Source organism: Cygnus olor, chromosome 2 (genome assembly GCF_009769625.2).
Source record: "Cygnus olor isolate bCygOlo1 chromosome 2, bCygOlo1.pri.v2, whole genome shotgun sequence".
NCBI classification, from domain to species: Eukaryota; Metazoa; Chordata; class Aves; order Anseriformes; family Anatidae; genus Cygnus; species Cygnus olor.
In genome coordinates, this window is record NC_049170.1 from 152282027 (window position 1) to 152489458 (window position 207432).

Consider the following 207432-nt stretch of genomic DNA (forward strand, 5'->3'; position numbering starts at 1 on the left):
AGAAGTGACTGACACCTTAACTCTGCGAGATCTCCTTTAGGGTAAGTCAAGCTTCACAAAGACAGTTCAGTGTTTATGGGCCATACACCTCCCCCTGAGCATGCTTCTAATGACCCATTCCCTGTACATGGGGTATGACCAGGCTGCATTGCATGTGCTGGCTCTGTGCATGGTGGCCCAAGGGACACGAAACACAACCAACAGCAGTACTGCCACTGTATAGCCCCTGTGACATAAGGCTGGTCTTGGCTGGAGGGTCTTTGTTGCTCGGACTGGGAGAAAAGCCCAAACTTCTGCCCTTCATGAGGATTTAGGCTGTGTGGCAAGAGAGAGACCCAAAGCTAGGAGGTGGGAGATAAGGACACCCAATGCTCCACTTCATCTTCCCTGGTAGTTACTGATCAATGTTTTCACTGAAGTGGGAAGACTTCATTTCTAGAACCTGCTTTGAGGAACGTGGGTTCTCCTGGGTCACCATGGAGCTAACCCCAAAGTCCTTGGTGTCCATAAGAGTATTTTGCAGAATGATGTGCAAGCACAGATGTTTTCTATGAAGATTCACAAGTAAAAGGGGTGATAAGCTATAGATAACTTCATATCAGGGATTTGCCTTCATTACTATTTTATTTAAGCTGTCCCAGAACTGTTCATGGTGGTAGGAGAGGGAAAATCATCCGACAGAGGACTCAGTGCAGCATGAGAGAGCAGGGGCTATATGAAGAACATGTTTCCAAGAGACAGGGCAGGGGCTAACAAACACATTGGAAGAGAGAGAAGGAAAAAAAAAAAGCTGTAAAAAAGAGAAACAAAATAGAGAATGAAGTACAAAGTTGTGCTTAGTATCTCGTGGACATCTCGTGGACATCGAGAGACAATTTCTTGCTCACCTGAATCTGCAGCTCGCTGTTGTCCTCCTGGCTGAGCTGCTCCTCAAGGCTCACCACCACAGCCGAGCTTCTCCACATACAACGCTGCTTTGCAGCAGGAATTCAGAGCAGGCATTAGTGTGACCATTGCACCCACACTTAGCTGAGATTACATTCTACAAGCTACAGACTCAATCAAGTAAAATATCTGATGATTGGGACAAAATGCAAACATAACGTTGAAGGACGGATCATAAACCAAATCCTGTCTACTTCTAACATGAAAATATTAAACAATATTGCTATGGAATTAGTGGAAATGTCTCCATTCATGTGAAGGCTTGTTTTGACTGGATGCCAGCTTTAGTGCTGTGGAATCTTCTGCCCATTACAAGCTTCTTAAAAAGAAATTGCAGAGAAACTTTAATACTAACAACAGTGTTTTGGAAAGACTGCCACTAGTGCTCAACAGTTAGGCAGTGGCTTAAATTTGAAGCATTAGGTTTTAGCTGCTTTCCCAGATCTTTTCCGAGCATTACCTCTTTGAACATTTGTGCTGTCCAATTAAATTTTAAAGCCATTTGTGACAAATATTCCTAGAATTTCTACCTGAAATATCTTATCTCTCAACAGCGTGCATATAAGTAATATTAACTCTTATGATACACGTCATGTTTGCGTTATTCTGGTTATCTGATTTCTAATTTTTAATCTACCAGGGACAAGTCTTTATTACTCTGTAACTGTATCTCTTTTGTTTGCCAACATAAGCGACTCCACTGTGATGACTAAAATACATGTCCAGATTGCAAATATGAAACCCTCCCTGGACTCCAACTCACAATCACTAACAATTTCTTTTGCAAAAGACAGCAAGATTTGCAGGCATTAAAGGAACAGGGGCCACACAACCATGAGCAGACAGATAAATTCCATAAACTGACTTTCAGTGAATATTTTTGTTCCAAACATTTATCTGATACAGGATGTAGGTCAGGCCTTTAGTTACAAATTCCCCTTTGCCACTACTGGATACATTAATACACCTTTTGTGTTGATTTTAAGCTGAATAATATTACTAGAATCCATTTTACTCAGAACCGTTGATCCAGAGTTCCCTGAACTGCTGAACTGGAGGGTTTAATCCAGTTCAGACTACCTTTATGCACTCATGAAGACCTCTTATTAAATGCCTCTGTGCTATTCTAGATTATGGGATTAATTAACATGGTTATTAGCTATGCTTCATTTGAAATCATTTTAATGCAGCAGATAACCATGAAGTTTGAATTGTTTTCCTTTTTTTTTTTTTTTTTTTCCCCAGTATAAACAGCTGTCAAGTAATTTTTCCATATCTTCACTCTAAACAGAGTGGGACAGAATTTAATAGACCAATAATAATAATAATAATAAAAGTCCTTGAGTATTAATTTCCTTACCTTTGTTCAGTCTCACCATCTAAAGGTCACCTCTCATTTTAAGCACACCATGATACACCCGGTCTAAAGAAATATTCCATGTTAATATGAAAATAAGTCTCTGTTACAATTACACACTTCATTAGATTGCTATAACCACTTTTTAAGTTCAGGTTTATTTGTACCAGGATTTAAGCAAACCTCTAATAAAATTACATTTTATTTTCTATATTCTCATTCAGCAATAATAACACAGACAATATGATTCCCTCCAAGTACATTTGAAATGACTGAGATCTGGAATAATTAATACCAACTTACCCAACTTCTCTTGACAAAGATGATTATCTTCAAAGCCTATATAAAACTGGAGGCTATCGCCAGGTCTTAATAACCACTTAGTGAAAGACTTTGAGTAGATAGGCTTGATAATCTTGCTTTAAAATCCTGTGAAAATTGTCATCCTAATCCCAGAAATACTAACTAAAGGTAACACAATCGTAAGCAAACAAAATACCCGCTGAATCCTTCATGGAATGACTCTGTGGCACAGCAGGTTAGGATTGGAAGCTCCTTTTGGCAGTAGTGACTTGCACTGCAAAGTAGAAAGGATGTTTTTTTTTTCCCCCTTTTAAAGGGACAGCTCATTTTACTGCAATTAGGCCTATGCCACCTTTGACAGGGAGAGGTAGGCCAGGCGAAACCCCTTTGATAAAGTTTTATCCATGCTTGGGGTAGCAGTTTAAACAAGGGGTGTTGAGAGACTATGGAAGAAACTGGTGTGTGTCTTAACTGTAGAAAATCAAAAGGAACAAAATGACAGATTAAATCAGAAAATTGTCTGGCATTGTGTTGAAGTGGCGGGGAAGGAAGAGCGAGCTGATCACAACAGTGATGTAGAGCAATTTTGGTGGTGTTGAGTGATATTTAGCATAAGCCAAGAGATGATCGTCATTGGAAGCTGTGAGTAAAATTCTGCTTCCATTTGCTCCAACGGAAAGTGATCCCTCTGAAATCAGTGGATTTAAGCACAGCTTGGTTAAAAGCAGATACTTTACCATAAGCCACTGCAACATGTGAGGAATGCTGTCATTCAAAATCTTATGATAGTTAAAGAGAGGAAATTAAAAGGAATTTGCGACCAGTCAGTCAATGGACTAAAAGGTGCTTTAAGAACCAGTTTAAAACCTCAGCTGAGGAGTATTCTGACCCCTGCTAGAGGACAAAGAAGACCTGGCAGATGTCATGTATACAAGCTGGCTGTAGGTAATGGTCCCCGGCCTCTCCTCACCTCCCAGATTCGTCCTGGGAAATGTTGAGGCTGCTGGCTGGCCTGGATCAGGAGTATTCCAAGACTTCCTATCAGTGTCATGGTCCTATTAATGACACAGGCATTTGGGTTGCAGGGCTGTTCCCCAGCACTACTTAATTTATTATTGCTGACATTGCCTGGTAACTGGTGTGTCATCAGACTTGTTTTGTTTGCACTTTATTTAACTCTCTTCCTTTAATTGCATTGTCTCACTTTTTTGCTTCCACTAGTTATATCAAAAAGAGCTGTGCTGTTACCCAAAGACACTTACTGCAATGGCTAAAACACTGCAGCCTGCCAGTGTGTCAGATAAGAGAAAGTGATTTTGCTGGTTTCAGATTTCAGTCATATCCTTTTGGGGTCTTTATTTATGGGTCATGCTATGTGTGTGTTAGGGTGGTGTCTCCTTCTGTACTGCAAGCCCACCTTCACCAAGAATTTCCAAAGCTGGAAGACAACGTATAACTGTTATAATTGGTAGACATGAACCTTACACATGCACACACACACACATGCACACTCTTACCTTTATCTTCTTTCACTTTGCCTTTCATGAAAAATGTATTCAGTGTGATGTTATTGCATCTAGACTTATCTAATTCTATCTGGAAGTTACTGATATGACAAAAGGCAAATTTTTGTGAATCGTGACTAAACGCTGCAGCTTGAGGAACTTGGAAACATCTTTTCTTTGACAAGACTTACTTTGCTTTTACTGACTTAATTACCAGTTGCTCAATATCTCATCAACAAGACTGGGATGAAAGTTCTCTCTGTAGCAGCTCACAAAACCAGGTATAGCCAAGAAAATGTGTGTGCTGGGATCTGTTCCAATTGTTTGATGTTTGGCTATGAGGATAATTTGACTTTCAGCAGGTTTTCCCTCATGCTGTATTTTGCCCTGGGACCCTGTAATTTTAACTTTGCTCAGCTGCAGAGCGATGCTCAGGTAACCGGGGAAGGGGCTATTGTTCAGCCCCAACTTTGACTCTTCAGGACAATGCGGCGTTCTCACTCAGAGCATCACTCTGAGCAAGCAGCTTTCTCAGGAGTATAGTCTTTACGTGTCTTCTTTTTCCAGCACCTCTTTGTGTGGCAGAGCTGTGACCATGACTGGCATCTCAAAATCCAGAACAAGTAAAGAAGTCATTTTTAGTGTGTTCTCAGCAACACGATATAGATGCATAATTCATATAAATTACCATGTAAAAGCATTCATTTGCTGAAAGCTACACAGGAGAAGTCCTCCACTAATACAAGTTAAATAAACATACTTTCAAGCCACAAGCCTCTGATTTACCTGTAAGAAAAAAGATTGGGAAGGAGGGAGAAAGCGAAGTCTTTGGTGCTTTATCTCTCTGGGCTGGGAACACAGTGTGGAGGTGATGCACTACTTTTTTCTTGTGACTTTTTGTTAAACGGTTTAAAAACACCGTGCTACGTAAGCAGTTACAATGTGTGTGAGTGATGGCAAGGGCTCCAGCAACATGTTCTTGTGACCTGAGCTGGAGTCAGCACCGAGCATCCCCTCCCATTCCTACTTTTCAGAAAATCTTAGCACTATTTTTCTAATTATATTTTATTTATTTTTGCACAAATTTCATTAAGTACAGTTCTCAAATGTAATCATGTTTCTTTGTTACTCTTCTTTTGGAAGAGTAAAATAAATTTAATCTCTTAAAAGTAAATTATGTATATATATTAACATCTATTTATTCTTGTCTTTAAAATGCGTTTCCCATTTGGGGAAATTTATTTAGAATTGCAAATGAATCCTATTCTTTATAATAGTATCTCTTTAATCTTTTTCATTAAGATTTTGCTAAGATTGGTACTAGCACCACAAAAGTCCCTGAAAAGAACAAGTACTAAAATCTACAGCCATTCAGTTTGAATGCTTCCAGTAAGAAAGTTTTATATATTTGTATGTCTCAAGTAGCTAATGCATTTCTTTAAAATGTTGGATATTGTAAAACTTTTGTGAATTTAAGCATATTCTTAAGGAAGAGAGGAAAGGGAGAGAAACAGGAAGAAAAAGAAGGTGTGGAAACTGTGAAAATATATAGTGACAATAGCAAGAAGTTATTACAACTAATATGGAAAAGGTATAGGAGTTGTTTTTGCCATATTACACGGCAGAAAAAAAAAAACCTCAGCTGGAAAATTAGAAAGGTGTTGTGTCTTGAATACATTTTTTTTTCCATCTGTACTCTGATTCACTTGGTTAAACAGGCCAAGATTTAGCCACCCAGTATTTTGTCAGCTGAAGACTGCTATTGGTTGTCCCACTGAAGAAGAATTAAATGCATAAGAACTGAGTAGCTGGCAGTATCTGAGTATCTGAGTAACTGAGTAGTAACTCCATTTCTCAATGAAGTTATTGGCATATTGTGACAAGAAAAAAATATAGCAGAGTCAGCTGCCTCAGTGGGTAGAGCAAAACATATTTACTGAGTTATACTCATTGGACACTCATTAAAAGAACAAAGCTATTGCAAGCATCTTTCTGCAGAGCTCTGCCACCAAATGTTCATTCATAGCGTAAATGTTTCTCCAGAAAAAGCAGAGAGCACAACGGCTGTTGCATTGACTGCATAGTTCTGTTTCCTAGTTTATAACGCAACATGGAAACTACAGGGAATGTACTGAATCTAAAAACAAAGTTCATCTCTGGTGGATTTCTGATGGTTTTGTTTTCGTCTCTGCATGGTATAGAGATTCCACGAGATTTTTACAGACCCATGCAATGTCTTGCATTGCTCCTTTGGGTCTTCTAAAAACAACATTCAGAGATCGAACACCACATTTGTAGATCTTGAAACTCATAGGGCTTTGATTATATAAATAGAAGTTTCAGCAGTTAAGAACTTAGAAAATATTTAATGATTTATCCAGTGTTGTTGTTTCTGATATATGTGTCAGACACACAGCTGTTCCCTGCAAACTTACCAAAACATTCACAGCATGTCTTACATCATATTCTCTTTTCATAAGCCCTGGTCTGTGTTTTGCTGACCATCTGTGTCTGACACAAAGAAGAGGACAGAAACTTCAGTGCCGTCCTGAGCCCACTGGGCTAACAGCCATCAGGGCCATATGCCTGAAAAACCTTCTTGGAGTACAACTTCTTTAATGGCAGTCTAGCTCTCCTGCTGGTCTGTGCCATGGGACTTGGCTGTCTTGACTCCTCCTCTTCTTTGTGGTCCAACAGGATGCTCAACGTTAAAGAGCCATTTTTTTTTTTTTTTTTTTTTTCTGAGCTAGTTTTCAAGACTGTGGAAAGAGTGCTGAAAAGTCCCTGATAAGTACCCTGAGAAGAAAGGGAAGGACGCACTTGGAGAAGACTGCACTTGGAGAAGTGAATAAGCCACCACTCCTGACAGCATTGCTTGGGCTATACTGAGGGCATCAATACTGACCCATTATAAAACATTCAGAAGTCTTGGCCTCACTCTGCTCAGGCAGAGGACAATTATATATGGTCTCAGCACTCCTATATAAACATAAGCAGAGTCTGAAGAGGTGGAAATCTCCCTGGCTACAACCTGGGCTCTTATCTGAATATAGTCATCATATTTCGTTCCCATTTTAGAATTCATTTCTTAGAAGATTTCTCTGAGCAACCTGGTCTAGTGGGAGGTGTCCCTTCCCATGGCAGAGGGTTGGAATTAGATCACTTTTAAGGTCCCTTCCAACCCAAACCACTCTATGACTATGATTGTTAGAGCAGAACCAGCGCCTTAGTGAAATCCAGTGATTTGGCGTGCTTGCATATTTGGGTGACTGCCAAAGGGAAAATTTAATGCAATATCTTTCAGTTCAGGTGAACAAAAGCTGAGTGGTTCACCTATTGTGTCTGTGAAGTACTCATTTAAATGTCATTGCTGCGGCTGTCTGTTTTGCTTTGCAAAAGAATTCTGCTGCATAGGTAGCTGTTCAGTTAGCTGTTCATTGCTAAGTAATGTTAATGCATGGTAATACTGCCTATAAAATGGTGTGAATACATTTGAAATAGCTTTGTATTTGCTTGGAGAGAAATGCAGAGAAAAAAGAAAATGCTTGTGTCATAGTTATTCTTTGAGGAAAACTGAAGCCAAGATATTCACAATTCCATGCTCTGGTTGATTATTATTTTTTTTTTTTAAATATTGTCAATCTTTGGAAAATTTGATAAAATTTGTCTGTAAGAGTCTGGCACTGATCCTATTTAAATTTAAGCCTTTTAAAGACAAAGAAGCAAAATAAAACATAAATCAGAAACAATTGGATGTTGTGTTACTTTAAGATTTTTTGAATTACTCCCAATTTACAGAGGTGTAGAACTTAGATCACAAACTGGACTAATTGCTGAATAGATTTTTGCCTACCACAAAAATTAAAGAAAAATTTTTAGTTAAATTTCAATTTTTAAGCAGAGGTTGGTGAAAATCATGGTGCTTATGACACAGGGAATGCCTTAAAATTATCCCATTGGGTTCAGCCATATTTTGGGAAAAAGTTTATGTGCCATGTGCTCTCCTTCTGTCTTGTTCAGGACAGTTACCTTTCAGCCTTCTCTCTGAACTGACTTTTTGCACATCTCAGTCTTTCCATTTTAGGTTGTACATTAGAAGAAATTTCTTTACTGAAAGGGTTGTGCAGCATTGGAACAGGCTGCCAAGGGAAGTGGTTGAGTCACCATCCCTGAAGGTCTTCAAGAAATGTGCAGATGTAGACCTAAGTAGCATGGTATGGTGGTGGACTTGTCAGTAGTAGGTTGAAGGTTGGATTAGATGATCTTAGAGGTCTTTTCCAACCTGAATGATTCTGTGATTCTATGATTCTATGAAAAGATATGATTCATCTCACCTAACGTAGCTATCTGAAATATATTTGTGTCTAAGTGGGTCATATTGAATTCTGTGGTTAAGAAAGATGCCGATTAAAGGCAGGCACTGCCTGAGAGAGGCACCACCTGAATCTGGTCCATTTGCAATACGACAGACTGAACCGTCCTCTGAAAAGCACTGTTTTCCATCCATTCATTGCAAAAGGGGTCTAACAAGAATAAAAACTTGTATCTTATTTGTGCATTGAACTGTTACATGACTGTTGTCACTGAGAAAAATCAGACCTGCTGCACCTGATATTTCTGATACTGATGTGTATGAGATTGCAGTTCCTTTTCCTTCCAATCATGGTGTTTTCAGGAAATATTTCCAGCTGAATGTATTTTCCACTAGTTTTCATTTTCCCACACATTTATGACCAAATACGTATATTTTGCATGGCTACTAAATGAAAGGAAGTCATAAATAATTCAATCTACTATGCATTGTATTATAATGGGACTAAGTATGGAAGAAGGATAAAGCTTACTCATAGTAAGATTTACTTATAGACTTTATATAAACTTTATAGAGACTTTATACTTTACTCATTGATAGCTTACTCAGTCCTGCATGGATGATCTTTGCCAGTGTCTGCTGGAAGGACATTTGACATCATGTTCCCTGAACGTGTGTGAATATATCATGCTTTAAATGAAAATAAATTCCTCCACATCATAATTGAAATTTCTATTTATTAATAAGTGGTGCAGTTTTTAAAGACAGAACATAAAAAATCAGTTAAGAAGTATTGTTTGCATAATATATTGAAATAAACATATTAAAGTTGTTCAAATATTGGACAGTGCCAGAATATAAATTACACATACAGTTTAAAAATTACAATAAATAATATTATAAAGAGCACTAAAGGCCACTTGTAAAAAAGTTGTGTTCCCTTGTCAGCCAGAATCTGAAAAGCATCTTTGTAGCATGGAGAAAATTTCAGTGAGCAAGGCACAAATACTAGTAATAATAAGATGCCATAACTAGAAAACAAAACGCAGTTGGCTATGTAACCTTCAGTCTCAGCATATTCTGGAGGATGGAGATAGGATCCTGCTTTTTGCTTCACTTTACTTCAGAGGGAAGCTGCCAAAAGCTGAACAGGGAAGGATCAAATCTTACAGCCTAAATAATCAGAAGTAATAGTGAGATCCAGTGTCTTCATTACCATGGTGCCCAGCTAAAGACACTTGAAAATGGCCCCTTCTTCCACTGCACTTCTGGAAATGGTCTTCGAAAGGCAACACCTGTGTTCAGTTGGCCTTCTGAAAAAGTGATACCACTTCAAATTCATGAGGTGCTGTAGAAAATTTTGGTTTGCTCTTGGCACCTAAAGCTTAGTGGAGGGGTGCAAGGATGTAAGATCTGTCTCTTTCTCACATGCTTTGCACTAAGTGGGACAAATCCAGTTCCTGCAAAAACTGGGCTCCCAGCAGGGATGAATTTGCTTCCTAATCTACATTTTCTGATTGCTTTAGGCTCTGATCCTGCAAACTGATCGGACCACGGTGCTCACCTGAAGGCCACGAGTCAGCCGTCCTGCTACACAAGGGTTCAGACAGGAATTAGTTTGCGGCATTTCTGAGCCACAATTTGAAACAGAAAAATATATAACTATTTCCACTCTGAACTGTAACAATGCAGCAAAGTTAGAGATAAGAATCAAATAAATATACTCAAAGTCAGCTCAGGGACAGATACTATCAAAGTCTCCATGTGCGTAGTTCCCATTTATTTTAACAGGAGCCAAACCAATTAATTTAGCACAGGGAAAAGCCAAGGTAAGGACAACAGCCATTACCTGACTAGATTTTTTCTTAAAGGAGCAATTTGCTAAATGGAGCATAAACCACATTTTCTACAACTGTGTACTTAGCCTAGACATTCACTTCTGCATTAATGAAATATTCTTGGTTTGATTTTAAATTGAGGAAGCCTGACTGATGATAATGTTGCAAAGAGAGGTACACAATGTAAACACATATTCACTTTTCCAAAAACTTACAGATAAGCTTCATTTATAGTGACAGAAAAATCAGTGTATAAATATCTGCAAATCATTGAAATTCATAAATAAAGGCAGATTAGGACCTAATTCTGACCTAGCGCATTTGTTTGAGGTTTCTTACTGACTTAAAGGAGAGCGGCGAAAACCCCACACTTGCTAATTATAAAAAACATTTCAAGGCCTGAAATGGATTCTTGGTCACTCATAGGAGTTAAGAGTCAGCAAAGAGCAGATTCCAACAATTAATTGTTTTCTTATGCTAACTATACATAAACAAAGATGCTGGAAAGATTTAACTCCAAGAAGACTAATAGCTGTTAAACTGAAATGCTACACACTGATAGAAGATGGGTATGAAGAGTAATAATGGACCTGGATGACTCTCCCACCTGAAATTGTTAATAATTTTTTCTTTATTTGTGGAAAACCTACTCTGAGAAACGGTCTTAACCTTTTAAATGTTTCCAGGGTTAACAGCCACAGATACTTTATTTTGTTTGTTTTGCCCAGTATCTCTGGTAGACACACAAACTGCAGCTCCTCGGTTGACGCACTTCTTGGACTCAACCTCAAGTGGAGTTTTATTAAGTTTTGGTGCACATCTCAGATCTGGGAAGATTTCCAGGTCTCACCTTACTGGTGATATCTAGACACATTTACATTGCCAACACAAAGAACAGAATGAATGCACTCTGTGTTTTTTTTTTTTTTTAATCCAGATGATCTAGGATGACAGTGCTGCTGAGCACATCGCCCTTCTGAAGTGACCAGTGACTGGTTTCAATGGAAATAAGTGTGTTGGGTAACATAAATAATAAAATAAGCTAGTAAGACCATACTTGACCCTCCCCTAGTGTATTTTCCAGAGGACCCAGAGATGCCCACTGTACACAGCCTTAGTGAACTTGCCACCAGCACATTTAGGATGAAGCAGGCCCTAACTGGTCACTTAGCATGTCATTAAATATTTCATGATGTAACTACAGACACCTGGCCCTGTGTTTTTAACCTACTTATGGTAAATTGGTGCGTACAGCCCATTGCAAATGCAAACTTGGAGGCAGTTCAGCTGCTACAGTGCACAGATTTTAGGGTAGCCCAAATCCTGATTTCCCTAGGGCTGCATTTTTGTGTGCAGATAAGACTGATCCAAATCCCTGCCTCTGCTTGGATTTTCTCTTAAAATGAACGTACCTTTATAATGAGTTGATTTACAGGTTTTCAGGCAGGTTTAATACTGAGAAAATATTCATTTTATATGACCTGGCATAGGAGAGATTAGAAACCTGAACTGAAGAATTGGAGGGGGAATTGAGCAGAGAACTGCATGGCATAGCCACTGTCAAAGGCCTTCACAAACAAATTTCTCAAATTGCACTTGGCTTTGGGCTGTTTTGATTTTTGAATTCTCATCTCTAGAAAGAATCTTAAGAAGGGCCAAACTCCACTGAAATCAGTAGGAATGTCAGGCACTTGGCATACTAGAAATATGAAACAAGCTTGTCTACCATATACTTACACACAACTTCAGAAGAAGTCTAGCAATGTTAATATAAGTTTTCATTATTTTTCATTCATCACATGAGGGTTAAGTCTTATGAGTCACCATTGATATATATAATTACATTAAAAAGATTACAGCAAGTAAAGTATAGGTATTTCCAAGAATCATTGGTGGCCAAAAGTTTTTTCTCAACATGTCAAATTACAGTGAATTACACTTTCATCAGCTAGTTTTATTCTCTTTGAGTTTAGCCATGAAACTGCAGCAAACACAGACTATTTGTCAATTAACTAATTACCAAAATTGTATCTTGTATTATCATAGTTACTGACCTCAGAATAGCCCCATGGACTCAGCTCAGTCTTCAAAGGCTGTAATTGGTGTGCTTTGTTTACTCAAGTAACTACAGCAATTTCTTCTCCCTAAAGATCTGGGCCACAAGGGTGTATCATGATTTTAGCTAAAAAGCAGATCCAGTCTTAAGAGTACAAAGATCCTAATCCTTTAGATGTCTCTTAAATAGAGAATAAATAATGAAGATGAAGGCAATGCCTACATCTGGAAAAGAATAGAAGATGCCTGGATGGAATACCTGTCATAAGATGTCAAAAGTATGAAAGAATCAACAAACACAAAGTTTACTATAGTGGGAAAAACCCAACAAGGTGTCTTTCACCGAAGCACACTCTATCCAGGCCTGTGCGTTACCCAGTTACAGATACACATGAGAATCCCAGTAGGGTGTATCTCTTTCTTGTGCTCTAACTGCATGTACCAATGGTGCTCAGTTGTATAGCTGCAGTATAACAAACAGTCACTACAGAAAAATCACTTTCTAATGTCTTTTTTGGTCAAATCCTTATGTCTTTGTTGATCGGTGCTCTAGCCATGGTAGTACTCATTAGACATTTGGAGTGGCAGGGATGATTCTTAACAGGAAGTGGACAGGAGCCATGGTAGAGAGGCTGCACCGTGGATAAAAGGGGTGGAGGTGAGAGCCTCATCCACTGACCGTGGGTGTCTGTGACATGCCTACTTCTAAGGAAATCACCCTCAGCTCCCTTTGAAGTCAGTTGGCAATTGTAGATAATGGAGTTAAAAGTCTGATTAATCCAATCCTAAAGATGATGTATGCTTTGGTTCTTGTACCCTGCGCTCACTGACTGTATTGATTATTTTTCCACGGCTGTAAAGTGCATAGAAATAAAATTTGACATCAGATGGACACTATTTCATGGACTCCTGAACTAAGATCAGATGAATCCTGCATAGGATATTCGGACAGATTGTTTACACTAGCTGTGCAGATACTACATTCCCATTGTGGTGGTGAGATCTCAGATTCATTTTTGCCCGGTGCCCAGTGGGCTGGATGGTTTCCTTGCTCTCCCTCAACACATTTTCCAGTTCTCATGCAAAACGTTTGGCTGAGGCCTAATGAGTATACTTATACCTCTGTTGCTCAGGGACAGGACACAAGAATGGTATTTATTTATTTGTACATTGATGTTAAATATGATACACATACATGGATTTGGAGCAGTCCATTTTGAAGAGAAACTGTAAGCCAAACCCTGGCATCTTCCTGCACTGTGGAACCCCCAGGTAACAAAACAGTGAGACTCTCCACATCTGAGGAGCTCGAAACACTTGACAAATATTAGTGAATTGAGTCTCACAACTTGTATATATGTAAGTATAACTCTGAATTAACAGATGGGAAACTGAAGCACACTTGCATTATGCAGCTTACTTAATATCATGTAAGTCAATAAAAGAGTGGAGAGTAGAAACCTGGAATTTGAAACCTACATTGAATACTATTTTTTTTTTTTTTGAACAGAAAGAAACCTTGTCCCCATAAGAAACCAATGGGCTTGGCAAAAGTTTTTTCTACAAAACAGTATTGTAGTCGCACTTCCAGCAATTTTATAACCACTAGTGGAGATTTTCAAAGTAGCTTGAGGAATTTATACAGTAAATAAATATCAATGACTAATCTACCCCTAGTTTCATTTGGCATTGTATTTCATGGGTAGTTGTATAACAGATCACGAGAAACATTTAGTTTACAAAACTGTTTCAGTAATGTTATTTACTTTGACTCAGCTTTTTCCCTTTGAAGGTTAGATCCTTTTGCCTAGGTTGGATAGAATTGATTTACTTATATTGGAAAATGGATTCAGACTTCTAATTTCCACAAAATGATATTGCTCCTGGAACTGTTTTGACTTTGCTGCTCAGTTTACAAAGCGTAGCAAGGACGTCATATCTTGGCTGTTATCAATCCACCTTGTATTGAAGAGTATCAAATAGATATGTATCATAGAAGAAATCAGCTGTACCATTTATATAGGGTAAAGTCATGCAAACCGTGCTCAAAACTAAGCTCCTTAGTTTTGGTAGCATGAAAAAAACTGCATTAGTAAATTGTATGAAATGGTGCAGAATGACTACCACTAATTACACATGCATCTTATGCAGCCATTGGTGTTTTGAACTAGTAAGCTTTGGGTGTAGAGTAAGTGAGATATACAAAGTATGCTTACATTACACGGAGAAGTCAACCAGTGACTAACCCCCCACACACTTTTAAACTGGCTTATTTGAAGGGGTCCATATTGAATCTGAAATCCCATCTCCTGTTGAAGACAAAGGCATGGAGCCACTTGGTGTAAAAGGATCGGTGTCTGTGTCTGTTTCTCCCTCTGCTAGGTAACGTTTCTCTCTCATCCATGCAGATCCCCCATTGGGGCCAAAAGGAAAGTCGTCTCTGTCTTGGGAGATACTGAAGCCACTTGGGGAGCGCTCAAGTTCCTCATGGTTGACAGAGAGAAGGGACAATGGCGTATCGCTGTCTCTTGTTAAGCTCCTTCTCTGCCTTGGAGACACTTTGTCTGAGTAAGGGCTTTGCAGGTCTCCTTGGGAGTGGTAGCTAACCTGTGAGTCCATCAACGTAAATATAGGCAAAACTGTTGGCCTTTCTGCATATGAAGTTGAGGAAGGTGTGGCTTGCAGTTTGCCAGAGTTTTGCCCACCCGTTGATAAAGGTTGTGAATGAGTCACATGACCATGTGCTGAGAAACCATAAGGACTGACTTTGTTGACTGGAACCTGCTGAAAGCTGTATGGAGTTTCATGAGCACACTGCTCAGTGTATTTGTATATTATTGTTTTTAATTCAGAATACTTGTTTTCTTCTCTCTTCTCCTTTGCAGGAGAAGCAGTTTCTTTCAATGGACTTATCTCAGCGACTTGTATTTGCAGCTGTTCCATATGATGCATATGCATATCGACAAGAAAATCCAGTTTCTTCCCCATGTCATTAACCTGAAAAATACCAATTTTATCATATTGTCTCAAGTTGGTTATTTAATAAAATAATCAATGCTTCCATAGGTGTACTGCCCCCACAATGATGTGTTGCCATCTTTATTGGTCATGGAGACAATTACAAGATAATCATGAGACAATTGCAAGATAATCATGAGACAATTGCAAGATAATCATGACTTTTTCTTGGAAGCTGGACTGCAGTGGATGACAGTTTATACGCTAATTGCCTCAGATTAATTGCCTATGAATAGTACCAGCATTTTTTCAGTGTTGCTGGATATTTGTCAATCCACTGTCCAATGGCAGTCTACAACATGATGATCAAAGTTGTGATAGCATACTGTAAATAGCTATTACCAAAATGCAACAGATGGAATTACCTTTGCACACAGACCTCCTCTCTAAATGTTAATAGTTCTACAACATAAGGGTTAAGTATCAGCACTATTTTTCCTTTCTCTTTTGATCGTATATTGCACCTGAACATTTACATTTCATTATAAGATCTGTTGTGAATTATTGCAACTTGCCTCCATCTTAGTTATGTATTTAAAAATGAGAGTGTCATGTTTTTCTAAGCATAGGGTTAAAATGCATAAAGAAGACACAAAATATCCTGTGGAGGCAATACTTTTGAGTGCCAGACCTTGCAAGAGAACATTGTACTCACAGCAAAACACCAGCCATGATAAGTATGGCATTTAAGCATGGAGTGAAAAAGTCCCACTTAAACATGCTGGTATGGGTCTTGCTGCCATACGTAATTATATCCATTCAACAGGTCTCAAAATTTACTCTTCCCAGGTAATTACATTATTTCATGGAAAAGTAATCAGATAGTTTTGTGATCATTAGTACAAGATCTGTGTGATGCTTGATCACCAGCAGTACAAATCTGCCGGGGTCAGACAAAGAATGACACATAATTGATATCAGTTTATTGTTTCTGTACAAGCACCTCAGTTTCCTTTGTTGTCATGAAATTACATACCTGTCGTTCAACTTTAACAAATTTGCCCATCATACTTTGGTCTTCAGTATCTGCTGTAGATGCTTTGGCTACATATGGATCATTTCTATAAAGAATTAATATATCTATTAGTGTTCCATTTTTTTTGCATCACAGTGAGTAGTTTATATCAGAAAACAGAAATGCCATCTTTGTGGTATATTAACATAGCTATTTGGAACCCCATTTAAGAAAGGATTGGATCTGGTTATTTACAATACAAATGGAATAAAAAGATTACTCTGTGCAATTTCAATGCATTTCTAAAGAATAGATTACTGATTTTGTGTTTAAAATTATTTTGTGTTCAAAATCAAGACTGAGATTAAGGCAAAATAAAAGCAAACAAAAAAGCTCAAAATGGCAGTTAGTGAAATTGATCCAGAGTTGGTGGAAAAATTGCAGATTTGTGAAAAATGTTGCAGTCTATTCTGATAGTAGGTCTACAGATGGACATATGTTTTGAAATCTAATTCTTTCTAATTAGTTTGTGTGAAGACTTTGAATATGAGTTTCATGGTCGAGTGTTTTTTTTCTCCATTTCATTAAACCAAATAGAAAGTGGCAGAGACTGGAAAAGCTGAAAAGAGAGTCTCGCCTGGATATTTAAAGTAGATTACTGAATACATTTTCTTCTACGTAATTTCCTACTGCTCATCTGTCAGATGGAGTAAGCTCAAGAGATAGGAAGATAATCTCTGCTTAACTAAAGAACCTTGATTTATAACATCATGGGATCTGAGATTGTCATTATCAAGCTAAATCTTTATCTAAACAGTTCCAAATCAACTTCAGAGGAATTTATGTCTTTCTACAAACTATGTCAACATCTAGAAAACTAATTTCTAGGCACCTGTTCTTAAGATGACTTAGAAAAAAATATGTCCTAAAACTTTTGTTTTAACAGGTCCATTTCTTGTCCTCTCTTTCTGGCAAAATTCAAAAATCACAGCTGTGGATATATCTTAAAGCAGAAATTATAACTAAAACATGTCAGATTTTGCAGGTTGGGTTATCACTGATATGGCTTATGCAAATTTTGCAATCTGCTTTGTTTCCAAAATCATCATTGCCTCTTTCCATATATGTAGGGCTCTGTCTTCATATTTTCATGTTTTCAGATTTTTCACTGGGTGGAATAAACCAGATAGAGCCAAGTTAATTTATTTCGTGTACGATTACTTTTGTCCTGAGAAACTGTAACAGCTTTGGGGACAGATTGTTGATGGCTTTGTGTGGTTCTTCATGGGTATTTATTGACAGATTGATAGTTGTAAATAACAGAAAAAAAAAAAGTCATTTATTATTGAATTTTTGCTACCAGGATTGCAACAATACAATAACATGCTGTAACATTCATACCCAGAAACCTGTTGTTGCAGTTTATTTTCATCAGTTCCCTATAATCATTGATTTTAAAGCTGCATCATTGAAACTCTGTGTTTGTTATTGGTGGGGGCTATAATGAAACTTTTTTCACTTCAGGAAAGTTTAAGTTTTAAGTTTACCTTAAAACTATTGGCAATTTTTATTGAGTTTTTAACTGTTTTCACTAGTTGAATGCTAGAAATTCAGCACTTCAGCAAGCATAAATACGTATTTCATATAAAATCACATCTGCAAACCACAGAGAAACTGAGGTAGACAATTAAGAAGCCATTAAGTTTAGATTTCCATTATACATCATTCTTAGGGAAGCTAGTCTCATTCTGATTCAACATTTACACATACGTATCTTATAGCATCATATCCGCTTAGTATTGTTACTATAACAGTGTTCTGTCTGGATGAATTAAGCGCATGCTTTTTGGTATGAGCAAACATTTTATTTCTGTTTTGGTCTGTGCAAAATACTAAGCAGAATAATTTCACCTGGGAGACTGTTGTGAAGGGTAAGAAAAAGCTCCTCCCTTTTGGGATTTCTTATGCTTGGGAGTAGATGGAGGTCCAGGTGTAAAAATCATATCTACTCTGAAAAAAAAGAAAAGTGCAACTGCATAAGTCCACCTCTAAATGCTAGCACATGATAGAAATGACTATGGATCTCTGCAGCAAACAGTAACAAAGACTCAAAAGGGAGTTTTGGAAATAGAGCTTAAAAAAGAATAAGGCAAAACTTGCAAAGCTAACTGGATATTTCCTAGGCACCCAAGCGTTGCTGGGACACATTGTAGACACAGATTTCTAACATCATGAGCTCTCTTCAAATTTCTGAGCTCAAAAAATATTTTTGTATATGTCAATTTACATCTGAGCAAAGGGGATGTGAAACCTTCCAGGCTAATTTGGTTTTTCACTCATACGAGATCTTTCACCAGGCACAGGTCAGCAGAGAATCTATCACAAAGGAAAGCTCTATGTAGTGTAATTACTGCTTTTATTGATTATCTGTGCAAAAGAGAAGGGGGAAAACTTCCCCATAATCAAATGAAGCAATGGTCAAGAAAATTCTCATGATTTTTCATTTCCTTGTTCTAACTATGAGCCAGTGCTCTCTTCTTCTGCAGCTATGCCAGCTAGCTGCTCACTCACCTTTACTCTTTGGGGAAGAGGCTTTCTTATGGAAAGTGCAAAGACGTAGCTTCTGGATGGCCTTGTACACAAATAGACCAACTATGCTTTTGCCAGCACTATACATTTTCCCCACATCCCAGAGGATTCTTACCTTGCCTGAAGATACTTTATTCTGGAAAGCATATCAAGATGCCCTGCTGAGTATTGCTCTATCACATCCTTTACATCATAAGGCCTCAATGTCTCCTTGAATTTTTTTTTATAGAGACGAAACTGTAGTATTCTGTGTAATAAACAGAAAAAAATTACTAAGTTCTTATATAAATTCCATAATGATCATTTGCAGCTTTATTGAATAATTGGTAAATACTCTGTATGTTTGAAAAGTGAACTTGTTCACTAGACAAATACTAGACAATAAAACATAAGCAGAGAATCTCCAATATCATACTATGTTTTTAAACATATAATAATTGGCTTTTCATAGCTAATAGGCTAGATTTTCCTAAAAATAATTATGTACACATGATGTATCTTTTTCAGTACTATCTTCATAACTAGAAATGGTTCAAAGCAACATATTCAGATATGGAACTTGATTTTGAATAGCACAGATCAGAGGAGATGTTGAAGCTGAAGGCATGGTTCAGCATATTATAAAGCTAATTTAGAGTGTATATGTAATGTTGAATCATTTTCAACTTGTTTTTCATTTAGCACCTAGGAAAGTTTTTGATGGGAAATGTTAATTTGTTAGAAATGTGGAAGTTAAGTAGTCAGCAGTTCAAGTTGTGAAGAAAAAGAAAAAAATGTTAGAACTACCTGAAGTGCCCTTGAAAAAGTAGCAGTATAACACTATTATAGTAGTAGTAGTGGTGGTGGTAGTAGTAGTAGTAACAGTGATGATGATATAAATTATTATTAAATGCCCTGGTAAGTAATAACAGAATCATAGATATAATAAGGAAGCATGCTGGCAAGATCACTTGAAAACTGTTTTGCAACCTTTTTTTTTTTTTTTTTTAATTTTAATTCGTTTCTGTTTATACATTTGTTCACGTGTATCTTGGAAAATTAAACAAATAGACAAAATACATATGTAAAGAAGGAAAGTATTTTATTTTTCGAATATGTCATTGACTTGGAATACACGGATTTGCTTCCTCAGTGTAATCTTCATGTTCTTCTTGGTCTAAATTGTGCAATTGCTTTCATCTGTTAAGGTTCTGACCTGTTTTTTATTCAAGTTATATTATAAAAATGTATATATGAACTTTCATTTAGCAAAGATAATTCTAGCATGACTTTTAAAAGCTTTTTTGACTATTTAACTCTACTGCTAATAAGTCTTTCAATGTTCAAGATTTCAAAATTTTACCTACGCCTATTCCAGCCAAAATATGTATGATTACACCAAAACTATACTTAAAATAGGAATCACACTCTTAGTGATTTAAATTTAAAATCTTCTTGATCATGACACTGGAAAGTCATTAAGAGGTTTTGTCTGAAATAATTACTTCCTATTAACATTCTGGGTCTGGATAAACCGTACAGGGAAAAAAGAAAAGAAGAAAGAAATGAAAAATAAAAAAAAGCTTGGCAGCTTGGATCATGATTGAGTTTAAGAGGAAATTACATGAATCAATTAGGTTTACACAGATTATGGGAGAGGAAGTTTTGCAAAAGTAATAACAGAGTCTTATGGAGTCTTAGTCTTATGGAGGAGGGGTCTGTAAATAAAAGGCAGCTGTGTATTCTGTGAAAACAAGCAGATATCAGGGAAGGAAAAAGGGCAAAATTGTGGAGGAATCAAGGATGAAGTAACTTTCAGCAGGAGGGAAGCAGTTGGGTAACATAAGCAAAGCCTGTGGGACGTGGCTTTTGGCATGCTTGAGAAAACTTGAAATTTTAATATCTAGTTTTTCTGCACTCAGCTGGAAAACAAGGAGAAAACAGTGCTAATTTTAATTTTATTTGTAAATAAAGCTCAGATAATGCAGTCTTGGATTATTGGTAAAAATAATAAAATGTAAACAAACAGACATCATACTTATACAGAATAAAATAAGTACTGGATTCAGACCACTCATCAGTTATGGAAGCTCAGATGAGGGCAAAATGGAGTTACAGATAATCACGTTGTGAAAGAAATACCATGTATACAGTGTTTTTCTTTCTCAGCCATTGCCCAGTTACTACAGAGGGAATATATACTGTGGAGGAGAAAAGGAAGAATCTGACATTGGTTTTCAGTTATAATCCAGTTATAATCCACTAACACAACTTGTTAGTATGATATAGCATCCATAAACGGGGAAAAAAATAAAGCTTTTCAGAAGCCATTAATTCAGCTCCTGCAAATGTATATTCTCTGGTAATACAGGACTTACTCTGTGTTACCATCAAATTAAAATATGAAATAAGACCTTTCATCACTTAGTAATTGATTGGAAGTTATTATAGACAGAAATAATCCACACTGAAATGGGGAAGAAGGCAGGTTGACCGAGAGCCCTTGCATGGATTGGGAAAACATACAGTCATAACCAGTGACAATGGGACATTCACCTCATACACCTGCAGCTGATTTATAAACATTTCTAAATGTAGAATACACAATCATGTTCCCTGAACCTTTTTGAAGAAGATAGAGTTTGGGACACTCTAGACTTGAAATTTTTCTACTGGAAGGTGGTAACTCACTGGTCTAAAACAACTGGCAGAATAAAAAAAAGTGACTGCAATGAAAACAGAGCATTTTTCCTCTGGGGGCTTTTTTTTATGTGGAGAGTGAAAAATTCTGAGTGGAGAAGTAACAGAGCATCAGTGAACAAATTTCATGTTTTTGATGTTCTAAGCACATTACCAAGCCTTACTAGGAGTTTTTTACCCCAGGGATTATATCTTGTGATGCAAAACTAGAGGTGATGTATGTGACAGGCTGAAGACTGATGAAATGGAGACTTCAGCATCTATTAAAGCATGACAGACAAAAAATATATTGCAGACTCATACAATTGTAACTAAAGAAGAATTGAGTCAGCTGAGGCTTTTCTGCTAAGCTAGAATTCCAGCTGTACATAAATGTTACAGTCAGTAACTTGGGCAAAATACTATATTTACAGCATGTTTTATAGATAAGCTGTATATTATATTGTTTTATGACAAATATGATCTTGCAAAAAATGGCATGATCAGTATTACTAAAAAATATTTTCCTTTCTGTATTTTTTGAAAGAGGACTTGTATAGGATTTGCCTGATGCTTTTCAATTATCTAGAATTATCCAGTCTATTGCATTTATAAAAGCAAGAATAATGACAATGAATCAACATGCAGCAACACAGTGGTGTGCTTTCCTGAAGCACAAACATTCGAAATCAAAGCCAAGCACCGAGAAGTCAAAGACATTTACCTGACAGCTCGGATGGCTGTCTTGAATGTGGGGATCATCTCTTCCATGAGGAAGTCACTACTGTCGCCTCTCTCTTCTCCCATGGGTTCCCCTGTACCTGCATCTGCAAGGCAGGTCAAAAAAAAAAGATGTGTGAACATCTGACTGCATGATATACAGAGGGATAAGTGTAATTCATTAAAGGAACATTTCTTGCAGGTTCCTCTTTCTCTAGTCAACTCTTGAAAGAATTTTCATAATTCTGCTGGAATTGCTGTAAGACATTATTTGAGGCATCTCGTCTCAGATTCCAGCATTTCGAAAACATTGAGAACTTTTCCTCCTTTCAAATGGATTTAGAAGTTCCCACTTTTATGAACTTATACGGTGAAAAGTCTTTACCAATCTTATTTTATATAAGGCTAGAACATCTGTAGAACTACAGGCCAAGTTCTCCCACTTGCACTGCTCTGAGCTCATGTAACTTCACGGAGGAGGATACTCAAGTCCCCAGCGTGGACACCCAAGCTACATCCATGGTAGTATGGATGGATGCACAGAAGCCAGCTGGCACAATAAAGGAGAAACTGTTATTTAGACACCATTTAGACACAACAGACAATAACAGAAAAATGTGTTGAGGGAGAATGAGAGGAAAAAATATCCTATCTTGTTGTATGGACACCAATAAAAGTAAATCTGCCGAGGGGCAGCAGACTTAAGGAAAGTGGGAAGGGAACAGCAGTTCACTCTATAAAACATGGTTTTAAGGGATTTCAGTGAGGAGATATTTGAGATGCCTGGACACAGGCTAATGCAGGCTTGGATACAGTCTAGCAGGGAGCTGCCTTAGCATAGCATCCCTGATAATAAACAGAGCCATGATGGCATGTGCTTTTGGGGGGATATCAGTTCACTGCCCAATGTGCCCTGGTGTTCAAGTTCAAATGGATTGATTCCATCTCTGGCCAAATCCAATACTGACTGCTGGTTTTCGGAGGGCCACTGCCTTATTTCAAGTACTGTGTTGTCTGTACACCAGCATTCATTTCCTGGAGCTTCCCCAAATGTGCCACGTGAAACCAGGAGATGGCAATGCTTGGCCCAGAAAGTCACAAACCTTCAACAGAAGATGCAGAGGAAGAAAGTAAAATGAAGAGAAAAGGGGAGGGATAGAAAGAAATCAACACAGATGGGCTACCTTCTGAGCTTTGCCAAAAAGCGTACGCTTTCATTCGGAATGCAGTGCGAAAACGCTCCTTATTATTCAAGACAACATTCTTAGGCTCTTTTGAAGGACTTTCTTCAATGGCATCTACATTCAGAGGGGTAAATAGCTTTCCTTTAGTATTGGTACCACGAACCCGATCCAAGAGACCCAGCTTTTGGCTACAAAATAAGCAAAAGTAATCATTTTCCTCCTTTGTACACTTTTAACTTGTTTTCACGATGCTTAAAATATATAAGAGGCTAAATAAATGTTTTGTACACAAGGACACTGCTGGGGCTACCGTAATACATCAATGTAAGCAACAGCTAAGCTCCGCATATAATTAACTGCTTTTTATGAGCATTTTTTTGTATCAATGTTGAAAATGTTACCAGAGGGTTTTGCTATCCTCTCTATGTAATGTATCACAGTGCTTCAGCTCCAGTACTATGTCTGAAGCATGAGATTTATTATTAAGAAGAGAAACACTACTACTTAGGCAGTTCTATTATCTAATGACAAGGATGCTTGGCCTTTCCATTTCCTACTGGGTCTGTGGCAGGCTATTAAATGTGCCTACCAGGAGCAGAAGAAAAGTCAGATATGCTGTGAACCAAATAAATTATCAGCAAAACACTGGAAAGGCATTGCCAAGCAATTACTAGGTACATGGTAGGGCAAGCCACACAGTTCTCTCCATTATTCAATTTCAGTCTATTCTGTTCTAGAAATTGAGGTGTTGTAGACAAATAGTGGTAAAGTGACATATTTTCTTCCTATGATGATTCCTTACACTGTCCTCTTATGGATTTATGGACGAAAGACCTTTGCCCTTCAGTGACAACTGCACTGAATTGCAATTGCATCCACCTGTCATTTTACCAGCATCATTAATCCTTCTCACAGCCCAATGACCGTAACAGTCTTAAAGGCAATTACTAATGCCACTGGAAACAGCAGCACAAAAGAATTTGCTAGTTAGTGCATCAGCTTAAATACACTCTGAAAATTTTTTAGGTGAGAGATGATATAAATGGTTTATTTGCTTGTTCATTTTACTACTAAAAATATCTGTTTATTGACCATTTGTTAAAAATATAAATGTGGGGCTAAGCTTTGGGAAGAAGGCCTACTTTTTAACCCAGTCCTGGGCACTGCAATGTGGGACAGCTCTGGGGAGAGATGACTTGTGCACACATGTTAAAGTGGCACTTCTGTGTGGGAGAGCAGGTCAGGAGGGTTGAGCAGGGGGGAGAGAAGAAGACACAGCACCTGGCAGGTTTCTGAGAGCCACTGCTGGGAGCGGAGTTGAAGGAAGAGTTGCAATGGTGGCCAGAAGAAAGAGATTTCATAGGTATGCAGAGAGGTTTTTGTGTGGTTTGTTCAGCTGAAGCCACTAAACTTGGCTGGCATGAAAGAACAAGGATGGGGAGGGCGCACCCTGCAAGGACACAGTGGTCAAAGACAGAGACTTGTGTGCAGACTGTGCAAGTGAAGGGTCTCACTTACAGAACTTCTTATTCTTTTTTAAGGAGTTACCTTGATCAGATGGCTGACTTTTGTGTTCTACTGATGTCTTTGGAATCTGGGGGTCTCTGGTGCTACTGGTGCACCTCTTTGCCAGAAGGAGTTGTTTCTACCTCAGAGAGGCAGCATCCTGAGGCGGTATCCCACCACACTGGAAGTTCTTGGAATATTCTTCTTAAAATGGCAAAGGTGGGATACATTTAAAGACATATGATGTCTTTGCAGCTTTCATAACAGTACTGACTCTAGTAGGAGTAGTGCAATTTACAGCATACAAAGTTCCTCCTTCATTTGAGCATTGCAGATCACAAATGTTGCAGGGTTTTGTTGTTGTTGTTGTTTCTTGTTTGTTTCTTTGTTTTATTATGAATTAGTGGTGCCATCATCTTTACTATCAGATTCCTATTAATAAATCTTTGACCTAGAAGGTAAGAAAATATGAGCATCTCTGCCTCAAAAGACTGAAGCACTAAACATTTGTGCAGAATGTTTTTTTGCGCTTTCCTAATCTTGTTGCTGACAACATCACAACAGTTGTGAATGCAATTTCTGCAGCCTAGTAAATTCAGATACTTGCACTGTCATTGTGTGTATGAAGTGTGCAGGGGTGTGCAAGTATGGAAGTGGCAGTTAAGAAGGACTTGTGTGAGTATGGAGACACACAGCTAGTCCTGATATATCAGCAGTGCCAGGACTGAAGTCAATGACGTGAGAAAAGAATGGATTTAAGTGAAGAAATAGAGCAGTCTAAGTGAATGGTATTAATATTACCAAGACTTTGTCATAGTGTAGTTTCCTGAGAAATTAATGGCTATGGGGAAGATGCACAAAGTGCAGACAAATGCACACAGCAACAATCAGGGATTGCTTCCTTCTTTGTACAAAAAAATTAAAGATGCTACTTCTTGATAACTGTGGCAAATTAGTCACCACAGAATATGTAGGGTAGTTTAATGTTAAGCCCTAAGCACTTATTTAAAAAGTAGTTTCCATAGTGTTTCCTTTTGGCGTGGACTTTTGATCTGTTTGATCTGCTACAGTGCTCTAAAAGGCTAAACTAATGGTGAGTGCAAGATCCCAACAAGTGATTTGCTTTCCATTCAGACAGAGAATCCTGTGATGTCTTTTCTGCATTACTGTCATTTATCTATTCTCTCAGAGGCAGTGTTTGAGAACAGTGCTGCTTTGCAAGACAGATGTCTTAACTCCATGGCACTGCTGTGAAATTTGGATTCTTCAAGCACTCATATATCATACTTAGGAAAAAATATGTACAGGAAAAGAATACAGCTAACTTGAGCAAGTTTTGAAATGGCATGACAAATAAAGTTGGGGACAATAAAAGCCAACTGAATGACTTAAGTGGATTTTGGAGGGTAAGGTAGGAAAAACACTAAAATAGATTTTACTGCAAAGGAAGGCACCAAAAATCTAGTTGAGTGATAACAAAGAGTCAGATGGGAAATATAAACTGATGGGCATGAGAATTACAAGGAGTGAGCTTGTGAGGTCATCAATGTGAAGAAAGATAGAGCTGTTAAGCATGCTTGGCAAGGCGGTGATCTTTGTAGGCTGAAGGAGACTGTAATGTACACTACAAAGAGGAAGAAACTCAAGAATTTTTAGGATGAGAAGGTCTATTCGGTGATAATAAAATGAAGAATTTTCCTCTAGGTAGGAAACAATTATATGTACAATAGGCTTGTTGTGGATATCAGCTTTTCCTGGTGGGAAGATTAACAGATTACCAATGAATGAACCTCAAATGAAGGTGGGGACTATATTCCACTTATACTTAGGATTTCAAGGTTGAGCATATTAGTTCAGGGGCTTCTGCAAAGACATTCAAGGATGTGAAGGAAGCTCCTAGAAGGATGAAAGCTAAGATTGAAACTCAGATGATTTCAGATTATGAGATAATTTTGTCAAAAGTAAAAGTGGCCACACACAACACATTGACTTGCAGCAACCTACCAAACTTCACAAGATTTGATTTAGTAACACTACAGAAAAGTTCCAAATGGAAGAATATGTTTACAGCAGAGAACTTCAAAGCCAAAGAAGCAGAAAAATAGGTGAGACAGAGGGTTTCTATTGTCTATAAAAAGCAGTTAAATGTTGTATGGAAAGAAAAAAATTTTCATTACATATGGTCTTTGATTCTCTCCCCAGAAACTTGCTCAGTCCTTCAAAATACATGTCCAGATCTCTCAAAGTTTCTCCCTTAAAATTCCTTTATCAACTGTCTTCTTTACCAAAAGACAAGGAGGCACATAATGTGTTACAAGGCTTCACACAGATCAGATCAGCAGGAAAAGGGTCAGTGGACAATGCAAAGAATCCAACAGATTCATCTTGTAATTTTTCTTTTTTTTTTTTTCCAATGTAGGGCTTAAAATCTCTGCCATGAACTGAGCTCAGAATAGGAGTGATTAAGATTTAATATCCTCCTCACAGATCAAAACAGATCAAAATATTCCATTGCATTCAGCACAAAAGGCTACTTATTTGCCTTGGTGTTCTCTATTGCATATCTACTAATCTAGTAACAATTTATTTATTTATTTATTTATTTATTTATTTATTTATTTATTCATTTATTCATTCATGGAGGTAGATAATTTGAACAGAAGGCATTCCTAAATTCTCTTTCTAAGGTAACTTTCCCCATTAACAAGTGTCAGTTCAAGAAGAAACCATTGTCCCAAGACTGTTTGTTGCTCAGGCATCTTAGGTTTAGGAGTTAGAACTCCTAAAGTTTAAAAAGTTAAATTTCTTATCTAAGATTGACCTTTAGACACCTTTTTATGCTCAGTGGGAAGTTATTAACCTACTGAGATCTGTTTCACTTTGGGGTGACTTTTCAACTGGGGGAACTTGTCTGTTAATACTCATTACAGATAGATCTAGAAGAGAATTCATTTTAAAATCAGATTTCTAGTCTCAGCTAAAGTTACATGAGCTGAAGCCTTTATCAATAATTTAATGCTGATAATTAACCCTTAAAGTAACATTCAGACAATATGTTTACACAATAATACAGACAATTTTGTTCATATCCAGGCAGCCAGAGCAGTAGAATACTCAGAAAATCATTAATCAGCTTCACATGAAAAAAATACAACAATATGTTGTATACAAAACAAAACCCAAGCTTCTTTCCAGATAAATGGATAGCTGTCATCAGGGAAACAATGGACTTTATTCTCATTTCCAGGGGACGAAATCTGGGTCTGCTGGGGTTTTTGTTTACATTGTGCTTTTTAAAAACACTTAAGAAACATTTGTTCTCATGACACAATCTCCTTCAATAAATCAGCATGCGCATGGCTCAGTCTCAGAGTATGAAGCATGCGCAGATCACATCATCCTTCAATGAGAGTGGCTAGGACAGTGGTTCCCACCTACAGGTTCACGTACTGCTGCTTATCTTTCAGACTCCTCCTACTGATATGAGCTGCTCTTCCTCTCCTTGGGACAGCGTTCTCACTTCATTTGGCTTCCTCACATTCAGGAAAATATGATTGTGACTTCCAGTGCAATTCCAGAATTTGTGGGGAATAACACATCCCAAAATATGCTGATATAACTGCAGAGTATTTTTTCTGACTAGCTTGCAATTGCTTGCCTTGCATGCCATTGCATCTGCTCTCTTGTGTTGGAATAAGTTTTCCCCAAAACTTTGCCTTTAAGGTAGAGTTCAAGGATGAGAACTCCATAACTACGGAAGATACAGACCATCATAAAGGGGGGAAGACAGATGCATTGCAGACAGTTTGGCTTGAAATCTTCACAGCTAAAGAACAATTCAGCTCTCAGATTCTTGCTCTTCAAGAGCAGTGGGAATTATTTTGGAACATCTGAGAGAAGAATTTGGTTGCTGAATATACAAGAGATGGACGGCTTCTGCAGAAGATGTTTTACCCCTGCTCAGAATAAAGAGTGGGAACCACTGAACTAGAAATACTGTTTCAGAAAAAGTCATGCAAGGAAATAATGCAGTTACATCCCATCATGCAAGCCAGATACTCTCCTCTCTGTTCTTTGCCTAGTATTGGAGTTTCACAAGCAAATGGTACATGTATGAGAAGAAAAATAATGAATTAATAACAAAAATGAATCAAACACAGCCCTCTTCCATGTATTAACCACTTTCACCTCACATGGAGTAATAATATTCTTTCCATATTTTTGCAGTTTAGCTAATCTGTAGGTTTATTTATTCCTGGTCTCAAGCAACTGGAAGGAAAAGAAAGTCATGTTTACTCCAATATTTTTCTACATTATCCGCTGTCCTTATTTGGGTGAACTTAGCTTTGGGAAATCAAATATTCTAAATGAGATTTTCAGAAATATTCTCCTTTGAACTTTTCCCAATGGAAAGTAGCACAAAACTAATATTATGAGGACAGCAATGAGTCCTGCTGAAAATCTAACCCTCAGTAAATACATTCAACTGATCTCTAAGAGTCCATGTGTTTTCCCAACAAAGAACATTTTGCACTTCCAAAGTACTTGAAAACTTTAGCCAATCAGTTTTCCCTTTTAAGGAAATCAAATAACATTAATTTCTATAGTGAAGAACTCACAAAAATGTTCAACCTTAAAATAGTTGACTCTAACTTCCTGAAAACTAATGCCTTCTTTGAAAAAGCCACTTTGCACCCTGAATCCCAAGGTCTAAATTTACAAGTGTCTGATTTGTAATAGGAAAACATCCAATTTTAGGCAAGGTTTCCTCACTCTCTTGTGTTTTATGTTCTTATTGGTATTTAAGTGTAGGCATAACTCTAAATCCAAACTCACCTACCATTCAAATTATTTGGTCAGAAACATAAGTCCTTACTTAGGCTCATCTTTGATGCCCTTCAGGAAGAGAAAGAGCTGTTGTCCATACTAGAGGCTTTTGCTGAGTCCTTTTTCTCATATGCATTCACTAAAGTGAATGGAAATGGGCAAAAATAAGCAGTATCATGCCAATCCATGGAGAAAATAATCCAAATTCAATTCTTTGTGAAAACAGGATGGATATTTTTCACCAAAGGATGCAGCCAGAAATGTAAATAGAAACCATGTGGATGCTGACTCACTCTTTACTTTGCAGTGAACATTTCTTCATGTATCAACCACTAGAAGCAAACCAAACTGAAAAAAATCAATGTCTCTCAAATGTTTTGCATGGGCCAATCATTCAATGAAAAATAGAGTGCTTCACTAGCAGCTCTCCAAAAGCTGAAGGGCTTAGGCTAGGAAAGCTGTGTTGTGTGCTGATGATTTCATGTTTGTGGAATGAAGCAGGAATGAGAAGAACAAGCTAAAGTTGAATGATAGGAAGATGTTTGTGCAGGATAAAATAGAATGTTTGACAATTTAGTCGAAATCTTAGTATTTCCAATGGTGTGTCCTTCAGATTTCTGAATTGCTACTAATTATTTCTATGTCCCATTGCAGGAAGATAAAGTTCTTGCCCCACATTTCAGGTCACGGTTCAGCAAGATGTTTAAGCATGTCATTAACTTTATTCAGATGATAAAAATCTTCCACTTGTTTTCCATTTGCTGAACCAGAACCTGTAAATACACATGCAGGGATGTTGATCACTTAAAGTCAAATGCAATGTTACTTCCATGTATTTGTATTGACAGGGTTGGGACTGCAAAAGTAATGGTTTTCATCTCTTACAGAATGTTTTTCAGCCATAGATTTCTGAATGCTTCGCAGAGTAGGTTAGTATCATTTCCATTCTATGAAACAGTGAAAAGCAGTTGTTTCTAAGCAGATCATTGGCAGAGCTAGGACTAGACCCAATGTTTGCTGAACATCAGAACAATGAACTACCTGCAAGGTCATGCAAGTTTCTTTTTATGTTTAAATAATGTTTCAGTCTTATCTCCCGTTACTTTTCATGGTAGTTAGATGAGCTACCGTAGTCAAAACAAAGTGCAGGCAGAGAATGGCATGCAAAAAATATGAAGAGTGAGGCTTGATTGTTACTTGAATGTATATACCTAAGTTTTCTTGTGAGGCTTGATCCAAAGAATGACTCCCTACTAAACATGACATTACTGTAAAGTGAAGAAAAGTTATTAAGATGAGACGTTAATGATTATCCATGAAAAGCTCTATGAAAAAGAATGGGAACATCCTTTTGTTTGTAGTTAGTGTAGTGTACAGATCAGAGTGGCTTTTTTCCCCTTTCTGTTTCGGGAAGTTGTGTTAAGAAGAAATGCTGACAGTGAAATTTTCCAGCCTTGAAAAGTATGATTTTATTTGCATTATGTTGTTACTCCTGGCAATATAAAAATGCACCACATTATATGCATTCTTTTATACTCACAGAGTATGTAGGACTAGTACAGGTTCTGCCACTTAAAGATCTCAAAACATCTTTCCAAAGACAGGGATATTATTTATCTTGTAGACATAAGGAAACAAGGATCAATGACTTTTCTGCAATCACGTAATAATGCATCTAGGAATGAACATGTTCTCCTGATGTCTAGTTCTACGGATGGGAAATGCTCTGTGCAGAAATTAAAAACCTGATTAGGAACAAGGCCCTAGGAGAAAGTTCAAAATCCTTCACTAAAGTGCCTGTATGTAAAAGCAATTCAAAATTCACACACTAGTCAAAATCATTGCTAACAGCTGCTAACAGTGCTGAAAAATTAAGGCCACAATTCCAAACAGACATAAAAAGTTGGTTCACTATTAACAATGTGTCCATCCTGTAAAGGCCTGTCCTAAATGTTGGGAAATATGGGTCAGGCACCCAAATATTTGCTGAATGAGAGCACTCAAGCAGATATGAACATTCATGTATCTTTTTATAAATCTTCCTTCTTGTGAGGTAAACAAATACATACAGAAGTGCAACAGCACAGGAGCCTTCAGATAAGTGAGAACAAGAGGTCCTCCTTTCTCTGCAGGTACAATTACTAACTGAGATTCCATGTGCTCGTAGTTTAAGACATTGATCAAGGAAGAAAAAGCTAGTGGCACCTGCAGCATGAAGTCAGCAGACTCCCCACTAGTAAGCAGTGAAGAGCACAGCCCCAGTTCCTCCTGGTTTGGGAGCCTGTATAGGGGCACCTAGTGAAAGCGCTGTTCTTAACAGAGCAGCGTGATATGTACCATGACGCTTCACTGCTTATGTGATCCAGCCTACTGTCTGGGTCAATGTGCTCTTCATCACGTCTCACTTCTTCACAGTTTTAGTTTAAAGTAAGCTTCAGTAAAGCCATGGGCTGTTGCCAAACTTTAATTGGCTTTCTGCTACCGCGAGTCCTTTCTTGAGGCCTTGCCTTGGGTTGCAACTTCTGAAATGGACTCTTCCACACTGTTGTCTCCCCTCTGTTTCTCCCACATGGCTTAAGAACATGGAGTTGTATCTCCATGACAGTTTGTCATCCCGCTTAGAGGAGAAGTCCTCAAAGGATCTGTCACAGAGTTTGGCTCTATTGAGTTCCTAAAGAGCTTTTGAACTGCAGAATAGAAAACCTGACACTCAAAGCATTATCCATCCTGAAATTTTCACACAGCCAGACCTCATTTTTATTAACTAGTTATGTTTTAACTCTTCTGGGAAAGATTTGGACCAATTCTTCTTTCTCCTTTATAAACCACTGTTCAGACAATGAACTTTATTACTACAGCTTGCCCATTGAGTACTCCACTGATGCAAGACCTTGGAGACAGAGTGCACTGATGGGCTGCTCTCTCCAGTAGGACTACATTTCCTTATTGACCTTTTATTTCAGTATAGCCTCCAACACAAACTGCAGCGGAATACAAGTAATACTTTTCACACTAAATCACTGTACGAAGAAGACTTTTATTTTATTTTTTATTTTTTGAATTACATGGTCTGTAAATAAGAAGTTTATGAGAGATGGGAGGTGGGACTGTCAAAATAACCAGATTTTAGGGCTCAGTCCTATGTCTACTGAAGTCAGTGGATGCTCCCACAAGCACCATCATTTCCCAGTTTACCTGGAGGGCTTTCAATCCCTTTTAGTGAATGCTTATTTCCATAAAAAAGTCTTGCTAAGGCTCCAGTGCAGGATTAATGATGATTTTGCTGAAGGTCATTACTTATATAACAACATAAAAGCAACGTATAAAGTGCTAGAATGAGGGGCCCTGGGATTACAGTTTTAAAGATTCTGTGTTGAGAGTCATAATTTTCATGTTTTAATCCACTGCATCAATGTTAAATGGCTTCCACTAACCTGAAAGTTAGAGCAACTCAGAGGCTACTTCATGAACTGTTCTGTCACTGCAGGTGCAGTAACTTCTCTAGGAGGGCTGTGATAGACGGCAAACTTCAATAATCATTTAGTTACACAATTTTAATCTGCTCTTGCATCTTAATCAGAACATGGGTTGGCTCAAAGTATGGAGTTACATACTTAAAAGGATTTCACCTCCTAAGACCTCTCCTAGATATTAAAGGCCAACACTGGATATGCCTAAAATCTCCAGATTTATACATTAATGAAGCTGAGTTTGCTCAAGTCTGCTTAGCCTGGGCTCTGTCGTGGATATGTAATACTTCAGATTCATGAGGATCCAGAAACTAAGCTCCATCCAGGTAGTCTTTGAAGAGGAGAAGGTTAGCCCATGATGATGGTGGCAGGATTATTGGGAAGCCACCCTTTTCCCAATAATTAATTACTACAGCACTTCTTGAATTGTAAGGAAACATGGGTTTCTCTGCTCTGTTAAAGGAGATTTGAACACCCATCATTCATAGGAGAACACCAAATGTGAATCTGTTATTTTCAGCTTCCTTTGTTGAAGCTATGCTGTGTTACATAAAATGTTTAAATAATTTTTTTTTAATATATATATATCAGTCCCAGACCTGATAAAAAGTTGTATATAAATATACATATACATATATATATATATAATATATATATATACAACTTTTTATCAGGTCTGGGACTGAAACCCAAGCCTCTTCTCTGGCAGTTTACAAATTCTACTACAATTCTTGTTGTTTTTCTCTGTGTTTTAAATGGGGATGGAAATGGAAATAGTGTCATCATGACACTTTGTGGAACTATATATCCCTTAATATCCATTGACTTTCATTGTGGGTGATCCATTGTTAGCAGTTTAGCATTTAAGTGCTTCAGGATCTCAGGATCTTGACCTAAAAGGTTAAAAATATTTTATGTGCTTTTGAATCTGTAACTTAGCTGGAGCATAACCATGAGCAAATCATCTCCAAATACGTTTGAGACCTTGCAGATTCACTGATGGTGACTGCTCTGTAGTAGTGTTCAGTGACCAACCAGTATTAGGACTGGTGATTCTTTCATTCTCTTTGCTCATAAATTCCCCAGAGTTACTGGGAACTTCCCCATCTATTTCAGCAGAGGTGGGACCAAGCCCTCAATCTCAATGTATCCTTTTTAGTACTGCCAGAGAGCTTGACTATCCTGCTGATCCATCTTAGCCTTCCATCGTACCATTTATCATCAAGAAATCTGTGAACGTGGAGAAACAACACAGAGCTGATCCCTTACACCACAACATTGCTTTGTACAGAAGCACACATGAAGCAGAACTTTAAATTCGCACCAGAACAACCTGGATGCTAAACCCTGGCTCTATAGCATGGACCAGGAGAAATCTATATAGACCATGATTAATCATAATGAACAATAAAGCTGTTTACAGACAATCAGCAAGCAACATTTTGCATTTGTACAATCAGCATTTTAGCTGTGCTGTTAAATTGGAAAAAAAAAAGCAAGCAATTAGGAAATGGATTGGTTAATCATTTTTAATGACTATCTGTGGTGTTAGTAGCATGTTTTGGTTAACAGCTCATAAATCCACGAAGAACCATTTAACATTCCCCAATAACTGTATTAAAACAAGGCTATAATAACGACAGCTACATACCTGGCAGTACCATCCAATTGCTCTTTCCTTTTATACAAGAGCGGAAGCATGATAAGAAAGCAAGGAGAGAAGTATTACATAATAAATTCAGCAGATATTTTTAATGGAAATTGTTAATATATTGCTAATTGTTTATACTTTTTCTGTTCTGTGACCACTACTGACAGCAGAAATAAAAGCCTTGACACTACATTTTCAACTACCCATAAAGCAAAGAAAGTGAAATAGCTTCTTGAAACTAATCTCTGTTCCTTAGAATGGCAATTCAGTCTTTCATGAGAAGTCAGCTCCCTTGCCCTCTCTCCCAGGACCTTATTTCCAAAACACCTATTAAATTTCAGGTTGCATTTGAATCACAGAAGAACCTACATACAATGAACAAGCCTGAAATCACAGTAATGAGTCTAGACTCCAGGTGAACCTGAAAATTACTCTCTGAGCAAAACCTGAGGTCAAGAAACCCTCTACAAATCAGTCTATAGTAGATAATGTGGGAATAGATACAGAGTGAGGAGGGATAACAAAAAGAAATGTACTGAGCCTTAATTAAACACTTGTTTTTTCTTAGAGATTTCCTTTTTGACCAATGTGAGATTAGTCCTAAAGAAACATGTTGTAGATAAAACAAAGACAGGGGTAATATTTGTGATTTTCCCTTTGTGAAGGCAGAAGCCTAAAAAGTTTCTTCAAGTCAGTTTTGAGCAACAGCTGGTGCTGCAGTATTAGCCTAGTGAGTACAGCTCACCTGTGCTCAGACCTCTCACCTGAGCCGTGGTTTAAGAGCACATTTTTTTTTAAGAATGAGGCATAACAGCAAGCCCAGAATGAAAGTTTAAAACATATCCTTAGTTAATTAATGCCCATCATTAGCAGCTGATAAGTCTATAGCTAAAAGTTTTGGCTTTCATAGGGCCATTTTTAACTGTTAATACATCAAAGTGAGGAAGGGGCCTGTCTGACTGACAAGAAAAGTGAGGATCAGACAGATCCATCCATTAATATATGAGCATAGATTAAGTATGAATGTTTTATGCATGCGATGCTTTCACTGAACTCTGGAGTGATGATTAAAATTAGGATTTAAAAACAAACAAACAAACAAAAAAAATACCTCTCAACTCTCCAGAAAAGTTTTCTTGTGTATTTTCAATGAACGGCTTCATTGGGAGACAGTTTTAGAAATTCTTTGGCTGTCCTTTACTGAACTATACCCATAAGTAATTGGTATTGCCAAAAGGCAAGGATTTAATAAGCATTGATTGTTTTCTTGTGCCATGGCCACCTCTGTGGCAACAAAATTCTCAGTCTGGTTGAATTGGAGAAGGGAAATAAAGAATTTTCACTATAGCCTATATCTTAAAATACAGAACTGCATCCTAGAGGGTGTGAGTACAGGTGCCTGTGAAACTCAGGAGTCAAACTTTCTCGGGATCAAAATTATGGAGGAAGAAATTGAGATTTCCAGGTCAATAAACTCCAATGTCTTTGAAAAGAAAGCTGACTGTGAGGCAAACATCTCCTTTGTTTAGCCTCAACATGAGAGACACCAAGGGAGATATCCATGTGCTCCTGCTACATCCCACTAAGGGAATGGAGAAGAAATGGATCCAGAAACCAAAAGCGTGTTTTTCGCTCTCAGACAGGAATACATTAACTGGCAACTCTCTGATAGGTACAAAAGCCTCATTATATACAAAAATTCCATGTTTTCTGTCCTGACTAATACTTCACAGAAAATGGTGATGGAGAGGTGGACAATGCACTTACCTAAAAAATGGAAATGATACAATTGATTCATAAAACCTCCAGGTAGCAACTAGATCAATCCTGTTGGGGTTAGTAGCATAGTATCTCCAGGCAGCCTGGAGACAGCAAGGGAGAGACAATAATTAGTATTAGGTAAAGCAATTCCTTAGACTGAAAACAGCCATATTGTTTCAAAGAATGTAATGATTCACCTGAGTTACTATCTGGAAATTAATTACTAATCAGCCATACCAAATGAGTGTCACTATATGGCAAAATTATTAACACTGGTTTATGATCTGGGAAGGCTACTAAAGGAGAAAGGACATGAGGGAGAACCACCAACACAAACAACACAGCATACCTGACTAAACTGACTTCTCTCTTCTCTCGTAACCCTAAGCACTGTTATATGTGTCCAGTACTTCCAGAAATGCTTAAGCTAATCTACTATCTAATGCACTATTAAAGGAAATTTTGTTGAGCAACTTTCTGTTTCAGCATTTAGCTTCATCCAAAATTCTCTAAGCACAAAACTACAAATAATGTGACTAAATTAGCTACCTGCTAAGTGGATATACTTTAATTTAAAAGGTGAATTCCATTCACTACTCATTTTTGCAGTCCCGTCTGTTTTCTAAGCAACATTTTTAATGAAAACTGTAATATGCCATTTGACCTTTTTCTCTTGAGGACTGGTTTGATCCTAAGCAGTCCTGAGCACCATCACTTTGCTCTGATATCACAAGAAGTTTCTCTGTCCTTCTATGAAAATGCTACCATTTGCTTCACTGCCCTCAGGGTGTGCTCCACACCTACACTGAGCAACTCTTGTCAAATTCATCAGCCCCCAGATGAATCATTTTATGCTTGAATTTCTGAACTCATAGCAAAGGCCAGAACAAAAGTCCGAGTGAGCTAAGAAGACTCTTCCCATTGATTCCTCTGTTCTTCCAATAATGTAATGGAAGATCCAACAGAATGTTTCAGCTTTTACAAATCACACATGCTATTTATGTAATTTGCCTTGATTGAACCAGTCACTGTCTATTGTGTTACTTCCATTGATGTTTTCACATCAATAACAGCATAACTTTGTTTGCACATAAAACACTCTCTCAAAGGAACTGGCAAAACCTGGATTTTGCAAAGAATTTGTTTTTAACATCTTGTTTTCTGTGATTTTGTGGCATTGACACAGAAGTTGGTTGGTTTCCAGAAGCTAGCTGATGAGTGCCTTTCTTCTAAAGACACCTTTCTTCTAAAAGATATTCTGGCAGCTGAAAGATTCCTCAAAAACTGCAAGGACCACTGGATTGTCTAACTCAATGCAAAAAAAAAAAAAAAAACAACTCCTTTACAAATACTTCTTGACTCCAGCAATGGGAAATGAGAATTTGGGTGGGGGGAAGGGGTAGTCCTTGTTACATGATGCAGCAGTCTTCACAAGCAACATCTTTTCAATGAGAGAAGTGGCTGCAAACCTGAATGAGTTCAGCTGCTGGCTTTCTTCTTTTCTCAAAATGTTTTTGACGATGTTGCTCCTGGACCTTCAGTGCCAGCCCTGATCCCAGAATGCCCTGAAAGCATAGAGTGATGCAAGATTTTAGGCATTTCTTACTCAGGAAAAGTGTAGGGAGGAAGGAAGGGGAACATGTGAGATGAATTGTTCTGCAGAGATGCATGGGTTAAAGGATGATCACTGCTCTGGAATCTAGAGATCTACTCAGATGTAGATCTGTAGCTTGTAAATATTTAGAGCTACGTAATATGGTCCCAACACTAATTATTAAATCAATGGGCCTCAAATCCTTTAAAAATTTGTCTTCTGTGGCTATGTCAATACCAGTAAACTAACCTGGGCCAGGATACAGGCTCATGAACTATCCTGTGATCGCCCGGACTGTTCACTTGCTGGATTAATTTTGTCCTGTGGCAGCTGGCGCTGTCTCAGAGAATGCCCACACATTCAGGGAGTATCAGGGTGACATATTATTCCCAATAGTCTGTATACAAAGCTGGGAAGAAGGTAGTTTGATAGCAGTGTGCTACTTGCCTCCAGGAAGCAAAGCATGAATCAAAGTTATTTACTAACATAGACCAGCTCAAGTGTCTGAATCCTCCTTTAAAAGGAATTTTTATTTCACTCGCAGTTTTGATCACTTCACCTTCTTTTTGCAAGCACACAGCTCTGGGCTGTGGCTAAGAGGGTAGGAGGAAGGTACTTACTGCAGGAAGAGCAAAGAAAGACACTCCAATGAGAGAGAACGTAGCTGCAATCAGCCGGCCCTCCCATGTCTTGGGGGTCTTGTCACCATACCCAATCGTAGCAAGGGTGATCTGTGGGCAAAATGACCAGGCCTTCCCATAAGAAAAACAAAGCCAACAACGTGTCTTTAAACATCACCATCAAACCTGTGTAACTCACTTAGCTCTATGGGTGCTCACACACAACTTCTTAAAACGGGATCTTTATGATGGACCAGCCAATTTTTTTCATGGTATCCTAGTCCAGAGGCACTGCACCTGGGAGAATGGATTTAGTTTTAAATCAGCTGCCTCTCTAGGATACATTTGCTGAAAGGGAATTGATGTGGCACAAAGAGTGAGCCCACTGTCAATGCACAGTTAGGAATAGGACTTTTCTATTAACGTTTTGCAGAGCTTTAACAACAAGTCAGAGCTACCTCTTCTTGAAGCCCCAGTCCCTACAAAGCAAAGATGATTTTGTGAGAACTTATTCCTTTCCTGCACATCAAATGAGCAGTGGTGCAAACCAGTACTCCACTCTTCATGAGAAGCAACAAGAACAGATGCATTAACGGTCCCTCTTGCTCAGTATCCTACCACCCATGGAAATCCCTGACATATTCTTGAGAAATGCATATAAGACATAAACAAAGTGTTGATTATCCTTTACAGAGACATCTTTCTACCTTTTCACACTTGAATCCAGAGAAACCCTCTGTGGAAGGGTCTTGCTGTCTCTTTATAGACCTAACTTTCACAAATATCTATCTACAGTGGCCAAACCTATGCCGTGGTTTGCTAGACCTACAAAACAATCCTTTGGCCAGCTCTGCTTTAGCCATTTGCTGAGGGATGTAGCTCTCACAAGCAGGATACAGCTGTTGTGAGAACTAGGTCTCCCATAGGGATAGGCTCCGCCTGTGCAGTTATAGAAACCCTCCTCCTCTGAGAGACTTCCCAGAAGCCAGGAACACAGGTTGATTTCTGAAGAGGCTTTAAGCACCTAAGAGCCTTTGTCTGACTGAATATCAACAGGGATATCAATTCTGACAATTGGCTTTAGGGGTATCCTTACTATTGGTAATGTTATACCAATAACATTCACCCAAATTCAGCAGCACTTATACTGTGGCCCCTAACATCATCTCTTATTATATACAAAGTTTTTAAGATCATAAGATATTTTTGGAGTCACTTACCAGCCCCCACCACAATGCATCTGCATAGGTTTCAAACTCTTCCTTCATCTCCACGCCATTAGCATCCTTTTCAGGCACATCTTTTTCAACCAGATAAACAAGAAACGAGGATAGGATGAGCGTCAGGAACCCGATGTACCAAGCAGTGATGAGTTCCTGCAAATGAAACAGATGGACAATGGAGGGGTTGAAAACAGACTCAGTACCCACACTGGCAGAGTAAACGTCAGAAGAGGAGAGAAGCACTGGAGATAGCAGCAGAGCTGTCACTGCTGGCTTGGTCACAGTCCATGATCATCCTGGCTCAGCACTTGCTGGCAAAGTTGCAGTTCAGTGTAAAGCTGGGTTAAAAGTTTAGCTGCACTATGGCACAGGGTTCCGCAGGGCTCTGTCCCTGACCTTGAGTCTTCTTTGCTTTTAACAGTCATCCCCATTCCTACTGCCCCCAGGCTGGATTTGTCTTGTCTGGCCAATCAACAGTTCTGCCCAATTTCCACCTCCAGAGTACCAAGGCTGCAGAATGCAGTTCCTTCTCTTTAGGCATATTAAAGCAGATTTCAAGGTATGTTTTCAGCCTGGAATGATGCAATAAGAACACACCTTTAAAAATGTTGGTGTTAAAACAAAACCTGACCTTGTTTTGGAGGAACTGACTACAGTGGAGTGTGTGGCTAATCTCATTGAGGTGGGAGACTCAGTGAACCAAGTTACAATCCCAGAAATGTCTGAAACAGAGCAGAAGGTGTTCACAAGCAGCTAAAAATCAATATTCCACTTTCTTTCATCTTCTGAGAATGGCTCTTACCAAAGAAACTGTTGTAGCTGAGAATTTCATAATTGAGTCTTGAGATAAGTCAACTTCTTTGCTGATTTCTGGTGTGCAACCACAGAATGTAATTTGTTGGCTATCCTTGTTATCAAAATTGTTTTACTGTCTTCCAGTGAAGCAAATTTCTCTCAACCTTTTCTTATCTCTCTTATTCACCTGAGGTCCAAAGGGTAGTGATGGGGAATAAATAAGGAACAATTGGAAAAAAATCCCACACTGTGAAGCCTTAAACATTTCTAGACAATGTCTTTGGCACATATATTTCTTCTATGATCTCAGTTTCCTGAGAAACATTTTTGACATAAGTGTTTATGTGCCACCTGCCTTGTAGCAAGTTTGTACAGGGAAGAAACAGAAGTTGGTTTGAAATGAAGCAGGGTATCCCTATCAGCCACTACAAAAATGCAAAGCCTAATTATGCTGTGCCAGCTGGCATTTTAATTAAAAAAAAAAAATGTCAGGAATGTCATTCATGGATAAGAAAAAACAGTATGTAGCACAGACTATATGCAGTTTTTCTACACCCAGTGCAGATGAGAAATCTCATCTACAGGTTTTTTATGCAGATAGTTTTTAACTTGCAATAGTGTTTGGTGAAAATGCAAGAGCACAATGTATCTGTCGGGTGTGAGACAGAATGTCTGACTATAGCATCAAGTTAGGCTGAGGAAAGATGATTTTAGAAATCCTGTCTGTCTGGATTCACACTGTGTGCATCTTTGTATTGTCTGACCCATGTTTCCACAGAGAAATTATACCAGTAGCTCCTTCTGAAACCACATTTCTGCTAGCCAGCCTCTTTCCAACCTTCTGGAGTCCTGCTCCATCTGTTGATCAGGCAAGCCTGTGAAGCCACTGAAAATACGTTGCAACTACAGAGGCGTTTCTGCCAAAGATTTCAACATACTTTGCCATTAAAAGGATGTCCATCCTCTTATTCTGTGTCATGACAAAATTCCTGTTGTAATGAGCATGGGAATGAACACTCAGTCTTGTCACTTCCCAATACCACTATTGAGTAGAGGAAGACAGAAATGGTTCATAGAATGGAAGAGGGAATAAAGCTGAAAAGGTGAAACAAAAGCTTGTGCTAGAAATAATCCTAAGGCATTGCTGCACCTGTGCTTCCCCTCTCTTCCACTTCAACATCTCTCTCCCAAGATGCAGGTGAGTCCTTCAAACTCCTCACTTACTTTGCTATGTGCACAAATGGCCGATCCCAAAAGCTTCCATGTGCCACCCCGCCTGTCCATTCGGAGCATCCTTAGGATCTGAAGGAAGCGGAGGCTTCTGAGAGATGTGGCCAGAACATTGCCCTGGTTCCCAACAGCAACCACTGGCACTGAAGCAATCAGCACAAAGATATCTGCAAGGTGAAAAGAACAACAAAGCCTGCCAATAAAAGTGGCCCCATCACCCACTTCTTAATCCCATCTGGTTGTGCTGCAAATTTCGCTAGGTGAATCTTAAAGCTGCCTCAAAATGCCTCCTCATGCCAATTAAACAGATATCGGCACCTGCAGCACAGTCAGAGTCATGAACAGAACCCACCAGAGAGCCTTGTAATCTATTTACAGATCAATGAACTGAACTTGAGACACTGGCTGAGCTAGCTTAGGGATGCACAAAAACCGTATTATAATGTTGGCCAAAAAAAAAAAAAATCTTATGTCCTCCCTGGAAGGCCATAGTGAACACAGACTTATAGGTCAGCAGATAAGAAATTCAGTTTTTGATGGTGCATCTAGTATTCTCTTGGCTGAGTTTTCCCATTAAAATCTTTGTAAGCACTCAGTGCCAATTCACTGATCAACTGAAGAGGTCTGAAATGCAAATCACGTTGTTTCTTTTTGGTGGTTGTTGTTGCTGTTTTTTTTTTTTTCCTCTTGTTTCCTCCCACTTTTTGATCTTATACATGTACAAGTAAAAAGTGGTATCAAAAGACTTCAAACGTTCTCTGGGCACTCGTTCTTTAAATTGTCTTCATATTTTATTTCCAGCCAAAAAAGTGGCACCAGATGGATTTCAGATTTATTCACTTTCAATTACTCTCAAAACAAACTTGTGCCAATAACAAATGAAGAGATGACATTAATAAATCCAGTGGGGTCTTTTCTGTTCTTTACTCAGATCTCAACGCAGATTCATTCTCAGAGTGAGATGGCACTTTTGTTGAGAAGGCACGAGGTAATGTCAATCCCACTTGCTCACACAAGCTCTACTGCTCTCACAATGCTCTTAGAAATACAAGTATTTATACAAAGGTGCCATTTTTATGCACCATCCATTTCAAGCTATCACAGATGCACGAAGAAAATTTGTTCCAATTTTCTCTAGCATCTAGACCTACAAGATGAACAAAAGGGAAAGGGTAAGAGGATGGTACATATTTGTATAACTGCAGCACCACAGGTCCTGAGAGTGCTATGTGATGCACAAATAACGACCAATAAGTTAGTTGGCCCGAATAGCATTAAAAAAAAGTAAAAATAAGGGAGTCCTGGAAAAAACGAATGAATGTGGGTGTGCATGACAGGTGCTCAGAGCAGGGTGAGATCCTGTATGTTGGCTAGTTGGTTTGTGGACACAATGGCGAGTTTTAGAAGATTAAAAGGTGAATAATGAGTAGTTTTATGGATAGCTGTATGTGATGCCTTCCAAGCTTGAAGGATAACATGGGAGAAATCACAAAGAAACCTTTTCGCAAATGTAGACCAATATTACGAAGGTAAAACACAAAAAGTGAGTATGAAAGGGGGCTGGGGAAGATGGCACAGGGTTGGGATCTGACGGGCTTTGAAACTGAAGGCAGATATTGTATATTTTGGAACTAAAGAAAAAAGTTGTTGGGCTCAGGACAAGGAACATAGAATCATAGAATCATAGAGTATCCCGAGTTGGAAGGGACCCATAAGGATCATCAAGTCCGACTCCTGGCACCACACAGGTCTACCCAAAAGTTTAGACCATGTGACTAAGTGCACAGTCCAATATACATTTGAAGGGTAGACGTATCCATTTGCTCACATTGGCCTGCCACCCAAGAGTCTCTTGAATGAATTGCTATTGCCAGGTACTTCAAACAAGCACTCCATGCCAGACACAGCTCCTAGCACAAAGGGCTGGGGTGATTTCAGTGCTTTTTTTTTAATTGCCATTCACCAGTTCTTGTACACCCTCCCAACCTGGCTCAGAAGTAAAAGGACATAATGAGGAAAACAGTAGTAGAGGGTGTATGCCTACCCAGCATGCACAGAGGCTTTCTGGCAAATTTGAGTCTCCCCCTCCATCCTTTGTAGCGACAGCAACACCCAGCAGCCCAGATTCTTAAGGCAAACTCTGCTCCAAAGATGAAAATGGCGAAAGTTTCCTGTATTAAAGATACAAATGAGATCGTTATACTCGCAACAACTTTGCAGTAACCCTGCACACATGGAGATAGCTGAAGCAAGAAGAGGAGGTGCAAGTGTTGAGAGAGAGAGAGAGGAAGGAAGGAAGTAGGAAAGAGAATGTAGATTGATGAGGGTCAAGCCAAAGTGGGACATAGCTTTACAACCTGATAAACGATCTGTGTAAAGGACGTGCCTCTGCGGTTGGGTAAATGTTGACGTGCATACCCCGCCCTGACAGAAGGGCCATTACTTCAAAACAAAAACCAACCAACCAACCAACCAACCAAACAAACAAACAAAAAACAAACAAACAAACAAAAAAACTTCCCATTCCGTATGAAATAAGAACACATGTGACTGAAAAGCTCCCTGTGCGCTGCACACCTATATCCAGTTACCCACCAGCATGCAGCTATGGGTAGAGAGATAGGGACAGGAGCAAGTATATTCACATGGTCATATTTGAGGCAATAATAAAGGTATATATAAGACAAATTTAAGGCATATATTACCCCCTTAAGTTTATCATGCACAGAAAAATAGGATTTTCTTATGGGATGCTTAAGGGATGGGGATATTTTCAACTCTTTTAAGTGTCAGGAGAAACTGGGAATGAGAGAACTTCTCTGAGGTGCTCAGTGGAGATGGCCCAAGGGCATTGTGGGGCCTCTGAATAGCTGACAAGGAAGAAAGGGGGATTTTCCCTAATACTTATACCCACAGTTGCTGGGTGCTTCGGAAAAATCACAGAAAGCCATGTGAAAGCAGGCAGAGGAGAAGAAAAATTGTTTCAGGCTTTCTCAAATGTGAATAGTTAGGTCAGAGCAGGGTAACAGGGACCAAGAGCGAGATTCACATACCCTAGGGGATGAAGGTGTTTTCATACGGGTACTTTTTGAGAAGAAACATGCAAGTGGAAATCACCTTTGAAGCCTCTTGGTGTTTAATTCTTATCCACACCTACATGTCTCTGGGGTACAAGGGGAAATGGAAACTGAGATCCCAGAACTACTGTTGCTGGGCAGTTCCCCTAGGGATGCTTTTCTACAAGACCAGACTAAGTGAGGCAGACTGCTCTCTATTTCATGATAGCCACAGGAGCAGAGGAAATTTGTTAGGGTAATTTTTATAAAATGATTAATATGTCATTTTTATACTTAGTGGGCTTTTCCTACTTTTTTTCTCCTTTTGCCAAGTGGGAGGAATATAAAAATGATGTTGACTGTGAATTCTAACATTTATAAAATAAGCACACTGGAAACTCAAGAGCAAGGAATAAATTTTCTTCAAATCCATTTTCTCTCTTTCATGGATACTAAACAGAGACACTGCTGGCAACAATTTCAGTTATGCTACTATCAGGCACGAGTTTAAGTCCAATTCTGACAAACTCCTCTGAAAGAGATGCTGTGATTTACAGAATATTATAGAATAAATCAAAATTATTGAGAGATCCCCAAAAAATGTTTTTTCAAAAATGCTCAGTTCTGGCCTGGTCAATGGGAAACTTATTGGTCCTTCAGTGAGAGAACTGTTGGGTACCTGCTGAAAATTCATTATTTAAAAGTTTCAGGCTTGTGTTTTTCCTCCTGCCTTTCTTCATTTTTACTCGTTCAGTGTAAACTGCACACTTACATATTCTCTGTACCCTTATATATTCTCCAGTATATAAGGGTACAGTCTCTGTGTCAGGACTGACAGAAGACATTTTACTGCATGCAGAGCAAATTTTCATCACTGCTGAAGGAACAGATTTGCACTGAAGGACATTAGCAGGGTGACGCACTGGCCACAGACTACTTACCAACAAGAGGAGCCAGTCTCCTGAAACAGTTTCATATTCCTTGAAAGTTGTCAGGACAGCTAAGATCAAACACCCCAAGACAATCAGAAACCTGGAGTGAAAAAAAAGAAGAAAATGGGACATTGCTATTGCTCTGTATTTGCATGGGAGATATTGCCTACAAAGTCCTAGATAAAGGCCTTCAGGAGGTATCTCCTTCACCTCGGGTGAGCAGTGGGGTGAGCTCTCATGAAGATCAAGGGGAACTTGGAAGTCCTGGCAAAATCATGAGAAGTTCCTAAATCAGAATAGCCCACCAAAACACACATTAATTAACTCTGTTGCATTCTTCACAAAGAAAATAGATATTGCATTTTAGGACAGGATTATATGATATGTAATACTCAGGAGGTCTATTCCAAGCTGATGTGCTGTGTGCTTCATAAAATGGCACTGCAGTTACAGAGAAATAAATCTACTTGGCACATGCTGAGACCTGAGAAACAGTAAATGCTTCAATAAAATGCAGCACTGGGACAAACCTTCCCTTGAAAATAACATTGCTTTTCTTTTTCCTTCTCTTTTTGCACTCATTTTTATGTAGATGAAAAGATGAAAAGGCTTGACAAAGAAAAAATAGAGAGGGCAAAGTTCTGCTCTCCAGTAAACCCAGTACGTGATAAATCACTGCCCCTGCACTATTGTCTGTGAGGCCCTAGAACACAGAGATCTGTCAGAAAATTTAACTCCCACAGCTGGTAAATCCAATCTAGTCCAATCTAAAGTCATGTTGATCTGCTTTATAAAACTATTCCCAGGTTCAAGCTATTCAAAATCTTTTATACATAAAGAAGTAAGAAAAATCAAGGGAGTCTTGTAAGTGGTTGCTGTGAAGCAGAGTGGGGGAAGCTCATATTCTAGTACTTTATGTACCCAGATCATGGGCATTTGAACATGTTCCAAAACCTGATCCACAGGAACAGAGGCGCAGGTGGCCATGGAAATATTTCAGAGCTTAGTGAATAAATTGGAAGGATGTCTCCGTAAAAGCTCTGGATCCTTGACTAGGAATCATCAAAGAAATGATAGACGTTAAGCATTGAAATCATCCAGGGGGTGGAAAAACAAAACCAAAACAACAACAACAACAACAACAAAACTTGTTAAGACTTGAACTAAATGTGTGTAATCCCTGTTCTGAATTTCAATCTGATACCTAAAGTGTTATTTCATTTCTTGCTGAATAAATCCCTGCTTTCTTTCACTGGGTGAAATGTCCAGAGTCCATAGTCTGGGGCTTGGAGGCAGGGGGAATGATGGCCATATGGAAAGGAGGCTCAGCTCAAAGATGTATGTCCTCTAAACTGTCTTGGGGATTTGTTTCCTTTGTGTATGGGGAAACCTAGGGCTAAAAGAGCATATTCTGACAATTTATAGAGTTTCTGCAGATGGAACAGATGGAGAGAGGCAAGCTCCAGGTATCTCTCCCTGCCTTTTGGGGAGGCATTTCCTCTAAACACCATTAATTAGTGCCTTCATGCAAGGAACGGGCAACAGTGAAACACCTCACAGCAAACCCTGAAAGATTACATTGCTGCTGCTTTCCTAGCCTTGAGCCTTGTTCAGACTGAAGTTTCCTATGCCAGGATAATCACCTGGAAAATTTCAGATCAGCCATTTTGAACAAGGTTAGAACCAACCTAAATGAATTTGCTCATGGTAACTGATTCTGGATTTCTTTGACAAGTTTTGCCTTCTCCCACTCATCAGCCATGCTCTAGAGCAAGGATTATGTTTTTGGTAGGAAACAGTCCAAAATGTGTATTTTGCCATTAACCTGCAGTGACACACATGCCATAATCAAGGCTTTAAGCAGTTAACTTAGGACCTCTGCGATGTTCCTGTCACACTTGCTTTGTCACACCATAACTTGCTGTCCTCATCTTGAAATTAATCAAGACCCACAAGCCAAATACCCTACACCTCCCTGAGCAAAATGGTGAGAACTCAACCTAGAAAATGTGATTCCTTCAATCAGCTATAAATCAGCTGTGATTTGCCAAATTACAGCGGCACCATCACTGATTCTCCATTTGAAAGCTTGAGCTTGAGCTTCATGATGCTTTCCATTACAGCCATTTCTTTACACCATGTGGAAATTCAGTCACCCATCAGCTCACAAGTATCACTTAAATGATTTAATGAAAGGCAAATAACACTGAAAACAGTCCAAGGAAATTACATCATCAGCTACTTAACACATGAATTTACGGTATCATGAAATAGAACAGTACCGTCACATAAAGATGATGTGCCGATTTTTGTCCAAAAGGAATACAGAAGATAATTCAGTAGAGAACCTGATCTAGTGGGTGGCATCCCTGCCCATGGCAGGGGGGTTGGAGCTAGATGATCTTTAAGGTCCCTTCCAACCCAAACCATTCTGTGATTCTATCATTCAATTAAATAATCTGCCTAAAAATGCCTGCGGTTTTACCACTAGAGGGTATCGGTGCTCCATAGACCAGACAGATCCTGCTCGTTCCTGTTTTACCTCCCCATGACACAAACACATTGCAGGTGGCGTTCAGGTGATTGTACCCCTGTATTTGATGTGCAAGAAAATGAATCTCGCAGTGGTGAAAAAGCTTGTTCTTGTTCACTAAAAAACAACAACAACAAACCACAAATATTGGCCTGAATGGGCCAGGGGCACTTCTTGCTTAATCATTCTGTGCAGCACAGCCCACGCTGCAGGTTCTGCTGCTCCAAGTGAGAGCCCACTTTCAAAAACAGATCGTGGAGGATAAAAAAGGAAAACGAGGGTGGGAGGGTGAGACTGGAGATCACAAGTCACCATGAGTGATTTCAAGGGTGAATCCCAGTAGGGACACGGTTTAACCCCCTGTCTGTAAAAATTTTCTGAATGCAGCCCAGCAGTGTGCCTGCTGAGATGCAACTTCTGGGCAGGAACCACAGTCTCCCCAAAACTCACAGCCCACAAAGCCAGGCTACTGCTCCTTCGTGCAGTAATCTGGGGTGCAGTGATGAAAAGGCTGTGCTGGGGCACGTAATTGTAATCCATCTTGGAAGCATCAGATATCCTCCTACCTCACTGCTTCTGAAGGATAAACACCCACTGCAAGTTAATCAAATCACATCTCAGCAGTCCTCATTTAGCATCTGAAATGATGACCATGTTCAGAGCACATTGTGAATTTTAATCTCCATTGATGCTATGCAACCCATCATTTCCCTGCAGCCTGTCCTGTTTCTTTCAGATCTTGGTGTTTACAAAGTCCAGAACTATTCTTAAGTCCTTTTTATAGAAGATGTTACATGTGTATTTATTTATTTATTTATTTTCCATTCTCTGTTGCTCAGCAAAAATGGCAACAAGGTTCACCTTCACCAACTGCCAACTATACCACTATACTTTTTTTTTTTTTTTTTTTTTTTTTTCTCATATGATGATGGCCTAGTGATCAGAAAAACTCAGACTTGCTTGACCATCACTGAGCCTATACAGTCCCATGGAAATAGGACAATAGCTGAGTCTGTACTGTCTAATCTCATAGTTTAGAGGCAACACCGTGAGTCTGACTGTAAAGTCATAAGGGGCAAATCACAGCAAAAGAAATAGTGCTGAAATCACAGGGGATGTGCAGAGAAGAGGCTAACAGTGACCTGGGAAATCAATGGGCAGAAAGGGAATCTGAATCTTACTCACAGTTATAATGACACCATCCAAGAGACATATAGCACTAAAGGTTAGAAGAAAGAAATGCAGTAAAAGTCAAGGTTTAGCAATGAAAATTGAGTCCTGTTAAGCCTAAACTTTCTAATAACAGCATTTCAACAGGTGGCAGTCTGTACCTCTAGATTGTAATTTAGATATGCTAAATGAGGGTCTTAATTCACTTCTTCAGTTTTCAAAATTAACCTTGCTATCATTTTACATATTTTTTCACAGACCATTAAATTATACCTATTTGCAGTATTATTCCTAAAATCTTGATTATTTTGTTGTATGTGTAAGTTATAGACCACCAAATGGTGGTGCTCTTTTGTCACTGTCACAACTAATATGCTATTCTTGGTAATAAATGTTCTTGCTATTGGGAATCACATTTAACACTCATATTTTCAAATCACACTATTTTGAGTTATTAAAGAGTATTCCAAAAACAATACATATTTCTTCCAGGAAAGAACAAGTAATTTTTGACCATGCTAGATCATTAAACTAATGCTTCTTGGATGAACATCACAGATTGTTTTGTTGATAAATTTTGATTTCTTTTAATGTTTCATATTCTTTGAATGTTTCTTCCATAACTGCTTTCATATGAAGTCAACATAATGCAGATCTAGCTGAGAACTTTTATATGTTCACCATGCATAGGTTCTTGTCATGTATCCTGTTCAGCATATCTTCCTTCAAATTTTAGGAGCAGATCACATAGTAATTTGCTTATAATTTATTCCAAAACTTAGCAGTTCTTTTGAAGCTGTCATGAGGACTAGATACATCATAGGCAGGTCAAACAGTATTTGCATCTGCCATCATTTTAGCAATTTTTGTCCTATGTGAAGACCCTTGCCATTACATCACAATCTGTCTGCAAGAATTTTCTGGAGTATATACTTACATGCAATATTAATTTGATTTTTTTATAGCTTTTTGTTATTATATATGTTCCTCAAGCTAACTGTTACATTGATGGAGTCTTGATCTTCGATAGTATCATCACCTATAGTGACATACATAACAGGACTCACTGTGGACATCAGCAATCAAATTCCTCAAGTAGACTTACAGTTAATAGAGAGAAACATATGCTTCTAATGTACAACTCATCTTGCTTTTAAGTAGACAGCTCAAGCTGGTCAGATGTACCTACAGAGACAATTTCTTCTCTAGATCTGTAAGGAAACCCTCTAGTGACTCATTCTGATGTGAGGTGGTCAAACACTGGAAGAGGTGTCCTAGAGAGGTGGTTGATGCCCCATGCCTGTCCTCACTAATGTGCTTTAACTTTTGGTTAGTCCTGAAGAGGTCAGGCAATTGGACTAGATGGTCTCTGAAGGTCCTCTCCAACTGAACTATTCTATTCTATTCTATTCTATTCTATTCTATTCTATTCTATTCTATTCTATTCTATTCTATTCTATTCTATGCTACGCTACGCTACTCTACTCTACGCTACTCTACGCTACTCTATTCTATTCTACTCTACTCTACTCCATTCTATTTTAATTCTTCCAGTACCTAATGGGGGCTTACAGAAAAGCTGGGGAGGGACTCTTTATCAGGGAGTGCAGTGATAGGACAAGGCGTAATGGCTTTAAACTAAAAGAGAGGAGATTTAGATTGATATAAAGAAGGAATTATTTACACTGAGGGTGGTGAGGCCCTGAAACACGTTGCCCAGAGAAGCTGTGGGTGCCCCATCCCTGGAGGTGTTCAAGGCCAGGTAGAACAGGATTCTGGGCAACCTGATCTAGTGGGTAGCAGCCCTGCCTATGGCAGGTGATCTTTAAGGTCCCTACCAACCCAAACTATTCTATGATTCTATTCTATGGAAATGTTTACTGTGTAAATTAGCTGAATGCTACCCTTGATGTTCAGCACTGTTTTGGATTTCATTACAAATCCTATATTTTAATAATGTTTATATGCTTTTAGTACTGAAGGAATTAGCCTACTAGCTTTACCAAAACACTTCTTACACGATCAGATATCTCTGAAGTCCCTTGCTGCAACTTTTGGTATTATATTTACATGTGGTCCAGAATCCCACTTGCAAGATTATAATCCAGGCTCTGGGCAGGACAGCTTCTTGAACAACTACTACTAAGATATCCCCTTCAGTGGAACAGTGCATAGACTTGTATTTGCTTTCTCATCTTCAGTACCATTTCTTGCAAAGCCATTGGAATTTCCTGTCTCCAGATGTTCATTTGAATCTGAGATGGTTCTGCTTTGCTACATTTGGTCCTTTCTTGTTTTCCCTTAAAACTTGTGAACTAGTTTCATTATGTTCTGCCACCTGGTAAATGCTAATGGATTGCTCTGAGATTACATCATGAAAATCCGGCAGAGTTTTGCATGATTTTTTGTTTTTTTTTTTTTGTTTGTTTATGGTTCCCAATACAATATGGTCCTAAAACCAGGGTTCCTACAAGCTTTCCTAAATTTCATATTGGAAGAATCTTTTTTACTTCAATTATTGGCTTTGGCCCATAAGGATTAAAATGGGATCTTTTCTCACACTTCTTTCAGTTTCTCCTTATTTCCACCCACCGTCCTTTTCTCTGCATCCAAATTTCAGCTTTCACAGAACATCTGCAGTATCCTACACTGATTGTTTTATGGTTGTTAATGAGAGGCATGAGTTGGGATGTTTAATGCTAAAGAAAAAAAAAAAGTAATCAAATATTTGAGAAAAATTCTTTAGAGAGAAGGGAATGCACATCAGACTTTCACAGAGGTGGGAAAACTCACTATTTAATTTTTCAGTTCTTGCATCTATTCCATTTCTCTTTCACTGCATCTATCAATTTTGCTGAATACACATGCATGTCCACAGCTCTGTGCAGGAACCCCTGGTCCAATGCCATCAGAGAGCAAGAACAGGGTAAAAATGCCACATTCAACAGGCTAAATTGCACTCTTGCTATACTGTGATGGCAGAGACAAGGGAAGATTCTCTACATATATCAGGAGGAAACCCTGGGAAGCAAGGAGAAATCCCCAAAGGGTTCCTAGTCTCAATGGCACACTAACAGATTCAGGAGGCAATAAGTAGTAGCCCAGAATGACATCAGTCTACTGGTAACAGAAGGGAAGACCATTATCAGTAGAAAACTGAGTCAGGAAACCTTTATTCACACCTAAGCAGCCTTTTGTGTCCTTGGGTTCTGCATTGGCAGGAATTCCTGCGAATGGGTTTCATTGCCGTTTTCCTAACTTTGGAAAGCTTTTAAAGAGCAAGATCTGGGAAAGGAAAGCTGTGCTTCACATAAACGCATTTAAGGTGCTAAAGAACAGCTTTTAAGTCAGATGGTTCCTTCTTTCCTCCAAGCCAAGAGCCTGGTTAAGGCCTCCTCTTTTTGTTGCCTTTTCTTCTTGTCCACTGCTAAAAAGACTTTTCTTTGATACCCTTTTAATTCACCATTGACAGTTTTCTTAAGGAGTCTGGCATGCTCATACAAAATATTTTGGGTCAGCAACATCAGATATCATGAACACCACCATCATGAATTTTCTGCTCTAGGAGATATTTCAGAACAATGGAGTGTCATATTTAGCATATAAAAGTACAAAATATAAAGCTGGAGAAACGTCTGCCTGATTGTTCTCAGCTTGGAAGACAAGTGTCATCCACCAAAACACCATTTCCATCTTGTCTTTGAGACAAGTCTTAAAGATTCTCTGAAGGTCCTAGCATACATAGGTTCCAAGAAGAGGCACAGATGTCTTATCACATGGGTGATTAGGGACAGATTTCAGGAGCAAAGGGTAGGCAATAGCAGTATTAGTTATCAAGGAGTTAGATGTGTTGTGTCCTCCTGTAGCTTGAATAAGGTTGGAAAAGACTGGTTGTTGCAACTAAATATTCTGAATTGCTCTGTTAGTGGCTTTAAATTCTATTTTTATATTAAGTGAATGACATTGGACTGAACTATTGTTTGTGGCTTTTATCTGCCATGACTAGTATGCCTGTCCATGGCCTTATCTCTCTCTAGCAGCATGCTGCTAATTGAGTTGAGACACACAGCCTACGAAACACGGTGGGCCACGCAACACGAAACAGCAGGAACAACATAGAGCCAAACTGCTTTACCCAGCAGCCCCAGATGCAGTAACTGCAAATCAAATGGGATTCAGAAATGGTTCTAACAGGACATTCTCCAAAGGTCTTTAGCAAATTTGTGTGAAACCACTTGAAGGTAAACTTTAAGATTCATACATTGATTTCAGCTAAATTTTGTGCAATAAGAGTGTAGGACATTTGAATGTCAGCCTATAATTCAGCAGTCAAATGCCTGCAAACCCTGTAAAGAAGTAAAGTGAATTTAGAGTATATAAAGAGTCTAGGGTAAGAGCATTAATCATCCATGTCTACAGTTCATCCATGTCTACATCCTGAGTAGGAATTTCCAGGAAGCTCTCTTTCTAAACATCACCAACACTGTTGTGTCCAGGTAGATGAAAAATCCAGAAGTCCACTTCCAAATGCATCAAAATCTACCCTTTCTTCCACCTGACCAAATTCCCTTTTTTGACAGGCATGCACATAAAATATATTATGTTCTCCACCAGCAATATTGCTGGGAGTGAACTTCTATCATCAGGAATACAGCTCCATCCTGAATAGCCTCTGTGGTCCCTAATATAAGGTTTCTAGATAGGGGACTGATAACGTTAATTTGGCAGCTGGCCAGATTCTTAGAGTGGGATGAAAAGAGAACCTTTACTATTTACCATTTATGTCAAACCATTTTGGAGCTCTGATGACATATCATTTTTTCTATTTTCGAAAATACATTGCAAAAGAACATGCTTTTTAAACGAAGCTAATACTTCAAACCTAATCTAACTCTTTCAGATAGGTGGGATCACCACGTGAAAAAGCAATTTCCAATTTGGACTGTGCCATCTCAACATCCACCACACACTCAGCTCTATGTGTACACACCAGTACTTAATGCAATGATCTCATTTTTTACATGGAGTAGAACATTCAGAAGAAATATTGCATGGTGGCATTCCCAATGGACTTTTTTGCATGGTCAAAGATCTGTAATTAGATATGAAAAAGGTGTATGGCCACATATGAACTGCATCCCATGAGAAATTTGTGAGTACACTCTAGGACCAGCTAACACTTCAGTAGGTTTTCCATTGTAAGCAATGCTGCTGTTGTATTGTGGGGTTTTGTTTGTTTGTTCTTTTTTGCTTGTGTGTTTTAATTGAAGAGGATTTTTTGAATTTTTTTTTTTTTTTTAATGTGAAGAATGCAGTCATTACCGCACCTTTCTCTGTGTGATAACACTGCTCATCAGTTCTCCTTGACAAGCTGGTCTCTAGCCTATGATCCATTCACAAATCAGTGGAACTGCAAAATAAGCCCATATCTACCAGTTGGGAAAACATTTATCAAAATACAAAGCAGATGAGCTATTCTTGTTTTAATCACAGGGAAGAAAAAAAAAAAATAGAGAGAGAGAAAGAGAAGAAAGAAGAAAGGATCTGTGCTAAAAGACACAAGGGCTAAACTCAAGTTACATCAGCTGCGGATCCAATTAACTGTGGTTTTGTGGAGGAATGTTTACTTGGGATGCACAAATTAACAAAAATAGGAATCACAAACAAACTTCACTACAAATCAAGACCAATTTTGATTCCAATTCAACTTGACACTGTTCATATATGCTTTTTCTTACATCAGACTCCTCATTATTCGTTCATGCTCTGTAGATAAGCAGGCTGTGCTTTGGCATTGATGATCAGTCCGGCTACAAGGCTTTACAGCTCTGGCCCATTGCCAGTACCCCATAAATGGCATTAGCTGGAGGCCACAGGAAGGCCACAGAGTACTGAAAGCAGAATATTCTTGAATATATTTTTCCTACGAAAGAATTGGAGATGTCTCAGAGGCTGTGTGTTTTTCAGAAACCACACAAAAATGGCCGTTTAAAAATATTTCTACGTCTTATTTCATTCAGAGTCCCACACAAGGGACATACTTTTATCAGCAAACTATGGGCATACCTATGCTGCTCCACAGGGTGTCCAATAGGTTCTGTTCCATATTTGCCAATCCTGTATGCAAACTGAAATCCTCTGAAATGTCTCATAGTTCACTAGGTACACATGATTCATAGAATGGCTTGGGTTGGAAGCGACCTTAAAGATCACCTAATTCCAAACCCCCTGACATAGGCAGGGATGCTACCCACTAGATCAGATTGCCCAGAGTCTCATCCAACCTGACCCTGAACACCTCCAGGGATGGGGTATCCACAGCTTCTCTGGGCAACATGATCAGACAATTGTCCTATCAGTATCTGCCCATGTAAGAAGTCATCCTCTGTCTTTTTTATATGCCCCCTTTAAGTAATGAAAGGTCCCTTCCAACCCAAACCATTTCATGATTTTATGACAACCACCTCCTTCCACCTGCTGGCCACCCCTCTGTTGATTCAGCCCAGGACGCAGTTGGCCTTCTGGGCTGGAAGAGCGCATGGCTGGCTCATGTCAAGCTCTTTGTCTACAAGAACCCCCAAGTCCTCTACACGACTGCTCTCTGCCAGTTCTTCTCCCAGTCTGTACTCATGTTTGAGTTTGCTCTGGCCCAGGAGACTGAAGCCCTAATGCTTTTCCTTTTTGGAGGAGCCATTACTCCACTGAGAGTATCAGGTCAGTACTGAAGAACAGTATCCTGGCACTGAAAAATGCTGTGTGGACGAAAAATGCATTTTGGATATCGACATGAGCAGTATGGACTCCTAATCACACCATCCCTGGCTGGCCGAATGCCCTCTGCCAAGCCCTTTCTCACAGTGCAGAAATGAAACCACTCCCTGTAACTCAGATGCACACCAGTCAAACTCTGCCACAGGTTGTATACCTTTTAATACCTACCTGCATCTCAGAATACATTCTCTCCTTATTCTACATAAACATTGCAAGGGTTTTTTTAACAGTTTATTTGGAGGACAGAAGAGGTACAGGAAGTGGATTTCAACCCTAAAGTGTCAGCTGCTGTTTTGATGGTTTAACACATGAGAAGATATGTGGTCTTGATAGAAACGTGAGGGAAAGGTTCAATTGCTTAGAGGCAGATCCCTTTATAATAGTGTTTTTTCAATGTTTCATCTTTAAACTAACAAAGGTATGTCAGTAAAGTATGTCAATAACTTTAAAGTGATTCAATAAAGGGATCCACAGAGGCCTTGTCATGGGGAATTTCTATAGGATCTGCACCTCCATGGGAAAGAGCAAGAGTGTCTGCGGCTCCCAGTGGGTTAAAAACCTATGGTGTTAACACAGCCACTGAGGTCAACAGAAGAACAGCTGAAGCATATAGAATTGATAAGTTGTATGTGCTCCACTTTCACCTCTAGTTCCTGTTCATTAGTGAATTATGAGTTGCGTTAGCATGGCAAATGAATCACATCCTCCCTGAAGGTGAACTGCAGATAAGCACTTTAGAAGTCATTGTGCCACCAGAACTCTGTTTGCACAACCAAACAATAGCGCATGGTATTTGTACCTATGTAAATTTGATGCTGTTTTAAAGTATTTCTGCTGCTTTGCATTACCATAAGCAATTAATCAGCATTCAAAATTCAGAACGATCATCTGTAAGCATGTGATATTTCATTTGAAGTCTGAAGTTAAAGTCTTTGGAGGAGGTTATCAGCCTTTTCCAGACCTGCCCAATTTTATTTCTGTAGTGTTTCACCAGCATCTTTAACAATGTTGTTAAATATAATGTATGATGGCCCTTTTGCTCAACTGACTTGTTAATATCTCAGATTATATTATCCCTGTTTAACCTGACAGTTTCAAATAAAGACAATCCTATCAAACCTTCAGAAAAAAAAACGTGGCAATATGGAAGGGAATATTTTTATTTGTTTTTCTTTGAAGAAAGAGCTCTGTCTAGTCAAGTCATTTGAAACAGAACAAAATTCAGCATACGTAAGTGTATTCAGAAAAATAAAACCCAATTTGCAGTAATGAGAAGTTCTGCATGCAGAATACAATCTAGCAAAGCAGTTAAGTCTGCACTAAGCAGCTCTATTGAGACTTGCATGTTTATATCCTCAAAGAAGATGAATCTTTAGTTCTCTCCTAAATGGAACAGCTAGGACAGTTCTCTATAACAAATAAGTAATGGGCACAGTGGGACATAGCCTTGACATGACTTGCCTGTTCTTAATCAACATCAACGGGAATAGGAATTCCTGTTCCTAATTTGAGCTTTTCCACCTCCTTCTGTTTTGGCATCAGCGCAGAGAGGGTTTGGAATCTCAATGTTATAATGAATGTGTAAGACTGGAGAGTTAAATCCATTTTCAGGTACAGCATAACAGATCTGACCACCAGCTAACCAATAAAGCTCATTCAGTGAGCTGAAGTGCCCTCTGAGCTTCATCGACTGTACCAACTATTTATCTTTACTGGGATTGTAGATACTTAACTCACAGACAGGCACACAAAAATATTTGGATGCATGAGTTTAACTTCTTAATCACAAGTTGAATCTCCTCGAATTTAGGTGAACAAAAGCAGAAAGCCTGAAGCAGAAAGCAACAACTCTGATTTTATGCTCACAGCTTACAATGCCTCTGCCAGTCCCAAATACCAGGATGACAGAGAGGGTTTAGATCAGATATACAGAGTGTTTCCCTTTTGCTAAGCCTGAACAAGTGTGGCAGGGGATGAATGTCAGGTTTGGACTTTTTTATTGGCATTCCAAATAACAGTGGTGGTTGACATAGACTTCTAAACGGTGTAGGAAGACAGATTTTTCTCCCTCCATATCCCACCAGGACATCTCCAGGGATGGGGCGGCACACTTGCTATGTGACTAGGTAAAATATTAGGCAGTAACTTTTCCTTGGGTGAATTGAACAAAACAGACAATATCTCCAGTATCTCAAAGCACTGATTATATATGGATATACTGCTTGCCAGCAGTAGTAGTCATACAAAGGCTCAGAAGTCTGGTCTATACTCCAAGCAGTCCATATTTTTTTTTTTTTTTAAAGCAGGAAATAAAGGTTTAGGGATATGATTTTTGTTTGTTTGTTTGTTTGTTTTAATTTATTTTTTCTTTTTTTCAGTGTTAATTATTTCCTAGGGACTAGTTCAAATTGCCTTTAAATCAATATGAGCATTTTCATCGGTTTTAATGAGTGCTGGAGTGCAGTTTTACCTGTTTGCCCTTTAAGATTTCTGCCTGCATTTTGATTCGATAAAAATTAGGCCAGATGCACATGAAGCACAGTCCAGGATTTACCTCAACTTATTGCAGACATTACCAGTGCAATCTCAGTGTGCTTGGCTCCCTTTAAAGTAGTAGGGAAAACTGGGGACCTTAAAAGCATGATTCACCTTCTCTATTTTAGGTATCTACTTTCAGATGAGATTAACTATGTATTAGATGTGTCTACCTGCCCATCTAGAAAAAGCCCCAGGTGACTAGGTCAGATGAATCTCACTCACAATGTCAGATAACTTGTCATGGATCAAACCCCACATTCTATCACATGTAGGGAATGATAAAAAAGAGGTAAAAGGGAAGAAATCTTTCCATTGGGTCTCAGGGCACAAACGTCTAAATACAACCTTTAACAGAAGGAAGAAAAAAGGGTTGTATTTTCTTACTCTATCTTCCCAGTGTAACCACATATAGCATGTTTGATACTTAAATATTTGTCAGACTGAAAACTGAAAACTCATGAGATGAAATCAAAATTAATTATGAGATATTCTTAAATATACTTTTCTCCCTCCCTTATTTTTGTCCCTTTGGGTGCATGCATTCTAGTGTTTTTCCATAGCTAAGACAACTATTAAAGCAATTCTTTCTAAAGAATACAAGTTTGTTTTCTCCTATGAAGGTAATGTTAGAGAAAAGTTGAAGAACCAGGTATTGCAATCCCCACCTCACCCAGTAAAATTATGAGACCTGGTAACAATTACTTTGCAAATTATTTGAATTCAGAGAGTGCTGTGGTAAGGCTGATGATAAAGTTAATTACTCAAAAGGACAACATTTGAAAGGCTTTGGTGGTGTATACTTCACATTAAATTCTCAGCATCATTTCAGCCATTGTGACATTTTAAAAATAAGCACAGTTACAGACAGCTTTCTTGTAAAGTTATTAGATGCATCTCAAGGTGCCCACTTTAAGTGTATTCTAAACAGATGTAATGTGGCTGTGGATATTGTTTATCTAACACAAATGATTCAACATGCCTGTAATAGAAAGCATATAAGTTCTGCATGCACCATTGTTGGAGTTATGGGGCAGCCTGAGAAATATTTCATGCTTTAGCCTCTTGAGGGAACTTGTGCTCCCTCCTTCCTCCTGCATGGATGTGTTCCTTCCTTCACAGAAGGTCAAAAGAATACAAAAGTATGTGAAATCTTTCAAACCTAAATATTTTTTGCCAGGAATTTCAAATCATTCTCCTTATACAAGGCACAGTTCCTGCTCTGTTTGTGCCACACTGTGCATGAACTGCCTTCCTCTAGGATCTGGACAACTAAAGTTAATAATGCAGCAATCACCTTGTACATTCAGGTACATCTTTCTACTTTGCTCCAGTGCTTAAATTCACAATATCAGCTTTATGTTTTCTGTCACTTTTTAGTATGTGGAAATTTTTATGCTGGAGGATACTGTCCCACACACATTTTTTCTCTGTTCCTGAAAGTATCTGTTTGGCATTCTGGCATGGCTTTTATTAATTCATTAGTTTACAAAGCACATGTATGTTCATTTGTTCTTTATTACTGCATTAACCTTTCCATTATCCAAAAACATACCTCAAAAGCAGGGTCTATACTACAGGCATAAGGTCCAGCAATGACTTCATAAGCTGATTTGGTAGCAATTTCTATCAATCAGTTATGTCTCATAGACCAAAACTTCTTGAGATAGATAAAAGAAGAAACAAGAAGCAACAGCTTAAAACAGATTGGATTCGGGGGTTATTGGCTGCTCTGCATTTGCTTTCACGGTACAGAAAGCTAAATAGATTGGGCTCACACAAACAATTGCTTCAGCTAATTTTCCTAATTGATATCAGTGCATTGTGTCAGACAATTCTTGCATATGTGAGTTTCCTTTATTTTCTGCTTCCAGCTAGGAACAAATTAAAGATAGATATATTTTCCGGGATTTGCCCATTTAAAATCCATACTACATTTTATTTCACAAGTATATAGCATAAGTATTTTTGGGAGTGACCAGTTCTTATATCTTAATGACCCTCTAGAGTCAGCATGCATCAATATGGTGTGTATGTTTTTGGTGTTTCTAATTTGCTTTTAGTTCTCACTGTTCTAGTCTATTACCAACAGACAATCTCCCTATGCTGAGTCTGTTTTGCCTGTGGAGGTAACGGGTGAGTGACCTCCCCTGTCCTTAGCTCAGCCTGTGAGTTTTTGTTTTCATTATATCTTCTCCCCCGTCCTTTTGAAGAGGTGGAGTGTGAGAGCTGTGTGGTTGTTCTGAGCTACCTACTGGTGTGAAATCACCACATCCAGCTACCAGCACTGAGGAGAACTAGCATTAAATGAAAGAGTATGACAAAGTTTTCCTGGGTTATCTGTCTGTCTACTGTTTCTCCAGGTTAACAGTGCTGCTCCCAAGGAAATTCCAGCTGGAGAACAGTCAGTGAAGCCTTTGGAAGAGTTTCTCCTTCCTTGGTGCCTAGTGGCGACTGAGAAAACTTGAAATATCATTCTGAACATCCAGGTTGGTGAATTAATCAGACAACAATCTGCTTCCAGTACCATCGTATCTTGGCTGAAGCTAGTTCAGATATTTCTACATCCCACTGAAACCTGTCCCATAGTCCCATTTTTTGTTTCTTAAATGCAGTACAAAGGCCACTAATTAAAGTAATGACAGCTTGAACAGAAGTGTCACAAAATCCAGAAAGTCTTTGATGTGCAGGATGACATACTTCAAGTATTTTATCTTCCTATTCTAAGTTAAGCCAAGCAACAGATTTGGCATCAGAAAGGATTATCTCTTTCACATCACACTGGCAGTGAGAGTTGGCTCAGGCCTGGATGTTTTCTTTTCTTTCCCCTGGAACACAAGGCACTGCCCATTTCTTAGGCTTATCTGAGAATTATTTTGTTATAGCAGAAAATGATAAAGGTCTCATCCTTCCTCATGTACATTATAGTTGAGAGTGCTGGTCTTTAATACAGACTGAAGAAAACAGCTTCAGGCTCATCACAGAGGTGCTGTTGTCATTGTGCAATGCATAAGTCGATAGTTTCAGATATCGCCTAGAGAAAACACCTAATTTTCTGTGATTGCTTGTGTCTGAAGTTGTTTGTCCTTGTAGCCTTTTCCAATGAAATGGAGGACCCCATCTTCACAGCCAGGAACCTGACCCCAGTGGTTTTAACTCCAGCATATGCAGTGGCCATGCCATTGAAATGAATACAGAAAGAAGAACATCTGTCTCCTTGCTCCATCTTCTTGCACTTCCTCCACTTTCGCTGCCCCAGCATCTTTCCTTGGTTCTCAGGACATTGGTAAGAAGCAGATGAGGGAGCACAAAGTGTCAAATGTAAAGTGCTAAATAAAGGAAGCAGACATTGGTAGCTTTATTCTCCTCTTCCTTCACCCCCTTCATAAGGATTAAAATATCTTTTGATGAATAGAGAGAGTATCTTTTTTACGAGAACTAAAAATATTACAGGAAATTAAATAGGGCTGTGAAGATGTTAAATCGAGAAAGTATATTCAATCATTGTAACATCTTTTATGTCAGATTTAGTTCTGATTTAAGCTCAAAACCTCACAGCAAATGTAACTTCGGAGCCAGAGTGTATGTCGGTTGCTATATTTATAGATGGTGTTACAGAAGTGTTCTTCCCTCTTTACATGCAACTAGTCAGTAGACAGTATGCCAGTGGGTAGTACTCCGGAATACATCTGCTTGGTATACCAGCTCTAAAGCATCAGGAAGGTTTAGTTTAGCAGCTTTAACTGCATGAGTTGTCGACATGGTTAGATGTGAGCAACCAGAAGTGATTTAATTATTTTTAATATGAATACCTAATTACTACAGGCAGATTTGTGCATATGTGTGCACATCTGAATTTATTTTGTGGTAACTAAACATCCTTTGGGAGAGCTGAAAAAATCTGAACTAACTTGATCATCACCTCTACCCTAAATAGGATTTCCCAAAATGCTTGAAGAAATCAGACAAATCAAATTATTCACTGCTTTTCTGAAGTCTTTCTACTCTTTAGCCAAAAAATAAAAATAAAAAGAGAGAAAGACAGAAGTGACATCTGTGCACTGGGGAATGAAGCCTAGACAGAAACATTTGGGAAACTTAAGAAAGAGCATGAAAAAAAGTAAGAGCTTGATTTTATGCTTATGGAAATTGCTGGCAAAGGTCTCAGTGCCTGTAACTGAAAGATCAGAACTCAAAGCATGAGCCCAAGAGAGGAAGAAAAGAAACAGGGTCTATGATGAAAAACAGCGGGCACAGAGAAATGGTGATAGTCACACAGAAAAGCCCGTAGCCACTTTCATGAAAAAAGCTTCATGCTTCAATGACCTACACACATCTGATGTCCAGTGCATTCCCTCTTTGGGGTAGATGGCCACAAATATACTGTTGCCGTGCATTGAACTCCAGGCATTCAAAGCTGCTCATCATTTTTCTTCGACATTTTTTTTTTCTCTCTCTCTTTTTTTTCCCCCCAGTCTATCTGGTGTCAGCTAAAGATTTTTTACCCTACCAATTCTGAATAGCCATTTCTCTGGTGAATGAGAGAAATCTTAAAGAGCAATTTAAAAACAGATCTTACGATTGTAAGAAAACCTTCATATCGTAGTAGCTTGGAATACAGATGGCAAATTGAGATGCCCTTTAGCTAACACTGTAGTTTCGTGTGCTTTCCAACAGGCAGATATGTACAGAATAGGAGAAACCTGCTGGAGCAATGAAAGGCTTGGAAGCAGACAGGATTTAGCTAAGGTTGTTTTAGGAAAAAGAATTAGTTTTGAATTTTACTGTAGCAGCTGTGAAGGCCTGGGGCTTTAATCCTACAAATACTTTAAGCATTCAATCTGTACTGGATATTGCAGCACTATACAATCATTCCCTGTTCACGAGAGAATTCTTTTCTGATTGAGATTTATGAAAAGAAAAAAAAAAGGCAAAAAAAAAAAAAGCACATGATTCACCTCTCATTGATCAGCTGAACTACACTACGCTGCAGAGCTTGTTAGGCTGTAATCCTTTTGGGGGAGTTAAATTTTAACAGGCTGCTGGGGTTATTTCTGGTTTGTCACGTGCAAACTGACTGTAATCTCGTTGGTACCCACTGAAAAGGCAGGAAGGATGATGGCTGTGCTACAGCTGGTGGTGAAAGGTTATTCTTAATTTTGACCTGGCAAATGAGTTATCAACCATCATGAATGACAAGATTCCTTCTCCCACTCAGCCAGTGATGAGCAGACTTTCAAACATACTGTCTTAAGAAGGGAAAAATACCACACCATTTCAAAGACCAGGTTAAAAATCTCAGGTATTCATTGCCACATAGTAGGACGAGACTAAATTGCATCCACCTCTTTCAGCTCTGCCATCATAAACTATTTCTTAAAAAACTAACAAATAAAACAAAGAACAACAAAATCAACAAAACAGCAAAACAGTGCAGTTGTTGTTTAGGAAGCAACTGACAGTTAAAGAATAGGGAGAATGTCTAACCTTAAACTGGAGGAAGAAAAGTGATAGAAAAATGGGGAGCTTGTGAGTGTTTTTGGCTAAATCAAACTCTGGATCAAATTAATTGACTATGGAATGGAGGTCTTTGCCAAGGTGCAAGAATAAATGAGGCCACTGGCCACTGGAAAAAGCTTCTTGGGACTGAAAAAGGGTTAATTTTCATTTAGAATGCAGTGATTCAATAAATAAGAAAAGTGGAGATCATCTCATGGGTTTGTGGAATGGCACACCAGAGCAAACTAATGGAGTAAAGTTTTCCATCAATATCAGCACTGACTTGAAACAGTGCTGTTTTAAAAGTCGAATCATTCTGAGGGAAAAATAAATAACAAATGATTTCTGCAGTAAATCCTTCCATTCACCCTCAAGGAAATGTCGAAGAGAAACATGTAAGAGGATTGCTTGATCTAATTATATAATGCGAACGAAACTCTGAATAACAGCTGCAGCATGAAGAGGGCATTAGTGTTAACTCTTCATGCCAGGCATCAATGCCTGATGATTATCACTCGCTAAAAACATTTTATTGCACATGCAAAACCCAGTTGCTAAGGGGACCTAAGAACTAGTTAGAGCTAGAACATGGCAGGCATTTGTGTTATGACGTCTCTCTGCAAACCTACTAAATTTAATGCAAACATTTGTGGTGAGATGTATAATCTAAGCCAGGTACGATTTCTACGGTCTTGCATGTAATGACAGAAGAAAGGAAGAACAATAAAAAAGAACAATATATGGTCATCAGACATGTCTACATTCAGAACAAGACACCGTTTTCTACATCATGGTGCCAAACTGAAACAATTGCATTTACTCTGCACATCCATGTTCAAAGCATTTTAAATCATACTGCTGATGAAGTCCTACAAAACCTCTCTATGGTGCATGTTCTTTTGCTTTCCACAGACTGACAAATGTGAGACAAAAGGTTAACTTGCCCACCACTAAAAAGTTTGACCACTGATGACAAGGGAAAAATCTAAAGGAGGAACTGAAATTGTGGGGAAGCGTCATTCCACACAAATACATGCTAAAAGCCTTCCAGTTACACTTTTCTGCCTTATAAGACCAGCCACACAATTCAAGGTACAATAATTCAAGTAATCTGCTTGACTCTAATCACATTGCTTAAAATGATGTTTTTATCTTTCTGGTATCAGTTTGATGTCTGTTAGTAAGTATTCTTAAAGCACTAGGTCTCAGTATAAATTTGCAGATGTAGAGCTGAGATATATCCACATGAACAGCTTCTCAATGGTCTCACAGTGTGCCTGTGATTCCCATAACTCTGAGATGCTCCACAGAGGCAGGACCCAAAACTGCAGAGGGGAGTAATGTTTGTGCTTCCCTTACAGTGAACATTTCTATCAGGAGGTTTCTATTGGAAATGGATTAATAATAACGGAAGAAATTCAATCTGATGTCTTCATAATTCTCCTAGGTGACGTCAGATGGTACCTAATGCTGCCTTCCCTGAGTTATACAAGTAACCCAGCATGCAGCACAAATCTGGAGTTCAGCTAAAAGAGACAGACTCCAGGAAGAGTATATTTACACAGGGCCAGTATCTCCTGTAAAATTCAAGGAATGGGTAGGCTAACAAAACTTTAATTAAAGGAGGTGTAATAGCTTGTCAAGACAGTCCTGAAGCATGAGACATGAGGCTGGTACACAAAACTAATACCAAAATAAATAAATAAATAGATAGATAAATACGTTTTCAGTGTTATTAACACACACTAGCTCAGTAATTTCCTTTGTATGACATTATTTAATCTGAAGCCAGGATGCAGTCTTGGAATATGAATTACCTTGTGGTAATCCTATCAATACCAAACACACACAAGTGCTTTTCAATAGCACCTGGTGTCTTTATACAGCCTAAACTGAAACCTTCCATTGCTTTTCAGTGCTTATCATCTTAATGTCTAATTTCAGGAAAAATCTCATAGCCAAGAGGAGGTATTGAGTAGGAGATGAAGGTTATCTGCCAATTAACAATTAGGCTGAATTTTCTAATGGTGCTGGTAATAAATCACTAATCACAAAGGAAACCTTGCAATAAAAGAGCCAGTGGAGCACAGTGTAAGGATGAGGTGCTCCGATGGTGAGAGCAATGCCTCCTGTCCCTGTTCCCTTCCCAAGCACCATGGGACCCAAGCAGTGTCTGCCAGCATAGACTATTTTGATGGCCAGAGCTGCTGGTGGCACACCCGTCCCATTTTGAGGAGTGGAATCTTCCAGTGGAATGGGGCAAAAACCATCTCTGGTATATGCAACATGGCACCTAAGACTACAACAACTCCATCTGGTGTACAGTGGCTGCTTTGACCTTGGTGAAGGAATATGAATACTTTCTATCTGCCTCAGAAGTGTCATTTGGTATCCCCCTTCTTCTCCCTGAGAGCCTAGCACCTGGTTGCTTTGGTCCCCAAGTCTTCACCAGTCTGTACTGATTTTGAAACAACAAGGCAGGATAGATTTTGCAAGGGGATCTTAACCCACAATTTTAACCTCGTCTCTCTGCACTGTTTCTCTCTTCCTTGGCAATTCCTCATTACTTGCTGTGTGTTTTCTCCAGCAGACTCCTAGCCTACATCTGTTGGTCAGTTCCTCTATATCCCTTTAGCCATGGCTTTGTCCAGAAGCTGCAAAGCATAAAACATTACATCCCATCACAACCACAACCCAGAACTGATGACAGCTCCAGAGAGCATCTCAGGCTGTAAACCTATATCTGGTATTTAGGATTCATTTTATGTTATCTTTACACTGCAGGCCCAGCAGTAATTTTAATACATGAGCAAACACAAAGATTCAACATACCAAAGGAGAAAACATTCTCCTGGGATATACACAAAAGGCAATTTAGTGTTTTTTGCCTCTAGGGCTTGCCAATGCCAAAAGATTTTGAAATTTATCCTGTAACTGCCCACTAGTTGGTTGTTTTGTTGATTTTTTTTTTTCCATCTTGCCGCTTCCTCCTTTCCAGCCTGAGGACACATGGTACTCTACACTACAAAGAGATACAAAGTTTGTCCCAGAAAAACAAACAAACAAAAAACAAACACATTTTTTACTGAATTAAAAAAAAAAAAAAAAGTTGTTTTGTCTCTCAAAGCAACTCTTTTCTCACCTTAACCAAACAATGCTACTATCTTCAAAGCACCAAAACGAATTCTTCCTGAAATAATTTAAATATTTAACTTTCATTTTAAAATACATCCTTCTGGCTCTTAGATATTAACACTTAAAGGGGTGAAGTCTGCCCTCACCTTCCAGCTCTCTTGGTTAATCCCTGCTCTGATGCTACTAGGAAAGATAGGCTATCTGCAGTCTGGGTGGACTAAAATTCAGACCCCATAAAGTGCACCTTCTTTCTGTCTTCAGGTTACAGAATTTTATCAACTTTCAGCTACTAGATGTACGAGCTGTATGTCTGTATATCTCATTTCAAGTTAAACCCAAGAATATATAGTCAGTGAAGGTCTAACTGATTAATAAATAATGGCTGTTCAGGGGAAGGTAGGAATTCAACACCTTTTGCAAGTGCTTCCAAGGTTATCAGAAGTGCAATCAGGCAGCCCATGATGAGCAGCTCAGTCTGTCAGACAGGAGGACCAAGGGCACAGTATAGGCTTGAAGAAATGAGTAGTGTTCCCTTATGACAAAAAGTCATTCTTTGTTAATGAAATTTTAGGACTCAGGTGATTTAAATGCATTTTCAATGCCCCGTGTTTCTCTCTGGGAGGCACCAGAAGTGTTTTAATGGCAAGACAGTAGGAGCCAAGTAAATGTCACAGTGAAATCCTCTGAAGTTGTCACTTGCCGTGATGGATAGGCTCCAAGAGGTGATACAGCTGAATCTGACTTGGCTCCTTCAGACAGAGCATGCTGATACATGATACTTGGCAAAGCCAGGAGTCCCCAAACCAGCCAACCCAAAATATATCTGTGAACGCGCCCAAAATCCGTTCCAAGCTATCCCCTAAAACTGCAGAGGCCAAGGGCTCTTAAATGCAGAAATGTGTTTCCCAGTCTCGCCTCTATTTTCTGTTTCAGCCATCTGTTGCTCTCCTGCTTTCACCAGGGAGAGTTCAGCTCTCCCAGACTGCAGCAGCACACTTCTGGCTCTTGTGTAACGTGGCATGACAGAGACAACATGCTGCATCTTTCTGAGGGCCCCAATAGACTTTCCTACAAGCTTGGCCCACTGCCATAATAATAAACAGACTTTCATAGTAGATGGTGGTCCCAGTCCTCAAGAGGAGCTATCTCTTATGGAAGCCAAACACAGATATTCAGATAGAGTAGGCTAGAAGAGAGGCTAGAAGTACTGCAGGTAATTTCTGGGGACTTTCAATGCAGAAGGTGCCTCAGGGAAAACAGATTTCGGAAAGGGCAGAGCAGGCACAGGCCGAGGAGGAGGCCCAGGGTGAGGGAGAAGCAGCAGAGGGCCCAGGCCCCAGGAGGAGGAGGGCAGGAGGGGCTCCAGGCCCACAGGCAGCAGGGATTCCCCCGGCAGCCCTGCAGAGCCCTGCTGGAGCAGATCTCCACCCTGCAGCCCGGGCAGGGCCCACGCCGCAGCAGGGGGACATTTCCTGAGGGAGCTGTGGCCGTGGGGAGCCCCCGTGGGAGCAGGGTGTTCCTGAAGGGCTGCAACCCGGGGCAGGGCCCCCGCTGGAGCGGGGCCACAGGTGAGGAGGAAGAGCGCAGCCCCTATCCCATCCCATCCCATCCCATCTCATCCCATCCCATCCCATCCCATCCCATGCCCTGCACCGCTGGGGGAAGAGGGGTCAGGATGAAGGGGGGACATTGAGCATGGGAAAGGGAGGGTGAAGGAAGGTGTTGTTTTAGTGTTTGTCTTTGTTTTTCACTATCTGAATGTATTTTAAGTGAAACTTAATTAAAATAACTTTCCCCAAGTAGACTCTGTTTTGTCCACAATGGTAACCAGTAAGTGATCTCTTCATCTCGACCCACAGTCTTGTCCACACTCTTTTCTTCCCCTGTCCTGTTGGGGGAGGGGAGTGAGAGAGCCAATGGGTGGGAGTTCAGCCCTTAATCAAGCTTATCCCACCCCACTATTCAGTATTTTTCTGTTCATTCTTGCCTGGATTGTACAATCTCATGAAGAGAGGGGAACATGCAAGGCCCAGGTGTGCATGGATGCTTGGAATTAATGCTTTCAGTCCACCCATTTGCCTCTCGAAACTTGAGGCAGCCATCACTGGTGAGTCCCATTACCCTGAGTGGGCCAAGTATAAGTTTATTTATTCTGAATATTTTAATGTTTTCATTATTACTTAATCCAAAGTAAAAAAGGAAAAAGATATTACTGGGACACTCATTCTAGTTGATCTTCACCTGTCTAAGTGTCCAGAAGCTACTTGATGAACAATTAGTGCTGTTCACGCTCTACTAGACATTGTTATAAAAGTCTATGTGTTCTTTGCCTTGAAAAAGGGAGGAAAAAAAAAAGATTATTTCAAAGTTGTAGCTGTAACCCAATTATACCCCATGTCAGAGCAGAACAAAAGCAAATGTGATTTTGGCTTCAAGCCTGCCAGCATCATTCAGTGCTTCAGTGATTTTATTTCCCCTATGTCAGCAATATTTAAATTTCTCTGTAAATTATTCCTGGTAGTTTATTCATATCTAAGCAGCTGGGTTGTGGCACTGTGCCCTATACTGTATCAATGTAGGGTGAACACCATGGAGCCACAGGGCCACAGAAATCATCTACCAATTTATGTCTGACTCGGGCAGAATTTATTTTGGGATGACACAGAAAGAGGAAGACCACATTTGGCAGCAGGAGGAGAGCTGCCGCTGCCTGGTGTATATATAGGGCACGCGCAAACTCCATGTATGACAAGAATAAAAGGGGTAGATGAAGGATATTTTACTATAGCCAAAATTTAGGCCAGAAGTCTGAATGAGTTCTTAAGCTAAAGTAATCAATGCATCATTATCTTAATAGGTTGCTATCATCTGGTTATGGTAACTGGCCATGCATACATCTGTAGCCCTCTACAGCTTGAAATAAAACATGATAGCTTAGAGCAGGAACTTCTGAATGATGGAGTCATCGATGATTTCAGCCATGTCTTCAGCTTTGGTAATAGCTTTGGCTAGGTTGGCAATTATGGTAATAATCTTTATTGTGCTGCTTTTTAGGCAATGATTTTAGTGTCAGTCTCCAGGGTAATGTCTGAGCAGATTAATTTATAATTGTTAGTAATGTAGCGAAGTGGCACAGTGACAACCTTCTTCTGGGTGGATGTGAAGAGTATTTCAATGTTTTATCAGATAAAACTTCCCTGTAGCTACCAAAGGAAGGCTTTGGTGTCCAGTGACAGTGAAGGATTTCATGTTCTTAGTTCTGCTACAAATGGACTTCCTTACCCTTAGTTTACTCATTTATGAAATGGAAACCCTATGATTTATTCACATTTCATACCAATGACATGTTTGCAATTTCAGCAACGTAAGATGAAATCAAGAAATGTTAGAATGTTATACTTCTTGTTACAGTTTTTTTTGTTTTGTTTTGTTTTGTTTTTTAACTCATGCAGGGTATCTTTGAATAAACACTATCACCGCATCCTATCTGGAAGGTCCATGGCAACAGAAAAACTCTCTGAAGAAGTTGCTGGAAATGCAGAAAAAGGAGGCCAACATTGCCCATCCTCCTTTCATATCGAACCTATACACTGTTTAAAATCATTCTGTGCATTCATCAGCCCAGAACAATGCTCTCAACAGCATCTGCAGAACTTCCCTCGGATGTGCCCCACACCTGAACATATGGGCTGTGAGTATGCTTGTGCTTCAGCTCTTGAGGGCACTGCACAGAGATAAGGGGCCGTGAGATTCAGCACCAGCTGTAGCAAACATTGTTCAGACAAATCTCTGGCTGACTCTTCTCGTGTATATTCAGCAGAACAAGAAGAATAACTTTCCAGCTTCCATTCTCATGCACTGCCTGACACTGGACCAGTCATTTAACCTCCTTTTGCCATTTTATGCTTGAGTTAAATGTATGAAGCATTTACCCTCCCTTTCTGTGTGTTGTAAAGTTTTGATAATTTATACGTGTTAAATGTTTTGGAATCCTTAGATGAAAGGTGTTAAAGGATCATTATTAATATCAGTATAAGAAAGCAAAACCTATAACATAACGCAAACAACTTGAAAGCAGCTGTGTGTCCTTTGTTAAGTACGGTTCTTAACAGCATTGGTTTAACAAGTTTATTTTTCTTCTGTTTTGAGACAAGCATGATCACAACTTCATCCTTTGCTCTCAGATCATTTAACAAGGACTATAGTTAGCACTAACTGCATATTTCACAAAATGAAATAATGATCTGATACACATGGTACCCCAGATTTTGCCCAAATTGATGCACGCAGCCTCTTGAGGCTCATGGAGGCCTTGAATTTCAAGCACTCCAATGTCAGATAATTTATATCCATACATATCAAAAGGGTGATATCTCCTGTCAAGTGATAACGTCCTGGTGAGGTACCCTCAGTTTGGTTACATAGGGGTATACATTCATTCATTTGATAGGGCTGATCTGGTCCATGACCCCAGTGTGAGCTTTCCCTGACATATGCTGAGCACTTGGTTCAGTTACAGAATATGACTTCCAAGCACCTACCATGTCTCACAGTACACAAAGGTGCTCCTATCACTTGACAACACACTTGATTGCACTTATGTGACAGAGGACATCGGACCTAAAGTTAGCTGATTTCTCAGCTACCAGTCATGTAGTCTACCTAGCTCTTGGGAATGACAACATCAGGGATTACATTGCTAGGACAATTTCTGTGGTCTGTAGTTCACTCCTAGGACACAGACCTTAAAAAACATGACAGCAGGTGATGGTAATATGGTCTGGATGTTTCACAGACATGCCTACACTATATAATTCCTCAGCTTCTCTCTCATCCTTCGCAGTCAGTCTTTTCTTCTTTGATCTGAAACACCATTAGTCTAATTTTTATAATACTAACCACATGCTCCGGTTCCATAAGACTTTGTGCAGAATTCAGTTCTGCCTAATGACTGACTGCATGGTCTGCAGCGAGTTACCTGGAGGGCTAATTGTTGTACATTATGATTCGAGCTTTATAGAGCAAATTTCTTTATTACTATAAGAAAACCACATCTCATTGAGAGCCTGATTTGGTAACTGAAGCCAGATGAAAGAACATAGGGATTTCTTTCAGTAAGTTAGCCAACAGAGATGTGTAAGTTAGAGCAGCTTGCCCAGATCAGGGCAGAGAGGATTTAGGATTGTCCTGTTGGATTTAGTGAGCACCAGATGCCTTGGAGAATTGTCTCTCAGCCCTCCAATATTGGGTTGCAGTGCTACAGCTGATAGGTACATGGCTTGTCTAACAAAGACCAGACTATTTGCTTCTGTAGCTCTTCTTTATGCCTCACCAACCTTCCTTAAATAGGGTAGGAGCAAAGAAGGCAGGAAAAAATCAAAAAACAGGCTTTCGCAACTAGGAAAAAAAAAAGCCTGTGCATCCATTGGGCTGAGAGATGACTCCCTGTGTTTTTCATAGTCTGGTCACGTTCTCTAATTTCTCTGGTGATTTGTACTTAATCAAGGCCATTCTCCTTTGCTGCCCATTTCCCTCCCCTGTCTGGCCCAGGGATGAAGTCACAGGCTAAATTTGTGATGATGACTGTCAATGACATAGTTATAGGCTGTGTTTTGGTGAGGAATAGATCTGTGTTTTTACTGCAGGGTCAAACAGGAGAAACTGAGTGGGTGAGGTTAAAACCTTTAATATTTTTACGGAAACTAGCTCCTTCTCATCATGCTAGATGATAAAGCATGTAGAAATTACCCCAGATTAGAGGGGATCATTGAGAAGAGACACATTTCTGAGTGTAGGGTGTAATGCACTTGAGGGATTTATAGGAAACTATTTTCCGTTCCCCCACTCCTCCTGGCACTCTACTTCAAGCTAATTAAGCGCAAAGAAAATTACATGCAACTTCAGGATGATGTAATGCATCTGCGTAATTGAGCAGTGCATTGTCAAAGAGCATTCAGTGTAATGTTATGTATATTTGATGGAACAATTTCTACTATTAATATTCACTGAGGATTCCTAAAATTAACTGTAATTATTGAGGGAGAGGGCCTAGATATGACTGAGCACAGCTCAAAGAAAACATCTGTTCAGTGCTCTGTGCTGGGCAAAACCACAAGGATAATGTTAGTCTGCATTAGGAAAGTGCAAGGTAACAAAATATAAAAAGGGGCAATTGAAAAAGAGAGATGAAATAATGAATGGCTTCCAATTAAAACCTAGTTATAAATTCTACTGCTGACCCTGAGAAATGAGAAAGCTGCAAGCTATTTACCCACAGTTACCTGCCTCTGTAAGTGTTGAAATAGCAAAGCACATCAATTTTTCTTTTTTTTCTTTTTTTTTCATTTTTTCTTTTTTTTTTTTTTTTTTTCTCCCCAGGAAAAATTCCTGTAACAGTATAATTTAGGGTAATAAGTAGGAAGTGCATCTTATGAACAAAGTGACATGTTACCATATGTCTGTACTGCAAATCAGTACCCTAAAAACAAACACCTCATGTGAAGGAAGGTTGTGAGGCACTGCAGTATGTTCTTTCATTTATTACACGTAGCCACACAGAAGTACTTTTTGATTCATTAACAGACCCGGTCAAAACCTGGCACAGAAAAGCTTGTCGTTTGTCTCCTGCTAGCTTGTAAAGTTCCTGCTGATTTTCACTAATGTTTCAAAATTTGACAGCTCTAATGAATTCATTTTTCAAGTGAATGGAAAAGGCTCCAAAAAGCATGTACTCAATGAAGTCGTATTTTCTGTTACTAATGCTGCTACCTTTCTAGCATTAAGTTGTTGCCCTATCTCAATAACAAAATCTAGGTCTGGAGATTAGTTTTCTATTACGATTGTGTCATATCCATGACAGTGGAGCCTTGATATTGTCATCAATACGAAGAAATGCAGTGAGGAAGGTTGAACTGGCCACCATCTACTCTGTTTTTTGTTCTCCTTACACCAAGCATATGTTCTTTTCTGGGTTAGGAGCCAGGTCTGGTGGATCTGGCTGAATAACTACATATTTTCAAGTTTCCTGGAGGTATGAATATACAACAGATCTAGTGGGCGTGGGAGTTGTCAGCATGTGACATCTGTGAATCTTCAAGGCATGGATTTGTTCTTTCTTGCTCTTTCTGACCTGGTCGTGAAACAACTCCCTGGGACAATTTTGGGTTGCACACGTTGCATTTTGCTAAGGATCACAAGTCCTCATCAGCTGTGGTCAGTCAGCAGCCAGGAAGAGCATGCTTTGCTCATTCTGCTGTCTTATCATGAACCTTATCATAGGTCACCCACTTTAAACTTCTCTCCTCCCAAACCATGGAGTAGTAATGGCACATTTCATTCCCCGTGTGCTTGTATTTTGATCGTGATAGGTTGGATTCACATCTACAGATGCTGCTCACACTCCCTTTTGTTCAGAACTGAATTCTGACACATCTATTTCACAGTTGATCTCATTTGGCTGAAGAACACCATGAAAGGCTACAGTCAGCCATTATTGTAACTATCAGCACCCGCCCAACTGCAATGGTTGGTCTTTACTCTCTCTTGGGCCCCATACAGATGCAATGATTTGTGGAGATGCAAAAGTAGCCTTTGAAGCTTTGAGGGAAACATAAAATCTACCACACAGGCAACATTTTTGTCCTGTAGTAGCAAAACATCTGCCTTAACATTGGTAGTGGGATTTTTAAACCTGACAGGCTATGGGATTAAAGGACCAGTGGGCAGCTAGGCAAATTACAGGAATATAAATCATCTGAGGGTAACTGACCTCTTGAGTCTTTACATCCCCGATGTCATAGCACACCACATAATCCTGGGCAAAAACAAGTCACACTATCTTGGTTGTTGTATTAGCTTCTCCTCAGGTACTTCTAATAGGAGAGTATCACAGAGTCTCACTCCTTAACTAGCTATAACCCTTCTTGTTATCATCCTAAAATATTTATGAGCAATATATTCACATTTGGTTCTGTCAGCATTGTCCTGTTAGCTTAATAATTGCTTTTGCCTCCCCAGTGATCACACATTGATGTACTGACAGACAGCATATATTTTTGCAGCCCCCACTTTGCTGCTGTTAAACAAGCTGATTCAGTTTCTCTCTCCTCATAATGAAATAATCTTTCTGTTTGCTTCTTTGTTGTATAGCCCACCTCTGTGGCTGACCTAGTTTGAACTTCTGCACTCTGAATAAGGACAGTCAGAATGGTATATAGGCATGGGTTGTGGCTTTCTTTGTGTTTGGACCTCTGGAAATTTTTGAATAGAGTTTGGGATCCTTTCTAAGTGACCGAAGGCCTATAGAAAACAAAGCTGATTTTCTGAGTTGGCTTTTTGTTCACTCCTTACAAGTCGTCCCTGGATCACAAATGAAAAAATACAGACCTGCAGTATTTTAGATGAGATATCAGCGATAGCTTGCTTCAATATTTCTCCCTTTCCACTGGCAAAATCATGTCTGATGCATCCTGTAAGTACATTTGGCCTTTCACAGTCACCTTACATTTTCTGCTTATCTCTTTCTTTTAGAAGAAAGAAACTCTTACACACCTGTATGCTGCTGAGGCCAGACTGCCAGGTGGTATCTCCACAGATCACCTTCTCAGCATTTGACTACAAGTAGCCTGCTGACTATTCCTCATGCATGTGCTGTCCCTCATTTTGACAGATCTACTAAAAACACTCTTATGACAATCAATATGCCAGTTTTTCAGGATTCTGGACAAAGAGCGTGATGTCCTCCTACTGTGAAAGCCTTATTTCCCTTGAGATTTGTTTCCATACTTTATGTGATAAGTTCCTTTCGTATATACTTACTTTGTATTTTTTGGCTTCTACCCAGATAAGCTTTACTCTTGGCCTCACTTTGCCTGCATTTCTGTTCTTACTCTCTTTATTTATATTGATAGAAAACCTTCTGTGATTACTTTCAATTTCTTTCACAAGGTTTAAGTCAGTTTGCTTTGCAATTGTCACATCATGTCTTCATTTCCTGTAAATACACTTCTTTTCATACTCAATTCCCTTTTTAACTCTTAATCTTAATACCCCTTGATTGAACTAACCCCATGCTTAGTTCAAATAATATTGTTTTTTTTTCTTATTCTGATTTTTTTTTCTTCCCTGTGGTTCTATATCTTGATAGTCATTTGTACCCTTGGCAAAAGAAATGTGGTTTACACCACTTTCAGTTTACTGAGGTTTCCAGTCCCAATGGCTTCTGAAACTACTCCCTCTCTTCTCAAGGAAAGATCTGTTGAAATCAGAGCTCTGTAGGTACAGGTCTATTTTCATTTATTCTAAATTTACTCATTGCCAGTCACTTGACTTGGTAGTGTTTGAAAAAGACAAAAAACAACTTTCAACAATGACCTCACTGTTTACAAAATAAAATCTAAAGTGGCATTTTCTTCTACTAGTTTAGTGACTATGTGATGAAAAAATGTCAACTACACAATCAAGAGTAGCCTGAACTTTCTGTTTTTAACTGCAGCTCTTCTCCAAACTGTACTGAAGATATTAAAATCTTCTTTACTGATTGTCCTTAGGAGCTTTTGCCCCTTTAATAACTTTACAGAGCTCTGTGTATATAATCAAGAAGGACCTACCCAAGGGAGGTTGTGACACATTCTCAGCACCACCATAGAGGAGTCATATAGAGTCATCTCCAACATGATGTTACACAAAGGTAATTTGGGCAATTACTTCTTTGCGTTCAAAACAGGAGGAGATACAAAAAGGAATACATGGAACAGAATAACTCTTTCAAGTGATTTTGTTGAAAAGATATATAGTGGCACTAGCTGAAGGATTACACTGAAGATCGTAGATACACCAGGAGTGGACGTGTAGCGAAATGGTATGCAAGGAACAGAGATGCAAGATATTAATCAGAAGCATGTCCTTGGTTTAATGAGTCATCATTTTATAGACATACTACCGTTATTTTTATGCCCGTCATCCTTGAACAGGTGATTGACTTCAATGCCTGTATGTCAGTCATTACAGCAACTCCAGTATATTTTTATTCCCATAATTGCTGATTTTCTGTTCCACATCAGTGGCTCTCATGCCTTCCTTCTACTGCCTGATTTAATGAACAAACATCTCAGCAGCTTCTCACCCTATTTGGATCAAGCTATCAATAACACTGTTTTGCCTAAAGCATTTATGACCAATTTGATATACCCATTTGTCTTCTGGTAAATAATCAAGACTAAGCTGTTGCACCTTTCTCAACAGGGCCCATATATGTGTGTGTGTGTGTGTTAATAGGATTAGCTTTGTCCTCTGTGCTGTTCATTGTGCTTCACCTCTGTTGATAATTCACTTCATGAGTAAGCACTTGATAAGTTACACCAATTTCTTTGTTCAAGTTTGGTTGATACAATCTATAGTTTCACGTGTTTCAAAAACTTCTGACTTAAAATTTCAAATGCCATTCTGCCTCAGGTCTCTTTCCTTACTTTGATATTATTATTATTATTGTTTTTTGTTGTTGTTTTGTTATTGTTTTATTATTATTATTATTATTATTATTTTCTGTAGCTATGTCTTTAGAGTTTTTTCTTCAGTAAACTGAAAGGACTAAAATATTTTCTTTGCTTGGCAAATTCTGCTTGCTTTTTCAAGGACTGACTTCAGTTCTGCTGACCATTATGCACTAGATCCTTGTATCAGTCCAATATGGTCTCTCTGAAAAGATTAGCATTGCCTACCCTTTTTTCCCCACCATGCAAACTTGGATCTTCAAGATTAGAGGAACTATACTCCTTTGTGGGTTCATCTTTTTGTGTGGTCTGTTTGGAATCTACTTGCTCATGTGTTTCATTTCAACTGAGAGTGTAGGTTTCTATGACAGCATTTCATATGCTGCTTATTCCAACAGAGCAATAAATAGAAACTGTTTAAGTACTGAGTTTCAGAACTACATTCAATTCCTATTTACTAGTTCCTATGCCTTTCAGAAGTTGCTGTTTAAAATCTTTCCATCTGTTAATCTGTATTTCCATGGAGTTTCAATTTGTTTTTTAACTTTTCCACTCTTTCTTCCATAGTGTTCTCTTATTTCATTGCACTACTAGTGCCACTTCTCGTTCAGGATTAACTCAGACCAAACAGGTTTGCAGAGCTCTGAGCTATTCATTGGTGACTTTTTAAAGGACCTGATGAATTTTCTTTAACTCTTCCAGATCTAAGTATGAACTTTAACCACGGGCTTCTGAGTGAAAGAAGCAGTGGCCATGGGAAGCCTCTTGTATTGTGGAAAAAGCAGGACTGATTTTATGTAACTCTCCCCAGCCCAGGCTTCATAGCCTAGTTGAAAAGAAAGGGAGTATCTCTAGCCCAGTATTAACACACAAACAAACAGACAAAAAAAACACACTCCCAAAGCAAATCAGAAGGTGGCCTCTTCTCATCTTCTCGTGACTTTTTCTTGACTAATTCACATGTTCATCTTCTTGTAATATCAGACTTTGCCTTTGGGCACCTAACTCTCTTCACGTATCAGACAGTGGCTATGGGGCATCACCTAAGCTGTGAATTCAGCTGGTTTGAAAGGTGTCAAAAAGTATATTCTAAAGCTATGCCTAACTTTCTGTGTTGGTCTCTCTGTACTCACAAATTAGTTAAAAATCACATTCACAGAGTCAAAGAATCACAGAATGGTTAAGGTTGGAAGGGATTTCTGGAGGTCATCTGGTCCACTCAGAATTTGGCCCAGAGGGATATCTGTAGAGAAATGATACCAGAACTTGGGGGTCCCAGCCAATAACAATATCTGGAAAGAGAATTTTGTTGTAGCACCTCAAAGCTGGCAGGTTGTTTCAGGACTTGTTAGGAAGCATAATTGTCATTTTGTCTCTGTTCCAAATTGGAACAGATCATCAGTAAGAACCCAGTAATGAAGAGAGCCACAGGACTGTGGCCTTCAGAGTGCATTAGAAATTAATCATAATTTAAGTCTTCCTTAGGGACAGTTCCGGTTCCCTTGGATTTAATATGGGGTTGAGAGTCAGGACTTGTGGATTTTGTTCCAATTTCTGACAGTGAATCAAACATTGTTCTCTGACAAGTTACTGAGGCCAAAGTATCAACGCAGAAGCAAAATAAATTATTTAAAGTTTTCAGATGATGAACTGCATTTGGGTTATAAAGGATAGACAGCATTATTTCCGACTTGCTTCTTTTTACACAGGGGGAACTGTGCTTAACTTTGTTTCCGAGGACTTTATAAAAAAATAAAATTGGATTCCTTAAAAATAAAAATAAAATAAAGGAAAAAAAAAAACACAAAAAAAAAACCACAAAAAAAACAAAACAACAACAACAACAACAAAAAAAAAAAAAAACAATCAAAGCAAATGCCAGAATTCATAGAGTTAGTTCATGGATATAGAATGACATTGTGAGCTTCCTTTGTCAGAAAGTTCCTTTCTTGACTTAAAAATGAAGGACTTAAATTATGAGAAAATGTGAGTTTCCATTTGGACGGTGAATAACAAAAGGAATATGCTACTCCATTTTGGCATCTTCTTTGAATCCTCCTTAATGTCCAAAAAGAGCAGAATATGCTAAATCTGAAAGCTGATTTTTATACATCTTCCCTAGTACATAAAGGACATCTGCTCTGTTTTACTTTAAGAATGAGATGGCTTTCTGCTTAACCTAAGTGCTTTATACTTGATCACTTTTCCTTGAAATGCAGTTGCAAACCTTCCACAGGTAGGATAATTTCATCAGGGTATTCTTGAGCTGTTTTGTGTCTGTCTTTTACATATCACAGTCATCTTCTCATCTCTTTCTTTAATGGCAACACATCTTTGTGTAGATCTGAGGCTCAAACCACAGCTCTGAACCTGCCCAGCGATCTTGATCCAATTGAGGGCACTTACCTCCCTTTTCGGAAGGAAAGCTGAAAGGTGATAGATTGCTCAGGAAGACCTAATTGTGTTTGTGGGTCATTTTGATAAAAAGCGGGATAGGGATGGTTCATACCACATCTTTTATAGCAGACCTGACAGGGTGGTGATTTCCAGGTCAAGGTGGGAGGTGAGAACTCAATTGAGGTGGGTGAAAAGGCAGTAACCTCCTTCTTCAATATATGTGCTTACAAGGCATGGTGTCTACAGTTTGAGAAGATAAAAAAAATCTCCCTTGCCATTTTTCAGGCTTACCTGAATACGCAATATCAGAGAAATGCCCTCTTAGCTCAGACCAGTGGTCCATCTAGGTGTTTTGTTTCCAGAAACAGCAGTACAAAATGCTATGTAGGAACAGTATTAAGGGTGGAAAATATTTTGCAGTCTACTCCCTGCACTCTTCCAACATACGCATCTGTTGTATTAGCAATGTTGCTAAAATCCAACGGTAGTAAGGAACTCTCCCTAAAAGTTTATCTTGCTTCTATCTGGCTCAGTCAAGATCATTTTATTATACATTTGTAAAATGCAATTTGGACGTGAAAACTTGAATGATGGTGACTGACCTACAGTAAAAGATGATGTTTTGGGCCATGTACCTGGTGAAGTCTGGTTGAAAAGGGGCGGGAATGTGGGATCCCAGTGGCTACAGGCACAGCAGAACTCATGAGTCTGGACTGAATAAGCTATAGCATAGTGTTTGTATGGCAGGCAGCATAAATTTGTGGCCTCCAAGTTTCTGCGGAAATAGGAAGAGGATGCAGTTGGGGTATGGTGATGGAGGTGGCTCTCTACTTTCTATCTAGAGACAGGGCAACCTGTCTCTCCAAGCATCGGGGCAGGGTTACTTCTAAGACTAAACACAGATGTCTACCCATGTGCTCAATCCACGGGTCTGGTAGATGTCTAAAGTTTCCATTTGCATTTGTGGAGTTCCAGGACTTTGTTTATTTTCACAGGTGTGGTTACCATTTGAGCTGCCATGGGGGATTTTCTTTGTATCCTGTCTACCATCCCAGACTGATACTTTCGGCCATCTTAAATGGCACTAGATGTCTGCATGTATACAACAGAGTCCAAAATGACAGCTCTTTTTTCTCCACCCCCCCCCCTCAAAAAAAAAAAAAAGGAAACAACAACAACAAAAACAAAACAAAACAACAACAACAAAAAAAACAGCAAACATACAAGCAAACAAACAAAAACAAACATAACTCCTCACTAACATGTTCCCTTATTCATAGTGTGAAGTTTGAGTTTAGTGGGTAGTATTGGTGGTTGGGGGACACTTGTATCAGATGATCTTGGAGATCTTTCCCAGTCTTAATGATTCTCTGATTCTGTGACTGCATCTTGACATCTTATACCTATTTTTAATGTCAAGTTCAGGTAAACTCAATCTTCTGAAAGTCCAGAAATGGTGAGTTTACCATTTTCTCACACAACCTTAAGTGAGGGATGCCTTGAATGTACTGATGCTTTCATCTTGCCTGAGATCTGCATGAACAGGAGGTGTTGTCATGTATGTGTATATGTGTGCATTTGTGTGCACGTGTGTGTGTTGTTAATGAAGTTCTGGAATTGAATATCCTCTATTCTTACTTTCTCATCCAGTGTTTGACCTCTAATTTCTGATTGTAAAGGATGTTCCATACACTAATTTATTCTCAAGAAAGCTTAAAAATACCATCTACCCAGAAGTGCCAGTCTTCTTTCAGTAAACAATAACTTAATTACATTATTTCTTGAGCTTGTCATAGCATGCCATTCCACAAACCCCCTCGTGTTATTGTCCTGATATAAATACATACTCAGCTCATTTGCTCAAATCTGACTGTTGGCAATCACAGCGGGAGCTGGGAAATAATGAATTTGATCACACGGTAAGGTAAGGAGGCTAGCCTAGCTTACAGAGAGGCTTTCTGAATACTGTGCTTCCATTAACCCCCTAATGACATCCTCAAGTGAAAATTTTTTAACCTAGAGCATAAATATAGGAGCAGCATGCCTGTGCTTGCTGGAAATTGGATATGTTCACAGTATTTAGTTCACTTCCCTTGTGACGTAAGTTAGGGTGCTGTTTTCTGCCCTTGGGCTTCCAAGACCTGTTAACAGAGGAGTTAACACTTGTATAGTGTTCATCAGAATTAGTGCCTAATTCAGTGAAATGTCTAAGCTAGTTAGCTGAGGTCCTCCTTGGAGAGAAACAGGTGCCTCTACAGGAAGAGCCAGCGGATCTTAGATATTCCTCACAGGGTGAAATGAATTGCTGTATTGCAGCAATTTTAATTTGGAAGTCTCAAATTAATTCAAACTCGCAACATCCCCCTGGTGTGCTGCAGAGTTGTGGTTTCTTTGAAAACAGAAACAGAGGAAAAAGAAAGTTAAGCTGCTTGTCTTGGGCATCTAGTGAATCATCAGCAGCTGGCAACTGAAGTGACAAGCCCTGGCTCCACACTGCAGTCTCTAATCAGCTGATATGAGATCTCTTTGGATCCTAAAGCCTGTCCCTTTGGAAACACAGAGGACTATGGCAGGGAATTAAATGAGTGTCTGCAGATTAATGAGGTCCCACTTTGGCAGGAGGGACCCACTGGTTCCTCCCTGGGTGGTCACTGGGGATCTGCGTGGGGAGGGTGGGCAGAGTCTGCAGCTGTGCACCTGGGAACAGTGCTGGAAGTGCATGACGAGAGGCTGATTCTCCATTTCATGAAGGGCTCTTATTCTGCTCTGGCAGAATAAAAGTTTGTCAACATGGTGTGGAAATGGTCCTGCATAATGTCCCCTGGCACAGGCTGCTGCAGTGTTGGAAGTGTGGCTGCAATACACCCCCCTGCAACTGCTCCCGGGTTCCAAATTTAGCCTCTGCCTAACACAGATATTGAGGGTATAGAAAACAGCCCAAGGTGTTGATCACTCTGCACACCTACTGAGAATCTGCTCCAGAATGTGCAATACTTATTTTATTGCTCACATTTCAATTGCTGCAGAAAGCTGAGCATATGCAGCCCATGGGAGCTGTGAAACTGAGTTCATGGTGGCTGGGGGGAATCCCTGTAAAGAAGTGAACTGAATGCCAGAGAGAGCTGAGTGCTTTTTGCATAGGGGAGCAAGGGTGAAGAAAGGAAATTCCTCCTTTAAGGTTGTCCCAAAATAATAATCATGAAGCTATTCTATTGTATTCCCAGCGTAAGGATGAGAATTTATTCTGAATAATCAAACCGGAACCCCCCGTAGACCTCAATTGCACAGAGAAGCAGTTCTTCTGACAAATTGTAACAATATAACATGGTTTTCAGCATTTTTCTTAAGCCCCAGCTCCTTGAGTTATATGGTTATAAAAGAATTTCTGTTTTTGCAAAATAAAGGGAAAAAAATCTGTTGATGTGACAGCTATACAGAAAACTGGGTATATCAGATGTGGAAGCTCCAAATTCAGAAATCTGGTAACATTCATTAGTTTAAAAGTTTATGACTTCTTAATTTTTAGTATTTGGGGTCCATACTCATCACCTCATTAACACCACTGGGGTAGTGGACAAATAATGGCAGGAAGCTAGCAGATAATTGTTCACATTGCAGCATCCGTGCTGAACCGTCTCCTCTTTATGTATCAGTATTGTTCAGGAGAAACCCAAAATATCAGGAGCAAAGCAGATCTCCATTCAATATCCCAGAAAATGAAGACCAGTCTCTAAGCCATAAAATATTCTTGCCTAAGCAAAAGAAAAAACTGAAAAACACATTAACCTCTGTGACAGAGAGCACTAAGGCATGCCTTCCAGACTGAAGCAGCTCTGTGTTTGGCATTCTGCTCACGAGAACAAAGAACTGCAAAAGCTGTGGCTCGTGCCATGGCTATGTAATTCACGACCACTGCACAAGGCCTAAAATTGGCCCTGGGAGCACCAAGAACTCTAACAGGCTTCAAGTTTGGAAGACATTGGAATAGCTCCCCGCCATACCCCAGTGAACAGAAGAATGTAATTGTGCGCCTTGTCTGCGCTATCACTGTTCCCGCATGCTCCCACCACCTCCTCCCTGGCAGATCAGCCCACTCCCGTGGCTCCCAGGCACCAGCAAAGCACTGCTCAGCTCCTCCTCATCTTCCCACCACCCCCTCCCAGTATTTAATTCCACTTGCTAAGATTCCAAGAGATATAAGCACGCTAAACTCATCCCTAAGACTAAAAACTTGTTGGAGACTTGTGGTTAAAATTGTTCATGAGTTTGGTCACTGTGCCCTTCATTTTAAGAACACGGGTTCAATCATAACCAGAAGTAGCAGCACTCTTCACTGGGGTGGGAACAAGGTTAATTGACATGCAGCGTGTGGTGGCTCTATACAAAAGTGACTCCATAAACAGGACTGTATCGATACAAACCGATTCAGTCAATGCAATGACACCAAACAGTTATGGCAGATAAAATTTCCTTCTTCAGTCCACAAAGAGTGCACTCTTGTTATGCTCAATTTGGAATCTGTATTCCTAAAGCCTATCCAGTACTTAACCCATTGCTAAGGGAAGGACCCAGAAGGCAGTAAACAATGATTTTGTCATCACTTGATTTAGCCAAAATATGCATTGAAACAATCTGTTTGGGTTTTGTTTCTTTGTTTTGTTTTTATGACTTGGAATAGAAAAGTGGTTCTTTCAACCAGTCTATGCAAAGAGCCTGAGACCTTTTCTCTAGAGCAGATGCTATTAAATACCAGTGCCTTGTACAAATAATTCACTCATTTATGGGCTGATCCAAGAAGTAACGGGCAGTTTTGTTAGCATAAACAGTTCCCCTGACTTAAACCTGTGTGTTTTAATTTTGAAACATGTATGTGTTTGAACTACAGATTTTAATCTAATTTTAATCTTTGTGCCTTTATCTGATGGAAAATTGTTCACTCCCAGACATGGCATAGTCACACAGTGTTGCTGTGTTTGTAAACAAATCTCTCAGTTGTTTGTAAAGCTCTTAAAAAATTCAACATAAATGTTTTTGCTAAGTTATTTATTGCTGTGCCAGATACAGCTGTATGAAATGCAGCTTCTGGTGTCACCAGTGCCCTATGAAATGAATGTCTATAAATCATTCTGAGACCATCTAGAATGAAAGATCCTATGTAAGCAAAGACATAGTGGTTCAGATTCTCAATGTTCAAGTTCAAGTTTATAAATGGACTTTGGTCAGCTTACTCCAGAGGGGAGTTTGGACTTTTTAAAATAGTTATAGAAAGTAAAAGAAAAATCTTAAAGGGGTTCAAAGTAACTGTCTACAGTTCAGATGCTACATTGTTCCTTTGATCTAAAGTCATATTAATGCTGAACAGCTTTCCTTAGAAGTTTGCCTCCCATATTTGCACATAATGACCTTAAAAATCTCCCGGTTTTGTTTTATTGCTATATTCCTTCTTTCTCAATAACTTCCAACCTTTTTGTTTTGTGAATAGCCATTTTTTTTTTTCAGAGGCGTAGATATCGTACAGGGATTTAGTACCTTGATTTGCTTTTCCTAGTTAATTTTAATGGACCATCCCCGAGGTCCTGCAGACCCCAAGTTGGAAACTACAGTTGTGTTCAAAATGAAGCAAATCTGTTTTGTGCCCAGGATGCTGAGAGAGAGCAAGAGGGGAGGGGAGAAAGGGAGGGAGAAATGGAAGGAGAAAAGGAGGGAAGGGAGGAAGGGAGACAGGAAGGCAGGCAGGCATTGAGGCTGAAGAAGTCCCAGCCTAATGTATTTTATAGGGTACTGGAAGAGTATCCTGCCAAATAATGTCATTTTAATTAGACCTTTAATGATTAAACCTGAAGGAATTTTATAATAATTTCATTTCACAGTATTTCTAAGGTCCCTTTACTTAATTTGATGTAGACACTGAAGTCTGCTGCTTTTCACTGTGGATAAACCCCTATGAGGTTGGTTCTGCTTTGAATCAATTATGCATTAACTTTACTCAAAAAAAAAAAAAAAGAAAAAAAAACAACAAAAAAAACTCACAACCAACACAAAACAAACAAAACAAGAAAAGAAAAAAAAGAAAAAAAAAAAAAGAAAGAAAAGGCAAACTAAAAGAGGAAAACTAAGAGGGGAGGAGAACAGGGCTGCAGCACAGGTTTCTGTGAGGTGGACATCTTTCATCTCAGAAAAATCACCTTCAGAATCAAGAGGAAGGGCAAGAAAAGAGGTGATGGAAGAATATTGAGAAGATAGCTGTGCTTATCTCAATATTTCAAAGCTCACTATAGTTCAAAGGAAAGAAACCCAACAGTTTATCACTGGTGTGTTACACTGCATTAGATGAGCACACAGGTGCAAACACTTGCAGCCCCACTGTGTCACCCATGAAAAGCCACATCCCAATGGACAGCTTCTGACCACAAGGACTGAACAACACGCAGATGAAAAGGAGTAACCCAAGAGAGAAATGCTGGTAGCATGACACCAAGCCCAAACTCTCGAGTCGACGCCTCCCAGGCAGGGAGCTACTGGCTTGAGCACCGGGGCTTGGACCAGTGCCTTTCACTTGTGCAACCACTGCCACGCTCTGGAAAATAGGGCTTTGCACATCTTGCACTTAGTCAGGAATGCTTCAAAGAAAAAGCCCACCCTGCCTGTGGCCCCTCCTCCCGCACAGCCCGCAAGACTCGGGAAGGATCTGTCTATACAGGGCAAGAAGAGGGAGCAGCCTGTGAAGTCACTAGGAAGGCTCTAGCATGCTTACTACCCCCCAGAAGCAGAAGGTTTATAACAGAAATGTTATAAACATTTTCCTGTCATGCCAGCTGATTAGGATCTATTTCAAATGCGAGCTCACTCATGCTACACAGATCTCCGGAGCAGTGGTGCAGGGCTGTTTGTTTTCCTAGCAGATTGTCTCATTTCATTAAACATTATAATAACATGATTTGGGAAACATCTCCGGCCTTAAAACCTTGTTATTAAAAGAACTTGTCTTGGATGGCTCGGCTGGGTAACTAATGCTTTCAGTGACAACGAGCACCATGCAGTGACTTAGTGCAAAGTACTTCAAGGGTTAGCCTGTACAGTGTTCAGATGAGAGCTGCTCAGTTTTCTGTCCATGTCAAAGGGCTTTACTGTTTGAAAATCTGTAAAGAATTCCCTTATACAACACAGAGGACAATGACAGCAATGCTACAGAGTTATATAAAACAGGACACGGGAATGATGTTTCCACTCAGAAACGCAGGTTGTGGCTAGATTGGCAGAGTCTAAGCATATATGTTCAGAGGAACTTCTGAAAATAACTATATGCTTGTTCACTCGTAGGGGTGTATATATAAGTATACCAGGAACACAGGACTGGGTGAGACCAGCTGGGCCTCTCCTCAGTCTTTGCAAATGCAGGTAACTATGGTGACATTTCATCTACAAGCACCCACAAAACCTCTGCTCCACAAGGCATCTTTGCACACTGTAACGATGTAGAAGTACAAAGGATCAAAAGTCACCAGGACTACAAAATACAGCATAAAAGGACAGGAGAGGTTGAGGACTTTGTTCCTTAATTGCAAAAGCTTTTAGGTGAACATGCCCTGTTCTTTGTGGGTAGTGGATTATATATAAAATGACAGAAGAAGAAAATAAATAAATAAATAGAATAAAACAAACAAACACCTTTTGATCATCCAAAATGGAGAGCATTTCCTCCAAACGATATATCTGATAGTCAGTTTAACCCAGGTTGTATAAATAAAACTCTGCAACAAGTCATCTACCACCTGTAGAAACACCGGCATGTTTTGGCCATCATCCAATCTTGTGCCATAGCCGATCCCTCCTGTTTCACTAAAAGCTTTCAATCACTGTTTTCTAGGCAAGTGATGTGCCAAGGGTGGAGAATATCCTCCCAAAATAAATGTTATAAATAAAATAAAATCTGATCAAGGCTCAGCCGAGGAGAATCACAGCACTGAGCTGGATCCAACTATGGTATTGTATCTGGGTAACTGTGATGGAAGGACTTTATTCATAACCAGATCCAGACTGTGGCCTCTATGCTGGGTAATGTGAATGGAAAAGGAAGGACAATCAGTAAATATCCCTTGGGAGTTTCATGCAAGATTCCTGCATGCTCTTCATAAAGAGCAAAACTAGCAATAGTGTAGGATGACCCTGAGTCTTATTCCATATATAAATAAATAAATAAATAAAGTCCTCTTTTCACTAACAAATCTGCTTAGTGACAATTATTCTCATATGACCTTGGTATGAAGGCTGTTCATTACCACAAAACTTGTGTATTCAAGTATACAAAATAGCTTTTTATAAACCTATTCAGCTGAAGTGTTTTGCTGTACTGAAAGACACAGAGCAAGGATACTGCCATCCATCAGAACACCAGAGGGTACTGAGCAATTTTCACTATTAACAATTTGTGTTCTGTCCTGCAGAAACTCAGGCACTCAGAGGTGGAAAAAAAGCCAATGACACTGAGTGCCTCACACTTGAAAAGTGAACTCCAAAAGCCTGGGAAAAAGAGAGTTAGCCATTCTCAGAGTGGAACACCAGGCAGGCAAGTTCAATAAAGTTCAGTGAAAAGAAACAGATTCCCAAAGATATTTCAAGCTTCTACATTTCAAAACATCCTTTACCACAAAACACCCATTAATAGGCAGAGAACAATGCTCCAGTATCAGGGAGATGGAGAAAAGTCACATCCATACAACAGAAGAGCAAAGGGGGTGAAGAATGTTTTGTCAGGAAAGGTTGTTTCGTGATTATTCCATAAAGAAGAAATTCTGCTGCTGTAGATTTTGCTGTTGGTTTTACCACACATATTGAGTGTGTCTTTTGGCAAGTCAGATGGCCTGCTATTGAAGCACTTGCTTAATTTATCTGCTTTCCACCATGCATACTCATTATTTTAAGTATGCACCTGAGTCAACTTCAAGGATTTGCTTAGTATTATACAAGAATTTAAGATCTCTGCTAATTAAGGATAGGCTGAGACACGTAATTAAGTGTTTTGCTGAATCATGCTTAACATGCACAAATCGCCTTGCTGGAAAAGAGCTTTAACAAAACTTTCCTCTCCCATGGGGAAAAGGTACATTTCATGTGTGAGGATTTGAGGTACAACAGCAGCAGGTCATACTAGTAAGCTGGCCCTATTATCTTAGGTTGCCTCCAAAATGGCTAGTTTGCCTAGGGTCTGCTAGCAGTAGATGAACAGAAAGACACTTCTTGTGGGGATAATTTTGCCCATTTCTAGAGAAACCTGACCACTTCCAGCCACTTCTCACAAGCAACTCTGGAGGTGCCTATATCTCTCCCAATGAACATAAGGATCCTAACACAAGAGACTTCTCACCACACTCACCTGGCATGCTGAAAACTAGACAGAATAAATTTTGGTTGAATTGGCAAGGAGAGGAACAATGTTATTTATTAGCTCACTTTTTGTTAGTCCTGATCTGCTTGTGATTAGCAGGCTTTGTCTTCCTCTATGGTTGAACTATTCTGGTGTAATCAATAGTCAGTTTAAATTCCTTATTTTTCAGTGGCACTTGATTACCCACTAATCTACATACATATGTATGTTTTTATAACTTTCTCTGTGTTTATACATAATTTCACAACTGAGTGAAACTAAGATAGGAACACTTTCTCAGAGCAATTTCTGTAATAAGCCTTTACTTTCCAAAGCAATCCCAATGCAACTAATTTACTCCAAAGACCCAGCCTCCACTGAATAACCATTAACAAAGAATACATCTGTAAGCCTGAACATGGAATCTGGTACAGACACACGTTGTATGCCTTCAATAAGAGATGTGACAGATGGGGAGACAAAACTGGGAAGAAAAAACTTCTATTTGAAAAAAAAATGCTTTGTAAGATCTATGTGGAATTTTTGAGAGGAAAGAGAGTTGGCAGATGGAACAAATCTAACTGTCAAAAGAACTTTTTCTTCTGTCACATCTGGTGATCCATGGTCCAACAGAAGCAACAGTTCTAGTTCTACCTTAGGTTTACGTGGTATGTTTCCAGCAATACAATACATCCCAAAAATATGGCTCCTAGAGATTTCCTTGTTGAGTACTTGATTATAACTTTATCCTACAAAGCAATTGCTAAAAAGCTGTTACTGCCTAATGGCCCTGTAAAAAAGGCTGGTGTCATCCTCCCTGGATCTAACCAATGTTTTTTCTAGTGGTCATGACACATAGGACACTAATCTAATACCCAAATCTTTCTCATTTATTGCCTGCATAACACTGAAGGAGTTATGGTGGAGGCCTGTGGGTGGTATTATGACAGAGAGAATGACAGCAAACAACACCTGCACATCAACAGGGATGTCCAATAACAGGGATATACTTGTAGTGCTCCGTTTCACAGGCAGTGACCATCTCCACCACTAGAAGACTGTAAGGACAGTGATCTTAATACTTTATGCTAAACTTTTCTTCAGGCAAAAGACTGCCAAGGAAACCTCTCCAGGTCCTTTCTATCCTACCATTATACCTGCTTTGGGGATAGGAAGCTGCAAACTGGAGGTCTGTCAGACTGTGCTTTTCAAAAGACTGAAGACGCTCAGCAAAGTAACTGAAATGAGTTCAGCAAAGGAAACACTTTGAAACTAAAATAGACAATGCCCAGATACAAAGAGCCTACATGAGTCTGCCAAAAGTCCCCATACTAATTTCGTAACACCTCATTTCACTTTCATTCACATAAGTACTTGATCTTACCCTCTATGCACTTTAAGTGAATCAACTTCTGTGGCAATCACAAAGAAAGGAAAAACTACAAATTTGCAGCTGGAGGTACAGAGGAAGCATCTCTGCTTTGTTGCATCTTCTCAGCTATTGCCAGAGATAAAGATAATTCACCAGGGAAATGAAAGCCATTCCGAGAACTTGGAGTGGGGAGAAGTGATGAAACACCCAGCAGGACATCAACCGCATTAGGAGATGGAACGGAGAAAACTATGTAAAATAAGATTTCCTAGAAAGGGGCTATAAAGAACTGATGTGATAAAGAATGATTTGGCTATGTGAAATATTTCTTCCAGAATAAAATTTGATAACTGAACACTCCCTTAGAAAATATCACTGCACTCGATAAGGAAAAAAAAAACAAAACTATGGTACAGTCCTCTGTGTACCACAGCTCGCCTAACATCTGAATAGTTCATATTCAGTAATCGTTTTGACTCCTTCGCTAAGGTAGGTAATAAGGTATTAGCCTTATTTTGCTGAGGAGGAACGAAACCATAAAGTGGATTAAGTGAGCTACCCGAGAGTTTGCAGAACTACTGGCTCACGATAGGCTCATTTGGGATGTATCCAGCAAAAGAACCGGCAACAGCTGAACTGAGAATTAATCCCAGATCTCTTGAATCCAATTTACCAGATTAAATTTTATCAAAACTGTTACTGGGACTTCAGGACTTAGAGATGTGTCTGCACATTTCATTTGTTTCCATATGAAGGTGGATGCAAGTTCAGGGTGATGGCTTGGCAATAGAAAAAGGGAGTACTGTCCTCAGTGGTTGAACACAGGAGATCTGTCCACCTCAGCTTTGCTTTAAATTCTGTGCAGAAAACACTGTTAATATCATAAAAATATTAGCTGCTATTTGTGACATTAAAAAAATTACCTCTGCTTAATGGAAAGCTTCTTTGGGTATGAGTAGGAAAAATAGATAAATCATAAGAGCAACAAAATCAGCCATAACCCCCAGGAAAACTCAGGCTGAGCATTCCTTCCTGCGTGCATGCTACCAGTGGACTGTTCCAGCTAATCTCCAATGAAAGCCCCAAAACTTCGTGCTGAAGAGTGAAAAGAAAACAGCTAGCTCATCTAGCATGGAGCAAAAGCAGCCTTAGCAACTGCCTAGCAACTCCAAGCGGAGGAAGGCTGGAGCTCCCGGTCAGCAGGATGCTTGCTCGCGGGGGTGAACCCGGAGCCCGCACCAGCCAGAGCCCAGCAGTCCCTGATGAATGAACCGAACCTCAGCCTTATCCCTCTCCCAGCCCTAGAAAGGCAGGGCATTTCTGTCAATACAACAATGAACGTTCATAATGTGTTACATTTTTCCCTAAAAATCTGTTTTTCTAAATCCTCTGCCCTGCCAGGTAAAAAGACTTTTAATTAGCAGTAATTCAGTGGTTAACAGCCACTTCCAAGACTGACTTTTTATTTTATCTTCAGTATATATCATCATGATTATTTTAATATTATTTTTACCTTTTATCCTGATTGTAGAAAGGACAGGTGGTTGTGGAACCCTAATGGTCATCTCAAATTCCTCCATGGAACATTGGGCGGGTGTAACTTCCACTTTTGCAGTTTATACCTTTCATAGTTCCTTTATTAACACTGTTACTGAACAGGAATATTACCTGGGCAATATATTGGTGCCCATTAGTATCACAGACTGAGCATTATACATCATATTGTAATGTCTCTGATATCACAGCCAAAATGGTTACAGGATGAATAAGGCTATTAACTCTAAGGACTGTGAGCAATTTGTATTCAAATGCTGCTCCACCTTGAAAAATATCCTTGCTGTGATCTTTGAGTTTGCAAACCAAATGTTAGCACTTTCCAGGTGGAAAGACGTTTCTATGAAAAATGCTGAAAGCAGAAGCAAACTGAGAAGTGTAAGAAAAGTGTTCATTTTGGATGTCCAGGTGGGAAGTCTTTTGGGGTAAGAGCAATTATTTGCAATGGTTTTCAAAACTGAACACAATTATAAATAAACCAGTGAGGCAATGACCAAGAATTCATCTTCTTTTACCCAATGACTGTTTTGATATTTTAGTTTCAGAACTAAACTGGCAGGTGTCATTTCTGACAGTGAGGTCATTTAAATTACAGACACAAGACTGTAAGATTTACCTCGAGTTTGCTACCTACTGCTATATGTTTATGCAATTACATGGGATTTCTACAATCCCTTCTTTCTATATATGTATATATATATTTTTTTTCCTTTTCATATTAAGTATGTTTTAAAACGAAATGCCTTTACTTTTTAGTTAGGTCAACCTAATAATGTTTTTTAAAGCTCAAATCAGTTGTCCTTCAACTGGTAAACTCCAGAAACACTTATTAAGAAACTAGAACTGTAACATGTGTCTTAGAAAGCTCTTCATGAGAGCAGCTGGGATTTCACATCATACCTCCATAAAAGACTCTAGTGCTCACTCTAAGTGCCTTGATTTCCATTGATGCAGAAGTCAATTTTTGCCACTATTGTTGTGTATTTTGTTTTTGTATTCATTTGCAGCCTAAATTTCCCAAAAAGCCCATAAAATGTCCTGTTTAAATTGGCACCTTGCTTTAATTGCTCAGTGCTCTATACTTAAGCAGTGAAAAATACTCAGATAGTCAGACCAGACCCTTCATCCCTGATGCAATCCACTGTAACACACTGGTATTTCAGTTTGCTAATTGGATTCTCAGCGGAGATGTAGGATTTGAATCTGGTTTGAATGTAAGGCATGAGATCAATCCAGGATATTCCTCCAGTTTCCACAGTGATATGTATCCATGTAACAGAAGTGAAGTCCAAGAAAGTTGCCCTCTCTGTTATTGGCTTTTGGATAAAAGTGTTCAAACCTTATTTCATTTACCGGTTTAATGCAGATATTTCTAGTTTCATTTGCTTCCTGTACATTTAGTATCTTCCAAACCCCACCACATGCTAAGAAATGAGTATGGCACAAGTGACCTTTCACTGTACAGCCAAATACTGGAATGAACCTATCAAATATTTTCTTTTAAATCTAAACTATATTACGTTTGAACTTAATCTGTCAAGAGCTGAAGGTGTTGCAGCTTATTTAATGCATCTGAATGCAAAACATTTCTAAATGTTTTCCCGTTTTACAGAAGACAAAGAATATAGCACTGACATTTACAATTTTAGATCAGCCCCCTCCACCCTCATCCCTCTCATGTTTGGACCTGAATTACTTTTCACCTCCCTAAAACTGCACAGGTGCTAATGCTCATCATTGCTGATCCCCAGCAGGAGCTCTGTTTATTTCTTTGTCTAGGTATCCCCACTCTGATAGAAAGGATGAGGCAGTATCCAGCTACTTAGTATAATTCCCTGACCAAGTGTACCTCAAATAGAGCAAAACAATGATTTAATGACTTCTGGGTATGGAATGGGATTTCTATGATCTCCAGGTTTGTCCCTACAAAATCCCTCATTTTAAATACCAAAAATACTGATTTTTGATATAGAATTAGTTCTTGGATTGATTTCCTAATGCTAAAATAGCACAAAGCTTCTAATGCAATCTTCTTTGGAGGCAATGATGAGGAATAATAAAGCTTACACAGTATTATGGGAGTGAAAAGGGCTGGAGATCAAGTGAGGAGGAAGATAGGGTGTTTATCTGAAAATCACAAGTGCAAATGCTGCAGTCTCAGTCTTCCTTTAACTGCTAAACCAAGTTGTTATTTCAAAATCACAGTTGGTTTCCCTATTTCCCTTTAACATCTAGATCAGAAATTATAATAATTCCTTGAGCTATTTAGGGACTTTGCTATCTGCACAGGCTGCCTGCTGTCTTTTTTCACCCCTTCTTAAGGAAAGAAGGAGGTAAGTTATAACAGAGCCTAAGACCCACAGATCTTCATGCTTCTTCAGCATGAAGTAGGTCTTAAGGAAGTAACTAAAATAGCTGCAAAAAAAGGAATTACTAACCCAGCCACCTGCAGAATTCATTGCAGAGAAGCAGGAAGAGGACTAGGGTAGACTCATGTGTCTGTGGGAACAAAGGGGGCTGTTCCCCATCATTTTACTCAGGAAATCAGAGACTGTGGTTGTTGGATAAGCACAAACTGAAAAGAGAGGAGGATGATCAGGGCTCACTGTTAAAGCACTTGTTGGCTGTCTTACTCCAGTGAGGCAGAGACTCAGTGGGACAAAGCATTAAATTTCTGTGTAGGTCAGGCTCCCAGTCCTGCTCTGTCTTGTTGTGGCAAAAAAAAAAAAAGTGGGTAAATCCAGACAGGATTTAAATATAAAGCTGCGTCTTACAAAAATGTATCTATCTTCTTGTTACCAGTGAAAACAAACAGCATGAGTGAAATGCCACAGGGGAAAAAGAAAAAAAAAAAAAAAAAAAAAGAGAGAGAGAAAAAATTCTGAATAAAAGTCAGGAAAACATCATGAAACAAGATCTGCTGGGTTGTGAAGTAGACTCACATTTAACCAGTGCATTCAGAACTGGTTGATTTAATCTAGGCCAGATAAAATATGGTAAGGAATAAATTTCCAAAGTGCTTAGAAAGGGCTAAATGATACACCATTTTGACTTCAGCATGCTTTTAATTTATGTCACTGTGAGCCAGCAAATCTACCAGACATACTGATTTCAGGTCTTTCTACTTCCAGGACTGCAGAAGCAATAAACATCATCAGAGGTTTCATTATGCATCATAGAAAGGAGGTGCATTAAAAAAAAAAAAATCTTTCTTTTTTTTTTTTTAAGCCATCTGAGATGATTGTTGTTACTTTTTTCCAAGAAACTTTCTATTTTGTTAAATTATTTTTGAATAGGTGATTTTTTTTTCGCAAGGCACTGTAATTTATATGCTGGCTTATGAGTTTTACAGGTGAAACCAGAATCTTTCTGTCTATTCTAACTCCAGAATATACAGCAATAAATGATATACAATTATCACATTAATGCTCCATTTGAAGACATCTGTATGTCTCTCAATACGATATTTAATTTTAATAAACACCAATCTTTTCAAACATCACCCTATTTAAAAATTTGTGTTGCAACTTGCATGGTTAGATTCATAATGACAACAACTACAGAAAAAGAATCCTTAATAGTAAGACCACCAGTTTCCCCAGTAAATAAATATCTGCATGTAGGCTCAAGAGATCTGTCTGGAAGCGCTGCCAGCTGCCATGTAGCAGCGTAAGCATGTACCAGCTGCCTCACAATCTATAAAGAACTATATTCAATCAGCAGACCAGACAAACCTTAGTAAATTACCACATCTTTGGATCTGTGGTGGTGAGACTACAACGATGGGAACCATTTCAATCCCACAGTTTTCATACTTATGTTTCCATGCACCTAGCTGACTTCTGCTAACTATAGATGTTTCCATAACTACCTAATTCCCATCTGCTTCACTTTGAAAGTAGAAGTACCATGGTTCCTTTCCCCCCTCCCCCCCCCGCAAACTGTTTATGTAGATCTCTCTGTTGGTAACAGTTTGAACAGTTATGGGCATTTGGAAAAGTGCGCAGTATTCATATTGGACATAAAAAGCTACTTTTAATAAATTCCGAAAATTCCAATGCCAGAATAACAACAAGGGTCAGCAACAGCTGAAGATTCAGCTCTTCTAGTCAGTGACAAAGAAGCATCACTTAAGCAGCGACGTTCCGGTTCTCCAGGTAGTTTTTATCAATGAATGTCCATAAACCTGTAAATGGAAATTTACAAAAGCACTGAGATAAGTTAGTTCCCAATGCCTTGATCCAAAACCCACTCAGATATATAAAAAGAGTCCCATTTGTTCCAGGCAGGTATGAATCTGACCCTATGTCCGTTTAAATATTGGCTTTTCTGCACAACATTTCCAACACGCTGACATTTTGAGCCAACCTCAGGCCTAGGTGGTAGCAACGAATGCTGCCAACAATGTGCTTGTCCTGATGTTCCGATAGGGGAGTGATAAAGTACAAGAAAATATTGTTCCTGCTGTGGATGCTAAAAAGGATTTCCCTGTGCTCTTCTTGTTGGGCTGTGAAGTAAAGGAGCTACAGTTTTTTTTCTTTTTCTTTTCTTTTTTTTTTTTCTCTTTTTCTCTTTCAGCTTCATTTGTGTCACTCTCTTATGGTTTGTCCCCCCCTGTGAGCCTGAGTCAGAAACGAAGCCATGTCATGCTTTCTTTCGGGTTCAGGCCATGTATTGTCATGGGTAATGGTCACCCGTTTGGAAATCTGAAGCTGTCCATAGAGATTGGCATTAAACCAAGGATTGTATTTTATTCCCAGACCCTTTGCACTTGGTAACTAATAGTCAGTCAAAACTAGGCATGTTAAAGCCATAAAACACATGCTGCTAAGGGAAATAACATCCTATCCAGCAGCACGAAACGGTAAGAAGTCTTTTAACTTCACCTATGCATGATTGTTACAACAATCTCACAAATCATTTGTCTGGCTCATGCTGTCACTTCTGCCTTGACTCTTCAGAACTAGACTTGCTCCTTTGTCAATGGCTAGCCTGCTGCTTGGCTCTGTCATTAGCAAATATAGCACATATTTGCTTCTGAAACCCAATCCATCTTCCAACCGCACTGGGCAATGTTCAGAACAGCCCAGCTCTGGCGTCAGCCTGTGCAGCACTGCGGCTTCTCAGCTACCTCCTCGGTAAAAGACCTCCATGCCTCTGCTAACCCCATGTCTCCACCTGCCAAGCAAGTCTTTCCCACAGCCACAGATTTCACCTGTGATGTTCTGACCTCACGCTGTTTTTCTCCTCCTGTGTATAGCATTCATTTTGATCAATACTCTCACTCTTCCCTGTCTGCTATGGAGATTCCCTAACAGAATCAAGTAAATTTGGCTTTTCTGCATGTTTGTTTTGCCTGGCCTCCTTTTGGTATTTTTACTGGCTGTCTTTAATCACTTCATCTTACTCAATTTAGCAACTACGTGAAAAGCCAATAGTAGTTACTATTTCTGGTGCTCCTGTTTCCTGGCATTTAAAGTAAAAACCTTAGCCTTTCTAGGTTGCAAAGGAATGCCTGCAGCAACAACTGAGCACAGACATGTCTACAAATAATGATGCCTAGGGAAACAAGACTCAAAGGCAAAGCTTACACAGCTTATGCCCAAGTGCTTCTGTTCCATGTGGGATAACTGACATTATTCTAAAGCAGAAAGGGTCAGAGTTTTGAGGAAGTCTCAAAAGGATGTTCTTTCCTACATGGGCTTGAAATCAGCAGGCAGAATGGGGCATGAATAGCTCAGGAGGGAAAGTCATACAGGGTAGGTATGTAATGTTCCCCAGCAGAGGAAAGAAAATAGAGAACAATAGTGATGCTGTAAAGATTATTTCAGCCATCAAAGTGAACAGCTTTTGTGGACCGCCTATGTAACACTGAAGATACAAAGGTTTCCTCTTCTGTTGCTTGCCTATCTGCCTGGCCTTGCAATAGCACTCCTTGTGCTACAGACATAAAGGATGGCATAGGCCTATTAAAGAAATAATGTTTAGTTCTGTGTAGAAGGATAATTCTGGCCATTTCAATGTCAAGATTTTTTTTTTTCCCTTCAGTGATTTAATCTGGAACATCCAGATAATGTTTATATACTGCAAATGGATTTCACCGAAAGAATATGAAAACTTTAAACAGGCATGTAAGTGAGAGGTCAGACAAATTAAGTAGGTATTTTGCTCTGTGTATATAAATATTCCCTGTCTTTTTCTTGTCTGATCTCTCTATCCAGTGTGGGTACAGAAAGCTTGCTGGCTGAAGGGGGAATATATTTGTGGAAAAAGAGATTGGTGGAGTTTGGAAAATCTTTTGGCAGTGAAAGTGAGGAGACCTCAAAGAGGTCAAGTTTGGATGTATTTATAAAGATGAAACTGGCTGAAATCAGCTCCATTGGCTCCACTTCAAGCTCTTCAGGCAAATTTCTCGTAGCATGGAGGCCCTTAGAGAGTCCTGGAATCTGGCTCAGTAGTTTTTGTGACATCTCTATTTTCAGAACCTACATGTTGGGCCTCATCTGCTTGGGTAGGGCTGGTCCATGTGGCAGTAACTGTAGTGCACTGTAGTGATTTCTTTTGTGTTTCAAAGTTGCTACTTCAGCTACCCGTACTTGTTGGAAATCAGCATGTCTTCCCTCAGCCTGCTAAGAAGTAAGGTGCTGATACCTCAGGTAGCTGACTTAAAGGCATCTTAGGTCCCCCCAGTGTGATGCTGTAGCCTTTTCTATCACTTAGTGTAGAATTTCTGTCAGTGTTCCTGTGTTTAATATAGCCCGCACTGGGGACCATAAAATAGTAAGCAACCTCATGTCTCTAGAGGTACTGGCACTATGAAAACTCATTTCTGATGCTAGAATTCCTAGAGAGCCTTCATAAGCTTGAAGAATGCTTCATTTTTAGGGACTCAGCTTCTAAATCATGTCTGTTGCTATAAAAGTGATACACATTTAAGCTCCATACTGTTCATGCATTTTTTAATATTTCTATTTAATTATTTGCTTGCTTGCCTGGGCCAATTTCTTTTCTCTTAATAGGAGCAAAATGAAGTTAAAGTGTATGCATTATTAAATTTAATACGAAATTACAATTGAATTACAAAGTAGCAGTCATTTCTCTCATTTATTATGATGTACTGGTCTCTCTCATTCACTCACAATGTCTCTCCTTTTCTGCTTGCAAGATACGGGAGAACTGGCGTAATAAGCTGTCTTTTACAGTTGAGATTTTCAGAGTAACTTCAGATGTCTGGATGTCCTCATCCCATTTAATTTAATGAGGACTGAGAATCAAATCCCTTAAGAAACTACAAAAACTTCAGAAGGGAGGGAGAGTCCAGCAGCCAGGGCATCTGTGTGCCGCAGCTGCCTGGTCCATCAGGGGCTCCCTCTACGATTTTATGGGTAACCTCAGTTTCCTATCTGCAGTGGGGACAACACATTTTGTCACCCAATATGGGGACCTGTGGGTTGCATGGGGAAGAAGACATTAAAGATGATGAATTTTTAGCCTGCACAGAGACAGGGGTGGGTATCTAATACAGAAGTCCATAGTATTTTATTTCCTTGCACTGACACTACAGTTCTGGCATTTTCTACATATTTGTCTTATTGCAGAAAGCTGTATAAATCAATATGACAGAACCTGCACTATTTAATAGAAGAAGGCATTAATCCCCTAAACGAGAGAGAGGAAAATAATGATTCTGGTAGAAACTCTGAGAAGAAAAAGAAGCTGTTTAGGTTAAGAAACCATCTTGTCCCAAGGACTTAAATAAAAAATAAAAATAATAATAAAAAAGTAAATATTGGCTAAGAAAATTTTAGACAACAAAATTGGTATTGTTTAAATTGCAGATGCTGTGAGAAGGAATTTCTGAAGGAGCAATGGAATCAAAAATACATAGCATGATTATGATGTGGAGTCTATAAGGTGCAGCAGCAAAGAGTTGGATATAAAAAGCAAGATCTCTTTCAATCCTATTGTACTGAAAACCATGTAAAATTCCTTTCAGAGTGAAAGACTCTTTATAACCACAGTTACTTCTCTTATGTAATTCCTACATAAATTTGACTGAGAAGTGGAAAGATGTGAAGGGGAGCAAACACACATTGGTTTCTGAGACATACTGGAAATAACTGAGGACCATAAGAAAGAAAAGAAAAAGAGGTAGGAAATGTTCATCTATTAGAAAAATGCAAAACGAAATCAAAGGCTGATCAAAAATATCTGACTGGAAATAACATTCAAGTGTCTTAAGATGAACGAGTAGGACAAATGTCTAAAATGGATGGACTGGATTTCCCACTGCAGAAAGATTTCATTCTGTCTCTTTCTCTCTCTGTAATAGCCTTTAGAAGATCCTTTCAGACCCTGAATTCCATGCCTATGAATATGAAGAAAAATATATTAATGATAGAATGACTTAAATCTTTTTCTTGTCTTGTCCAAGGAATACAGATAGTATGAGTGATACCAGATTAATGAAGGTAGCATTAATTTAATCTTGCCTCATAAATTAGGGGGGGGGGGGGGGAAGAGAGAGAGAGAGAGATTAGGAGCAAAACTGCTGTGAATCTGGAATGAAATTATTTTCCCACTGAACTTGAGAAAAAAGGAAGAGGAGAGGAGAGGAGAGGAGAGGAGAGGAGAGGAGAGGAGAGGAGAGGAGAGGAGAGGAGAGGAGAGGAGAGGAGAGGAGAGGAGAGGAGAGGAGAGGAGAGGAGAGGAGAGGAGGGGAGGGGAGGGGAGGGGAGGGGAGGGGAGGGGAGGGGAGGGGAGAGGAGGGGTTGTGGCTCAGTTACTTGATACATAGCAGCAAAAGGAGCAAGTAGAAGATGTGACTGGAGACCAAAATTAACTTGTGAACTAGGCCAGACAGGACAGATTTCAGTTTTTGCCAAGATAAAAACAGCAAAGATCAAACTTTGATACTGCAGTACACAGTCCTGAATTTTTGCCCCTGAAAACCCTGAGATCTGGATCATACAAAGTTCTGCAGTATTCTGAATTTACCTGACATGTATAAACTATTCTGCCTGAAAGTCCTGAGTGTGGTCTCAGCCCCTTATAGAAAACTCACAGACTTCAGTGAGTACCAGCCTAGTCATAAAACTCTGCTCCTCTGGATTTATTTGCAGGATTAAGGATTGTAAATCCATCTCACTGGGGAATGTCTGGCTCAGATGCTCAGCAACTGATATAGATGCTTTCCCATGTAGGTCATTGGACTGGATCTGCTCCAAGTCAGTAGCAGCCAAAGGTAAATGTTATCTCATTACAAAAGCCTACAGAAGATCCCATTAAAAACTTTAGATGGGTGATGGCTATTTTACCTGATTCCTTATGTTAGGTCTAAAAATGTCTTGCAAATGCCATGACACAGAGGTTATTAGTTTAAAGACCAATTCTCAGTTATCCAGGATAATGGTGGGTTCAAATAACTGGGTTAACAGAAAGAATTGGTGATACGCACACAAGTAGCAAAGCTCTGGCTCCTAAACGGAGTCAGCCTGAATCTGAATCTGGCTCTGAATGGAGTCAGCCTGGGTCCAGCAGTGCTCATTAGCTTCCAGCTCCAGTCCTCTAGGATTTGGATTAGCTCCTGTCGAGCCACTGCCCACTCCAGTGCCCTGCAGTCCCGAAGGTGAATGTGCACTCCGTGTGAATGCACAGAGCCTGCTCCTTTGCAGTGTCTGCTGCTAAGGAGAAACCACTTCCACCACAGTGCAGAGAGCTTACATTTAGGAGGACCACCGTTGCTCAGCAATTGCCAGGGTTTCCATCACAGCAGCTCCATGCAGAAACACTTGAGCTGGCTCTATACAGACCTAGCTCAGGTGATCACTTTGTGCTTCATTCCACACACATGTGCCTCCAGTAAACCCTGCGAGGAGCATAACTCCACTTGCGCAGGCTGGATAATAGACTTAGCAAGCAGGGTCTGGCACTGACAAAGTCCTTTAGTCAACAGCCCAGTGCTCAAAGGAAGGATGAGTTGCCTGTATTATGTTAGTGGAACGATTTAATGATCGTAGCCCAACACATTTGCAATGGAAAGCCACCACCATACTTTAGCAATAGTCTTCCACCTGGCTGGCCCACAGATGAAGCTTCTATGATGCTGAGACCTCCAAATTTTACCAACAGTTGCTGAACATCCTATTTCCAGAAGTTGACAACCCTTCCAGCTTGAAAAAGGAGACAGGCAGTGCATGTGGTTCAGCACTCTCCTATTTTAATCCACAGAGCCTGACTGCTGACAAGATAGACTGTTACAGCCCCTTTAGGGCTCTTCTGCGTGCTTGTGCCAGTTTTTAATCTACGGATCATTGACATGATGGAACATAACGGCAGCTTCAGAGCCCATTACATTTCCAGTTGTCAGACGGAACACGGGGAGACTTTCATCAGCAGACGCTTGGTATAACGCTACATATGGACATGTTCGTGAAGCCTTTAATCTTTCATACCACAAAGGTACAAAACATATCACTCCACTTTTTTATTATTATTACAAAGGCCAAATTACCAAGTATAATAGAACAAAATGATTTCATTAGAGTCAATTTTTTCTCTTTTCTAAGCTAAAACATTACAATTACGAGACCGCCATAGATTCTGACTGCTATTTTTGCTCCTTTGCCTTGTATCTGATTAGAAAATAGTTTTTTGAAGGCTGCTTAAAATCGCTGTGCACCATTACAACTTTACTGACAGATCTCCCTTCCAAGCACATTAGTGTTTACAGGTAAAGGGTTAAGAGCTGCAAAGCGGGATCCAGAAAGGTAACTCAATAGCATCCTGGTTAACATGCAGCTTAGAAGTGCAGTAGCCTATGCAATCCATGCCTACTTGTACCTTAAAGATTTCAGCAGTGAATTTCGGATCTTCTTTCCAGTGCCCTTCACATGAATTACAGTGGAATGGGTAAAAACTGGCAGCTCTCTGATTAAATGATTGACAAGAACAGAGGTGTTTCATGATCTAGCAGGTGACAGCAACAATGAATACTAAATGTGTTTTTATCATCAAAGCATTGATTGTCTTGGCTTTTTTCTGGCTAACAAACAAACAAACAAAAAACAGAACCTTTCCAACTTTCCATCCACTTAAACAAGTTCAAAAGGGGAAGGCTATAGCTTTTTCTTCATGAGACAGGAGTTGAAATGGAGAATTTGTATGGAGGTCAGGATGAGTATAAAGGCTCAGTAAAATAAACTTCCTCCGTAGCTTTATTCACTTCAGCTTCTTTCCCTTGTGTCTCAACTCATCCCTTAAGAAGACAACCTTGATGGCAATATCTTGAGAGCCACTCCAAAGTAATTTCAAGCAATCACCAGGAGGCTGAAAGCTCCCAGCTTACAAAGAAATAGCAGCTGTGTGAGATTTGGCCCATCTAGCAGGATGGTAGCCAGCTTCTCCAGCCTCCTTTGCAAGCAAATAGCTTACCCACTTGAAAACAATTCATTGAGGCTCCACAGGTTCTGAAGCCCAGCTGTGTCTCTGCCTTCTTTTCCCCTGAGGAATCAACATTTCTCCAAGGACAAGTAGGCAGCAGTTGATGCTACTGAGGCAAATGCCAGTGGAAGGTGCTGACTGAGAGCTAGCAGGTAAGGAGCAAGGGCACCCACAATAGAGCTTCCTCACACTCGGCATAATCATGGTAGAACAATACTAATGGATATCTTGCTAAGTTCGTTACTGAGGGGACTAAGTTGTGGACAACTTTCCTGGACATTTGCAATGATCCAAGCCAACATCCAGATCCAGACATTCCCCCCTACTTGTGCCTACAGTTAAGACTTGTCAACTGCTAGCTGTGCCATGTGCTTAACCTTAGCATTTTGGATCCAGCTCATCATGTTTCACATAGGCCATTAGAAAACAATAAACTTTAGCCATCACTGTCGTCAGCCAGGCTTCAGCTCCCAAAGTTGGGAATTCCTCTTTGGAATCTTACTTTTGTGTTAATGAGAGAGGCACCAGATAAATACTGGAGATGAGTCTTGAAATGATGCAATGACTCTTGTGGCACCCAGCAAATTCATCTTTAAAATACTTTTTTACTATTTGAATTTATTCTCTCCTTCCAAATCTCATCCAATATGCACTTGTCTACTTATAAACCTCCTCCCCCCATGCATGTACATTGCTCAGATAAGTGTTTTAACAAGTGTTCAGGATTGATAGGTTAAGGGGTGAATATATATATATTCATAAGTAAACAGATGGCTTTTCTCCAGAAGAAGTCACATCCAGAGTGCATAACTTAGGAAGAGAAGCAGCTTTAATGATCAAATAAAGTATTAGACCTGGAAAATAAATCACTGCAAAAGACCATTCATTTGTTTAACATTTCAGAAAGCTCACAACATAAACCCTTGTTCCCATATCCTATTTCTGCACTCCAATTAAGCTGATTTTCATTCTTTGTTAATGTTCATCTGTGATATCCTTGAGCTATGAAACCAAACACCTCCCTGCTCAGGAAGCCCTACACACTGCTCTTGCTGAACCTGATACCCTGCCCAGTCACTGATCCAAACAGTACCGGTCCAAATGCTGAGTTCAGCAGAAATGAAGCCATGCTGTCTGGATTTCTCTTCCATGAAAAGCAAACCCAAACCATGCAGTAAGCCTGAAAACATAGCTGGTCCCAGCCTGTAGGAAGAGTTACAAATCTCAGATCTTGAAAAGAACAAGATAATAAAAGTAAGAGGTATTTTTTACACCTATTTTACTATTTCGACACACTGTGATGCTGGCCAGGGCAGGAGTTCAGCCCCCATGTTACCACCCAACTCCTGACCATGCTTCCAGCGTGCCACTGCCATTACTCTGCATGCTTGGTCTGGGCTGTGCCTACATGGAGTGATGTGATCATGCAAAAAATGCTGATGCCCATGGCATGGATTCCCAATACTGACATGACAACCCAGTTCATCCTCATGCCTGTGGTTCAAGGATACCCCTCTATTACACTGGTGAGACTGCACACTGATTGACAAAACGTCCAGATGAAATAATGGCAAAGTTCCTCCGTTCTCTTGAATGAACTATAATTACTGTGCTGTCTAGAAAAGTAGCTCAATTAACAGAGATACATGCATGGGGGATTACTGTGGTAAAGAACACTCTCCTTCTAATGACTTTCTACAGGAATTTTTACGCAGAGGGGATTTTAAACATATTAAATGCTGGGCTATGGGAGCACTGCAGGTAAAGCTCAGCTGCGTTATTGAATTTTGAAAGAAAGAGCAATTTATATTACTGGAACATTTAGAAACAATTGAGGCAGAGATGATAAATGATTAATGACTATCAGTAAATGGTTGGTCAGTGGTTATGATAGTTATGAGTCTAAGAGGTCAACAAATTTGTTAAAGTGGTGGAATTGTACTGCATACAAAGTACATGCTATTCCTCTTTGCAGTACGCTTTTAAAACCTCTTTATTTTTAGTTAACATTTTTTTAACTATATATAAAAATGAACCAAATATTAATACAAAAAAAAAAAAAAAAGAAAGAATGAAAAAAAAAGGATTGAATTTTGTTGGATCTACTGTAAAGATACAAGGATTTTGAACTCTTGCCATTGATTTTAAGTCATAAAGTCAGGCCAGGATCCAGCCCAGCATCTGGTGTGTCAGTGAGAAGGGCAGCTGCAGAACACACATATTATTTATTTTCTGAGGACTTTTTCAGCTTGCCTCTCTATATTTACATTTGTTGTCCCTTCAATTTAGTCCAAGAGAGGTTTCTATCTGTCTCTGTGGCATCACAGACCCTTGTCTCATCTGCTTTCTCCCCCCTGCATATTCAAACTTTCTTGCTTGTAATGCAAAGTTGCAGCTACCCTCCACTATTGCAAAGATGGATTCAGAATCAATCCCTACCAAAGCAACACATCTAGGGCTACTACCCACCTTCACGGATGGGAAGCATCATTCCATGGACACTGTCAGTCTTTATTTGGCTATAAAAGTGATTCACTCTTCCTGTTACATTGCTGACCTTTTCAGAATTACACCCACAGCTCACCCTGAAGCCAATAAACTCTTAGAGTGAAGGGAAGTAAACCCGCCTAAGCCCATTTTAGGACTCTCTAATTATGTCTGAAATGCCTTTGCACTTCCAGCAGATCTTGGGAGGTCATGGTACAATGGAGATGACACATGCAAGAGCTCCTCCCCAAGCCCAGGAATGCTACAAACCATGCAAGAAGAGCAGGCTGACAATGCCAAGTTTATTTCTGAGGACAGGTAGATGCAAATGCCATCTCTCTACATAACATACACCAAGTACCTATTACCATGTGTGGGAAATAAATACACAGTTGACATAGCTAAGGTGTCCTGGCTTTGTTACACCTGAGCTATTGCCCAGACTTTCACTACTGAATCAAAAAGAAAGTCAAGGGGGACCAAATGTAGAAGGATTAGGATAAGGCAAATTGCATCCTAAACTCCAGTGATCTTACTGGCCAGCTCTTTCCTCAAATAGAACAGGAAGGCAGGGACATTTGCTCAGTTATGAGTGTTTATTTTGTAGATCACTGTGTTACTTAAGTGAATTTCACTCTGTTTAATAACAGTCAATGGAAGGGAAAAGATATTTCCCACTGCAGTTTCAGTCTGCGTATAAAGGCTGTGTCAAACTCTGGGGTTTCATCTCCCTTTACCATAAAAAATGCTGTCATTTTCTGAGCCCCACAGTGGGGAATGGGTTCATATGGAAAGGTGTCTTACATCTGCACAGTCCTGTATTAAATAGTGAAGCAAAAACTTCTCACAGTATTTCACAGTAGGCTTTGTTTGATTGATTGTTTTCTCTGCAACAGAGCTGCTTTTTATAAGAAAAAATGAGAAAAGCCAAGCTATTGTCAGTAAGATTCAATTTTTTGCACAGGAGGAAACAAGCGTATTGACAAAAGTCAATCACTAAATCATGAAGTTGCTAACCCTTTTACTTAGATGCCTAGAATGTAGGGTGTGCTGTTTGATAGACATTCAATGACTCCATCTCCTTGCTGTGGAGGAAAACTCTGTACCAGGGGGGTTATATGATGTTCTCGGTTCCCCCTCAAGGACTAGATTTCCCCAAGGACCCCACTTGGGATGACTTGGAATTCCACTTGGTCTGTCTTGAGAGGCACAAATCTTGAGTGGCATTCCCAACAGCGTTAGACATTCTAAACATAAGTGGCTGCTGCAGGACACACTCTAGAGAAAGAAAGTCTCATATGAATATATTGGAAAGCAAAAAGTGCTGGACCAAGATTCACCCCAAGTGGCCTAAAGTACTTATTTACAGAGCCTAAACTAAGCATAGTGTCACTGTAGGCTCTTTTATATGACAGTACCATCAATTTGGTTTGGTTTTAATACCAAGAGCATCCTTCATGCTCTGTTGAGGACTACAAAGATAACATAGATGGACTCATAGATACCTCCATGGTGCTTCAGTTGGTGTGGTTTATGCCCAGACACATTGGCAGAAGTTCAGAGAAACCCGTCCAAGTTCAGTTCCCAACCTGGGATTATCTTGGTCACCCGCTGCTTTTCAAACAAGGAGCACTGAATGTGGCAAGGACCACTGAAACCGAGGTAATGCAAACAGCTAGAACAAAATAAACAAAGCTTTATTATTAAAAAGCTCTATCTCTAGCCTGAGATCAAGATTAGATGCATATTATCCTCTCAGTCAGGTGCTGTCTGCCCAACACGGTTATAATTGAGGATAGAGGTGATCAAGGGAAATTATTCATATGTTATTTCAGACTCAGGTACAAATCAGGAACAAATTATTTGGTTTTGCAGCCTTTCTGTCTTATCTCATTAGAAAGTGAATCAAAGGCAGAACCACAGCTTCTTAGGAATCTACTGGAGCTACAAGAGATAGAAAATAATTAAATGACACCCCACACGAGCTAAAACAGAAACTTTTTATGCTTCTGAGCTTGTTAAACTGGCCAATACCTGAACATAGGAGCTTGTTAGTTTTAGGTAAATTATAAAGGCCTCTCAACAAAGGCACAAGGTATTTCTCAATGGTCCTTACCCTATCTTTAATTTCAAAGAGCATGTATTCTTTAAGGATTAGCTACACTGCATGCAGTCACTTTATAAAATCCTACTGATCTAGTGAGTTCTGTACACTGATTTGCTAGGTCTTGTTTTCTATTTAGTCTTTTGTTTTGTTCCTCCATCATGATGCTCTCTCTTATACTTCATCTGACAAATTATATTTATTTACACTAATTCTGTATTGAAAAATAACTACATCTCATAAAATTACACCATTAAGATGTGAAGACCGGAAAATGTCTACGAAAGAAGAGCTGTGGAGTTTGTTATAAAGCATAATCAATTTTTAGACGGAAGTGCTTTGCTGTCCATAGCATCCACTTCTCCATTTGTCGTTGTTGTTGTTGGTGGTGTTCTTTCCTGTAATTCAGCAATGTCCTTTTGTAGTTATTTAACCTTAAGTCTGTCTTTAAATGTTCGAGTCTACACTTAACTGTCCTGGAGTTACAATAGTTAAAAATATTTCTGAGTTAAAAATGGCATATATTGGGTAGAATGAGGTACAAAGTGACAGCTAGAGAAAGCCATTACCCTGTCATTGAAAAAAAAACAAGTACTTCTCAAAATGCGGACTTCTGTTTGTACTGGCTTTCTTTTCCTCATGTTTGGCATAACAGTAGCACTATCACTCATTGCCACATTGGAATGGCTAATATTGTTCCTTAGGAAAGCATACTTCCATCATTGTCATTCAAGTTCATACACACAGAGGCACAGAGATGTAAGCCAACCAAATAAAAAGACACAAAAGAACTTAAAACATGTTATTTTTAACATTTCAAGATTTTAAGCCAAGACACCTAAACCTGTGTATTTCAGGCTATCTTTAACACAAATAAAAGATATATATATTACGCTTTTACATGCTGAATGGTTATTAAAATGCCTTTGCAATTTACTGCCTAAAATAGCACAGCCATTATGAGATACATACATGCTTAGAACACCTATCAATTTGCTAAATACAGATGTAGATTCTGAATTTTAGGTAAGTGCCACTGCTATTTGGCTTTGTTTTATGCAGCATTGAACACTCACAGTTATTTTTGCTGAGACAGAGAAAATAGAGGATACAAAAGGTGCTGGAATGACATTTGGGAATGAAGCTGTGCCTATCCATAAAAGTGATACAGCTCAGGCACTGCCCTGTATTTATGTCCTGGCTGTACTCCTGCATGACCTTCAAGGGCAAACTTTCTGAACGAAAGAGAATGTCTTTAGCATGTCCAAGCCATCCTTGGTCTCTGTTGGGACTCGCTGTAAGGTTGCTAACTGGCATTAAACAAAGGCAAGTTTAACTTTGGATTTTAACTTAAGTTTGGAGTTTAACTTCAGAGAACTTTCTATTAGAAAGTGGTCCAAAGAAAGCAATCTTTGTTACTGTTTTCCGTTTTGAAGTAAAAGAGGCAAGCACATGTGAAAGATGGCACCCAGCAAATGAAGTACTAGACACACCTACTGACAGATGACAAGAGATAAAAGGTGGTAAGTGGACATGAGTTGAGTGCGGGTTCACCTGTTTCCTCTGGACATCACAGTGGTGGCAGGACAGAACAGCTATGGTCTTGCATGCCGTCAGGAAACAGACCTTCACTGCATGAAAGGGAGGAAAGCCAGCCCAGCCCAGAGCCAATTTGTTCATCAGCTCTAATTTTCCTCTCCAGAGGGCAAGCTGAGACCATCTAGCTTGTTAGAGTTATCAGCCTTGTGAGGGAAATAGGTAACAATCCTAACTCTCGCTGTCATTACACAGCCACAAACAAGGCTGTAATATCCTAAAGAGAAAATATGACACACACTCCTCTGTGCCCTGTCCTCATATGATGGGTCACCATATGGTGGAGGCCCTCAGAGAAACTCACTGCTCTCTCTTTTATGCAGACTGGCAAAACGTGGCTGGGGAGCGAGTGCCTGACTACCACTGTCTGCCATCTTACTACGATGGTCAGCAGAGCTAACCTTGTATGAGACAAAGAAAAGGCTAGTACAGATTGCTGCCCAATACACCCTCATTCAGCCCCTGTTTCCCTCCTGCAGATAACAAGATCCTCCTTAGTTGCAGCAAATTGCAAACAATGCTTGTAGTCATCTACCTTCAGCCCCCGTAGAAAGGATTGAAGTGAACATCTTAACCAATCAACAGGCAATTCACTGGTGGGATTGCAGCCTTTGGGCCACAACAGAATTGGTCCAAGTGGAGCATTGTGCTTACAAATATACCATCCAAAATAAAATAAAATAAAATAAAAATAATAATAAAAAAATAAAGGAAAACAAATACAAGTTTCTTAAAACTTCATGGACTGTGAGGAAAACTTCAAATTGGGGCCTTTCTAATACTGAAACACATGGGATGATTGCTGTCTTCCTGTGACTGCCTTTGCTGTAAGAGCATGAGTTTGTTTAATGTTGGTCAGCTTCTGTGGACTTTTAAAAAGTTCACAGGTAACTTCTTCTGAAAATGACTCCCATCCACCACTGTGTTTGGTCAGTTCCCACTTGGTGGCACCTGCCATTTTCCTAAGCTGTTTCTCTATTCCATCTTCAAGGTAATTAGTAAAAATGTCAATAACTAGGCATGGTCCCAGGCCAGATACCCATTTAATCTTATTTAGTACACACCATCATTCATAATAAAACTCTTTGAATGGTTTTCCAGCCTATTATGCAATCGTGTTCAAGAAGTTTTGCTCAAGCCCAGCATCTCTAGAGGGTTTATCATAATATTGCAACAGCAGTTTTAGTGGGGTGCCTTGTCTTATCTTGAAGACCAAAACTTTAACATTTTTTTCCATACAGGTTCATCTAAAGCTCTCTTCTTTCTTTCTTCATTGCCTAGATTCTTCTGTAATGATGCCTCTAGCTTTCTGTTTTGCCGTCCTCTCTTCCCAGCACCAACTTTCCATTCCTTCTGTCATTTGTCTGTGATGTGGTCTGTAAAGTCTTTTGAATGCTTATTTTTGTGTGTGTAACTGTCTGAGTCCACCAGAAAGTCCTTATTCCTTGAATTTCCACTGCCAAAAGAGAAACTGTGCACCCAAATAAACTGTTTGCATTAAAGTCAAATAAGTCAAATGAGAATCCAGCTAAAAATTGTTGATTGAGGGAGCTTTGTTCTTTATTATTATTATTATTATTATTATTATTATTTATATTACAGATAGAATACTACACTATAAACACTTGTTCTTCAGAAACAGGTTAAGTTCTTGGCATGGATATATTTTGACTTGGACCCATAGCTGAAAATCTGCCTGTGGTTTGAACCCAACCTGCTACCCCATGAAAAAGCCAATATTGCCTTGGGTGGAAATCAATTCAAGAATAAGACACATATATATCCACATAGGTGTATGCCTGCATGCCAGGTATTTTAAGCTCTTATTACAGCCAAGACGTTTAGTCAATATAACCAATGGGGCCTGAACAGTGGTTCAGTCAACCAAACACAAGCTAGAGTACACTGAATTACTCCCTAGGCTGCATCAACATTACTGACCACATATCCATGGAAAACAATGAGATGCTTAGACACAATGGGCTCATTTTAATTGTCCATTTGCACCTTTACCCAGTGCCATTTGGGATGATTCAGGATATCCTTCATTTACTTCTGCTTGGGGTGCCTCATACAGCACTAAATGACTGCATCACACCTCTGCATGAAGTCCTATAAAAATAAATGTTTTCTTCTCTTCCTTTGGACTAAAGGACCTAAGCTGGGCTAGCTGAACCAGGAAAATAAAATAGTGTTTTTTGTAGCCCTGCTCTAGGGTATATGTGACATTTCTGTATGTGACTCAGGGATACAAAGCCAGGAAGAGCTGACAGAGTCATGAATGTGGCAAACAGGGGTTTCACTTGTTTGTTCCTCTCCCTGTAAAGGTGGTTGTAACAAGTCTGGGATAATGCCTGGAGGTACTGAACTACTACACCAGCAGTTTACCTACAAGCCCACTCTTTTTCTTTTATGAATTCCTTTGGATATCACCCTGCTGTGCATTGGTCTTGCTTCACTACACTGTATAAAGAAACCTTCCATATATGTCATGAATCAGCAGAGATTATCGAATTCAATAGGAATGTGTGCCTGAGAAGCATATCTGACATACAGAATCTTGTCTCCCACTACGTGGCAAGCTGCCCTGTTTGAAAGCCATGGGTCTCATTAGCACAAGGGCAATTGACGACGTTGTGTAGGTATTACATTTGAAGAGCCCTGGATTTCAGCCTCACACTGTTGTTCAGTTCTTCTAAATGACTTACTGCAAGCATGGGGGGAGGCGGGAAGGGTAGATAATCTTTAAAAACCAGCTTCCAGAAGTGCATCTGTTGTTGGGGTTTCTGACTAGGTCTTTCCCAGGAATGGCTCTTCATTTGTTACCTGCCCTTTTTTCTCTGCCCTTCTGTTTCTGAGGTTTGAGCCATATTTTATGCCAAAAGCCAAGTTCTGTGCTCTTAATAGAACAGTCAGCAATGATAGCTATGAACCCTTTCCACTGACATCAGCAGGAAGTTATATGCCCATTAATGCTATTAATTTGTATATTACCAGTGTGAAAGAATGATTAGCTTTGACAAACAGATGAACCATAGTCTCCAAGGATTTCTTGTGCTAAATAAACTTCCTCAAATTTTCAAAATTTTTGGAAAGAACGCCCAGATCCATAAAGATATTTCCCTGCTTGGGTCACAGTGAAGTTAAAGGGAGCCCAAAGAAAGAGTGCTTTTGTGGATCTTGGCCAATGTGCCTGAACTCCAGCCCAGCTTTAAGGACTGTAGGCAATGGCAAACTTCCCATAAGGATCAGTGGAACAAGCTTCAAGAACTACTTTGTTGTTAAAACCTAATATTAAGGTGGATCCTCAGCTGAAGTAGAGTGTCCCAGTCTTGTAGAACACAGTGGTCCTTGAACAATCAATGTTCACCTGGAATTTTCCCACTTAGAATCATAGAATCATAATACGTCTTGGGTTGGAAGGGATTACTAAAGTTCATGTAGTTCTAACCCCCCTGCCACGGGCAGGGACACCTCCCACCAGACCAAGTTTCTCAAAGCCCCATCCAGCCTGGCCTTGAACACCTCCAGGGATGGGGCATCCACAGCTTCTCTGGGCAACCTGTGCCAGTGCTCAGATGTTGTCTAACAGGACCTGTTGGCAGAGGCTGCACTAGAGGCCTGCTAGACTATGGGAAGAGTGAGACAGGAAGAGCCTGATGGAGCAGACTTTGCACACCTTCTCCATCAGAGGACATTTCCATGGAAGAAGGAGGATGGAGAAACAGAGGGGTCTGGGATACACTCATGTTTGCTGAAGTCTACAAGGTATTATTGAAATATTCCCACAGACACTCTATATAAATGGATCAGTAAAAGAGAAGCTAAGAATCCAGCTAAAACACGGTGCTGGGTTATAGCATGCCTCCCCATCAGTTTCCCTGCAGAACATTAGGTAATCGGCTTTTAAATATTTTATTTGCTGTGAATTTCAAACATTTCCCCAGTGTGCTGAAATGTGCCAAGGATTGTGGCTTTTGATATTTAGGCCAAAACCCAATAATCTGTTGACCTGTCAAATAAGATATTCCCAGTGTTTAATAATAATTTTTAAAATCCTGTAAAAGTCAATTCAGAAATTATTCCTGCTAAACAGACACTAGTAGCTGCTTTAAATCCTTCACTTAAGGCCTGTGTGGAGGAGAGTAAGAGATAAGACCAAAGCCAACATATCCTTTGAGCACAGTGATCAAAGTGCATAAGAGACACTTCAACGGAATTGCTGTTGCTGTCAAAATTCTGATGCTACTCTAATGTATTCATAGTGCACCGCTGGAGAGACTACTGAAGCATTTTCTCTTTTTAAAACACCAACTTCTCATCATAAAACACACCAGTGAGACCCAAACCCCATAAATATCAGTGGATGTCTGACCAGCTGATTTTAAGAGGCTTTGGATCAGATTGCTAATGGCCTGACTGGACCATTAATGTTATGTTTTTAGTAGGACGGAATGTGTAACCAGTCCCATTGACAAGAACAGTTTAATCTTGGCTATTAAGTGTGGTGATGTGTTTACAGATGTAGTGATGTGTTTACTGCTGTGTTCCACAGCAGTCAGAACTTGTTGACAACAGTGACAAGCTGTAGCAGTACTCCCAGAGACTAATGGCATTTTTTCAGACATGAGTTGCAGGATAGATGAGCTGCAAAAGACTCTTAAACTGTTGATCCCATTACTGAGCATACGTATCAGTACATATATACACAATGTGATGGTGACAGTCCTCCTTGTCTCCCCAGGTAAACACTTTATATATTTTTTTTATAAGAGTTAAGCGCATTCGAGCTGAACTGGGAACTGAAGTCTTTTGAAAGCCAGCACTAATAGGTGGCAGAATAATAATTTGAGCTTTCTGAGTCCACTAGAAAAAAAAAGTATGGGCCTTAGACAACAGTCCCCATCATTACTGAAATCAGAAATAATCACACGATCATACTGAAAGGGTAATCAGGAAGGGAAACTGATAATACACAATGTGAGCTTGATTAATAGAAAGAGAATGACCATGTTTTACCTTTCAAACTCAGTTAGCAAACAAATTAAAATGACCTTCCTAGTCAGAAGCAAACAGCATCTTGAATTATTTCTGCTTTGGTGGTATTATTAGTAAAACCGGTTTGTGGGATTAGCAGAGATTTAGACTGAGTAACACTTGTACTGGGGAAGTGCTAGTGGTTTCTGTTTTCTGAATAAATAGGAAAAGAAGAGGTTCCCGAGGAATACAGTGGTGGCTAAGAATTAATGCCTGTGTACGAGAAATGCAAACCAAGTCCTAAGCCAAGAGTCTGGATAAGTGTGCTGTTGTCCACTGCCAATGCAACAAAGCCTGGACAGAAAAAAAATAAAAATAAAAATAAAAATAAAAATAAAAATAAATCCTGAAATTGCTCACATTTGAAATGGGGTTAATTCTGAGTTCTCTAGTGTGTACATGTGCCTGAAAATATCTTGGTTTGAGGAAGAAAGACAAGGTAAGCCAGAGGAAAGATATTTGAAGTTTGTTCTTTGCCTTATTTGATTTCCTTGTCTTTCTCGTGCACTATTCAATACTGTCTGGTTGTTGTTTCTCTCTAGGCTGATTCAGCATCTCTGCCCAGATGGTATGCCATCTCACCTCCACAGCAGTGGGGACACCAGAGCCTTGCCCTCAGCTCAGAAAGAGAGCCACACTGCCATCCACATCTCAACACAAAAACGGGGTTAAAGTACACAGATGACATGTGGATAACACCTTTCCCAAAAATAAGGTGCTGAAAGTCTATCCACTTGGTTTCTCTGAGCATATCAGAGCTGTTAACATCAAGATGGGTAAAAAAAAAAGACAACATATGGAAACAATATGGAGACTAATGCCACTATCCTCATTATCATTCTAGCTGAGGGAAAAATAAAGCTGGTTATCTTTGGAAAAAGCTTTTCAAAATCAGAAAATCACAGAATGGTTGAAGTTGGAATGATGTCATCTGGTCCACACCCCTGCTCAAGCAGGGCCACCTAAAGCCATCTGCCCAGGAGCAAAACAAAAAAACAACTCTGCTGGTAGCTGCAGAGCAGCGGTCTCCAAACAGCAACCCCAGCCAGCCTTCATGGAGGAACTTCATTATACTGCAAACTGGAACCCCCAAGGTTTTAAACTTCCTTAGCAATTGCCTTCCTTCATGCTGTTTCAGTTCCCTGAAAGGGAAGAACAGGGCACAGTGAATTAGGAAATTTTGAGCCCTGCTCTCATTGATTAGGGGTGTTTCTTCACACTTTGTCTTGTTTTCCTGGTGCTTCCCAGCCTCTCTTTGGGCACTGTCAGAGACGGAAGGACAGAGAGGGCAGGCTGACTAATTCCAGGGAATGCAGGACACGGGGAGGTGATAGGGAAGCAACACTGGTTTAGACATGATCAACGTGGTGAGGGGGAGGGTTTGGGTGTATATCTACATGCAGCCAGAAAAACTTGGACAGACTAGGAACAAGTGGATGGAACTGATGTATTTTATCTTCTTCTAACCAATTATCACTTAAATATATATATATATATATATATACTTTCTCTTACAACCGCAGATGTAGGCAAAAATAAACTGGAAAACTGGGAAATGCACCAGAGTAGTAACATAGGAAACAGGCATCTGACCCAGTTAAAGACATCTGACCTGGCTAAGTCACAGGCTAAAATGGTGACCTCAGCAGAACCATGGTGTTATGGAACTACTCCATCTGGAAGGGACATCAGGAGGTCTCTAAATCAAGTTCCTGCTCAAAGCACTGAAATCAGAGCAGGTACATTGTCTGGTTGAGTCTTGGAAACCTCCAAGCAAGCACCAGAGATCACACAAGCTCTCTGTACAACCTGTTCCAGTGTTTAATTATTTTCTTAGGGAAAAAAAAAAATGTCTGAACTTCAGTTGTTCCAGTTTATGACCACTGTCTCTCTCCCACTGGAACTCAGTAAAGAGCCTTTCTTCATTTACTTGCTAACCTTATATGCAGTGAAAGGCTGCCAATAGTTCTCCTCAAAGCCATCCCTTCTCCAGGCGGAACATGCCCTGTTCTCTCAGCCTCTCCTCACTGGGCAAGTGCTTGAAACCCCTGTCATTGTGGTGATTCTTCACAGGGCTTATTCCAGTGTCTTTCTTGTACTGGATCCCAAACTTGGACACTGGACACAGTACAATAGACAGTATCTAATGAGTGCAAAGTAAAAGGGAATAATCATTTACCTCAGTCTACCTGTTATGCTCATGTTAACACAGCCCTCCCTATATGCTGCAAACTTTCCTTCCCATCAGGGCACATCTCTGACTCTTGCTTGACTAGGACTTTCAGGTGCATATTTTTTTGTGTGAATTTATTTTTTATCTGTTGTATACATCCACTCTTACAGAAGCTATAAGCTATATTTGACCAGAAATATACCCAGCATCTGATTTCACCACTCCAGGGATCATGAGATTACCTCAACAATTGCAGCTGGAAACATAATCTGTACTTCTAAAAATTTGGCAAGTGAAGGACACCACAAGACAGACTACAAGATCCACACCACAAATATCTCCCGTCACAGCTACCTCTCTGGTCCAGCAGAAGTAATTTCATCTGCAGATATTGCCAGAAATCTGCTCACAGAGAAACCCTCCCTTGATTCTTGATACTTGATTCTTAATTCTTGATTCTTAGTTCTTGATTCTGAGCAATGGCAGCCTCAGTGCTCCCAGCTTTCCAGCACCTTAGACTTTTTTCTGCTACTCAACACCTTATAAGAGGTATCAGTCTAAGCATAGTCCAGCCTGCCAACCAGCAGTCACTGCAGTATTTCAAACCTCCCTCCACACTGCCCAGTGGTAGCAGCAAGACTTCTGATACCATCTGCCAAATTGCCAGCACAGGGTACCATGACTTCCAGTCCTCCCACCAGCCAGCCCCTGCTGTGGTGTTGGTGTAAGGCTGAGACACTTGGCTCCTGAGTCTGGGGAACTGAGCTCAAAGTCATATCACTGCCTCTTAACTCCAGCAGGGTGTTGCAAAACTGCTCTGAAACAAGACATGGCCTATATGATTACCTGACAAAACAAACATTCCTCACCGGTCAAGGGAATAAAGCAGCAAACTTTTGGGATTTCGAAGTCCTATTCTATCTGCCAGTCACAGAGATGAACCCCTTTAAGACCCAGGAGGCATTAATTAGCAACTCCGGCTCTGCAGGAGTTATTTATACAGGTCATCTCTGTGCTCTGTGTTTTGGCTGTCCTCTTCTGCTTTGTACTTTGGATGCTCTTTCAGGGTTTTCATTAGTAGAAGTTCAAAGATGCTGCAGAGAGGCCTCATGGTGGCCTACACGTGCGGAGAAATGTAGCAGGCGCTGACCTCCTCTCTGGTGACAGTGCCAGGACCAGAGGGAACGGCATGGAGCTGAGGGGAGGTTCAGGCTGGGTGTTATGGACTATCCACTATTAAACTATTAAAGCTAATAAAAGATCTTAATGTCCAGAATGTGGTTTAAACACATTCCTACTTAAAAAAAAAAAAAATGTTACTTAAAAAAAATAACCTTAAATATGTCTAGATATTCTTATATTTCACAGAATCACAGAATCACAGAATTGAAGGGGTTGGAAGGGACCTTGAAAGATCATCGGGTCCAACCCCCCTGCCAAAGCAGGTTCCTTAGAGCAGGCTGCCCAGGTAGGCGTCCAGACAGGCCTTGAATATCTCCAGAGAAGGAGACTCCACAACCTCCCTGGGCAGCCTGTTCCAGTGCTCCGTCACCCTCACCGTGAAGAAGTTCTTTCACATGTTGGTGCGGAACTTCCTGTGCTCTATCTTGTGGCCATTACCCCTTGTCCTATCCCCATAAACCACTGAAAAGAGGTTGGCCAAATCCCTCTGTCTCTCACACCTCAGGTATTTATACACATTGGTGAGATCCCCTCTCAGTCTTCTTTTCTCCAGGCTGAACAGACCCAGGTCTCTCAGCCTTTCCTCATAGGGAAGATGCTCCAGGCCCCATATCATCTTTGTGGCCCTCCACTGGACTCTTTCCAGGAGATTCCTGTCTTTTTTGTACCGGGGAGCCCAGAATTGGACACAGTAATCCAGGTGAGGCCTGACCAGGGCAGAGCAGAGCGGGGGGATCACCTCCCTTGACCTGCTGGCCACGCTCCTTTTAATGCACGCCAGGATCCCATTGGCCCTCTTGGCCACGAGGGCACACTGCTGGCTCATGGGCAACCTGTCGTCCACCAGGAACCCCAGGTCCTTCTCCTCAGAGCTCCTCTCCAGCAGGTCATCCCCCAGCCTGTACTGATACGTCTGGTTGTTCCTTCCCAGGTGCAGGACTCTACACTTGCTCTTATTAAACCTCATTTGGTTTCTTCCTGCCCATCTCTCCAGCCTGTCCAGGTCTCGCTGAATGGCAGCACAGCCTTCTGGTGTGTCAGCCACTCCTCCCAGCTTTGTGTCATTGGCGTACTTGCATAAGATTTCCTGCATAAGATATAATTCTGCATGTAGATTTGCAATTATGTTCAGAAAATATAACTTACATGACTTGCAAATGAATGCAGCAGATAAATGTGAAATGCACTCTTGCATTTCTGTTTTAAAAGAAATGTCTTGCAATGGATTTTTTAGGGGGCTAAACCGACACATCAGTATTTGAAAATTTCATCCTGTGTGTCAGTAACATCAATAAATTTATTTCTTCCTTGCTCCAGAATAAAATCCATGGGAAGCACACAGTACTTTCTGTATATTCCAGATCTACTGCCCTTTTCTGTTCTTTCCATACTGTTGGTAAAAATATGCATATTACTAATAAGTACTTCGTCAATAGAAGAAAATTTTGTGGAAGAGAAAGATTTCCCATCCCTGACGGAACATTTCTCAGATCTACAATGGTTTGTCCAGCCACAGCTTTTTCCTAAAAATTCCCCTTGCTGTAAATGCTGCTGATGCACTGAGTCCATCCAAAATAACAGCAATTTTCATGAGGGTTGACTGTCAAGCACACAAATGCAGACAGCTTCTGTCAGGCCAATATTGCCAAACAAGTTCTTCATTTAATATGTAATAAGAGACTATATGTGCTGGCTCAGAGCATGTGGGCAAATAGAAAAGAGTTTTATATTGTACTTGTATTTGGTAAGGGCAGAGGGAACATCATATGGCCATATGCAACTAATGAGATGAGGGACTACATTCACGACTTGAAAACAATAAAGAGTGAGAAGGACTGAGTCAATATGTTGGGCTAAAGTCAATTTACTAAGGGCTTATTCATGTCATAAGATAAGATTCCCAGCACGCAGTTCTGAAAAATGCTCAAGACAACCAAAATACACAACATCATAAAAAGATGAGTGATAGCAATAGAAAAAAGGTTCCTTCTAGCTCATCCAGGGAAAATGCTCCGGCCTCAGCTCCAGTGTCAGATCAGCTTTTTATTTCCACTTTGAGTCAGAAGAGAGCAAGAAGACAGGTGCATCTGGCCCACGCTGCTCCCAGAGAACCACTGTGATTCACCGCTTGGGAACAACCAGCACCTTGAGCCTCTCAGATTTATGCAATAGGTAAACCCAAGCGTTAAAAACAACCCTGTAAAAGGCTCTTATTTTTCAACATCTTTGTACCCCTTTCTGGGTTTGTGCTTTATGGCTATTCCTTCTGATCTTCCCCAGAAGATACCAGCCAGATGGAGACTGTGGATGTATGTAATGTCAGAAACTATTTACATCTGACCTACAGAAGCCCTGATGCACAGTGCAGTGAAGTCCATGACAGGCTTTTCTTTCTTTCCTGTAGTGTTGGATTAGTTTTGAGAAACTCAGACTTACAATGGGAAAGAACAAGCTGCATGAGTAACCTTGGGACAAAATACGTTTCTTTTACCTTTGTGTTTTTAGGGGTAGTTGAACCTATTCTTTCAATCTGAAATCATGTTTTCACCCCAGAAACTGGGAGACACAGTCACCCTGGTATACAGTCCAAGTAGGACATGAAAGCCTTGGGCAGTGACGCATAGTCACAAACATTACATTTCCATCAGAACAAAAAGTAGGGGATAGAACAGAAGCAACAGTAAATCTTGCTTCTAAGAAAGCAGCAGTCTTTCTCATTGTGAATCTTTCTTCTTAATGCATGTTTTAGCTTCTGTTTACATCTTGTTTTCTTGTGAAATATGATTCTATAATTCTATGGTTCTATGATTGAAGATGGAAAATCTCAAGTTTGGGAAGGTCTATGTTAATAGATCTGAGGGACAAGAGCATCAACACACAACACTGAAGAACTAAATAAGAGGTGAGGTGGTGGAAAGTCAACCCATTTAGTCCTAAAACTAAACTTTTTAGAGACATTCTTGACTCCTATGTCACCACTGTTCAAGCTGGAGAGAGCAGGAGAGAGGCAACAAGTAACCTTCCAGACTCCCAGAGTACCTGTGCCACATGCAGTTGGCAAGCCACAGCTGTGACCGAATGACTTCCTGATGCTGGCCTAGAGGGATGAAAATCAGAAGAAAAGTTTCATACTGACTAGAGCCATTGGTGCCTTGTGGGCTGCAATGAGGAAGGGAATTTGACAGAAATGTCCACTCCTCCCCACTGTCGCTGACTCAACCTCTCTCTTGTCACCAGAAAAGGTACGTGCCTACCACCTGACTTGATTTGCAGACATGCCCTGTCCTAGGACTGACAGTTTGGGTCAGAGATATGATGGTTTCCAGGAGAAAGAGGAAAAAACAGAGAAAACAAACAGAAAATCCATCAATGCAAACATTTGATAGTAAAATATTGCCATGTTTTGAAATTTCTTTTGTAAACAACATCTCTCATTTCTTTCTCCTGGAGATGATTCCTACACAGTCTTTTACACTGGATACAACTGCTTCTGGGGAAGAAGAAAGATAGGAATGAGCTCTGTTGCTCCTACTAGGATCCTAACCAGTTTCTGCGGACAGAGTAACAACAGAATACGCATAGGAGAGAGAAAAGAACAGTAAAGATAAAAACTGTAATTTCTGATTTTGGTGCTAACTCTTGTAAACATGCTCACTGTAGGAGACAGACAGACACAACATACTTTCAGGCCACCTGGAGACCTGGCAAACTTATGTCATTATGTTGCTCTTTAGAGCAATGCTATTCAGCTGCCTTTTCGGTGATGAGTTTACAGCCAAATGTTCACTGACAATGATCCGTTTATAAGCACATAGCAAGAAGAAATGGGGGAAGAGTAGAAAGGGAAAAGAAACGTAAGATAAAGAGAGAATGCCCCTATTCCTAGGTGTGTTCAAGTTTTAGCAGGAGCCAATACAAGACCAGTCTTGGATGACTCCCTTAGGTTCATCCAGTCCTGTATCCTTAAGCATGGTCCTTGTTCTGAGAATGTCTGAATGAGATGGACAAGAAGATGTATGAGAGAGGCAGACATAAGGAGACACGTCAATAAATACGTTCAATTTGCAAGTGAAATTATCCCCACATACCCGCACCAAGTGCCAGCCTTGCAGATGTAATTGGAGATCTGAAAGTCAAATTGTGACCTTTATGTCTTCTTCCCCTTCACCAGGAATAACGATATTTGTGATATTTGTGATCAGAATTTAGCTGATTTTTTTTTTGGTAGTAATACTTGAAGCAGAATATCATCACCTCCCTCACCTACAGATATGTTCACTCTATGAATCAGATTTTGTGTGTGGCAGACAAGAAACGTGCCTGAATCACACAGAAAAGTTAGATTTAATGACTCACTACATGCTATTTTTACACAGATCCATGGGTTCTTCTTTTATTTTTTACAGCCACGTTTTGTATGATTTGTGTTCAGCTCCATTACAAGATAGCTCAGAAAAGCAATACAGGTCAAATTAGAGACTCAGATGAATTTTCACCCTGTGACTGATTCAAATCACCTAGCAAAGTGCAGAAGATGGACAGATCTCTGATTAACCTTGCTCTGTTATATGAATTCACTGCTGAATGCACCGACTTATCTTTGCTATAGAAACACCTACGGTGATATCTATTACCTACACAGAAGCTTAAATAATGACAAAAACTGTCCTAGATGACCTAATGCATAGTTTTCAAATGCAGGCTCTATGAATCTAAGATGAAACTACTAGTCAGAGAGAAAGGAGGAAAAAAATGAAATAAAAGGAGGGCAAAATGGGCCAAAAGAAATATAAGAATGATCTCAGCACTGCCTATAATGTGTTCTAATAATAAATTAATCATCTGCATGATAAAAATCCATAGGGAAAGCTGTTAACATAAACGAGGCAAAATCTGACTTTGAACGTCTTTCATAGAGCAGTTTCCTAGGTTAGTATATAGGTCGACTGATACACTGAAGCTCAGCATTCAGAAGAAGAGCAAAATGAATCATATGGCAACTCTAGGCTCTTTAGTCAATAATCCATTAATGTAGATAAGCCATACTTGATTTATGGTTACAGACATTCAGGGACATTATTTTTCTGTCATTGGAAGCATGGCACATAACTCACAAGAAGTTAAAGGAAAATACAGTCATTGACCCCTCTGTGAGACAATGTCTGCAGTGAAGGTGGAAGGTTCTAGATCTTCCTGCAATGGTTAATTGCACCACCAAAAAAGATGTTTCTAGCACTTACTCATAGGCCATAGCATCCTAAAGACTGAATTCTGAGAGTCATCAAATGTCTGGCCTGTCAGTTTGGTTTGATGATAATGCAACTCCCAGGAAAATCCATGGAATATTTTTCAAAAGTAGTAAACCATAAGGTTTGGATGAAAAGTATGTAAGGATAAAAAGGTTGATTGTCATAGCTAGTAGGATAAAATAAAATGTGGAAAGTGATATTAAATAACTCATATATATATATATATATAAAATAAAAAAGAGAAAAACAAACGAACAAACAAAAAGAAAACTAAATAAAGAACCACAAGTTGAATATGAGTAAATAATGTTACCGATTACTGTTTTCCACTCAGCAGTCAACTGTAGGAAATTTGTTGTTCAAATTTGAGAGGGATAACATAGGACACACATTTGATGATTTTCTGAGTTGTTGAAAACAGACAATGGAATTTACACAGCTAAACTAGTGTATACCTGTTCCAGCTCATTGCCAACGTCAGGGGAAACTGATTCTAGACTCAATCCAAATTTATTTCTCTTTGGTATAGTTAGGAAAATGAACTTCAGAAAGCTGTTTTTTTTATAAGTCTTCAGTTAAAATGCTTACATACTTCCCAATTCATTCTACAGGGAGAAAGATATAAAAAAAAAAGAGGACGTGAAAAGTCTTTGAGAGGTCATCTAGTATACACCCATGCACCAAAATCTACTCTTATCTAAACTTCTTCCAATTACAGCATTCACCGCTGAAATATATTATTTGGATGTGTCAGCTTCTTGGCAAAATGTAAGCAAGTGAAAAAAAGAGTAATCTTTCCTCTGAGTTAGGGTTTGCAATTGAATCCTTTAACATTCTGCCCATGTTAGGCTATTTTATTTTTCTAATGTAATCTTCCTAGCGTCCTCATTTTCAGTTGAACTTTAAAATATGAAATCAACACTTTTACTGAATTTAAAACTTCTTACTGAAATGTCTTTCCATGTTCATTTCTCTTCATTTCAGAACAGAGGGCATTAACCTTATGCACTTCCAGACAGCCTGCAAAGTCTTTAAACAATAGCAAACTTGGTGAAGACCTAACACAATCTAAAGCATGCATCATTATAGGCACTACTGACCATGAGAGATGGGGCAGAATAGAAAACAGTGCACGAAGGCTTTGTACATTTACCCTTTCATTGCTATCTTCACTTTCCCACTGAAAGAAGAGACAGAGATTTCTAAAATAATTCTCAGTATGACCTTGCAGACAAAGCAAAAAAGTCTTCAAGCACCAAAGCAAGGAGTATTCACTCACTGGGTTTGCAACTAAACGGTATTTTTAATCTGAAACAGTTACCTCTGCGGACAACACAAAAAGCTTGAGGATATCTTCTTCAAAAACCAACTGAAGAAAAAATTAAAAAAAAAAAGAAAGAAAAAAAACTTTCTAAAGTAAATATCCTTATTTTCAGTCTAGATTATCATAGTCTAACTTTGTATTGCTGTTTGGATCGACATCAACGACCATGTTTACTTTCAAACAAAATGGCTGTTGGTAGGACATATGACTCCCTGCAGTATGAATGCCCTATTTTCCAACTAGAAAATCTGCTGCTTTCCACTTGTCCTAGAGCAGCCAAAAATCTACTTACTAAATAGTCTTAGCTCCTACCGTGTGTGCCCTACTTTGTGATACCAAGGTATGCTATTATCGGTCTAATCTACCATGATTTCAAAGGAACGATGTTATTAGCCATCCTGTATGTCTAAACACTATACCAGTATGCTCTCTCAAGGCTGACTGAGATTCCCTTAACGGTACTAAATTAATCTATAGATTATAGCCAATCCTTGGAACCATATTTTTAATTATTTTTGTATTGAAGGTCTTCCTTTTGACACATCTCCTTATCCTGTGTGTTTAAAAAGGATATATTTTTCTGAATTTCTAGACTCCTGACTGAAGTAAACTTCATAGGAAGATTTAGATAACCTGTAGCTTTAAAATCAAGAGGTAATAAATGTTAAATTCATGATCTAAAAGTGAAAAGGAATATTTTTTCATCCTCAAATCGTTTTTTTTTTACATGCACTCGGCCAAACATTCTTCCTGTCAATGGGAATATGGTAATACAACCTCTTTCTCTATGAGATGGTTGATCACTGGCTTGCTTGATAAGGAACTTCTCATTGATTGGTGACACAGGATTCATCTTATTTCATGGGCAGATCTATAACTGTAGATATCTATTTCTGCACAAATCACCAAAGGCTCCCATGTAGTCAACAGAGATCTAACTAGGGTGTTCAATGGAATTTGGGGTGAAATTCATCTTAAATGATTCTTACTATTAATATAATCTGCGATTTATATGAACACGCTTCATACATGGCAAGATGACCTCAAGAAGAGATAAAATGAATGGTACACCTTATCTACACTGACTACAATAACAGCCTTGATTAAATCTTAGCAGTAGATAACCCACTTCATAGATACCTAAAGATTTTATTAGGGGAATTTCACCCCAGGTGTTTAAAAATTTAAGGTATTCTCCCCATACACCAATAATTGCAGCTCATGGAGAGAGACACTTCCATAAGACAATATGTCCTGCTGTGTGAGATACTCTCCCTGAGATCACTGCCTTTCAGAAGTGCTTATCTCTCTGTACGGTTATAACCTGAGCCTGGATGACTAGTGCAGTTTGGGAACCTACCTATCAAAAAACTAGAGTCAGGTGAGGTGAGATCTGCACTTATGTTCTATGACCTTAATGGGCAGGGACATTAAATTGGATAAAAATAATGCTTTTAAGAATGATTGTGCACAGTGGATCAGCCACAGTTCTGCACCAGGAAGTGCTATGAGATGGTTCCTCAGTAAGCAAGCTGTGCCATGTTTTTCTTTCACAGAATTCCTCTTTCCTTCCTTGAAAGTTTGCTGGTCACCCTGTTTTTAAAAAATAATTGAACTGAACAGTTTCCAGTGTCAACACTGTGATATAATGTCTATCTGTTTAACAGAATGAGGGGGGCATGACCAGCTAGGAAATCTGCAAATAGACTCACTCATGTCATCTCTTTGCAGAAAAAAAGACCTCACACTCTTCTTGCCTTGCCCAGCATGTATGTAACTCTCTCTTCAGGCTTCCTAATATTGCTGCCTGCTCTGCAAATCTTGTCTGTCTGCCACTCTGCTCTGAATTTAAAACATGAGGTAACCATGACAAATCATAACAACCTTAATCCTACCAAAGGCAAGAGAAGAATTAGCACACACCTGAGACTGCATTTCTAAGAGATGTGGTTTCACAGGCTGAGCACTAAAAAGATCATACAATGGCATCCTGCTGTTTTATGCAAAGCAGTATGAGGCTTTGTTTCAGCCTTTCTGAGGTTTAGTTTTCAAATCCACACTCCAATATTCCTATTTTTCTTATTTGCATGATAATAAGTGCATGTATTTTCTCACCTGGTAGTGGTACATGGTACATGGCATTTTTATCTAATTATTCTTTAAAGTTTGCACAAGCAACTGCAGAGATTGTGTTTATGGTAACAACATGGATGAAATAAGCCCTGCTTAGCATGATGTTGAGAGGTACTGGATATGGTTCCTTGATTCTCTAGCCCGAGCTCCAATTAAAGCAGCCAACAGACTGCACACCTGCTGAGAACCATCAGAGAACACAACAGCGCACTGTGGCTCCTTCTCCCTACCATGGCCTGAAAACAGAGTGACAAGAGCTCTAGCTAGCCTGGCACAACAGCTATAGGGGAGTTTGGCATGCTACTCTGATGAGCAGACTGTGTGGGAGCATCTGCCCCTGGAAGCAAAAGAGAAGAAACAAGAGTGAGGATAATGCAGAAGCACTCTTGGACAGGCCAGGGAATCCTACGGATGCACAGGCATGAACAAACGGTCATTCTGCTCCATCCCCTGTAATCCAATCAGCTAATATCCCTTTTTAATTAGCTACAATCAAGTTAGCATAATAAGTGCCTTCTCTGTTTACCAGTTTCATCTGTCCTCTTCCATTCTTGCATTTAAATCCGCAGTGCAGCTATGGCTGTTTTTTAATGATACATGCTAAGTAGCTTGATTGAGGGTTGTCCCAACCTTCCCATTAACCTTAGGGGAAATGCACCCACATAGCAACTTAGAATCTGCAAGGGACTATCCCACTACTCTCACTCCTAGTTAATGCATTGCCCTCTAGATGACAATCCCTACCTCTCTGAATATTCACGTATTGTCATCTAACATGAGTCGTGCACAGACCTTGTACCTGTGCACAAATAGAAATATGGAGGACACTGAAGGAGAGTTTAGGCAAGAGTAGCTGTCCTTGAAATGTAATGTGTCACCTATGTTTATTTGTACAAGAAAGGCATTAAAATACACAAGATATTTCAAAGACTTAAAGGGCATTGTAGCAATAGTCAAAGACAAAGTCTGCTTTTTAAGAATTTGCTATGGATCTTCCCATTAATGCAACAAAATAATTCTTTCATTTCACAGCTCATGATTCTTTGTCAGATTATTGCACAGATTGCTTTTTTATTGTTCAGTGGTTTCTAATTGGTGTATATTGTGGGAAAGGAAATATCAATTCAAGAATGACTTAGAAATGCAAAATAACTAGGTTATTATCCTATTTTACAGTAAGACTTCTTTTAATAGCCAATCATTTCTGCTGTTCAAGCAGCCCCTCTGAAAAGGGATTTTGTCCTTCAGCCAGAATAAAAGACATCTTCATGCTAAAAATAAAAGAAATGGGAATCACTTGCCGGAGCTGGAATCCTCCCCTGAAAGAAGGCTGTGACAGCACTGAGGCTGTCAGAGGAGCGTTGTGATGGAACAAAGACAACAACAGTCCTGAGACAACTCCTCTGCACAGCAGGAGGAAAATATTCATAAGGGTCTCTATTTCTTAGAAACCACATAGTGATGCTATGTCTAATGTCAGGCTCACTTAAAATAAAACAAACCTTCTTATCAGCTTCACAAAGCTTAGCCAGATTTTCTAATAATTAATCCCCATAAACCAGCATAGTCCAGCTACGCCAGTGTAAACAGGGTCAAAATCAGGTTTTGCAGAGTAAAATAGAACTTAATTAAAGCAATAAACTGCCAGTCTTTTGCCTTTATTTTACACTTTCCTTGTTCTCCCTATTTTCTCTCTCTCTCTCTTTTTTTTTTTTTTTTCCTGAGCTAGTACCTATCTGCTGCGATCAATCAGAACAAATCATGGCTTCAGCTGAGCAGTATTAGTATGCCGTCTCTCAAGATCTGGCACATACAAAATTGAACATTCCCAGTGTAAGAAATGTTTACCTAAAGACAGTCTGCACCTGCACTCAGATAATGATGACGACTAAAATGGGAGATTCCCCTTTGTAATGTACCAGCTTTTCAAAATATAGCTAAGCAAGCTGCTTTGTGTCACATACCAGCTCAGCCACCAAGTGTGCAGCAGCTAATTAAAATGCACAGCTCCAGCTAGGAAGCTTGTTCTGACTTCTTGCTATAACTGGCAGGCTTCAGCCTGCTTAGATAAAGGATGATGGGGAAAATATAATGTAATGTCAGACAGTTCTCTCTCTTTGGCTTTGTTCCTTTGCTTGCACTCACCAGAAGCCAACCTGCAAAGGGACAGAAGTCTGTAGCTACCTAGTCTTTCTCTTCTCATCTTGCACACAGCCCTCCAGTTCCTCAGCTTTCATCCTAACAAGCAAGCCTAGTTCAGATAAGTGCAAATCAGTTTTTATTGTCATATTTGAGAGAGTCTATACACACAATGTAATGACACCAAATGCATTGGCATTCTCAGGGGACAGGTGGAAAGGCCACGGGTCACCTGCCTCAGGGGCAGGTTCTTTTATGTGTTGGCTGGCATTGCAGCATAAATTGCAGACATGTTCAGAAGACTGTCTAGGGTGTATTGATGACATGAGACTTTGAAAGACCGACACACCTCCAACCAGGCCTCTCCGAAAGCCAAAAGGACTGCACACGCAATGCACCCAGCTGCCAGGTCTAACTGCAGCAGCTGGAGCAAAGGCAGTGCCCAGCAAGCTCTTGCTCCCAGGATGAGATTGGAGGTGGGCAAGGAGCATCACCAGTCTCAGAGATATCTTGCTTAAAGACACATAGGATCATAGAATCATTACGGTTGAAAAAGACCTCTAAGATCATCTGGTCCAACCTTTAACCTAGCACTGCCAAGTCACTTCTTGTAATTCCTTTGGCCTTCTTTGCTTCCTCCATAACCTTCTTCTCTCGGGTAAAGCAGAAAATAATAGAGTGAGAAATGGTATGAGGCACAGAGGTGTCTCTGTAAGAGATGATCCTCTCTCTGAGAGGTTCTTCACTTCTCTTACTGTGTTGGACATGCAGGAAAGCATGTTAGTTCTGGTCCCCTCTCCTTTAGTTGAAAATCAGGTTCACATCTGTTTTTATATAGCATTTACTGAATGACAAAAAGAGGGCTCAGCTGCCATTGTACAGAGTACATGAAAGAACCTCGAAACCATAATTACACAGTAATGACAATACATCCCTTCCTGTCTTTCAGGATTAATTGTAAAATACAGGCAAGCTGTAACTCAACACTGTTCCAGTGATACCTACAAATATCTCAGTGTTAATCCTGAACTGTGCAATGCCATGATGTTCCTTAGTATGTCTAGAACATTTATTTCTTTTCTCACAGTAACAGCAGCATACAGACTTTGGGCCTGATTCTTGTCTGCTAACTCCGCTTGATTCTAAAATCTGGTTTGACATTACCACCACTTTCTCTTCATAGTGTTTTTTTCTCAGCTACTACAGAGACAGCAGCTCAGATAAAATGATGCCAAAGTAACTCTAAAAGCATGGAGAAGCCTGAATGGAAATACATTAGGACTGAGAAGAGTCATACTGAAGGTAGAAAGCTAGACATGATCTCAGAGAAAGGAACAATCTGGATCCACAAGGAAAAAGTCTCCATTTTAGTGAGGTCTGCCTTTCTGGGTTCTGCTGTAAAGAACTCTGAAGTTCCCTAATTCCTTTCTTGGCAATTCGTCCATACACTGGTATGCTGCTAGCACGCTGCAGGGACACAAATTTCCATGATGCAAGTCGCTTATTTTTCCTTAGTCCTTCTCTGTTTGTTTAACTTTGTCTATATGCTTCCCATGGCAATCTCCACTTTGATGACAGAATTATTAACAGTGGTGAGGGCTGATGGGGAATCTCAAGCAGAGTAAACACAAACACATAGTGTGTAGCACAGTGTTTGTTATTGCACGTGTCATGGTAAAGCTTTATGAAAAGAAAATGAAATGTTCCACTTCTTATAAAGCTGGTCTCATGGGAAGTAAGCCATTCCATCAAGAAGCTTTAAGAGAATACTGTAAATTAGTTTTCTAGCCCTAATGAATTAACTTTTATTACCACTCATATCCAGAAATGTATGTGACACAATAGCAAGTTTTAAGGTCAAAGCATTCAAAAGTCAAGAAATTACCAGAAATGGAATAGCCATTTTACCCTCTGTTCTTTTGTATTCTATACCCCTTCTTCATGGGTACTATGATAGTCTTTAACTACATAACCACACACTACTTTTCCCACTGGGCCCCAACCTCATTTGTTGCATATAAAACATGATGTGCACCGACCAGGTAGCTATTCAATACTCCAATTTATTGTCATTGTACAATTTTTGTCATGACTCATTCAATCTCTGCATAGTTTCAATTCATTATTAACTTTTTTTTCTGAGTGCATCATGATTGTCCTTATCTGCTTGAAGAGGAAATTATCTTCATAAGACTTCAAGAATATCATTATCCCTGTTTTAAATATGGCATGCTGGGTCTGAGAGAGATGCTGTTAGACACACTGTTAACTTTGAGAGCCCAGTTTGTTGTGCCTATGGCTTGATATTTCTGAATATCTGACATTTTTGTAGCACTTCTATCCACAATTTGTTTCACAGACACTTGTGGACAAAATATTTAGCAAAAAGAAAAACTAATTTACTGAGATCTTGGCACAGGAAGTGCTCATGTGAAGAATTAGATCTCCCAAACAAGGATAGTTACTTCTTGTTCACTGATGATGAGGGGGGAATCTCCTTTGCAAATAACCTTGCAGCAACATCTTTGTCTTGGATTGGTAAAGCTCTTCTGCTCAGTTCCTTCATTCCAGCTGACCTGTAGCCCTACATGACCACTCCAGCATGCACATAATTCACCGATATCATTATGTCATAACTGCATATAAAACATTTCTCATATATCATAACTACACTAAAAAGACTGCCCCATATAACCAAGTCTGCAGCTACAGGAATAATTTCTATTGACTGTTTACAAATGTCTTATCTAAGCACAATTTTATCACTGCAGGAATAATTATTTTTTTTTGATCTCCTGTCTGGTCATTCCACCCAGGATGTTAAACAACATATCTAAACATACAAACTGTGTCTAGTCAGAGCAGGAGTCACCAGGGGAGATCTATATAACTGTCTGAAATTTCCAGCTGGATGGCTCCTATAGCCCTCAGTCAGTACTTCATTCTGAAGGTTCAGTTAACACCTACTTTCAAGTCAGTCCACTGTCCAAAATTAGCTCCTAATCTCATCTTCACAGATGACTAGCCAAGTTCCTGGACTGCCCAGAAAACAAATGACTTATGTAAAGTGGGTGTGAACACACAGTCTACACCACAACTGCAGTTAAAGAACAACTTGATTTTCACACATTTAACTCACCAGTAACTTCAGCTCCATAAATCTTGCCACCAGTTCCCACTGACTTCATCTAAAGCTACCACTGCTTGACCTTTCTTCAGAGAAACACCAAGCCTCATATGTTGCACACCCCACGAAAAAAAAATCACTTTGGGCTAGGTATAATTTATCAGTCTTAAATCAAGGTATGTTTTAAGGCTGAATCAGAATCTGGTGTGTGCATGGGCAGTCGTCTGGTTAACGATGTCATCTTGTCCCCTGCCTTATTCATCGTACAACTAGAAACCTTCAGAAAATCTTCACTTTACAGTCTTAATATCCATCCCCTTCAAGAGTGAGACAGAGATCCTTTTCTCATCTTCCACACAACCTAAGTACCAAAATAAGAGGCTCTGAGAACATTACCCATTGTCTTTCTGTTCCTGAGTGCTTACAAACTAATCCTAGTGTCAAGGATCAGAAACCAAAGGGACAAATCTTTCCAGACCTCTGACTTGATGCTTGCCCAGTAGCATGGGGACAGGCTGAATGCAGAGCCTTACAACACAGTAGAAGAAGAGGATGGAGTAAGTCTAGCATAGTCAGAAATATAGGAGAATTCATGCCCACAGTCTCCAGGAAGACCACAGAAAATATGATAATCTTTGACAGATTCAGGCAAATTTTCACAATGCTGAAACACCCAAACAAGAGGTTAAAGCCACAGCTGTATTTCAAGGTAGGCTGGGGAAATTTAAACCTAAACAAAGCAAATGCAACATGTCAAACGTAAAGAAACAACAATGAATTTTCTGGGAAATAAATGGCTGGTATGGTTTATGGAAAGCTACTTGCTGCTGTCTACACAGTCTGCTTTTCCCACACTTACGGCAAGGGTGGTAGGGACCGCTTCACCACACCTGCCCTGTGGTTAAAAGGCTTTAGTGTTGGTGGATGCTGTGCAGGCAGATGGAGCCCAGCGCACATGCAGAAGGAGATGTGAGAATGTTTCGTGATGTACTGTCTCCTCAATAGGGACAAGGGTTACTTTGCTGACTGGGATTTATGAGAATACAGTAGGACTTTTATGGTTTGCATTAGCCAAATATGCACACAGGCCTGTGCTCCTTTCCCCAATATTCAGTTCGCCATGCACCTTTGGGTGAAAAGATAATGTTTTGCTTTGAAGAAACTGTCAAAGGAAGAAAAGGACATTTAGACACCAAGTAACAATAGACTATGGCTGAGAAATGCACCCCTACAGAGACTTAGTCTCTGAGAGAAAGGGACACTGTGATGGAGAGGAAACCTCATGAACTCAAACCTGATGTTTGCAGACTGCATGAGCAGGAATGAAAGGTAAGCTGCTGTTAGCCCTCTTAGCTAAAAGCAACATCCACGCACCATGTAAAATTAAATTTAAAATGGACTAATGTGGCATTTGCTACTTGACCTCTTCTTTTTCCATGTTAAATTCTTTCTCCTACAGGTCTGGGTTTTCCTGTTTTTATGATAGGGACTATTTTGAATTGTGGGAATGTACCAATCCTAAGCATGTGGTCCTGGTGTCTAGCATGGATTTGGGTATTATTTTAATTAACAGCAATGGCAGTTGCGACTACCAAGAGGACTGAAGGCCAGCTTAAAGCACCATTTAACATTAAAATAAATTAGATCTCAGGAAATGGGACCACAAGTACATAATACTTTACGGACAGACACTGCTAAGCAGACAGCTCCACTGACCTGAAGAGATTAATTTAATGTATGCATGGCACTCCCCTTTTAAAGCATCACTCATACTAGAAGAGTGTTTTTCTCTATTCTTTTGACTTTGCGCCAGAGTGAGAGAGGAAATAGCCAGCCAAGTTGTCTAGCTTTAAGAAAACTAGACCTTCAAACATACTATCACCAGATTTGTGCAGTAACATATTTTGTAGCAAGACTGGTGAACCCAAAAGCCATAGGACAATTTGTGTTTTAATTCATGCAGCAAATGGCCTTGTGAGAAACTCAGTATTAACTCATTTATCATCTTCTCTCTCTTTCTTTTTTTTTTTTTTTCTGTTCAGCTCACAAGCTACAGCTTTATTTGCCACCTAAAAGCTGCACTATAGATAGCTTGAGAGGCAGAATTTGAAATGAAAAATGAATACACCTTAGAAACTTAGCACCTTGTGCGGTGATCTTGTCAAGCTTTACAAACTAAGCAGAATTGAGTTAGGTCTGCTGTGAAAAGAGAGCTATCAGGAAGGTGAGGCAAGAGCAATCTTGGGGATTCAGAAGGTGACATTCAGCTTTACTTTCACCAGTGCAGCAGAGAAACATCTCCCTGGTGTGGCACTGGGCAGATTATGAAGACAAACCATAGGATGGAGAATGTTAATGCTGTTAACTTTGGTTCTCAAGGCATTAAAGGGAATTTTTGCATTGAAAAGTGTTATGAATGCAGTATTTTCATCACTCCATTCACACTGCATCCTCGTTTTGCAGTATGTGCAAGTCTTACTTGCAGTTTCCGACCACTGAAGCAACAGTACTCATGTCTACAGCAAAGTCCAGTGCTCTCCATCTGAGGCATCTTGTGCATTTGTGTGTCTGTTTTCTGCTAAAATAAATGAGCAATGCAACTGTTACAAAGCTTGGCCTGCTTAAAAACAAAATGATATACTTGCAAGGAACAATATAATATATATATATATATATATATAAGATATATGTCAATTGCAAGCATACAAGACTGAAAAGAAAGAATACATATATTTATATATATATATTTGACATCCCTACTGGTACTAAGATTTTTATTTTTTTAATTATATTTAAATTTTATGCAAATATAATACCCCTTTTGAGATCATTAGCACATTCCCACTTAGCTTGGTTTCATTTGAAACCAAAGATTACATGACCTGTCTTCCAGACAGATCCACCCTTTTCTCCCAGTGCATTTCTACCCTCTTCCAATTTGTGATGGATTTAAAGACGAAAGAGATAAACTTGAAGACAGAAATTCCCACAATCTTCCTCGGAGTCAGTATCCATAAAGAGGGAGGGGACCTGAATGAGTGCTTGTAGTGAAAGAAAAGCTGCTCTGGAAATTCACTTACCAAAGTCATGTTACACAATCACGTACCCACGAGCTGGCCATGCAGAATGAACACAAGCCAACCAGCCAGCAAATGCTGTGTCCCTGTCTAAGGCATGCCTGCCACATTAGCTGCCACGCGCCCAGTCAGCAATGAGGAAACATAAGAGATGGGTTGAAATATTCTGTGTCTAGAATGGAAATCTTGGTATTTGCAAGCACTGCTGGGTTCAGAGAGAGAGGGCTCCTGTGGGGAAAAAAAAATAAAAAAATCCATGTTCTCAAAATTTAGGTTTTTAGTTACACTGGAATGATTTTGTTAGAAATTTGTTCAATATTTGCCACCAGCACAAAATCCCCATGACAGTTTTAAGATCAAAGTGCCAAAAAGCTCAAGTCCGATGGTTCCCAGCTGTCAGACTTACTGCAGGTGCCAAATACTATAGATGAAAGCTAGGATCAGTAAATCCAAAAATGAAGCTCCTTACAGACAGGGGTGGAACAAGCTGCAGCCCTTGAAAACATTTTATCTGGTAGGCACTTTGTTATGACTGCTTGGGTCTGCTCCACTGTTCAATTCAGTTTCAGGTGGTACCTTTAATTTTCTGTTTAACTTTTTTTACTTTAGGAGTAAAATTTCACCCTGGAGGGGTTTCTACCTCATTTGTGGGATGGACCTTCATGCCTATTAGTGTTATGGCATGAAAGTGGGCTTTCCAATCATTTCCTGGTATTCTTTATGCTTAAATGCCTTTGTTACTTAGCAGGAGAATAACAAAATCTTCCTTCAAGTAGAAGAGGGTCCTGAAAAGCTAAAACCTCTGAAATTCCTAGTTGAAGTTATATACCTTCCCAGAAGTCTGTTTTCTATTTCAGTAAAAGTCAAGAGGCATTTAAATCAGCTAGTGCACCCTCTACCAAGCCAGTGTCTTTGGCATGTACACTTCCATAAAACAGGCTAATAACAAAAAAAAAAAAAAGCTACTGTTTCGTAAAATTAAAGAGGATGGATGGTCTTGGTAATAGACATGAATCCGATTCTTACCAGCTTCCTCAGCAAATCAAGTTATGTCACTGAGGCAACTTTTCAACAATTGCCACTAATAGGAACAGCAAAGTCCTCAGAGAGTTGATCTAGCATAACAGATGACAAGAAACACATGGGGCAGTTGGTTATGATAAAAGCTGCACATCTGTAAACACTGAGTGATCTGCACAAGAAATGAACACAAATGGAAAAAAAATATATATATATATATACTTTCTCGTGGATGCAGTAGGTTAAGTAGGTCAGATAGAGGTCTGAGGGGTGCTCCAGGAAGCAGCAAGAGCAGGTGTCTGGGTGCAAAAGGCAGGCAGGAGGCTGAGGTTGGGGAACCTGACCTCCCTCTTTCATCAGCAATGACCCAAGCCCAGCTGTGTGCTTGAGCTGTTTCCCTTACACCAGCAAATTCATCCTTTGTACTTCACAGCTGCTGCTGAAGCAGTGTGTGATGAGGAGAATCCGAGACAGTGCTGTAAACTTATTTAGACCACCGAGTTGCTGCCAAAGTATCATATATTTCATCTAGACAGAGAAAACACTATACAAGGGATGCTGACAACATCATAGGTGATATTAAATGGTATCGGATGGCATAGCAAGCCCAGAAAAAGAGAGACAGAAAAGAGTTGTTACTTTGCAAGCTGTTAAAAAACAGCTTTTGCAGAGTCTAAGGATGAGTACATGACATTTTTCGGTCTTTACCTTCCATACCTTGTGGGGAAGAAAGTTTGATCATTTTCACTTGACAAAACATGGCTTGCAACTAATGTAAATTCTCATGTGTTGTGTCCAAATTTTTTACCTAAGAGATAACTAACATTTTAAAGACTTGACAAAGGCCTCTTGCCTATGGATTTATATCTTTATAATGAACTTCCAGAACTCTTTACTGTATAGTAATTTGTGCTTACAGAGTCCTTCTTGGTCCTCACCTTAGACCCAAAGTACAAAGACAGTTGCCAAAGGGTAAAGGTTATAGTTGGAGGCAAAGAAGGTCACAAAGTGGGTGACTGTCCCCACTGTCATACTGGCTACAAAAGCATCATACTTCCGCTCTGGTCCCTTCTTTTATAATGATTTATATCTATTTTCTCCTATCCATTCATACTCATTAAATACTTCAACAGTATGCTGTACCTGAGACATGGTTCTCCCTGACTGAGCCTACTGCATAAAAAGGTAAGAGGTATAGCAAGCATTTTGAGGATGAAATTTCCAAAGCCATCTCAAAGATTCAGATACATACCCACTGAATATCTGACTTTGGTTTTCGTCAGGAATGTGACACTTCACTATTACATGTCTGCAGTTTTGTTTCTGTGTCTTTTCTGGACAAAAATCAGATTTTCTTATAACTGTGATTACTTGCGTAGTACACAAAATATACGGAGATATTTATCTTTTCAAAAAGAACAACAGTTAGTTTTGGATGGGGAACAATTGATTTTGGCTTTACCTATGAAAATTTATTCAAAAGAACTATACAAGGTGGTAAACTTGGCTAGTGAGATATGGTTTGAAGTACAGACAAAAGAGGGGAAATCTGAGAAATGTTCAGTCCAGGTAATATCCCAATTCACAAGCATTCAAATAAGTTTCTTGAAAGCTACACTGAAAGCCTCTATCTAGGGATATCCCTTTAGTTGGCTATTATTTGCATGTACTGGTTCGTCTTTGCACAGATACCTTCCCAATGACTCCTGGCTGTACGTTGAGATGCAGCAGCAAGCAAAGGAAAAGTTGAGATGTTTCCTGTGAACACCTTCATTCAAAACCCCTGTCAGTCGCTGATAATGAAACGAAGCAGAACAAAACAAAAAGCCCAGAAGGTTAAGAAGGGCATGGGGAGTACCGTTCAAAACAATTGCTGGACCTGGACAGAAAAAAAAAATCACTGTGAAAGTATGATCTGAGACACACGTGCATTTGAATCAGACCATTTCTGATGTTGGTGAATAGAGGCCATGATTGAAAGCAGTTGCTAGAAAAAGGACAAGTCTTTCCTAAGCAACAGTTTGTTCTGCAAACACCAGGCATTTTATACATCTCGGTGAAGTATTGCAAAACATTTTGCAAAACATGGACAAAGCCTCATCATGCTTAGAAAGGCAATCAGTGTAATTCAGAGAGGAAAAAGCTGTTGAGAGATGAAGTTTCTTGACAGTACTCATACATTGCTATCTCCTCTAACTCCTCAGTTAGTAGTTTTCTACTGTGTAGCAACTAATTTCCTGAACCCTCTGACAGCAGAAATTGTGTGCAGATTCATGCTCTTTCCCTATTACACTTTCCCTCTTATGAAGCTTCTCAGTACACACTGCCTTTCAGGAATACATGGTGGTCTCTTTTATTCCCTGCATAATCCATCACAGGCCTGAGTCTGGTTGTGTGGACCAATGGAGTGCCCCCAGCATCTCCAAAAGAGGTCATGCAGCCTACACTGCTCGACTGGTCCCAGAAGAAAATGTTAATCTAACAGAAGCTATTTAATTTAGTCTCTTAATCAATATATCAGGAACATAAAATACCATTTAACTAACCGACATAAGAAGGATTTATAGCAGCCCTAGGTACTAAAGAGGAATATTAAATAACTATGCCCTTCCTTGATTTAGAATTTAGACCCCAGTCCCTCAAAGGATGAAATAGTTGGTTGTCTGCCTCCTCACCTACTGGAACTGAAGTATGTTATGAAGTAACTAATGAATCAAGATAAATTTAAATATAATTCTGACAGTTTCACTTTAAAAGCAATGGATAACAATTTTGACAATATATTATAATCTGTGCTGTCATATTACTCACAGCCATAGTTTACCACAGCATCATAAGTGGTGCTCGTGCACAAAATGTGCTCCTTGGTTCTACCAACCACTTCCCGAGGGCTGAAGCTGACAGTTTATGCTTCATATAAAGGGCGGACAGCAAGAAGTGCAAACATGACCAGCCACCACCAGGCAATTGCAGCACTCATTAAGCTGCACTAATTCACTCCCCGGCTCTCCTGTGACCATGGCCCAAGCCACGCTGTGTGAGTAGCCCAAGGTCACGTAGAAATATTGTGGCAGAAAAATGAATGGGCTGCAGGAGTTCCCTGGCTAGTGAAAGCGCTCTTGTTGCTGGATCGTCCTTCATCTGTAATCGCTTCCAAGGAAACCTGGACAAATGCAACACTGAGAATGCCAGTGAGCATAAAACATTACAGAGAGGTCAACAAGAGCTCAGTTTTTCACACCTGTCCCCTAGTGCTGCTATCTCTTCCCAGTAAATCTTCGGTTCAGTACCCAAATGCTGAATTGCAACTGGGAGCAATGCAGGTAAGCTGGAATATAAGTCTCTAAGTATATTTGTCCAAACTAATTCAACCCCTTTCTTTTGTGTCCTTGACACTGAGACAGGATGGAAGAAAATGTGTCATTTGATGACACATTACTTTTCTCCATCTTAATCCATCTTCCCCAATGCTTATTCAATAGTTACATGACTTGAATTCATCACGTCAAGTGTACACTAAAATTGAATTAAAACAATCTGAGTCAGAAAGCATACAGATGCTCATATGTTTCCTATAGCTAAGAACATCCTGTTACAGTAGCACAGCTGCAAATTTTGAAACATTTAAAAAGAAAATTACTTTGCATGGGGGAAGGGAAGGAACAAAAAGATGCCTGAATTTAAGCAATTCATGCTCTGCATTATGCTGGCTGGTATATTTCTGAAGTTTTAGAAATGGGAATGCTGGGTAGAAAGGAGGAAAATTCCATTAGTGCCTCCGTAAAGTGTTTTAAAGATGTTCTGTAAAGTGTTTCAGCACTGAAGAGCATTTTCTAGCCATGTTCTGCATGCGTAAATTAGACACATTCTTCTTCCACTGAGAATTTAAAATATAATTGAAGAATGCGTGTTCAGAGTGGCTTTAAGAAAGGGATTTCTAATCAAATCTAGGTGACAAAACAATGCTGGGGACAGATTCTCAGCTGGTGCAAAGGACAGTGTGATGTTGCTGAGAATCTGACCAAGAGTACCTGAATTTTTTATAAATATCATTTGTCATTTTTACATATATTTGCATGACAGCAGGGGGGAGGTTCCTTGCATTTACTGTTTATTTAATAGCATTAAGAACTGACCCAAGGCAGAACACAAAAGAATGTGCTGAACAGAATTTTATCAGGGAAAAGGATTAGACAAGAAACAGTATTTGCAATCAAGACCTCCTCCACATAGCTACACTGCTGTACAACAGAGACAGCAGTCACAATCATAATTCAAGATTTGCCTCCATGAATTTTGCCCTGAACCTAAAATACTTATGAGAGAATGAGGACCCCACCTTTTGCATGTTCAAGCTCTTGCCTGTGCATTTTGTAAGGGTATCATTTACCTCTATCAGTTCTTAAGAGCTGACATGTTATAATCATCCAGATATAGCTTCTTATTCATTTGGTCTTACATATATATATATATATATATATATATATATATATATAGCATAGCATCAGGGTTTTGTTCCTGCAGAATTTCTTGTTTGTCTGCATCTTGTTTGACACAGAATTTCTGTCAGAATAATACAGGTGAAAATCTTGGCTTCACCAAAAACAATAGGTCTTTTTTATTTGTTTTCAGATGTAGCATAAGAGAAAAGGGTAAATTTTTCATTTCAGCTCTTTGGAGGAAAACTACTGTGAAGTTAGTCTGTCTTTTGTCCTATTTAATAGTGTGTTTTCTTGTGTTTCCTTTTCATAGGCTGCAAATAAAGGATAAGATTGAGAAACACAAATTTCTGGGAACCTGTGGGAGTCCCCGTCCCTTTGCCCCTCTTTACTCTTGCAGAAATTAATAGATATTCAATCAGCCAAGTCTTTTGTCCACACTTTTTTCTTTCTGAGTAAATAGTAGCAGCTTCATAAGGTTCAATCCTCTATGGCAATGGAAAAATAAAAGTCTCCAAATCACTGCTGTGAGCATCTTATGATACCTACAGTCACAAAGATGGGGAACAGCACCTTCTGTAAGAGAAAATCGTTACATGTTTGCTTTTTAAAAGCATAATTCTTAAAGAATAAAATTCGTTTGTGGTAGGGTGTTGAATAGGATCCCCATGAAGCTACCTGTAGCACCCAACTAGACTGAACGGTTCTGTGGCCACTTTGGCTGCAAAAGTTCCCTTTTAGCCCAGGGGATTTGGACTTTTAAGTGAAGAATGTGAGCATGCCCCATGGATGCAGGTATGATTTTAACTCTGTAGGTTACAAGGCCTTTGGAAATGGACTGGTCCATTTGGATTGAAACCTCCTCTTTTGGAAAATGCATCACAGGCTGTTTAGTGATTGTATATTTCCAGGACAACAATGTCCTGCATTGCCTGAGAAGAACAAATGCAACACTCAGCTGTCTTGTACAGCTGATACATATTAAATCATCAACCTGATCTGCCAATACTCCCAGGATTAATTTCTAAAGGCATTTTATCCAAGTTCTAACTTGGCTTTATATCAATTAACTTGGGAGATATAACAAGATCACAACAGGAGATGAAATGGCTGTGTCTTCACATGCCCCAGTTCTTAACCATTGAATTTTCTAATTAAAAATGCATAAATAAAGAAGACATCCAAGAGCTTGTAGGTTCTTTTAATGAAAACATACAAATAAACTCACATAAGAATATCCAGAGAAATAACAGTAATGCTAACCAAATGTGGATTCATTAAACAGTTGCTTACAGCACAGCTGGAGCTCCCTTTTATTCATATAGATTAGGATTAAAAGGTCATTGTGTGTAAGTGAAAAACATGGTTACAACTTTCTTAGAACCATAGAATCATAGAATCATAGAATCATAGAATCATAGAATCATAGAATAGGTTGGGTTTGAAGGAACCTTAAAGATCATCTAGTTCCACCCTCCCTGCCATGGGCAGGGACACCTTTCACTAGACATGGTTGCTCAAATTCAGACCAGGTTGCTCAAAGTGCTTCAGTTCTTAAACTGAAATACCTGAAAGCCAGAACCTAATTCCTTATTTGGGTACCTTCACAAAAAAAATGCTAACTTCCAGTGCTGTAGGGTGTTTGGGGTATCAATGACTTCAAAAGATTTGGAACAAGTTCTAGAGAGTCATAAATATTAAGGTTTTTATATTATATTTAGGTTTTTACATCATAGGTTTTGACCTTTAGGTTATATACAAATATGAAACCCTAGTAATGATAGTTTCATTATTACTTTAAAACATGATGTCTCTCGGACAGAATTGAAGAAAAATATTATATCACTGCCTTCACTGATTTGGTGAGCAAGGCTTCTTTAATGTTTCAAGATAATGATTTGCAAGCGGGACAAGGTTGTTTTTTATTATATCATGGTACTGCTCTGGCCATTGTTGGCTTCCCAGTAGCTTTCTGGAAATCAGTCTATACTCCTAATTTTGAAGTGGGTAATACTGGTAAGATTGGACGAACGTGATGTTAAATTCAGTTTCATGTTCCTTAAGAAGCATAAAGAGGTGAAGTCTACCTCAAAGTTAATCCATGTCATTCCCTGGAAGTGCTGGGCTCTGTATGTCAGTAGCTAGTTGCTTGCTTTCACTTTACTTTGTAAGTTACAAGAGAAGAATCTCTTTTCTAAAATAAGGCAGTAAATATCACGTGGCATGTCCTCTAGTGTCCTATCTGTCCTTGAGGAACTGTTGAAGAAGGCCTTGGTCCCCTTCATATCTCATCTCTTTCTACTACCCTACGTAGTTATTTCAGATAACCTAGGACTTCTCATTGTAGACTTATGTTTAGGCAACTGACTCATTTCATCAAACATTTCCATCAGGCAGTGCTGGTAATTCAAGACTTTTGGAAAGCCAATATTGGTTTCTGACTGAAGAAACTGATTACTTCAGACAAACTTTACAAAGCAAATTAAAATGTTTATATACTCCAACTACTCCCAGGAGAAAGCTGTAACATCACCAACGTGGTCCATTCCACCATAGGGCTATATCTCTCAAAGTACAGTTATAGCCTGAGAAGCAGCTTCTATTTGAGGAATTATTTCATTTTTCTGCCTGGAGATGAAACAATTTATACGAAAAAGGTTTCTGATTTCATAAGTAGCACAGAGACAGTGAAAAGCCAGAGAACTGCAACCTGTCTTTTCCAACAAAATACAAGGAATAGCATTAAACCATCACCTGCCAGTTGAAAAACAAAGAAAAAAATAGTTTTTTTACATACAATCTTTACAAGAGACTGCAATACTAAAAAACATTTAATTTCAAAACTCATCTAGACATTAAGGAAGTGAAACCAGATAGGCACTGCAAAAACAAGAACCCAGAAGTATCCTTTGCCTCCAGAAATTTCTGATCCAGAAGCCTCAGGAAACCGGGAAAGTATCCTCGGAAAACATCAGGATATTGTTGCTATATCTCTTTCCCTGCATCCAGTTCAGGTGAGTATTGGGAAGATGAGCTGGTCAATTTTCCTGATAATGAACACTCTTAAATTAGCAAAGTGCATGTGTAATAAATGCTGCAAGTGTACACTGGGAAGAAAGAAACAATATTGACAAAAATAACTGAAATGAGTCTTGATTTCCCTTCATCTTTATTGCTGTAGTTTATCCACATCACAGGGTGGTAATCAGTAGGTGCTAATAGGTGCTAATCCCAGGCAGTAGACAGAGGTACGGTGCCAGAAGCTGGGGAAAGAGATTTTGGAACTGGTTAGACCATGCAGACATTTTGATAGGTCATGGACTCTGGGATGCATAAGAAGGTTTATGAAATTTGAACTTATCATTTTTCCCTTTTTCTTCTGAAATAAGTGGTTCTTGCAATAATTTTACCTTTTCATCCAGTGATTCTGAAAAGTTCTATTTATATGCCTGTGCTATTATCTTATTTACCCAAAGCAACTTCCAATTCTGCTCTTTCATGTACTCCACAGCTGTGCATGGTCCCACTGCTAGTGCTCAGCCCTGCAAGGCTTTGGCATTCTTAACAGAAGATTAATTCCCACAAACTCAAGTGGGAAAAAAAAAAAAAAAAAAACTGCTTCAGCACCATCAGAACTGGACTTTAATCCTTACAGGAAATGGCTACAAGAGAGTGGTGTTTAAACTGTGGAAGTCAATCACCTAATTTGTGCTTATGCAGCACCTAGCACAATAGGGGTTCCCATTTCACTTGATTCGTACATGCAACACTGTAATAGAAATAAGTAATAATAAGATTGCAGTACTGATCTTGCTGTTCCCTGCCACTGGTTAATGAACTCTCATTATTGTATTATGGAAATCCAAGTGTGTGTTCTGTAATTAGTCTTCTATCTGCCGCATACCATAACTAGTCCTTTCATTCTCCCTAATGACACGCATCCTAGCATGGGGGCTTACAAATGCATTATTCTTTAAAGACAGACTCTATATGTTTCACTTCTTTTAATTATCCTCATTTTTAAATATGTGAAACAACAGTACTTTCACATCTGGTCCTCCTATAATTTTATCTAACAGCTCCCCACACCCTCAGAAGGAAAATCTTTCAATTGCAAATTAGACTTTATTTTTGTAGGGGCAGACAGCTATTTATTCATTCAGCTATTTCCTCTAAGAAACAAAGCAGTCCAGCATTCACTGAGTTAAGTGTAGGGTAGCTGCTGCCACTGCCAGTGACATCTTTCAGACCCCTGGGAATATGAATTCTTCAAATTCCCGTAAGTCTAGAGCCTCTCTACCAGCTTCAGTGGGAAAATGGAGAATGGGATTGCTGGTACCATTTGGTCTCATATTTCCACTCTTCTAGCTCCTGCAGCTAAGCTTATCATTGCTGAGGATGCAATATGTGCCTATTTGTCAGGAAAGAAACAAGAAGAGTCTGACAAAGTTGGAAGATCTGGTGTACTATAAAATACCTGGCAATGCAAAGCACAATTATATACACAAGTGACTCCTGAAAACCATAGATCTTAACTGAGGGTTCATTACCTAGAATAAAAAGGGTTTTCGCAAGACAAGCAATATCTGCATTAAAGCAAAGAAACCAGTTCTGGTTAGTTTTGACTAAAGAGAGGGGAGGGAAGAGGAAAGTGAAGAGCAGGCAGGAACAGAATTGCAGACACTAGATGAAAGGAATAAAGAAGCTCGTGGTGAGAAAATCTCTTCATTAGGTGTCTTAGGTTTATTGGTGACCATATGATGCCTGCATTCAAAACTTCTGCTGATAAGCTTACAGCACTCACAATTTTGTATATTACTGACTGATTTCCTATACAGATGGCATCAATCAAGTCTGTCTCTCCCCACGAGGCGAGTCTGTCCAGGTGTGCTTCTCACAGCCCCTTCCAAGAAATGGGTGCTTTGGGTGTCAGTCAGAAGCTCCTGAACTTAAAGAAGAAATACCAAAAGTCAAAAGAATCACACAGTTAATGTGATGGGACCCAGAAGGGTCATAAATGCTCATAACAGAAGGAAAAGGCATTGTTGTGCACACTGTCACGAGGCTGTGAATCATTGCCCAGGCAAAGTCAGACATTCTTGCAGCCAACACGCATCTTCAACTTTGAATCTTCATCTTCCTCCCTAGTGTCTTTCCTAATGGTTTTGTTCTTGCATTCTGCAGGCTTTGCCCATACAGTGTATTTCCCTTGAGGAATCAAGACCTGCTCTGTTAACAGAAATGAGCAGCTGGTCTTCCACTAGCAGGGATTGCCAGGAAAAAAAAAAAAAAAAAAAAAAGGATTTTCTAGCATTTCCCACTAATATGACTTTTGGCAGGAAAATGAGATTCACCATTCACAATAAAGCCATTTTTTTTAGGGATGTCTGTACCAATTTAAACAGAAACAAAACATTTGATTATAATGAAAAAGGAAAAGAGAGAGAAATGGCACAAAGAAATTGGTTGATAAGCCCCTCCATCAGCCAGGCTCTCCCTGGTGTCTCCAGTTTCCTGTGGGAGTTGCTCCACTTTACATATATAAGAGATGTTGTGCAGTTACTACCATGGCCTCTTTTGTTCCTCATCAACATCTCAGGCACTGTTACATACACCTGCCATGCATGACGTGGTTCCCATGTTTAATGTAGGGTTATTTTCACCCTGCTTATGTGGTTCTTCAGCTTTAGCCAAGAAATCATAGCTCAGAGATGAGGTACATATTGTACATACGGTCCAGAGGGTCCATGATTTGAATCCTACAGGTCAGGAAGCAGAATCTCAGATCCCATCTCCTATCATTACACCATCATCTGAGAAGAATCCCTCTTTGAAAGATTTGTGCTTGGTCTGATGGCAAACAGGGAAGTCTTGCTTCCCACAGACTTTACCAAGCAGGAAATCACTTCTGTAACAGCTTTAGTTTCTTCTAGAGATGTATTAATGACTAGATTTCAGTCTAGTCTGATTTCAGATTCAGGATGTCCTTTCCAATATTTATAACTACATACAAACAAAAGAATTTGTTTTACTCTAATAATACTCATTTTGATTTCTCTCTATTTAACTAATTTACATGAAATTCATGTTTTTTTGATTTGTTTTCACCTTGTGAGAGAAAAATATCCAAGGGAATAAGGGCTGTCTTTAAAAAAAAATAATAATAATAAAAAATAAAATAAAATGTTAGCATTGACCAAAGATGCTTCACTTTTTTGTCTGGGTTGCTCATAAAGTTGCCTTGGCATGAAAGGACTCTAAGCTATAGCTTCTGCTCTAACAGGTTATTTACATCTATGGTGTACAGACAGCACAGAAAATCAGTTAAGTAAATCCAAGTTTCCCTAGAGGAGCTGAATTTACTGGACATTCAATGGTCACCATATGCATTGGACATGAAAACAGTAGCTCTGTATTGACCTCAACAGCAACAGCCAACAGTCAGCCTTAGTCAGCCTCCTTTAGAGCATTTGGAATGAGGCAGAGAACAGTGGGTGAAATGATCACTGCTCCAATGGTGGTAACTAACTCCTAACTCCCTATTTGCTGGCTACCAGACACAAACCTATCACATGACAGGAAAGGGACCAAACAGAGAAGGCTAGAGGTATAGACCCACTCTGTAAACATAATACCCTACCTTGTGGCTGCACAACTTTTTCTTAAAGGACAATTTCTACCATTGCAACAGCACTAGTCCAAGCAATCTAGGGGACTCTTCCACAGCTGCACCATGTCAGTGCTCCCAATCATTCCCCTACCTCTTCATTTCAGTAATTCCAGCCCGTTATATACAATTATACCACCTTGTACCATCCTCTGTAATTCCCCTTCCTCCTTGCTGTTTACACTTTTCAGAGATGCGTGGGTTGCCCACAGCAATAACTTCACTCTGGCTCATTAACATTTAAAACCTCCAGCTAAATGTCTACAAGGTTACTTTTCTTCTAAGCTCACCTAATGTATGAGTTTTTCTATGCAGTTACACGTTAAGGGAATTCAAAAATACAGGAATTGACAAGAAAATGGAAGACATAAAAGGAACAGAAAGAGTTTCCAACATTGCTAAAATGTAGCCTAGGTTTTCTCTATTTTATCTCTCAATTAGCTCATTTCATTGCTATCTCTAAACTCTTGTTTAGGGCATTGGAGAACATTAGGACAAATAAGAAGACATGCATGTGCTATTTTCTGTTACAGATTTTCTGTGGTCAAGTTACCCCCAATACAGAGAATCAAGTCTAAATCGTGATATATACTGAACATTTTACAAAATGAAATAAGAAATTCCATCAGCTCTGATTATCCTGCTGGTCTGTATGTTTCCTGATCTAGTGCAGTCACAAACTCCTGTTGTTTTAGATATGCAAATAGTTCATTAGTAAGGGCTTTATGGAACCAAAGAAAAGCCCCTCTGAGAAATGAAGAACTCTACATGTGACACCCAAATTCTCTCTTTCTCCTTTTTCCATCAAAAATTAAACTATCTTTAGGGAAGAAAGAGCCTGAAACCAGAGGCATTTTTCTATATAAAAATAGTCCTGCTTTCTATTCATCCTTGAATGACTTATGCCACACAGGTGTTCAGCTGTTACATGGAACTGTAATGAAGACACCTGCTCAGTGTGAGATCTGTGCCAGCAGCTCTGGCTGGCAGATGCGTGCAGCTCATCGGATGTTGCTTGCTGGGGCAGTAGTAAAAGGAAGGAGAAAGTTCCTGCAATTCCCAAGGAAATCAAACTGTGGGAGGCAAGTAAGCAGAATCAGCCAATGAATGAAACAATCATGTGAAGGTCAGCCATGGTCCACAGGATGCTGAAAATGTGATTCTGCGCAATCAGAATGCCAGAAAACCAAAAACAGCCGAAGTTCTTATTGCTTTAATGACACTGGTTGTTTGGGTTTTGTTTGTTTGGTTTTGTTCATTTGTTTTTTGATTGTTTGTTTTGTTTGTTTATTTATGTTGTTGTTGGTTTTTTGTTTGTTTTTGTTGTTGTTGTTGTTGGAGACCACAGTTCAGAAGATCAGCTTAGACTCTAATTTCCTGTATTTGCAATAGACTTTTGTAAAAGTAGGCTCCTTTCTCTCTTAAAATGTCAAGAAGAGGAAATATTTTCCTATTTTTCATAGAAACCCTGCAAGGTGTGCAGAGCAGTACAAATGAATGGCACCAAGGACTCAATTAATTTACCCATACGTACATATGGGTGCCATTGGTGCCACTGGAGCTGGCCAGGGCCCCTGACGCATCTGCAGGGCTGGCTTATTTGACACAGGATCAGAGCCTTCTAGGTGGGGAAACTGGGGGCAGCTAAGATGCCCTAGGGCATCTCGCATGGTCCATGTGGCTGAACCTGATGCTAAAGGAAGAGATCACTTCTTCTATCGGTAGATTGCTGTATCTGAGTAATTGGCCTTGGCTTGTTTTTATATTCAATGAAGAGAAGGAGGTGCAGTTAGATCAGAGTTTTCACAGCTTCTCTGCCCTGTTTTAGGGTAAGAGAAACCTTTCCCCAAAGACCTGTCTCTCCTCACTGATTAGACTGGGAGCTCAGATGTGGGGTGGTCTAACTGAAAGTGGGATATCTAACCTGCAGGCATGTAACATCTGAGCATCATTTGCTACTGATGGCTACAAAAGCTGAAAGCTCATGCCTACATCCCCCTACTTGTTGAAGAAAGGCTTGTGTATAGGCAGCAAGTTTACAACCATTCATCCCAAAGTAGATGCTTGCCTTTGCTGAGATGATTTACGCATTCACCCAGATGAACATCACCTGAGGGTTGGTCTAAGCTGGAAAAGAGTGCTGAGAAGAGTAAAGATACACAACTAAGGGAAAATAAGATGTGCTACCACCGTCTGAGGTCCAATGTTATAAATTAAAGGGGTAAACATTCACCCCCTGTAGCTCTAAGTGTTCCATAAGCCGTTATTTAGGTTAGGAACTCCAGAGAAGGATTATGTAAAAGAAAAAGGGACAGAACAAAAGACAGGGACCTAATCTGTGCCCACTGCCTCTTAGAAAACTCATGCTCTAAGTGAAGTTCTGCTGCTCTTGCATCTCTGTATTCTCACCCTACCAAGTTTAGTTTGAAGTTCAGAGTAAATCAGCTTTTTTAATGAATCATTTAGTACCTACAAAATAGTAAAATATCCCACATCATTAAGTTAGCTCTGATTAATGTTCCATAAAATATTTCTGCATGTATGGATATCTCCTGCAATATTTATCACAACCCCACAAGTGGCTGGGTCAGCACTTTTATGGTGAACCTCTAAAGCTTCCAGTCTCACACTGGTATAAATCAGGAATAGCGTGGAAGGCTCAGAATATCTTTCTCCCCTGCGTGGGAGAGTTACAATGTTATAAAAATATTAATTGTGCAATATTTAATGGTTTCAAATTTAGAAAATTAGTCTTGAGGTTGCATGTTATTATTCCTCATCATTATTTTTGTGGAGAACAAGAACTGATTTCCACCCTATTTCATTCACTGAGTAAAGGAAATATATGCATTTTCATTAGGGTTCCTAATCTGGAGTGTTCCTGCATTCTTACTAAAGAGGGTTACTTGGATAAGGGTTGGATTCCACAAATTCTCAAGGTTTTTCAGCCCTGGATGTCCACATGATCACCTCTTCTCCTGGCAAATCAAGGAATAATTTTTCTTTCTAGGACAAATTCTTCTGAGATACTTAAAGATCAACTTTTATCCACTCTTCGCCTACAGGGTGTTTTACATCTCTGAAACTACTAGCCTTGATGCAGCTCAGGGAGTCAAGCAAGTATCTCTACAAGTAGACGATTGCTCAGTATAATCTTCCTTCAATGCAATTCAGAGAATGATGCACATTTACAGACTCACCATTCCAAAAAGCAGGCTGTGAACGGGTGCCAAAAAGTTGCCCTGGCCTCCCGGTTAGATGCAAGGTGAAGTGTTTTGTATAAGATAGATTTCTTGTGACTTCTTCCCTTATAGATCGATTTTATGAACTATTGCCTGCCAAACTCAGAGCAGCAGCGGGGCTAAAAAGCAGAGCTAGTGGGAGTCACCTAGCCACAATTATCAACAGCCTTCAGGTTCAAGGGAATAGTGATATCCCTTTCTTCCTACACAGTGAGACCATCATTGTGCTGCCCTGGCTCTCATCCTTCATCATGTATCAAGAACGGTTGTTGAATGAGAGGACAAGACTGACAACGGTCAGGGTCTGGTTTGCTGTAAGTGCACTGTGAGTGTTTTCCCCACCTGGCCCTGGCTGAGCATGCGGGGAATGAGAGCCATTTAAATGCCTTCAGTGGAGGTGTCCATCTGGGAGCAGCCTGTGGAAACCCAACACAGCCAAGGGAGTTCACAGAGCAATCCTGCAACACCATGCTGGTATCTGCCAGCCCCACAGAGATGCCTCAAATATCCCTGGGCATTTCAGTTAACATTAGATAACATTAATTACGTGTGTAGATAAATTCAGATCTAGACCTCCGTTCGCTATGAGAGTGTAAACACCTAGAGCACGTTGTGGACATTCAAATGTCTGAATCTGAAGGTGAATCAAACCCCTGGGGCTCAGCTCGGGAGCATCTGAGGAACTTTGAGAGAGCTAAATCCTTCTGGACAGGCTGCTGGAGGCTGGTCTGGATACTCCAGGATAGCTCAGATGTTTCAGAGGGCCGAATAGTGAGTGTCTTTAGCATCTTTGGTCAGTGAGTCAGCACTGAGGCCAGTTGCAGAACAATCCCTAAGTTTTTTGTTTGGCAGACTTGTGTCCTTTCATCTTTTAATCTTAAGCACTATTAGTTTAGTTATGCATATTTGCATATTAAGGAAGGACTTTAGCCTCACTTCATTTATTTTCCATAGGAAAAGTTGAAAGCAGCAGTCTGTGCAGTACAGATTGTTAAAAATGAAATATTTCCTTTGGTTGTCAAAAAAAAAAAAAAATCCCTGCATTAAAAATGAAAAGGTTTCCAACAAAATGTTAAATTAATGACATCTCTTTTCCCTATTCATATCTTTTCTCTTTGTCTCACACTTTCTTTTTCAGTGATGAAATAGAACCAAAAAGAAGAGAAAACAGAAGCTGGGATCACAGGAGAAAACATAGAGCCCCCAACAAAATGAGGGAGAAAACAGCGGAAAGCAAATGCTTTTCTGAGCTCTTCAGATCAATCACAACAACAAAAGTTTCTTTCTGGAGCCCACTGAACAGCAGTGATTTCAGCTGTCTGCTTGTTTTCTGAAAAGAACTTTTAAATGAATTTTCAGCTACTTTCAGACTGAACTAAAACAGCAAATGGCCACCCAAATGTGATTTCCCATGTGAAAGGCAATTCCTTCGTTTGCTTTAGAAGCCCTTCATGTTACTGCAAATATTTATGGACATTATGACAAACCAGACAGAGACTGGCCACTACACAGGTAGTTCCCAAACAAGAAGCTTCATATTCATGCAGCTCAGATGCCATTTGCCAGTGCTCTGCTGCTTGTCCACAAAGCACACCTGACTTTGCAGTCCACTGAGCTGTTTCAGGTTGCCCTGTCCATCCTAGTATCATGATTTTTCTCCTTCCTTTTGGTATATGGAGGGCAAAACATGTCCTTGGATACACCACATATCTAGCAGTAAGCTGCACTGTTGTCTAAAATACATACTAGTGACTGAAAAAATATACTTTCAAACCATTGTTCAAGCTTTCTACAAAGTATGAAGTCCCAAAATAGCGACAAGTCTACTGTGCAGATAACCAAAGACAGTATATTCCCGTCTTTGTTACAAACTCTGTTTTCTTCTAGTCTAGTTCATGTAAACTTCCACATTCCGATGTCTTGATATTGCACATGCATATTGCATGGCATATTGCAAACTGCTCCATGACCTGAATGAACATGGGTGTGACAGAGGTTACGGACCCCAGTGACATGTCCTGCGGTTTCTCAGTGACCTCTGATAACAGAACCTGGAGTCTTGAGCTTTGATCTCTGCTTCAGCCCCTCTATAAATGCAGGAGTTCAGAGGCCATTATGCTCTCCATTATTCACTTAAATGGGAAGAATATCTGAACATATACTGAAAAAAAAAGGTCCAATATGCACAAGGGCCCTAATACAAAATGAATGTGGGAGGCTATCTACTAGAAAACTGCAAAACAAACGCTGGGGCTATGTCCACGTTAAGAGGTAGAGCAAGCCCAGGAAGATCAGATTTGCAGGCTGGTGCCACGAACCTGATGTTGCTGCATTGTGCATCAAGAGGTTTTACATTAGATTGTCTCCAGTCTAATCCATGGGACTAAATGCTGGTTAGTGTGTGGAGTGCGTTACGTTTGCTTAGGGGATGCATTTTTTTAAAGAAATCCAGTTTATGCATGACTGCTCCCCTATGCAAACAGAAAACAGTAAATGGAGGTGATTGGGATATTTGCCCTAGTAGGGCACTCTTGTTCCAAACTGGAAGGGTAATGTAAAAGTGTCCTGGTAAAACAAAAAGGAAGTTGATGGCCATTTGTTAGTTAAAACAACCAACCAAAACAAACAAACAAACAAAAACAGTAACAACAACAAAAACCTTGACATGTACCATTCTTTTGCAGAGATTTTGCCTCAGAAAACTTCTTTCTCCCTTCGTAACACAAGGGGTGATGAGGCAGACTGAAAACCATTGTGTTCAATTAAAAGGCAAGCAGTTGGGATTTCAGTTTAGGTTAGGTGAAATGGAGGAGAAATCAACTTCTTTAGACTGATAGGGCTATCACTAATCTAAGGGGTGGGAAACAAGGCCTGTGGCTTCTCCATGGGGTCTGGCACAGTCTTGGTCCAGAGAGGAAACCAAAACTGGGGCCACATTTACTAGAACTGTTCATTCACATTCACAGAAAACCACACACTTGATTTGCAGAAGCAATTTTTACTGAATATATGCTGAAGTTTCCAGAAGCTGAAGCTCACTTCTGACAGTGAGCCCTATAGCCTTGTTCTCACAGATAATGAGTGTTGTTGCAAGTTTCAATGCATTTTGGAGTGACTCCTGAATCCTTAGTTCTTCTGATATGTTTTTAAAAATCGTTCTTTAACCAGGCCTAAAATGTGTTTGACATTCAGTTCTTTTGGGAATGGGTTAATTAACAGGTTTTTCATATTTACTGTGTAGGTTACAGTGCCACCCATAACTTGTCATTTGTCTCAAATATACAAAGATTTTGTGACTCAGATCTGTTGTTCCTCCTTTGGACTTCTCACTATCACATTACATAGACATTAAATGCCTTTAAAACATTTAGATGGTCCTGAAGTTAAAAAAAACAGGATGAAGAACACCGTTGCAGAGAAGTTATTTGCATATTATTGGGAAAAAAAATGGAAGAAAAAAAAAGAAAAAGAAAAAAAGTCTTTCTCAAACAAAGGCAACATCATGAAAAGGCAACGAATCTGAGAAAAAAAACTGTGACTGGAGCTCTGCATTTTGAATAATGGATTTGTTCTTTGTTCAAAAATTTTCTGTCCTGCAATGACTTTAATTCTCAGTGAGAGAGCTAAGTTTATATTACACTAAATTTAAAAGCTATAAACCCAGATGTTCCCTGATGTACTTCTATATTTTATCCCGAATCAGATTATAGTGGCATTGAATATAGTTATGTGACAAAACCTGTACTATATTATGCCATATTAATCCCTCTGTGAGAAAATAAATATTCTGCTCCCATTAAAATGGATCTTATTCATAGAAATAACCAATAAAACATTCTCAGCCATGAACACAACCTGAGAAGTCTGTGAATGTATTAACGAAATACATTAAGGAAGTATAATATCATCATAATACAAATCATGCTTCACTTTCATCAGATTTATTTTATTTTATTTTTTCAAAACCAAAGAGAGAGAGAGCTCGAAGGAATTTGCCAAAGTTTGATACCTCAGAAGTCATTCATCTTTCCAGTCTTGGCATGCATACACATGCCGCAGGATACTCCAGGAGAAGGAGGGGAACACACAGCTAGCTGGAATTCCTGAAGGCAGCACAGCCCACGAAGTCCACAGATGATTACCTCCTAGCTGCTGTCTTCTGCCTCTACATCTGTTCACAGGAACTACCTGTCCTTTCCAATAAGGCTGAGGTACAGATGGTAAAAAGTTCTCTCTCAACAACTCCTTTTGATGTCACTCTGAGTTTTCTACCAAGCAAAAGAGATTAAGAAAAATCTGATTTTTCATCTGTAAACTCACACTTTCCAAAGAGCTCTGACCCATAAAATTCCAGCACTTTGGAGCTGAATAATTTTCAGGTTTGGAGGAAAATGTTCCTTTTGGTTGGTAGAAGACAGCATCCTACCTGTGGCCACACAATGCAGGGTGCTCTGCGCCACTCCACTCAGGAGCTTTTGGGGACAGTGTCATCTTGTCTGGACCACACTTCAGCCATGAGTCCCTATACGCTGACTGGGGCCCAGAGAGATAATGAGTAAGTTCTAATAATAAATCAATGAAAGACTCAACGACAGAAACCAGACTTCTGATTCCAGTTCAGTGAATTCTTTATTAGAGTGAGAATACGCAGTTACTTAAATCCTAATAACCTGCTGGACAATCCCCTAATACACACAGCAGTGCTGTGAATCTGTGGACAGCTGAAGCTCCTGCTGTCTAAATTGTCATTCACAGTTGGAACATGAATACTTTTAACCAGCTTTTAAAAAATTAGTCTTATCAGTAGCAAGCCCATTTGCACAATTTAAGAGCAGATTCTCTCTAATTAGTCCACCATCCACAGTTGTACAGACTGAAAGCTTGCTTTTGATACTGTATTTCCTCAAAGTCCACAACCCTAATAATTCTAATAAATACAATTTGCGCCCAGATCAGGAAATTGTTTTCCTGTGAAGTGTTTCTTCTTCTTTTACGCTGTTCTGTTTATTTTATTATGAATTGGTCTTATTTGTTGGAGCTACTTGGGATTAAACACCCAACATAGATAAATAATATGCAATGCAGTATTCCTCCCTTATTAGATTTTGGACCCCTGGAACTCAAAAAATAGAATTATGCCACTATTACATTTCATATCTTTCTAATGGTTTATTAAGACAAGCGAAGCAATACTTCGGAACAAACTTAAGTCAATGTTTTGACATGCACTGCACCTAAGAGAAGACTCAGCATCCAACAATATAATATAAAGACTCTTAAAATTACTGCCTGCCTCCTTAGGCTAGGATGGCAGTCAAAAAGCTCTGCTGAACTTAACTTCTCACATCCTCTTCACCTTCCAGGCACCCGCTTTGCTTATTAGTTGTGTTTAACTGTTAAGATCCCTGGGGAAGGGACTGTGTTGTATATTTTGCATTGCTTGCAGAGTACCCATTAGATAAGGTCTTTATACTTGAGAGATGTTATTAGGCACTATGACAATGAATCTAAGCAGCCTTGCCAGGCATATAAATCTTATTTTCCTCTTCACCATATGCTGCTCCTTCTTCCTCTCATTTTACAATAGGAACAGAGGGTAATGTAATACAGTTTTGTGTATGAAGGATCTTACGTGTTCAACAAGGACTGAGGAAAGATGATCCCAAATGCCCATATTCTTGCGCAGAGAACACATGGACCTGGTGGCCATACTGGGCATTGCTAACTATCTGCATGGTGCACCAGAACTTGTCCATATGCCTATCCTTTCCTAGTAGGGTTTTCTCAGGTTTCTTTCTAAATGTTTTGGAAAAGAACTTGACAGGTAGATGCCACTGTAGCACGTTTGTCCATGTTGGACTTGGGTTGCTACAGCAGAGAAGAGAAACTTTATGTGGCTAGGGCACTCAGACCAAATTCACCTGAACCAGAGACTTCAGCACAGTGATCTCGTCTCCGAGCCCAGCAAAGGTCACTGCAGACGAGCACACAAGGATTATCCATGCTGACATAACCCTGCCTAGGGCTCTTAAATGGGTCAGAATAAATGTAGTTTCATGCTGATATTCAGGGTAAAGACTGTCTGAGAGAAGGGGAATGCAGTAACAGAATCACAGAATCACAGAATTTTAGGGGTTGGAAGGGACCTCAAGAGATCATCAGCTCCAACCCCCTGCCAAAGCAGGTTCCCTAGAGCAGGTTGCCCAGGTAGGCGTAACCCATTTTATGGTGTGCTCTGTATGGATGGGGTTTATACAGAGTCAGAGGGAATTAAGTGACCAGATCCATCCACTGCATTTAGACAAACTTTCTAACTTATGCTTTCTGGCATATTCCCTATAGAAATGGAAGCCAGGTACTACTTTTGCATAACAGCACCAGTTTCAGAAACCAAAGATAAGAATATACAGGTGAGGCTAAAAATATCTGTATGAACCTCCACAAGAGAATGAAATGTAGCAGACAAAGGTATCATGTTTACAGCTAAATGCTCTTTCCCACACTTAAGGCAAAATTCCAGTTTCGTTTAAAGCTATGAAGAACTTAAATTCATATGGAGCCAAGATTTCACCCCAGTTTCCTTTCTCCCATACTATGTCTTCATGGAGAAGTAGAAATTAAATCCAAATGGTCCATATTTGATGTATAGACATATTTTCGTCTTCTGAGACTTGCAAAAGAACTCAGTGTTAAATTGTGTACACACATCCTGAGAAAAGAGATGTTGAAAATTTCCAAAGAAAAAAAATAAGGATATTTTTCCTTTAACTATGACCAAGCCTAACATAATAAACTGTAATACAGGCCTCTTTAAAACAGAGATGTTCGTACATATGTATAAACATACAATTACATTGCAATTTGAAGCTCAGAATATTACCTATTATATTTGATAGGGTAAGGCCAAAAGGCCACCAATAACAGTGCCCTGGTGTCCAGTAATATAAAAATGCAAAGCAGCAACTGGTATCTACCCTGCAGAAAGGACTAAGGATTATTTTCACATTTATTTTCTTGAATCCAGAGCAGATAAAATGAAGTAAATATCCTGAGATTTGGTAAACAAAATAAAATCATGTTGCAGGGAGGAAGAATACCTATGCACAGAACGGTATTATAGACCTTTTCCATCACTCACTAAATTAGCCTGATCCTCTAGCTGCGTTAGCAACATGCTATAATTTAGAAAGTTATTCAATAATTGCACACACACAAACCTTCATTTGACTCCCCTGTGCTCATGCATTGCAATGAAGCCCTTAATTACAAATGAACATATATTATTATTTTCACAGTGTTCACAACTCAATGCACAGAGAGAATGGGGCACGGTAGACAAAACTCTATATAACATTTCCTTACATCTGCACCACGTATAACCTTGCTGCACACTTCAAAACCCTGCTAGGAAAGCAAGATTATTAGTTTCCTCACATCCAGTGCTACATACCTCTGCAAGCTTCAGATACACACAAAAATGTCTCTTCATAACTCTGCTGCCACATGAGTGGTCCTGGATTTATTTTATTGAGGTGGGAGCTGAGACCCAGAGGACTGGATCAAAAGAACAATTTCATTTTTGACGTCTCAGAATAAGGACATGGAAATTTCATTTTTCTCAGACTTTTCATCAATCCACAGCACAGCTCTCATTGACTTTGGCTGCAGATAGAAGTGATGAGCACTTCTGCAAGTTAGATGTGCTGTCCCGCTTCCTCCCACGCGCACGCCCAGCCCTCCTCCTCTCCAGGGCATCAAGGAGGAAAATCATCCTGCGCTCCTCTTCAAGCCTCCTGCCACTCTCTGGAAGAAATTGTTTCCCAGGGAGTCCAGCTGAGACCCTGCAGCTCCAGAAAAAAACAGAGCTGTCAGAATCTGGGAACAAGTTAGCTGCCCAATTTCAATGAGTTTTTTTCTGAGACCGGGATTTCCAAAACTCACAATTTCTCCATTTATGGACTCTCCTCCAGGGGCAGCAAACAGAACATACCAGATAAAGGCAATGTTTCTTACCAATACTGAACACACATTAATAAAGATGCTATAAATTCCCATGTAGCATCCTCCTTTAACAGCGGGGGGATCAGGGGAAGAAGAGGGGAGGACTCTAACTGAATTTCCTGAAATAGTTTTTGTTGTTGTTGTTGTTTTTTGTTTGTTTGTTTGTTTGTTTTCTGAAAATGTAAGAAGTTCTGGTAGCAGACTTCCACCTGGGGAAATATGACCCAATTATCAACATTTTGGCAAAGCTGTCTAACTAGCACTAGTGACAGACATCAGTAGCAGCCCTGCCTATATTTGACACAAAATGAGCTCAAAACACCTGGACCTGTCTACTTAATGCCAATAGAGGATACAGAAATGCAGCAGTTTTGGGGACAACAAATAAATAAATAAATCAGATTTCTGCTCTAGCCATTAAGTCTCTTGTTTTAGCTTGTACCTAAATTTTAAAAGGCAGGAGAAAGATGGGACTAAGGGGGATTTTGCAACCTGACTGGAACAGCTGGGTGAGCTCCACGCTCCCATTGCCCGCTCCTGCCTCTGCCAGCTCCTACTGCTCGTGCTGATGCAATCGCCCCAAAATATAACGTGTGACTTTTTCTTCAGGCAGTCAAGAATCACCTCATTAATTAACAGTTAAGGCACCGCTTCCAGCTGCCACTTCAGTCAAAGGCAATTCTCTCCTCACTTTTGCAAGAAATCAGGGCCGGGGTCAGGAAGGGCATGCCCAGAACCACATTAAAAACAGCAGGAAAGGGAACTGCAAAGTGCTGACAGTAACAGACATGAAAAATATTATCACGCCAATATATCTGGTTATGGGTTTGAGTTTCTCTGCATGGAAGTTGTCTGTTCTGAGCATGCATTTGGTGTTTTGCGGGATGCTGTGTATTCATAATATGCTATCCAGACATACCATGGTGAGGTCTGCAAACCAAAGCAGGTATGGGATGGTTAATAGTATTCTCCAGACAGGTATAATAATGTTTTGCTCACCCTGAGGCAAGCAGAAGCCAGCTAGGATGGCACCAAGCCTAAGCTAAGGAGCCTGCTGAGATGGGTGCATCAGCAGAGGCTGAGCAAACAACTCCCATCTTCCTGCAGCAGGCCCAGCCTTCCTAAATGGGCTCTCGCACTGCACTTTTCATCAGCACATCTGAAGCATTCAGGAAAGGAAGGCTCAATATCCCACCTACGCTGGGGACATCATGCCATGCTCTGGGCTAGCCAGCAGGGCACTGTCAAAGCTGAGCATCGAAAGCTGCTCGTCGAGGCTGAAATCAAGAGTACTGAAGTGTGCTGTAAAGCCACAGTGCTCGGCTGGCAATGCTTTTAACTGTGGCTTTGTTGAGTTTTGTTTTGTTTTGTTTACGTGCCCAAAGACCAGCTCTTGGGAAGGATGGGATAAATATTCAGAGAAATGTCACTACCTAGATTAAATATACAATAAACAATATGATGGAAAGAGGCTCATTTAAAAGGGAATGGTTTGTTTTTCTGATTACGCTGTGCTTCCAATATACTCTGGCTGATAACAAGAAGCTTCTGTTTACTTTTCTCATCCCTATTTGTATTGAGTTGGGCTTTTTCACAGGCAGTGAAGGGCGTATGATACCCACACGGAAAGGGAAATGAGGTGCCTGTGTAACATCCCAAACTTCATCCTCCATCTTATAAACTCCATCACCTTTGAGCTGTTAGATTTAAGAATCAGTCATTTTGAAGAGGTGGGAAGGGAAGTCTAATCTGTTGATCTGTTAAAATATGTTATCACTTTATACTGTGAACCTTGAACAGGATGTGTGTAGGCAGTTGTTTGCATCTGCACAATGTCCTATTCATGGCTGGAAGGAGAGGGAAGTTCAGCACTGGCAGGGGGAAGTGGGGATTGTTTTTACCCAACTGATGTGCAAAAAAACATCTTTTACTTGCAGAAAAATTCTGTGTTCTTGTACATCTGGCCCATTTTGGCACATTTACACTGTCAGACAGCTTAGAATCACAGCTCATGCCCAGGTGACCACTGCCTGGAACAGCAGTGTAGATGTAGCCCTAAAGGTTGGCTCAGTTGTGGTCTCTGATGAGCTCTTTGGGCACTGCTTCTCCAGAGCAGGACTTAACATCCTGTCTGTGGGCTCCTTCAGCACTCAGAAAAAAAAAAAAAAAAAAAAAAAAAAAAAAAAAAAATCAGTACTGCTTTCTCAGCTGCAGTCAGTTGAGGATGCCAAAAGGAGGTATTAACTGCTGTATATTATGTTTGTTGACATCAGCAGTTGATATGAGTGTATGTGAGTAAAAACCCACAAACACAAGCACAGTGATTCCACCTTACACATTTCCATCAGTCTCTCTTAAGCCACGTGGAAATAGTACATCAGGCTACTGGTTCACATTGGGAAGGTTTCCCTCCTGTCAGCAAATCACAGAAAATAGCTGAAATGCTGATGTGTTTCAGCTATTTTCTGTGATTTGCTTTTTCAGCCCAAGATCAGATTTTACAGCTCTTGACTGTAGCTTGAAATCCAATAACCTTGGTGATGTATCAGATGGCATCTTCAGCTTCAGCTGTGGTTTGGTTAACTTTGGAACATCTCAGCTGGGTACTGTGAATGACCTGTTTTGAACATCTTAAGTGGAAATTTAAGACACAGCCTTTGGTAACACTGACACAAGTGAAATAAGATTGATATGGCAGCAGTTTTTTCTTCCCTCAAATGTTCCTTCCCTCAAGTTATCCAAAGAAATTTTAATTCATTTTAATTCAATGACAGTTTCGATTAAAAATCATTTTCAAAGCAGTATCTGAAATTCTCAATGATGAGTCAACAATCTCTTTCAGTTTGGTCATAGAACTTGATACTTCTTGTTTTGCTGTTTCCAATAGAAAATGTTCCTGAACACTTTCTAAAATGAAAAAAAATGTAATTTTAACTTTAACTTCCAGTTACAGACAAGTACATGAAAACATTGAAATTTGTCATAGTGAAGAAGCTTCGTTTTTCTTTCAGCTCTGCTGCTGGTGTAAGACCAGCGAGGACTATGCAGTTTTCTTGCTCAGGTAAATGAGCTTTATTTATTGATTGAGGAACACTCAACAAGCCTAGGAAAAAAATAGCAATTAACAAAGAAAAGGATGATGGAAAACCTCAGAACATACAAAACCACTTGTACTTTCATTTTTTTTTCCTCTTAACATTACTACTGACACTCATTTGTGATTAAGGATAAATTTACCCCCTTTCCCAGCAAGTGTCAGCAAGAAAAGTTTCATCTCCCAGTCTCTGATGAGAAGCAATGAAAATGGAAATGGAAATGGGACAGATAATACAGTAAGTCTGTTTTATTCCTACATGGAACACTTTTGTGCAACCAACTGCAGAAGCTGCTGTTTTCACCTACAGCTGAGAAAGGTTCAAAATAGATTTGATTCCTAGAATGATGTCAGGCTTGAATATTGAGTTCTGGCCTCTCTGAGATGAAACGCTCTGTGAAACATTCCTTCTGCTGCATGAAATTGCCCATTTCAGAAATATCCCCACTAGGTCTATCAGTGTCAGAAAACTTCAACAGAGAATAGTCGGGGTCAACCTACAAATGCAATACACATCCAAAATGGAAAAACATCTCTGTGACTTAGAATTGTAACTGAAGTGCCTGATCCTGCAGCACAGGCATTTTCTTACTTGTGCCAAAGAGATGACATTGGGACCTTTCATTACATTTCTGACTGCAAGGAAAACGTGGGGATAAACTTTGTCCTCAGATTTGCACTGTGCTGCTTATGTCACAGCTTCTGGAAAACACAAAGCCAATGCAGCCTAACGGCTCAAAGACTGGTGGGTTCCTGACTTTTAGAAGAAGTCTTGTGATGTTTGCTCATTTGAGTCTTGACTTTTCAAAGCCTGAGAGTTTCCTTCTGAGGCCTTACGATGGCCCTGACACATCTCACTGTGCTGGGACTTTGTTTTGAGTGGCAGAAACCTACGTGAAGCCCTTTTTGTTGAAAACAAAATACAGTAATCAAATGTAATCAATGTCTTTTCCAACTACAGGCTTTTATCTTGATGACCCCTAGCTGAAAGGGATCCCACAAGCTTCCTGGCTCCACCACCCCCTCCTCACTGGACCCATCAACCCCATATGCTCGTCCACCTACATCAATATGAATGATGCAGATCCATGAATCATATAGCATATAGTCACATCCAGAAGCACAGCCTCAGGCTGAGCAAACCCACCCTCTGAACTTTTTCAAGGTCAGTAGGTTTCTGCTGTGGGGTCAGCTGAGTCACTCTCTGGAATTCATTGATTATGCTGTGTTCACACCTAAATTGTTCAGTGCCCTTTGAGCTGTCCCCCTGGCATCCCACCTGGCCTCCAGCTGACCAGTTCAGAAGGCTCTGAGTTTTCTGAAGGTCCCATATCAGTCTCAAAGCCTGCATCTGCCCACTCCATGGTGATGTCTCATATGCTCAGATGCCTACATACAGGCATCTGAACCAGGTCAACACTGACTAAAACGCAAGCTGAGACTACAAAGCATCTCCCTGTAGGTGTTTTAAATTCAAACTGAATGCCTTCGTAATTTTGACTCTTAATATTTGTCCATCTGTCTTGAAAATGGGAGAAAAAGCAACTTAAATAGTCAAAAACAAGTGTACCATGCAGGTTGTTCTTTTTCTCCTATAGCGTTGTTTTTTAAGTGGTTGAAGTAGATATACTGTAGTCAAAAATGTGTTATTCATTCATAAAAACAGAAAGGGGAAAAGAGGGAAGTTTCTGTTTCCACAGATGTTCTCCTGAGGGCATAAATGAAAAGTCCTGGTAGCCTTCCTTAGTCTGTTATACCATATGTTTTGGCAGAAACAATATCTTATTTTAGATATGTGGAACTTTTAAGCTTTGAGTTCATGTAGGGAATTCTTGACTTCCTCCATCACACAGGCCGCAGTTCCTCTCCACAGACCTTCCCTCAAGCACACAATTCTATTTGATAACTCTTGCTACATTTCTTGGAAACCTTTTGACTTTTTTTTTTCAACAACCTCTATTAAGCTTGGACTGCTTAATGACAGTTAACTCTATATACCAAATTAATCAGCTTCCTTGATATTCTTCTACTCCCACAGTCAGGGTCCCATTCCCCATGTTACCCACTGACTGACTAAGGTTCCCCAGCAGATTATTTTGAAAATAATTCACTAGAGGACATTCTATAAGTATTTTACCACGTTCTTTATATGTAACTACCATCTTCATATTACCAAGAAGGGAAAGAGTTGCTTCATGACTTCAGCAGCATTTATCATCCATATTTACCAAATTAAAAGTAAATGAGACAATACTACAGCTAAAACTTTCTTTGCTCCTCTTTTTTTTTTCTTTCTTTCTTTTTTTTTTTTTTCTCTATGCGTTAAGCCTTTTGCCACAAAACAGAAATGGGTCTGAAAGCAAACCAGCAGACATTCAGGGCTGCATTAATTGGGCTCCCTGTCTCTTTGCCACAGCAAAACATAGCTCTGTTTACAGCCAGATGCTAAGAATTAATTGCATCCGTGGCTGAATGGAAACCTGCAAGCAGCTTCTAGTGCAAACAGAAAAACAGAGATACAGAGGTTATTCTTTTCATACGTCAAGTGACAACAGACTGGGAAGCCTTCTGCAGTACCCACCAACAAACCAACAAACTAATTAGAATAGAGGACATTTCTCAGAATAAGGTGGTGGAGTTTGTGGTGGTTTTACCCAGCTGGGCAGCTGAACTCCACCACACACACTTGCTCACTCCCCCTGCTCAAAGGGAAAGGGGGAGAAAATACAATGGAAAGGGCTCAAGGGTTGAGATAAGAACAAGGAGTTCACCCTACAATTATCATCATAGGCAAAACAGACTCAGCATAGGGAGATTAATGTAATTTATTACCTATCACTAACAAGCTAGAGTAGTGACGTACTTAAAAAACAAACTAAAAACACCTCCACAGGCTGCAGCTCCGGCCCAGGGCCTGCTCCTGTGGGGGCTCTCCATGGGCCGCAGCCTCCTCCAGGCCACATCCACCTGCTCCACCGGGGGCTCCTCCACAGGCTGCAGCGTGGAGATCTGCCCCATGTGGGACCCATGGGCTGCAGGGGGACAGCCTGCTCCACCAGGGGCCTCTCCACAGGCTGCAGGGGAACTGCTGCTGTGTGCCTGGAGCACCTCCTGCCCTCCTGCTGCACTGGCCTCGGGAGCTGCAGGGATGGTTCTCACTCCTTTCTCTCCCAGCTACTGTTGCACAGCAGTTTTTATCTTCCCTCTTTCTTAAATCTTCCCTCACAGAAGCACAAACAACATCACTTATTGTCTTGGCTCTGGCCAGCAGTGAGTCCTTTTGGAGCCAGCTGAAACTGGCCCTTAGCTAACATGAGGCAGTTCCTGGACTGTTCTCACAGAGGCCATCCCTGCAGCCACCCACTACAAATACTTTGCCACATAAGCCCAATACTGAGTTATATAAATAATTAGGGGGCAAAAAGAAAAAAAAAAATAAAAGAAAAAAGAAAAAAAAATGCATATTCATTGTCAGCTCCCCTGGCCCTAGATGCTCCATGCAAATATTGCTGCAGGCCCAGACCACTTCAAACTTTACACCCAGTTTAACCAAGCTTAATATCATTGATAGTAATGGTGTCACTCCAAGTGGAGAGGCAAATTCTCCATTCCTGATTACCACATATTTCCTCAGGTCCCTGATCCACACATAGGAAATGCTCATTACTAAGTGAGCAGTGTTCCCTGGGGTATTACAGGATGGAGTTGCCCTCTGGTCCTTTACCGTCCCCTCCACAATCCTCTGATTTGGTCATCAGGACTTTTTATTCCTGCTTGTGATACAATGACAAGACAACTCTCACCATCCGGACTGCAGTCTGCAGTAAAACAGCTCTTTCGGTGAACTGTTATAGAATTATTGACCAGGAAAATAGAAAAAAGTCAGCTGGCTAACTGATTGCATAAAAGAATGATTAATGACAATATTTGAGCTATTTTCTTGCAGATGAGGTTATTGTGAAGGACACACTGAAATCAACTTTTTTCATTTACTTACTCCATTTTTAGGAATTAATTACGGGTCTAGAAAGCAAGACATAAAAGCCTGTTAAAACTACAGAAGATATTAACAAAGTGGCCACAAGCTGAAGCCATGTACTCTGATAGAAACTGTCAAGTTGCACGATAGGGTGAAAAAACAAGGTGAAAGATTAGCTATAGAAATGGCAAAGCTAGAAAGATTGCTGTACCATTGCTCCTGAGCCAATGTCGTGGTGGATATGCTGAGGAGTAGAATCGTCCGGGCTAACAAGGGTATTTGGGAACCGTCACTGGCAGTGGGAGCTTAACCCAGAGCAGCAGATCTAGCAGCAGCAATGGGACTCCAGTAGAAATCTCATCTAAGATTTGCATTTATAAGGCCCAGGTGCTCAAACTGATCTGGAAATTCTGGTATGTGCACCAGCAGGTCATTGCCACGCTGCAGCACGTCTCATTGCATCATTTGTTTTATGCCTCTGGGACCAAGGAGAAAAAGAAAATGCTGGTGACCCACAGCATCTACACTAGGCTACTTTCCAGCCAATGCCTGTGTCTTACACACATGGAAGTGCAGTTATGACCAGTCTTTTGTCCCCAGATACCACAGAATAAACCAAACTGCTTTGCCAATTCGCATGACATCTGTCCCCAACATGTAAGGGAAAAGACCTCAAGACAAGTGGTGCTTGTGGCAGGAGAGGAGCATGGCATGCTCAGAAGATCCCTCATAGGTGGATCATTTCCCCCACTTCAACCTCACCTCCCAGTGACAGCTTAGCGCTGCGGCCACTCTCCCATCATCTGGCTAGACATGGGTCCCACACATGGACCACTGCAGTCCCATCCCCTGAAGAAGAAAATCCTTCAGAGGTCAGACCCCTAAATCCAGAGGGAGAGGAAAATTTGGACATACTGTGCATCATCTGAAAAGGAAGAGTTAGAACCAGAAGGAGTGAGATAAAGGGGCTCCAGCTACGATCATCAATGAGCACAGATATTATCAATGCACAGCAGGTCTGAGACTATTCGTGAATGCAGGAATGACTCAGCCAGTCCTGCTGCAGAGACCATGCAGCTGATATATTCTTTACATAGAAGATAAAAGTTTAACGAAAAAGCCTACAGACCCAATAAAAAAGGCAAAATCTGATGTAGGCACTGACTGCAAGAGCAGAAAACATCCAGATAAAATTTTGTAGCTTGATGGAAGGGGGGAAAAAGAAAATAAAAATAAAAATAAAGATTCACCCATTTTAGTGTCATTTCCAGAGAGATTTAAAGGCTTTGGAAAAGGAGAGTAGCCAAAATGCATATCCAGGACTGACAAACTGAAAAGATGAGTAAGCTGGACCTACAGTTTTGAAAAGAGACTGACACTGATTACTTTGTTCTGAGAAGGGGACTTTCTGATGCGGACAGTCATGCTTCTTGCACGCCTGAGACAGGCAGCTCAGACCATCTGCATTATAAAGTCGATGGAAATCTCAGAATTATGAAACTATGTCCTTCCATGGACAAAGGACTATCAGGAAATGTTAGGACAGGATAAAACATTAATGAGATGGACACTTCTTAGTTTTATTGGCAAATGAGACTGGAAAATAAGAGGTACCAACAGAAGCACTAATAAGAGCTGTACCATACAAAAGGTCACAATTTGAAACAACATCAGAACTTGAAAACTCCCACGGACCTCCTTCTGATGCCTGTCCAAATGTGTTTGACCCAATCCCAGCTCAAGCAGGTGTTTAAATACAGGCTTAAAATTAGAGCATTAAATATCAGATGTCTAAAATCATCTCTAACTAATAAGAGTCTGACTGTTTGTGCTATTTGGGTATCATGTCCCTTTTAGGCAATTTTAGGGAAGCCACCCAAGGTCAGCACGACTTAAAGATATCCTCATTTTCTTTGTGTGATGGATCTATGCACATGTTGTAAGCATTTAAGAGTTTTGTTAATATAAAGCTTTAATCTCCTTGTAAATCACACCCCATCTCAAGACTGGAGATAATAATGTTTTCCTTCCTTCCATCATTTGTCTATCTTTTTAATCGCAGTTTCTTTGGCTGTAAAGGCTTTGGTTGCAAGGGTTGAAAATTCCCTAGAGCAAGAATTGTATCTCATTATCTATTTTAATAATGCATAACAAGGGATTGGCAATATCCTAAGACAAAAAGCAAGACCAAACAAACAAAAATATTCTTTAACAAAATTAAAACCTTCTCAGATATACATTCCCTGTTCCTCAAAAGATCAAAACCAGATGTTTTTTAAAATAATACGTAAAATCTTTCCAGAAAGTATTTCATCTTTTGTTCTAAACGGCAAGAGCTGGCATATGTGTTTTGCTATTGAACGGGGACAGAAATTCTAAGATACTAGCCATAAATGGTTTATCTTCCCAATAAATTAAAATTCTCAAATTTATTCCTCTTCCCTTCCTCTATGAACAGTCAGGAAATGCATTTCACCACAATGTGCTTCTTGAGGAAGAAGTAACAGCTCTTACAAAACCAGAGACTCACGCCATATGAATTCTGCAACATATATCTGCTGGTAATGCTGACTCATGATGTATTTACAAGCCACATTCACAGCATTTAATATGCAACATTTAAAGTACCAATATGTGGATTGAATAAAAGGGAAAAATAGAAGGTCTGAGAGAGAGCTGAATTCAGATGTTCTTTTCAAAATGTACCCAACTCAAAATTCCCTGAGAAGAAAAATAAATAAATAAATCTGTACCTCAGCTCAAGCATGCGGAATTCAGTCTTGTTTCTTTTCAGCAATACATTTCTCCAACAGACTAAACTGCTTTATTTCTACTCATGCCCAGAAGTTCCTGATTGCTCTCCAGAGAGCCATCAGCTCAGGTATCCCTCCTTTGGGACAAACACCAGGGCATCCTAACAGTTCATGTCAGGCGTGGGTCCAAGTCTTGGGCTTGCCCTTATGTCCCACCTCTTCCCATGCCTGCTGCCACTCTTCTCACCCACAAGGATCCTTCTTTTCCTGTAACCCACACCTATCCCTGTTGGCCAATAATGAATGAAAAGACATCGTCTCCTCCTTATTGGTGACAATTTCTCACTTTTTAAAATTTAAGGAAGGGGGAATTTTGGCAGCTCACAGCTGAGCATCCAAGCCCTTGAGAGGGGGCCTGGTGCAGAGAACTTTGCCACCTCACTTCAAGGCTCCCAGTGGTTTTTTGCGAAGTCCCTTTTTGGACCTCCAGGAATGGAGTCCTTCCACTGATGGTCTCTGCTTTGATGGTACATTGCTTCTGGGATAATCCTTGTATCCCTTTGATGAGGATTAGGTCTGATCCTGTCTCTGATATTCATTTATTCTGTGACTATTTCTGAAACATGATGGCCTGTTCAGTCCTGGAATACTGGCAGGATGAGCCCTCTTCCTGTTTTTCACTGTTGTTGTACTGGTGGGGCATGGTCTCATGCTTAATCCTACTGAAGACTAACTTTGCCTGAGAATATATCATTTCCTAGTCTCAATTTCTGCAGCTGACCTGCATTAGCTGTTGTCCTGAGAGCTGCTGCCTGCCAGGATTAAAAATAAATAAATAAATTTAATTAAAAAAAAAAAATTGCTTCTACCTGCATCGCATGAGTTTAGAGGGAGACAGGGAAAATCATTTTCTCTTTCTCTTACACATCAACCTCCTTTGGAAAGCACTTTGGGAAGCCTTGCAAAGAAGGGTTATATAACAGCTATAAATTATTATTATTACTGTTACTATTATTGTTGTTGTTATTATTATTGTTGTTATTGGTTTTGCTGTTGCTAGAAATTCTCCAGACAGGCTTGATAGCACAGCACAATGCAACACTGAGCAGTCAAAAAAGAGGTTTTACCCCAAGAAATATCTTTTAGACAAGCTTAGTGATGAAACACCTAAGTGTCACGTTTTGCTATACCATTCTATGCAGCACAAAAAAAAAATATGAATTAATCCTCACACCAGCAGGAAGGGAAGAAATGTCAGTTCAGATCAGCCTTTAGGTCTCCCCAGTTACAACACCTCACCTTCCTCAATAAAGATGTTGAGAGGACAGCGTAAGAAGCCACACAGCCACCCAGAACAGAGGAATCTAACCCCAAGGCAATTCTCTTTGTAACTTCGTGTTATTTGGAAGCTACAGCTGAAGGGATGAGGCATTGTTCCTCGTGCAAGGCAGGCAGGTAGCACCTTGTCAGTCTGACAGCTAAAGGAGACAGGGATGCTGAATGATTTGCTGAAGGCATTTGGGCCATGCTTTTATTGAGGAAGCTCCCTACAATGTGACCACATCAGTGGAAATTCTGTAATGCAGTCGTCTGCACTGGCTCAGGGCTTAGAGTGCTGCAAGCCCCACCAAACTCTGTTTTCAGATTAAAATATGCCACCTGCATGTACAAACTGCCCTTAATGACATCTCCTAGCACCAGCCCCTCTAGCTCAGACCCACACTAAACCTCAGTCTTGCACTCGATCAGCAGAACTTGAGCAAAATCCTGGTCCAATGGCGTGAGATTCTGATCCAGCTGAAGCTTGTGGTGTGATATATTCTACCTGCAGCAGAGTGATCAAAAGCAAATCACTTGGGTGGGGAGAGGCTTCCCTTTCTCACGGCTCCCCTAACTCACGCTGTGCAGCACTGCAGCAGTCAGCAACAGGCTGGGCTGTGTCACAGGGAAACCCCTCTGCTCTCGTCACAGATTTATGGCTGCCCATGACAAGCAGATGTATCTTTAGCTCTGGCTAGAATACGCTTGTGAGGTTGTCTAAATAATTCATCTTTAAGAGCTGATGTCAGCCTTTCCAAAGCCACGCTCCACCGGGAGCTGCTTCCTGCATCTAACAGCCCCAAGTCCCCACCGTGCATAAAGCAGCCTCCAGCTCATATGGAAAACATGCAATGAGACAAAGGCAGCTCATCGTACTGCATTGCAAAAGCCAGGCATAATGAATACATTCACATGCTTGAGACCGACCGCTGCCTTATTTTGCTCCTACTGTCTGCAGTACTGCTGCTGTTTTGCTATTTGCACAACAAACACGGCCCTGATCTGCTCGATACGCTGGAATCAATATAGCTGTTTGGCAGGCTACGCAATTATGTGCGGCAATGAAAGCTAAAAGAAGATAATTGGGGCTTCCCAGGTAAACAGAAAGCTATTTTATCACCACTAGGACCCCACTGGTAAAGGATTGTTAACAATATTCTAATAATTTCTTCATCCAGTCCATAAATGGAGATACAGCACATCTTTCAAGAAGAAGCTAGGCTGGATGTAAAGGTTTCAAATGACTGAAAATCTGTGCTCTTACAAAGCCGTGACACTTCCAGCCAGACCAGCTGCGTTGCACCCATTTCACAAAGGACTAAGTTCAGAGCCAATGCTGAAGTGACTTCTGAAGGTCACACAGAGCACACAGTGGAAGAAGGAAGATGCCCTCCACCTCAATCCTGTTTCTAACCAAGACCCAAGATTGAGTCAAATGTGTCCCACGATTCTGCCTGTGACACTCCAGCCTCAACCCTCTTAAAAACCATCCAGACCTCTTCAGTGTTTTAGTGATGCAGATGAGGGAATGGTAAGTACCAGCTGGTTAATAAAATCCTGGGCAGTGTCCTCGGCTCAGATGGTGTGTCCCAAACCCATTAACAGCATATCCCAGAAGGAAATACAGTTTATTGAATGGAGATAAACATTCAAAGTGAATGAAATAAACAAGCAAGTTGAATAAAGCAAGGAAGACACTGCCTCCTGGCTAATTGAGATAGAGACTAGACTCTGAACAAGTCCCCACCAGTAAAATCAGGGGGTTGATTTTGAAAAAAACCTAGCTTCATGTCCTTTTTCCTTTGTGAAGGCTTTGCCTGCCTCATCCCAGACAGTCCATTTTCAGGCACACAGCGCCTGCACAGCTATGAGGCAGGGAAACCCCCATCTGCTCCCCTTGGATTTACACTCAGCCATGACAAATGACTCCGGCTTCAACTTTCTGCGAGGAGACGCATATAGAAAATGAGGTCAAAAAAGGCTCACTTTAAATTATTCATCGTGAAAAATGTGCCCTGGCTTTTTCGAAGACTGCGCAGCCAGAGAGGAACCACCAGCTCCCTGGAGCCAGAAGAGCTGAGCTGTGCATCTGCTCTGCCGCCTCTCGCTCGGCTCTGTGGGAGGGACAGCGAGCGCAGCACCACAGCAGGGCTGTGGGAGTGGGGGATCTGGATGACTCTGTTCCAAGCGCTGCCAACTGTCTCCGTGTGTCAGCCCAGGAGAGTCGGAGGCATCGATTCGGAGAGCAGAAGGGACTGGGTTGATGCTAGAAAAATCTCTCCGCAGTGAAATCTCCCTGATCTGCGCTAGGCGAGAGGTCAGGCTGATTGATCGGGGTGGGGGGAATGCAGGAAAAGCTCTGGGGGCCTACTAGGATCATCTGGTTTTGTAGCGTAATACAGTCCAGGAATTAACACACAATTTTTCTGGAATTCAATTCTGTTATTTTTGGTTAGACAAAATAGAAAGAGAGCTATCCTCAGTGAAAAAACTGCTGGCAGACAGTGTTTGCAGTGAATCACTCACACTTTCAACACATAGACCTTTCTTTCTTCGTACACAGACCTTAATTCTTCACCATTCAAATGTCATTGACTTGACTTTGCCCGTCCTTGTGTACAGGGGCCTCACTCCTCCCAGTTATTTGAGTTTGACTGAAGCACAGTATTCATTGGTGGAGATGGCGTGCCAGGTGTTGAAAGGCAGAGAGAAAAAAAAATAAAGCAAATAAAACAGGAAAACAAGACTTGAGCACTGATGGAAGCCAAAAAGTTTGAAGTCAGTACCAGTGCAACATGGCAAAAGGCAGAGAGAATCCTCATCACAGGATGTGCTAGGCTGGGAAACTCTGGGGCCATAAAATCAATTGTATGTAATCTGCAGCAGAGATGCTGTTCATGCTGTAATGTATTTGCGTGGTTTGTTGGCTGTTTGTGTAGGCTCGTTCTCCTTCCAGCTGACTTCCTCTTTCCAGAGGGATTAATAGATTCTCTCATTTTCCTCAGGCTTCACTTACTCTTTCACAAGCACCTTATGTGACACAACATCCTAATTTCAGTTTATTTTTCTGAGCAAAACGTGGCATGTCTGCAGTCTGGTGCTCGGCGACTCTAAACCACGCAACTGCTTTGGTATAAGCCAGTGCGTTATTGATCCCCACTGGGAAATTGCAAAGGGTTATTCCAAAGTGTAAGCAACTGCCAGGGTCCCATCAGCTCCGCAAACCCCCACATCTTAGGGTCTGGCTCTTATAATTACTTTATTGTGTGTCGTTACTAATCTTATTTTAATTAATTTTAGTACATCCATATACTTTCATCTCTGCCTATATCATTTTATTTTGAGCATCAAGACAAACAAAATTCTAAATAATAAAAGCTTTCTTTCTAAACTGATACAAGGACAGTGTTTTCTCAGGAACTACCACTTGCACACTTTTTGCCTGGGACCACTTTTCAGAGACCAAAACCTAGAAGACACTGATTGCAGGGATGTGCAAACACTACTATCAGCAAACATGTAGTCTTGTTCTATGGGTTACAGCTGTGTGTAGCTACCTTTTTTAATGACTTCCAAATAAGCGTTCCTTGCAGAGGGCTATTTTGTAAACGAAGTACAAGGAAAAAAAAATCAGAAAATTTATTCCAAGCATAAAGGTTAGAAGAAAAAAATGTGAAATCTTGACTTTGCCCAGCATACCAAAATGCTCCCCTACGTGGTGTGTACATTAATTTGTTAATCAGATAATGAGTCTCATCAATGCAGGCCACAAAAGAGGCTGGAAAGACAAAGGCAATTTCAGTTCTGCACTGAACACCATCACCTGCAATGGGAATGAATATTAGAAACAGCCTCACAACCTCTCAGTCCTATACTCTGGGAACTGGAGCCCAGTCTTGGAGGGCAGAAAAAGTCCCCAGTGCCATTCATTTCAGTAGTAGCTGAAGAAATTTAATACCCTCTGGGAGGCACGACTCTGTGCATGAGGTTGGGTCTTTGTATCAAATTGAGAGCAAAGGAAGGAGGGAGAGAAAATAATGCTATAATGACAAACACCGAACAGGCTTTATTTACTCTCCTGGAACTACATAAATACCAGTCTGCAGCCAGCTAAATGCATTGCCTGCTCAAACGTTTTTATAAGCATGAAATTTACTCAGCTGTACCCATAACTTAATAGGCCAATTATTGATAAGAACACACCGTCTACACCAGGATTAAGAGCTAAACACAGGATTTCTTAAAAATGTATTGAGAAATAAAAAAGCTATGTGGTTGTTACAGTTAATAATACCAGCACGAAGGCAATGCCTGGAGACATCAGCTGGGATCAGAAACAAGTGCACCTGGAACTGTATAAGAAAAGGGCAGGACAACGTACACCCAGATGGGCTGAGAAGATCAGAAGAGGCAGAAAAATGCCAGAGAGGGACAGCATGCAGACAGCAGGAGTACTGAAAGTGTAATGCAAGTGCCACGAGTTGCCTAACCCCAGCTTTCTCTATGGGAAGGTAAAATGCAGAGATCAGGAGAGCAGCGTGGACATTACTGGGAAGGTGAAGGGGAGACCAAAGGGTAGAGGGGCAATGCTGGAAAGGCCATGATGAAGGAAGTGGGATTTCTGGTGAAGTGGTAAATTAATGGTCAGTCGAACAGTCAGCAGCCAAGATAAGGATGGCCCACCTCACAGGAGCACACAGAAAGCAGAAGAACATGTTGGCACCTTCTCACCAGCCCACAGACTGGGTGTCCTGGGAGCCTGCGGGGGGTCCAGCATGGATTCACTTCTGTTAGGATCCCACAGGCTCTCACAGGCTCCCAGCTGCTTTGTTCCCATTGCCTTTTTTAAGATCTGCAAGTCTCTGAGCCTGGTAACACTTCTGCTTACTTAGCAGTCGCTTTTCCTCCCTCAGCTGTGGCATTCCGTTCATGCCCTCTCAAGGGTGCTTTCCTCAGCTTTCCTTATGTCCTTGCTGATCTGTTCAGCAAGTCCTAAATCTCACAGCGCAGCTTCTCTTTTCATCACTGAGAGGTGGGAAGTGCACCACAAGTCACACACGTTGCCTTCTACTCCCAGCAGCAGAATGATGCTTGAACTACACAAGTAGAGCCGTGTATCTGCTTGTGTCTGTGATGCAAATCCCAACCCATCGTCAGCATCTGAAGCCCCAAATGGACAACAGTTCAGAGTGAAAATTAGGAACCCACCTGAACGAGCATGTGTGTGTAGGTGCCAGCCCCTGAGCAGGCCACCTAATTTTTCCTGCTTGCAAACACCTCTCTGCAGGAGCAACCTGACTCTGGATTTGCTGCCAGTCCACACATTGCACGTGCTCCAGGGTGATCACCTGGTGTTCTTGGGGGATGAAATAGAAGTGCACCCTCTTCAAACAATCCATGGGAGCAGAATTCCCTAGTGGGGGCACAAGACCAGTGCTCACCTCTTGCTCCAGCAGAACCATCTGTCCCAGATGTCTTCATTGTAATATCCCCAACTGATGTTTGGCAGAGACAAGGGCTCCCTAAAATTACTCTGAGATTTTCTGCCACAAGATTGCTAGGATTTGGCCACAAACTCATATAAGGGCTAGTTCAGACTGCCTATAGAAATAAGAGCACAAGGCGTGGGTGGTAGGATCTCAGGTACAGCACATCGACTGACCTACTGCATCTCTGGTCTGCCACCACTAAAAGAAGGCTGGTTTTTTTACCGATCTTCTCCATTTGTGTTAGTTGGGACTGTTGTTTTGTTGTTGTTGTTATTGTTTTTTTTTTTTATTTTATTTTTGTTATTTTGTTATTTTCAGCATAAGAGTGTATATAACTATTTGCACCGCTAGATTCAGACAGTCCAAGCTTGTTCCTCCACAGAGTTAGGATTCATCTCAGAACCTACTGCATCAGGGACCAGCTCTCCGGAGGCTCATGGCTTCATTCCTCATCTCCCATTTGGGGACAAATAATCTCGAAAGACTTTCAGGGAGCACAGGGAAAGACAATAGACTGTCATTTTAAGGAGTCCTAAGGTATAAGGCACTGGGCACATAATTATGCATGCTGTTCACTATGCATTGTATGATTGCAGCTATTTTAATTATTCATTTGCATATGTATTAATCCACATTATGTATGAACAAGTGGTACTCGCAGAGACAAATTAGGCATGCAATACAATGGCTAAATTGTTTAAATAACATGAATGTTTATCATTCAGTTCCCTGTGTGCAAGACAGGGCTGTTAATAATTAGTTTCCTACCTCCAAAAGAGCACACATGTTAATTAATTAATAGTTGCAAAGCACTTTGAAGTTGCAAAGCACCATAAGAAAGCTATCCATTATTATGTACAGTAAATGTACTTCTAAATGAAATAATTTGGCTATTTAAAATAATTTCCCTTCCCAAAATCCCCTAGAATCTCTTATCCGTAATATTAATTAGCATCTAATAAAACGATATGTGTTTAAATATTCATTTGGAGTTTCAGGAGCAGAACTAGTTTTCCATCCCCAAAGTGTACCAAGGATAAGACAGAGTAGCATATTCAAGTACATGTAGAAACACAGTTGTATGAGCCAGGTACCACAGACAGGGTGAAGAAAAAGATCCAGGAGAGAAGAGGGACTCCAGACTTACGCTAGTCTGGACCAAGAGACTAGGGTTTAAATAGCAGCTCCAAGGTGACTTGCTATAGCACCTTCAAATTGTCTCATGACCTTCATGTTGGGATGCATCAGTCATCTCACCAAATTGCAGCCCCCTTCTGAGACACAGTCTCAGGATGTATCAGAAAACAGTTCTGGAGCTTTTTCACAAGTCATGTACCAGCTTTTATCATGGCTATACTGTCCCTTGTCTCTGGACTTCAAGCCTCAGAAGCTCATGGTGTACAGTACTTTGGTGGTTTCCTGTTACCTCACAAGGATGAGGGTGTTCTCCTAACTCATATCCTAGGTGAATATTTATCGAACACCTGAAAAATTGCATAAAATGTGAAGAGGAAACCAGGCTAACAAGAATGAAATATCGCAGCAGGCCCTCAAGAGCTTGCAGGTGGCTCTAATTTGCTGCTGCAGGAGCACTCTGAAAGGAAAACAATCACCACCACAATGTCTCTGTGCTCTCTGAAAGAGGTGTTTGATATTCAGAAGGCTGAAAAGAGGACTTCCAGCATGGAAACTTATGGGGTTCACCTTCTTAGGATTTTCCATGCCTTCCAGGTGCCAAGAAAGTTCTAAAGGGCTTTGTGCTGCAATGAGGAATGGGCCCTTAAAATCTTACGAAATCTGTCAGCCTGGTAAGCCCTCCTCAGGGACACGGATGAAGGTTACCTCTCTGAAAAAAAAGAAATCTTGCAATTTCCACATCCTCAGGCTTCAGCGTTTTGGTATTTCTTAGCTGTAGCATGGTTAAAGGGTAGGAATAAGCTCTCCTCCTGCACCTGCTATCAACTGACTGAATGTCAGCAAACAAGACACTTCATTTCTTTGGTTCACACTTCCACATGAAGAAGGAAGACTGGATATCTGTTATCAATTCTTAAATCTCACTGGAGAAGTTAGTGACTTTATCCATAGGCATTAGCCTGTAAAGTACAGAAAAACTCATTATAGGTACCTCACTTGAGAGCGCACTTTGATGACTGCAATCAGTAATAAAACTTCCCCAGATATTCTAAAAATAATAGTTAATTTATTGCAAAATGAAATCTTCCACCCAGCACAGTGTAACTTAATAGTGGACCTCACTTTGTTGGCAAAGAAAAGTCAACTGATAACCTAAAAATGAGTGGTTGCTTAGATACTGATGGTTATTAGAATGACCTGATTACTTTTGTTGTGTGCAAGTAGAACATGTCAGTGACCAGCCATATAAGAATTTCCAAAAGGGCTAATTTTTGCCAATCTACTGAGATTGTCAACATGACTGGCAGGAACTGAAATTTAAAGTGAGAAATTCTAATAGAAGACTGTAGCGGAATTTGTCCTCAAATTTCCTGCTTAAGGCTCCAAAAGCCAGAATCCTTGTGCTCTGCTGGAAATATATATATATAGTAAATATTAAAAGGGGATATGGAAGTGACAGCAAGGCATTTTTTTTTTAAATGAATTACATTTATAGAATCAGTCAGAAAGCAGAAAGGAAGTAGCAATTAATATAAATTTAAAAACACATGATTGATAATGGAGAAGTGAAGGGAGCAAAGAAATGACCAATACAGCTGGAAATAATTACAGCACATTTTCCAGTGTGGATATTGCTAGATGCATACAGCAAAACTGTTCTTAGGCAAGTAGAAAAAGCAGATTTTTGCAAAGGATAGATATTTCTGTCTGTATTTCAAACTGAGCAGGAATTTTATACCGAGGGTGGAACAGAAAGTTTGCCATCTGTGATGAAAAGAGGATGTGAGGTAGCATTTGCTAAAATTAAACATTTTTTAAAAAACAACAGATATATCTTGCACCAAGAGACTTTAAGGGATGGAAAAGTCTCAGTAAAGCTAATGTTAGTTTCAACAAATCTTGAGAAACAAGGAAAATTTCAAATGGCTGCAGGACTGCCAGCATCGTTTGAATATTTTAAAAGTGCAAAAGATGTGAACCTAGGTAATTATAAACCAACCAAGCTGATGCTGATCCTGAATAAAGAATATGATGCTGAATTCTAGACAATATCAACAAAAATTATGAAGAAAAATTGTAATTAAACCCTTCAGCATGTTCTCATGGCAAGTGGGTTTTGCCAAACCATCCCTTTTTGGGATTAAACAATAATTGATCAATTAATTATAGTGCTTGGATTTAAAAGCATGTGACTTAGTAGTACCACATAGCATTCTGACTTTAGAATTGCAGTAACATACAATAAATGGATTACAATTGGCCTACTGATAGATCTCAAAAGACAGATACTAATGGTAGATAGTTTTTAGTATAAGATCTGAAGAACTGGTCTGTGATCTAGCACTGTTTTCATTTTTATCCCAACGGCCACTGACAGAATGCCTTTACCAGTAACGTTTGCAGTCAGTAGGCAGTAAGCAAGAACATGTCATTATTACAAAACATATCAACTGCCCCGTCTAGAAAGCCAACCATGATCCCAAATAAGGTGATTCAGATGGAAATTCTTCATAGATTATGGTCACACTATGAACTCTTGCTACAATAATAAAAAGGAGCAGGGGAATCTTATTCATGAAAGGAATATCAAACAAAAGTGACTGTATATAGAGACAAACGAAAGAAGAAATGGGTTTAATTTACAGCAAATTCAAATAGACATAGATGGAAACTGTTCCACAGGAGAGGTAAGGAAATGGAGATAGAGGGTCTAAGATAATATTGGCTCACCCTCATTTAAGATTTTTTAAGAACAGGTCAGGCAAACGCCTTTCAGAAATGACACAGCTGACATGAACTGCTTTCACTTTTGATATAAGGGTGGACTAGATGACCAGCTCAAGTCCTGTCCAATCTTACCTACACTCAGTATAACCTCAAAACGTAAGACTTTGTATTCTCTAGAATACCACTAGTCTGGGTGTTTGGAAGAACACAGAAAGACTGAGGAGAGTTCAAGGAAGTGCTATAGAAAGATAACGTACTCAGGGGTTTCACATGGTCTTACTCTCAAAATCCATTTCCTTCCAAAGTGGAAAAATATCCTTCAAGCTCATTTAATGAAACTGGACTCCAGAGGCAAGAAAAGGTTACTTTTCATATGTTTTTTTTTCTCAGCCCTACACCACTATAGTGATTTTTTAATGTTCCTAAACTCCACATGATGTCTAGTGAAGCTTGTTAATAACACAGGATAATCATCCACTGGATTCTAATGAAATTTTAGAAGCTATTAAAAAAAAATAGATTAAAATATCCTGGATGTCTATTAGTTACTTGGAGTTTCTTCCTCCTCCTTCTCCATCAAATCATTGGCCCCAAACTTAACACAAAGGGGCTAGTCAATCACAGTCATTTTTATCTGATCTCTTTGTCATCATTTATCTGCACAGCTTTAAAAACAAAAGCTGTACGTGGCAGCATCAGATGCTTCCCCTTTGTGCATGCTCTCATCACCTGTCCCACTTTTCTTGTTAAATCTCTTTGACGGGAGTCTTCAGCACTCCTGCAAAATAATTTATGCATTCTTCCCACCTCTGCAACTACCTTGTGACAAGAACAAGAAGAAATCAAGGAGGAGGCTGTAATTAATGCATTTCCACTGTCTGAAATTAATGCCACAAAATCAGTGCCCAGCCTTGTCACAAACATACAGCGACTTTGTCTCTACTGACAGAGCAGTGCAGCTACAAACATGGATTGCTCTGGCCGTGACTCATCAGTGAATCCCAGTCACACCTTAGTCCATGTCTGGGATTAATTCTGCAGTTTATCGTAAAGGAAGACTATAAATCTGATATCTGTGCAAAGATAATCTGTTTGACTGATCCCTTCCCAGAGCTGGAGCTTAACGTCACTGAACAACTCCACACATTTAATCCTCAAGATGTGATATTAAATATCAGAGCAAACCCTTCCACCCCCAAACAAAACAAAACAAAAAAACATCAAAAACTACAACAACAAAAAGAAGTTAATTTGTTCCATTAAGGTTATTAAGGTTACCACTTAGAGGAAATACTGATCTGTTCTCAATAATACAGAGAAGTGGAAATTAGAGTTAGGGGTGTCCAAGGAGGAGATCTAAGAAGAAATGTATTAAGTGAAGAGCAAAACAGCAATAGAATTATGCCCAGAACATCTTCAAGCAGTTTGGAAGAGTTCATAAGGGAAATTATGGGAATTCATAAGGAAATCATATGGGAACTGCTAATCAGAGAGGCAAAATCTCCTTGGCACCATCTCAAGGAGCTGGGCTGTAACAAATGTTGTAGCCTGCTTTTGTAAAGCAGGTGAGCCAAGACTTGTAGGCTTCATTGGAGACATAGGTTAGGTGTTAGTGAAACACAGGCTGCTGGGCACCCCCTTGCTGCCACTGTCTCTGCTTCCCAGCACTCAAACCACAGAACTGCATGGAGACCTCAAGAGTTTCCAATGGTCAGGATCCAACTCATGCCAGAGTCTCCAAGTTTTGACATTTCCAGTATTCTACGGTATAAAGTAAGGAGAAAAAAAAAAAAAAAAGGCAATTTGTATATTTTTAGGCACTCTTCCTGCCTATGTTACTCTTCCTATAATAAATCATGAGGGAATAAAAAGAAGCCAAGTTCAATTTTAACTAGCTATTTTCAAGAAACCTTTAGGAGGATAAAGTACATCCATTAAGAAGGTCTCTCACCCCCCATATTTCTGGAATCTCTCTCATTTGTTATAATCATAAACCGGGCAGGTGGGAGGAGTGTTCTTACCCTGTGTGCTTATGCAGTGCCTGGGAAAATTAGAAGCTTGATCTTGACTGGGGACTTAAACACATTAATGCTAATAAATCACAAGACAGTAAGGGTTTGTCTTAGTTAACTTCTCGTTCATATATTGTAGAAGACAGTAAAAATTGTGAAGAGGTCCCCCAAAAAGTCACAAGGTTGGCTTTTGGTCTTTTCCTCTTAGATCCACAAATGTTATCTGTTCAGTAAGCTGTTAAAATAGAATATGACTGCTCCCTTTAATTATGCTGGGAAAGTGAGGAATGGGGGAAGCAGAAGAGCTGTTTGAACTGAAAACCAGTATTGGCAAAAGACAGAAATGAATATACACAGGCTGTGCATAAATATAGATATGGAATTGAAAGGTTCTGAGCCACTAAAATAGCGAAAGCCTTTAAGAGCCTTCAAATAGCAGCTGTGGGAGCAAACCAGCGGGATCCACGTACCCGGCAGAGATGTGCGGATGTGCCCAGGCACTCGGCACACTCTTCGCTCTTGGGAACTGCCTGGCTACAGAAGTGTGGACCTCAGTTCAGGTTAATTTGCGGAGTATTGCAGCCTTTCTGCCTCCTTCTCAGCCTCCTTCATGACCCCTGTAGAGCTCCATTCTGTAGCTGCTACAGACACCTGAGCTAATCATTCAAAGCTAGTGCCAGTCCAGTACTGCACTGCAGTCCTGTTCCGAGTCCAGTATGGACAGCCTCTAATTAGCTTTCACAAAGACTTTATTCATTTAAGGAAAAGATCACATTATGTGCTTGCCTTGGATGGAAGAGGACAGAACTCAGTCACTGCAAAATTTCCTTCCTGTCCTGGATTCTCACTTTGCTGGCTGCTTCTTTTCAGAGAAACAAATTAAAATCTCCTCATCTCAATATTTCAGTCATGAGCTTGCCAAGGGAGTCTGAGAGTTACAAAGTTCTCCCGATGTCCAAATGAAAGCAGAGCTTTCTGAGCACATCAAGGAAGGATCCAATTTTACCCCGTGGCTGTACATCATGCAGACCAATGCAGTCCTCAGTCACCAGGACACTCGCCAGGTGCTCTTGCAATATCACAGAAGTAAATGGGATATTGTCTCACACAATATCTACTGAACAGACTTGTCATTTATTCCTCTTAACTACATCAGCTATTTCTCCTTCTGTCCTCAAAATCTCACCCACACCATTTTTTTTAGACGATGAACCTGTTATGTTTCAAAAAACTTCTTCTGCATTTTTGCTTTTCTGGAAAGACACAATAGCAGCAGCCCTTTGCAGGCAAAATCTGAACCAAGTCCCTGGGAGAAACGAGAAGATTATGATTCCTTTTTTATCAAAGTAATAAAAATAATAATAATAATAATAAAAATGCATATTTGAGAGACCTGGAAATATTCACTTTCCAGTTTTGTATCTTGGAGGGTTTATGCACACATCTCTGTGACTGCTTGGAAACGTAAACCTTCCAAAGGCAAAAAGAATAAATAAAGAAGATTAACGTATATGTAAAAAGCTGCTATAATTAGCACAAAAAGAGTCTTGTGGTTAGAACTGCAAGAAACACTACGAGTATCTTGGGATCTGTACTGAAACTGAGATTCAGGGCCACTTTTTGAAAAGATAGACAGGTCATCGCTAATTGAAAATCCAAGAAAGGAATGTGTTCAAATTTCTTTTAAATGGTGTTTCCCTAACAGTGATACAATAAAGACACTGTAGGTTTAAAGGGATTTATTTATTTTTTTTCTGTTTATGAGCACATACAAAAGAGGCATTTATTTGGAAATGGCTTTGCAACTTTTAACTCCTAAACAGGTGTTAGCAATAAAACTATTTTTTGTAGAACAATGAACGTGCTTCCTGCAAACACCTAGGTACAGACAACGCCAGCAAATAATAGATATATGCTAAACATTGTGCCTTTCTGCTTAAAAAAATAAATAAATAAATAAATGTTGTTTTATAACCTAGAGGAAAATAGGAATATTAGACTGATCTTTATAATCTGCTAATTTTCAGTACCTACCTTTTCAGTTTTCCTAGCTATAAATAATCCTCCCTCACATGACCCAGCACACCCACAGATCCCTTGTGCCTCCACTCGCGTAGACACCCCAAGTATGCAAGGGACCCTGATCACTCTTTTAGATCCTTCCTGAGCTGGCCATATATCAAGAAGGACATGGACATGGGAATGGGCATGAACCAGGAGAAGCCACAGAGGAGCCGTGTGCTCCAAAGGGCAGTTATCCTACAGGCACGATCTCCTCTGCTGTAGGATCTGGTCCTGACTGCATAGCATGCCACACCAGTATCACATGCTGCAAAACCATAATTAACATTTAAAAGAGCAGCTACAGTTAAGTCCCTGCTTGTAAAAGATGCCCAAACCTGTTTTCAATAAAAGCATTTTAATTGCTTTAAAGGTTTTATTAAAATCCCAGCAGACCCATTATAGTCAATTGTTTCCAGCCTCTACCTACCTAGTAATCACTCAGTTCACAATAGTGAAAGATATGTGCTCCATTACGTGCTCTCCTCTCCCTCTCTCTGGTAACCGCATTTTTTTTTTATTGACTGCTGTTCCCCAGGTAGTTTAGCAAATTTGGATCATCAACCTCTTTTGCTAACAATAGTCTACTTTACATTGAATTTAGGTGCTCAGATATGAAAGGATTTAGGGGATCTAAAAACAAGGAAAGATCATTTTGAAACAAAACAGCTTAAACACTATATCCAGAAAAAAAGACAATTTATAGAAAATATTATCTTTGAAACACCAATGGCAACTTTAAGCAGACAACAGAAATTCTGGGTAAAATATTCTTTGCACTGGAAGCTTTAAATCTCCTACAGTTGAAAAAAGCTAGCAAATCCTCACCATTCACATAATCACCCATTCAGCTCTTCATGCCATGGCAACAATGTCATTAAGTTAAGCATCCTGTCAAACAGAAGAGGCTGGCGAGGAAGCACTGCCCCGGGTTGCGTCAGAAGCCCATGGCAGGCAGGTAGGGTGGCATGGCACGGGGAGCTGCAGTGAGGACGTGTCCTGCTCGGGGGGACCATGCCCCTGCACCCAACAGCCATAAATGGCCCTGAGAGTTGTAAAAGGAGATGGCAACCTGGAAATACCTCTTCAGTCTGAGATGTAAGGGGCTGAGCCTGTGCCATGCAGGGCTGCGAGCTTACCCGAGTGTTCCTGGCAGTGACAGTGCTTGCACGAGTACCGTACACGCCAGGGAATAAGGCTGATAGATAATATCGGTGGTGAGATAGTAGCATTGGGCTAGTCTTGGAAACATTTCTTTGCATTACATTTAGTAGTGGAGGCTAGCAGCTGTTTTAGTGGCATTAACACACCCAAAATGGGGAAAAAAATCAGCGCAAGATGACTTGGAGATTTTTCTCGTCTACAATATGTGTAGCCACACTGTTTGACACCAATAGAGTCATTTGTGAAATCAATGGTGGCATTTAAAATAGTTATACTTCAAGCTAAACCACAAACAGATACACTGAGCAGGTTCTCCTGCTGCCTTTCTCAATTTGCCAAGGCTGAAGTGTAGCACCAAAACTTTCAGTATCTTGGACGATGTTGGTTTTTTTTTTTTTGGAGGAGGTCATTTGTTGATTTATTTTATTTTATTCTATTTTTTAAATGATTTTTAGAAGAACTCATGGAAATCTAAAAGAAGTTTTATTCTGCTTCCTTTTGATGTTTTCAACTGTTGTCACCAGAACAAGCCCTCTTTATTCATTCCTGCACGACCACTATTTTTCTAGCCAGAGATTTAAATAAAGCAGTGAGCAGCGATGTGCCATATCGGCATTTCTAAAATTAGCTGCACACTGATAATTCTGATTTCCAACCTCTGCTCCTTGCTGCAACAGAGCCAAAGGACGTGACACTGAAAGCTGCTGATAGGCAGAACGTCTCATGGCTTTGCCAGAAGTATTTTGGGGGGGTATTTTTGCATTATAGGCCTCTGTGAAGCAAGTTCATTTCTTAGTCCACTTGATCTTCACCAGAAGATGCAGCCAGCTTCCAGCTCAGCTCGTGATACATGGAGATGCCACTGTTTCTTCTGAGGGCAAGCAATATGCTGCTCGGAGCTGCTAACTCAGTTTTCCTTCCATTCTTGTTGTCAGTGAAATCTCCAATGCGCTAACAGGCTAGACAAGGATCCTTCTAGAAAAACCATCTGCAGCTGAACCGAGAGAGGTACTGGGGCTCTTTTTTTTTTTTTCCACTGAGACACAACAAGCATCTCGCAGCAGAAAGTGCTAATTTGCACACTGCTGAAGTGAGCTCTTCAGAGCCCTGCAAGGTACCCCTAGGATCTCCCAATATTTGCCAGCTAAGACTGAGGAGCAGACACCGAGCAGAGGTGCCCTTTTTGGAGCATTTCATTACCTCTTGCAAAGCACAGTATGATATTGCTGTTAGGAAAGCTTTGCCATTGCAGGCTGGGCTTCAGCACAGCTCTGAAAGCAGAGCACAGCCCAAACACTAGGAGACCATCTTGACTCAGAAACGTACCTCTGAGTCATGGTTCCTCCTGCGCTTTCTCTTACTTCTTGCTGGAAATATCAGTTTGTCCCAGATCTATGTCAGCCCCTATTGATCATGTGTCAAATCTTTATTGTGCATCAGTGGCCCTGGCATAAGCTGGAAGATGCAAAGGTGGATGAAGCTACCTCAGTGACTATTCTAATAGTCTTTCTTCAAATTTTTCTCTCCTGTGGCATGTACAACATTAATAACAGTCTATACTGACGGCAAACTGGGAGCACTGGCAATGATTTTTGTGTTTCACCCCTCTTCCCCTGGATCTGCCTCTTAATTCCTCTCTCACTGAAATTGTAAGGTTTTGGGGGCAAAGATCAGTTATTCTGAGTTCACACAGATTTTAGCCTGTTGAGATCATAGACTGAGACTGGGTTCTTGCTGCTACTGCCACAAAAAACATCTTCAATTAAAGTCTTACTTCTGAGGAACTGGCCTTCCATTTTCTTTGCTTTCTCCTCCCTCCCCTAATTATTGAAAAAAATAGCAAAGTTCAGAAATTGACCCTTTGTCTTCCAATTGTCACTGTCATCCAACTGTAACAAGTTTCGGTCATCGAAATTACAAAATCAACCCCCTGCGTTGCCTTGCCAGCCCTTCTGGCCCATCTCTGCTCACCGTAACTTTCCTCCCCAGTTGAAGCAGACACCTCGCACCCCGAGCCCCTTGCTGGGAAGACAGATTGCTGCTTGCGAGAGCTAGACGGGCAGGTGTAACCCAGCACCTGCACAAACACTGCCCACGTCGCCTGAATGCAGCAGCACCACATATGGGATCCAGACATATGCAAAACTGGCTTTGCTTTCCAGAGCTGCCAGAAACAAAGCCAACCGCAACCTATCTGTGCAAATCAACAACATAAACAACACACATGAGCTGAGCACTTGCCAGCTGGAGGATCACAAACCCACCTTGAGATCTGTGCATAGGATTCAGCCCATACATCTCCCAAAATGCAGCAGCACCTGCTATTTTTCACCAGCTCGTGGTGGCCCAGAAGAGGGTGAAACTCTCAATATTTCACAATTCTGTGTTCCCAGCCACCTCCCTAGATGCTCTGCATTTCCATGAAAGATGGAAACTCAGCAGTCCAGGAAGGGCAGAAATGAGACAGATCACAGACAGGGGAACAGACTAAGCACACAGCATTTATCTCCTACCTTTTTCAGTCCCCAAGTGTCTGTAGGCCCACAGAAACATGAGGGAACACCTTTTGCTAGCCGTGAGTCCCACCTAGGCTTGGAGTCCATTCTCTAAAGAGGAGTGACAAAGCAGAGGTGCCCTAAGAAAGTCTCCTAATCTGTGGCCTAACTGAAGACACTGCCAGGATGGTTGTTATAGGGATGGCTTTTGAGCGTTGTTTCAAGGCCAGTTAGAGGGAACAGACTTCCCATCAGTACCTGACTTTTCATTCTCAGTGTCTTCCCAGATCACCCCCCAATTGGCTGAAACCCCAGTGCTCAAAGAACATTTACTAATGTTGAAACCATTCCTATCCCTAGAGTGACAGCACTCTCTTTTCCAACAGTGATGCCGACTTCCCCTACTTACTAGTACACATTTTTCACACTCTTCTTTTCTATCCAGGGCTGTCTGTCCCCCAAGCAAGGAAGGAGCAGTCTGTGAGAATCAGCACCATGCTCCTTCTAGTCTTCCCTTGCAAGAAGCCTGTCTCTATGCCACACATGCAAACTGCTAATCATACTGAGACCAATGTTTATTACGCTAATGATAACTATTTTCATTTTAAATTATGCCTGCCTCAGCTGGCAATGTCTCTGAGGAGGTCAGGTATGTCTGAGTCTCACCAGAAGGAAGGTTGGAAGATTTACGGAAGCAACAGAAAGGAACCTAAAATGTTGGCAGGAGCCTGGGGCTCTCTGGGCAGTACGAGGATGTCTCCTGGTTGTTCTGCATCACCCCCAAATCCTTCATCTCTGCTTGTCCCTGAAAGTACTTTGATAGAGCGTATAAATACATTATAAATAATAATTTCTGAATTCATAAAAAGGCACTTCCTTACTCCAAACAGAATATGAGCTGCAGTGACTGTGTGGTCCTCTGCTATTTCAAACACACGTTCACAGGTATGTCAGATGTAACCTTTGCCATCCCATTCATTTCAGCTTATCACATGACTGCACACTGCTAATAATTTCCTTATCTCCACTAAAAATGATTCTGGGACTGAAAAGGGTGCCATGACTTCAAGATTAATCTCCAGCTAAAAGCTTGATTTTATGCTAGATTTGCTGAATCAGAACAAGACCAGTGACTTTCCTCTACCTAATCTTAAAAATATATATATAAAAAAAAAATATGCAAGGAATGTCCTGTACATGATATACACACCAGAAAGAGGGAATTATAATTGGTCTTGCACCTCACTACCATGTTTCAGGGTGGTGCATTACATGAGTTGCAGAAGTAAAGAAACTTATTGAAAAATATGCTATCAGGCCATGTGAACAGAGAGATCTGCTCTTACTAAAATCATCACCCCACTTATGTTCCTTTCGCAGTACTACAAACCCTCAGGCTTACCATCGTTTCCCTTACTCCCCCAGCTTGTGGATAACCCATGGCAGTCACAGCTTTCCTTAAAGAAAGGAAAAAGTAGAATTCTTGCTTCACTCTTGCAAAGAAAAGCTGGAAAACCTGACCAGGTGGTACAAGCCTGAAGAACCACAACCCAACCATTAGAGAAAATCCACAGAATCACAGAATCACAGAATCGTCTAGGTTGGAAGAGACCTCCAAGATCACCGAGTCCAACCTCTGACCTAACACTAACAAGTCCTCCACTAAACCATATCACTAAGGGCTACATCTAAACGTCTTTTAAAGACCTCCAGGGATGGCGACTCAACCACCTCCCTGGGCAGCCCATTCCAATGCCTAACAACCCTTTCGGTAAAGAAGTTCTTCCTAATATCCAACCTAAACCTCCCCTGGCGCAACTTTAGCCCATTCCCCCTCATCCTGTCACCAGGCACATGGGAGAATAGACCAACCCCCACCTCTCTACAGCCTCCTTTAAGGTACCTATAGAGAGCCATAAGGTCGCCCCTGAGCCTCCTCTTCTCCAGGCTAAACAACCCCAGCTCCCTCAGCTGCTCCTCGTAAGACTTGTTCTCCAGACCCCTCACCAGCTTCGTTGCCCTTCTCTGGACTCTCTCGAGCACCTCCATGTCCTTCCTGTAGCGAGGGGCCCAAAACTGAACACAGTACTCAAGGTGCGGCCTCACCAGAGCCGAGTACAGGGGGACAATCACCTCCTTAGACCTGCTGGCCACACTGCTTCTTATGCAAGCCAGGATGCTGTTGGCCTTCTTGGCCACCTGAGCACACTGCTGGCTCATATTCAGCTGACTATCAACCAGTACTCCCAGGTCCTTCTCCGCCAGGCAGCTTTCCAGCCACTCATCTCCCAGCCTGTAGCGCTGCTTGGGGTTGTTGCGCCCCAGGTGCAGGACCCGGCACTTGGCCTTGTTGAACTTCATGCACTTCATCCGCACCAAGGTAGTCGTTTCAACAAGCAGTGTTTAAGACAGATATGGTTTTAGGCCTGATTCGGCATGGGGTCCTTTCCCCTTGCAAAGGTGCACGGACCATGGAAGATGTTTCTCCAGGACCATGCCGCCAAAGCCACTGAAGCTCTAGCGTCAGGGAGAAGGAATAAGAACAAGGAATCACTTGTGAACCTTTTCTGAGCCATCACACTGCTGCACAGCGAGGGCTAAATGGGATGCCATCATTGGCTTATTTCTGGGTCAAGGGGTCAAAGCTCTAACCTTGTTTTCTCTTTCTAGATAAGCGTGTGTGGTTGTTATTTGAGGTAACAGGCAGACTACTCCTGAGAGCGTTTAAGAACAAGTGCAATCTGACTTCTATCTCATTGACATCCCTTTTTATAGCTCAAGAGCAGATGAAGCTATTCCTCTCGTTTCCCCCTGAAGTTACATTCAATATGCCTTGAATATGGTGTTCCTTTAGTCTTCCTCTTTATTCTTTAGACCTTCTTCACAATCTGTAGCTAAACCATGAGTGTCTAGGGGAGAGAGGAAGGCTCACTGTCACAAACAAATTGTCACAAAGCACACTGCCCCTCTGATTTCAATTCTGGCCAAGATGTCTCACTGCTGACCAGGTCTTAGGGTTGTTCTCAGTCCACCCAGAGTGCACAAGGTCTACCATGTAGGTCAACAGCAACAACAGGTTTTAGACTAAAGATGCTTCACATTTACAGAAGATGTGCAACTCACCTGAAACAGGCACCAAAAGTGCCTGTAGAGCAATGAAGCAGCACCTTCGTTACATAGCTCATAACTTGTTCACCTACCCGAGTAACCTTAATTCCCCTCCTCTTTGCATTTCACCTCTTGTAGCCCAGTTACTCCTCATCCTCCTCCGTTTTGCAGCTTTATTTCCAACACTCCCCTCGCCTCCTCCTCCAGCTCGGCTGCTGTTTTATCATCATCACTGGAGCTGCCTTCACAGCTGCCAGCTTCTTCCCTGTAACATTGCTGCTCTTACCTCACTCTAATAAAGCTCTGACTTTATGGTTTTGTTTAGGTGTGTGTTTTTTTTTTAAATGAAGTGGGTTGAAAACCATTCTTTTTTCCCTCCGGACAAAGCAGAAAACAGACAGATCCATCTGTTCTCCTTGCAGGATCAGTGGCAAAGAACTGCATGGACACCCAAAAATTACATCCCACTCTTCGACAGAGCTGACAGCTCTGAAAGACTGACCATATTGTAATTACTTTTTACATAACTCAGAGATATAGCTAGATATTTGTGCTTTGGGGAGGACAACATTGAGTTGGGACCCTTTCCAGGCAGCAGAAAAAAAAAAAAAAAAAAAAAGAAGAAAAAAAAGCACACAACATTTTGACAATTATTATCTAACTATCAGTAGGGCCTAAAGCAACAATTTCTAACCCCCGTCCTGCAAAGCTATACTACATGATCTTTGATTTCTGCATGCACGCAGAGCTTGGGAGACATCAGCAGAGTCCCACAGGAACACAAGCTCAACCTACCTCAACCTACAAGATTTAGGTACAAGACTGAATCAGGATCCAAAGCTGCAAAATTTGGTGATGTTGGTTCCTCTGTTTACCTTCTCTGGAGGGAGAAAGGTGTCCCAAGACTCAAGACAGTTAGAGATTTTAATATTTGGCAGTCACCTTAAGGGCAAAAAGGATGGATCTCTTTTCACCTATTGTCCAGAGAATTTTGTGAAGTTATTATCCCCACAAGGCCTTCAGCAATGTGATTAGGATGAAGTTCATTCATTTAAATTTACTATTTATAATGCAGTCATCTGTGTCTAAGCCATGCATTAATGCTCCTATTATAGGCAAAGGAGATCTATTTATTTGGTATCATCTTTAGTTATCAGGGTGTGATTTATCGATGTCATCATTTGCTTCAGAATGAGTTGAGCAATTACCAGTATGCCCATATCTGTGATCTCTACCAACAGCTGAGGAGATTGAAATGACTTGGTGTAGACACCTCCAGGGAAGAAACCTACATTCACTTCTAGGAATCTCAGCCCTATTCTACTGCTGTTATTTCTATTACAGTTATTACTTATCACTTATGCTATGTTACGTTTTAACATTAATATTAAGTTAGGAAACAAGGGAATCTTCTTCCTGAGTTACTTCATCACTCATTTGTTTGTTTATCTGTTGCTAAATTAAAATGCACACACACACATATTCCTAGCTATAACTCAAAGTCCTGCTTAATCACAGCCAAGGATACCCGGAATTACTGACTTAAGCCCGTCTTTTGCAGCTACGCTACAGCCTACAGCTTTTGTTTAAGGAATTCGCCAAGGTTGGTTTAAAAATGGTAAGTGGAAAATTGGTAATTTGCAAATTCTTCCAGCAGTAATCTTTCCTGCTGTTAAATCTTATCTCTAGACTGAATCTATCTTGCACCATCTTCCAAACATTACTGTGTCATCGTTTATGCAGTTAAAAAGTCTTCTAATAACAAAAACTATTAGTCTTCATAGCCTCAAACAAATACTGATGCAGCACTCAGATTAATGCTTATAAGCACATTATCTATTTCAAGTTGCTTGGAAATTAACTCATGGTAGAATATGTGAAAACAAGCTCTGCCAATGAAGATGAGCACTGACACATTTCCATCTGCCCCAAATCTCTTTTCATCATTCATCCTAATAATGTTTCCTTTAGAGTTACTGTTTCCAGAAAACTATAAGACATAACTCTATAATAGAAAAAGTGTTTTATGGTCTCCAGCAAAATGTTGCTTACGAGGTGATAATGCCCTGCTTTGGCCCCTGGGAGCAATGATGTGTTCTCATCCCACTTGCTGGGGACTGTGATAATTCAGGCAGCAAGACATGGCCTTCAGTCCTGGGTATATACTCATTCACTAGAGAAAAGCTGTTGTCCAGGTATTGTTGCACCAGGCACTCCCATCCTTTATTTTTTCGGGATATCAGCTCTGGCAGCAAATAGGGGTGCAAACCAGGACCTTGCATTTTTGCTGGGACTCTGGGAGCAATAGATGCAGGTGTGGTTCAAGCTGGGTATGAAGTATCCTGCAGATCTTGAGTTAGTCTGCACGTGGGGCTCCTAAAACCCTTCCTCTGTGCCTGGATACACTCAAGGGACAGATATTAGCTCAGACACCAATAAATCGCTCATTCCCTAACACTGCCATCACCCCTAGAGCAAAGAGTGATCATGAACAGTGACTCAGAAGTGTGTGGGTCTGAATCACAGCTCTAAGAGCTCCTCCTACAGCAATGTTGCTTGTACAGTGACGCTAACTTAGGGCTGTGCCCAGCCACACGCTGGTCCAGCGGGAACACCTCAACACCGGATGCTGAATTCCGCATCAAGGAGCTGTGCAACCAAAAAAGAAACACTAATGATGATGAAACACAAGGTGACTCAGAGAGAATTCCAGCACCTAGACTGCCTTGCATGATATGGACAAAGTAATTCCTATTTAGTCCCTATTCCAAGGGAATGAGAGGCCCATTTTTAATGCTGACATAGGTCTCTTGGGTGTGTTAGCACTACCAAAGCAAGTTGCAGAACCAAGTGTTTGCTAGCTAAAGTGAACTCAAAGTCCAGTATTAAAAAGACCAAAAAGTAAATACAACTATTTATGCAAGTCCAGGTAGGAGACAAAATTGTATCAGCCCCATCAACCTGCTATCAGAGAACTTAGGCCACCTCAATTTGAGTCAGTTATGGCTGGACTCTACTCTTGTAGTGGCATAGAGCATGAGAGGCTGAGGGGTCCCTCAAAAAGCACAGCTGGATGGCTCCCTCAAGTGATAATCCAGCAAACAGTTACTGGTGCTGCACTTCAGCAGGCATTAAATGCCATCAAAGGAAGAAAATGGGAGCAGGTGAGGAAGGGACAGAGACAAAGAGATGAGAAAGTCAGGAGGAGCTGTAGAGTAGGGAGAAATTACTAAAGATTGGATGATTCTGCCTCCTGTACTTGGAGAATTTGATGAAGAACTGGTGGAAATGTCAAATTACAACAGCATCAGTAAAAAAAATTGAGAAGTCCTTGAGAAAGGACTATTTTCAATGAACTTAGTTGATTACCCTAAAGATTATCCCTAGCATTTCCAGTGTCAGCACTTCAAATACAGACGACATTGGTGCTGGTTAGCCTAGCAGCAAGCAGCTTTGTTTGTGGTTAATATGAGGGTCATTGCCTCCATGGTGGGCTGACCTGCCCAGCATCTCTGGCCAGATGTTACAGTTCATTTCTGTCTATGCATATTCAGGATTGAATGGAGTGGGGAGGGAAGAAGACATCCCATAATTCTGGCCCAGAAGTCTTTCTGTTATAAGAAATATATAAACTGACATACTGTGGGGAAACAAAATAAATAAATAAATAAATAAAAATAAATAAAATCTATCAGCCCTCACAATATAAAATTTTTCAAATCTTAGAGATGCACAAAACTTAACATGACACAACTCTGTGGAACAATTTGGTTTCACTTTAAAGTGAGCCCTGCTCTGCAGATTGGACTGGAGACCTCTGAAGATCCTTGCTATACTAAATGGTTTTATGGCTGCTCCTTCCTACAGCCCCAACATCAGGATCTACACCAAAAAACGAGCAGAGAGATGGTGCTTTGTTTGCTCAGCTTCCCCAGGCTCTCTCTGGGGAATATCCTCTCTCAACACTGGGGAGTAGGGAGAGAAGGAAGACTCTACGTCTGCATAAGCCAACTCCTGAGGCAAAGGAAAGAAGCCACAAACACCACGGTGTGAGTACAGCTGAGACCCTGGCAAGTCCCTGGGACAAGTCAGTGCTCCCTCACTATCCTGCATCTCCACCTCTCCTGTTTCCCCCATTCCTCAAGCTCTCTTACCTTACTGGGAGTTTATTGTGGCAGGGGAGCTCCTCACCAGAGGTGCAGGCCCTTAACCCGGTCCTCTGTCACTAACAGAAAATCAGTAAAAAAAAATAAAAAAAAACTTTTGTAGTGGATCCAAAACATGCTCACATTGCAGCAGCCAAATCCAATTGTTCTTCTAGCTTTAATAGATTTACTCTACATTTGTACTGACATGACTAAAAGGGGTTGCTGGCTCAGTATTTCTGTGAAAACAAGCAAAATACAAACTAGCAGCTGTTAAAGGAATACACCACCACCTAAAAACTGCTCCTTGTGTCAGAGGCATTTTCATGCTTTCAAATACGGAGTAGCTCTCTGATGATTTCAGTGTTAGGTTCAATTCTTGCTACTTATTCAGCCGGTGTATGAAGGTGAGTATGCCCTCTGAAAATACTGAGTGCTGCTTACATACCTACAGAGTTTCCAGCTTCACAGAGGAAACTATAGCACATAAAAATTGGTGTTGTTAAAAAGACACCTTCTAGAAAGCAGTGCTATCTGTTCATTGATATGGGGGGCTGAGTGGTAGAGCAGGAGGAGCAATGCCAGTGGACAAAAATTCAGGAACAGGAAGAATTAGGACTGCTGCTGGAAAACTCCCATCCCAGTAACTCCTATGCCCAGGTGAATCCCAAATGGCCACAAGAAGGTGCCAGGAAAACCAAGTTGATCACAGCCCTTGGTTTTGAAGCTTAGTTCAAAAGGTAGTTAAATGTGGGTTTGAGCATGATCTCAAGTTCAACTGCAATTGTGATTATAAAATAAACTCCAAGCAGCATCAACAGCGATGTATGGGAGAGCTTAGGAAGATAGACCCCGTGGCAAAGCAGAGACCAAAGGAAGGTGAAGGGGTAAACTCAAGATTCCCAACTAGGGAAAGATCTTAAAGCTACTGAAATCAGCAGTGTAAGTAGAATACCAAAACTGAGAATAGCTACACCATCATTCTTTTCTTTGACACAATGTCAGGGATAACTGTGGGCTTGTCATGGCCTGCAATAATAAGCAGCCACATATACACAGCCCTTCAGGAAAGGGAATCAGAATTTTATGTAGAGCCTAATATTAATAAAAGCCTATCTAAAAGTAAGACTAAAATTTCTCCTGCCTTTATAGGCAAGACTCATCTGTCTGAAAGTGGCTTTTACTGCAGACTTTTGCTAGATATCAAGTCACCTTGGCTCATACTATAGACAACAGAATGGAGCTGAAGCTGTGATTTATGCCCATGTAAAGCAGACCCCTACAACTGGTTGGATGAATTGCACCATAAAATGTATTGACTTTATTGACTAGATTTCCACTGACTATAAAGAGAACTGAAATACCTATTTCAGGCACAGAACATCACATGTACATATCTAAATTTAGTTATCTTAATGTGGCTCTGAGTCCCATCTCTCAGGTCAGGTGAAAAGTTTCCCATCCCTCAAGTGTTTTCAGCATAGACACCTAAATTCAAGTTCATCACCCAACACACCTTCTGTAGTCAGTGAGAAGTTTCAGGCACTGCAAGAAGTGATTAATCTCACTTATTTTAGAACCATCTTCAGGATTAGATTAACTGCACTCCAGAAACTTCTATTTCCTATTTTTCTTCTGCAAATACAAAGAGTCCAGACAGCTACCTCAGATAAGGCGCTAGATGGATGGATCCCATTGTGAATGTTGATAAACAGCCTCTCAAGCCCTGAGGGAAAGCAGGGAATACAAGTTGTTTTAAGTAATTTAGCACTGAATAGAATAGCGTGTTTGAGACGGTGCGGTGTGATAATGCTATATTCTGGGAGCAGAAACTGCCATGAACGTCAGCTGGCAGACCTCTGCACAGTGTCATTGCACACAGGACCTGACAAGATAATGGAGCAACATCTCCTACAATGAGTTAGACAAAACTGGGAGAAATGTCCAAATAGCAGCAACAATGCAACTAGCAATATCTTCTGTGTTGTACAGAAATCAAAAGTTTGGTACTGAACAATCAGTGGTCTCTTTCTCATGGATTAATACCACAGAAAATTATTGGGCTTTGTTAGCGTGCCGAGATAAGGAGCTGAAGTATCTGAACCTCTGAGAGTTTGATCACAACAAGGAGTGTTGAAACAGAATAGGCAAAAGCCTTCACAAAGTCCCATGAGCAAGAAAAAGATAAGATATAGAAAATAGAAGGTGTCATAGACATGCACAAAGGGTGAAACCCAAATTATTTCATTGGGGTAGGATTTCCTGAGTCTTATCCCAAAGAAAAGTGGCCATTTGCATAGACCCAGGAGGGTATCCTCAAGGTGGTAAGATCCCACATAAAATGGTTATGCCATTTAGTTGTCTTGGACTGCAACCACGGCACAGGTCATCTAGCCATGCTGTGTTACTGGCCAGTGTGTGCCACTGCTCGGGAACATCCCCGGCATGGCTTTGCCAATTAGTCTAGACATACTTAACGACTGTTGTAGGCATGGGTGAAGATGCTGCCACACTGAAAATCTGGTCCAGAGCCATGGTCCTACGCATCTGATGCCACTGTGCAGACAATATCTGATCAGGGAGCCTAGCCAGTTGTGTGCATTGAAATTCTCCCAGCAGCATCTCACAAGCAGCAGTATTAGCAAAGGTAGAAGAGCAAATTCCAGTTCTTGTAATTACCTTCCTAAATTAATTCCCCTGTAATTTCAATCAGCTGCTCTTGACATTCCCTCCTCAGGGTGTAATCCCTTCTTGTAAATGCTCTGAGAACTGCATGGAGAGGCATGAGGGGAACAAAGATAAGCAGAGCTGATGCTGCACTGCTGAGCGCCTGGTGGGCAGCTCCCCACCATGCACTTTGGGGATTTCACTATCAGACCCTCAACAGCTGTACCTACTTCTCCTTCATCCCCATTGAAAACAGAAATTTTTAGATTTTTTTTTGCATTTACAGTCAGTGGGAAATGCCCTGTAAAGAGTCTTGTGTTTTAAGATGAACATCTCTGTCCTTCATTTGAAGTAAGGTATAGCCTAAACCGAATGGTTCCTACAAAATATATAAGAACTGGGACTTGGATGGATTGGGGCATTTAAGCTTTCAGCATTGCTTCAGCTCTGCTTTGGTGGAGGACAGCACTAGGAACACTGAATTGTTACATCAGTTACAAACTTAACATATCAAAAGGTTGGAAATCTGAGATGGGAAGGTAAACAAATTCATACCATTGAACTGAACAGATGAAAGTAGCCCAACAATCAGGTCTAAACAAAAGGAAATGAGGAAATAATTGCTGTTTAAACATAGGTGCAGTGTCTCATGAAGTCCTAGTTCTTGTATTAATTCAGTTGACTAGCAGAAACTAGATGCAATTAAAAACTGGCTTCAGAGATATAAATAAAGCCATAACAAATGATATCATATTAACCAGGAGGGGGAGAATTTGTTATTTAGTGAAATGCTGAATGGATTTTCTTAGTTCTGGTTTTATTAAATGCTTCCTTAATGATCTATAAAAATAATTAAATTGAACGTTAACAAAATTACCAGATACTAATCTGGAAGGTGATCAAAACACCAGTGAGGACAGAAGAAAGTAAATATGAAAAGCATCTGAGATTAGAAAACAACAGTGGAGAGTCAACACAACCAAATACAGCTTGGCAAGGGAATGCAAAACACATCCATACAGCTCTCAGCAACAACTCTGAAAACGAGGAGGACAAATGAAATGCAAATATCCAGAAAATGACATAAAGTCTAGAAAGTCAAAGGAAGCAAAAGAGAATAGCTAACATGGACAGGATTAGGGTTCCTGCACTGTTGCTGCCATAAAAAGGACCACCATGTACCAGCAACCTAGAAAAAGGAAATTAGGAAAGATTTTGGCAAGATTTATATATGCAAAAAGAGGTGAGAGCACACACCACCTCAAGAGACATGGAATGCTTCTGAAATCAGGGTTTCAGCATCTCCCAAACTGAGACTCAGGGTGAGAGCACACACCACCTCAAGAGACATGGAATGCTTCTGAAATCAGGGTTTCAGCATCTCCCAAACTGAGACTCAGCAGGGTTGGAGAAATGCATCTCCACTTCAGTATGGTTTTTAAGACCCACCTATGAACCAGAAAAAGTCAGCAACGGGTTGGTTGTGCAGAGGAAGATGATGAAACCTAGCGCTGCCTTCCACCACACCTCAGTTGTACTCCTTCACTGAGGCTGACCTCAGTGTCACCTTGGGTAGGTTTCTCCTGACTTCAGTGGCGCCTTTCACTGGCTCCAAGTTAAACAGGCTCTTAAGTAGTTTGCATGCTTGAGGCTGGAGAAGGCAATTTACTTATTTCCAGCCTGAAAGTTCTCCCAAAGTGCCTCTTTCTAAGTAGGTTGCCATGAACCTAAATATCCCTGGGCATGTCCCTCTCTCCACAGAAAATGTTAAATTTCCCAGCTATCACCCTAAGACAGGAGGAGGCATATACATAACAGCTCTCATGGCTCATATTCCTTGTAATGCTATTAATATTTAAGTTATCCGTTTTAATACAGGATCTGCCCGAAGCAGTAGAGGAAGCAATGGCTCCATGGCTCCACTTCTTCTGTAAAGCTTCACACACAAGAAGGGAATCTTGCATTATTAAATACAAAAATAAACATAATTATTTTTTATACCATACAAAGCTGATCATAATAGTGTCCTACCACCCAGCTGCCTGGCTATATCTAAGGTTACTGCTATATCATGCTTCAAAACAACATATAAATGATCTTAATGCTCACGTGACTGATTTTGATTGGGAAGTTTCTTTGAGCTGTTAAAATTATGACCAAATTACTCAAGTCCAGACCTTGTCTTTGAATGTGCATTGTTATCACCTGACCTTGCACACACATCAGTGCTGGAAAGGACTTCTTACTGCCCTAGTACATTCATGCACAGGTTTGTACCCTGGCTAAGCTACAATTAAAGAGGATTTATTCACGTAATGTTTGAGGATGGGGAGCCCAAAAAAAAGAACAGGAAGATACCAGGTGAGTAGCCTTTGGTGGGATGTTTGGGAGACGCAGGCACTGCCAGGGCACCTTCATGTTCACTTACACACTGAAGCACACAGTGGTATATAACAAGGTAGATATGTGAGGTTTTTTTTAATCCAGCTGTTAATATACATCAGCTTCAGTTACTATTTTTCCCATTGGATTTGTCTTGTAGGTTCCTGTGTTCTGTACCAAATGAAGTAAAACGTGTGTGGGGAGGCCCTCCCTGCTCAGTTTTAAAACATCTCAGATGAAATTAAGAAATAAAACCTGTGTGACCTCTCCACCAGGCAGCTGACCCACAGGTGCCCAGACCTGTGAGGTGAAAGGAGCGAAGCGAGGCACGAGAAGAGACTGAACCGAATGCTGCCTCTGACCTGAGCCCAGCTGTTGTGCTGGGGACACTGCAACACGCCTGGCACAGGTTTTTTTCTGGAAATGGTGCCTCCAGGACTGGCAGGGCAGCACTGCGACAGTGCTACTCCTCGCTTCGGAGTTTCTCAGAAGAGGAGAAAAACCCAGGTTGGTGGCTGCTGGAGGGGCTCTGCTGCATCCCCTCTGGACAGGATGGTGAAATTTGGAACAGTTCGGTTTTATAGAAATGACAGCAGGGACTCTGGCACCTTTCTGAGAGGCTCGTTGCTGGTGGAGTTGATGGTATGAGGAGCTGCTGAGGGTTTGCTGTCACTGCTGGTGCTGATGCTCCCCAGCACTGAGCTCTCTGCCCACCTGAAGGAGCCCAGCCGCCGCTTCATCTGGCCACGACCCGCAGAGGGGTGCCCAGGGACCCACACCCCTGGGGATTTAGGGCCCGCAGAGGAGAACATCTGCACTACAGACATCCACGTGCCTGCAGCTCCCACCAGCTCTCCCAGGCAGGCGTTCGCAGCGCCAAAATTCGGCAAGTTAGCGGCGTAGCCATGGAAACACCGAGCGCTGCAGGCTGACCGACCCGGCACCGATCCCTGAGTGGATCTCACTGTCGACACCAAAGCCCTGGTAAGGAGTTACGGGGCTGTAGGTGATGGCAAGCTGAAAACACACATTTCCGCCCAGACCCCTGCCCACCAGAGGGCCAGGCCTGTAGTTTCAGAGGGAGTTCAAAAGTTGCTTGAGGAAGCACTGGGCACCCACGAGTTTTGTTGCACCTGCCAAAGTGACTCCAAAGCAGGACCATAACCCACTGGTGCTCCACAGCCAGCCAAGATTTCCCCAGGCTCTGCCTCCCCTTCCCCACTGCCACGAGCAAACACCAGCTCACAGCATTGCTGATCCTGGTGGAGGAAACAGTCACATCCCCACACCAGCCCCAGGCAGCCCCTGCAAGTCTCAGCAGAGCTGCGGCAACAGAGGTGCGCAGTAAGGTCTCCAATGAGTAAGGCTTTGTTATTTTTTACAAAATACAGAGCAGAATATATATTCCGTGCATTACGATGGATTAGGATAAGTAATTAAAATGGGGCTCGCACTGGCAAACGCATTCACAAAGGGAGCTTGCTAATGGACCAGGCTTGCTCTCCTGCTCCGGGGACTCACTTAGAGACAAGTCCATGCCAGACAGGCCAAGGAAGGGATCCAATTTATCCTCCTTCTTACCCCCAGCCTGTTCCCAGCTCACCTCAGGGTGATAGCTCGGTGCATCTTACAAAGCATCTCCCGAAGGGCCAAGAGGAAAATAATGGAAAGTTCCCAGACACCCAACCTGTTCCTCAAGTCCCTCAACACCCTTTCCCACAAACAGCCCACCCAGGATCAGTCATGCAAGAGGTTCCCAGAAACACTGATGATCATATCCCTATGCCTCCTCTGTTTGTTCCAGGTGCTAAGTGGTATTGAGAGATGATTAGATGCAAAATAGGCAAGGACGTTCACGTGTGCTCCATGGTTTCCCCTTTCCCATCAGGAGGTATGCTGTGGTGATCCACAGCAGTCGAGAGCAGCCAATATCACACACTTTTCAAAAACAAAACAAAAAAGGAAAATCCAGTCCCGAGCCTTTCCCTAGTCTTATTTTTCTGTGAAAGTAACGGCTGCAGTTGTCTCGGGGGATGGTATGAAAATAAGAATATCTCCTAGCTACCTCTCCTTCAGCCTCTCTTTTCATTAAGTCAGGCTGAAAATTTTCCACAAATTGCCATTGCAAAGTTGATCTGAATTCTGTTACCTTCCTGGAGGTTGTCCATCATCCACCAAATTCCTTGTGCTTATAATTAAAAATAAACTAAAAAATCAAAATCTTACTTGCTTTTTTTTTTTTCATTCAATTTATTTTTGCTTCTGTGCATAAATAAAGCATTTGGGTGTTTCATGGAGGTGAGCAGGGCTTGAGTCAGTCATCCTGGCCAAACCACTCATCCCACGAGGCTCAGCATCAGGGGATTCCGGCTATACAGCGTGATTCTCGACACAAAGGAAAGCTCAGTGCATCACGGGAGCTGTAGTTACACCTACAGGGAGAGGAGCTCAGAAAAGAGCAGGGATAGGTTGTAGCCTGACCTGCCGCCCCCAGGAGCCATTTCCAAATCAAAAATCTCAAAGATTTAAACAGTTGTGTGTGTGTTTATATATATTTTTATTATTATTATTATTATTTTCCTGCAAATGTGCAGGAGCTCAGCTTTGAGAAAGTGATTTTTTTCATGGGAAATTCAATATTTTATCTTACCAACCACTCCATCAAGATATTGCAGTATTGCCACCAGGTCTGAGACCGCTGGTGTTCTGGCAGGGAGAACTTTAAAGTTGTTAGGTAAATCTTCTGCCCAGCAATACATACAGGGAATAGATGTTTTCAGAAGGTGAAGGAAACGGAGTCAGCTTCTTTGGGACCAAATCACCTTTCTCTTTGCTATAAGCAGAAGCCTGGTGCAAATTCAGATGTGCAGAACAAGGGAGGAGGAAGAATCACAAGAAATCTCTCTCCTATTGCTTTCTGCAAATCACTGCCGCCGAAGGCTGAATGCCAAAACTGCCACCAGAAATTCCCCTGCATCTTGTCCCTATGGCCTGGTTGTGCCTGATCATGTTTTTGCATTCTCATTCGGTTATTTCAAGGGATTGAATCATTTCAGTAGATCCAACTGCACCTAAAGCAAAGGGAACTGTTTACACCAGGGACTGTGTCAAGCCTTATTTATGTGCACATTAGAACAGGGAGATGCACGAAGGATCATGACCCCTTCGTAGCCATATGGGCATCACTGTACAATTTAATGAGTTCCCATCTGCACTACCCTTTTAAAAGGTAGGTTATTTTTTTCAGGCATCCAAAGCTTTTGCAAAAACCTTTGCAAAGCCCCTTCCTGCCCTCACACAACATCCTCAGTGTGTCTGAAAAATGCAAGCCTCTTCCATCGGCAGCTTCCCACCTCCGAAATCCTGGGATAGGCAGCACCAAAGTCCTTTGAATCAGCTCTTCCTTAAGCACCTTATGAGGAATCCGTCACATCCGCCCATGCTGCAACCCCTTTTGTTCCTCAGCTGTTTATTCTCTCGGTCCTACATGCATGAGAGCAACTGTCTTACTCTTAATTTGATTGTATTGCAAAAATATTGATATCTGCTGAAAGGTGACTCTGAATGAGATGAAGTATGATGTTTTATTAGGATAAATGGGACTTTCCTTCCTAAGTAAAATGGCAAATTTGTAGACTTTGTGGAAAGGTTGGCAATCAATCTCTCAGCAACCCAAGAGAGAGTGTAAAGTGTTCTCGTGTGAAAAGCAGCAGTGGGGGGCTGCCGGGACAGCACTGCACGGTGTCACAGCAACACCTCCAGCCTGAGAGGGACTCCTTTTCAGAAGGAAAAAGGCTAAAAGACAATTCATCTGAAAGCAAGAACAAAGACTTCAGACATCAACTTAGAGTGCTGCTTCCCTGCTGCACTGCTCCTGCTCTCGAGCAGGTCATTGCTCTCCAGACACAGGAACGAGCTCGGAAAGCTGGCAGCAAGATCTCAGCACGCTGCTCCATCACTTTCGGCAGGTTTCTTTTGTAGGGCCTGATCGTGTAGTGAGGTAGGAGCCCACAGCTTCTGCCGAGTTCAAAAAGGAGACGAGACTGAGCAGAAACTTAGACTGCAGAACACCCTTGGTTGGCTTCGGAGGGGATGGGCTGGCAGAGCCCAGGCAGAGCACTGGGTGGCTGCTCGAGGTGCTCTGTGCTCACACCTTCTGCGGGGGCACAGGACACCTATTCCGGCTAGAAACATTGCCATGCTCTCTGCTGACCCAGCATTGCTCATCTGGAAGCCCGTTCTCCTCAACCTTAATGCCATAAAAACAGAGCAGCATTCCCTCATCTCCCCATCAAGTCCAAAAAAGTCTGGGGAGGATCTGGCCCAGAAAGCACATTTGGGTTCCTGCCTAGAGGATGGTGCCTTCCCCGCTGATGTTCACATGGGCACAGCAGAACCTTCACCAAAAGAAGTGGAACCATGGGAGGAGTTGTGCGTTTTACTTCCTTTTAGGATAAGGAGTCCTAAAGGTGTTTTTTCAGTAACGTTGATTGACTGACCAATACACTTACTGACCTCTGTGGGAGCACGCCATGCTCACATCTCAGCATTTTGCAGGACTGTGCAGCCACCAAGGAGCTGTTGGCCACACAGAACATTGGGTCCACTCCTAAGAAGGATCAAACCCTATAAAATTACAATTTTGCCCATTCTGCAATCCACGTTGCATAAGAATTTTAAGGGTAGCCACACACCTAGACAGCTAGTTAATATGAATGTTGTAACATGAAAATTTTTATACCCATTGCACACAAATGTGACTTAGCCCACCTTAGCCTCTCTAGCCCCATCCACCACCCTATTGCTTGTTCCCAGGCATGAGCCTGGGCGTGGATTTGACTCAGCTGCCATGGCTATCCACAAACAGAGAGATGCCACGCTCTTGTAAGGCTCTGGCGTATGCCAAAGCTTTATTTATGCAGCCTGTGTGGGCTGAGTGAGGCAGGAGGAGCAGGAGGTGTGCCTCCGTCCAGACACGGCTCTTCCCAGGCAGGAGCAGCGTTATGCAATTTCAAGCACAACCCAACAGTGAGCTCTGTACAAAAAGCCTCCCCCAGCACGGCATCTTCCCCCAGCCCCAAATGCTGTCTCTCCCTGCCTGCTACCACAATTTATTCCAAAGGCAAAAAAAGGCAAAAAAAAAAAAAAAGATGATGGTAGCTGGTGTCCACATTGTCACAGAAATCAAACTGGAAAGCAGGAGCCTTTGTCCCAAGACACACTTTATGAAAACACTGAGAAGAGGGGGGCAGCGATAGGTGAGTGGCACATAGCAGCACTTCAATAGTGAACGCTGCCTTCTACTTCTCGCCCAGGGCTAAATCCCTGCAAACATCCACGAGAAATTCGCCAGAAGGTAGAATCACAGCCCTACACTCGAGGTGTTTATCTGCAAGTGCAGGAACTACACTGGTGATCAGGGCTTCCCAAAATCCAGCTCCAGGCTCGCAGCCCATACAGCTCAGAGCACTTTGTCTTTGGCAAATAAAGCAATTTCAGAAATCACTGCTTAAAGCCTCTATCACACAGGGCTCTGTATACGTTACAGCGTTCAAGAGAAATAGTACACCACGATCACTGATAATCCCTTGGGTTTTCAAACACACTCACAACACTAAAAAAAAAAAAAAACACATTTATTTTAACAGGACTCTGCCAACTTCGTTGTATGCTTTAAGCAGCCTTATTTTTTTCTATATTCTTACGAAAGCTTAAGGGATCTGAATTTTTAGGAATGCCAGTGGTCATTAATTTACCTTGGCACCTTTGGGCCAGAAAACGAGTTTGTTTCATCTCTGCCTGTGGCCAGTTCAACTTTCTGGTGGACAGGGCTGCAGTGCCTGGGCTTCGTGCCCTGTGGGGTGACACTCAGAGGACCGAAACCCGATGGCTTTCGTTTGCCACGTTCAGCTTCTGTAGGAGCCGGTTCACCGGGGGTTTATAAAAGCTGGTTTAGCCACATGTAATGCTGTGCGCTGAACTGAAGCTGGCAGCGTCCCCTTAAGCACTTTGAGCCTTAAACCCGCTCAGAGCTGGCTCCTGCTCCCCTATCCCGCTTCCAGGGGTTGAGGCGCACAGGTTTGGGCACAGCGCCCTGAGGCGACGCAGGGGCACAGCCCGGAGGGAGCCACGGGCTCGAAAGAAACCGTTTGTTTTGGGGAAACCCAAGGGAAAAAGATAATAATAATATAAAAAAAAATAAGAAGAAGAAGAAGAAAAGAATAATAAGAAGAGAATAATAGTAAGAGAATAATAATAAGAAAATAAGAAGAAGAAAAGAATAATAAGAAGAAAATAGTAAGAAAAAAATAGTAAGACGAAAATAATAGGAAGAAAATAAGAATAAGAAAAAGGAATAAGAAAAAAGAATAAGAATAAGAATAAGAATAAGAATAAGAATAAGAATAAGAATAAGAATAAGAATAAGAATAAGAAGAATAAAGAATAAGAATAAGGAGTCAGAGTAATAATGAGAAAACCACTCAGCCAGCACATCCCTTAGTGAGGTCCCCGCCGTTCCCCCGGTGCTGGGAGCGAGTCCCCCGGCCGGGGATGATGAAGCAAAAAGGGGCCCCCAGGCGCATCCTCCCGGGGATCCCCGGGGGCCGGGGGTCCCGCTCCCGCTGCTGTACTCACACGAAGCCGTGGTAGAGCAGCGCCCAGCCTCGGGGTCGCTCCAGGGCGTCGTAGATCAAAGTTTGGACCCGTCGGTACTTGGCGTGGTTCCTCTTCACCGGGCGGCTCAGGGGGGTCTTGGCCAGCAGCCCCAAGCCCGGCGGGCTCCGCTTGCCCCCCTCGTCCTTCCCGCCGCCCTCCAGCAGCAGAGTCCCGTCGCGATCGGCTCCGGACCCCAGGGCCAGCGAGCCCTGCTCGGGGTCTCCACCGCCGCCACCTCCGCCGCCACCGCCGCCACCTCCTGTCGCCGCCCGGCCGCCCGATGTCGCCGCCGCCCCGCTAGCGCCGCGCCGAGCCTTCAGCCCCATGGCCGGGCCCCGGAGGCGAGCTGCGGCTCCGCGGCAGCCCCGGGAGCCCCAAGGCCATGATCCGAGCTCCCCGCCCTCCCCCCCACCCCCCCCAGCTCCCCCCCCGGATGGTTGGGTGGTGTGTTTGTGTATATATATATATGTATATATATATATATATATACGTGGATAGGGGGTATATATATATACGTATATATATATAATAAGGGGAAGGGGGGATGGAGGGGGGGGGAGGCGGTCACATCCCCCTCAGGTCATCCCCGCCGGCGGGCGGAGGGGAGGCTGGAGCAGCGCGGTGGGCACCTGGGAGGGGAAGCATCGCGGAGTTTATTTACCAGCCCGATGCCGGAGCCCCTTCCCCTTCTACCCCTCCTCCTCTTCCTCCTCCTCCTCCAAGCTCCTGCCTTCCCCCCCCCCAGCCCTCACGTTAGGGAGTGGCCCATTGTATGCACGAGCAAATAGCCGCCCGCTCCCCTCTCCCCCAGCCCCGGGGCGGGGGGGGGGGGGGGGGGGGGGGGCTACTCAGCCCCCTGCCCCCCCAAACCCATCCATC

The 207432-nt window shown here is 40.5% G+C and overlaps 1 protein-coding gene across 2 annotated transcripts; it reads right to left on the reverse strand.

The window, feature by feature from the left end:
• Positions 1-11091: 11091 nt before the first annotated feature.
• KCNQ3 (potassium voltage-gated channel subfamily Q member 3) lies at positions 11092-206879 on the reverse strand. Of its 2 annotated transcripts, XM_040547236.1 has the most exons (16): positions 206533-206879; positions 46114-46204; positions 44161-44287; positions 42111-42283; positions 40089-40244; positions 38869-38979; positions 38124-38219; positions 36661-36755; positions 34894-34920; positions 30984-31040; positions 23440-23627; positions 22260-22362; positions 18993-19124; positions 18200-18298; positions 16310-16394; positions 11092-15312 (listed from the first exon to the last, which is right to left on the reverse strand). In XM_040547236.1, the coding sequence occupies exons 1-16, from the start codon at positions 206877-206879 to the stop codon at positions 14575-14577; spliced, it is 2625 nt and encodes an 874-aa protein (XP_040403170.1). In that variant the 3' UTR covers positions 11092-14574. The 2 variants fall into 2 exon arrangements, with proteins under 2 accessions (XP_040403170.1, XP_040403171.1); XM_040547237.1 differs by lacking the exon at positions 30984-31040.
• Positions 206880-207432: the final 553 nt, after the last annotated feature.

Excerpts from the sequence above, each read along its gene's own strand:
- KCNQ3 (XM_040547236.1), bottom strand. The coding sequence starts at position 206,879 with ATGGGGCTGAAGGCTCGGCGCGGCGCTAGCGGGGCGGCGGCGACATCG. Across the intron at positions 34,921-36,660 it reads GTATCATTTCCATTTTTTAG|GAAAGAGCAATTGGATGGTA; the intron begins GTAAGTGCATTG and ends CTTGTATAAAAG. Across the intron at positions 19,125-22,259 it reads ACAGCCATCCGAGCTGTCAG|AATACTACAGTTTCGTCTCT; the intron begins GTAAATGTCTTT and ends TTTATTACACAG.